Source organism: Gopherus flavomarginatus, chromosome 1 (genome assembly GCF_025201925.1).
Source record: "Gopherus flavomarginatus isolate rGopFla2 chromosome 1, rGopFla2.mat.asm, whole genome shotgun sequence".
Classification (NCBI taxonomy): Eukaryota; Metazoa; Chordata; order Testudines; family Testudinidae; genus Gopherus; species Gopherus flavomarginatus.
Genome location: NC_066617.1, coordinates 65,097,793 through 65,386,150, shown reverse-complemented (window position 1 = coordinate 65,386,150; position 288,358 = coordinate 65,097,793). Strand labels below are relative to the sequence as shown.

Genomic DNA, 288,358 nt, shown 5'->3' with positions numbered 1-288,358 from the left:
CAGGCTGCTAAATATAATTCAAATCTCTCTGAATGTTTTCCAGTTTTCTACTACATTGCCTGACAATTGCAGACTGCATGGAGGTTGCAACACATCGATTTTTGGCTTTTTTCACCTTCTTAAGGTAGTCAAGCTACTATTGTGCTCATCAAATACATGCAAAAGCCTCTGTGCCTGGTGCTCCATGTGCTTCTCTGGTGCTTCCCTTTGTCTCTGCTTTCAGTTGCAAGCACAGGAGTTAACTTCAAAATGACTTCAGTTTCCTTCTCATTCAGCACTTCTGACACCATGGAACAATCTTGGTCTTCATTAAATGACAAAGCAGTGAATGAGAAAGGAATAAAACTTTTTTTAATAAAACAAACTGAAGTGCTACTGTGATGAACTGCTACGCATAGCCATCTGCTGTTCCCACACCCCACCCACCTCCAGGGCACATCTCCACATTCCTATATTCATAACTGTCCCTTTTGAGGGAGCATCTCTAAATTATAATCTTTTACAAACATATCTGTACACTAGCTACAAACCTCCACGTTATCCATAATGTATAAAGGAGAGTAATTTAACATGGAGTCAGTCAACGAGAACATGTTAGCCTTTTGGCAGCTTCATTTTCTGATCTTCTGTTGCTGCAGTTCCTGTGGGGAAATCATTCCCAGAGAACTCCTTTCAAGCCTCTCAAAAAAGTAGCTACACAAAATAAATATATACTCTCATCTCAATATGGTACTAAAGGCAATCTCAAAGAAAAATAGCTCCATATCCATATCCTAGAGTGGATAATACACTACTTGAAAGCAACCAGAGAAATACTACAACAGGAAAGTATTTGATACTTTGAACCAGGAATGTTCGTAAAGGGTTTGTGTTGGCACTTTACCATTATTTGCATTATTGCTTTACCATTTGCTAATGGACAAATTAATGCTTATCCTAGGACTTTTTAGGGGCAGGGTGTGTGTGTGTGTGTGTGTGTGTGTAGATTTTTTAAGCAATGCAACTTTCAATGCTGTCTGTCACTTGTAACAAATTTGTTAAAACAAGGATTGTATTTTAAATGCTGTCATTATAGCATTTTATTTATGTGTTGGGACTTTCTATATTGAGAGAAACTTAGCTCTCTGTATAAATCTTGAGTAATTGGGTTTTGTGGTAGGTAGTAAATAGGGGTGCATGGGACAAAACCAGGGCTGCCCAGAGTACGGGGGCCTGGAGTCTTCAGCGGCAGAGAACCCCTGCTTAGGCAGTAATTCAGCAGCGGGGGGTCCTTCTGTTCCGGGACCCGCTGCTGAAGTGCCCCGAAGACCCGCAGCAGGGGCACTCTGCTTCCGAATTACTGCTAAAGCGAGACCCTCTGCCGAAGTGCAGGCAGGTCTTCAGCAGTATTTCGATGGCGGGGGGCCCCTGCAGCGGATCTTCGGGGCTCTTTGTTGGCAGGTCCCAGAATGGAAGGGCCCCCCGCCACCGAATTACTGCCGAAGATCCGGCTGCACTTCGGCGGCAGGTCTCGCTTTGGCGGTAATTTGCCAGCGGGGGGTCCTTCCGCCCCAGAGCAGAAGAACCCCCCCGCCAACAAAGACCGGGAGCGGAAGAAGCTCTGGGGGCCTGGGCCCAGCGAGAGTTTTCCAGGGGCCCCGGAGCAAGTGAAGGACCCCACTCCAAGGCCCCCAAAAAATTCTCGTGGGGGTCCCTGCAGGGCCAAAGGCCTGGGGCAAATTGCCCTTCTCCCCCCTCCCCCCCCGGTGGCCCTGGGTAGAACTTATCACCATCTCATACTTGCAGGCAGGCCTCACAGTAGTAGTACTTATTTGAGGCTTTTGAACCATGGGATCAAAGCTTATGTGGAATCAGCAGCGTCTCCCCTGCCCTGCCCTCTGTGACTCCAAGAACCCTCAATGCCAACTGGCAAAGGGTTCACTGTTCTGTAACAACAACTCCTAATGGCACTGACAAACTCACTATACCTAGCACATTGATTTCATAGCATTTATCCACAAAGAATACTGTGCGAAGTCTTAAATGGAAGCCAGAATCATGCTGAACATTATATATATATCTATATATATATATATATATATATATAGATATATATATATATATATATAGATATAGATATATAGATATATATATATATCGGGCAGGGTTAACAAACAGGTTTCTGCCAGAGAGAGGAGGTATGTTCATCTGTCTACCATAGTTCACAGGTAAATTAAGCATTGTAAATCAACAGAATGGAAATGGCATTTACATCCGAAGAATGGATGTGAAGACAACATGGAGTCAGCACACCAAGGGATAAATCACAGGGGGTCATCCTGACTTAGGTGGAAAACAATGAACTTTCAGGAATATAAGGAGAAGGCAAAAGGACACCCCTTTATTCAGCACCTGAGGAAGTAACTGGGCAGTGCGATTACATTCATGAAAACTGAATCCCAACCTACCCTGGTTGGAAGCACTATAAAGGACATTTAGGTGAGATAAGATTGCTTTTAGACAGATGGTTAGCCTAAGTTTGTTGTTGTTCCTATTATCCTTAAACATTAGCTCTTAAATCTTAGCCTTTGATAATAAGCTTATGATTATTTTCACTATAAACATATCTCAGAGCTGTGATGTTATATAGGAGCTGATTCTCAGTTGAACCAACAGGCTGGTGTGTGTACTGTTACCCTGTTATTACTGTGGCTGTTTCAGTGGATCAGTGGCTGAACACTACAGGGGAATGCTTCAGAGGGGTTCAGAGACTGGGGTGTAACTATTGTTAACCTGCAAGGCAACATAAGGGCTGGAAGAGCCCTGAGGAGATTGTCTGGGTAACTAACAGGTTGAAGGTCTCAGGGACACCCAGTTAAGCACAAGCAAGTCTCTCTCTTGCTGAAGGCAGGGGAGTAACAGAGTGATTCACAATCCTCAGCATCCAGCGAACCATCACACCCTCACCGGGTCATTCTGTACTGGTCTATTTGGAAGAGGCACAGACAAACCCTCATGATGCATGACAGATGCAGAGCCTCCACACCACAGCTATTTCTCTCAGGCTTTGCTCCCCCTGAAGAATGGCACTGCAGGAATTAAATGGTGTGAAAAGCTGAGTCTTGCTCCGCACCTGCTTGCTCAGAAGTGGAAGAGGTTTTCACAATGGCAAGTGGATAATAATCTCTCTCAGCACTCTGCTTCCATGTCGACTAGCTTAGACTATCTGAAGTACGTAGCATTTATGGGCCTAATTCTCTTTTATGCTAAAGCCCCTTTGCACCACTCTAGCAGCATAAAGGGACTTTAAAGTGGATGCCAGAGCAGTGCAAAGGGACCTTAGTGTAAATGAGGATGAGATTCTTAGGCTTTTCTTGAGTCAGATTGTCTAGCATAGTGTGGACGTTCCACACTGCTCTGCCAGCATAATGTGTGCCCAAAACAGCTTAACCTGCTCATGGAAAGATCTCTGCAGTGAAAGAGAGATCCTTCAGTGGTACCATCTTTATTTTCTTTTTCTTATGAACAGTGGCTTGTTTTATTCAATTAGGATTGTGAATAGCCTGAATGATGGTGGCATGCTATAGCGGTAGCATAGCAGACAAGGTTTATTTCTTTATTTAAAGGGCTTTTCTACCATTCAAGAAGACTGTTTGAACCTGCACATGCCTATCAAAGTAATCACTCTCCAAGAGATAACTGTATAAGTGGTGTGCACTATGTATACAGCAAGGTTATTATAATGTTCTCATGCCATGAGAAAATGACTGCTTAGTATCGGCTGGACAGCAAGAGTCTATTATAGTTGCTATAGCAAATGAAATGTGGAGAAATCATGCAACCCTTGCAATGAACAAAAATAACTTTAAGCTAAGTAAGTTTTGGTACCTAGCCAGACTGATAATCTCCTGATGAAATATAACTGTTAATTATTAACAAAACAGGCAAGGAGACATCTAAAAACCCATGAATATGAAATTAACTTATCTTTAAATTTGAGACATTTTAGTTTTCTCCAGCATGAAAGTTCCTGTTTAATGTCTTGCTGGCATTTAGTTAAAAGCCACATTAACTGATGTTTAATATACCATACTAGCAACAAAGAAATAATTTACAATCAAGACATTATCTCCAAAAGAAAATGTAAAAAGAAATATGCATTAGACAGAGACTCTCACAGCTTTCTTTTCAATATCTGGTTCATCAAAGGGAATGCACTCAAAATACAGTTTATAAAATAGAGCTCAGCAGTCCACAAAGTATGATGCAAAGCATAAAATTTCAGCATGATGGGCAGGGGAATTAAACCAGCCACTCACATTAACAATAATGAGTTTTCATCATCTATGTATTCCACTGAAACTTTTCTTGCTCTCAGAATAAAACTTGAGCAGAACTTGAGTGAAGCAAAGGCCTTTTACTGGTCCTCTGAATTTCACTCAGTCCTGTAAGTGGCTTGTTCAAGGTCACACAAGAAGTCAGTGGAAGAGCTAGGAATAGAACCCAGTTTTCCAGAGTCCCAGTACTATGGCTTACCCCCAAGATCATACTTCCCCCATATATAAATACACCTCTACCCCGATATAACGCTGTCCTTGGGAGCCAAAAAATCTTACCCTGTTATAGGTGAAACCGCGTTATATAGAACTTGCTTTGATCCACTGAAGCACGCTGCCCTGCCTCTCCAGAGCGCTGCTTTACTGCACTATATCTGAATTCTTTATATCAGGTTGCATTATATCGGGGTAGAGTGTATATAGACACATATTGTATCTGTGTGAGTTTTTGTGCAACAGTTTATGGGTATTCCATAAAAGTTCTTCACATCTACTTTAAAAACCTTTTTGCAGGTTTCAGGGGGCTTCCATTCATATTTTTTTTCTAGATATGCTCTATGATATCTGATTCTTCCTGATTATCATTCTATAGCTCTTCCTTGACAGGTCAAACAGCAGGAAGCAGCTTATCATCATAATCACTTAACTCTAGTATGGTGCATTTCTTTCATTAAGGAGACATAAACACAAGACTTCCTGGTACTCAACTTAAGCACACTTTCTAGCTGATAATTACCAGAAACAACAGGGTTCTAAATAACAGCAATTCTGTGTGCATTTAATAGTGCTGTGCTAGGCTGTCACATATTGAAATTAACACTGAAAGATTAAATATTTCAGGTACTGGGATGTTCCAAATAGATTTAACAGTTCCATGAATTGTGAATGCAGGATATTCTGTCAGCAGTTTTATTCTCTGTAAGTAAATATCCACATATATTATGTACTATGCCGCCTGAGAGGCAGATGGAAATTAGTTTTATGTTTCCTTGCACTTTCTAATCAATGGGGACATTCTTTACTTGGTTTTTTGTTTCAGATGTCTTTGTTTTATTAACCAGTCCCTGCTGCAGTTAAAGATCTTTTCCAGATGGCTTTCAACTCTGGTCTTCCTAAACCTACAGTAATGTGCTCCTGTACTGGGCACAGAATGAATGCAGAGTTTGAGGGGCATACAGATATTTCTAAGAGTATTATAAAACTCTAAACAAGGAGAAGAGCTATTTAACTAGGCTCTGATCCCTAACTGTTCCATTAACTGTTAACCCAGGGTGGGACTACTCAGGGAGAACAGGTGTTTAAAAAGCCAGTTTCTAAGAGACCAGAGGAGCTAATGAACATGAACAGCAAATGGGAGTTTTGCAAGGGAGTTTAGAAAGGGTGCATGAGAGCCAGTTACACCTAACATTCTCTAAACTTAGGCAATATCATCCCTCTAGCCCCCTCCCCACCAACAGAACAAAACAAAACACAAACATAATAAAATCTACAGGAATAAAAAGAATCCTCATGGTTCCAACTGCATTACTGACCAAACTCTTTAGGTCAGAACCCCTTCTCCCTAAGTCCGAAGGCTGTTTTCCTTTGTCGTCTTAGATGCAATGCCAGAAGCAGATAGGGAGAGGGTGTCTTTGGGTGTTTGCCCCAGCTTTATGTAGTTTTTTAGGCTCTCTTTCAAAAGCATTTCCAGCTAAGAACCAGGAGACAGGCATTCTGATGAAGGAAGGAGACTCCATGCTGTTTCTTTGCTAAGGTGCAGATCTCTTTGCCACTGACCCATTTCTTTCCAAAGAATGGCCACTTGGTAGGCAATGGCTCATCAGCTTTGTTGACACCTGGCTAGGGTGTCAGCTTGCCCTTTGTCTTTGAGAAATTGGTTTAACCACTCCCCAGACTTATCTGGAAAACGTACTTCAGTCATGATTTCAGCTTGTTTATTTCTTTACATATAATGTCACTATATGCATTTTAACTTGATATTACTGATCAGCAAGTTGTGAGTTTTCAGATGGTACCTCCAAAGGCATGTCTTCTACAAAGATTATTTCAATAATGTGTATATTGTGAATACAGGGGTGCATTCTGACACAGGGTGGAAGATCCACAGGTCCTTACCCAACAAGGAGGTAGAACCTGCTCTTGCCATTAGCAGAGCAGGTCTGCAGCCAAGATTGCAGTCTGTCTGGAGGAAAGGATTCCTTTACCCTTTGCAGAGATTCCAGATGCTCTGTTGAGCAGAATACTTGGGTTCTAAAGCATGCACAGTTGAGACCTCTACAGCAGCAAGATTCTCTCCTGATTGTATATGTTAGTAATGTACATTAATGCAAAGCTGAGATAATGCATGAACAACTCTACAGCAATTCCTCTCATTTCCTGCTCTATGTATGTTGTGCTATAGCTTTTTGCTATAGCTTTTCCTTAAAATAACAACCACAGTGAGCACCCCGTCATTTAGTAACATAATACATTGTGCTATCTGCTGCTAAAAATTCCTTCCTTCTCTCCACTTAATGTTCAGTCTCAACAGAAGTTGGTGCTGAAATCTCTAAGGAGTCATGTTATGTATTTTATGTCAAGGAAACTTTTACATGTGTAGGACTTACTTCCAGTTCAGCTGGGTAAATCAGAGGTTTGGGAGCATCAGGATCATGGGTACCCTAGGTTATGGATCTTGAGAGAGTCCAACATAAAGAAATACCTCATTCATTATACAAGCAGCGAATGTCCAGGCACTTTCATTAAATAGCCCAAAGCAGCTCTGAGTATTGTGTCCAGAGATCGTGATCCTTGAATAGTACTTAGACATGTACCTAATCTCTCACACAAATAGATGGGTTGTGGGATTTTTGTTTTGTTTGTTTTGATGTGTTCTGTTTAAGGTGTAGCATGAAATATTACTGATACAAATTCAAACACAGTATACTTTGTTCCAGTGACACACATCCAACACAGTCTATTTCTAGAGAGTTTACCAGGAACAATGCTGATCATATGCTAAGGAAGCTGTCATACCAACCACTAGTATGAACTGTAAGGCCAAATTTACTGAAACATTATTGTGAGCTAAATATAGAGTATGTGGCCATGAAGACCTCTATTCAGATTATATAGGATGACTGAGCATTGTGGATAATAGTTTCTATTTTTTATTGTTTATTTATATAGCAGCAAAGGTGTATGTGATGTTTTACTGTTGATTAGAAGACAAGGTCCCTGCTCCAAGGAGCTTAAATGACTTCAGGAATTAAAATGGAGTAATTTCTATTTCCTAGATAAATCATAATGTGTATAGCTTTTTCTGTTTAATGTATTTTTTCGACCTTATTATTCTGTGGGACCTCAAATTACAATCTGGTACCTGTTCCTGGAGAGCAGAAGCTTTTCACGGTGTAGACTCACATAGTAAAATATTGCTGAAACTTAAGATGTCCTAGAAGCACATTGCACCTGGGACCAATTTATGGCTTTAAGCCACTGGCCAGATTGTGGATGTGTAGGGAAGAGAAGCTGAGCAGCACGAGGAGTTTCAGATTTTGGCTGACTCAGTGATAAATCCCTCTGAGACCAACTGGGAGCACACACTGAGTGGAAGTTCTACCACCCTTGGAAAGGGTGCAGAGTGAGCTCTATCTCTGAACTGTGCCAACGCCACTTTGTGGAGCCAAGCACCAGCAGCACAGTCTAGCAGTAACCTATAGCAGTGCCTGTACTCTTCATCAGTTGTGACTGAGCCCTGCACAGAGGCACAAGTGTGCAGGGATGGGCCCTGAGCCGCCTCATCCACTTTTCACTTCTGAAATTTCCTAACCTTGCTCATTGTCTCTCCCTAAACTACTGCCTCCCTCTGAGAGATTTGTAGTTTCCATGACTTTCTCAGGCCTTCAGAGTTATGGCTGTCCCATCAGGGAGCAGACAAAGCACCTTCTTCTGTCTTCTGCTACCAATCACAACTAAGCAACATAGCTAGAATTTTATATAAGTATCAAATACTCACAGGAAACCAATCCCAAAAGTACAAAAAATCATTAAAATTTTGAATAAAAAAGTTAAGAAAATTGCAGTCTGCAATAATTCACCATAAATTATTGCTTTACTAGTGTTTACACCTCATGTAATATGTTTACACCACATGTAATATAGCACTGAACCCTTCAAGAACCAAGTGTTTCACTGACCCTTCTAATGAGTGACAAGCAGCCAAAATGAAGCACACAGTGAAAACTAGTGGAGGAAAAAAATTATAGTGATGGGAGATTATCCTCAGCATATACAACGCTTCATACATCTGGAGTTTCAAGAGTTCTTGTGTGTACAATTAACTGTAAAAAAATAAGATATGCTGAGACTGAAAAGAATGACAATATGCATTTTCCTTAGGCAAAGCTGATAGGTCTGAGAACATGCAGAGTAACACAGTCAGTTCAAAATAACACAGTGCTAATTGCTGACACAGAAACTGAACACTTAAACAGGGCCGGCGCTACCATTTAGGCAGCCTAGGCAATCGCCTAGGGCGCCAGGATTATTGAGGGGGTGGCATTTTGCCGGGGGGGGCGACAGGCTGCTCCGGTGGAGCTGCCACAGGCATGCCTGCGGAGGGTCCGTTGGTCCGCGGCTCCAATGGAGCTGCTGCAGTCATGCCTGCGGATGGTTGGCTGCTCCCGCGGCTCCGGTGGACCTCCCACAGGCATGCCTGTGGCAGCTCCACCGAAGCCGCGGAATCACCGCGGGGGGTGGCGAAATGGCCGTGCGCCTAGGGTGCAAGAAACCCTGGCGCTGGTCCTGCACTTAAACCTACTGTAAATAATGGGCCAGACCCTCATTTGGTGTAAAATGGTGACGCTCCATTGACTTCAGTGGAACTGTGCCAATATACACCAGCCCAAGGATCCAGCTGTACAAAGGTCTTTAGAAGCATTTTTAAAAATATTATCATGCAACTTAAAAAGAATGAAAAATGGAATAGTGTAGAAAATTATGAGATTTATAAATTATCTCCTTTTGGTATATGGATGATACAGTTTAATGAAATGTGACACTTTCTTCCACAAGGTACTTTGGAAAGCAGCTGGGATAATAAAGGTATTGTTTCAGCAGCTCTCCCATCACCCCAGCTTTTAGTAATAAAATACAGCAGCTAATCAGATGTTACTTTAGAAGACTAGTGTAACCAAGGCCAAGGAGATCACCTGGGTCCCTGTGTGCAGGTAATTCAGGGAGGGGCACACTTTCCCTGGTAGAGAGGGAGAACCAAAGGCATACTCAGAGTCTGCCAGGCAACCCAGAGGGAGAGAGGAGAGAGACTATTTAGAACAACAGGGCCCCTGTTGGCTTGGGGGCAGGATTGCAGGCATGCCTGCTCGGAGGAGGGGGCACAGTCAAAGGATTGACAAGGGAAAGTCAGGGAAGAAGAGCTAGCCTGACCAATAGGAAATGAGATGCCCTCTCTTGAGAGCCCTATGTGTGGTGAGAGAGAAGCGATTTTGGGAGTAGTCTGGAGCCAGCCACAGAAAGGAAAGGACTGGCTGTATGGTGAACCCCAAACCTGCAGGCAGGGTGTGACACTGCACCCCATATTCTTCATAGTGATATTATTATAATATGATTATAACATAATTGACATATTTTATGCAAAATGGGTCATGTAAGGGGTCACTGGAAAAATTATGATTCGCTGACTATGATTATCCTGTTTGTATGCATGTATCATTTTTGTATCTGAAGTTATGAATATTGACTATGCATCTGTACTTCAAATGTAGCTACATCTGGGTAATGCTCAATAGATAAAATGCTTTTAGTCTAGAGAACTGGTTGGGAAGGGCCTATTCAGGGCAATGAGCCATTAGGGAAAACAATAGGCCTTTGGAGAAGCCTATTTCCCACCTTGTGAGCCTTCCTGAGAACACTCCAGGCAGCCTGTAAGTAATGGCTTCTGTGACTCTACAAGCACATATGACCAGGCCACATGATTCTGCACTCCATCTTGGGATGTCAGTATTTTTTTTCACAAACTGGTCTGGGAACCAAGTTTCGAAACAAAGGGTTCCCGACATATGCTTAAACTCTATAAGGCACAGAGTATTATCATCATCATTTGGTGGTGATGGGGGGCTTCAACTATCCAGATATATGTTGGCAAAATAACACCGTGGGGCACAGACTATCCAGTAAGTTCTTGGACTGCACTGCAGACAACTTTTTATTTCAGAAAGTTGAAAAAGCTACTGGGGGGAAGTTGTTCTAGACTTGATTTTAACAAATAGGGAGGAACTTGTTGAGAATTTGAAAGTAGAAGGCAGCTTGAGTGAAAGTGATCATGAAATCATAGAGTTTGCAATTCTAAGGAAGGGTAGAAGGGAGTACAGCAAAATAGAGACAATGGATTTCAGGAAGGTGGATTTCGGTAAGCTCAGAGAGCTGATAGGTAAGGTCCCATGGGAATCAAGACTGAGGGTGTAATAACCTTAGTCCCAGATTTGGACCTTAGCGTCCAAAATATGGGGGTTAGCATGAAAACCCTCCAAGCTTAGTTACCAGCTTGGACCTGGTACCTGCTGCCACCACCCAAAAAATTAGAGTGTTTTGGGGCACTCTGGTCCCTCTGAAAAACCTTCCCTGGGGACCCCAAGACCCAAATCCCTTGAGTCTCACAACAAAGGGAAATAATCCTTTTTCCCTTCCCCCCTCCAGGTGCTCCTGGAGAGATACACAGACACCAGCTCTGTGAATCCAAACAGAGTGAATCTCCCTCTCTGTTCCCAATCCTGGAAACAAAAAGTACTTTCCTATTCCCCCAGAGGGAATGCAACATCAGGCTAGCAATCCAACACACAGATCTCCCCGATTCCTTCCTCCCACCAATTCCCTGGTGAGTACAGACTCAATTTCCCTGAAGTAAAGAAAAACTCCAACAGGTCTTAAAAGAAAGCTTTATATAAAAAGAAAGAAAAATAAGTACAAATGTTCTCTCTGTATTAAGATGATACAACACAGGGTCAATTGCTTAAAAGAATATTGAATAAACAGCCTTATTCCAAAAGAATACAAATCAAAGCACTCCAGCACTTATATTCATGCAAATACCAAAGAAAAGAAACCATATAACTTACTAGCTGATCTCTTTGTCCTTACACTTAGAAACAGAAGACTAGAAAGTAGAACTACTTCTCCAAAGCTCAGAGAAAGCAGGCAGACGGAAAACAAAGACAAAAGACTCAGACACTCAATTCCCTCCACCCAAAGTTGAAAAAATCTGGTTTCCTGATTGGTCCTCTGGTCAGGTGCTTCAGGTGAAAGAGACATTAACCCTTAGCTATCTGTTTATGACACGCCCCCCAAATTGCAGACAGTGGGGAAGCTCACTGGCGGCGATTTCCTTGTAGAACTTGAAAATAAACAGATTAATACAACACATAGACCTTTACATATACTACAGCAAAATAGAGACAATGGATTTCAGGAAGGCGGATTTCGGTAAGCTCAGAGAGCTGATAGGTAAGGTCCCATGGGAATCAAGACTGAGGGGGATAACAACTGAGGAGAGTTGGCAGTTTTTCAAAGGGACACTATTAAGGGCCCAAAAGCAAGCTATTCCGCTGGGTAGGAAAGATAGAAAATGTGGCAAAAGACCACCTTGGCTTAACCATGAGATCTTGCATGATTTAAAAAATAAAAAGGCGTCATATAAAAAATGGAAACTAGGTCAGATTACAAAGGATGAATATAGGCAAACAACACAGGAATGCAGGGGCAAGATTAGAAAGGCAAAGGCACAAAATGAGCTCAAACAAGCTGTGGGAATAAAGGGAAATAAGAAGACTTTTTATCAATACATTAGAAGCAAGAGGAAGCAATGGGCTTAAACTGCCTCTCTGGTTTTGGGTGGGGGTTTAAACTGCAGCAAGGGAGATTTAGGTTGGACATTAGGAAAAAGTTTCTAACTGTCAAGGTAGTTAAACACTGGAATAAATTGTCTAGGGAGGTTGTGGAATCTCCAACTCTGGAGATATTTAAGAGTAGGTTAGATAAATGTCTATCAGGGATGGTCTAGACAGTATTTGGTCCTGCCATGAGGGCAGGAGACTGGACTCGATGACCTCTCAAGGTCCTTTCCAGTCCTAGAGTCTATGAATCTATGAATCTGTTGTTCTTCACTCCCCACACAAGAAGAGTCCTGGAACCACATGAGGAACAAGAACTGAACTGGGGAAAATGCTGGATCCAAGCCAAAAAGACTTCTAGCCTGTGTATGAAGACCTGAGAAACCCAAGCTATAAAGCTAACACAGCTTGTGCCTTAAGAATCTACAAGTCTGCCTGCACCATCAATGAAGGTGAGAATCTGCTATTCATATCCAGTATATCTAGTATATTAAGTTTAGGTTGCTTTTTTGTTTATTTGCTAGGTAATCTGCTTTAATCTTTTTGCTATCACTTATAATCACTTACAATCTATCTTTTGTTGTTAATAAATTTATTTTATGTTTTAATCTAAACCAGTGAGTTTGGAGTGAAGTGCATGGGAATCTTAGCTCAGAAAGGCTCTCCACATTAGGGGTGGGGGAGGACTCTATGAGCTTATGCTGTACAGTTTCCTGTTCAGCACAAGATGGTATAATTTTGGGTTTATGCTCCAGAGGGGGGGTGTGCCTGGGGAACTGAGAGTTACCTTGGCTTTAGCCTTTCTACTGTTGGTTCGTGCAGTGGCTTGTCAAAGACCCTGCATGTAACTGCAGCTGGGTGTGTCCTTACCTGTGTATATGCTGGTGGAAGTGTAAGACCGGGAGCATAGCTGCAGCTTGTCACAGTAGCACAGTGTGAGAGGGAGCCCAGTCTGGTGTGTCAGAGGGTTCAGTAGTACCCCAGTTCCAGGTGACACCCTGGGGGGAAACTGTCACACAGGGTTCCCCCTGAGAACTGGCCTCTGGGGACCTGGAAGCAATATCGCTCAGTTTGGACCTTTCCATCTTCAAGGTGACTCTAAGTTTGTAGAATTTTGTTGGGAAAATCTGCCTTCCTCTCCACTCTAGCTAGGCTGAGTTAATCCTCCAGCTCCTCAAGTAAAATCATTCATCACCTGGCCAGCTCTGCTGTGGCTGCTAGTCCAGGGCTACCAGCTGCTGTGAGTGTTCCTGAGCCTGCGTTGGAGGCTAAATTTTGGATTTTTAGTACAGTTTTGTCATCTGCACCCAGAACCCCACCTCTTTATGGTGAGGGGAAATCCTGGCAGCAGAAGCAGCCTGACTCCTGCATGAAGAGGATGCCTGCCAGCAGTGATCATCAGTAATGCTAAGATTATGTTACAGACATCATGGAAGTCATGGATTCTGTGAGTTCCAGAGACCTCTATGACATTTTCCACTTCAACCTCTCAATTAGCACTGTTATTACACAGTGGTGAGAGAAAGGGTCAGCTGGTGTGTTAGCCATTAGGCAAGGCCCACACCACCGGGCACAAGTACCTGTCCCCACCCTCTCTCAACTCACTGGGCTTTGGAACCCATGTCCCCTGCCTAGTGAGTGCCATTTAGATGAGGGTGAGTCCCTCAATTGGGAACTGCCAAGTACAGTTCTGCTGCCCTTGATTCACACAACAAGGATAACAACCCTTTATTACTCCTGCCCCAGAAACAAGGAGACTGGGGATCCCACACCAGCCAAGAGTGACCATTTGGACAAGCAATCCCATCATGCTGAGCAACTAGGCAGGGTGGGTGTCAGGGGAGAGCTCATTCAGACTCTGCTTACAACCTAGCTAACGCCTCTTGAGAAGATGAATTTACTGCACCAATGGGAGAACCCCTCCTGTCACTGTAGTAAGTGTCCACAATGAACCCTAAGCTGCAGCCTTAGTGTACTATGAAAGCAAGAATGTACCACTTCCTGTTTTTACTATACCTTCTGTCTTGAGACCAAGGTATGAGATTTTAGGTGCCTCATTCTTTGGCACTTAATAGTAAATTACAGTTTGATGTTTTCAGTGTTCTGTGATATGATTGGCAGAAATTCCCAACATTCCTCTGCCCATTTACAGCCTTCAAAACCAAAATGATGGGGAAAGCTAAGCCAATCCCCAAACAGATTTAAAACACATAAGGATATTCATCACCCAGATGCTTTTAATTTGTGCTGGGCAAGCTTACTTTTATGACAAGTATTGTAGTGAGAAATTATTTATCAATATTTTGTCAACTTCAAAATAGAATTACACTTACAGTATTTACATCCCAATTTATTAGATTTTCATTAACTTCTGTACAAAACATATCTTATTCATAGGAATCCCATTTTGAAAGCAATTTTTCAGACAATAGCTAAGTTTTGTTCAGTCACAAAATTAAATTCAGGAATGAAAAAATTTCCATTTGACTTAGTATTCAAAGGAATGCCTCCAGGGAATAGTACATGGACAATCCATTCACTGAAATTTGTTAATAAAACATTTGTTGAAGAATAACAGACAAATCAGCAAAAATTGAAGTCTATTCCATAGACAATTCACAAACAGAAAAAAAGGTTCCATTTGTTAAATTAATTGTTCATTGTGAATTGTTCACCGGCTCCATTAAGCGAGTGCTGTAGCAGGGACTGAAATACAGGTGTCACCACACTCAGGTACAGCAGTGGCTAACATAAGTGGTGTGTGCTGGCACCAGTAATGGTAGGGAGAGAGGTGGAAGCTGCTGCTGAGAATGGCTACCTAACTCTACTGGCCAGAGTTGCCTTGAAGACCAAGCAGTACTAGAGGGAACTGCTGCTCAGAGCAGAACAGTGGCCTATGAGAAAGACACCACCTGGTTGGTAGAGAGAAGCTAACAGGAAAAGGGAGTTACTATTTCTAACTAGAAAATCTGCCCCCTGTAACATTTACTCCCTTTGTGTTTCAGAAAGAGACTATAGTTGTAATCACAGTAGCCCGCTTTCCATTTCAGTTTTACAAAGAGGAATCTTTGTATCTTCAATCTTCAAGCTTTGTTCTCTAATATTCTTTTACAATCCTGTTCTCTAGTACCCCAATCTAATACCTGGCAACGCTTACAAACATGGTAACCTTACGTATGGGAACGGTCCCACTGAAAGACTGATTGAGCACCATCAGCCCATGTGTAAGGTAGCTCATGTGCACAAATGTTTTGCAGGATTGAAGGCTATTGTTCTGCTGCTTTGTTAAACATCTCCTTGAACTTTTTATGGAATTATTATGGTAGGCTTCCTGCAAGGTGACAATATTTGCTTTCTTAGTCTTTTTGTCTAGCACTTTTTTATATACCTACTCATCCAACTCTTATCTACCAGTTGACTGTTAACTGCCTAAGTACATGTGTAGGAAACATTTACCTTATGGCTGTTTCTTAGCAGCGTCTCTCATCATTTAGCACTAATGAGTACTATCTTCCACCTGTGGAATTCAGAGGCCATCGAGCGTTTGTGCTGGAGGCTCCAGAATTAAGTTACACCCTTCAGCTCAGGCCACCAGAAGAGTTCTTTCAAAGTGTCATTTATCGGCATTGAGATGACGGCTTGATAAAATTTGCAAATAACCTTAAGGAAGTTATGTGTTCAAGTCTTCTTGAAGAGAAAGTGTCAATTGTTATAAATTCTGTTCCAGGGTGGATTGAATGAAGAGCGAAACTAGTAACAGACAGAAAATGATTGTCAGGAGGGCGCTCCTTTCAGCTGGGATTGAGGACTAGCCAACCCACCTACAAGACAAATTAATGAATTTAGCTAGGTTACAGTAGGACTATCTGAATGGCCAGCCTGCCTGATTGACTGAAGGTAACCAGCAGGCCTGCTTTTAAGTTCAGCAGCAGGTCCCTGATTTATGCCTGCAACTGCAATGACTACTGTGCAGGCCTTGCTCCTGTCCTGCTCCAATCCTGCTTCCCTGCTTACTCCCAACTCCAGCTCTGACCCTGGCTCAACTTCTGATTCTTGATTCTCGCTCTGACCCTCAGCTCCACTTCCGAGCTGCTAACTCTGGCTCCAACAACTAGGCCTCACTCCTGTTTTAGCCATTAGGCCTGACTGCCTGCTCACGATGATCAGGTAAAAAATTTCTCATTCTGCTGCACAGCTTCTCCTCTCATTCATTACTAATGGGAAATAGTGAGCAGTGAATCACAAAAATAGGGAGAGAAGCAGAGTTTTCATTCTTATTAGAGTAATAGACAGAAATAGAATTTCCCCTGTATCTAGCTTTGTCATTTAAAGAAATTATATGGAAACCAGCCCAGCAATTCCTGCCTATTAATGGATGCCTCGGTAGAGGAATGGAAACCTACTTTGTAAATCTTCTTCAGATGAGGTGCATATACTTTTCCTCAAAATGCCAGTAGGATCGTAACTCTTTTTCTTCATAAATAGTAGCCCAGATGCCTAGCATACCAACTGATGCAGGATTTTTACATCTTGCTGGGAGCAACTTCGGAACCCAAAGGCCCTGGCATTTTGTATAGAAAGAAATGAACAGGAACAATTGGGGTGTGTGTGCTTCATATGCTTGAGATATATCTTTGGAATTCCAGGTATGCTCATTTATGCCACAACCTTCCAAAGGCATGCCGAGGATTGGAATCTTATGAAAGGAGAACTATTTCTGAGTTATTTGGGGAAAGAAGAACTTACCGTCAATGGACAGGTTTCTGCAGCTATAAGAATAACTTTACTCATGACCACAGTAGTGAGGTTCTTCTATGGACAGAGAAACTAATTCCAACCCCTTTCTTTTGGAGGCAATGGCAACTAGAAAGGCAAACTGGAGTCTTGTCCAATCTGCCATTCTGATTAATCTTGACATTTTGTTGATACTCAGCTGGGGAGTCTTATATACCCACCTAAAGTATGCTGCTTGAGGTGTTACTACTATGGTGCTTGATTGTAAGACTCCAGTTGAGCATCTTGGAAAAACTCTAGTGAAGCTGAGCTCACCAGCACATTTCAGTTGTAATAATAACTTGTGTTACGGTAACATCTGGAGTCTAGGGCCCTATTGTGTTGGGCATTGTATAAGTAAAGAAATGGTTCCTTCCCCAGAGAACTTTATGTTTCCCTTCACCCTAGAAATATAATTTGACCTGATCAATGACTGAAAATTCCTGGTTGACTATTGTCTAGATCAGGGGTCGGCAGCCTTTTAGAAGTGATGTGCCGAGTCTTCATTTATTCACTCTAATTTAAGGTTTCGCATGCCAGTAATACATTTTAATGTTTTTAAAAGGTCTCTTTCTATAACTCTATAATATATAACTAAACTATTGTTGTATGTAAAGTAAATAAGGTTTTTAAAATGTTTAAGAAGCTTCATTTAAAATTAAATTAAAATGCAGAGCTCCTGCCCCCACCCCGGACCACTGGCCAGGACCCAGGCAGCGTGAGTGCCACTGAAAATCAGCTCGCGTGCCGCCTTCGGCACTCATGCCATAGGTTGCCTACTCCTGGTCTAGATAAAGAGAATGTATTGATGAGAGTTTTGGAGAAACCCTATTGAACTACACTTCTCTTCCAGTGCCCGGCTATCAACTGTAGATCACTCAGTTCCAGATGAAGGAGTCCCTGCTTCAAGGTAAAAAGGGTAAATGGGATGACATAGAAATTACAGGGCCTGTCAGTTTGACATTAATTCCAGGAAAGATAATGGAGGAGCTGATACGGGATTTGATTAACAAAAAAAAATTAAAGGCAGCATTATTTTTATTATCCTAACAACATGGGTTTATGAAAAATAGATCCTGTCAAACTAGTCTGATACTTTTTTATGATATTAAAGTTTGGTTGATAAAGGTAATAGTGTTGATGTAATAGACAGATTTCTGCAAGGTATTTGACTTGGAACCACATGAGATTTTGATTAAAAAACACTAGAATGACATAAAATGGAGATGGCACACATTAAATGGATTAAAAGCTGACTAACTGATGATTTATGTTTGGATACTAAAAATGTAATTGTAAATGGGGAATTATCATTGAATGGGTGTGTTCCTAGTGAGGTCCTGGAATCTATTAATGACCTGGAAGAAACAAAATCATCATTAATAAAGTTTGCTGATGAGACAAAAATTGGGGGAGTGGTAAATAATGAGGAGGACAGGTCACAGATACAAATGTATATATCTAGGAACAAAGAATGGCTTCCATACTTATAAGAGAGGAGTTTGTATTCTGGGAAGCAGTATTCTGAAAAAAGATTTGGGGGTTGTGGTGGCTAATCAGCTGAACATGACCCCCGGTATGATGCTGTGGCCAAAAGGGCTAATGAGACCCTTGGATGCATAAACAGGATTCTTGAGCAGGAGTAGAGAGATTATTTTTACCTTTGTATTTGGCAATGGTGCAACTGATGCTGGAACACTGTGTCCAGTTCTGCTGTTCACAATTCAAGAAGGATATTGGTAAATTGGAAACGTTTCAGAGAAGTGCCACAAGAATGATTAAAGGATTAGAAAACATGCATTACACCGACTGAACTCCTTGAATCTCTCTGTTTAACAAAGGAAAGGTTAAGAGGTGACTTGACTGCAGCCTATAAGTACCTATGTGGGCAGCGGGTGCAGGTGCCCTTGGGGGAGGCTAGTCCCCGGCCTCTCCCACTCTGCCCGAGGCCCCGCCCCTTCTGCTCCTCCACTGGAGCCCGGAGCACACCGCCCCCCTGTGGCCATTGGCCCCTCTGCATGCACCCAGCCCCAGTTCTGGGTGGACGGGTGACGTGGCTGGAGCGCCCCCGGGCCCAGTGCTGGTGGAGTGGGCAGGCAGCTCCGCTGGAGCACCCCAGCCCCAGCATGGTCCTAGCACTGGGTGGTGCCGCTGGAGCGCCCCCGGCCCCAGCATGGTCTCAGTGCTAGGCAGGCAGAGCCGTTGGAGCATCTCTGGGCCCAGCGTGGTCCCAGTGCTGGGAGGACGGGTGGCGTGGCATGGCATGGCATGGTCTTGTGCACCAAGGGCCCCATCTTGCCTGCCCCAGCCTCTCAGCCACAGAAGGGAGCAGCAGGCAAGGGGGGCTGGTGGAACGTGGGCAGAGCCATGCTAAGCTCTTTTGGGAGGCATGGCCTCTCCTTGCCTATGATACCCACCACCCCTGTGTACCTACATGGGGAAAAAATATCTGATAATGGGCTCTTTGGTGTAGCAGAGAAAAGTATAATATGATCCAATGTTAGGAAGTTGAAGCTAGATAAATTCAGGCTGGAAACGGTATACATCTTAAACTCTAAGGGAAATTAACCACTGGAACAATTGACCAATGGCCATGGTGGATTCTTCATCATTGGCAATTTTGAAATCAGGACTGGATGTTTTTCTGAAAGCTATTCTCTAGGCATTATTTTGGGGAAGTTGTGTGGCCTGTCTTATATAGGAGGTTAGGCTAGATTATCACAATGGTTCCTTCTGAACTTGGAAACTATGAATAAAAGGTCTGGTGTTTTTTTTGCAGGTGCAATGAAAGTTCCATGGCTGCCTGTCAAATTCAATTATCTTCTGAGCTAGCAGCGGACTAGGAGGAGGATTTCAACTCTTCCTTTTCCTCTTGTCTGCATCCTTTATTTAAACTATCTTTGAAACAGCAGGTTCTTCTCTGTCTAGGACATGCTTTCCACTGATACAGAGAAGCTGTGGCCTGTGGTTTCTCCCTAGTTTTGGAAGGGATATAAGCACTCATGATCAATCATGAGTCAACTTCTGGTGGGAAGTAGGAGGAAATTTTCCCTATAAGCACCATAACTTCCCACTACATAATGTCTTGAACCTTCTTCTAAAGCAGTTGGTACTGGATGCAGTGGCACACTGGTGTGAACCCATGTGGCCATGTCTGTATATGTTTTTGTTCAGACATGCCACTGTTAGGGATGTCAAAGTGAAGTAAAAGGATGTGTACTCTGAGCTTTTAGAAACTTGCTTTCCAGGTAACGTCCTCACCCTGCTTGCTTCCATAATGGATATGTGAGGCCCTAAGCAAAAATTGCTTTGTCAGTATGTAGTTTGTACTTTATTTGGCAACGGAGAAACATCCATATGTGATCTGGGAATGACTCATAATTTTGCTTTGTATCTAGTGAATGGGTGTATTTGTGCAGGTGCATTTTGAGAAATCCCATTCAGGATTCACTGATGCATGGCACCAGCATGGAAAACCTATCTGCTGGAGATAACTGGCAACATATGATCAGTGCCAGGAAATGACTGACACAGTGAAGTTTGGGATCTTTGCAAATCTCTTTATTGGCATGTTAGGTAAATATAATATCCCATGTCTTGAATTCCTTCTGTATCACATAGGATTTGCATAGGTGATCGGACTGCATAGCTCAATCATGCCTGGTCTTCCTCTGGATGTCAATGCATCCAGTCTATCATAATATGAAGGCTTCTCTATTGTGTTACCAATCATTCCTGTTCTGGGGCAATTATAGCAAACTATAAAAGATCATCAGTTAATGTTTCCATCTTCATTGCTGTTTGCCATGGTAGTGCCCACAATACAATTACTGTCTTCTGTCTAAATATAATCAGCTGTTGTTTCTTCTTATGAAGCTAGGTATCATATCTCCATTGTAGATTATTCACACTTTTAAAAACATCTTTCTCCTTGGTTTGCGCCTTTCCATTTGTTTTTTTCCTATCTCTCTTTGTGATGCTGAGCATACCTCTTTCCATGCTTGCTAACCACATTTTGCTGCCTCCTCCATCTCCTAGATTTCTAATTTACGTGCCATGACTTACATGGGCAGCCAGTATAATAGGCAAAGGCCTAAGCCAGGCTGTGGCCCTGCCTTCATTTCTCCTCTCCTCGAAGGCAGTGTGGGGCTCAGCTCAGGCCAGTGGCCTGGAGCTCAGGGCTTGGCTGCCCTGTGGCTCAGGCTGGCCGGTGGCCAGGGGCAGCTCGGGCCTGCCCGGAGGTTGGGCCGGTGCTCGGGCAGGCCAATCCAGAGTGCCTGGCAGCAGCCTGGGGCTTGGGAAGACTGGGGCAGTTCATTCAGGGCTCCTCCAGCCATGAGTGGGGAGAAGTTCTGGGGCTCTGGCAGGCGAGGGGAGGCAGACAGGGCAGGGCCTTGGGCAGAAAGGGAAGTGCTGGGGTCTAGCCTCCCAGAAGGGGAGGTTCATGCACAGCCCAAGATGACTTAGCAAGAAATAGGTTAATGAATCACACAATGAAATTGTTGGAAAGAATTATCAAAAAAAGACTTTATGAGAAACTGGAGCACCAAGTAAGTGACAACCAATTCAGGTTTATGCCAGAAAGGTCAACTATGGACGCAGTACTTGCAGCCAGAATATTGCAAAAAATGTACAGTTAGAAATTTCCTCCGGGGCAGATTGGCAGAGGCTCTGGAGGTTTTTCGCCTTCCTCTGCAGCGTGGGGCATGGGTCACTTGCTGGAGGATTCTCTGCAGCTTGAGGTCTTCAAACCACAATTTGAAGACTTCAATAACTCAGACATAGGTTAGGGGCTTGTTATAGAAGTGGATAGGTAGGATTCTGTGGCCTGCTTTGTGCAGGAGGTCAGACTAGATGATCATAATGGTCCCTTCTGACCTTAAAGTCTATGAGTCTATGAGAAATGCAAGGAACTGCAGTTAGTGTTTGTGGACTTAGAGAAGGTGTCATAGGGTAGCTGGCCCTCTGATGGAGTCTGACAGGGTCTGCAAGGGAATTGAGCCAACCCAGGTCCTCCTGGGTATAATTAACTCCTAGGTAAATGGCAGACAGTTAATTAAACAATGAAGTATTTATGCCTAATAAAAGGCTTCTGATAGCTGAGTTGAGGGAGACTCCAGAGGAGGGGCGCTCCCAGAAAGCCTGAGTTAGGCAGAAGCTGTGCTCCCAGGGTAGTGGGTGTGAACTGAATCGAAGCTATACTCCTTGAGCAAGGAGCCAAAGTCAAATAAGAGCTGTTCTAGGGTGAACTGAGCTGAACCTGTGCTCCTAGGGCAGAGAACATGAGTTGAGTGGGAGATATCATCCTAGGATGAAGAGCCTGGATGAAGGTGAATGGTTGACTCAGGTAGGGGCAAACAGACTGAGTCTCTCAGAGAGGAATCTGAGACAAAGGATTTTCTTTGTGCTTTCTGCAGAACTTTCTGTTAAATAAATGATACTGTCAAGGGAAGGTGCACCTTGTGGCTAAATGTCTGAAGTTTGTTTGGATTTAATTGTACTCCAGGCTGTAGGGAGTCTGGTCTCCTGAGACGCACCATGTCCAGATGCAAGGGCATGCACTGGGGACACCCTGCATGATGACACATTGCTTATAACAGCGTTCTGAGAAAATTGACATGGTGGTGTCTGTGGTCATGCAATCAGCCGGAAATGTATGTTCAGACAATCATGAATATGTATGAGGGTAGCACAACAGTAGTGAGAAGCAGCTCTGGCTACAGTGAGCCATTCATAATGAGGGCAGAATCAGTTTTAAGCCCATTCCTCTTTCTGATTGTAATGGACATCTGGATGCAGGAGATTAGGGGTGAGGTTCCATGGGGCATGCTTGTCACTTATGACATGTTGTGTTGCAAAGATAAATACAAAGTGGAAAGGGATGTAGCATGATGGAGAGCTGCACTAGAAATCATGGTTTACAAATCAACCGACAAAAGACTGAATACATGTGATGCCTTCTTGAAACGGAACAACAAGAAGCCAATAAAACTAGATGATATAAAGCTAGTCTGTGCAACAATTCAAATACCTCAATTCAGTATTGAGTTATGAGGGAAGTTTGGATGTTAGGAGTTGCATGAAGAGTGCTTGGTGCAAATGCAGAGAGTTGATGGGAATTTTCTGCAATAAGAATATGCCAAATAAACCAAAGAGCAAAGTGTATAAGACCATGATTAGGCCAATCATGACATACGGGTCGGAATGCTGGCTAATAAGAAAGAGAGAGGGACAACGACTTCACACTGCTGAAATGAGACTGCTCAGGTGGATTCAGGGTAAAACAAGAGCTACACATTGAAATTGTACGAGCCATGGTGCAGGTAGCCCCCATCATGGAAGAGCTGAAGGAGTATCAGCTGAGGTGGCTGCGTCATGTGAAATGAAGAGATACAGGATATATTGGTCAGAAGTACAAGATCTATTAGTCATGGGACTAAGACCATGTGGAAGACCTAGAAAATGATGAGTTGCTAAAGGAGGATATGAAGAAGGTTGGTGTCAGCTTGGAAGGTATACTTCACAGGAAAACTTGGAAATGAAGAAGAGCTGCCAATTTTTTAAGTGAGCTTGTTTGACTAGGCTCTGTCCCCTTTTTTGTTCTCCCTCTTTTTTTCTCTTTTTACTAATTTTTTACTCCAATTTTTACTGGCACCGGAATATCTGGAAAATAGAGCTGAGTGATAGAATCTCTGTCCTGCAGGAAATTCTGATAGTTCAAGCAGCAAAGAATCCTGTGGTACCTTATAGACTAACAGACGTTTTGGAGCATGAGCTTTCGTGGGTGAATACCCACTTCCTCAGATGCATGTAATGGAAATATCCAGGGGCAGGTATATATATGTGTGCTAGCAAGCAAGCTAGAGATAACGAGGTCAGTTCAATCAGGGAGGATGAGGCCCTGTTCTAGCAGTTGAGGTGTGAAAACCAAGAGAGGAGAAACTGGTTCTGTAATTGGCAAGCCATTCACAGTCTTTGTTCAATCCTGAGCTGATGGTGTCAAATTTGCAGATGAACTGAAGCTCAGCAGTTTCTCTTTGAAGTCTGGTCCTGAAGTTTTTTTGCTGCAGGATGGCCACCTTAAGGTCTGCTATAGTGTGGCCAGGGAGGTTGAAGTGCTCTCCTACAGGTTTTTGTATATTGCCATTCCTAATGTCTGATTTGTGTCCATTTATCCTTTTCCGTAGAGACTGTCCAGTTTGGCCGATGTACATAGCAGATGGGCATTGCTGGCATATGATGGCGTATATTACATTGGTGGATGTGCAGGTGAATGAACCAGTGATGGTGTGGCTGATCTGGTTAGGTCCTGTGATGGTGTCGCTGGTGTAGATATGTCCACACCAAAATGTAGATATGTCCACATATCTACACCAGCGACACCATCACAGGACCTAACCAGATCAGCCACACCATCACTGGTTCATTCACCTGCACATCCACCAATGTAATATACGCCATCATATGCCAGCAATGCCCATCTGCTATGTACATCGGCCAAACTGGACAGTCTCTACGGAAAAGGATAAATGGACACAAATCAGACATTAGGAATGGCAATATACAAAAACCTGTAGGAGAGCACTTCAACCTCCCTGGCCACACTATAGCAGACCTTAAGGTGGCCATCCTGCAGCAAAAAAACTTCAGGACCAGACTTCAAAGAGAAACTGCTGAGCTTCAGTTCATCTGCAAATTTGACACCATCAGCTCAGGATTGAACAAAGACTGTGAATGGCTTGCCAATTACAGAACCAGTTTCTCCTCTCTTGGTTTTCACACCTCAACTGCTAGAACAGGGCCTCATCCTCCCTGATTGAACTGACCTCGTTATCTCTAGCTTGCTTGCTAGCACACATATATATACCTGCCCCTGGATATTTCCATTACATGCATCTGAGGAAGTGGGTATTCACCCACGAAAGCTCATGCTCCAAAACGTCTGTTAGTCTATAAGGTGCCACAGGATTCTTTTCTGCTTTCACAGATCCAGACTAACACGGCTACCCTCTGATATCTGATAGTTCAGTATTTGTTTTTGTCCCAGTCAGGATGAAACATAAATATAATTTTTTCATGGAAGGAAAAGTGCAGAAAATTTCAATCTGGAAATGTCCAAATGTTTCGATACACCTGCAGTTGTGTATGTATTATTGGAGTCACACGGCTTAGTCAGAGAAGAGACCATGGTGCATCATAGGAGATGTAGTCTGGCCAAGGAGGCAGCTCCAAAGAGGAGAATGGAGGCATGAGGCACTGCAACAAACCAAATTTGGGTTGAACCCAAAGCACGATATTTCACTTAAACTTTTCTGAAAAAAAAATTCTGCTAAATCAGTTTTGAGAAAACTGCATTTTCTGTTGAAAAATCACTTTGACCATTCCTAACCAGCTCTAGTGGAAAGAGAATTTCAAATTTGCAGATAAAAATATGAACTGAAACTGAATTTTAAATATGCACATGCAAGTATTGGCATAGAAAGTGCATATTCATCCAATCAGGAAACAGAAACAATACCATGTGACTTGTCTGACCACCTGCGGTGTATTGAGGACTATGTTGGAACTGCAAGCTATCACATAAAGACTGTGGCCATGGCGTGGACGTGACTGGGGGCTCCTGGTCCAACTTGTGGGCTAGGGGCTCTGTAGGGAAGTGTGCAATCAAAGTCAGTCTGGAAAAAAACAGCCTAGAACTATGTGGGATGAGTTGTCCCCTCTGCCTTAGGGAGCAGCCTTCTCTCTCTCTCTCTCTGTCTCTCTGTCTCTCTCTCTCTCTCTGTCTCTCTCTCTCTTTGGTTACTGTGTATTATCATTCTGGATTCCAAGTATAAATAATGGTAGTTTGCAACTTTCCAACAGGAGTATTTGATGTTTTTCTTTCTAACATTTCTCTGTGTATTCCATGAACATAACACCAACCATATCCAACCAACAGAGCCTGAACAGATAATACTGGAATCTCAGAACTGTTGGTGTTCAGTCCACAAAGGAAGACAATTTGCAAAATGAAATTGTCCAAGGAACTGAAACAACAAATACATTTGAAGAAATTATGTTTTGCTCATAAAAATTCTACAAAAAGAGAGGCTAAATTTGTCAGCTAAAACATTTGTTGTGAATCATTCACCTAGCAGTATTGTCCATAAAATGGTTTCAACTGCAAGGTAGCAAGGAAATGACTACATCTGATTCACCGAGAGAAATGATTCTTCCTAAGCCCATTCTACTATATTAATTTGCATTTGTATTCTGTGTGATTTCCAGCATAAATCACACACAACACATGAAAGAGATATTACAAACACAGTATCGTTGCTGCATCAAATGGTTCCATAACACATTCTTCTTTGAAGTAGAAACAATCCCTCTTTCACAAGGTTAAACTTCATTATGAATACCCATAAGGGTATAGATAAAGCATGAAAATGTAATGAGCTGTCTAAAGGGAGGAAAGAGGAAATGTGGAATTATAGATGCACATTACAAACCTCAGCTGAGGGCAGAGAAGCCTATTTTTAAAATAGCTAAAAAAGTTTTAAGTGTGCTGATCAATGTAAGCATGCTGTTACATCAATATTCACTTTATTGCAAATACAGTCCTATTCAATGGACGAAGGCCAATAACGGATATATAACATAGGGTTATGAGTTGCATTACAAGGGGTAACACAGTAAATAGTTCACACGTCCAATCTACAACAATCTTAAATGAAGGAGAGTGGTTAGACTTTTGTAAATCATTTGACTTGGTACCACACAACATTTTGATTAAAAAATGGAATGATATTAAATTAACTTGGCACACATTAATGGATTTAAAGCTGACTAATTGATGGGTCTCAAAATGTAATTGTAAATGGGGAATCATCACTGAGCAAGTATGTTTCTAGGGGGGGTTCTATAGGCCTCAGGTCTTGGCCCTGTGCTATTTAACATCTTTTATCAGTGACCTGGAAGAAAACATAAAATCATCCCTGATAAAGTTTGTAGATGACAAAAAAAAAAAAATTAGGAGAGTGGTAAATAACGAAGAGGACAGAATACTGATATAGACAGATCTCGATTGCTTGGTAAGGTGGGCACAAGCAAACAATATGTGTTTTTAATGTGGCTAAATGTCTAAATGCACATGTATAAGTCTAGGAACAAAGAACAGAGGCCATACTTACAGAATGGGGAACTCCATCCTGGGAAGCTTTATCTCTGGAAAAACATTTGGGGGTACTGGTGGATAATCAGCTGAACATGACCTCCGTGTCTGACGTTGTGGCCAAAAGGGCTATCCTGGTCTTTGGATGCATAAACAGGGAGTAGAGGTAATTTCACCTCTATATTTGGCACTGGTGCAGCCACTGTTGGAATACTGTGTCTAGTTATGGTATCCTCAATTCAAGAAGGATGTTGTTAAATTGGAGATGGTTCAGAGAAGAGCCACAAGAATAAGACTCAAGGAGCTCAATCTATTTAGTTTAACAATGAGAAGGTTAAGGGGTAATTTACTTAATCTGTAAATACCTTCATGGGAAACAATATTAAATAATGGGTTCTTCAGTCTAGCAGAGAGAGGTATAACATGATCCCATGGCTGGAAGGTGAAACTCGACAAATTCAGACTGGAAATAGGCTTGAAAATGTAGAAAAACATCTACCAGAATATTAAACAATAGAATACAAATTGAAGTTTATTAAACAGTGAGATTAATCATGATGTTTTTTTAATTGCAGTTAATTTTTGAGTTAATCGTGTGAGTTAACTGTGGTTAATCGATAGCCCTAATGGGAACAGAACTATAGTGTCAGTAAAACCTGTCTTTAGCACGCTTTTATTTCCTTGGATTGTTCTGGTAACTTGCACTGCTCGTTGGTAGCACTGAACTTACCACCTGTACTTAAAATAAATTCCTCTGCAAAGCACATTCATTAATTGGTGATCTATACCCATGGGGCATCAGTCAGAGCTGGAGAGAGAGATATTAGGCCTGATTCTAAACTTGCTTACACCTGTGTAGGTCAGGAGTAACTCCAATGATATCAATGGAGTTAAAACACTGTAAGTAGGGAGAATCTGGCCCATTGAATATATAATCCTTGAAGACAGAATTAGTTGAAATGCCATGGCTTTTGTTTGCATATGCAGATTGTTTTTGAGACTGTGGACTTTCTCTTTGAGAATTTTGTTCTTTAAATAATTTGAGGACAATTGTCTTTACAGTATGTGACCCCAGGAAAATGTATCATACTAATTGGTACTTTATTATGCATCAGAACACCAATGGGGTGTGCGTATCCTTTGGTGGTCCAAGCAGAGAGCTTTGCCACATCCCACCTTTGTGCAGCCTCCTCCTAGGAGAATCAAAAGGGTAGGGTACAGTAGGGCTCTGAGTTCCCTTCCAAGGGGCACCTGTACATCCCTGCCAGAGTTACCCACTGACTGTGTTCACAGCACAGCAGTGAAATCTGGAGCTAACATGGCACTGAGTGATATGGCTTCATATATCAACTACAAAAACATAATGCAGATTTTTATATGAGCAGTATATTAAAACCGCTACACAGAATATTTCCCATCCATACTGGATAATGACAGGTTGTAAGCCCTGCAGCAGCTTCTTCACTATTACTACACAGCACATAAAACTGATATTCACATAGAAAATTTACTATGAATCATATGGTCATTTTGATGCATCAGTGTTTAAGTGTGGCACTCCCCATGGCTTTAATGAGCGTTATGAAATATACTTTAAATGTTAAGAGGTGCAGTATTGTAAGGTAATATTTTGTCTTCTGTCTATTTTTACTATTGCATTTACCTTCTGAAAATGGGGGAGGGGGGGAGTCAGACTGTAAAGACTTACACAGAAAGACATTGTATGATCCTCTTGCTGCCCTGAAGGCAACTCTCATTGGAGAGGAGTTTGTCTCTACCTTAAAGAAAATGTCATCAGTTTTCTGAGTAGGTCTGTTCTATGATGGAAATGATATCTGTAAAGCTACTCGTGTGTAAATTTCTGCAGGGTTAGGGACACAAGAAGAAATTGTTCTTTCAAACCTTTGTTTAAGACACAGTGCATGGTACGTGTGTTGGTAGATAACAATAAACCAGGAAGCCTGAAGCTGGGATTTCTCAGGTGCTGAAGCCAGAAGCAGTTGTAATTTTAACAAAAATGGAGATAATGTCAATGATAGTTATAAAAGTGACTATTTATTCTGGACAAAAATGTCATACCTAGATGTCTAAATCCAGATCCTTAATTTATATTTAGGCAGCTAAACATCAATGACTTTATTTTCAGAACTGCTGAGCACCCATAAATCTCACTGATGTCAATGGAAGCTGTTGGTGCCCAGCACTTCTGAAAACCAAACTTGCTTCCTTGGAGAAATAGAACCTGAGTTCTATCTCCATTATCACTGGGACATTCTGATGCTCATGTATGACCCACGGAGCTCTTGCTGCCAACTGGCAGACGGTACAGGGGGTGCATAGGGTTTTACAGAGAACCATGGGTCAGATATATGCATAGTAGTTCACCAAAGGGTGGCAGGTAAGGTCTACTGAGAGCTACTAACCCACTGGTCATCATAACCATTGTGAAATGTATGTATGGATAATATTTAAGAAGTTATGTATCTATACAGAAAATGATGTTCTTAAAGTCTTGGAGTTAAGGCAAGTCACCAAGGTCACATACTTCAGACCGGTTCCTTTCAGGTGGAAGGTAACAGATACTTTTCTCCCTGTCTGGTCATATGTATATTGTGTTTTGTCTGCCTCACACTGGAGGCCTATGTGACTAAGCCCAGCGCCTGACAAAAGGTTGTAAAATCCACAAGAGAGAAAATCTACAGGAAGAAACAAAACAGCACTCTTGATTATGAATGAAGACAAAGGATGGGAGGCAAAGGAACACACTTGCTCTTTCACTTAGCAGACGAAGTGCAGGCTGACAGAGTTTCTTTCATGAATGGAGGACTGCAGCAAAGCCTGGCTGCAAAACACAAGGATTCTAGGTGAGCAATACTCTACAAGACATGAGATTCTCTTATTAATTAAGACTAGGTTATAGAATGTGTTATAAATTTATTTTATATGTAACTGTTTGGTTCCAATGCTACTGCTTGCTATTACTTGAATTTTTTTGCTTTGTTAAATAAACTTATACTTGATTTCACTATAAACATATTTCAATGCTGTGTGTGTTAAGTGGAGCAGTGATCTGAGATGGAACTGGTAAGCTGTAGTGTACTGCCTCTTTGGAAGCAGTAAATCTGACTGCTGCAAGTGTCTACTAGAGCAGGACCTTGGACCTCCAGGGAGATGCTCGGAGGGCTCAGGGATAGGAGTGTGCCTCTTGCTAACCTGTAGAAAGGCGGTGGGGCCTGCGAAGACCTAGAGGGCAGTGCTTGTGTTGCCTGTAGCCAGTGGACATGGGGAGCGGCCCCCTGAAGGGCACAGACAAGGCTTCCTCATGCTAAGGACACATGGTAGCAAGGCCTCACAGCCCTAGGTAAGCCCAGAAAGTGTCTCATCAAGTCATGCAATATAAAGGCAATTAAAAAGTCCTAAATGGCAAGATGTTGCAATAACAGCATTTCATGCCTGGATATAAAAATCTGGGAGAGGTAGTGCTGTTTACATCACTAGCATTTGTTATGATCTGCAGAGTCAGTCTGAATGCTTTAAAAAAAACAACAACACACAAAAGCTTCTTCTACTGCCTTCTATGTTGTTGGTGCCACTGCCCACATTTGGGAGCTAAGTTAACGTGCACCCTGTGGATCTTGAAATACTATAATGATGAAAATCAATTTCAGTCCCTACTTCTGAAAGCTGCTGGTACAGAATGTTACTAAATGCCAACAGGGACTTTATAGAAAAGATAGATAGAAATATAGTCCTGTATTGCAAAATCCTATATGAGGAACTCAAGGAGACAAACATCAGTGTGGAGCCTTATTTTGTTTTCATTTTTTTCAATAGGTTTTAAAATGCTATGAGTGATAGATGTGCCACATGGAGTTGAGAAATTTTTCAAAAGAGTTTTTCATCCTTGAGAACCTAGTATACCAACCTGCCTGCCAACAAGGTCAGGGAGACCTTTTGTTATCAACATTTTAAATACTTGTTGTGCTGTTAATCTGGACCTGTCTTAGGCTGGAGAAGCTTTGAACTGTTTTCTCAGGTTCATGGATCACTGTAACTCTTACTGATGTAAATGTTTTCTTTGATCGCCTTTTGAGTTTGTGAATTATCACCCCAACATCACACTAAGTAACAGTGTGAACCTGATCTTCAAAAGTGCTGAACCTCTGTAGCTCCCTTTGACTCAGCACTTCTGAAAATCAGGTCCTTCAGTCCTAGGACCCTATATGGACAAAAGCCCTTTTAGTTCAATTACAGTCATTTTACTTCATCATACCATTAAATCATTCATAATTGTAGACCTTACACTTCCCATCTTTCTTTATACTGTGCTTCCTATGAAATTGTAACTTCCTGTAGGTCACTCCCTTCTGATACAAAAAGTGTAAACTGAAACAATGCAGGTTTATATTTTTATACTGAATTTTGGGGAACGGACAGTCCTTTGGTATATATTTGCTCAGGGCTGAGCAGAGCAGATGTAGGGGTGTCCAGGTACTAATACAATAATTAACAATCCATTTGGTCACTATTTTTCACAGAAGCATCAGCCTCCAAGGTGATGAGTGCAAGCCAAATACCTTCACCTCTCATTAATGTCAAGGGGGATTATGGCAGGTATGGGTCTGGACTCGTACCTGCACCTGAAAACACTAGATTAAGTAAATTATAAATCTACCTAGCCCATCCCCTGTCTCATGGTGGGAATTCTTTTAGAGGGGTATATCCAGAAATAGTGGGCCATATTCAGCCCTGCTGAAATGAGGCACACAATTCTATTGAAGTTTAAGGAGTTACTAGGATAAATTTAGCTCCAGAGAATGTCACTCTAAATTTTTACCTGTTATTTCTTTAATATAATTGAGATAAATTCACAACTCACATAAGGGGGTCACTGAAGACTTGTTTTTAAAGCGCAGTGTATTAAAACAGATATTCACACTTAAGGAATTTCATTTTCAGTAGCTGAGGATACTTATTGGATCTCCCATTATTTAGCAGGAGCTTGTAATTAAAATTTTATCCATCAAAAAATGTCTCTTCTGTTTAACTTGCTATATCCCACAGCAGTTGAAAACTTATAAAGCATAACTGTCCAAAGTTAATTTGGCTTTCAAATAGGTCAGCTGGTGATTAACTGGCACAACTGACAGGTCATAGAGATTTCTTACTGTCAAGGCAGTTTGATGGCTTAGAGCCAACATTTGTTGAGGTGATTTGTCTAGCAGAGCTGTAGATGATGTGCAAGTGGTGGTTTTTATTTGCAAATGGAGTTTTTTGTTGATTATCCAGTCCAGATTTTGACTGACTAACTCGCAGTGAAATCTTCACAGGGTGCTAATCAGTGCAGAATTTGGCTCTTTGTTTTCTTCTATTGTTGGAAGCACACATAATGCAGGGTTCACAATCACTGTGATCTGAGAACTCCTCCTAAATCAGCAAGAAGAATATGGAAAGGCGCAGCAGCAAAAACAGTCAAGCATTCTAACAGTCTAGAAAATGAAATGTAGAAGTTCAGTTTGATATTCAGGATGACTGCAACTAACTTATTGTTAACTAGAGATGAAAAATCTGGAAAAAAAAAAGTCTGTTTTTGGTTCAAATGGATTCTGAAAATTTTGGAATTGTCTTGCCAAAGTGAGCAACCTGGAAAAAAATATTCATTTAGAAACCACCACCATATGCTGTTTTCAAAATATTTGCTTCCTGGTACCAGCAGCTACTGAGTGAAATTGACATTCCAGTGTATTGGGGGTGGGGGGGGGCATCATGAAACTGACAAGAATACTGGTCTCACTAAGAAGCTAGCAGGGATCCCAGGGTCTGCAGCTTCAAGATAGCCCCCTCTCCTCAATGTGAACTGCCCCGGGGGCCAGTGACACCAGGACTTCCAGATTCCTGGCCAGCCTGGAGCTCCAGTTAGTTGTTTCTATACTTCCTATCTCCTCAGTAGGGAGCCTAGAAACCCCTAAAGCCCTAGCATGGGTCTGGCCAAAGCTGCACACCTTGGAAGCACGTGGGTCTCCAGACTTAGGACAGACCACATGTCAGGCTGCCTCAGAGCCATGAAACCTGGAAACATGGAAGCCCCGGTGGGTCTGCCCTAGAGCTGCAGAGCTGGAAGCCTTCTAGTCCTGACAGACCCAGCTTTAGCCAGGGCTCTGCAGGTTGGCAGACTTCCTGATACAGAGCTGTGGACATTGGAAACTAAGTTTCATCAGAAAATTTCCAACCAGCCCTGTTGATAACATTCCATTATAGGACAGTCCCTCAGTGTTGCTGCTGCAATACAAAATTAAGTCTGGAGTTGCAACCTCTGATCCAGTTCAACTCAAGAAGAAAATGGCAAATTAAACAGCTGCATCTTTATGCTGTCAATGCTATTGGGTTTAAGTAGGAACATAACTGAGACCATACTTGGAGAAAGAGCAGCTTTTTTAAAATATAAAAAAAGGCTACTGTAAATAAATGATTGTAAGAAACCAGACTTTCCATGCAGTAGAAAATATAAGGAAGTAAAAAATAAGGAAAAGTCAAGCTAAAAAACCAAGATGAAGAAACAATGCATATAAATAAGTTCAAACCTGTTTGGGCATCATAAACTTTTAAATAGGATCAGCCCATGAAATACAGGAATAGGAAAAGGAAAAAATGTTTCATGTCTAAGATCAAAAAGGACCTAGAGCACACACTAGTGATACACATCTTTGCAGAAAAAGAAGCAGATTCTACACCAAGAGACCTTTGAAAGGTTTGTAAAATAAGGAATTACATACACAGTGCTTTACTGGAGAACCAGTACAGGAGAGCTCATAAGACTAGTCAAGAAAGCAATTTTTTAAAGCCAACATGTCCTAATAAATATTTAAGTGCTTTCATCTGCTCTGCTTTCATCAAGAGCTCTGTAAGAGCCTATACATTTTAAATGCCCACCTTTGCCTGGAATTTAATTTGTTTGTTATACTTTGCTTTGGGGACTTTCTTGTTTTTCTTAATATTGACCAGACACTAGGGGTGATTATTCAATACCACAGCAATCTACGCATTTAAAACGGAATGCTCAAATCCTATATATTTGGGTTACTAGTAGCCAAGCTGATTGGTATGTTGGTCTTCTTCATAGCATATCCACAACATGGCTCAGGTGGCACATGACCAGGATTCATCACCGAATTTGGTCCACTGGTTGGATCATTAGCTTCCCCGACCCAGGCCGGGTACTGATGGGAATGCGACGTGAATGCTGATCCATGCCCGGTGACTCTGCACAGTCAGAAGGATAAGATAAATCGGGAAAACAGTTCCTAAACTCCTGCTTTACAAAAGACTAGCAGGTCAAGATTCACATCTGGGGATTAAGTGAAAAGTAAGACTATTTTTAACTGACTAACACCATAAATTGGCTTGGAACGTTTTAATCACAACTCAGATACAAATGTCCATGAGGCCCAATCTTTCAGCTGTTACCTGGGCAAAATCCCCAGTTACTTCAATGGACATTTTACCTGAGAAAGACTGCAACGTATGGCTTTATTTGGCATCCCGTGTGCCCAGGCTGACTTTAAAATATTATGGCTGTCTTGCCAGGAGTATTTATTTAAATTTTTAAAAAAGCTAACTAAACTCCAAAATACAAAACCAAGACAAAATTTGGAGAAAGTACCTCCATCTCTTAAATTTATAGACACAATGGTGGGATTTTCAGAAGACATAAGGGTGTTAGATGTCCAGCTCTTGTTGAAATTCAGTGCAATGTGGGTGTCATGCTCTTAAGACACTTTTGAAAATCTCACCCAATGGTATCCGCATAGTAGATCATAGAATGTTTATCATTAGTACTTCTGATTCATGGTCATGGTCACAGTCTCGCCACAGCAGGGAATAGATCCTTCTCCCTCTCCTCATATCTGGAACAGACTCCCTCATTTTCTCCATCTTTTTGTCAAATTGACTCCCAGACACCCTCCAAATCCCATCTCAAGACTTATGTCTTCTGCCAGGCCAAAAACTCATAAGCCTCATTCTAATAAGAAAATCACCTTTTTTCCCCAGAGCCTCCACTTTCTCAGATACTCAGTCATTTTCCTCAGATTTTAGCCCCTGTAGTCTCTACATCTGTCTGCTGCTCTGCAGATAATATTTATTCACATTTATTTAGAAATGGGCTTGCGCTGTGAAGTTTCACTCCAGATCTAAGTGCCCCTATGTTTCAGAAGCTGGAGTCAATATCACCATCCTCAGATGCAGGGTAGAGTGGCCTAGTGGCCAGAGTCAATACCATTGCCCTGGGATGCAGGGTCATGTGGCCTGGTGGCTGGAGTCAATACCATTGCCCTGGGATGCAGGATCGTGTGGCCTTGGGGCCATCACAAGGGGGGAGGCAACCCCGGTAGGGGGGTCTGGGCCCACCCTACTCCACAGGGCACCGACCCAGGGCCCTAACAGTGGCGGAATGGTCTCCCACTGGGTGAGTGGGGAATCCCACCGAAACATGCTGAACTCATGAGGGTGGAAGGTACCACTCACTCACCCTCCCTGGGTCACTTCCTACCAACTTTCCTGCAGCAGCAGTACATAGGGCACTGGGGCCTCCAGGCCCCTCAGTGCAGGATGGTCTCTGGGGTTCCGATGGTGACAGGCTTCTGGTCCAGGTCTTAGGCTCTTCAGTTCCCATAAGTAAAGGCTGTAACGGCTCCTGAGCTGGATCCTCTACCAAGCATCCTTCCTCCTTGGCAATCAGCCTAGACTGAGGTAGGCTGCTCCCTTTTATACTGCAGCAGCAGTTGGAGCATGCCCAGCAGGGTTGAGGGTGTGTGGCTTCTGCTGCTAAGAGCACCGCCTTAATTCCTGCCGTTCCAGTGCAGGGCCAGTCCACCCCATCACAAATCCATTGCATGTCTCAGGAGCCACCCAGTCCCTCTTGAATGCCCCCGCCCCATACGTGTGTTTACTTTCAACATTATACACTGAGGTCAGTAGCACAAAGCTTATCAGGATAGTCTCTTGCAGAAAGCAGAGCGAAGAAGCATAAAAAAAAAAGTAGGCTGATCATTTTTGCTCCATGTCCAGCATAAAAAGTGGCCAGTAAGAGCACATAAGCAGGCTAATTCCTATTCCATCCCACTGTTAGCAGATATAGCACAAGCAGAGAAAAAGGAGAGACTACAGAAAAAAAAGTAAAAGAACACTGGCAGAAGCAAGATCTCTCTGGTGACATTTACAGCAGTACTAAGTGCCATTTCTGGTACTTGCAGAGGGATTCTCTGGCTCCAGGTAAATTTAAAATGCCTGGAGAATCATGAAAATCATCCACCCCATTTATAAGTGAGTACAAAGAGCTCTGGGATAGTGGTGATACTTCTCAGGCAGCCAAGGCTGTGAGCCACCTTGTCACCCCTTGCCTCTGGCACAGGGGAGTCTTGCCTGTACTAGCTGAGGGTTAGCTCCCTTCCTCAACTAACCCATCAGACACTCAAGCACTCTCCTCTGGGCTACACCAGCCCAGTCTTTGCCTTGCAGATTGGCAACTGAATTATGGTTGCCTATACAAGCTTTATTCTGGCTTTTCTTCACTTGAGTGCTTGACTTTGTCACTTAATAACATTGTTCTCATGTAGTTTTTGTGTGATATATATTAGTACTGAATACTTGCCTGGGGACAAATCACACAGGACCAGATTCTGCTACCTTTAATAGCACCTTAGTCTTCAAGAATCCCAAGCAGACATAATAGGACTACGTGTGGAGTAAGGTTCTATTCAGTGAGTAAAGGGATTAGATTTGGCTCACAGGCAATCTGAACATCATACTGGCATATACATTGTATGGCATATACATTGCCAGAAAAACTCACTCTACCCTCCAAACCCCTGAACTTTCTCAACAGCAGAGTCCACGCATGAAATTAAAATTGACTAATTCATTTCTAACTTTTCAGAGGTCAGGATTAGATGAGGAAACATATCCACCTAAGTATTGCTGGTGGTTATTTATTTTTAAAGCCGCTTCTATTTATAGAAGAGAACTGACAATAGCACCTCTGGCTGCAAACCTGTCATATCAGATAAGCAAAGCAAGGCTAGGCTTGCTTAATGTTTGGATTGGAGCTTTGGTACTGCACGAAGTGGTACTGATGATTTAATACATGGCATTTTCCTTGCTGACTCAGTGTTGCTGTGGCATTATGCTGCTGGAGGTTCTGTCTCCCAGATGAGATGAAAAACTTCTTATTAAAGATCCCATGACACTTTTGTAAAATTAAGAACAACTTCATGAGGATGCTGGAATCTCCTGAGCAGTGTCACTTGCAGTAACAGAGCCTTAAGCAGATTTCATCTTGTCTACTAACTCATGGGACAAAATTTGTCCCTTAAAATGACTTTATCTACTCAGATACTTGTATAACTCCATCACCATAATATCCGAACAGTTACTCTGACATACTCTCAGACCCAGTTCAGCAACAGCTCTTCATACTGGTGCACACTTTGTACATTTTTTGGTTTGTGTTCTTCATGACTGAAGATGACACTGATAACAGTATTATGTCTTGTGAATATGAGCGTGGCTAAATAGGCCAATGTGCAAGTGGCAGTCCTTTCTGCACTGAGTGCATATGTAGCTCAGTATCAAGAAAGGGATTACAGTCTACGTCTGGCTCAATCTGCTGCTGTTTACAATTCAGTCTCAGTGCTTCAAGATCCATATGGTGGCAGGGCTGCCCGGGGGGGGAGGAAGTGGGGCGATTTGCCTCAGGCCCCACAAGAACCCCCATGAGAGTTTTCAAGGGCCCCCATGAGAGTTTTCGGTGGATCTTTGGTGGCAGATCTTTCACCAAACACATCTGGATTGAGTGAAGGACCCGCTGCCGAAGACCCGGAGTTTCTTCCACTCCGGGTCTTCGGCAGCAGTTCGGTGGCAGGTCCTTCACTCACTCCGGGAACTGCTGCTGAAGTGCCCTGAAGACCCAGAGTGGAAGGACCCCCGCTGCCGAAGACCCCCAGCCCCCTGAATCCTCTGGGCGGCCCTGTACAGTGGTTAATCTCAACTGAGTATCCCCATCATTGACTGCTGCTTGGTATGATAATCTACCTATATCTGAAGACACCCAGCTGTCTACATGAATGTTGCTCTTTTTCAAGTTATGCTTCAATGCATCCTTGAAGTGTTTCTTCTGGTCATCTTGTATGCAGTTTCCCACTTTAAGTTCACCATACAGCAACTTATTTGGCATTTCACTATCATCCATCCTCAACACTAGCATAACTGTGATGCGATAAGCATGGCTTCAATTCTTGTGGACTGACTACATTCCAGAACCTCATTATTGGTAACTTTATCCTGCCATTTGAAGCAGAGTATTGCACGCAGATGTCATATATGGAATGTATCTAGAAAATTGATGTGATGCCTGCAGCAGGTCCAGATCTTGCACCCATACTACAAATTGGACAGCACAACCACTTTATAGATTTTTTGCTTGGTTTGAAGCTTAATACCATGTTGCTGCCAGACTCTTGTCTTACAGTCTGCCAAATGATGAACTGGCTTTATTGTTGCGACTTGTCAGTTCCTTGTCTATAGCAGCAGCATTCAACCATATGTTGCCAAGATAGCAGAAGTCCGTAACAGCTTTCATTGTTGCTGATGGTGACTTTTGGTCTTGTGTAGGTATTCCCTGGTGCAGACTGACACAACTTCTGTCTTTTTCATATTGATTGTCAGCTTGTACCTTTCTGCAGACTCTGCAAATCTATCCGTAATCAATTCTCTCTCTTCTGTAGGATGTGGTTCTAGATCAGTGGTTCCCAAACTTGGTTTGTGGCTTGTTCAGGGTAAGCCTCTGGTGGGCCGCGAGATGCTTTGTTTACCTGAGCTTCCACAGGTACAGCTACTCGCAGCTCCCAGTGGCTGCAGTTCGCCATTCCCGGCCAATGGGAGCTGCAGGAAGCGGTGGCCCAGACTGTGCCACGTCCTGCAGCTCCCATTGGCCAGGAACGGCAAGCCGTGGCCACTAGGAGCTGTGAACAGCCGTACCTGCGGACGCTCAGGTAAACAAAGCGTCTCGCGGCTCGCCAGGGCTTCCCTTGAACAAGCCACGAACCACGTTTAGGAACCATTACTCTAGAGTATAATCATCAGCATACAACAACCCATCAACAATTGCCTCAAAGACTTTTGTGGAAGATCGCAGCCTGTTCAGCTTGAATAATCTTCCAGAGGAACTATGAGTCTATGAATATCCTGATACTCGCATTCAGGTCTCTTTTAGCATCATCGATCATTGCTACATAGAAGAGATTGAACAGGACTGGACCAATTATTCAGCCCTCTTTAATACCGTTAGTGACAGGAAATGGGTCAGACAGAACACATCTACACAGACTTCTTGGAGCATTCTGTCATGAAATAGCTTCAGAATATTAGTGAATTTTTCTGGATAACCAAACTTACATAAAAATTGCAAAAGTGCAGGTCTACTGATGGTGTGAAATGCTTTAGCCCAGTTGATGAAGACAGCATAAAGGTCCTATTGCTGTTCTCCTGCATCTGACAAACTACAAAGATCATGTCTGCCATTCCTTGCATTGGCGTGAAACTGCACTGCAACTCTGATAGCATGCAATTAGTGATGTTACGTAGCAGACAATCAAAGAGTACTCTGGCCGGAACACTTCCAGTTGCCACAGTTGCCAGTTGCCACAGTTGGACTTTTTACCTTTCCTGTTGTATATGGTAACAGTAGTGATATCTTTGAAGTCATGTAGTAAATCTTCAGTTCTCCATATAGTAAGAAAGAGGCCAGATAATCACCTTAACCAGGTCTCGCCTCCATACTTGAATATTTCTGCGGGAATGCCATGAGATCTTCTGTATCATGAAGAGTTGCCCACTCACAATTTACATTAGCACTGCAAGATCAGACAGAGCCACGGTGATGTCGTTGCAGAACTGTGCTTGTGCAGCTTCATCTTGTAATTGTTTTATGTTGAGCCATTTGATTGGTTTAGATGATAACTTGTGCTGCACTGGTTGTATTATCAGTAAGAGTTTTGAGCACATCATGCAATGGTCTGTCCAGCAGCCTGTCCCACACGTAGCTGTAGTGGTTTGTACATCCTGTAGAATTTGCCCCAGAACAACGATGTAGTCAATAAGATGGCATTGTTTGGATCTTGGGTACATCCATGTTGGGTTGTTGTTTTTTTTGTCTGGTAAGTGGACAAAGTGTTAATGATTGCTAATTGCTGCTTGTTGCACTCACTGAGTAGCAGAGTTCCATTGCTCTTCTCTTTCCCAGTCCCTTGCTGTTCAATGGGTGTGCTGCCCAGTTATCACATTACTTACAACCCTTGCATTAAAGTTCCCCATGAAGATCAGTTTATCTGATGCTGCTGTAGATATTATGAGTTTGTCTAAATCACCGCAGAATGTTTCTTTCTCATCTTCTGCATTTGTCATGGTGGCAGTGTAAGTGCTGAGGATGGTAGTATACTACTCATGTTTCAATTGCAACCACAGTAACGTAGGACGATTACTTATGCCATCAGGTAGACTTTCAAGGTTGGCAGCAATAGAGTTGCTAATGGCAAAGCCAAAGCCCAATTATCATGGCTGTGTGGCTGGGCAGCCTCAGCAGAAGAATGGGTATTCTGCACCGATCTCTAAGAGTTACCCTTCATCAGTGAGTCTGGTTTCACTCAGTGCAGAACTGTCAACTCTATACCCAGCCAGTTCTCTTGCAATAAGTGCTGTGGCTCTTTCACGTCCACTGGTGGTAGGGTTGTCATATATAGAGTCCTAACATTCCACAAAGCTGTTGTGATTGTGAGTTTGCTCATTTTCTGACTGCACACCTTTTCTAGCCCCATATGAGATAAGCAGTGTAATCATGAACAGAGCTGCTCAGATGCCCAAGATGTTGCCGAATAGTTGTGCAAATTCCAGGCACAGCCCCAAGGGACCAGCCCATGAGGGCTGCCTGCATGCAGGTCTGTGACTCTGACCGCCAGCGTCACCATGCCTGTCACTTTGCCCCTCATCTATCACTGTAGGACTTTCCTCCACCCTCAAAACTCATATGCAAGAAGTGGTAATGGCTTGCGTGGCACCATCCACACACACTCACCCATTCTCTTGAACTCCAATGGCACGCACTCCCAAGACAACTGGCAGGGGGTAGGGTGCAGTCTGTGGCCATGGATACAGAATCATTCAATGTGTCCTCTGTAGTAGTGGATAACTCCTGTGCCTGCACCTGCTTGTTACACTGTTTGAGTGTAGCTCTCATCTGCCATAGAGACCGTTGAGGTCTTCACCATCAATCCAGTCGCTGGGTTAATGAATGTCAGCATGTATTCCACACACTGGTGGACCTGCTCATTACACCGGTGGTGCCCTATGCTGCTGCAAGATCTCTTGCAGAATTAACCTGAGCAAGCGATGTCCTAGTTACCGGGTCTTCCTGGTGGAGAGGCTGTGTACTATTTTATGCATTTGGCCTCCTTTTCACTATACGAGGCTAGCTGGTGGCCAGTGATGATCTTCGTACACTCACTCTATTGGTCACCAGCACTAGGCGTGGCACATAACCCTGTGCCGTGGCACTAATTGATTTTGTACATATGCAGCAGGGGTAATGACACTTGGTCCTATCAGAAATGCTGTATTCCTCTCATATCAAATCCTGTTTCTGCTCTCACTGAAGTCTTTGGGAATTTTCCCCTTGATTTCAATCAGAGCAAGACAGAGAACAGTGATGAAAAATTAAATAAAAGAAAGTACTAAAATGTACAAGCAAGTAATATTAACACTCCTGAAATAAATGCTTTGAGTCCAATTATGCTCTCGTTGACCTTGAAGAGCGCAAAATTAGGCCTTTGGTAGTATGGTACACACACTATCATCCTTTCTTTATACATGTAGAAAACAGGTGTATTTGAGAACTTATTTAAGGATTTTCAGAAGAACTAGTGCCTCTCTTGGAATATATTCAAGAACATCCTTAAACTCTGCAAAAGAAACAAAAAGGACCAGTATCAGGATTGTTTTTATGAACAGTGATTGAATAACCTTCCTCCAGAAATACATTGACTTGATCATTCTTTACATACACTCATTCTTTCAGTAACTTCTATAGGATAATCTCTGGTTAAGCACTCCCACACTCTTGACAGATAGAACAGTGTACAAATACATCAGTATTCTACATCATGTAGAGGGGTGCTTTTTGCAAGCACTATTTTTTAAGTTGAATTTCGCTGTGTTTTCTTGAAATAATGAATGATAATGAGAATACAGTGTAAATCACTTGGGTGGTCTAAACAGAAATTATGATGGCTTAAAAATATTGTATCCTTTTATTTTCTTTAAAAAATCCCTATGCATTCTAGAGCTGTTTCTTTCCTTTCTGCGACATGGGGTTTTGTAATAGTGCCTTGTTTGTAAATTTTATTGTATTTTTTCTTCTTAATAAAAAGTTATTTCTTCCATTTAAAAAACTTATAGGGCAAGGTGGCAAACCATGGTGTTGAACCTGCAGTGAGTTCCATGAGAGTATATTTCTGGCCCTGAACTGTAGATGAAGGGTTCAGCCTGTGTAGAATTCACTGCAGGATCAGGATCTCTGTTTTGTATATATATCAGTTAGAATGGTGCAGCACTCAGAGAGAATATTTATAAGTGATGTAGGATTAAAAGATCCAGTTTGAGTGGCCTTTTCCTGGCTTCAGCCACAGGGTTTTAGAGAGGGAGAGAGTCAGGTTTAAAACATTTGGATAGACAGCATGGCACTTGGATGTTTCTCTGAACTGAATCTCCATACCTTTTGAGGTCTTTCTCATCATCACATAAAGGTATCAGATTGGGCAAGCTGGATCACTGGCCAGGATACTATTCTATAAGCCCAGGCCACAGAGAACATATCTCCAATATGGCTTGACTATGATCTCCTGCAGTTTGATGTTGAGGTGCACCTTTTATATAAGAATGAGATATTTTTTAATGGCCTTCTCTCAGGTAGTAATGTAACTGGAGTATTTCCATGGGACTCTGAGACACAACAGATATATTTACCATTTTACAACAATCAGCTGGCCTCAGCCTAGAATGCAGATGTCTTGATTTTATAGGGACAGTCCCGAAATTTCAGGCTTTGTCTTATATTGGTGCCAATTACCCCTCACCCCCTGTCCTGATTTTACACCCTTGCTATCTGGTCCCCCTACCTCAGCCATAGTATAGTGCCAGCCTCTTCTGTGACCGCCTCTGATTCACAAATCAAAGTCAAGTCACCTTGATTTGCAGATGATGTGAGAGGGAAGATGGCTAGAACGCCAGTGATGGAAATGTTGGGTTGAAACCGACAGACTGCATCAAACATTTTTTACACTATTACTGTGGCTATGTGGGAGGCAAATATGAGGTTCTTTGCCTCCCACATAGCATCCACAGAACCTCAGTCAGCACACAGATTTGTTTTGTTTGGCAAATAGCTTAGTTAGTCCAGGCTGTTTCCACTTGGTGTCTGATTGGAGTTCCTCCAGCTGTGAGGAAATCTCTTGTTATCTTGCTGAGAATATAATTCAGATTCTAACAGGCCTATGTTTCCCTTTGTTCTTCTTTACATTTTGTTTAAAATGATGCCTATCAGGGCACGGGGACAAATACTACGTAATCTCTATCAAAATTTTGCCCAGTGATGCTCCCCAAAGAACTGGACTGTTGGGGAAATGTCATGCAACAAGATGTGCTCTGGATTCTGGATCTTCTTGGCCAGTAAAGGCCAAAAGGGCATGGGTGCTGGGTCCAGTGCTAATGGAGACTGTCAATGCCTCCCTTAAAGAATAGTCTTGCTGTCTTCTCTTAAGGAATCATTATTACCAGGGCTTTGGAGTGGAGCTGGAGCGCGGAGCAGCTCTGGAGCAGTGGAGCTGCGGGTTTTTGCCTGGAGCTGGAGAGGAGCAGGAGCACAGCTCCAAAGCCCTGATTATTACAGATTTTGTTCAAGAAATCATGTTAGTGTTGACAATATGATTTTCATTCTGTATCTAATCTTTCCTCAGTGGTTAAGATTATTGAAAAAGTTGTGGTGAAATAGCTCTTATGGTATCTACAGGCCTCCCATTTCCTTGATTCTTGTGAATTTGGAAACCAAATGGGTACAGCGAGGGCCAGTGCAAGAATGTTTTGCACCTTAGGTGAAACTTCCACCTTGTGCCCCCCCCAAGGCACGCCCCCCCCCACGGCCGCTCCCTCCCTCCGCCCTGAGGTGCCCCCCTTTTGCCCTTAGGCACCCCCCCGCCCCAGCTCACCCCTGCTCCTCGCACGAGCACCCTGAACACGCCGTCGCTGCTTCACTTCTCCCGCCTTCTAGGCTTGCGGCACCTAAGCCGATTGGTGCCGCAAGCCTGGGAGTTGGGGAAGTGAAGCAGCCATGGCGTGCTAGGGGAGGAGGCGGGGCAGGGGTGAGGAGTTCCCCTGCGTGCAGCCTCCCCCCCTTACTTGCTGCAGGCAGGCCTCCCTGCGCTCCCCTGCCCAGCTCCCTCCACCTTAATGGAAGTGGCGACCAAGATGGCCGAAGATCCGGCCACTGCGGTGGCTGCCAAAGAAAATGGCACCCCCCAAATCTCAGCGCCCTAGGCGATCGCCTAGGTCACCTAAATGGTTGCACTGGACCTGGGTACAGCACAAAGTCTGCATTATGGTTGCATTGGCTGATGATCTCTTCCTGGTAATGGCTGAAGATGACATCTGGGCTGATATTACATGTCAGCTGCCTCTGACACTGTTGATCATAAGGTGCTGTTGATATGCCACATTGGAAATGCATGAAGCTGCTCTTTAGTGACTTTGTTCTGCTCACAGAAAGATCCAAGATTGCTCCTCTTCCCCACAGGTACTTGGGTGGAATTCTACAAGGTTCCATCTGCTTGCTCTTCCTATTCTGCATGTTCAGGGGCTCTTGGAAAGGTTAGTGAGGAACATGGGCTGCAATGTTCATCTATTGAAAATTACAGGTCATTTAACAGGCAAGTGAAAAGGATAGTGAGTGATCTGCAGCTGGAAAGAGCCTGGCTGAGGGATAATTGTACTAAGACAGTAAAAAATACAGGCCATTACAGAACCCCAAACATCCTGGGTTTGTCTTCCCCTGTCAAATATGGACAACCCTAGATAATTTTTTTGCCAGTAGTGACACCCCAGTGGAGATATTTAAATTTTAACAGGCCTCTATTGTGCTTTGATTTTTCTTCACATTTTGTTTAAAATGATGACCTATGCAACTTGACCTGGGAAATAAAACCTGAAATGCCCAATTAGTAGTACTGGAAGGTTTACAACATGTTTCTATCAACCTGTGAGGTGCTAATTTCAAATACTTCTGCATGTGTAGGTCCTAGAATATAAATGGTGAAGTAATAGCTCCATACCATACTAAACAAACAAACATGTATATAGGATACTTGGTTTTTGGGGCTCTGTATTCCATAGGGCCCTGATCACATACTAAGGCCTGGTACATACTACAGCGTTAAATTGATTTAAACAGTGTACCCGTCCACACTACAAGGCACTACAAGGCCTTGTAGTGTGTACCCGTCCACACTACAAGGCACTACAAGGCACTTTAAATCACACACCACCGTCCCTAGTGTGGACGCGTAAAATTGATTTTATAAAACCTGTTTTATAAAAACGGTTTTAATAATTTCGATTTTATTCTGTAGTGTAGACATGGCCTTAGTGTTACCTTCATTAATCTACCTTTGGCTAAATGGGCTTAATTAACGTCTCAAATAAACAACTTTGAAATGAAAAACTAATGAATATTCTTCAAATTCCTCAGGCCTCCAAATAAAGACTCTGAAACAGACATAATTATTGGAGTTTAGAAATTATCATTCCTATCTACAATACTCACCATGGCCTGTTGTTAAAATTAAGACAAGAGAGCCTACAGGTAAATAAGGTCTTAGACCCCAGTCCTGTAAAACATACATACATTTACTTGCCTATGTAAGTGTTTTGAAGGATTAGGATCTTAGTTAATGACTAACTTTTGGCTTTCTTTGTCCATCTATTTTTTTTTTAAACAGGAAAATGTGCGGTGGTGAACTTTATACGGGAAGGAGGAAGAACTTTATCATTATATAATCCACTTCCTTATACAAATGTAGGCAATATTAAACTGCACATGCTGTATATGATCCATGTTATAACAAGTTGGTTCCTCTAATGGTGTAACCCAACAGAGACACCAGCAGTTCTGATCCAAACTGCCACCAGTCCTTGAAGTATAACAATCCATACAATTAAATTTTAATACTGTAAATAAACATTATTTTAGAATATGACCTTCAAAAGCTTTTGTAAGGTATCCCTTTTGTCAGGATAGTTCTGAGCTTCCTACCTTTGACTTTTATCCCTGATTTCAGTATCACAGGATTCAAAAATAAAATATCCCCCAACACTAGCTGCACTGCATTGATTGTAAAGTTGAACTCAGGGTTAGATAAAATTGCAGTGTTAGAGGGAAAGTGCGATTTGTGTCCAAAATGAACGTACTGTTTTACCATGATAAGGAAACAGTTTTTTCGTTTTAATCTCCCCCCGAGTTAGCAGCTGCCTCAGTATCAGAGGGGTAGCCGTGTTAGTCTGGATCTGTAAAAGCAGCAAAGACTCCTGTGGCACCTTATAGACTAACAGATGTTTTGGAGCATGAGCTTTCATGGGTGAATACCCAATTCTTCAGATGCATGTAGTGGAAATTTCCAGGGGCAGGTATATATATGCTAGCAAGCAAGCTAGAGATAACGAGGTCAGTTCAGTCAGGGAGGATGAGGCCCTGTTCCCAGCAGTTGAGGTGTGAAAACCAAGAGAGGAGAAACTGGTTCTGTAGTTGGCAAGCCATTCACAGTCTTTGTTCAATACTGAGCTGATGGTGTCAAATTTGCAGATGCCTCAGGATTTCCCGGTTTCCACCATGCAATCCTTAATTGCGGGGCTCTTTATTTACTTAAAGGGAACCGTACTCACATAATCACTTTGGCTGGGGCCACATTCTGATGGCTTTACTCAAGCCGACTTTAGGGGGATCACTGATGTCACAAAGTGCGCTCCCAGATCCCTCCGGGCAGGGCGGGCATTCACACCTGTTTTATTACCAGCTTTCTGATTACCCCAACCTGCCCACGATCCTAACCACTCCTCCCTCCTGAAAACATTCCTCAGCGCACCTAAGGCGCCTGCATTGCTGCTGCCGGGGGGTGGGGAGCTGCCGCCCCAACCCCTCCGCTGCCCCTGCCAAGCCTGTGCCAGGAGTTTTTTTGCAGCAGGAGGAGCAGGAAGCTGCTCGGATAAATCACATGACGCAGCCGCCGCCGCTGCCGCTGCTCCTGGGCTTAGTTCAGCGCTCCTCGCACTGGGAGGGGGAACCTGCTGCTGCTGCAGCCAGCGCTCCGCAGCCGCCGCGGCTCCTCGCTCGTCCCTGCTGGTGAATTTCCTGGCCGCTCGCTCCATGCAGCTCCTCCATTGCGGAAGTGTCGCGGGGGCAGCCTGAGGCGCGGCGCGCTGGCCCTGGGTGCGCCCGGCTCCCCGCGCTGGATGGTGCTGCGGGGGCGGCCGGCGGGGGTAACATGCTCACTCGGGTGAAGTCTGCCGTGGCCAATTTCATGGGCGGCATCATGGCTGGCAGCTCGGGCTCGGAGCACGGCGGCGGCTCGGACTTGCCCCTGCGCTTCCCCTACGGGAGACCCGAGTTCCTGGGGCTGTCTGCGGACGAGGTCGAGTGCTCCGCCGACCACATCGCCCGGCCCATCCTCATCCTCAGCAAGGAGACCAAGCGCCTGCCCTGGACCACGGGATACGCCGAGTGAGTACAGCAGCCCCCCCGGCTCGGCCCCCCCCCCGCCCCCAGCCCGGGCAAGGAGTGTCAGCTGGAGGGGCGGTATCGGCGGCGCTCCGGGGAGGTGTGGGGGGCAGCAGAGCACACAGGCTGGTTAGTATGCGGGCACATCAAGGGTAATGCACATCAGCCCCTCACTGCTCCTGCCTCCTTCTCTTCCCGTGCCATGGGGCTAGGGCCCCTGGGGGCCGGCAGCCCTCTACCCCCGACCCCCCCAGGCGTGCCCATCTAGCGGGGATGGTTTCTGCCCCTGCTGCGGGTGGGTGGTGCATGTGTTGAGTTGAGTAGGTCTCTTGCTTGGAGCCTCTCACAGGGCAGGCTGCTTTCTCCCTTCCTGAAGTGAACCCCCTCTTTTGCAAAATAATGTTGTTCTGCTTTTCTCTCTGGGCTGCCCCTTAGGTCACGGGGGCAGAAATTATTACAGACCTTTTAATAACCGAATTTTGGCTAATCCATAATTGGTGCATAAGCGTGTTTGAGTGAGAGGACTATGTTAGGTGGCTATCTCTGGTTGTGTTGCTGGAGAGGATGGGGAACTAGGATTTAACACATCCCTTCCCAGGCCTGTGCAGCTCAGAGCATAACACCAGTGTTTGTCATTGATCACTCCCATTCTAAAAAATTTCCATTCTCCTTCCTCCAACATATTGGCTCTGGGAGCTGGGCTAGGAAGGTGGAATGAAGGAGACTACAGTAGTCCTCTGGTGCTCTTGCGCCCTAGCTCATTTCCTGTATCTCAGACTTCTACACAATCACAATTGATGTTTACAGCTATACTACATACTTAATTTTCCTCAGTCAAAGGATTAAAATGATAAAATGCTCTTCTAAATCCCGGTGGTAATTGCTGGTGACTGAATGTATTGTGAATGCCCGGATAAGGGGGGATTTGATGAAAGTCAGACTTTTGTACTCCTTTGAAAATGACTATCAGCATTGGGTTGCAGCGGGGAAATAAATCAGTTGAGCAGCTTTATGTTTATTGCTGACTTGAATGAAAATATGCACTGACACTAAACTTGATTTAAATAGTTTGTGGAGAAGCTTATTATCAAGGAATGGTGAAGAGACAAGTTCTTGTGCAGCTTCCTTTAGAGCTAGCTGCATTCAAGTACATTTTGTGCTGGCCTAATATCTTCCCTCTGATGCACTGAAGAGGCAAGACTTCCCATTGCAAATATTGTATTGAAGATCCACGTTTAAGAGGGACTTGAGGATCCCAAGCTCTAAATGAATGGAAAGGAAACATACTGTGAAGATATGGACAAGCTGACAAATGAATAGTTCTAGCCACTCACTGCAGCGCCCATAGATCATTGCCTTGAGTTGTATCGTTGCTGTTTATTTTGGAAGGAATTGTGTATCTGTTCAGTAGCCAGTTCCAGTCGTAAGCACAATCAAGGCAAGTGACCTCTTAGGGCCAGTTCTTCAAGAGCAGGACACAAAGTACAGAGCTTGCTTGGATGGGAGGCCCCCATCCCACTGTTCAACAAAGCAACCAGTTACAGAGAGACTTATGTGTTGGTGCATGATTTGGCTCCCGTTGAATTCACTATTAGTTTTACCGTTTGCTTCAGTGGGAGCATGATTGAGGTCTGGAGATTACAAACTGTAAGGCCAACCATGGCAATAGCAATGCATAAATTACAGAAGCTACAAACAATCCAGGAGCTGGGAGAGAGAGATCTTCCTTTCTGTGAGGCTCTGTGTCCTAGGACCTAATGCAATGCCGTGTCTACACTAGAGAGCTTACAGCGGCACAGCTATAAGGTCTCCTGTGAAGCCGCTCTATGCCGACAGAAGAGAGCTCTCCTGTCGACATAATTAAATCATCCCCAACAAGTGGCAGTAACTATGTTGGCAAGAGAAACTGTCTTGCCAACATAGTACTGTCCACACTGGCAATTCTGTTGGTGTAAAGTATATTGATCAGAGGGGTGGTGGGGTTTTTTTTTTCACACTCCCGACACAAGTTATACTGGCAAAAGTGGTAACATAGACATAGTTTTTCTATTACCTTTAAAGACTAACTCTGACAACTTTAGGAGTAGGAACAAGGCCTTAATGAGCAAATATAGCCCTATAAAAAGGTAAAAATGATCTGTTCTAACGTGATTCTAACATGATTGGAAGTGCTAAAATGTAAAATGGGATTTAGAGAATTTTAAGTTTTCTTTCTCCTCATGATTTTAGGGACCATCAAACAACTTCTCTGTGAGCTATCAAAATGGGTGAGGTTTGAATGTTTATAAAACTTTAAATTGTTCTGGTCCTAAAATAATCTGTAACTCAATTGTTCTTTACCAAAGGGGCTAACTGAGGTCCAATGATTCGCTAAAGGACATGGCAAGTCAGTAATGAAGTACGAAATAGATTGTTGTTAGTGGACTAATCACATGTCTGGGAGTCCAACGAAGTTTTAATGTGGAATGAGACTTTCATGAAGGAAAAGTGTGATGCTAGAAAACAAAAGAATAGTGGGACATTGTATTCCTTATATGAATTAATGTTTGCAGATAGCCATTTTCTTTATGGTGGTTGTGATAAGTAAAAGAAGGTCTTCATCTTACCTATATGATTAACACTGCAGAAGTGAAATTTATTTGGTGTGCAGTTCAGTTAACGTGCAGGACCTGTTGGTAGCTATGTGAGAAGAGACAATCCATTAGTTTCGCACAGCTTTTAAGGCCTGATCCAACTCCCACTGAACTCATTGGGAGACATTTATTGACGTAAATGGGTGTTGAATAGGGCCGATTGGGAACTCTTCCACTGCTGAAGAAAGAGAGGGAAAATAGTCTCCTTAGCAAATTTTTCCCCTAATGTTTGTCTCGGAAACAAAATTCTAGAACTTTTGAAATTGTGTTTCACAGTAGAATATCAACATATTATTTACAGAAGCTGTGGTGAAATAAGCAAATGTCAAAATTGCACCATCTTCCCAATGCAAAGCAGGAAAAACAGTCATTACTGAGCAAAGAAAATGGATGTAGGTTCAGGGAATTGTTGTATTACAAAGGAAAACCATGGCAAACTCTTCATGTTTGCCAACTTCACATTTATTTTTTGCAGGGGGTGGAGGCTAACAACTTTGTGGCTTAATCATGACAGGATTTGGTGTTTATATATAAAATGACCTGTTCTTCCCTCAGCTCAACATACAATTTGGTGATAATGGGTGTTATGCCCATATATCAAGGGGAGAAAAGAGATGGCAGAAATTTAAAGTCACCTGGAAAAAGGATAGGAAGGTGGAATGTATTTTTAAAAAAAGTTGATTTGCTTTATTGTAAATAACTAAGTCCTCCTACACTACTTTTTAACATTTGTACTGTAATGGAATATTTTCTTTTCCATAGATATCTCCCATAGTAATTTAATTGAAGGGATATCAGAGGGAAGTCTGCTATCTCTGTGCAGTAACTCATGACATAATATTTGAGGACGTGACTTAGTCCTTGCTTCTCTAGTTTTTGCTCAAGAGGCAAGGCTAGAAAAGACTGTTCTTAACTCCTTTTCCATTGTGTTTTAAACTGCATCTTCTAGATAAAGAATTATCTCTCTGTGATCAACTCGATGCCTTTGTTTCCATATTGGAATTCCTTTACTAACTTCTTTACCGCAATATCTTGTCAGCTCTTTGCATAAACAAGTCCCTACCTAGAAATCAGCAACAATTATGAAAATCTAGGCATGAGCAAAGAAAGCAAATGCACTCTTACTGTGCATGGGATGAAATCAATTTTCCTATTACAGATAGTAGGATCTTTTTAGGTTTCACATAATGTTTGTAACAGACATGGCAGTTTACCTATGGCTCCAGAGGTCCTTTTATTGTTGGCATCCATCTTCAAGGCATCATACAAACTTGAGTCAGCATTTAGAAGCTATTCTGATAGGCTAGAGATCTTTATTTAGATATATATTTTAGTACTGGCTGAACTCAGACTACTGGGACCACAGACAAAATAAGGACTCCAGTCACAAAGATGAAGGAAGGCTTTACTTCAATGATTTCTTCCATAATTGATCCCCAAAGAGATGGGATCTTCATGATCTCTCACTATCTTTGTGACTAAAGTGATAATGGTAACTGCTTGGGTCCCACCATATCTTGCCACAATGAAAGGGTATTTGCTGCCAAGTCTGGAGTTATCTCTTGGAACAGCCCATCCTCCTTTCCCCTTTTCTCTTGCATCTCCCATGTTATCATTTCAGAATGTTTGTATTTCTTTTACAGAAATGTTACAATTTGTTCACAAGTTCACTCATTTGTAAGGATTTGCTACACAACAATTTGTTAAACTCAGCAAAATTAAGTGACAACATTCTAGTTTGTTTCTAATTTTGATTAATAAACTATCCTTAAAATCTGAGATTTGCAGTCTGGTATCATTCTCTATATTCCACATTCAGGTGGAATTGTATAACAATGTGGATACTAGGTAGAGCAAAAAAGAGAGAAAATCCTCAAGAATAAGTATTGTTTCTTCCTGGTATCTGAATATGGGATCTGCAGGGACTTGCTGAGATTTCCTTATTTGCTTATTCACTGAACAGTTGTCTCGTGGAAAATAATCTCCCTTCTAGCTGTTACTTCAGCCAGAAGAATTGACACCTATCAAGCTTTGACAACAGAGCCACCCTTTCTTTAGAATGACAAAAGATAGTTATTTCTTTCAGCTAGACACTTCCTTTATTCCAAAGGTAACTAATAATGTTCATGCAATTTTGTCCATCAAAAAAAACTCTCTCTCAAATCGGTGGTGTTGGTTTGGTTTTTTTCGTTTGTTTTTTTTACTTTATGATGAGAGATGCTCTGACTCACCTGATACATACAGCCCTATCAAACTATCTTAAAGCACTGGTAATTTTAGAATAAACATTATGCCAGTCAAGTATCAGAGGGGTAGCCGTGTTAGTCTGGATCTGTAAAAGCAGCAAAGAGTCCTGTGGCACCTTATAGACTAACAGACGTTTTGGAGCATGAGCTTTCGTGGGTGAATATCCACTTCGTCAGATGCATGTAGTGGAAATTTCCAGGGGCAAGTATATATATGCAGGCAAGCTAGAGATAATGAGGTAATTCAATCAGGGAGGATGAGGCCCTGTTCTAGCAGTTGAGGTGTGAAAACCAAGAGAGGAGAAACTGGTTCTGTAATTGGCATGCCATTCACAATCTTTGTTTAATCCTGAGCTGATGGTGTCAAATTTCCAGATGAACTGAAGCTCAGCAGCTTCTCTTTGAAGTCTGGTCCTGAAGTTTTTTTGCTGCAGGATGGCCACCTTAAGGTCTGCTATTGTGTGGCCAGGGAGATTGAAGTGTTCTCCTACAAGTTTTTGTATATTGCCATTCCTAATATCTGATTTGTGTCCGTTTATCCTTTTCCGTAGCGACTCTCCAGTTTGGCCGATGTACATAGAGGGGCATTGCCGGCATATGATGGCGTATATTACATTGGTGGACGTGCGGGTGAATGAACCGGTGATGATGTGGCTGATCTGGTTAGGTCCTGTGATGGTGTCGCTGGTGTAGATACGTGGGCAGAGTTGGCATCGAGGTTTGTTGCATGAGTTCGTTCCTGAGCTAGAGTTACTATGGTGCAGTGTGCAGTTACGTGTGAGAATATGTTTCAGGTTGGCAGGTTGCCTGTGGGCAAGGACTGGCCTGCCACCCAAGGTCTGTGAAAGTGTGGGATCATTGTCCAGGATGGGTTGTAGATCCCTGATGATGCGTTGGAGAGGTTTTAGCTGGGGACTGTATGTGATGGCCAGTGGAGTCCTGTTCGTTTTTCTTGGGTTTGTCTTGCAGTAGGAGGTTTCTGGGTACACGTCTGGCTCTGTTGATCTATTTCTTTATTTCCTCATGCGGGTATTGTAGTTTTGAGAATGCTTGGTGGAGATTTTGTAGGTGTTGGTCTCCGTCTGAGGGGTTAGAGCAAATGCGGTTGTACCTCAGTGCTTGGCTGTAGACAATGGATCATGTGATGTGCCCGGGATGGAAGCTGGAGGCATGAAGGTAGGCATAGCAGTCGGTAGGTTTTTGGTATAGGGTGGTGGTAATGTGACCATCACTTATTTGCACCGTGGTGTCTAGGAAGTGGACCTCCCGTGTAGATTGGTCCAGGCTGAGGTTGATGGTGGGGTGGAAGCTGTTGAAATTGTGGTGGAATTTTTCCAGAGACTCCATCCCATGGGTCCAGATGATGAAGATGTCATCAATGTAGCATAGGTAGAGAAGGGGCATGAGTGGACGAGAGCTGAGGAAGCGTTGTTCCAGGTCGGCCATAAAAATATTAGCATATTGTGGGGTCATGTGGGTGCCCATAGCTATGCCACTGATCTGGAGATATATATTGTCATCAAATTTGAAATAGTTGTGTGTGAGGATAAAGGCACAGAGCTCAGCAGCCAGTTGTGCTATAGCATCATCAGGGATACTGTTCCTGACTGCTTGTATTCCATCTGTGTGTGGGATGTTCGTGTAGAGAGCCTCTACATCCATGGTGGCTAGGATGGTGTTTTCTGGAAGGTCACCAATGCATTGTAGTTTCCTCAGGAAATCAGTGGTGTCACGGAGATAGCTGGGAGTGCTGGTGGCATAGGGTCTGAGTAGAGAGTCCACATATCCAGACAGTCCTTCAGTGAGAGTGCCAATGCCCGAGATGATGGGGCGTCCAGGATTTCCGGGTTTGTGGATCTTGGGTAGTAGATAAAATAACCCTGGTCGGGGCTCTAAGGGTACGTTGATTTGTTCCGGTGTTAGTGTAAGGAGTGTCCTGAGTAGATGTTGCAGTTTCTTAGTGTATTCCTCAGTGGGATCTGAGGGAAGTGGCCTGTAGAATTTGGTGTTGGAGAATTGTCTGGTAGCCTCCTTTTGGTAGTCAGACCTGTTCATGATGACAACAGCACCTCCTTTATCAGCCTCTTTGATGATGATGTCTGGGTGGTTTCTGAGGCTGTGGATGGCATTGCATTCTGCACGACTTAGGTTATGAGGCAAGCGATGCTGTTTTTCCACAGTTTCTGCCTGTGCACGCCAGTGTTTCTTTGGTATAACACCACTGACTTCTGTTGATTTTTTACATCAAGGATTAATATATTTTTATCAACAATTCAAGATACAATTTCTTTTTTCCCAGATGTACTGTACCTCTAATGAAAAAGACTAATTGTTTTAAATACACTTGCTCTTCTCTACCTAACATGCCTTCTTTCTTTTTTTTTGAGAAGTGGTCAGCTTGAGCATGGAAAAGTTGCAATTTGACATTTAGCCATCTGACGTTTTGCAAAGTACCTTCTGTTTTCCTGAGTGTTGGGCCATTCTCAAGAGGCATTAGGTCTGTCCTCTTGATGGCTTTACATTCTGCCATACATAACTTGTCTGTTGGTCTTTTGCTTATTTAGATTACTCTGTTAATAGGAGGGAAGCTCACTGTGAAGTTATTCCTATTTTCTTACAGCAGTTTCCTCAATGTACACTGCTTTCCCATCATCCTCTTCTCAAGAGAATGTGTGCTGACTCTGCTTTCAGCCTTGTTTCATGCTTGCTAAACAGACTAATGAACTAAGGCTACTAAAATAACTTTATAATTTTAGAATTGTAGGATTCAGCTAAATAACTGATTGACACTCAGTGGTGTCTTAGCTGTGCCCATAGCTAACCTAGACAACTACACGTTCCAATCACGTTTACTCTCATCCTTCCTCCTCCATTCCCTTCATTTGTTTTACAGTCTGTTGTTGTCTTAAAGTAAATCAGAAACTCTTTAGGACAGAGGTGTTTCTTCTGTTTTTGTTTGTATGGGGCCTTGGTGCTGGTTAGGGTTTGGGGGCTAACCTGTAATACAGTGATAAAGGTCAGTCCACTTTCTTTTACTCCAGAATATATTTAGGGCTAACAAACTTTTCTTGGACTTACTGGGGAATAGCCCAGCTAGTTGTGCTGAAGAAATTTCATTCAATAAATAATCAAGCACTTTCCCATACTAAGAAATTGTTCTTTAACAGATTTGACAGTAAAACAATGCTCTAGTTCTACTCCAACTGGATTAAATGCTAACATGTATTTCTTGTAGCTCAAAACTCTGTGCTATAATTTCTTTTGTAAATTAATAAGAGTCTAAGTGATGAGGTCCCAGCCAGTCTTGTCTGGCCACCTTATTTCCTCATTTCTCAGTATCTCGCCTTCCTACGATCTCTCTGAGAAACTCCTGTAGATGCCCCTTCAAAGTATTCAACGGTTGTCTTTGATACTGTTCTGAACTGGACTATCTATGACCATATGCAAAAAGCAAATTTTGCCTTAACTCCTTTCTAAATTGTGCTTTGATCTCTGCTGTTTGTTTGAATAGTTGGGTAAGGTTTTTGGGGTGTGTGTGTGTGTATTTCCTTAATAGCGTTGAAACACTGATGACTTCTTATCCCAACGGTGCTCTTCTTTTTTGATGAAACACATGTCCAGTGTTTTCAGGCTCTTTTCATAATGTTTCACTTTAGATGTCTTTCAATATTACATCTTTTCTGCACTGCAGGCTGCACTAGCAATTACATTTTCTCTGCGATGTGGTGATCACTGACCCATAATGGATGTAGAGCTCTAGGTGAAGTATTGTGTAACTGTTGCCTTATACAACATCATTATAATGCCACGTTGTTACAGCAATAATATTTTGGAAACAGGGAAGAAAAACAGGATATGTTTTTTTTTTCTTGATGTGCTGGTCCTTTTCTTAAGCTGATGACATTGCAAGTAATTTTCTTACTGTATTACTTACTCAGATTCATTGCCTTTAAGCTGGATGTACAAGAATGTTGCTTGAAAGACTAAAGATCAAAATATAAAGACTGAAAGTGCCAGCCCAAAGTTTCTAACTTCTGAGACAAGATAGTGGAGATATGTTGTACAGGAATGACTTGAATTACCCTTCATATGATAATACTTAGGATCTTAACATTACATTAAGCCTTGTAACAACCCTCTGAGGTAGGCAAGTACTATTATTTCAACCATGCCAATGGGTAAACTGAGGCACTGAGGTTCTTACTTGCCTATGATTGATGGAAGAGCCTGGAATAGAACCTATAAGTCCTGACTCCCAGTCCCTTGTTCTAACCCCCAGACCATACTGTTAACAGGAGATAACACAGCAGTTGTGCTCATGTGAATTAAAAGTAGTTTATCATTTCTGGGAGCTGCTGTTTTCAGTAGTCAGTTAGGAGCTTGACTCATGTTCCCACTGTAAACAGGTTTCTTATAGGCTGTGCTAATTCTGCTCTATGTGATTTCAGTAAGAAGTACGTATGGTAAAAGAAGAACTCTGAAACAAGCCTCCTGCTCTTGTTCTCCTGGCCTCTCTCTAATCAGGGATGAACACGCACGAAGTTGAATTTCAGTATTTAATTTAAATTCTAGAGAACAATGAATTCTTGGTTTCCTTCTTTAGTTGAGAGCAGTAGTGTGTGGCCTGGTAAGTTACTTTAAAATTCAGATCCTCTGGGTATGTGGTCTTCTTATGTAATGTGATATATTAAGCTTCTCTTCAAGCCCATATACCTTCACCCTCCTGCAAAACAGACTACAGAAATGACATATTTACAAGGGCTTTAGAAATTCCACTCCTCCCATGAGAGCTAGCACTTAACATTTGTGTAATGCCTTTAATCTGCCAAGTGCTTTGCAAATATTAATTTATTTTCAAAGCAATCTGGGGAAGGGTGTGTTTAGGTTAATATTTCAATTTCACAGGTGAAGAAATTGAGGCAGAGAGGTTGAGACCTGCAAAGGGTATGAGCACTGGAAGTGGGTCTCGGGAGTTCCTGGCTCTCAGCCTTCTGCTTAGACCAGTGCTTTCCACGCCTTTGGGCAGTTGGCTTTTGCAGCACAATTTTTGTCATTTTCGGAACTAAAGGGAGTAAGGTAAATCATTTGTCTTAACATTTTCATTATTGTGTAGTGTGAATGCATGCAGTTCTGAAGGAAACAAGATAGGAATGCAATCCCTGAACTGTGTTAATTGCCCATCTACAGCTGGAATGCTGGAGCTAGGACTACTTATGAAATTCAGAATGAAGTTGTAAAGTCTAGATTGAAGAGAGAAGGTCTAGAGCAGCAATCCAGGATTGCTGAACTATAGTAAGAACTGTATCCTAGGAGATCGTATGGTTTCATGGAATTAAAGAAAAGAGAAAAGAACTGTCATCTGAGAATCCAGTGCAACTCATTTCAGTTGTTTAGCATGTGTTTCCTAGTTCACTGTAATTTTCATTCTTCTTTTCCACACTGAGGCTTCCTTCACTAGCTGAATTCTGTGAAGCTCTGGCATTGATAACCAATCTGGGAGGAGGAGTGCCACCCTATTACCATCTCTATAATTGGTAGGAATGAAGCAGATCTGGTGCAAAACTGTGTTACTCTGTTGTCTGTCCCTGTTGTTTAGAAAGAACAGTCTGCCAGTTTCACTCTGAGATAATGTCAGTTTCTTATTAACTCCAGTGGACACATCTGCAGGATAAGAAACACTGTCAAATGCTTTGGGCTCAAACTTTGATTCAATGTTCCTTCAAAAGAATTATATTCTGGTAGAGGAAGATCCCAGATCCCAATATGTTTTATTTTTAATTCTCATTTTACCATTGAGATATTTATAGCAGCCTCCAATAACTGTTGCTTTGGAAGAACCAATACAAAATGATCTGTGCTTTTTGGTTCCTTCTATGTGTCCCTGTGCTGTTAAGGTCCCTTTGCAGAATCTGGTTTACTTACTCCATCTGCACATTGGTCTGTGGATGATATGCAGAGGAGGTGAAGAGTTCTACCCCCAAGAGTTTGAAGCGCTCTCATCAGAAACAGGAGACGCACTGTGGGCCTTGATTCAACACAATGCCTGCTGGTAGTCTGTGGAGCTAGAAGATGTGCTCAAGAAAGAGGCAAGCAGTTTCCAGAGTGATGAGAACCATGCAGGAGGGGTAATGTGTGCAGTCTTGCTCAGGAGATCAACAGAGAGTGGGGCTGTTCTAATATGAAATCCAGGGCTGAGGCTGGGTAGGGGCTGAAGGAGGGGCTGAAAGAGACCAAACGCCCTTCCTCAAAGATTCTTGGTCTAGGAACACAGGTTGCAGGAGTCAGTGCATTTCCTAACATATGACTATATTCATGGCCACCAGAAATTTTTCAATCCTGGTTTTAGTTTGGCTGAATTGGCGTGTGAGCCAGGAATCATGACATAGTTTGAGAACCTTGAGTCTAGGCTAGCCGTCTGAAACATAAATGCAGTGTGTCTGGTGGAGAATTCCATAGTGTAACTGAAACTCTGAATCCTGTTGAGTGCCCGCATCATCTAGGGTCTGGGTGGCAAAAGTGTCGTGAGGCAGCAGGAATTGAATGAGGCACATTTAGATTCCTGTCCACTGTTCCAAAGACAAACTTGAATAGCTTAAGTAGGGTGGAAAATGGTATCTCACATAATGTAACTTGGCCAGTTCATGCTTGCAGGACAGGACATCTGTCTTCCCATTTCTCATATGTGGCTGATATGTTACAACTAAATCAAATTGGGCAAAGAAAAGGGATCTGGCATTGGTTTAGGTTTCAGGCCATACTCCAAATTTTTGTGATCCATTAAGGATCTGAACTGGGGATTGAGATTCTTCAAGAAGGCAATGCCACTCCTGAAAAGTTGTCTTAATTTCAAGCAGCTCCTTGTCCCAGATGTCATAGTTCCGCTTGGCTGGGTTTGTCTTTCTGGTGCAACCCAGAGCAGTGAGAGGTTGTCACTGCTTGTCCTTTAACCCTGCATCCCTTAAACTACTCTGCTTCCGTAGCTCCCTGTCTGGATTCTCCTAGCCAGCACACAAGCATGTGTATCTGTATCTGTGAGTTAGGCAGCCCTGGTTCAGCAACTCTAACACCAGCAGAGTTACACCCCAGCTACACTCTGGTCTCCACCAACCTCGGTTACACTAGCCAAGTGACCCCAAAACCATCTGTGCCCAAACTTCCCCCAAACCATTAGCCCTGAAATATCCAGTCCTCTCCTGGAACACTTTAGAGAAGTAATAAGGTCTGTTGTTGGTTTAAAGAGACAAAAGCACAGTAGTTTATTGCTTTAACTGGAGTTAGTAATCACTTCAAACACATTTGATTTAGCTTAAAACAAATTTATTAACAAAAGAGAGAGATTTTAAGTGAGTTCAGGCATAAGAGATAAAAGTTAGAAATGGTTACAAGCAAATAAAAGTGAAAAGGGGCTTACTAGTGATGAAGACTCACCTTGAACCAAGACTGTGCAAGGGCACAGGTCACAGTGAGTCAGGAACCAGAAGTCCAAGCCAAGGGTGAGAGCCAGAGTCAGGAACCACACAGGAGAGCAGGGCTGGAGAGGACGAGGCAGGACAGAAGCGGGGCTGGGAACAAGACAGAATGAGGCTAGAGCCAGGCTAGGAGCAGAGCAGGTACAGGAGAGATTGTAGCTGAGGGCATGTGCACTGAGCAGGCAGAGATCAGTTGCTGCTGGGTTTAGGAACAGGTCTGCTGACTTCCTCCTTCCAGCAAGACGGCTGACCATCCCTTTGGTTAGGCTCTCCCACGAAATCCGAAGTGTTTGGTTCATTTGTCCCTCCTTCCAGCAAGACGGCTGACCATCCCCTTGGTTAGGCTCTCCCATGAAATCCAAAGTGTTTGGTTCATTTGTCGTCTTAGGTGAAAGAAAACTTCGGGTTGTTTTGCCTGTCTCTTTATAGTCCCATGTACCTTTTGAAATTGATTCTTCTGAAGGGTACCCCAGATAAAGTTCATTAGTTTATTCTGAGTAGAAGAGCTGCGATGTCAGGAAAAAAAGGCTCTTTGCTGGTTCGTCCCATGCTGGTTGTTGCTACTATGCAAATTATTCTCGTGCTGCAGCCTCTGATACAAATGAATAGCCCATTGAATTTGGGCTACCCCTGGTTTGAGGTGTCAGCCTCTTTGATTTGTCTGGAGGAAATCTGTTTATCAACTCCCCATGACATGCCTGGTTTAAGCAGATTTTAAAGCACACTATTAATGAGCACCCATAATTTCTCATTCAGCATTGTTACATGTATTTTAAATATTATTGCCCAGTGTGGTTTTAGTTTTCAGATATCACACAATGCATATTTTGTACAAAAATCATTGCAGTAGTGTGTAAGGTGTGAATACAATGGTGCCTATGGTCACAGTTCTGATGGCCGGTCATGAATCTTAATACTTAGGTCAATAAGTGATTCCAGGCTGGCTGGGAGTTCTGCCCTCACCAGTTCATCACGTTCAGGCTGAGCCAGAGGTTGTAGCACTGAGTAGCCTCATTTCATTCAGTGTCCATCACAAGGTTCTGAAAGTCTGCAGCATAGCTGGCTATCCTCTGGACTCTCTGCCGCAGGACCTGCCGTGCGGCCTTGGCTGTGTGCATGCAGTTCAGGTAATCAAAAACAACCAACATGGCACAGGCACGCTCCTCAAACTGGCCCAGAAGAGGACTAGTCTTCTCAAGCCAAGAAGGCCCATGCCACTGCTTCTCCTGGCAGGGTTGGTGGGAACAGGAGCCACTGATGGTTCAGAAAACCCATGGTTGACAAAACTGGGCATGTTTAATCTTGAGAAAAGAAGACTGGGGGTGACCTGATAAGCCTTCCAATCTGTTAAGGGCTGTTATAAAGAGGCTGGTGGCCAACTGTTCTTCATGTGCCTTGAGTGTAGGACAAGAAGCAATGGGCTTAATCTGCAGCAAGGGAGGTTAAGTTAGATATTAGGAAAAACTTTCTAACTATTAGGGTAAGTAAGGTCCAGAATAGGCTTCCAAGGGAGGTTGTGGTGTCCCCGTCATTTTAAAACTTTAAAAAACAAGTTGGACAAACATCTGTCAAGGATGGTCTATGTTTACGTGGCCCTGTCACAGTGCAGGGGGCTGGACTTGATGGCCTCTCAAAGTCCCGTCCAGCCCTTCATTTCTATGATTCTATGAGGGGAATGAACAGTCGGTGGTGTAGTGTTTACCCATGAGGCTGCAGTCTGTGCCTGCAGGGTGCTAAATTGAGTTGATAGACTCTGCAGGAGCTTCATTAATTCTGTCATGGGGATGTGGACCCTTGTGGGGTACACTCTGGCAGCAGAGCCTGCTTTTATCCCTTATGGGCTGCTCAAACTGTCAGGCACAGGGACATGGGCAGTCAGGCCTAGTGGCTGGAGCAAGGGCACAGGTCACAGTGAGTCAGGAACCAGAAATCCAAGCCAAGGGTGAGAGCCAGAGTCAGGAACCATGCTGGAGGGGACTAGGCAGGACAGAAGCAGGGCTGGGAACAAGACAGGATGAGGGCTGGAGCCAGGCTAGGAGCAGAGCAGGTACAGGAGAGATTGTAGCTGAGGACATGTGCACTGAGCAGGCAGAGACCCAGTTGCTGCTGGGTTTAGAACAGGCCTGCTGACTTCCTCAGCCATCAGTGGTCAAGCAGGTGGCTGTTCTGCGGCTCCGTTGTTCTCATGGGCTGCTTGGAGACTAGGCAGGTACAACTGCAAGTCCTTGTTCCTGACAATATACAGATCTTTCTAAGTGGTGGTACCCCTCGGGAGATGTTGTTATAACCTGAGTGAATTTGATGAATCTCTCCCTCTCTTGTGAGTTTCTGAAGGGCTTGGGTCCTCTCCCCATCCTCCCCCATGGAATTACATACAATCCCTGGCCCAAAATGGTACGTACATTTAATATAGTAAGATCTCCCAAAGATATTCCAGGAAACTGCTGGATTTGTCTTACAGATCTTTTAGAAAAACATCTGATCTTGATTTGAAAATTGCCAGTGATGGAGAAGCCACCACAACTGTTGGTACAGAATTCCAGTAGTTAATGACCCTGACTTATGCTCCTAAATCCTTTAGTTCTAACTCTGAGGACCAATTCTTGCAAATTTTGACCTAAATTAATTTACTAAGGTCACAGAAGAAATGTGACTGGTGATAGAACCTAGCTGTTCTGACTCTTAGTCAAATCATACCAGATGTTAAACTTAAAAGTAAATTCTATAGAATTGGTGTTTTATTCCAATACATCCATATGTCAGTGGACTGCCATGAGCAGTACAGGCCATGGTCCTGCAGTTCTTTGCAGGCACACAGACTGAGCCCATGTGGGTCACGACTTGAGTCACATGAGTCCCCACTTGTACCTTCCACCAAGAGAAGTTGGGCCAATAAAATATATTATCTCACCCATCTTCTCTCTCTCAAATGTTTATATCGCAATCTGCATATATTGGTCGTACGCTTTGTTTTTATGGTACCTCGCTATCTTCTCCTTGAGCACATTGAGTCTGTTGCTGATCTGCTACATGTTGGTGCAAATCCTAATAACTCCATTGGTTTCAGTGAAATTACCAAGGTTTTACACCAGTGTAACTGAGATCTGAATCAGAGTTCCCTAAATTATTGGTTATGAACACTTTTAAATAGCATGAAAATGGTGCTTGGTCTCAGTGCTACCATTACACAGCTGATATTTCAGGGATATGTATCATTTGGACTGAAATTTGGTGTAAGATCTCAACCCAGAATTTTATTTAAGCTAAATTTTATTTTCCTTGAGTTAGATATTTGTAAGTGGTATGTGGCAAGAGGAGGCAGTGGTTAAATAAACTACAGTTGGACTGAGTGCTATAGATAAGTTCAGAATAGTTTCCGTTCTAACCCCCGTCTTCAAATTTGTCATAACTTTTTGAAACCTTTGTTTTTCAGAAGTTTTCCATGTCTGGTTTCTGCCCAGAGCTAAAATTTATATAAAATCAAATTTTGAGCATTTAATAATGCAGCTGGGTCACTGTATAAATGTTCTTTGTATGGAATATGTCCTTGGATTCAGACGTTGACAGTTCTATAACTTAAGAACTATTGATAACAAAGTTAAATCATGCCAGTGATCATTGTTCATATAATCATGAGTTAATTCATAAAGTTTGTGAAAGCTGTTAGATGGATGAGCGACTTTGGAATTCTTGAAGTGGCTGCAGTAACTGTTTCTGTAACACACTAAAGTTCCCTGGTACCAAATATAAGAGTGCTGGAATCTGGTGAATGCCAGGTTCTTGTTAGCTCTTTTCCTCCTGCTCATATGTTTGGGAGAATGCTCTGAACAATGGGCTGCTGAATTTCATTCCTCTCAAGAAAATCTTTGAGATCCATGACCTAAAATACCTTTGCAGAACAACCTTTCCAAAATGTACGCTGAAACGCACCTTCTTTCAGATGGCGTCTCCCTCCAATTTACTCCTCATTGTCTGTTTAAGGGCTCTTTACTCCTTACTAAAAGCACAGAACCCACAAGTACTTCTCGGTGGATTGCTTCAGCATCCCCCTAATCCCCTAAAATGCTAGGTCTGAAGATAATTCTATTACTTATTAAGAAACTAATGTCTGACAGAATGCAGCTGGCATGTTAAAATGTGGGAAGTTTCATATCTCTAACTTCAGTACTTTTTTAAAAAAGCAGTTCTAGGCTAATATGATTAGCTATAATCCTGTTCCTCACTTGCTCTCAAAAAAAATTTGATTTATAATTCACAAGTTATGAAATAGCCCAAGTGCTTTTATGTATAGTGAGTGAATTATTTTGAAATTCAGCTGATTCAGCCTTGAATATACACTATTAGCTACAGTGGGAAATAAGAACCCTTGGAACCCACAGTATGCCATAGTATTGTTACTCAGCATAATGTACATTATTCTGTTTTTTTTTCAGCTTTCTAAATGGAAATGCAAGAACAGTGTAAAACTTTGAATAGAGGGAATTCCCAAACACTCAACATGAATGAGAAACAATTTATGCACCAGCTGTGATTGCTCCATAAATATTAGTGGGTCCAAAGGTTGCTATGTACATTGATAGCAATAATTTAGTAGCAAATAGGATCCTATTTATTGTCGGTGCGGTGGTATGTTAATCCTTTTCAGGGAAAATGTAGTATTTTTATTGAGATCTGTCCCTATTAAATTTAGCAATTTCTGGTACACAAAGTAAATGGGGGAAATATTTTCCATTGATGCACATACTATTCACAATTATGCTAATTAGCATGTATGAAACCATATGTTTGCATATCAAAGGCAAATGTGCTTCTTTTTGTGGAAACATGACATAATAAAGGGCTAAAGGGAGTAGTAAACCAACATACCAGAGATAGGGAGGGAGACTGAGAGTCAAAGGTGAGGAATGGTTTAAAAACTGCGCCAGTATTCCTGTGTGCAAGCAACACTAGTGTGCAGAATTGATTAATAACATATTTAGAAGTTGTCATCTTATGATCTTTATGGCAAGGATTGTCTTTTGATTGTGTGTGTGTTGTGCCTCTCACAATCAAGGGTCTTGGTCTTTAGATGCTACCATTCTGTAATAATAAAGAGCTTTACAAAGGTTAAATAATGCTCATGATATCCCTGTGAGATAGGGAAAGATATCTTATCCCCCATTTCACAGATGGGGAAACTGAGACAGGTTATCACCTGCTCAGAGCCACACAGAAGCAGTATTAGGGCTGGGATTAGAATCTGGGAGTGTTTTGGCTCCAAGTCCTGTGCTTCAATTTACGGTGCTTTCCCATGAGATTGAATTTCAGTTTGTGTTTGCAGAAGGCAGGGATGAGGTGATCAACAAGAGAGAGAAAAGATGTGGAAGCTTGCAGAAAACTTCCCTTTGTGTAAAAGGACTGACTAACTTGGAAATTAATTGAATAATATTTAGCTTCAAGATTAGTCAAAGACTTTAGGATTTTATCGTGTGAAGTAATCTATATACTGGATAGATTGAAAAGATTGCATTAGTTCCTTTTTAAGCAATACCTTGTGTTGCTGTAGAGTGATCCACAATTTTAGCTGGGGAGAATTATTATTATTTATTATCCTTCTTCTCCCCTCCCCCTCAATTTCCTAGGGGTACGACTCCAACAAAATTGTGATATCAGGTTGTGCCTGTCTCTGGAGGCGGAGGGAGAATAGAGATTCCAATTAAAAGATTATATAGACACAAGCTGTATTATCACTTTTGGGAAAACTCTGTGGGGCTAGAGAGGGGAATGATTAGTTGGAAGCAACTGGAATTAATTTTGCCCAATATTTGTCATAGGCTACAACTTCAAGATCCACAACATTGATTCCAATGCAAGAAGAGACATTGCTGGTGCAGAGAGCATAACATTAATTGAAGACTCTCATACACTTAGAACAATGTATTTCAATATTAACCACATAAAAGGGCTGGGTTAAGGTTGCATTTTTGGGAGGTACTTTGATTTTACTGCATTTACAAATTAACTGTAATCTAGTAAGAATTAATAGTTGCTTACAACATTAACAGGGAATTTCGAGGTGCTTGTTTTCTAACTGGAACATTCCTTCAAAGCCTTTTTTTCAAAGTAATTGTAGAAAACTAGTTTTAGGACTGGATAAGGGCTGCAATTTAAACAACCACTATATAACATCTCTCTGATCACATCTTAAGAGAAGCCTGTCTAATAACTAAAACTCAGGTTTTTGAATGTCCTTAAAATGTATTTTACTGTCTGGGGAAACAACAATAAGGGAAAGTAGAGACCTGCGTACGAGGATTATTTCAATAATTTCAGGCCAACATATTTAGTGGTTGAAGTAACAAGGAAGTGGCAGTGCTGTCTGTGCTTCCATTCTGTCTCGTAGTTCCATGTGATGTGGTGGCATATATACAAAGGAGCTGAGCAGCTCAATCCAATAGAGAATTGGTTCTCTCAAAGATCTGAATAGCATGAGTTCCCCTTTACATTCACATGACCTTCTCCATCAAGGTTTAAACGTACATCTGCAGTGGGTGACATTAAAACCTTAACAGTTGTTGCCTGGCAGTAGTTAAACTTACTGCAGTATTTCTAGTTTTTTCCCTTTCTGACTATATGGAATACCATAAGGACTCTGGCAGTAGTACACAAGTACTCTGATAAATACTACAGAGTAATAGAAATCCATTTTTTACACATTATTCTCTGTATATACTCTGAATGGCTTCTTTAAAGGAAAAGGTTCTATAATCTAACTTTTTTTGAGAATGTTAGCAAAATAGTGGATACAAAAGAACTGTTAAGTTTCCTTATTAGTCAAAAAAAATTGTATTAAGTTGTCATGGGAGAAGAGAGAGAGTTCTTCTGTGGCTTATAAACCACTTAAAGGTTCGGCTCACTAGATCTGGAGGGTGTAATTTCTAGCTTCGGTAGACAGATCTGAGCTAGCATGCTAAAAATAGAAGGATAGCCATGATGGTGGAAGCCAGATGGGGTTATATTCAGAATGGCTATCCTATCCTGCTGGTCATGCCACTATGGCTATACTTCGGTTTTTAGAGTGCTAGATCCATGAGCAGTAATGTGAGTATGTCTAGTCAAGCTGAGGCTTCCAGCTTCAGCATAGACATACTCTAAGAAAGAGAAAACAGTGAGTAGGATTGAAAGGCTCATATTCAACGTTGACAAAGGCAAACAGTAGGGTGTCTCAGGGTTCTGTACTCAGACTGTTAGCATTTAATATAGCAATCAATTATCTAGAAAAGGGAATAAGCAATGAAGTGGCAAGTAGTGGTCACATAATTATTTAGTGAAGACTGTTGAAGCTCAGAGGGACCTAATAAAACTAGTTGAATGGGCAACTGGATGAAACTGGCGGATAAATGCAAAGTAATGCATGTTAGAAGGAAGAATTTGAACCCCTGTGGGTTCTGAAATTACTGTAACTGCTCAGGAAAAAGACCTGGGAATTGTTATGGCGAATTCTCTTAAAATATTTGCTTTTTTGACCACCACTACACACTGAGCAAACAAAGTTAGACTGCATAAGACAGGGAATAGAAATAATACTGAAAATGTATTGCCTTTCAAGCATCTGGTACTGGTGACTAAAGCAGAAAGTATATTGGACTTCCAAGACCACTAAACTGATCCGCTGTGGTAATTCCTGCAGTCCCGTATATGCATGCAACCCTTCTGCCTGTCTGAGTTGACAGCAACAAGGGCTGGGTTCAGTATCTATGGGTTCCGTTTCAATAACGCAATGCAAAACCAGCACAAGCCCCCACCCAGTGGCCTGAGACAATTACATACCACCCCCTGGGCACCTCTAAGAGGCAATACTTCCCCTCTTGCAAGCACAGCGTCTGAGCGTAGCAAAATCCTTTTAATAAAGGAGGGAAACAATGTGGCATTATGTTGGGGAAACACCACAAACAGGATTCATAACACAAACCATGAGCAAAAGACCCACCCCCAAGTAAGTTTTTGACAGTGCCCTTATCCCCTCAGGATCTTAAGTCCGGCAACCCAAAAGATCACTCGAAGTCCCACAAGTCCAACACCCCAAAGGTCTCTTGAGTCCAGTAACCCAAAAATCTCTGTCCCTGGTCAGTGCAGCTCCAGAGTTCAAAAGTTTATCTACAGAGTTTTACCTCCCAGCCCGGGGGGTGGGGGTGCACAGCAGTGTTAAGGGGCACCTTACGTGGTCCAAGGCCGACTGCCCCGCCTGTCGATGGGGTTCTGCTGCAGCCTTCACCACGAGCTACTCCATTCCACCAGCCGCTTTGCTCCACCAGCCATCCCGTGAGCTGCTCCAGCCATTCCATAAACTGCTCCGCTCCACCAGCTGTCCCGCGAGCCACTCCAGTCATCCTGCAAACTGCTCCACTCCGCCAGCTGCTCAGCAACATAGTTTCAGGCCCCCCCACAGCACTCAGTGATTTCAGGTCTTAGTGATTTCAGCTTGTAGTAGGGGAGCCTCAGTGCTGGTGCACCATTGGCCCAACATTAATTCAGCTCAGCAGCCTGTAACTAGACTCCTAATGGACTTAAAACTAGCTCTGATACTCCACAGTAGAGAGAGGAGGAGCAATTGGCATTTCATGCCCTCAAAAGGGGCCCATGCTATCAGGTACAAATACCTGTCCCCAGCCTCTCCCAATTCACTAGGTTTTGGAACCCATGTCCCTTGTCTAGCAAGTCCGACTTAGTTGATGATGAGTCCCTCTGGCATAAAACAGTTTCATTGTCCTTGATTCACATAATCAGGGTAACAACACTTTATTCTTCCTGCCCCAATAACAGAAAAACTGGGGATCCCACAGCAGCCAATGTGACCATTTGGGCTGCTGTGGGTTCATGCTAGGCAGGGTGGGTGAGCCTATGCAAACAAGATCAGCCTCTGAAGTTCTTTTCCACAACTTGCCACAATTCACCACCAGATGTCAGGGTAGAGCTCATCCTGACTCTGCTTACATGTATGTGGGGTTTTTGTTTTAAGTAACCACTATTTTTTAATTAGAGACCAAAGTGGCTAATAGAGGAAAGGCAAGCGGGGAGTTTGCTGGGGAACCGTCTGAGAGGAGCGACGGTGAGTGCTGCATTAAGGGGGTCTGTGTTGTAAGCTGGTGGAGTGAATAGCTGAGTGTTTGTCTGCTGTGACCATTTGTTTGACTGGAGCTAGTTGCAGGGACTACTTGACTGTGTGTTTGTTTCAAAAATATGAATTGGGATGCTTTGTTTCAGGTGGGCCTTAGTGGCTGATTGGAGGGAGGGCTTTGAGCTGGGCCACCTGTTTTGAGCCAACAGCCTATTAAAAAGCAGCCAGTTGCGAACCAAGTAAGCGGCAAACAAAGAACAAACAAAAGAGGGAGTTTGCATGGGGGGAACTCCCACAGAGCATTTGGGGTCTTTTTTTGCCCTTCAGGCTTATGTGAGCCTTAAATACAACATCTGAAGAGGCTCTTAGAAAGAAGACATTATGGATAGTGAGCAATTAGCTTTTGTGACCTGCACGGGATGTGCCATGCTCGTCTTTATCTCAGAGGACAGTAGCGACTTTGCCTGTACAAAGTGAAAGCTGGTCTCCATATTGGAAGAGAAGGTTAATGGACTAGAAACTCAAGTACTAACCCTGCATTGCATCAGAGAAAATTACGATTTTCTGGATAGAAGTCGGCATTTGGTACCGCAGGCACAGCATGCTGAAGAATCCGAGAGGGCAGTGCAGAATGGGGAAGAAAATTGGCAGTATGTGACCTCCAGAAGAAGCAAGAAGAGAACCTATGTACCCCTAATGCTGCTAGAGGTAAGAAACCATTTTCAGGCTCTCTGCACAGGTACTATGGCAGAGATGGTTTGGAAGGGATCAGAGGGAGAACACATTGACCGGAAGGCATGGAATGCATTTTCCTAGGGATGGGGGTTCCACAACCACCATTCCCAAGAGGAGGAGATGGGTGGTGGTGGTCAGGGGACTCTCTCCTAAGAGTCATCCATCTGCTGTCCAGACCGGGAAACAAAAAGTGTGCTGCTTGCCTGGAGCTAGAATTCAGGATGTGACGGACTGTCTGCTGAGATTGAGCAAGCCCTTGGGCCGCTTCCCCTTTCTACTTCTCCATGTGAGCCCCAACGATACTGCCAAGAATGACCTTGAGCAGGTCGCTGCAGAATATGTGGCTCTGGGAAGAAGGATAAAGGAGTTTGAGGTGCAAGTCTTGTTCTTCCTGTTGAAGGAAAAGGCCCCAGAAGGGAGCATCGAATTGTGGAGGTAAATGCGTGGTTACACAAGTGGTGTCGGAGAGAGGGCTTGAAATTCTTTGGGATGTTGTTCCGGGAAGAAGGATTGCTAGGAAGAGATGGGATCCACCTAACGAAGAGAGGGAAGAGCATCTTTGCAGGCAGGCTTGTTAACCTAGTGAGGAGGGCTTTAAACTAGGTTCACTGGGGGATGGAGACCTAAGCCCGAGGTAAGTGGGGAAGTGGGATACCATGAGGAAACACAAGGAGGAGGATGGAACAGGGAGGCCTCCTGATTCATACTGAGAAAGTAGGACAATCAGCTAGTTACCTTAGCTGCCTATACACGAACACAAGGAGCCTGGGAAATAGGAAGAATTGGAGGTCCTGGCACAGTCAAGGAACTATGATGTGGTTGGAATAACAGATTTGGTGGGGTAACTTATATGACTGGGGCAGTATCATGGATGGGTATAAACTGTTCAGGATGGACAGGAGGGGGAGAAAAAGTGGAGGAGTTGGATTATATATGTAAGTGAGCAGTATGATTGCTCAGAGCTCCAGTATGAAACTTGAGAAAAGCCTGTTGATTCTTTTTGGGTTGAGATTAGAGGCGAGAGCAACAAGGGTGACGTCATGGTGAGCACCTGCTGAAAACCACCAGACCAGGAAGATGACATAGGCGAGGCTTTCTTTGGACAACTAACAGAAATTTCCAGATCACAGGACCTGGTTCTCATGGAGACTTCAGTCACCCTGACATCTGCTCAGAGAGCAATACAGCATTGCACAGACAATCCAGGAAGTTTTTGGAGAGTGTTGGGGACAACTTCCTGGTACAAGTGCTGGAGGAGCCAGTTGGGGCTGGGCTCCTCTTGACCTGCTGCGCACGAACAGGGAGGAATTGGTAGAGGAAGTAGAAGTGGATGGCAACCTGGGCAGCAGTGGCCATGAGATGGTCAAGTTCAGAATCCTGACACAAGGAAGAAAGGAGAGCAGCAGAATACGGACCCTGGACTTCAGAAAAGCAGATTTGTCTCCCTCAGGGATCTGATGGGCAGGATCCTCTGGGAGGCTAATATGAAGGGGAAAGGAGCCCAGGAGAGCTGGCTATATTTTAAAGAAGCCTTACTGAGGGCACAGGAACAAACCATTCCACAGTGCAGAAAGAATAGCAAATATGGTAGGTGGCCAGCTTGGTGTAATGGTGAAATCTTCAGTGAGCTTAAGCACAAAAAAGAAGCTTAGAAGAAGTGGAAACTTGGACAGATGACTAGGGAGAAGTATAAAAATATTGCTTGAGCATACAGGGGTGTAATCAGGAAGGCCAAAGCACAATTGGAGTTGCAGCTAGCAAGGGATGTGAAGTTAATAAAGAGGATTTCTACAGGTATGTTAGCAACAAAAAGGTGGTCAGGGAAAGTGTGGGACCCTTACTGAATGGGGGAAGCAACCTAGTGACAGATGATGTGGGAAAAACTGAAGTACTCAATGCTTTTTTTGCCTTGGTCTTAACGGACAGCCTCACCTCAGCCTCTGAAAAAAAATCATGGAGCAGGTCTTCAAGGAATCCATTTTGAAGCACTTGGAGGAGAGGAAGGTAATCAGGAACAGTCAACATGGATTCACCAAGGGCAAGTCATACTTGACCAACCTGATTGCCTTCTATGATGAGATAACTGGCTCTGTGGATATGAGGAAAGCCATGGACATGATATGTCTTGACTTTAGCAAAAGCTTTTGTTACAGTCTCCAACAGTATTCTTGACAGCAAGTTAAAAAAGTATGGATTGGATGAATGGACTATAAGGGGGATAGAAAGCTGGCTAGATTGTCTGGCTCAGCAGGTTAGTGATCAACAGCTCGATGTGTAGTTGGCAGCCGATATCAAGCAGAGTGCCCCAAGGGTCAGTCCCGGGGCCGGTTTTATTCATCCCACTATCCAGATCATTAATGAAGATATTGGATTGCACCCTCAGCAAATTCGCAGATGACACTAAGCGCAGGGGAGAGGTAGCTACACTGGAGGGTAGGGATAGGGTCCAGAGCGATCTAGACAAATTGGAGGATTGGACCAAAAGAAATCTGTTGAGGTTCAACAAGGACAAGTGCAGAGTCCTGCACTTAGAACAGAAGAATCCCATGCATCGCTATAGGCTGGGGACGGACTGGCTAAGCAACACTTCTGCAGAAAAGGACCTAGGGATTACAGTGGATGAGAAGCTGGATATGAGTCTACACTGTGCCCTTGTTGCCAGGAAGGCTAACAGCATTTTGGGCTGTATTAGTAGGAGCATTGCCAGCAGATCAAGGGGAAGTGATTATTCCCCAGTATTTGGCACCGGTGAGGCCATATCTGGAGTATTGTGTCCTGCTAAGTCTGCAGCAGCACAGCAATTAACATTAACATTCCTATAGCTGTTCTGAGATGGTTGCTGTACAAAGTGATAAAACAATTTATTTCCAGCACGGGTGGGGACGGGTAGATTTTATTTTAATAAGATGGTAGAGAAGGAAATATGTCCAAGTTTCTATGAGAATATGGGTGGGACATTGGGCAACTTAAAAATAGTTTATCTTCTAAAATATATTCAGTCCATACTGATTGCTATTGTTTAAAATATTATTACTTAGGCATTGCGGAAAGCAAGATTTTTGGACCAAGAGAGGGTGACTTTGTTTACAGGATACAGAAGTAAGAGCTGCCCTCTGTGAGCTAAGAACTTTGATAAACTATAGAATAAAAATACAATCACTGTTGAGATGCTTCTTGCCAGTAGGGTTTTGGCATTTTTATTCCTTATCTATCAATTCTTACTGGCTTAATCCTCCATACCACATTTCTGGAAGCAATAGCAATACAGACGTTTGAGAGAGAAAACAGGAAAAATGTACGCAAAGTCTTCCTTTTTGTTCGCTGTGCAACCTCTCCTGTTGTGTACCTGACGTGTGCTTGAAAATGTTTGGTTTAATTGGCAGTATTGCTTTGAGTATTAGGATCTGAAGTAATTTTTCATGGAAAATTCTTTGCAGGTGAATGGGAAGTATAAGAGTAGAGTAATTGGATAGTGACACTTTGTCATATAGAAGGGGTCTTAACCTTTTGTATCCCAGACTCATGACAGGCATCTGGGACCCATGAAATAAAGTTGTTTGTTCCCAGCTCTCTTACATGTCACCCTTATTACAGGGTGTCAGAAGAAAACTAAATCTTTGCAAAAATTAGAGCGAATGAATCACTTAATCTAGAAGGAGACCTGAAAGAGAACCGGAAGCAGTGAGTACAGCACTCCTAAGCTTTCCTGGAATCAAGTGGTATTGCAAAGAGATCTGAGGAAGTGAATTCTCCATGCTGCTGCATGTGGCAGGCCCAGAAGCATGGGAGATAGGCAGTTGAAGCCAATGGAAGCATGAAGGGCCTGCAAGATGCTAGACAGTTTTTCAAACATTTCGAGAATATTGTGATTCACACAAGAATGGCATTTAGGAAGGGTGGTTTTTTTTTTTTTTTTTTAAAGAAGAAATGAACTGCCAGATTAGACAATTGAGCATTGTTATAGACTTATATAAGGTAGATAAATCCTATGAATTTGAAACAGTTAACTGTTGGACTAATTATAGACTGGATTATTTGTAGTAAATATAATTATGGACTTAACTTTGTAAAGAACAGGTGGATTTTGAAAACTGCTTCCCAAATGAAAGTTTTAAGAAGTGAAAGAACTGAAGTGCCTTTAATTTAAAAATTCTTACTGAGACACCTAGATGGAAGATAAGGGTAAGCAAATGGGAGAGACCAGATTTGTTTGCAATATATAAGGAGTTGCTTGCAATATAGTAGTGTCCAACACTGTCTCATGCACGTATTAAAATTAACCATTTTGCAAAGAAATAGAAAAGGAAATACGTTCATGACTGTGCAACCAGAAAACTAGGAGGAGATACTGATGCAGAAACAGAGCTTTTTGTTGGAGGTTTGCGTATATTTCATAATATCCAGTGGAACAGGTGATTGCTTCTGGAATGGAATGGAATGCAATGCAATCACAGTGAGAGGATATGTAACTATCAATGACTGTCATGCTAAAATTGAAAACTAAGCATTTTTAATAGAAGGGAAACGCAGTGAATTCATGTAAAGACATTCCAATGTAGCTTTCCCACAAGGACAGATGCCACTCACTAAAGGTGGAACAGGAAATACCTTGTGTTTTGGTTGATGAGCAGTCTGCAAATGCAGATGGGTGTAAAATTTCAAATGAGTGCAAAAAGTTTCTACAGAATATTATGCAAAAAATATTTTAAGAAATTTGTTGAGGCATTTAATGGACAAGGACATTTTGAGGCTATAATACATTACACTGATATAGTTCCCGTGTATGACCAGAAATGTGTATCTTATAATGTCCTTTTAGCAGTGAGCAGTAAAGTAAACGCGAAATTACACCAGATGGTTAAATTAGATGCTGTTACACAAATACAGACATCACCTGTCAGTTTTCAGAATGGAGAAAGATCAATAGTGGTGTCACCCAGGAGTCTGTTCTGGGACCAGACCTATTCAACATATTCATAAATGATCTGGAAAAAGGGGTAAACAGTGAGGTGGCAAAATTTTGCAGATGATGCAGAACTACTAAAGATAGTTAAGACGCAGCAGATGCAAAGAGCTACAAAAGGATCTCTCAAAACTGGGTGACTGGGCAACAAAATGGCAGATGAAATTTCATGTAATGCACATTGGAAAGCATAATCCAAACTATACATATAAAATGATGGGGTCTAAATTAGCTGTTACCACTCAAGAAAGAGATCTTGGAGTCACTGTGGATAGTTCTCTGAAAACATCCACTCAATGTGCAGCAGCAGTCAAAAGCAAACAGAATGCTGGGAATAATTAAGGAAAGGATAGATAATAGGACAGAAAATATCATGTTGCCTCTATATAAATCCATGGTCCACTTACATCTTGAATACTGTGTGCAGATGTGGTCACCCTATCTCAAAGATGTATTGGATTGGAAAAGGTTCAGGAAAGGGCATGATTAGGGTATGGAACGGCTTCCGTATGAGGAGAGATTAATAAGATGGGGACTTTTCAGCTTGGAAAAGAGATGGCTAAGGGGAGATACGATTGAGGTCCATAAAATCATGACTGGTGTAGAGAAAATAGATAAGGAAGTGTTGTTTACTACTCATAACACAAGAACTAGGGATCACCAAATGAAATTAATAGGCAGCAGGCTTAAACAAACAAAATATTTCTTCACACAATGCACAGTCAACCTGTGGAACTCCTTGCCAGAAGATGTTGTGAAGGCCAAGACCATAACAGGGTTCAAAAAAGAACTAGATAAATTCATGGAGGATAGGTCCATCAATGGCTATTAGCCAGGATGGACAGGAATGGTGTCCCAAGCTTCTGTTTGCCAGAAGCTGGGAATGAGCAAGAGAGGATGGATCACTTGATAATTACCTATTCTGTTCATTCCCCCTGGGACACCTGGCACTCGCCACTGTCAGAAGGCAGGATATTGGGCTAAATGGACCTTTGGTCTGACCCAGTAGGGTCATTCTTATGTTCTTATGCCTAAGTAAACAGTGTGGGCATTGTAATAAAACCAGACTAGTTAAGGATTCAAATAGATCTAGAAATTTTAAATTCAAATGTGAGTGTTACCCCCGTGAAAAGACAAGAGGAGGTCTTGGCTAGACTGGAAAATGTAAAAATATTTTCAGCTTTCAATGCAAGCCAAAGGTTTTATCAGGTCTGACTCCGTACAGAAAGTGCAAAACTCTGCACTGTATACTACCCTATTGGGATAGATAGAAATTTAAGGGTATATCAGGATTGCTTTGTCACCAGAATTATTCTAAAGCATCATCTCTTGGGTCTCTGATCTGCATGGTATAGAAGTCCTTATTGGGCTGCTGATTTGGGATGGAAATGATCAACATTGCAATGAAAGCAGACCAAAGGAAAGAACTTTAAATTGAACAGGAACTAATCCTCCAATGGACTCTGTGAGATTGGTTATGTTGCAGGTTAAATTACATCAGGGATAATGGACTTTTCCAGGTAATGCAGAAGGGGGAGAGTTTAGGAGAAGATGGGAAGTTCAGATTTTGCCTTACTTTAACTTAAAGAGGTGGTGGGAAATCTTTGAGGAAATACGGAGTGACAGGAAGTATTTAAAACACTTGTAGATTTCAGTGCAGCTCTGGCAGAGCATTGATCAGTAGTCGGCTTTTCATGTCACAGGGGCATTGGGCTGTGAGCACTCTACACTTCTAGATGCTTGTGCTGACTGAGTGAGGGAGAGTGTTTTCCTCCTTGTCCTGTGTACACAATGCCTTGCTGCTGTGGGGCAGGAAGCAAGCAGCCTTCAACCAAGTATTCCTTTTGCAGCAGAGCTTGTTGGCACATGCTGCTTCTTTGTGAAGCCTGGTTAATTAAGCTTTGTTCCTTGTTAAAGGAAAAAGGAAAGTTATTAGTTATTTGCCTTTTAGCCAAAACAGCTTCTATCCTGGTTTTAATATTATTCAAATTATTTTAACTTGCAAATATAAATTAAATAGTACTCTTCAGTAGCTGGCTTTATTGGTGCTTAGAAATTATCTTCCAGTTTTCTTGCTGTTATCTTGGTTACCACAAGTTCTCCTGGATAATGATTGCTCCTTGCTCCATTTTTGTTTTTCCCTCCTCAGTCATTTCCTGGGAAATGAAATATTAACTCACAATTCAAGTAAGTAAATAGGCAGTAAAACCAGTTGCTTGGTGCTCTTAATTTTAAGACGAACGATCCAATATGTGAAGTACATGCTGTAAGTAGTTTTCATTGTTGTAGGTGATTATTAAGGGCTCAGTGCTCCCCAGTTGCATGGGTGATGAGTGAAGCAGTTCTTTGGGAGATTTGCCCCTGCAGCCAGAAATGCATGGAAGTGCCTGCATCCTCATTCTGTGTGTTGAGGGCTCCATGAGTTCAGATTTCCAGGGCTGGAGGCCCACATTATCTGCAGCAGGCTCCACTTGGGACCTGTTGACTTTCCAGGCAGATGTTAAAGCTGCTTGCAACTTGAGAAAAAGGGATTTTGTATACCAGGGAGTCAATGGTGTCATGGCTCCTCAGACAGAGTTAAACGGGAATGTACTGTAACACTTATCTGACTGGCCTGGGGAACATCAAAAAGTTTCAGATAACCAGGTGTTTGAATAAACACGCGTGCTATTTTGAGCTGCAGTTGCATGAATACAGAAATATGAGGAATGAAGGAAGTACTGCTGATGTTTGCTAAGTACTTGGTAGATTATTAAAGAGTTTTAAAAAAAACTTCTTGTAACACTAAGATTGTATTAAAACCTCTGTGTACATAATTTAATTTTGAATTATTTATCTTTTTGAAAACAATTGTCACTTGTGAGCATTTTTTTTGCACAGCCATGACTGACGCAAAAGAGCTGCTATACAAATACAAAGCCACTGATTAGTGCTAACAGGTGCTAAGAGGCTAACTGAGCAGTTATTAGTAGGTGATTAAAAAGGGGCTACCTTACATGTTGGATATACTGGATTTGGATAACTAGGATTTTCTGATCAGGGAAATTCGGATTTCTGGAATTATACGAAATGTCTGTTGGTATACTGCTAAGAGGAAGCATGCAACACCAGAAAGGAGCTTGCACATCACCAGTTTTCCATGGGGTCTGAGGGCTGTGCCTGCTTCTGTAGCCCTTCAAATCTTTCTCCACTGAGCATCAGAAACTCTACAAAGTGAACCCAGTTGATTTTCCTTGGTTCTCTGTCCCACGCATGCAGGTTTGATCATTGGAGGGTGAAATAAGGCTCCCAACCTGCAAAATAATCTGACGATGCTTATGACATTGCAATTCAGCTCAATCATAAATAATGTATTTACACTCATTTGGTCAGAGTCTGAGAATTTAAAAATAAAAATCAGACCACTAATTGGAATCTGTGGTTAATAATGAGTGGTGTTGTATTTATAAATGTAGGCTTTGTCCTGAGGGGCTTCTGAAAAGGAATCCCTTCCTGTATAGCTTTATCAGACCTCTGTAGTTGGAGAGGGGAGTGAGGACACAGAGTAATTGGCGGCATAGGTTTCATCTGATTTGTACTGAGGACGACAAGAATCAGGTGAGGTTTTGAGGACCCTCTGTCATTGCTAGCAGAAATTGCTCTCCTAACCTCCCCAAAGAGAACCTTTTTAAAAGGAAAAAACAAACACAAAACTGCTCTTTCTGAGAAGCACAGGCTTTATGCCAGATGGTGCTCGGCCTTCTGTCAATACACAGAGCACTTGTGTTCTTGAAATGCTGTTTATCTTACTCCTTCTCTCACCCAAAATAGCAGGTATAAAAACAGTTGATTGAGATTCCTCCCCAGCATGAGTTGCAAATACTTGTGTAATATATGCAGCTAAAATGTTCTCTCTGTCTCCTTCTGTAAGAATGTCACCATTCATTAGTTAGCAGTTGGAAGATATAACTGAAGCCTTGTTGTTGCACTTCTCAGTTGGAACATTGCTCTGGTGAGGCAGGACTATTTTATTATCTGAATTTCCCTCAGTCTCTCTGAACTCTTATTGTTCCTCTTTAAGTGATGTTCCCTTCTAGAATCTTCATTGCTAGAGGATCAGATCCAAGGGGAACCAGTTTGATTTTCCTAGGTGTTGGTCTCTGTCTGAGGGGTCACACACAACTATTTCAAATTTGATGACAATATATATCTCCAGATCAGTGGCACCACTATGGGCACCCACATGGCCCCACAATATGTCAATATTTTTATGGCCACCTGGAACAATGCTTCCTCAGCTCTCATCCACTCACGCCCTTCTCTGCCTACGCTACATTGATGACATCTTCATCATCTGGACCCATGGGAAGGAGACTCTGGAAAAATTCCACCACGATTTCAACAGCTTCCACCCCACCATCAACCTCAGCCTGGACCAATCTACACGGGAGGTCCACTTCCTAGACACCACGGTGCAAATAAGTGATGGTCACATTACCACCACCCTATACCGAAAACCTACCGACCGCTATGCCTACCTTCATGCCTCCAGCTTCCATCCCAGGCACATCACACGATCCATTCTCTACAGCCAAGCACTGAGGTACAACCGCATCTGCTCTAACCCCTCACACAGAGACCAACACCTACAAAAGCTCCACCAAGCATTCTCAAAACTACAATACCCGCACGAGGAAATAAGGAAACAGTTCAGCAGAGCCAGACGTGTACCCAGAAGCCTCCTACTGCAAGACAAACCCAAGAAAGAAACCAACACAACTCCACTGGCCATCACATACAGTCCCCAGCTAAAACCCTGCCAACGCATCATCAGGGATCTACAACTCATCCTGGACAATGATCCCACATTTTCACAGGCCTTGGGTGGCAGGCCAGTCCTCGCCCACAGACAACCTGCCAACCTAAAACATTCTCACCAGTAACTGCACACCGCACCATAGTAACTCCAGCTCAGGAACCAATCCATGCAACAAACCTAGATGCCAACTCTGCCCACATATCTACACCAGCGACACCATCACAGGACCTAACCAGATCAGCCACACCATCACTGGTTCATTCACCTGCACGTCCACCAATGTAATATACGCCATCATATGCCAGCAATGCTCCTCTGCTATGTACATCGGCCAGACTGGACATTCTCTATGGAAAAAGGATAAATGGACACAAATCAGATATTAGGAATGGCAATATACCTGTAGGAGAACACTTCAACCTCCCTGGCCACCCTATAGCAGACCTTAAGGTGGCCATCCTGCAGCAAAAAATCTTCAGGGCCAGACTTCAAAGAGAAGCTGCTGAGCTTCAGTTCATCTGCAAATTTGACACCATCAGCTCAGGATTAAACAAAGACTGTGAATGGCTTGCCAACTACAGAACCAGTTTCTCCTCCCTTGGTTTTCATACCTCAACTGCTAGAATAGGGTCTCATCCTCCCTGACTGAACTAACCTCATTATCTCTAGCTTGCTTGCATATATATACCTGCCGCTGGAAATTTCCACTACATGCATCTGACGAAGTGGGTATTCACCCACAAAAGCATATGCTGCAAAACATGTGTTAGTCTATAAGGTGCCACAGGATTCTTTGCTCCTTTTACAGATCCAGATTAACACAGCTACTCCTCTGATCCTGTGAGAATGGTTGTCTGTTTTTCTTAGGAACCTAGTGTAACCTCCACTTTTGTTTTCTGTCCCAATGTGAGATTGTTCATGATAGGGTAACTCTGCTTTGGGGCTTTTGCACAACTTTGGGAAACTGGGCCTAAGGGTCCTCAGTGTGCTCTGTGTTGCATGTAAGTGTGTATTCACCTCAGACCAGATCCACTCAAACAAACCACCAGGAGCAAAGTTTTCTTCTGTAAGGAAACCTAGAACAAGATTCCAGTCCAGCAGCCTCCTCTCTGCTTGCCTGCCATGTGCTCCTAACTTCAGTCAGTGCTGAAACTTCCTGCTGAGCGAGCGGAGGGTTCTTCCTGGCAGGAAACTGGAAGCTCTCGCAACATGCCGCAGGTGGTAGTTCATAAGTTGTAGTTCTCACTGCTGCTGTTGGAGCCTGAAGCACACTAGACCTTGGGCTACCCCAGGAAGGGAAACAAAGGGCATATGGGATGGGGGGTGGAGGGAATGATATGCTCACTTCTCTGTGTCTCAAAAATTTCTTGGTGTCATCAAGCCTCTCATGCCCTAATACTTCCTTTGTTATGGTTGAAAATACCAGATTGTTATTATATTGACTAAGGACCAGGCTGTTATAAGGTACAGCAGGTGTGTGAGACCAGTTTGCAGGATTGACGGTGGTGTCTGCACACATCCCTATGCTGAGTGACACGTAGGCCTTTTCTGCGTTGAGGTTTTGTGAAAATCTGTTGTGGCAGTAGTGCTAGGGCAACTCATTGGCCCATTGTGATAATTGCAAAGAACAGGGTGTTCAGCAGGCTCCATGACTTTCAGTTTTCAAGCACTTCCAATATGCAGCTTCCTATGCCCACATTTTAATACCCTTATTCATTCTGAATGTTGGTAGTCCCCCTGAAATCAACAGTATTGTTCCTGGACTCTTGAGTTCTGTTCATTGAGAGTTAAGATATTGAAATCTGGCCTTTAGTGAGCACTGTTTCTTCATATTAGAAAAAGCTTCTTCCCTTTCTGTGAAATTTCTCCCTCTGTTTCTAACCAATGCTACTTTTACCTGTGTATTTCTTAGGTTTTAAAAAAGAGGTGGAACTGGGATTAGGTTTGTTTGGGGGGGAGCAGGGAGCAATTGATGTCTAATTCTTCATATATTTTCTAATATTTGTATGTGCACCTAGAGCAAATGGAGACACATCTAAAATATCTGAATAAAATGTGCAATAGTTTTCCTTGCTTTAAAGAGTAGACGCTTCACAATTTTTCAGGGTGTCTTGGTTTTGGGCATGCTAAACTTGCCTGGTATGTCTACTTATTTCTGAGTGATTCTTACAAATGAGAGAGTTTTAATAAAGGATATTTGTCAAGCATTGAGACTGTTGGTCTTTACTTTTCATTAGGTTTTTGCAGGTTATAAAATTCTGGCAGTCATTGTACCAGATAATTGTGATGGTGTAGAAGCAGAGACCATGTTAGTCTTGGGTTGTGATATCTCTCTGAGAGCAAGAATTTAAATTGTTCATAGTCACGATGTACCAAACTCTCTAGTTCAAATGTGCTACTGGTATAAGCCTGCACAGCGCCTATTAATTCAGTTACATTGCAACCATTTGCTCTAGGGCTGAATTTGGTCCTTTGAAGGCAGAGTATCTCTCTTCCAGCGTTATGTGATTATATTCTTTGTTGCAGGAATTGAATGTTTGCATGACCCTGAGAGTGGCCCACAAAGGGAATAGCTGGAACCAGCAGCACTGGCCTTCTGGCCTGAGGATTTCATTTGATTCGGGTTGTAATATGTTAGCTTCTAACTTTGCTATCATTTGGAAGTTGAGGAAAGGAGTAAAATAATCTCACCTGCCTTCATGTGAAATAATAATAAAAAAATCCATCATGACAATGAATTTTTTCCACATCATTCAGTGATTCATTCCTTGATAATTATTGTTGCAGAATAACATTGCCACTGGAACTACTGCCCAATTAGTCTAAAAATCCCCAGGGGCTAAGATAGCTGACACTTAGTAAAGGGAGTAGATTTAAAATATAGATTTGGTTTATTGTATTTCTTCTGGAAATTTTAAGATACAGAATTGAGGGAGCATGTTCATTTTGCATGTTAGATAAGATTTTACTTTGAAATCACAAACCGTTTTTAACATCTTAATGCAAATTAAGATGGTCATGCTTGCTGATCATCTTAAGAGGGCAAACAGTCATCACTGGTGACTCCACAGATGAAGGGAAAAGGAATTCAGCAAAGGACATAAGGACAACAGGAGGGTAAGTTGTCTCCCCAGAGTGAAAATATGGAATGTAACCACAGTATTGGATGAGATTATGAAGTCATCTGGCAGATCTCCACTGGTGGTGATATACCTTGGAACCAATGACTTGGTATCATGTGGAACTGCAGAGATTATACAAGACTTCAGGATCCTTGGAAGGGAGCTGAAGAAATAATATTCTTGGAGATTTTTCCAGTCCCATGAGTGAGAGAAGGCAGAAAGTACTGGAGGTGGACTATTAGCTGCATGCATGTGAAGCTGAGGCTTTTATTTTGTAGAACATTGGGCCACCTAATAGCAGGGATAGGGCTGTAAGAATGGGATGGACTGCTGTGATACTGGCAGGCCAGAAGCTAGCTCTTGCCCAGGCTGACTGCATTAGCTAAGAACTTACAAACTTATGTCTGGAGACAGGACCCGTTCACCTGTATGTTAATTTGCTCAAAATAGGTATTAGCCTTATAAGAATGCATTTAGTGTTTAGCCTGTATGAAATGCTTGTAAATTGCTGCATGTATTAATCTCACTTGAAAAGTCTGTATTCCATGCTATGACAAAATATACATGTTTTGCTGTATACGAGGGCTGTTGACTAATCACAGTTAACTCACGCAATTAACTAAAAGTGCAATTAACTGCAATTAATTTTTTTGAATCACACTGTTAAACAATAGAATACTAATTGAAATTTATTAAATATTTGTCTATTTTTCTACATTTTCAAATATATTGATTTGTTACAACACAGAATACAAAGTGTACAGTGCTCCCTTCATATGTTTTTTATTACAAATATTTACAGTGTAAAAATGATTTTTAAAAAAGGTGTTTTTCAGTTCACCTTATACAAGTACGGTAGTGCAGTCTTTTTATCATGAAAGTGCAACTTACAATGTAGAGTTTTGTCGGTTTGTTACATAACTGCACTCAAAATAAAACTGCGTAAAACGTTAGCACCTACAAGCCCACACAATCCTACTTCTTGTTCAGCCAATAGCTCACGCAAACAAGTTTGTTTACATTTGCAGGAGCTAATGCTGCCCACTTACTTACAATGTCACATGAAAGTGAGAACAGGCGTTGCAAGGTATTTATGTGCCATATATGCCAGGGGTCTCAAACATGCAGCCCACAGAGTTATTTCCTGTGGCCCACCATAGCTCCCCTAACCCCTCACCCTCCTGCCTCCGTGCCCCCTCCAGAGCACGCCGCATCCACGCTCCTCCACCTACCTCCTAGCGCTTCCGGCCACCAAACAGCTGTTTGGCGGCACTTAGGACTTTCCAGGAGGGAGAGGGAAAGGAGTGGGAACACTGCATTTTCAGGGGAGGAGGTGGAGAAGAGGTGGGGCTTGGGCGGGGATTTGGGGAAGGGGTTAGAATAGGGGCAGGGAGGGGGCGGAGTTGGGATAAGGACTTTGGGGAAGGGGTGGGGCCTCATGGAAGGGGTGGAGTGGAGGCAGGGATGGGGGGTGGGGCTTTTGCACTTTTGTATGAAAAGGTGTCAGTGATGCGGCCTTCAGGCCAATGTACCAGTCCTCCTGTGGCCCTTGTGGTGACTTGAGTTTGAGATCCCTGATGTATGCTAAACATTCGTATGTCCCTTCATGCTTCGATCACCATTCTAGAGGACATGCATCCATGCTGATGATGCTCATTTTTAAAAAAAATGCGTAAATTAAATTTGTGACTGAACTCCTTAGGGGGAGAATTGCATGTCTCTGCTCTGTTTTACCCACATTCTGCTATATATTTCATGTTATAGCAGTCTCAGATGATGCCCCAGCATATGTTGTTCATTTTAAGAACACTTTCACTGCAGATTTGCCAAAACACAAAGAAGGTACCAATGTGAGATTTCTAAAGGTAAGTACAGCACTCTTCCCAAGGTTTAAGAACCTGAAGTGCCTTCCAAAATCTGAGAGAGAGGAGGTGTGGAACATGCTTTCAGAAGAGTTAAAAGAGCAACAGTCCGATTTTGAAACTACAGTATTTGAACCACCAAAAAAGAAAATCAGCCTTCTGCTAGTGACATCTGACTCAGGTAACGAAAATGAACATGCATCGGCCCTCACTGCTTTGGATTGTTGTTGAGCAGAACCTGTCATTGGCATGGAGACGTGTCCTCTGGAATGGTGATTGAAGCATGAAGGGACATATGAATCTTTAGTGCATCTGGCACATAAATATCTTGTGATGCCAGCTACAACAGTGCCATGGGAACGCCTGTTCTTTCTTTCAGGTGACATTGTAAACAAGAAGCGGGCAGCATTATCTCCTGCAAATGTAAACAAACTTGTTTGAGCGATTGGCTGAATGAGAAGTAGGACTAAATGAACTTGTAGGCTCTACAGTTTTACACTGTTTTGTTTCTGAGTGCAGTTATTTTTTGTACATAATTCTACATTTGTAAGTTCAACTTTCATGATAGAGATTGCGCTGCAGTGCTTGTATTAGGTGAATTGAACAATACTATTTCTCTTGTTTGTTATAGTGCAAATATTTGTAATAAATTAGTATAAAGTGAGCACTGTACACTTTGTATTCTGTATTGTAATTGAAATCAATATATTTGAAAATGTAGGAAATATCCAAAATTATTTAAATAAACGGTATTCTATTATTTAACAGTGCAATTAATTGCGATTTAATTTTTTAATCACTTGACAGCCCTACTTTATACCTTTTGAAAATGTTTGCTCTGAACTTGTGAACCCAGGCATAGGACTAATCTCCCCCTCCCCCCCCCCTTCCCACCCATCCGAAATGACTATCAAAATCAGATGGGCCATCAAGGAGCATCCCAATACAAAGGATTGGTTAATGGCCCTATCACACCTTGGAAATGCTATGTGCATGGAAACTGGTTCTGTGGATTTGGAAGCTGAATGAAAGACAGTGGCCATGGCTACACTGGCACTTTACAGCGCTGCAACTTTCGTGCTCAGGGGGGGTGAAAAAACACCCCCCTGAGCGCTGCAAGATACAGCGCTGTAAAGCCTCAGTGTAATCAGTGCCGCAGCGCTGGGAGCACGGCTCCCAGCGCTGCAATCTACGCCTGTAAGGGATGTGGTTTACGTGCAGCGCTGGGAGAGCTCTCTCCCAGCGCTGGCGCTCCGACTACACTTACACTTCAAAGCGCTGCCGCGGCAGCGCTCCGAAATGTCAAGTGTAGCCATACCCACAGTGTTACACCTACATCTCACCGGGAGGGGGAAATCTTAGTTGGGAGACTAGCTAGCTGCAGTACCCAATAGGGCATTTAACAATGCAAAGGGAGGGTTATGAGGCAAATGTGTGTCAAATTCAAACTCAGTAAGTTGCAAATAAATTGAACTGATGCTTGTATACCAATGCTAGGTGTATAGGTGACAAGCAAGAGAAATTAGAAAGCCTCATTGATGAGAAGAAATTTGATATAATTGGCGTTACTGAGACCTGCTGGAATGAGTCACGTGACTGGAATGTCTAAATCACTGGCTATAACTTGTTTAAGAATGTGGGGGTGGCGTGGCAGTATTCTACATTAAACACACCATTACCTGTTTTAAGGCTATTGGAAAGAGTAAAAAACTTAGGATTTTTTAAAAATCCATATAAAACCATGTGCTAACAAAGATCAGGAGGGGAGTGGGGATCTCTTATAGATGACAAAATCAAGCTCTAAAACAGAATGAGTTATTCCTTAAGCACCCGTTAGCTGTTTGGGGGAGACAAGCTGGAGGTCGCATTCAGTCATTAGACAAACATAATTCTATAATTTCTAGAAATTATAGATCATTATTTTATAACAAAGGTATTACTTCCCTCAGTAAGTACCTCTATGTTGGACCTCTTATGACACATAAAAATGAATTAATAACTGGTCTGGAGGCTGGTCATTGCCTAATGGCCAGTGATCATGATCTGATTACATTAAATATGGGCAAAGAGAGGACAGTACCGATCAGTAATTATGTTTACATAATGCTTCAAAAGCACTAATTTCTCAAATCTGACTGAAATTAGGAGGAAAAAGGCTAATTTTATTGAGCTTATCAAAAAATATTGGGAGGTAACTTGATTACAGTGTATAAGTACCTACACAAGGAGAACATATTGAGTACGAAAGGGCTTTTTAATCTAACAGACAAGGGCATAATGAGAACCAATGACTAAAAGTTATAGCCAGACAAATTAAAATAAGGCACACATTTTAAATGGTGAGGGTGACCATTGGAAAGGACAACCAAGGGATTTGATGGATTCTCCACCTCTTGTTGTCTTCAGATAAGACTGGATGCCTTTCTGGAAGATACGTTTAAGTCAAATACTAGTAATGCATCAGTTATACCCAAATATCAGAGGGGTAGCCGTGTTAGTCTGGATCTGTAAAAGTGACAGAGTTCTGTGACGCCTTATAGACTAACAGACGTATGAGAGCATGATCTTTTGTGGGTATTCTCATGCTCCCATACGTTTGTTAGTCTATAAGGTGCCACTGAACTCTTTGCCAGTTATACTCAAGTTATTGGGCTCAGTCCGGGGGTTACTGGGTGAAATGTAATGGCCTGTGATATACAAGAGGTCAGACTAGATTATGGTAAATAATCAAGAGGTTAAGTCACTGATACAGAGTGATCTGAATTGTGTGATAAGCTGGGTTCAAGCAAACAATGTGTTTTAATACAGCAGAACCTCAGAGTTCTGAACACCTCGGGAATAGAGGTTGTTCATAACTCTGAAATGTTCATAGCTGTGAACAAAACATAATGGTGGTTCTTTCAAAAGTTTACAACTCAACATTGACTTAATACAGATTTGAAACTTTACTATGTAGAAGAAAAATGCTGCTTTCCTTTTTATTTGGTAGTTTACGTTTAACACAGCACTGCGCTATTTTTGCTTTTTTGGGTGGGTGGGTTGGTTGGCTTGTTTCTGCTGCTGCCTGGGTGCATGCTTCCAGTTCCAAATGACGTGTGTGGTTCACGGGTCAGTTTTGTAACACTGGTGCTCATAGCTCTGAGGTTTTACTGTACAGCTACATGTATAAACCTAAGAACAAAGAATGTTGGCCATATATACAGGATGGGGGACTCTATCCTGAGAAGTGGTGTCTCTGAAAAAGATTTGTGGGTTGTGGTGGATAATCAATTGAACGTGACCTCCCAGTGCAATGCTGCATCCAAAAGGACTATCCTTGGATGCATAAACAGGGGAATCTCAAGTGAGAATAAAGCGGTTAGTTTACCTTTCTTTGGCACTGGTGCAACTGCTGATGGAATACTATGTTCAGTTCTGGTGTCCATAATTCAAGAAGTATGGTGATAAATGAGAGGGTTCAGAGAAGAGTCACAAGATGATTCAAGGGTTAAAAAACATGCCGTAGGCTGATAGACTAAAGGAGACTATTTACCGTAGTTTAACAAAGAGAAGATTAAGGGGTGACTTGATCACCATCTCTAAGTACCTACATGGGGAACAACTACTCGATAAGTCTCTTCAGTTTAGCAGAGAAAGGTATAATAAAACGATCCAATGACTGGAAGTTGAAGCTAGACACATTCAGAATAAGGAGTGTATTTTTAACAGTGAGGATAATTAACCATTGAAACAGTTTAACAAGAGTCGTGGTGGATTCTCCATCTCTGGCAATTCTTAAATCACGACTGGATTTTTTTTTTAAAGATATTCTCTATTTCAAAAGGAACTATTTGGGGAAAATTCTATGGTCTGTGTTATACAGAAGGTCAGGCTAGATGGTCACAATGGTCCCTTCTGGTCTTAAACAGCCTGAATCTCTGAATTTCCTAAACAGATATCAGTATCAATAAACACAGTAATTGGTACATTTTAACTGTCCAGGAAAGAATCCCCTCCCAGCCAGAGATTGACTTTGCAGTTGAAGTGTTAGTTTATAGCAACATGGCTATAAATTTAACAATGTAGCTGGCCTTAATAAGCTTTTCTACAGTTCTGAATACAGATTGCAACACATACGGATAGAAGTGTAGTGTACCAGCCTTATTAGTAGCCATGGAGACACTCTGTACTTTCACCTTTTTAGAAAGATTATCCAAAATAGGTTTATAATTAAGCAAGAAACCAAATCGGGTACTGCATCCCCAACTTCAATATGTGTACCATCCAGAATAGTTGTGATAAGAAAATTCTTGCACCTGGTGACAGTGATTTTTAAAAGCCTGAGTTGTCATCCCCTATCACACTAGCATTGGATAATAGTCCTCAAGAAATCATTGCTTAGATATGTGATGGCAATTATACTTCTAGCTCTGTCACTGATGTGCAAAGTGGTAGATTTAATACTTCAAAAGAGCAGCAATCTACAGTTTGAAACTGCCAAGGTTGAGATTTAAATTTAAAGATTGTGGTAGAAAAGATCTTTTTAGCAGTTATGATGAAAAGCATCCACCTGAAAGGACTTCTAAAATATTTCTGTCAGTTTATAGCTTTGAGAAACCTTTTTAATTAGAGAGCATTTGTATTTATTTGGGCACACATTTACCTTTGTGCATCTTTGACAGCTAGAACAATACTGATAGTGTTATGTGTGTTTTTCCCTTCTCTGCTTAATGAATGGAAAGCTTTTACATAAGATACTGTATTATTACATCTCTCTCCTTTTTACATTTTCCCAAGCAATCATAATATAAGCTAATCTTCAATATCTACCTAAATATTTGTCAGATGAGTGAATTAGAAATGTTTTGATCCTCATTTTAGTTTGTTATATACATTGTTTGATAACAGCTAAAATTAAGGGCTTTTTATTTTCATGTGTGAAAGTTAGACTGGATTTAGGGTAGATGGCCCTGGGATAGGACACTGGACTGACATTTGGGAGATCTGAATTTCTGAGAGAGCTGGAATGAGTCACTGAGAGTATGTCTACACTGGAGCAGGATGGTGTAACTTCCAACTCAAGCAGACATACCATGTTACCTCTGATTGTGCTGGGATGCTAAAAATAAAAGTGTAGCCAGTGCTGTGGGAGGGACTAACCACCCTGAGTATGATCCCATCCGAGTCCCTACGTACGTGCTCGTGTGGCCAGCCCCTCCTGCTGCCACAGCTGTACTGCTATTTTTAGCACACTAGTTTGATCAGAGCTAGCATGGGTATATCTACTTCAGTGGACAATTTCACTTTCCAGCTCCAGTGCAGACATACTCTTAATCTACTCTCTGCTTTAGTTCCCTCTCAGCCTGGGAAGAGATACTAATACCTCTCTACTTCAGAGGAATCTTATTAAGATAAATTTAATGAGTGTGAGGCGCTCAGATATTATTATGAGGCGGATCATAAAAGAATATAAATGGGTCGGTTGGATTGCATGAGCCCTCCTTACTTGGGCTGGGAATGCTGCAAAAGTAGCAAGGCTTATCCCTGCCATGTAGGAAACACATTTTTTTTCTTCACTTCTACTCATGACTTGTACTCAGATTTTCACTGACAGGCTCTAGAGAGTCACTTGTACAGCCCTTCTCAACTCATGGGAGCATCACCATAGCAGAGGGCTCTTTAAGGAGGCCAGTGCTTGTAGGAAGTGCAGGAATGGCAGGAGCCCAGAAAAGCCTTCCCCATTTCTTCCCTCAATGTCAATCCCAAATAATTATATGTCGACAAAAATGTATACCTTCTGGTAAGATACACCCCCACCCCCACCTGACATATGGTGGGAAAGAGGTGAAGAGTATAGGATATTTGGGAAATTTTACTGTTGAAAGCAAACACCCGATAGCCTGTCTCCAGTCAATGTTTAGTACGTGCTTCCTCACAGAGATCTGCCAATAAAGTTTAAATGTGACCTGCTACTTAACTGTGATTTTCCAGTCTTTAGCCTAGAGAATAGTGCTTGACCATGAGACTCCTTCCTCATGTTATCTTATCTCTAATGCTTAGATACCGAGGTGCTAGGCACCTTAGAAATAACCTAGATGGATAGAAAGAGCCAAGAGAAGTGCCCTCACTTATTCTAAAATGCCATTATTACAATAATGTGGTAATTCTCTGTATAGGATCTGTATCTACAGTGTTTCTTAAAAAAAAAAAAAACAAAAAACATATATACCAAATATACCCCCAAAATACCCATAAACCTCCACAAGGTTGCCACTTTTGCAGCTGACCCCACTTGAGCCAACAGCAAGGTTTAAACCTATGCCCTCTTAAACTGAAAGCATATCTCTGCCACTTAGATCTAAGAGAGATGGGAGAGAGAATCGAGTTGTGTACTGAGCAGTACTGAGGGAGGAACTCCAGAAGCAGCCAGTCCTGAGAGAATTTTATTATTGTTTTGCTAATTTCAAACAGCGGGAAGGGGGTGAGTTTTTACTTCATATCCTGTGTGGGCTGCGTTTGTAGAGCTGTTTGGGAACGTACCTGCCCTGACTACCCTTGCTAGCTTTGATCGACATAGCGCACTAAATATAGCAGTGCAGCTGGGGATATACAGGTGGCTAGCTCATGCCACTGCCTGAGTACATACCTAAAGCACTGGGCAATATTATAATCTCCAGCTGCAGTGTAGATATAACCATGAGACCAACTGGAGAGAGGATGAGATATTGTGGGTTCCACTGCAAACATGTGAATGACATACTGCCTAGCAACAGTGCTTTTTTCCTTTTCTCTCTCTAGCTAATGTTCAATGAAAGGAAACCAGAAAAACCACTTTATTTGCATGCATATAGTGCTGGTACTGGAGGGCTATTGCATGACAAAAGACCCTTAACAGTCTGGTAATGGCTTTTCGCTTAACATGCAAGCCACAAACTGCCAGAGAGAGCAGAGAAAAAAAAAAAATTTCCTTTGGTTCCCTTTTAAAACCAAACTGTTTCTCTCTGCTAAAAAGCCCCTAGCAGAGAAAAGAAAAATAAAATATTTCCACTGGCTTCTGGATTCTGTCTATCCCGTAACCGCTGCTACACCATATCATAACCTTAGTCCCAGATTTGGACCTTAGCGTCCAAAATATGGGGGTTAGCATGAAAACCTCCAAGCTTAGTTACCAGCTTGGACCTGGTACTTGCTGCCACCACCCAAAAAATTAGAGTGTTTTGGGGCACTCTGGTCCCCCTGAAAAACCTTCCCTGGGGACCCCAAGACCCAAATCCCTTGAGTCTCACAACAAAGGGAAATAATCCTTTTCCCCTTCCCCCCTCCAGGTGCTCCTGGAGAGATACACAGACACAAGCTCTGTGAAACTACACAGAGACTCCCCCCTCTCTGTTCCCAATCCTGGAAACAAAAAGTACTTTCCTATTCCCCCAGAGGGAATGCAAAATCAGGCTAGCAATCCAACACACAGATCTCCCCGATTTCTTCCTCCCACCAATTCCCTGGTGAGTACAGACTCAATTTCCCTGAAGTAAAGAAACTTCAACAGGTCTTAAAAGAAAGCTTTATATAAAAAGAAAGAAAAATACATACAAATGTGCTCTCTGTATTAAGATGATACAACACAGGGTCGATTGCTTAAAAGAATATTGAATAAACAGCCTTATTCAAAAAGAATACAAATCAAAGCACTCCAGCACTTATATTCATGCAAATACCAAAGAAAAGAAACCATATAACTTACTATCTGATCTCTTTGTCCTTACTCTTAGAAACAGAAGACTAGAAGGTAGAAACTGCTTCTCCAAAGCTCAGAGAAAGCAGGCAGGCAGACAAAAGACTTAGACACAACCTTCCCTCCACCCAGAGTTGAAAAAATCCGGTTTCCTGATTGGTCCTCTGGTCAGGTGCTTCAGGTGAAAGAGACATTAACCCTTAGCTATCTGTTTATGACACGTACAGCTTTATATACTTATGTATTTCTATAGACCCAACCAACGCCCTCTGAAAAATGTCTTAATGTCTGCAAGAGATCAGCACTTGGAAGAAGGGCAGCTGTCTCCAGCTAAGTCATTTGATGCTAGGCCGGAGGGGGGACGTTCTGATAGGCTGAAAAGGCATTTTGTGACACTATCACTTTCTAGGTGTCTTTCGTGTTTTATTTTGAAAATGTATTTAGCTGGTTTTCTGAAATATTCCACTTCCATAATATGACTTTGAATAAAGAAATAGTCATCAGATGGAGCTTATCCATGTTTGCAGTTAGTGTATCTCTTTGTTCATAACAGAATAGCAGCGATGAAATCATGCTGACATTTAGAAATGAAATGTTGGCAGTTTAAGAAAATGAACCATCAGAGAAAGAACCGTTGATTAGAAACCTGAGTTTGAAATAAAACACTTAAGGGAATTCTTCGGTAACTTTGTAGCTGAGTATAATCTGGTTTTTTTTTTTGATTTTTTTTTTTTTTTACAGTATTTCTTTAACTGTTGGAGCATTTGTTAAAGAAAGACTGCTTGGTATAAATTTATCCTGGAGTTTATAATAAAATTCAGGGATTCCAAGTGGAAACAAACCTTTTGTATGTGCCAGGAGGACAGAGGGAGAGTGGAAGTGCACCGACTTTGGGGTTCAGTTTCCTCTCTTTATATCTTTAAAGATAACACTGGGACTGCCGTAACCAGCTTATTCCCTTCTTCCCCTGAGCACCCCTTTGATCAAAAACTGGCCTATAAGAAATGAATATGTTGTTGCTGACTCTTCTGTGGGTGCTTTATTGGAACGACATAACTTCTTGGGTACCACGTGACATATTACTAGGAAGAAACTTTGTGTGTTTCTTTTCCTCTTGTAAACTAATCTTGGAAGTCGTAATTGCAACCCAGTTAGTGTCTTACAATTAAAAGAATTTGCAACAAACGTTGCAGCTAGCTAATGTAGAAGAGTTCAGAAATAGTCACTCTAGGTGTTAAAAGCTGTTCTTTTGGTCACTTGTAACAGGAAACTGCCCAAGGAACCTTCTATAAAAACACTTTGATTTAAAAATAAACAGAATATGTAATTAAGCATAACTACATAAGTAAGTGTAATAATAATATGGTCTCTGTGTATATGTTAAAACTCATAAAAGGTAAACCATTTACCATAAACATAACCCAAATAATACAGATTTAAAGATTTCACCCTCTCACAATCTACTTACCTTTTGTGCTCTGAACACTGGGAGTGGTGTAGTAAAGCAGATTTTTATCTTGCAAAATATTTTTTTTATTCCTTTCTTGACACTTCTAAATGTCAGGGAGAAAGTACAGGTTGTAACACCATCTACCTGAGCAGAATTTAACTTTAAAAAGTATGATTAAAACTATAAAACAGAGTAGAATTTTGGACAGATGGGCCAACCTTGTTTTGTAATTAACTGTTGAGACATTTCAGTTGATTTTGAACTATATAAACTCCTGGATTTTCTGTGATTATTTATTACTAGTGGCAGTTGTATCAGGGGTTGCTATTTTAGGGCCTAATTTAACTCTTGCTGAAACCAATAAGAATCTTTCTGTTGGATCAGACCCTCTGAGAGGATAAATTATGGGAGACACAAGTGAGTCTGAAAAATAGCTTTTAAAATAATGGAGAAAAGCTTCCCCTGGTTTTAGCATTTGCCTGGTTTAAAGGATGTTGGGTTTGAAATTAGATACAAGTGACAACTCTGGATTTGCTCCTCTATCATTTTGCTACATGGAAATAACTTTACTACAGTCTGGGGAACTGGGAATAATTATCTGATTGCCGTACTGCTAACCAGAATAGCTAAGAATTATACATCCTACACACTTTGTGCATGTTTACGGTGGGGAAAAAAACACACAATTCTAATAACAAACACATAGAACATTGTTGTAAAACAAATGCTGCTAATGAATTGACAGGACTCTGCAAAAAGGGATGTGCGAGCCTAGAAGTAATGTCTTTGCTGAGATTTAAATGAGCTTCTTACTGACTAGAATGAAACGCTCCTATGGTCCAATGAGCGCTGCAGGCCTACCACACTTGAGGCTATTGCTCTTACATTGTCTTCCTTCTTTTCATGGGGATGATGGAAGCTGCAATGTAGACAGTAGATACGAGTGCCAGGGGTCACACAATAATAATATATTTTCTAGTGCCACTTTATATGGTATATACATTGCTTTGGTGCTGTAACTCCCAATCTGAGCCTTGCACCCTGAGTGTCTGTGTATAGTTGCAACCTGCCAGCACACTCCAGTCGTACTCTGGCTTTCACCAGCCCTGGTTACTGCTTGCAGAGTGACTCCAGCACACTCCCAGTCCCAGATTTTCCCCCAAAGTGTCTTCTGCACTGTCCAGCCCTCTCCTGCACAGTTCAGATATTAGAGGTCCATTGCCCCTGTATAGGGTCAATGTACAACAACTTGCTACTTTAATTGGAGTTACTCACACAGTTCAGTTTAAATGCAACACTGGATTAGTTTTGATTAAAGAATAAAACAAGTTTATTTAACGACAAAGAGAGATTTTGAGAGTACAAGTATAATGCATTAAACTCAAATGGTTACAAGAGAAATGAAGTTAAAAGGATGGTAAAAGCCTTACCACATGTTCCCAGCAACACAGCTGACCAAATTCTCAAGTCAAGATCTGCCCTCAAAGTTCCTCTGTCTTTTTAGGCAAAGAAGTGAAGCGTGAGAGACAGAATACCTGGGGTGTTTTTGCTCCTCACTTTTATAGTCCAGTCCCCCTTTAAAATGCATTTTCCGGAGGGTTACCCTAGATACTTTTCATTCCAGCTATGAGGATGGAGACCTGGAGTCTCATGGTGAAAGAGGATCCACATTGTTTTTTAGAATAAAGATTGATCTGCTCCTGCCGCCCTCCATTGCCAAAGGATCACTTGACAGGTGATTGGCAAATCAGCTTTGATAACACCTGGCTAGAGGTATCAGCTTGTCCTTTGTCTTTTGAAGGACAGATTTACCCACTCCCCCAGACTAGTCTGGCAAACAAACTGCAGTCATAATTTCAATGTATGTTCCCAACTTTATACATTACACACATTTCACCATGATATTATTGACCATCAAGTTACTAGTTTTCAAATGACACCTCACAAGGTATATTTTGTACTAAGATTATTACAGTAGAGTGCAGGGTGTGAATCTAGGGTTGCATTTGGTCACAGTGCATCATTTCTAATGATATACAAATAGTTAATCAAATTTTATCTTTCCAACATGTGACGGTAACTATTTTCTATTCTGGCATCCTGATCTTTTCTATAAAGAATGTTTGTGGTAGACCATTGTGTCTGCAATAATTTATGAATACTGTATGTTTACCTGGCTGTTGGGATGTTTACTGTCTGAATATATTAGTTTAATTTAATAGAGATCAGTAAGGAAAATTAAGCAAGAAACATCCATGCTCAGGTGTGACTTTTATATAGAGGGAAGCAAATCTGAGAATGAAAACAATAGAGAAAGCTTAACCAAGCAACTTTCCCTTGGTGACTGTCAAAGTGCTCACAGTTCCTGTAATGGCTGTGATGGTACAGAGAGTCATGTTAGTGTTTAAAAAACAAATGTTGCTAGTATAGATGGCACTGCTACAGGTCATTGATCAAGAAGCTGGTTGCTCAAGGCTGTTTTTCTAATGAGTTCTTTAAATCACATTCATGTGTTCTTAAAGAACATAAGAATGGCCATTGAGGGTCATACCAATGGTGCATGTAGCACTGTATCCTGTCTTCTGGCAGTGGCCAGTGTCCGATGCTTCAGAGGGAGTGAACAGAACAGGGCAATTATCAAATGATCCATCCTTGTCATCCATATTCCAGCTTCTGACAGTCAGCGCTATAGAGACAACCAGAGAATAGGGTTGTATCCCTGACCATCTTGGCTAATAGCCATTGATGCACCTATCCTTTATGAATTTACCTAATTCTTTCTTTAATCTATTTATACTTTTGGCCTTCACAACATTCTCTGGCAATGAGGCATAAGTTGGCAGCATGTTGCATTAAGAAATACTTCTTTATGTTTATTTTAAATCTGTGCCTGTTAATTTCATTTGGTGACCCTGGTGCTTGTGTTGTGTGACGGGGTCAATAAAAACTTCTTCATGATTCACTTTCTTTGCAAGTTTCATGATTTTATAGACTTCTCTCCTATCCTCCCTTAGTCGTCTCTTCTGAGATGAGCAGTCCCAGTCTTCTTAATCTCTCCTCATATGGAAGCTGTTTCATACCTCTGATCATTTTTGTTTCCCTTCCCTGTACCTTTTCCAGTTCCATTATATCCTTTTTGAGATGAGGTGACCAGAAGCGCCCACAATATTCAAGGTGCAGGCATACCATGGATTTATATAGTGGCATTATGATGTTTACTGTCTACTTATCTATCCCTCTCCTAATGGTTCCTAACATTCTATTAGCTTTTTTTGACTGCTGCCTCACATTGAGCAGATATTTTCAGAGAACTATCCACAATGACTCCAAGATTTCTTGAGTGGGAATAGCTAATTTAGACTCCATTTTCTGTATATATAGTTGGGATTATTTTTTTTTTTTCAATGTGCAGTATTTTGGACGTATCAACACTGAATTTCATCTACCATTTTTTCACCCATTCACTCAGTTTGAGATCCCTTTGTAACTCTTCACAGACAGCTTTGGACTTAACTATCTTGAGTAGTTTTGTGTCATCTGAAAACTTTTCCACATCACTTTTACCCCTTTTCCCACAACGTTTATGAATATGTTGAACAGCACAGGTCCCAGTAGAGATCCTTGAGGGATCCCACTATTTACCATTCTCCATTTGAAAACTGACCATTTATTCCTACGCTTTTGTTTCCTATTTTTTAACCAGTTACTGATCCAGGAGAGGACCTTTCCTCTTAGCTCATTACTGCTTAATGTTCTTGGGAGCCTTTGGTGTAGGTCCTTGTCAATGGCTTTCTGAAAATCCAAGTACACTATATCCGCTATATCCTTGTCAATCAGTTTGTTGACCCCCTTAAAGAATTCTAAGACATTGGTGAGGCATGATTTCCCTATATAAAAGCTATGTTGACTCTTTCCCCAATGTATTGTGTTCATTTATGTGTCATAAATCTGTTTGTTTTTTACTATAGTTTCAATCACTTTGGTACTGAAGTTAGGCTTATTGGCTTCCAAGGTAATCCTGTCAACTAGAAGCTTTTTAAAAATTGGCATTAACATTACATGTTCTCCAGTCATCAGGTACAGAGGCTGAGTTAAGCGATAAGTTGCATACTACAGTTAGTAGTTCTTCAATTTCATATTTGAGTTCCTTCAGAATTCTTGGATGAATGCCCTCTGGTGTGGGTTTTTTTTTTTTTTGTTGTTGGTCCTTTTACTATTTTTTTCTTTGTATATGTGGTATACGTTTTAAGTTTGAGCCTGTATTATGGTTTCATATAGCTTGCAGGCATGTCACTCGTGACTCTTCCTTTCAATTTCTGTTTAGATTCCTCATTTTTGTGTAGTTCCCCTTTCTGAAGTTAAATGCTACTGTGGTGGGTTTCTTTGGTATTTGCTCCCCTACAAGGATATTAAATTTAATTACATTATGGTTGCTATTACCAAGCGGTTCAGCTATAGTCGTCTCTTTGACCAGATTCTGTGCTCAGCTTAGAACTAAATCAAGAATTGCCTCTCCCTTTGTGGGTTCCTTGACTAGCTGCTCCAAGAAGCAATCATTAATGGTGTCTAGAAATTTTATCTCTGTATCCCTTCCTGAGGTGGCATGTACCGGGTCAAGGTCAGATTAGATGATCATAATGGTCCCTTCTGACCTTAAGTTCTATGAATATGGGAATAGTTGAAATCCCCATTACTGGATCTTCTATTTTTTGTAGCCTCTCTAATCTGAGCATTTCACATTTAAGCATCTGCTTTTGGAAACCAAGTCTGGCTGGCGAAGGATTTGTAATGCAACATTCTTAATAGTGGCAAACTGTTATGGTTTATTATTTGTATTGTGGGATCACCCAAAATGTGCTAGGTGCTGGACAAATAGAAAGGAAAATGCAGGATCTGTTCCAAAGAAGTTGCAGTTTGTAAGACAAAATAATTAAAGGTGACGGTTGTCAGGCAATCTTGTCATTTCTTGTTGTTCTTGGAACCTCCTCTAGGGTGGCCTGATACCATCTCAAATGTAACTCTGTCAAAACTGAACTACTTAATTCTCCTCCCAAGTCCTATCAGCTACACCCTTGCTCATTACTGACGACAGCACCACTATGCTTCTTGTCACTCATGGATGCAGGGCCACCTTAGACTCCTCCACCTATTGCCTCTTCACCTACACAGGCTGTAACAGAGTCCAATTTCTTCTTCCCTTATGTTCTCTAAAAGTCAGTGCTTCCTCTCCATTCCACTGTGAAATTGCTAATCTGTGCTCTGGTCATCTCCTCCTCCGGTCTTTGATACTAACCTTGCCTAACCTCAGTTAATTCAAATAGTTGCAGCCCCTTTTCCTTTGACCATGTCACCCCTTCTGAGTCACTAAATTACCTCCCCATTGTGCTGTGTGTAACGTTTGAACATTTTGCCCACAGTGCATCCCCTCCCTGGATCTCTGGTTGGTCCTGTGTCCCTCCTCCTCTCCATCCATTGGAGACAGAAGCCTCAATCCTACCTTAATCCCATTCTCTCAATCATCACTGCACCTTCTTCCAGGCTGCCTTATGTGCTTGGAATGACCTGCCAAACATTGGTCTCCTTGTCCCACAAATCATAACACTGGAGGGACCGCAAGAGGTCATCTAGTCCAGTCTCCTGCATACTTGGCAGGACTAAGTATTATCTAGACCATTCCTGACAGCTGTTTGTTTAACCTGCTCTTAAAAACCTCCAGTGATTGAGATTCCACAACCTCTGTAGGCAATTTAATTCCAGTGTTTAGCCACCCTGACATTTAGGAAGTTTTTCCTGATGTCCAACCTAAACCGCCCTTGCTGCACTTTAAGCCCATTGCTTCCTGTCCTGTCCTCAGGAGGTTAAGAAGAACAAGTGTTCTCACTCCTCCTTGTAATAACCTTTTTATATGTTTGAAAACTGTTATGTCCCCCCCCCCCACCCAGCCTTCTCTTTTCCAGACTAAACAAACCCATTTTTTTTCAATCTTCCCTCATACGTCATGTTTTCTAGACCTTTAATCATTTTTGTTGCCCTTCTCTGGACTTTCTCCAGTTTGTCCACATCTTTCCTGGAATGTGGTGCCCGGAGCTGAACACAATACTCACATTTGAGGCCTAATCAGTGTGAAGTAGAGCTAGCATGACAAGATGTCCCAATTTTATAGGGACAGTGCCGATATTTGGAGCTGTCTCTTATATAGGCACCTATTGCCCCCCAACCCCACCCCCATCCCACTTTCACACTTGCTGTCTGATCACCCTAAGTAGAGAAGAAGAATTACTTCTCATGTCTTGCTTATAATGCTCCAACTACTACATCTCAGAATGATGTTTGCTTTCTTTGCAACAGTGTTAAACTGTTAACTCATATTTAGCTTGGGGATCCACTATGACCCCCAGTACTCCTTCCTAGGCAGTCCTTTCCGCAGTACTCCTTCCTAGGCAGTCACTTCCCATTTTTGTATGTGTGCAACTGATTGTTTCTTCGTAAGTGGAGTACTTTTCATTTGTCCTTACTGAATATCATCCTGTTTACTTCGTACCATTTCTCTAGTTTGTCCAGATCATTTTTAATTATAATCCTATCCTTCAAAGCACTTGCAACCCCTACCAGCTTGGTATCATGTGCAAACTTTATAAGTGTACTCTCTCTGACATTATCTAAATCATTGATGAAGATATTGAACTGAACTGTACCCAAAATTGATCCCTGTGGGATCCCACTCGTTATGCCCTTCCAGCATGACTGTGAACCGCTGATAACTTCTCTGGAAATGGTTTTCCAAACAGTTCTGTACCCACCTAATAGTAGCTCTATCTAGATTACATTTCCCTAGTTTGTTCATGGGAAGGTCATGCAAGACAGTATCAAAAAACTTTATTAAAGTCACGATATACCACATCTGCCACTTCCCCCCATCACAACTAAAATCCCACTTCTACTGGACCCCTTCCAACCTCTCCTTCCCAAAGCATGTCCCTGTCATCACCCAATAACTTTGCTTGTATGTTGCAGCCATTAGCAGACGAACTCTGTATTCCAATGCAGAATCATTGGAGCCTGCCACTCTGAAAGGACTCTTCTGTGGAGTTAGTGCTCTCAACTCCTGAATAAGGGAGTGTATCCTCTGTTCTTCCCCCCACCCCAAACCTCAGGCAGCCTCAGTGTTTCCCGGGGACCCGAATGAGTGTCATAATACAGAGTCTTAAGGATGGGGGAAGTAAACTGAAAAATGGAGGGGGAATCCTTCAAGACTTTGTCGTACCTTCACTGAGAAAATGGGTCTATTTACAAATATATAACGTAATTGCCCTATCCTAAGAGAAGGTTGGAATCCAATACTAGGCATCACGTTGATGTCTTGGGGGCTTATAGTTCCAGAACTGTGCAGTAGCTGTAGCAATTGAACTCAGTTTGGCTTGAGAGAACTGGAGAGTTAGGACTGGGCTTTACTTTTCAGGTTCAAGAGAATTGGAATTACCATTTGTATGTTTCTCTTAACCAGCATATCTCCCAGAGAGGAATAAGTACAAAGCTGCTCCTCATTCATATCAGCACATTTGTTTATTGGTTGTTTCTGATGTGTATAAATGTACATGTGAAAGCTGCAATGCCATGACCTGAGCACTCCATTGGCTGCTTGTCAAGCTCAGAAATTTGCAGTGGTTGAGGGAAGTAGAAATGCATTTGAAGCATATAACAAGAAGTAGACCCTTTGAGAGTGCAGTGCGTTAAGGAGGGAGGATTAATGGATGATTTAACTTCTGTATGTTTATTCAGTCACTTTAAAAAAACAAAACAAAAAAAACCCTTTGTTTAATTTGTAGCAGTCTCATAGTCCAAACTAACACCATGTAATGGAATTTAAGAGCACCAAAAGAGCCATTTCTGTCTATCACAAAATTGATATGTATTTAAAAAAATGCATGAAGTCTATTATGGCTCTGAAAAGCTGTTACTCTCTCAAGTGAGTAAAACTAACTTTACAGGGGGAGAGAAAAGGTGATAGTAGCTGTGGAGAACTCGAATAAAAATATTGGTTAAACTTTCTTATGCACCTAACACTGTAATTAATAATCAAAACAAGGATATTAAGGACATTATATCTCACTCACTGTTCTGGCTGAAAAATTGCAGTACATATGATCTGTAATAGCACTAACTTTTCAGATTTCTTTGCAGGAGCTAGGCACTGAGCAATGACTTAGAAACAAGTGTCAATCTAATTCTACTCTTAATTCTGAATTTCTTTGTTTTTGTGGATTCATCACACTCTTGGGATTAGTTTTTCAGATGAAGCCTCTGTACTTGGGAATATATTTTATCATACCCTAAGGGCTTGATGATGAGTCATTAGTTAAATGCGGGTTTTGCCATTCACATCAATAGGAGCAGAATTGTGTAAGTAGTCTAATGCATGATGAAAATTCTGCTGTTTTTCTTCCTTCTCCCAGGGTCAGACAGTCCATCGTAACTGCTTTTTTGATTAGATATTTTTCATGGTTCCTGATAATTTGAGGAAATATTTTTCTTGCAGTTTCTTTTATTGTCTCAATCTCTTCAGTCACACTGGAGGCACACTTGCTCCTCTCTGGGTTTGGACTGTGTTTTGTGCCTTCCACTTCTTCTGTATTTGGTGATAGGCTGCCTTGGCTTTGCACGTTTCACAGGAATTCCGGTGCAAAAGGATGCGTTATGACAATCTCAGAGGGGTGAGCCAGAAAGTGTGTACTTAATAATAATGAAACCAAACAAAACAGAAGAGAAAACAAATTAAAAAAGGCTTTGACTTCAGGACATTTTGCTGCATCTTCTTGTGATTAATTCCAGAGATCTGTCAATACTCTGGCAGCGTTTACTTCTTCAGTACACTGCCAAGTCAATAAACCTAGTTTAAATTTTGAGCATTTGGGCCATCAGGACTTCACCATGGGGTTGTTAGTTTTATTGATAACCTGTTTTGGAAATCAGGAATTGGATGCACTAGTCTAGAGACAGGTTTGTTACTAAACCTGGGAATTTTATGCTTTCCAGCTGTGTAAACAACTTGACCTATGCCATATAGAGGGCTTTGTTACTCTCTTCGTTGTTGAAGCATCATCTGCTATCTTGACCTGGCCTGCAGGATGCATCCATCATAGAATCAGCATTTCCATCTAGAAGATACAGAGAAGGAGAGGCCTCTGTTTGGAGGAGACAAGCTAACACAAACATCGGTCTGTGAACAGAGCATATTGTATTTTCTGAGATCTTCCAATCTAGACATTTTGACCAAACATCCCTTAGATTTATATTTTTAGGCATTAACGTATTGTTTTAAAATAATTTTTATAATTTCTGGGTAAATTAGATTAAAAAGTCTCTAACCTGTTGTCCTGCCAAACACCACTCTCCTTCACATGCATTTAATACATTGTCCTGTCTGCCTCTGGAGGTGGATCTGATCTCTCCACCAAGAGCAGCCATGCAGGGGAAGGACAATTCTTGTCCCTCCCCAGCCCGGACTAGCAACTGGGGTGCTCCCAGCAGCACCAGGAGATCAGATTTTACAGGGAAAGGCTTATTTCACAGTTTGTGATAGGTATTTCATGGCCATGAAATTGGTAAGGCCCTATCTATTTACATACAAAGTCAGGGACGATAAGAGATCAATCGGGCAGTAGCACACTGGAGGATAAATTAGAGAGTTATCCTGACTCTGGGTTCAGGCAATAAAATTTGGAGATATAAGGAAAAGGCAAAGACGACACCTCTTTTCCCTGAACCTAGGAATTTATTGGGCAGTGTGATTACCTTCATGCAAATGGGATCACAACCTGCCCTGGCTGAAACTGCAAAGGACATTTTGGTGTGAGATGTATCAGAGGGGTAGGTGTGTTAGTCTGGATCTGTAAAAGCAGCAAAGAGTCCTGTGGCACCTTATAGACTAACAGACGTTTTGGAGCATGAGCTTTTGTGGGTGAATACTCACTTCGTCGGATGCATGCAGTGGAAATCTCCAGGGGCAGGTATATATATGCAAGCAAGAAGCAGGCTAGAGATAACGAGGATAACTACAGGGAATGCTTCAAATAGGGACTGTGATATCCCTAATGTTAACCTGCAAGGCAACGCTAGCATAGCCCAGAGGAGATTATTTGGATGGCTAACAAGCTGGTGGTATCAGGAAGCTGATACCAGGTACAAGCAAGTCCCTCTCATGCTGGAGGCAGGGGGCTAACAAAGTGACTCTCAATCCTGGGTACCCCGAGAACTGTCACACCATCCCACCCACTCAGTCCTAAAGTAGCTTCTGATGCTCTTCTCCCCAGTAGGGTCATTCCAAATATCACAGGGGACATTGAATTTCTTATAATGGAAGGTGTTTTCAATAGGTTTATCCAATAATCAAGGTTGAACATACACACATTAAGATATGTATAGTGTGATTCCAACAGAGAAACTAAGCACAACTCCAAAAAGCATTGGCCAGAAAAAAAGTCTACCCCTGCATTCAGCTGATGCTGCTACAGTGAAGGTGCTGTCTTGAGGCTCAGCAATTGCAGACCACACAGACAGAGCATGTGAAGTAGCTGCTCCTAATCTTTCCTTCCCAGCCCTATCTTGATAGTTGGAGTGGTGATGCTTTGGGGGAATAGGAAGGCAGGACTCAAAAAGGAGGTGAATTAATATGAGTTAGGAATGGCTGGTTGGGATCACTGAGAGAGCTGCAGTGGAAGTTGGTGTTTAAGTTAAGTGAATAAGTAAAGCCGAAGGTACTTAAACTGCGAAGTAGCGAAAGAGTTGAGGTGGCTTATTAAAAAAAAATAATAGGAAGTAACCGAAAAAAAGCTTATCCCCCAGATTGATTAGCTTGTGTGCTTCCCTTTTCTCCCACTCATATTTTTAGGTCATATGCTCTTTAGCATAGGGATTGGTGGAGATTTTTTTTTTCCCTGTGTTTTGAAAAACAGTATTAATATTCAATATACATGAGGAGTAAATAATCATCACAGTGGGGTATGACTTTACTTAAAGCTGATAGTTCCTATTGCACTTCTCAGAAGATCACAAAACATTAACACTACTTAGTCCCTACCCCAGAGAGCTTACTGTCTATCTTTTTGTCCTGTAATTGTACAGCACCTGGCCCAGTAGGGTCTTGGTTCATTACCGGGGCTTCTAGCTGCTACTGCAATACTAATTTTAATAATAATGATTGTACAAAATAAATTAAACCTCACAAAATCCTGTACCGAAGATAAGTATTATCCTGATTTTGTGGCTGGGCAAACGGCAGCTCAAAGAGGTTAAATGGTGAATCTGATAGAGCTGGGAATAGAATCCAGAGCCCTGACTTAGTTCACTGCTCTAATCCTCCTACTGCTTTCTCCAGGTAAGTAGAGCCACAGTTCAAGTTTGGGGTCACTTTGCTCTAAAACACTCATGTTTGCAATTTGAAGCAGCACATGAAACAGTTGTTTGTTTGTTTTTTAATCTGCTGGAACAGTATTCTACTTAAAGTGGGTAGCTCTGAGCAATCAAAGCTTCTTTGAGTCCAGTGATGCAAAATATACAAACCAGGTGAGTAAAGACACCTTAAGGGTTCAGGCATATGTACCCTACACAGCTCTCCATATGCCCAAGCAGTGCCTCACCTGTCTCTCTTTTTAGCAGTGTAGTGTCCTGCTGCCAGAGTCTTTCTCTGTCTCCCTGTGAAGGGAGAAGGTCCCACAGCCTGGACTGCAGTCCAAGCCTGAATGTCTGTCTACACAGCAAATTTTAACCCCGCAGGCCGAAGCCTGAGCCTGGGTTGGCTGATCTGGGTCAGCTGCGGCTGTGTTGTGCACCATTTTTTCCAGTATAGATGTACCATTGACTGCACACGGATTAGCCACCTGACATATTGTAGTTACAAAGAGCATGACATCATTGAAATGCCGCCTGCCATTTCATTAAGAGGAAACTAGTGAGAACTACTGCAGCTACTCTTGCAAAACTTTGTGTCTGGTACTTAAGTGGTTGAGCTATCACTCTAAGTAATGTTTCATTTCTTTTTGTATAAGACTTCACAGTGGTGCTTAGCTATATTGATTCCCCTGGATCCCTAGCCCATGTACTTCTTTTCCTATTATAGCATACTTTAGGCCATAGTGGAAACTTGGTAGCTGTTTGTAAGAATATTGACCTCTCAACTCAAGAGCATGGTTGTAAGAAATAGTCATCTGGATTTGTGAAATGATTACAAAAATCCCCCATTAGTCTCTGTGCCAGCAGGCAAAAGTGCTGATTATATCACTGTGGATGTAAATCTATCTTTTCTCTGCTTTTGCACATTTAGGGACCCATGCATGAAGATTTCGTAAATCAAAAAAATGATCAGGAAGGATTATCTTGCCGAAGATATATTGACCACCTTAAAAAAGAGAGACTGTTAGCAAAGAGGTGGCAGTATTCCCTAGAGAACTGTTTTTTAAAGCTCCAGAAGTGTTTTGGGAAACTTGCATTATTTTCCTGTTAAGTTTCTTTTTCCAGAGCTCTATGAGTGACTTTCTTAATACAGATCTATAAGATGGTGAGAGCGGTTGAATGAAAACAATTGACTGTTTAAAGTTTTTTTTTTTTTGTAAATAACCATTGTGGTTGTGTCCCTCTTCCTCTCACCTTACTGTGGAGTTTTGGACTGTTAATGGTTATGTGGAAATAATTCAGATGTGTTTGTCCAATGACTAGCATAGATGGAACAGAACCTGAGTGTGGCCTCTAGATTATGAACACATAGCAGACAGAAGTCTTTCTTTCCTGTTGGTAACTGGTAGCTCAGAAGGGCAGCTCTCCTCAACCTGTAATGTAGCAGTAGCCTCTAGAACAGGCATCAAGGCTGGCTCCCCCACTTGGCTTCAAGCTGCTTCTTACAGGTACACCTCTACCCCGATATAACACAAATTCGGATATAATGCAGTAAAGCAGCGCTCTGGCGGATCAAAGCAAGTTTGATATAACATGGTTTCACCTATAATATGGTAAGATTTTTTTTGGCTGCCGAGGACAGCATTATATCGAGGTAGAGGTGTATTCATGTTCTCCATTGCAGGATCAGCACTGTGTGAGCCATCAGCTCTCCAGCGGACTAATAGGAGCTGTCGCCTCAGGGTGGCTATCTGACAACAAGTGACACTCAGAACCACTATATAAAAAAGAGCTGCTTGTGCTCAGTAATGGGCAGGAGGTGGCAGGAGAAACTAGCCAAGAGGAATCAGCCTGATGAATGGTTAGAAGAAATCTCCAGTCATAGAGCCCTGGATTAGGATTTGTAAGGCTATGTAGGAAATGGTCCAGAGAAGAACTCAGGTTTGGCGTGAAGGAGATGTGCTGCTTCATAATTGTCTTTGGTTGGAAGGAACCCAAAGTTGAGGGTGGGGACTGGGGTTTGCCTACACTGCATCAGCGCTGTCAGGAGGGATGAGCTGACAGCCCCAGCTTGACGGGTAAGAGGGATTGTCTGAGAGCACACAGTCCAGTATCTGACAGAACTGACTTAACTTGGCCAAGGCTACTGGACTATAGAGACTGGAAAGGGCAGAGTGAAGAGACTGTTTTGTTTGGACTGTTTGTTTTTGTTTCCCCTGGAAGGGGAAGGCCAGAGGACTAAACCAAAACCCCATCTTCCCACCCCTAGTCCCACCCATCTACCAGAGGAGATGGCAGGCCGATAAGAAAAGAAGCTAAATTGAGAAAACAACGCCAGAGAAGTGAAAATGCCATTCCACTAAGGTTGTGTTATGTACCGAGATGACAGTACAACAGTAGAATTACTTGCAAACTGAAATTAAGCTTAAGCCCAGTATTTCTGTGCAGGCATTTTGGTACACTTTTATTTTTCATGTTTAGGCTGTTTGTTACTGTAACACACTTTATCCCCACAGTTATCAACTTCCAGCCCCTACACGCACCCCCACAGAGCAAGTTGTGCTAGTGGCAAATCATGAAGGAGAGACTCTCTTCAAAGCATTTGCAGAGATTTCTAAACATTAATAAATTACATGGTATTATGTAAATTAGCTTCAAAGAGACAATATGTGATTGGCCTTCTCCCTGCCTCCCAAAGGAATGGAAGGAAGGAAAGACAATATGGAAAATGTTAACAGAAGGGAAATAAATAAATTTATTTATTTGAGTCCTCTTTTCTGCTCCCGCTGTACCAGACAACATTTAAATGATTACTTTGCTCATCTCCTATATGAGCCCTTTTGCCAGTTCGGGCATTGCTGAAATACCTATTGATTTCCACTTGGATTCAATATGTGCAGCTCTGAGTGCCTGTAAGATTGTGATATTTTTACGGAAAGAGCCAGATGGCTACTTTAGTGTCTGTCTGTTCAGGAATGGAGATAATGACCAGTTAAGCCATTCTTGATGTGTCAGCTGCTGGGGATTCTGTTTACATCAGTCTTTAAAACGAGCAGCATTAGCCTGGGACTGGCATGTTAGCTAATAGAGTATTAGACTTTATTTTGTAACCATGATGAACTTTTTAGAGTCAAAACTTATCTCAAAGGGAGTCAAGGTTTTAATTACAAACTCAGGGTGTGACAGCCGTAGAGATGGGCATACCCTGTTAAATATTTTACATCTGCTGTGGTTATTTTGTTCCAATGTAAACTGATAGTGAAGTAGTCCATGTTCTAGAAAATGGTATCAACCTGGGAGTTATGACCCCCAGGATAGGTCACAAGTGGGTCTAGGGTAGTGTAACGGGGCTCAACTCACCACTGAGGTGCCTCCTGCTGGCTGTCCTGGGAATTAACTCTGGCTCACCAGTGCGCCTTCACCTAGTGGCATCTTGCCACCGTTGCTTCTGCTATCAGGACCTGTGTCGTTCTCAGGACTGCGGTGTCCTCTTCCGGACACTGCTTTCCAGCTGTGCCTCCACTCAGTTCTCTCTCCTGCCCCTTCTGGGGGACCAGCAGTCCTCCGTCCAGCCACTTGTCTCAGTGGCAGGCTGCAGTCCAGGGTCTAGCCACCTGTGTCAGTGGCAACTGGGGCCAAAGGGGGTGAGGGGTGACCAGCAGTCACGCGCTGCATCACCTGCAACCCCTGATGTCTGTTTCCCTGGGCCACTTCCCTGCAGCCCTAGCACCTTCTCCATCCTTGTATCAGGGCCTCAGTCTGGTAGCAATCAGCCAATTCACTCATGCTCCCCGACTCCGCCCAGCACTGCCTGGGCTATAGTGCTGTCTCTTCTCCCTCCTTCAGGGTTGCCAGTCCTCCTTTCTCAAACTTCAGGGAGTGACTGAAGCTGCTCTGTTCAGCAGATCTTTTATGGCCCAGCCTGGCCTTGATTGGCTGTCTCTCTAAACCTTCTCCTGATTGACTGTCTCTGCAAGTCCTTTCCTAATTGGCTGCTTCCAGCACAGCCTACCTGGGGCTGCTTTAACCCCTCTTCTGCCAGTGTGGGGCAGACACCCACCACAGGAAGTTACAACCACCATCTCTCTTTCTTTTTGGCTAAGTGAGGGAGGAGTCCCAGAACCACCTTCTCCATTCTGTGACCCCGTGTTACTAGAGAAGTTTGAAAGCCGCTCTTTTTAGACAGATGTGTTTTTAGCTTTTCAAATTGTTTCAGGCTTGTCACAGGTTCTCCTACGCAGACAAAAGGCCTGAATATAACTTCTGGAGGTTGCTATAGTAGGGTGAAGAGGGGGCAGTTTATCCTTGTATTATGAGACCTTTGGGACTGTGACCACATTCTTGTTCTGTTTGTACAGCACCTGGCATAGTGGGGTCCTTGTCTGTGACTGAAGTATCTAACTGCTACTGTGATACAAATCCATGATTAATAATTTTGCTGCTAGTTCTGCTTCTCTAAATATAATGCAGTTTGCATGACTTTTTATTATTTGAAGACTGTGATGGGGTAAGGTCCCAATCCTGCAGCACTCCTCCCAAGCTTATTATAGGATCAAGACCTAGATTTTTGCAAAATGTTTAGGGTTTGCACACACACAGTGCCAACAACTGCAGGCAGCCACCTAGGGGATTGGGAAGTGGGAAGAAATTCTCAAACTGAGTGCAGAGAGGCATGCTAGACAGCGTTATTTATGCCTCACCTAAGTGAAAAGTGAATGGGAGTGGGTGTAGCTACAGTTATTGTTGTCGGTCTATAATTGGTGAAGGAAAAATGTGTGGGCAGCTTCCACTATTCCTGGACAACTTTATATGAATGAAATCATTGACTAAGGACCTCTTGATATTTAGGAATATAAATTAAGACCAGAAAGACCTCAGTGCACTCACTTTCACAACCAAGATAACTTACATCCTTTTGATTTGAAGAATAGTCATAGGGCAAATTGTACACATTGAAACAGCAGCAAAATCTTTTTGGATCTTGCAAAGGAACAAGTTTATTTTCCTAATGACTTTTTCAAACCAATTCTAGGAACTATAGGTTTTTGCCCTTATACTGTAGAAAGCTGAAAAAACCACATGCAAGTAGGAAAACACTTCATCTATTCAGAATGTATTGTGTACAGAGGATTGAGATAGTGTCCCCTCTGGTAAATTGAAAGCTGGATTTTATTTCTTTATTTAATTTTGCTAAAATTGAAATTTTTTGGCTATACTGTTGTCCTCCTTCCCAGTAAGGTTCTGCTATTGGGTTTGGTAGTCAGTAGGTTATTTTATGTGACATTTAAGCTTGCCAATCAGAGAAAACAGCTTTACATTCTGTCTTTGCTGTGACATTTATTCACTGCTTTTCCTGGGGACCAGGCAGTCAAATCACAGCTTTCCTGGCTCTGAAGCAATGAAAGGGAAACCAATCAGGTACAAGGTGTCACTCTTCAGGTCCCAGCTCTCAGGGGTGCTTCCATTATCCATGGTTTTCCACTAAGTCCTGCTGGGATAGCAAGTGAAGACTTTTATTGTTGCCATTGCTTTGTGTTTTATACATGGCAATATAATAATTAAATAATTGATTAAAAGTTAAGTAATTGACCAGAATAACACACATGTTGAATAATCGAGGTTAAATTCTAATGGAATTGCATTATTTCTTTACTTCTACATAATGATATTGAAGAAACATAATAAAGTGTTTCTTTGTACATTTCTTGCATAATTTCTACAGAATTTATTTAAACCTTTTGCAAACTTTCCACAATTTTTGAATTGTCTGATCATAAATTTCAATAAGTTTTGGATTTGAAGCATTCTCATATTAGGGATGGGGAACACTAGTATTTACTTACGTTTTTCACTCATTACAGAGTATAAATGAAAGAAAAAAAATCTTGTTATGGATGTTCTGAAGTTTGAGTGGGGCAGCAGTCTCTAGGACCTCTTCTTTTAAAAAAAAATTTGATTGCTTTTAAAATTTTCTGCATTGGAAGACAATTGTATTATTGCTTAAACGAGACAAAAATGGTTACCAGTTCAATCACCAAGTAGTTTTAGGGGATACTTCACAGGTTTACTAAAGCTACCATAGATTAGTTACCAAAACATCTGTGCAGTTTGGATTATTATTATCCACTTAACCAAGGTCCTATCCTACAGAGACTGAAGTGTGTGCTTAATTTTATGCACATGAGCAATCCCATTGCAATTTAAACAGATATACACATTTTTGCAGAGTCTAGGCCCAGGTAAGCCATCCCTCAACTTTTTATTCTTAGATTATTTCCTCTTAAAATTTAAAAAAGAGAAATGCTCTAGAAGGGATCAGGGCGTACAAGATTATTGCAGTTATGAGTTACTATTTACTTTATAAAACAGCTCTTTTTTTCCTTTAGCAAAAATGTGATAACTCCCTTGTTATCATGCACCTTTGGTATTGCAGCAGCTCAATATTCATGTCTCTAATATAAAACATGCAATTATTATACAATAAATGCTTTTGTTCAAATTTAAGCAAATGAAAAGCATTTTCACTTTTGTTGGTCTTTCAGAGGATTCATCATTTGGCAACCAATATTACCGTAACATAAATTAGTTCTGGGTCTCTAACAATTTGCACTCACTAAAATTGTGCTCTTGACCCTGGGTTTCTTTTTTAACCAACTCAGATTATTTAAGGGAAAAGTGATTACAGTTCTTAAGAATAGACATTAACAGCTCTTCCAAACTGACATAAAAACTCCTTAGTTATTCCCAGGTAGGCAAAGCCTAAATCATTGTCACTCCATTTTAATCTGCAACTGATTTTAACGGTTATCTCTGTTAGACTGAACACTTCCATTTTAAATTGCAGTTCTTTTCTAGAAAAATTGTGGGTGACCTGCAAGGAGAAGAAAGATATATTGTGTCCATTTCACTTTAATAAGACTGCTACAAGCGCCTGGCATCTGCCTCATTCATAACCCTTACAGCTGAAAGGCACAGTTGGCAGTTTTTCTTCTCAGCCAGTCAATTCTATTTGCTTGATTATTAGCCAGACTCTTCAGAAGGATTTTTTCTCCTTTTTACTTCACTTCTCTTTGTACTTGTCCTGTCTCTTGGTGGTATTAGGGTTTTTTTGTTTTTTGTTTTTTTTTTAAATCCAACCCAGACAATTACAGTAGGAGGCTGATCAGAGCGAGACCTTTCCACAGCTAATTACATTTTAGGATGGAAAGTTATTTTGTGTCTATAAGCTGCCACTGCTTGCCCGCTGTCCCTCCTAGATTTGAGAAGAAAATCATAGTACTATGTGCATTTCCTTTCGTCCTCCCTCCTACTGGGGTTTTCAAAGCTGTTTCTTATTTATATCCAGTAATTTAGGCGTAAAGTGATCCATGAAAGCAAATATGTCCAATTAGCCCTCCCTGGATTCACATTACAGTACCAGATCTTACTTTCTTGGAGCTTCAAATGTTGCTCCATAATGACATTACTAATAATCAAAAGCTTATTGTGTTGAAACAGTGTCCACTAGCAATAGGAACTGAGTCTTGCAATCCATTTGCATGGTCTGTTGACCCACACCATCCTTTTTGCCCTGTGTATCGTCTGTTCAAATGCCTGTTGGCTTTAGCGTTCTCTTTTGAACATATTAAAGGTGTACCTTGACTCGATTTGTTCAAATGTTTCTTATAGATGGTTCATTTTCCTTCCTCCACCATGCTCCCAGATCGAAGAGGTAGGGAATGCTCAAACCTACCAAACAGTCTGCTCAGCAAGTCAACTCCAGAAGCATAAGTTGACCTAAGTTAGTACATCACTTGTGCACGTGCATACTTGGCTCCTTGTGTTGGCGGTACGTGTGATCACCAGGAGTGCTGGTGCTAATGCAGAGTGCAGTGCACCAATGGTAAGAATCCCACTGGGCAACTCACCACCATCCAGTGCAGTGTCTTTTGGGAAGTTGTTGTAATGCCTGATGGGGCCAAAATGAGTCACACGGGGTGACTGGCAGCATGGGGTTGAATTCCCATAATGCAGTATTCTCTATCCCGTAATTTCATCTGCATCCTGTATTTTTTGCACCTTTTCAAACTCCCACAAACCCGCACCTCCCTCCCCGCTCTCCGCCTTCTCTGACAGAAGCGTTAAGGCCTGCATAGCTCTCTACTATTGTCATGAGCGTTGCAGGCATAAGCCGCATGATCCTGCAGTGTTTGCAGAGTCTCAAGAGGAGCAACGGGGAACATGGTGATTCCTTGAAGGCCAGATTGCAGTGGGACACAGAAATAATTCACAGTTGTTGGTTGAATTCACAGAGCAGCTGAGATGGTGGAGCACGAGTTCTGTGCCCGAAAAACAAACACTGACTGGTGGGATCACTTTGTAACACAGGTTTAGGATGATGAGCAGTGGCTGCAGAACTTTCAGATGAGAGAGGCCACATTTCTGAATCTGTGTGCAGAACTCATTCCAGCACAGGGACACCAAAATGAGAGCTGTACTGACAGTTGAGAAGCAAGTGGTGATTGCACTGTGGGAAACTTGCAATGTCTGATTGCTGCTAGTCAGCTGAGAATCAGTTTGGAGTCAGGAAATCCACCAAAGGGGCTATTGTCATGCAAGTGTATAGGGCCATTAATCACCTCTTGCTATATGGGACTGTGACTCTCAGCAGTGTGCAGGGTATAGTAGGTAGATTTGCAGCAGTTGAGTTCCTGAACTGCTGTGGGGCAAGAGACAGCACACACACTACTATTTTGGCATCAGACTACCTTGCCACAGAGTATATCAGCAGAAAGGGCTGGGTTTTTTATGGTTACGTAAGCTCTGGTGGATCACTGAGACACTTTACCGACATTGATGTGGGCTGGTGAGGGAAAGTAAATTGGCACTTGTGTCTGTAAGAACACAGAACTGTTCAGAAAGCTGCAAGCAGGGACTTTCTTTCCGGACTAGTGGATTACCGTTAGGAATATTGAAATGCCAATAGTGATCCTGGACAACCCAGCCTACCTCTTGCTCCCATGGCTCATGAAGCCATACACTTCGACAGCCCATGAGCTGCAGGATGAGCAGGTAGAGAATGACAGTTGAATGTGCCTTTACTCATTTGAAGGGTCACTGGTGTTTACTCACGAGATTGAGCCTCTATGAGAAAAATATTCCAGTAGTATTTCCTGCATAATATCAGTGAAGCAAAGAGTAGGGGGAAGTTTTCACTAGGGTGGAGGTGGAGCAGCTGTCTGCTGAATTTGAACAGCTATTAGAAGAGCTCAACATGGAGCTATACGTTTCAGGGAGGCTTTGAAAGACCATTTAATAGAGATCCCAGAGTAGCGTGTGTTACTGTAGTGTGTTCTGGCTGGCCTTGCTATTTTGTGGCCCATTATGAATCTTGCAGTTAATGCTATGTGTGTGGGAATATTGTTTGTGAACAATGTTATGAGTTGTGACACCGTTTGGTAACGGGTAATTGGTCACTGTCAGACCTGCTCAGCACCAGCCAGCATATATTGTGAACTAATAAAGATAGATTATGTTCCAAAACACAGAATTTTATTCTGTAACATGAACCAGGCAAATAAAAATATTTACAACTTAATAAATTAAGTAAATGTAATTTATGAAGGGGAAAGAACAAGCATATCTGTTTCAGGTACATGCAAACCAAGCGTGGCTTTCACAGGTCAGTGTATGTGAAGCTGTGATTGTCTCTAATGTCCCCTGTGGGTTGGACTGGGATGGACTGGTAAGGGTAGTGCATGGACCCCTGATGCTATGTGGAGTGTTGGGTGAGGGTGGGATATAAGGAGTCCTGATATTGAGTTCTTAATGGGCTGCAGAGGGAAGCAGGCTTGGGATTGTGGAACCCACCAGAGTCTGCAGTATCTCTGTTGCTGTTTAAGAAGTGCAAGCATTTCCTGCTGCGCATACTTCTGTTTCCTGCACCTTTCTCCTCTCCATTTTATCCTTCTCCAGGGTGTCTGTAAGGGAAATTCTCTAGGTCTGTGCTCATTCTCTGATACAGCACTAGCTTGCAGGATCTCCTGGAACATATCATTCCAAGTCCTCTACTTTCTCCTCCATCTTTGGTTCAGACATTCCGTGGGTGTGGAGGGGGAGACCCTGGAGGCCACAATGTGAGCAGTTGCAGTTACAACACACAGAGGCACAATTGTCAGTGTATTTATGATGGAAATCAAAATGTACAATGTTGAACTCTCTCTCCTTGCTCCTCAGAAGTTGTAAGCGCTACAGTCTCATTTCTTCTGCTTGGGATAGACAGAGCATGGCACTAGTCACAGAACCAGCCATGATGAGTATAGCCCTCCAGGGTTGGGGAAATGAGGAGAGAATAGCTTGGTTGCATGATTCGAGTTGTACGGGGCAATGGAACTGAATACTAGCTCTGTTTTTCCACAGGCAGTGGTGATTTTAGCAGATATCATACCCCTGAGGGTAATGGAGGCAGAGAGACCACAGCTACTGCTGGCGTCCTGATGCCACCTGAGCCCATATGCTGCTAGCCTGTGTTATGCAATGGCGCCTGCTGAGGTTATGTCTGAGTGGCGTGGGAAGGTGTCCTACTGCAGCAGGAGAAATAAGGCAGCGCTCCCCAGAAATCCTCGGCAGAGGGTTGCAGAATACCTCCATACAAGTTTCATCAAGATCTCTATGGAGGATTCACGGGACATCCCGGTGCATATAAACAAATTACTCCACGTTGCCCCCACGGGGAATGAAAAGCAGATATCAGCTCTACCTCACTTGGTTGTTCCAGTATGTCTTGTAGTACAATTAGAAATTAGTAAATCAGAAGCTGTGTCCTGCTACTTGGGGTGCCGTCCCTGTAATTTCAAAGTGAATTGCATACCTGCCCAGGGTTCCTTCCCTTGCATCAGGCTTGCTCATGTTCCATTGTCAAGACTGGCTGGACTGCAATGGAGTCAAAAACAAGTCCTGTCTCGCTGCACAGCTGGATCCCCAGGTCACCTGTCCCCCATACTTTTCCTCCTCCTCCTTCTTTGTCCTCCTCCTCACTGTTCACAGCAGGGGCCTGTGACTTGGGATCCTCAAAAGTATCCAGGTCACTTTTAGGGGAGGTGATGGGATCTCTGCCGAGGATAGCATGCAGTCTTTGTAAAAGTTGGAGGTCTGTGGCTTGGCATTGGATCGATTGTTGGCCTCCCTGGCCTTCTGGTATGCCTGCCACAACTCCTTTTGCTTTCACACAGCACTGTGGGTGGTCCTGGTCATAGCTCTTCTCCTGTGAGAGGAGGAGGAGGAGGAGCAATCTGCTTGTAGATGTCCACACTTCTATGGTTGGTTTAGAGCTGTGCCTGCACAACCTCTTCTCCTGACTGGCTGAGGAAATCCGATATTTCCTGTCTCCTCCAGGCATGAGCAGCTGGGCAGTCAACAATGGAGAGCTGCTAAGTGTGCTGGCCAACCCTGGCAATCAGGGAAAGGAATTTCAAAAATTTGCAGGACTTTAAAGGGCGGGGGGTCCCATCTCCATGACCCCCAGGCAGTGGAATTCACAATGGTGACCAGAGCGGTCAGTGTGGGGAATTGAGACATCTGCTGGAAGCCAGTAATGGTCGACATAAGTAACGTAGTGTCTGCACTCACACTGCATCGACCTCACTACATTGACTATGACTCTATGCCTCTTGAGGAGGCGGAAGTTGGTGTAGGGCGGCATTTATGTTGGTGGGAGCCAAATTTAAGTGATGACACATGCACAACCAGGTCAACATAAGCTGTCTTGTGTCAACCTAACTTTGTTATGTAGACCAGGTCTTAGTAACTTTTTTTTTATTTTAAGAAAATATTATTTCTGAGAGTAGAGATGAGATGCTACCTATCTGTTCTATTTCTCACCAAACTTGACTCCATTAATACTGCTTTTTGTCAGAAACCGAAAAACAAACCCAGCACTCTTCCGGATCTGGGCTTCATTTTGTCACACTCCCAAAGTTCAGGGAAAAGGTTGTGTTTAGGACAAATGGTTCCTTGTTTTGGATCATATGATTCCTTACCTATTCTTCATCTTAGAATCCACACTGCAAGGAAGTAGGAAAATAAAGAAAACTGGGAATTTCAATATCTGCTTTCTGCAATGAACCCTCTGGGAAAACGCTATTTTAAGCAGCTGAATGTGTTCAGATTTTTTTTTTTAAATTACTGGTTTGGGCTATGTATAGTGAAATGAAATTTATTTGACCTACCTACATTGTAGTACCACAAACCGCTTTACTATTCTTCCTATGTGATCACAGGAATAACTGAAATCACTAATAGATTTGGTAGAACTCAAGGACACTACCTTTTTAAATCCATGGTACAGTAATAAGTGTAATATGTTTTGTATTAAGAGTCACCCAGTATAGAAGAGTTAAGGTACAGGAGTAACTGAGAACACTTCTCAGCTTTTAAATGGTAACTATACTAATTTATAATCCTATGGTATATAGTTTTCAGTTTGGTTCAATGCACAGTTTTTAGAAGAAACAATAAGATGCAAATTACTGAGTGGCGTCAGTTGGCTCTTCCAACGCTGTCCAAACCCTAAATTTTAAAGTTCTTTTTAGTATGTTATCTCTAGCTCAGCACTTGTATCCCAATTTAGACTCCAGTTCTACAAATACTTACTCTGCAAATAGTCCCATTGAACACAAGTATTGAAGTCAAGAACTAAGCAAGATTCAAAGATGTTTTGGAAATGTACATGGGTAACGAGCATATTCCAAGTAATAATGCTGACAAAAAGAGTACTGGAAGAGAGAGAGAGAGAGCCTCATGTTTCAGAGTTTGACTATTTCTAACTATTAGGGATTAGGAGGAAATCTTCATGAGGGGCAGATTACCCAACATCTGCTTCCTCTGGGGTGTCTTGCACCTTTCTCTGTGGCATCTGGTGCTGTTTAGAAGGGCTGGACTAGATGGACCATGTATGATCATTCCTATGTTCAGTGGGGCTACTCATGTGCATACTTAGTCATGTGTGTAAGGACTTGTCCACCCGAGAAAATTAGATGAACCCAACTATGCTGCTCAGGGATGTGAAAAATCCATGCCCCTGAGAGATGAAGTTAAACTGACCTAAATCCAGTGCTTAATTTGTGCCAGGGCTGAGTCACCTCTAGGCTTGGCAGTTCATAGCCCTGCACTTCTGGGCTTGCTGCATCGGTTATGAATGTTTAAAAAAAAAAAAATGCTTGAGTCCCAGTGCCTCTTTCATTACAAATTAAGCATTGCGTAAGTCCCCATGTAGACAGTGCTAAGTCAACAGAAGCATTTGTGCATTGACCTACCTGCTGCCTCTTGGAGAGGTGGGTTACTTTCGCTAATGGGAGAACCTCTCCTGTTGGCATAGGTAGTGTCTACATTGAAGTGCTGCAGCTGTCCCACTGTAGTATTTTAAGTGTAGACAAGCCCTAAGTGTTTGCAGGCCTGTGCCTCTGGAAGTAGTTAAAGAAAAAAAGGACTCCATTTGGTGTCAATATCAGACTGGAAACTTGTGGCATTAATGAATATAGGAAATGATATGCATTGTTTAATGTGGAAAATATAAACAAGTTGGAGATCTTAGGGAAAAACATAATTTTTCCTCTTACCAGCTGCAGTGCTACTCTCCTGCCACGAACCTAAACTGTCTGGTTTTCACTTGGGATGTTAGTGTGACTACACTAGCCCAGGCTAGTCACAGTGCACCTAGCTTCCTTTATAACGTGTCCTGCGAATGGAGGAAGCTTAAACCTTTCCTATCTAGATAGGTTAGTTTCAGAAAATGCTATACCCAGCATGTACAGATTGGAAAGTAGGATAAGCTATGCAAACTACTTATGGACATTGTCTGGGATTTGGTGCCCAATACTCTGAAGCTCATTTGGAAGTCACAGCTGTTGGGGGGAGAGGAAAGTGATCAGCTGGTTTTATTATTCATCCAGCTGGAATGATCTCTGCACTCCCAAGAGGAAATCTATACCCTGATGAGTACTTGCATAAAGATGTAAAACCTTCTTAAAAGCTCTTCTTGGAAAAATGTGCACTCTTAAGTTTTCCTGCCATTGTGATTGTTGTGCCATCTAGCTCAGCTCAGTGAGCAATTTGAAACGTGATTAAATGTGGCTAAATAAAGATATTGCTATAATTGTCATAGTGCCTATTCAGTGCCTGTTATGGATGTGTGTTTTTAATTCTGAGTATTCCTAAGAATGACTTTTACAAGTCTCCCAACTATTCTCTTGAGGGATTATTTCCCCCCCTCCCAGCTGGGTTTAGTTATGCCCTCAGCAAGGATTTATTTTGATTTTTTCTAACCTGATTACTTCGATAGCCCAAATATGCTAAAGTGTGGACTATATAAATCTCTTGATTTAGCACTTTTTGACAAATGTAGAGCAATTTGCAATGGTCTTCAAAGTTAAAACTGCATCCTTGTCAGTTCAAATCAAACTGTGTATGTTTTGTTAAAAGCTTTCTTACATGTTATCAGTGACTCACATGACAACTTTGCATCTTTTCAGTTTGATTATTTTTTTTAAGAGTACAAAGAAACACAACCTTGTATTTAATAATGTTAGAATAACTTTTAGCCCTTTACTTTTAACCCTTATGATGTTTTGCTTGAGTGAATAACACCTGAGAGTAATTCCCAATGGACAGGCTCTTTTGATAGAGCAGCAAAGAATCCTGTGGCATCTTATAGACTAACAGACGTTTTGGAGCATGAGCTTTCGTGGGTGAATACCCACTTCTTCAGATGCATCTGAAGAAGTGGGTATTCACCCACAAAAGCTCATGCTCCAAAATGTCTGTTAGTCTATAAGGTGCCACAGGATTCTTTGCAGCTTTTACAGATTCAGACTAACACGGCTACCCCTCTGATACTCTTTTGATAGATAATTTCAAGGCCCAGGATGTAAGTAGACTCTATACTTCAGTATATACCTGCAGTACATGAGCACAGTGACAAGTGCCAAAGGTGTTTAAAAAGTCTAGCTTGTGCTCTATTGGACTTGGCAGCTGGTTATTTTTAGTACAAGTATGCAGATACCAGAATTCTCATTAACCTCCATTTAAATTACAAAGAAAACAGAAAACATTACATGCCTCATTTTCCTGCAACACCTTTACCGCATTAGAGTTCAGTGTCCATTGTAACTGTGTCCATTTCTTCATTTTATGGTTATTTTCCACCGCTATAAAAATTTGTTTCCCCTAGATTTTAAATTGCTTATGCTCCCTGACAAGCTTAGTAATAACTCTAGTGAGTTCCATTTATATCAACTAGTGTTGGATTCTTATTATTATTCTCCTTGCTTCTGGTTTTTTATAGAGCATTTCTAAAACATGCAGCAACTGCTGGCAATTATAAGTAATGGATGTCCAGGAAAATATTGTGAATGTGGGCCATGTTGTGTCCATTTTTTGTTAATCAAAACGTGGTTCTGGACACTGTCCAAAGGCGGGCCCTGATTAGCTGGTTGCGATGGCTTTTTTGTTGACGTCACAGCCATATATTAATGTCCAGCCATGCCTGTGACGATGTCCTTGCCAATCAAAACTCGTAGCCATGTGCCTTTTATGTTAAGTGGGTTTAAATAAAAAGGTGGGGAAAGGGGAGAGGAAGTGGTTTTATATCCTTCTCTTTTACATCCATTTTTTATAATGGGCGCAGAAGAGATTTTTTTTCCTCAAAATATTTTGTATCAAATTGTGCCCGCGTTAAGCCATCATGCCTGCAGTTAAAAACAAGAAGAAAATAGTATATAGAGAGTACAGCACAAGGCTCCTGTTTTATAGTTGCATCCAGTTCTTTTTCCTACTCTGCTGCACACAGTTCTAGACTTCAAAGCTGCACAGATAACAAAATCATCCCAGTTCATAGCTACCCACACCTCACCTTAAAGGCTTTATCTGCAAAAGCAACCAAAGTCTAGAACATCCTGTCCACTCCACCATGCTTCCACCCAATCCTTTTCTCCTTTGTCGTCTTCTTCTGCTACTTTCTGTCCCCATTCCTCCATCTAAGCTTGGACTCATACATCTGGAAACTGAACTAGCGGTCTTTAAAGCAACGTCTTCATTCAGTCGCCTTCTGTTAGGGAGCAGCCTGACTGCTTTTCTGACACTGCCAAGAGTAGTTTTAGCGAAGCAGCTATCCGGGGAAGGAAAGCAGCCGTTTCCCTGTTGAAGACCTGCTGCAAATGGAGTGCTAGCACCAGAACTTCAGGGGCCGGCATGGCAGTTTTTAAGCCGCCTGTCCCTTTGTAGTCCTTGGCACCTGTGAACCCGCTGCCCCTCCTGACCACTTTCAGCTCCAACAATCCAGTACAAAATTAATATTGGAACATTTACTTCACCAGGTATAAGGGTTTTTTAAATAGAGAGCAGGAGCTGAAAGTGATCACCATTAGGTCACATCCTTCAGCTAAAAGGGCCATAAGACCAATTTGGGGAGGGAGAAGAGGTCTTGCAACTCCAGAAAACATTTGAAACAATAATTTTACAATTAATGTAGCCAAAATTGTAGCAAGAGCATAGTTTCATTTTATCTCTCTCACTCACTCATGGTGGAAGGATATGTTAAATGCCCTTAAAATCCATTTTTAAAACTCTCAGTATTTCAAATAAAACATCCGTGCTGTGCTAGCAAAGAGCTACTCCAGTGTGAGCAATGGCAAATATTCTCAGGCGGTTGGAGGAACTTGGCCTTGGCTTTGTGCCGGTTTGTAATAATTATTAGTATAGTAGCACATTGCCTCTCCAACCCAGATAAGGGCCCCATTGTGCTAGACACTGTACAAAAACATACTCCGAGACAGTCCCTGCTCCAGAGAGCTTACACTCAAATTGACAAGGACTAAGAGTGGGAGGCAGAGGTAAAGTGACTTGGCTGAGGTCACACAGCAGATGATAGGCAGAGCTGGGCATAGAACGCAGGTCTCCTGCGTTCCAGTGCCGTGTTCCCTGGGCCATGCTGCGTCTTGATGCCATATGTGTGTGTGGTAATAGGCTTCCAGGTTTATTGCTATATTGGGGCTTTGAGAAAGCCCTTCGGTTTGGAATTAACACTTGTTGACTTAAGTGAATAAATCTATTTGACAAACAGCCTTTCATTGGCCTAAAATTGCAATTTAACTGAATCAATACCAGGCCTGGCTCTGCCATTGAGACAGAACAAGCAGTTGCCTACAGAAACAAAAATAGTGTAATTGCAAGCAGGAAGTGAGGTAAACATTGGCTGGTTTGACTGCTATGACAGAAAACCTTGTGCTCCCTTGTTCAGTGAAACTTGAGCAGCAAAGGTACATGCATTTTGCAGAAATACTCTTTTATGTTAATATTGGGAAAAGCATTCTGATCTACAACTGAATTCATGCGGCCTTGTCATTGTTTGTGTCCTTATTCTGCCTCTGGATGTGTTGGATTTTTGTCCTGGGAACGCAAGTGTAATTAGCAATTTAAGAAAAGTTATCTTTAATCCTTATTCTCTTGGAAAATCTCTACAGTTGGAAGCAAAATAAGAATGATACCAACTGGAAAAGAATTGTCCTGTAAAACAGCTGAGTGTAATTTCAAGAGGTTTAGATGATCCTGAGCAGAGCTTCTTTATGAGCATGGACCAAGTAGGGTTGAAAGAGATACTTCTGGAGTTGACTTGCTGAGCAGACTGTTTTGGTAGGTTTTGAGCATTCTCTTCCATCTGGGAGCATGGTGAAGGAAGGAAAGGGTTTTCCAATGATTCCTTCCATTTTCCTATCTGAGGAAGCTCCAAATAGGGCACCAAGGACATTTTGGAGGGTAGGTGAGTAGGATTGTGTTCCCTCAACCCTTCACCTACTTTTGATCCTTTTTGCCTGTTGCAAAAGTAAAAGAGAAGATGTTTGCCATATTACCTGAGAAGGGAAGAAAGGGTAGGTTTAATAGTTTGACCCGTCCTTTATTTCACCTCAGGATTTATAATTTTGAAATGGCATTTGAAAGCGAGGAAGGAAACTTTCGCTAATATAATAAGCAACAGACCATAAGAAATGCAAAGGACTGCTTTCCAGGGCTGTGCCACTTCCATCATGTGGGCCAGTAGTAGGGGAATGTGCTGAGCGTGAATCCTCTGGAGACAGAGATAGGTTCCTTTTTATCTACTTATCAATTTTAAGAGATCTTGGCAGGTTTACCAGACAGTCGTCATTATCAGTTTTATCCGCAGTGTAATCTTTGAGTGTGGGAAGCAGAAAACTGGGTTGGACAGTTTTGAAAGAAAGTAGGCCGTGTGTTTGGTAAACAGGTGTTGCTCGCTAACACTGTAGACATTTGGAGTCAGAGTCTCAATTGGCAGAATGGAAAAATTTGTCACTACAGTAGTGAAAAGTAGTAAAAAAAAAAAAAAAGTTGGTAGAATTTGGTGGGCATATACGCCAGCTGGGGAGTTAAAATAAAGCCCAAACTCCCCTTTAATTTGAAGTCCTTTCCTCAGGTCAGCTTTATTAATATAAAGAAGATTAAAAAACAAGAACAAAGTAACACACAACACTTGGTAACAGCCAACTGAGGCCCTTACAGCAACCTGGGAGGGGAGAGGATACACCCTTTCCTAAAACATCTGCTCTGTTTCTTTTATAGTCCCTCCCCAAACCACAGGTGTAATGGGCGGGGAACCTAGGTTCTAACTGAAATCCCTTACATTCTGGAATGTAAAGAGCTCTTCTTGGTGGTGAGGGACGGAGCTGAGCTAAACGAGGAGACTTGATATAAAAGTCACTTGCTAGGCAAACTCTAGAGCTGTGAACAGAGACTGCTAACAGAAGAGTTTCAGATGTCAAGCTGCCAACTGTGCTTGGAAGTAGCAGGACATGGTGAGCATGCAGTTGGTCTGTCTGTGGATTATTTGGTTGACTGTGTGGTCTCTGTGTACAAGCTGTGTAGCTGAGCCATAGGCCCTGAGTAAGCAGCTAAGAAAGATCCATTTGGTGCCTTAGTAAAGGCTGTTAAATTCTGACCTTTTGGAACTTTTATTATCCCTGCTTAATCATCAGAGATGCTGGAACAATTTTTATAGTGGGAGTGCTGATGATGGAAACCGTGTTGGGTGTCTGTTATTACTTCAAGCCAGGGGGAGCAGCAAACCCCCCCCCCCCAACGCCCCTAGTTCCAGCACCACTGTTAATCACTCCCTAGGACAGAGCTGAGTGAGCTGGGAGATCTGATATAAAAATAATTTGCTAGGCAAGGCAGGCTGAGCTATGAACAGAGACAACTATCAGGAGAGTTTCTGAGGGAGCTGAAGGGGAGGCTTTCCTTGCAGGTTGAGCTCTGTACTACAAGTTTGATTGATAAAGGTAATGGTGTTGACATAATATACTTAGCCTTCTGTAAGGCATTTGACTTGGTACCAGATGACATTTTGATTAAAAAACTAGAACAATAGAAAATTAGCATGGCACACATTAAGTGGATTAAAAGCTGGCTAACATTGGTCTTAAAACGTATTTGAAAATGGGAAATCATCGAAGAGTAGATGTGTTTATTTTGAGGTCCCATGGGGATCGGTTCTTGGCCCTACGCTATTTAGCATTTTTATTATTGACCTGGAAGAAAACACAAAATCATTGTTGTTAAAGTTTGCTGGTTACACAAAAAGTGGAGGCATGGACAGGACACCGATGAATGAAGAGGACAGGACACTGATGCAAAGCGATCTTGATCATTTGGTAAGCTGAGCACAAGCAAACAATACGAGTTTTAGCATGGCTAAACGTATACGTCTAAGAACACAAAATTTAGGCCATACTTACACGATGAAAGACTTTATCCTGGGAATCAGTGGCTCTGAAAGAGATTTGGGGGTCATGGTGGATAATCAGCTGAACATGACCTTCCAGTGTGACACTATGGCTAAAAGGGCTAACGCGATTCTTGGATGCATAAAGAGGAGAAGCTTGGGGAGGGGTATCTGTATTTGGCACTGGTGCAACCAGTGCTGGAATAGTGTGTCCAGTTCTGGTGTTGGCAATTAATGAAGGTTGTTGATTAATTGGAGAGGGTCAGAGAAGAGCTAGGAGAATGATTAAAGGATTAGAAAATATGCCTCATAGTGTTAGACTCAAGGAGCTCAGTCTAGTTAGCTTAACAAAGAGAAGGTTAAGAGGTGATTTGATTACTTTTATAAGTATGTATATGGGAAATAAATATTTGATGATGGACGCTTCAGACTAGCAGAGAAAGGTATAACATGATCCAGTGTCTGGAAGCTGAAGCTAGATAAATTCAGATTGGAAATAAGTTGTACATTTTTAAGTGAGAGTAATTAACCATTAGAATAATTTAAAAGTCATGGTGGCTTAGCCATCTCTGGCAATTTTTAAATCAAGGTTAGATGTTTTTTCTAAAAGCTCTGCTCTAGGAATTATTTTGGGGAAGTTCTATGGCCTGTGTTATACAGGAAGTCAAAGTAGATGATCACAATGATTCCTTTTGGCCTTAGGATCTATGAATCACCATAATTTGCTTAACCAACCACCTGGAAATTTCCACTGGCCAGGAGTGTGAGTGACACAAAGCAGGCTTAATGGTTTTAAGTGTTTTAGCTGGGCTTTTGGCATAGGAGGGAATATTTGTGCTTTTACCCAAGCTTGGTGAATTTTAGATCATGTAGAAAGGCTGTTTTGTTCAGTCAGACTTTTCACAGAATGCATGTTCTGTGTTTGGTGTTTTTAAAGCAGATTAATTGTACGAGTGATGTGGGCAGTGGATTTTGAGTCAATTTTGATTTAATGTTACATGTTTTTAATAGTATAGTCCATATAGGAACATATCTAAAATAATAAGAGAGATATGAAAGCTGAAAAATACTTAACATTCTACAACTTTAAAGCACTATATACCTGAACTAATTAATTTGGACTTTCATAGATGTTACTAGAACATAAAATTGTATTCCTCTTCTGGAGACCTATCCATGGCCTAAAAAATTAACCCACCAACTTTCTCTCCTTAGATTTGCTTACTATTTTGCCCGTTCGTTCATTCATTCATCTTCTCTCCTCTCTCTCACCATTAGTGTTCCTGACTCCATTTGGCCTGTTACTCTGTGTAATTATATAATTACTGTGCTTGAGGGAATTACCTTACATGGGTTCAGGTATGCTTCACACAATGGGAATGCTTCTGCTGAGTAGCTCATTAGCACTCAAGACAGTTCACTACAATGTTAAAGCAGCAAAGAGTTCTGTGGCACCTTAAGACTTACAGACGTATTGGAGCATGAGCTTTCGTGTGTGAATACCCACTTCCTCGGATGCATCCAACAATACGTCTGTTAGTCTATAAGGTGCCACAGGACTCTTTGCTGCTTTTACAAATCCAGACTAACACGGCTACTCCTCTGATACTTCACTACAATGTTGTCTCCCAATGGAAGTTATTTTGGGTGTGCAACATATGTGGAGCTTGTCTGTGAGAGAGATGGATCTTTCTCAGGGGCCATGCTCCGACTGTGGAATGATCTTCCACACAGACTAAGGATTTGTCTACTTGGGGAAAAGCCTGAAGTAGCTGGTGTACACTAGCTACTTGACATTTTTACTGTGTACTGAGTGCCTTTGTACACATTAGTACACTGCCAAAGTACATTTTAAGCTAATCTATGCTGCTTCAAGGTAGTCGTAGGCTATGTCTACGCTACCGCAGTTAGTCGACCTACACTACGCAACTCCAGCTGCATGAATAATGTAGCTGGAGTCGACGTACCTTAGGTCGAGTTACCATGGGGGGTCGATGGGAGAAAATCTCCCGTTGACTTACCCTACTCTTGTCATCGGGGGTAGAGTAAAGGGGTCAACTGGAGCACAATCTGCTGTCAATTTGGTGGGTCTTCACTAGACTTGCTAAATCGACTGCCAGTGGATCGATCTCCAAGCATCAATCCCGGCTGTAGTGTAGACTTGCCATTAGTATGCAGTAAGAGTGTCCATACAGGACATAAGTGCAGAATAGCTAGTTCACTTTAAATTCACCCCTTTGCTTACTATGCACTAACTTCCTCAGGTAGACAAACCTTAAGGATCATCACAAACCTCACCACATTCCACTCCCAAGTGCAAGGTGCACTCTTCAACCTTACCTTCCTCTCTCCATGGATACCCAGCAAGATTACAAACAACCTTGTCTGCACCAAAATAAAACACTCCACTGCATACACAGGTCTCCCTTTGGGGAAAGGATGAAAGTAAGAGCAAATGACACATATTAGTCATGCTATTTATTGCACTACTGAAAGGTGCTCAGATAGTATGGTGATGAGCACAGTATAAAACCTGTGTAGGATAGAGTAGAATAAAATGGTGGATTGCCCAGTAATCAAAACAATAAACTAAACTTCCCTTACTAGTTGCAGGAGAAGTGTAAACCTAAACAGTTCTTGGCATGTACCATGATTACAAATCTCTTCAGCAGTTCCATATGTTGCCAAGAGTTTGCTCTTCTTTTAGGTTGATTCAGCATTTGCTTTACCAGCTGAAAAAGGATCCAGTTATTGTTTCTGGACCAGAATGTACCATTTAGTTTTCTCTTCTTCCTAAAAAGGAAAATTTTGCCTACTCTTGCGTACCTGCAGAACAAGGGTTTAACTGCCTGCCAGATTATTCTGTGGTGAGTTGAGTTGCTGTAGGCAACAAAAATAGAATAAATAATTTCTGAATGATATTTTTGGAGGGGGGTGGTTTTTGCTTTGTCTAGGAGACAATCTGCTAGTATTTCTTTAACACATCTCTACCCCAATATAACGCCACCCGATATAACACGATTTCGGATATAACGTGGTAAAGCAGTGCTCCGGGAGGGCGGGGCTGCACACTCTGGCGGATCAAATCAAGTTTGATATAACGTGGTTTCTCCTATAATGCGGTAAGATTTTTTGGCTCCCGAGGACAGCGTTATATCAAGGTAGAGGTGTACTGTTAATTCTGCATTTATCTGGCTGGCACAGTCTCTTAATAGTCAACTGAAAAGAGGAGCTGCACTTAATTCACTTTTACTATATATTAGAGACCTAGATAATAGGAAATTTACACCAAGTATCAGATAAAATGTCCCATTAGAACGTGAAGTAGTCTCTCAAGGGAATTGGTGAAATCTTCACATCATTTAGGCCTAGGTTCGTCAAAGCTCTGGAGAATATACTATTGGTAGCAGTCATGCACTGCCAGGGGACAAATGTGGATGATTTGCTGTAATAAAGAGACCTATCTCTAATGCCCGTTAGTTTCTTCACCTTCTTTTCTTAATCTTCTTTGCCAATTCTTCCCTCCCTATTTCCCCTTTGTAGATTACCCAATTATATCCTTGTTCCCATTAACTGCCAAAGCAAGTCAGGTGAGCTTTTTTTGTGCCATCAGGAAGTTTAATATTTCTGTGTGGGTTCTTGGCTTGTTCTTAAGGATCCCATAATCCTTGATCAAGACCTCCTAGGAAAGGTGAAAAATAAATGCAACAAAGGAACATAGTCCAAGCGCGTGCTCTCTTTCTCTCTCTCGCTCTCTAAGCTCTGTTACTTTCCTTCCTTGAGCTGATGAACAAATGACTAATGCATGAAAATTTGCCTACTTTTCATGACCAAATGAGCATATTGATCTTTTTTTTTTAATCCTTCTTGTGTTTGGCAAAAATATTCTGCATTTTATTTTTTTGTTTTTATTAAAATTTAGTGGAAAGGTGTCTCCAGTGACTAGGATTATTTTTTGAGACTACAAATTATTTAAAAAGATCATGGGCAGAGTATTAATTCATTATGAGAATCACTTCTGTTGCTAATGTAATGATATACAGTAGAAAAGCATGCAGCTGACTTGTATAAATATTTTTACAATGTATTTTAAACCACAGAAACCCAAATTTAGTGTTAATTTGAATCCGTTGTAATAAGTTGTATCTCTCAAATAGATATAGAAATGTGAAATAAGAAATATTTGTAAGGCTAATAAGTTCGAGCCCAAGGTTCTGCTCATTGTTACAACATGTGATTTAGGAGCCTAAATTGACTTTCAATTATGTCTTGGATGCATTAGCTTTCAGTTAGTCTTAAGGGCTTGTCTACATGGTACCACATTGTGGTCTGTGAATTATAGAGCACTCCAGCGTGCTGTTCTCTAACTGCCTCATGTAGACCCTGCTGGTGCAAACTAAAAGGTACCTAGTTTGCACTGATGTAGTCCCATTTCAAAGAGAACTACGTTAACGTGCACTAGGTACCTTTTAGTTCTCATCAATGGGCCCTACAGGGGCAGTTAGAGCGAAACACAAAATCCAGTTAACTCAGTTGGTGCTACCACAGACCACACTGCGACACCATGTAGACCAGCCCTTAGGCTTCTAAGTCAGTTAGTCATTGCAACGCTGAGTGGACCAATTCCAAATACAACTTAAAATCTGGGCCTTACTACTTAGAAGTAAGGAGAGTGTCCTAGGGGTGGGGGTGGGAGTGTGTACATACAGCAACTAAGAGAAAGAGACTCTGTTCCTGATAAGGGCTTTTTGGCGCTACAATAATAAAAAGACTTGTCCTGCAATCAGTGCACTAGCATTTTTGGTCAATGACTCTTTAGCGTTGCTGCCAATCATATTTTTCTGCTGTTTCTCTGCATCCAAAAGATAAATCCCAGGTCCTCATATCTTATACATGACAATGTGTCTGTGAGAACCCTTTGTAGCCATCTCATTCACCTGTCAGCTACTGGGCATTATTGCTATTGCCTACATCAATAGATGTAACCTTGTCGTCTTCTGCACTAAATGTATTTTATTTTGAATATTTAGACATGGTTTGAAGAGCATTTTTAAGAAAACTACCTTTTATGGTGCTGGTGTACTTCTGAAATTATTGTCCATTCCACATAATAATGTAATGCAAAATGCATCACTTAATCTTCATCAAGAATATTTTGGGGGATTGTGTGTGTGTGTGGGTGTGGGGGTTCTTTCCTCTCTGTACTATCAAGAATGCACTGTAGCAAACTTTTGTTTTTCATTTTTCATGCCAACTAATTCAGTGTTTGGACGAGATATACAGGCCATTACGTAGTCCTAGATAGACTTTTCTGCTTCAAGCATTTGTATCAAACAGATACAATTATTGTTGCATTCTTCTGCCATAGCAATTGATGCTACAGCTCTAGAGCAAATTCCTACTAAATATTTGGATCATATTCACATTATACCAAAAACTGTAGGGGTATTAATGGCTAATTTTTATAGAATTGAAACCCAATGTGTATTATTTGATACAATAAATGTAGCAAATGCTGATTTAAAATACTACTGGGCACCAACAGGAATGGTTGATAGTTTAACTAGGGATTGAATTGATTTAAAAAAATGTAGTTCAGCTAATGCTTGTAGGCATGACAAGAAATTGTGCAGGGTGGGGGGACAGAGTTGGCAGACTACAGCCAAAATCAAATACTTCAGTTCACAGCTGAAATTTTTGCATGTATAAACAAACGTGGAAAAATGAGCTGGCAGTTCGCTTAATCCTCAGGATATCCATAGACATGATTTTATGGAAGATGGTCTATTTTTTTTTTTTTTTTTTTTTTTTTTTTTAGTAATTAGGTTTGCAAAGTACAATAAATCCAGAAGATTTAGTTTCCTGTGTGTGAAAATACAGATATTAAACAATTTTCTATAACTTGTGTGCTAATAGGAAATCCATGTGTTCTTAAACAGAAAATTTCACATAAAAACAACAGCCAGTCATTCCACCCCCAAAAAACCCGTTTCCTTGATGATAAACTTTTTTTTTTCAGCCAAACTAAATTCCATGAGAAGGGCCAGGATCTCACATATGGGGACTGTAACTGATATCTAAACTCAAATGATTAAACTTGGTGATTCAAATGAAAATGGAGTTACTATAATATCCATTAGGAGAAAACAGAGTAGGAAGTAGGCAAGTATCTGAGTTTAGTTTGAGGTGTCTGATGGTTTTAAAAATTCCCCAAGAGGTTTAAATTCCACATTTAAAAAATGTTTTGCTATTATTGAAATTATTATTTTTCCCCCAGAATGCGACCTTAAAACATTCAGATTACAAGAATAATGCAAGTATGAAGGTAGCTACGAACATGGTCCAGACGATGGTTCTTTTGTAGTACCTGTTATAAATAGAAACAGGTGTCGAGAGAACAGAGAATTCTTTTAGATTTCAATACCCTGCATGATCGTTAGAATTTAGCAAAATATTGTCCCCCAAAAGAGAGAAACTCATTGAATGCAGTCGTGCTCCCTGATCAAAAGAACGTGGCATGTAAAAATTATAATTAGGAAGGCCAAAAAATAATTAGAAGAACAGCTAGCCAAAGACTCTATAAAAGCAATAGCAAAAAAAAAATCTTTAAGTACATTGTTTAGCAGGCTTCCTGCATCTAACCTCTGGGGACACTGGATGATTGAGATGCTAAAGGAGCATTCCAGGGCAACAAGACCATTGTGGAGAAACTAAATGAATTATTTGCGTCGGTCTTCATGGCTGAGGATGGCAGATGAAATTCTCTGATAAAAGCAAAGTAATGCACATTGGAAAACATAATCCCAACTATACATATAAAATGACAGAGTCTAAATTAGCTATTAGTACTCGAGAGAGATCTTGGAGTCATTGTGGGCATGTGACTTTGCACCGCATAATGCTTTATAGAAATATGACATAACTGGAATATATTTTATTCTAAAATATGCCATGTAACATATCTTTGCAAAGGTTATGTTCTTCTGCATGTATTCATCCTATTTGTATGCATGCATCATTTTTATACCCTAATGTTATGAGTGTTGGCTCTCTACTTGTATTTAAAGTGTTTGCTGTAGAAAGCACCTAAGGCAGATTTGGTCAACGTAGTGTGAAGGGATTATTCAAGTATTTGGAAGTACTTCGCTAACAATGCACCTTGATAGACATGAATCTACATCTGAGTTTTCCTGAAAACATTAGGGCTAACATGGGCAATGACGTTGGCCTGTAGAGAGCTGAGTCATGTATGGACCTATGACATCTCCACGTGACTCCAAAACTACATCTTGTAGCTGTGATTCTACACAGGGGGAGAGGGGTTTCCAGCTACAAAAGAGACTATATAAGGCCCTGGGAAACCCTTCCACTTTGTCTTCAGCTGGCTCAAGAGAGAGAGTCTCTCCACCCAAAAGAGATGCCTGAAAGAAACTGGAACAAAGGACGGTAACTACAGGGGGGTGATTGCTGGACCCAGACTAGGAGGAAGTCTAGTCTGTAAAAGAGACTTATTGGAACATTTCTGAGGGTGAGATTTATCTGCATTTAGTTTCTTACTGTATTAGGTTTAGACTTGCGTGTTTTATTTTATTTTTCCTGGTAATTAACTTTGTTCTGCCTGTTATTACTTGGAACCACTTAAATCTTACTTTTTATATTTAATAAAATTACTTTTTACTTATTAATTAATCCAGAGCAAGGTATTAATACCTGGGGGAACAAACGGCTGTGCATATCGGTGTTTATAGAGGGCGAACAATTTGAGTTTACCCTTAATACGCTTTATACAGAGTAAAACGGGTTTATTTAAGGTTTGGATCCCATTGGGAATTGGATATCTGGGTATTGGAGGCAGGAACACTTCTAAAGCAGTTTTCAGTTAAGCTGCAGCTTTTGAGGGGACGTGGTTCAGACTTGGGTCTGTGTTTGTTAGTAGCAGAGTAGCGTATCTGGCACAACCAGATAGGGCACTGAAGTCCCAGGCTGCCAGGGAAAACTGGATCAGAGCTAGTTCCAGCACACAGGTGGCAGTGCCCAAGGGGGTTTCTGTGACCTAACCTGTCACAGGGTAGTTCTCTGAAAACATCCACTCAATGTGCAGCGTCAGTCAAAAAAGCTAACATAAATCCATGGTATGCCCACATCTTGAATACTGCATGCGGATGTGGTCACCTCATCTAAAAAAGTAAATATTGGAATTGTAAAGGTTCAGAAAAGGACAACAAAAATGATTAGGGTTATTGAACCGCTTCTGTATGAGGAGAGATTAATAAGACTGAGACTTTTCAGCTTGGAAAAGAGACTAAGGGGAGATATGATAAAGATCTATAAAATCATGACTGGTGTGGAGAAAGTAAATAAGGAAGTGTTATTTACTCCTTCTTCTAACACAAGAACTAGAGGTCACCAAATGAAATTAATAGACAGCAAGTTTAAAACAAACAAAAATAAGTATTTTTTTTTTTTTTACATAATGCACAGTCAACCTGTGAAACTCCTTGCCAGAGGATATTGTGAAGGCCAAGACTGTAACAGGGTTCAAAAAATAACTAGATAAATTCATAGACGATAGGTCCATCAATGGCTATTAACCAGGATGGGCAGGGATGGTGTCCCAAGCCTGTTTGTGAGAATCTGGGAATGGATGACAGCAGATGGATCCCTTGATGATTACCTGTTCATTCCCTCTGGGGCACTTGGCATTGACCATTGTCGGAAGACAGGGTACTGGGCTAGATGGAACTTTGGTCTAACCCAGTCTGGCCGTTCTTATGTGGCTGGTCAGATATTTAGCCCTACCAGCATTTAGAATGTAGGTTTTCCTCATCCAAAAGTCTAGGTTGGTGGACTCTACCCACCTACTCTTAAGCAGTTACTAGTAGGAATAACAAACTTTTGGTTCCTTCTTGTTCTCTAAAGTATCTTTCCCGTCAGGATTCAATTAAGCTGTGTTTTCCCCACAGTCTGCTGTTGACAGTTCTTTACCTGTTTTAGGCTAAAAACTAGGTTTAGAAAGGACACAAAGGCAGCCAGTGAGGTAGAATCAAAGTATGAGGTATTTTTTGCTCCTCCTATGATTAAGACCTGTTCAGCTGATGAAGTGGGAGTTATATTGCTCAGCTCAGTAGGGTACCTCTACCAAATGCTTTTGTGGAATGACAGAATTTTATGTTTATGGACATAGGATAATATTGTCAATATTTCAGAAGGAAAAGGGATGTGCCCTTCCCTCTCCTTTACAGTGTTTCTATCCTTTCTCCTAAAGGTGGAGTGGTGTTCTGTTTCACCTCCACCTAAGTCTAGTCTAGTTTTTATCCTGACTGCTAATGTATCTGATATCTAAATTCTACCTGACAATATGACATTTTATTTCAACTCAATATTTAAGAATTGCACAAATTGGATTATTATTTTTTAAATCTCCACCTTGTGGAGTCTGTTCTAACTGGATGTGTTTATCCCCGTTATTTTGAGAATTTGTTCAAGATGGGACTGAAAGGAGCCATTATGGCTTATCAGGTCACACAATCTCTATTTGAATTTTTATGCTAGATGGTAATGGTACATTTTCATATAATTAGAGTTGATGTGATAAACAACCTACTCTCTCAAGAATGCTCATATTTCTATTTCGGGGAGGTGGGGGGAGTATGGTAGGACCATATTAAAGTTACAATTGGTCTCAAGCTGAAAAGAGCTTGTAAACTCAGTATTTAAAAGCTGAAATGCTGTCTGGTTCTAGGAATTGCCATAATATTGTCTCTTTGGAATGAAGGGAGAGGGCAGCAAGGGGTAAAAAGGTTATAGGCGCCTGCCAGAGAGGTGGTAACTGAGACAGCCACAGATTGGGAGAAGCCACCCAAGAAGTCCAGATATCCAGAAGAGAGAGACCACAGGGTATGATCCTGAGGAACAGCCTGCAGTGAGAGTCAGGGTAGGAAGCAAGCCAGGATAACTGTAAAGGATTGAGCTGGACCCCAGAGGAGTGGATAGGCCTGGATTCCAGCAAAGGGACTTACTAAGGCCTTGAACAAATGAGGCATGTTTGTAGAGGTTAGGGACTGTGTGACCTTCATCTAGGGCAGGGGTGGGCAAACTATGGCCTGCGGGACCGTCCTGCCTGGCCCCTGAGCTCCGGGCCTGGGAGGCTAGCCCCTGGCCCCTCCCCTGCTGTCCCTCCTTCCCTGCAGCCTCAGCTCACTTGCTCGCTCCACCGCTGGTGCAATGCTCTGGGCGGCGGAGTTGTGAGCTCCTGGACCAGTGCAGCTGCAGAGCCTGGCCTGACCTGGTCTCTGTGCTGCGTGGTGGTGGAGTGGCCCAGCTCTAGCAGTGCCAACCACTGGTGCTCCAAGCAGCACATTTTGGATAGAGGGTAGGGGACTTCAGAGTGGTGGTCAGTGGGGGAAATGGGGTTGAATGGGGGCAGGGGCCCTGGGGGGCAGTCAGGAAGGAGGGGGGGTTGGATGGGGTGGCAGGGGGCAGTCGGGGCAGGGGTTCTGGGGGCAGTCAGAGGACAAGGAAATGGTGGTTGGATGGGGCAGGGGTCCCAGAGGGGCTGTCAAGGAACGGGGGGGTTGGATGGGGCAGGAGTCCCGGGGGGAGCAGATAGGAGTTGAGGGCCAGACCATGACCCCCTCCCTTAGCCGGCCCTCCATACAATTTACCAAACCTGATGTGGACCTCGGGCCAAAAAGTTTGCCCATCTCTCATCTAGGGTGACTGGCCTCCAGACGAACTGAACTCTTTACCATCCTGAGAGGGGAAGGAACTACCAACAACTCGGCCAGAGGGCTGAGGTTGTGACAAGTCAAAATTGACTCGATGGTGATCAGTTCATCAAAGAAGGAGGGAAATAGAGGCAGAATTGCTGTTATCTTCTGATTGCCACAAGGGGGCGACCAAAGATCAAAAGCAACCTCCAGTGGACGCAGCTTTTATTTTTATATGCTTACAATTAAATTCTGTTGTTGTTCAACTTATAGTAATACATTATGACAGTGCCCAAAGTACTTTTTAAAAGGGAGCCACTGTATAAATAAGCTGTATTATTATTATTATTATTTTATTTTATTTTATTTTATTTTATTTATTGTGAAGGGATCTCACAACCATAGGAGATGTCACACACTAGGGCCCTGATCCTGCAAACAGTTGTTTAACTTATACATGTAAATAGTCTTACTGACTTCAGTGGGATTGTTTACCTGTTAAGTGTCTGCAGAATAAGGGTCTATAGATGCTACTATAGATGAGAGGGTGAGTTAAATATAGAAGGATTTTTGCAATCCTAATTGTAACTTTTGCAGTTTAGTTCAGACTTTTAACGAAGGGATAAACAATTAGAAGTTATTGAATCAACTAAAAACAACTGATTTATTATTAAACTTTCAACACTTCAAATTGTTTTACAGTAGAACCTCAGGGTTACAAACACATCAGGAATGGAGGTTGGTCGTAACTCTGAAATGTTCATAACTTTGAACCTTATGATTGTTCTTTCAGAAGTTTACAGCTGAACATTGACTTTATAGAGCTTTAAACTTTTACTCTGCGGAAAAAAAAATTCTGCTTTTAACCATCTTAATTTAAATGAAACAAGCATGGACACAGTTTCCTTACCTTGTCAAATCTTTTTTAAACTTTCCCTTTATTTTTTTAGTAGTTTAACACAGTACTATACTGTTTGCTTTTTTTTGGGGGGGGGGGGGGGGGGGGGAGGGGTGCGGGGAGCAGTCTCTGCTGCTGCCTGATTGCATACTTCCAGTTCTAAATGAGGTAGGTGTGTGTTTGACTGATCAGTTTGTAACTCTGGTGTTCCTAAAGCTGAGGTTCTACTGTATGTTAACATTTTTGGTTCATTAATTGCCAATTTCCTGCAAAAGGAAACAGGTTATATGAAGTCTCTGAAGATTGATAAGTTTTAAATGAATGGTTTAGTGGCAGAAAAGCTGATGTAATGAAATGATGGGAAAGTTATGTAAGCAAGCTGGCCTGGCAGGACCTTTATAGAAATTATGGTTAGAGAAGAACAGCTGCTTTGTATTATTCAATAAGAGTGATGATTAGTTAACACATCAGAAAATCAGTCTTGAGTATAAAGCTGCTTATAAGTGGATCAAAGAGGCAGGAGTGGCAAAAGCTCCTGAACTGTGAACCCCTCATCCCACGCTGCCCCTTCCCCCGAGGCCCTGCCCCTGCAATGACTCTTCCCTTCCTCCCTGCCCCCAAAGATCCCACCCTGGCTCACTCCTCTCTACTCCCTTTCCCCGCCCTCCCCAGTCACCTTTGCAGCTGGTAAAAAGTATCTCTCCCCCATCCCTCCGCCCATTCCAGTACCCTTGCAAACCCTGAGCTACAAGAAGAAATGTGTGTGCATTGTGACAAGCTGAAACATTGTAGAATTTCTCCTGAAGCGTTTGTAGATCAGTTTGAGTAAGGGGAGGAAACAAGGGAACGAAACCCAAACCCTTGTTCCTCTGGGGCCTAATTCTGACCTGGTGCCAGTGAATGCCAGACCATTACAGCAGAGTTGAATTTGGCCCCCTCACCATGGTTTCTACTAAGGATGGATGTAAGTCCTGAAGCATGAGGTGTAATATACTTTCCAGCATTTTGATTATCAGTAATTATGATAACTGGATATTCTTGATACTGGATTTTTTAATTTAATGACTGAACTAGTGAATTTATTTCCAGTTTCATCCCTTGGTCTGCCTCCATGGTTCCTTTAAAGAGGAGTTGTCAAGATAGCTCCATCAAAATCATAAATACACAAACAGTATTTGGATTCCTTGAAGATAACTGACTCACTTTTGTGGGTAGAGGATACAAGCTGAGTGTAGACTTTCAGCAAAGAGGCAAAATTCTTTTTCCTGCTCTGAGTTTCTTGACATGCATCAGAGGACAAGTACATTCTTCTATTCTGGAAACAAATTTCTCTGTTTTTTTCTCTCTCTTTGGCATTCATAGTTTTTACTTATTTAACTCCTCACAACAGAAGTCACAACAAGTAACGTTGGACAGGTAATTTTAATTTAGAATGTGGCATAAACTCTTTGTGGTTTTCTGCAGTCAGTTGTCTGTCTTGAATACAGCCAGAGCATTGTACAGCCTTGAGGATTAAGCCCCATCACACCTGTATGGCAGGGAGAGAATCTAATTATTTATGCTCCACATCTAGGAGGTGATTGCTTGCTTCCTGGCCAGAGGAGATGGAGCTAGGTTGTATAAGGAGCTGGGGACTCAGAAGAGGAGAGGGATCCAGGAGAAAGGAGCTACAGAGTGTTCCCTCTCCCTGGGAAAGGCCTAGAGGAAGGTCTGGTAGCTTGGAATGGTTGTGGCCAGAAAGTAGAGCCACAGGAGCAGGGTTAACTCCTGTGATGGGCCAGTAGAGTGAAGAGCAGCTCCAAGCCAGGGTCTGTGAGGACAAGCACTTGAGATAGAAGCCCAAGAGGTGTGGAAGGCCAGCTTGAGTGGAAAAAGGGAAACGAGGGGGGGGGGGGTGTCAGTTCACTGTCAAGTGGGAAGAATTGAAGTTAGATCCAGGAGGGGTAAAAGATCTTTGGCTTGGAGCTGAACCCCAGAGGGGACTGAACTGTTGTGCAACTTGGTTGGATGACTGAACAACAGAAGACTCAATAATGGAGTCTGGAGTAGAGATCAGCTGGGAGTGGTAACTGCCACTGAGAAAGTGGCCACCAGAGAGGGTGCAGCAGGCCAAGTCCTCTGCAGTGCTCGGTCTCCAGGCAGGAGCGGGTGCCCTAGAGATAAGGACAGAAGTTGCCAATGTGAGCTCATTTGCAAAGTCACTGTACTTAACACTGACCATTTTTGACCTGAAAGCAGATTCTGTTTCTTCTTTAGTATCAACATTGCCTCTTAAATCTCACTGGTTTATCCAACGTTCTTGTGTCTGTCTCATTCTATGTGCTTATATGACCTTAATCACCTTTGTATCTAGGGGCCTTTTACATATTTAAGAATAGCAATAGCAATGGCAATCTCTTGTTTTTTTCCTTCCCAGCCTGTAGAAGAAATAGATTGATTAGCCAATAGTTATTTTTTTTGCTTTGGGTGAAGAACAACTGAAGGTGCAGCTATGTTGACATCTGCTCATAATGCTAATTTCCAGGGTTTCTGTTTCCCTGGGAAGAAAAATCATTTTCTGTCATTAAACCCTCTGAAATTGTCAGTAGTGTTTGTTTTCACAGCCAAAGTTTGCACGTTTTTCTTCCCCACCCCAGAATGTGCTAACTTTCTGCTCCACTGAAGCTAACTTTGGCTTTCATCCCTTTAAACCACTTAGAGTATGTTTAAACGTCCTTAATGTCACCACTGTGCTGAAAGCATTTACGGTTTACCCTGCTGGCCGTGTTCAAGTTAATTGCACAGTTCCTACTGTTTGGGGATTGTTTGGTTTTTTTTGTTTGGTTTTTGCAAAAGAGGGGTAGGGACTGCGATTGTTTTACTCAACAGACTTAGATCTCCTCCAGCTCCACTGTTTGGTGATTACATTCATGGAGGAAGCAGAAAGGAACGATCCTCTAAGGATGACAGATGAATTCTAAAAGCTAAAATCTGTAGGTTTTAGCACCTTCAGGTGCTGTGTCCTGTTCTTCATAGCCCTTTACTGTAGAGCCTGTAATAAAGTACCAAGGCTTGTTGGTTTTTTAGAAGTATTTGTTGCTAGAACAAAGAGTTTGAAAATTACTGGAACTTGGCATGTGTACATGAGGTATATTCCACATGTGACTTTACACTTTAAGAGCTTGGTCCAGCTCTCATTGAAATTACTTCAACTTTTGTTGTTGACTTCAGCAAGAGCCAGAGCCGAACTCTAAATATACCTTGTTAGCCTAAAAAGCAGACTCTCCTCCTTCAGAAACTTAAAGTTTCTAAATTATCATTATCATTAATTATCATCCTTCCCTAAGATATGACCTCTTAAATACTTGTGGGACGTACTGACAGTATGCTGAACAAACCTTATGGAATGAAGATAAACTTTCCTGAATTAAGTTAAACCTTATTGATTTAGGGTTAATACCTTTGTGATATGTTATATATGAAAAAAGCAGTTGGGTATGTGGTGTTGTAGCATTGTAAGTACCTGCTTTAGTACCAGGGAGATGCTAATTTACTACTTCTGCTATCAACCCTTTGAAGTTCTCCCATGGAGATGTTCACATATATTAGTTCAAACTGGATTCTCCATGGACCACCAAACAAGGAGAGTATTTATGGATTAACACCCTGGTTTTAAACAGGCTCATACCTGACTCAGCAAACAGATGGGACCCTGGTCCACAGAAGACCCCAATCCTTAGGGTAGGGTTGGAAGGACTGGGCCTGCTGAGGTCCCATAACACTGAGTGCTTGTCCTAAGCTGAAGCTGTGATGAACTGGTAACCACAAGGAATCCTCTTGGTTGGGGGGTTGAAGGACGGCATTCTGCCAGAATCCACGTCAGAGTTGGGGTTAGCTCAGGTACGCTTATTAGTATGCATGCAGGTTCTTTTGTTGTTTTTTTTTCTGTAATGCTTTTTCTCTTGGGAATAAAGTAGGTTTTCACAGGAACATCTTTTCTGGAAGATCACACAGGCAAAATTTCAGGTGGAAAGGTGGTGCTGGAGATAAAGCAGGCATGTAAGTTAAAGTTGTGCTTACAAATGAAAAGGAGTCACAAACTTAACTACGGGGTTTCTACCCCACCATCATAATACAGGGTAATAAAGAAAGAAGTACATAACAGATTTTCAACAGTTATATAAAGTTATGTGATCATGTGCGCCTCTTTGCAGTTATGCCTAGGTGCTGTACACAAAAATGAAGCTTCTCTGCTTCATGTTGCAGGAAATAAGTAGCAGGGAAAAAAACTTTAATGGTTAGCACAAAACCAGGGACAAACCGGTCATGTAGCCTCTAACTCCTAGTCTCCAAATAAGCATATCAAGTTGTCACAGTTCAAGGCAACTGCACCTGTTTTTCCCCTCAGTTGCCCAGCAAGGGTACCCACTCTCAGGCTTCAAGGTCCCTGGCTTGAATAGAGACCTGCATCTCTCCCTCTCCTGACCCGGGTATTTCCAGGCTGCACAGTTTCCTGCCTTTACTGTGTATTTACCAGCGGAGTCAGGTTGCCCATGGACACCTGCTTACTTTCTCTTCAGAGATGGTTACCAGGGGTAATTACTACAGTTGGATGGTACCGCACAGCACTTTTCTTTATGCAGTATTGGACAAGATACTTGGGTGATGGGAATTCTAAAAATTGGTGTTTCAAATTAGTTTACATTTAACATGATGCTGGATTTCAAACAGCTAGACTGAGAAACTGCAATTGCTTTTTATTCAGCTGTATTAAAAACCTCGCTTTCATTTTTAAAATTGTGAAGGTACTTTTTGGAGACTTCAGTGACCTAGGATATTTTCCAAGCAGTCACAATGAGTTAGCTTATAAAATACCTGATAGGTCATTAACGTTAAAAGGCAATTCATACCTCTCTCAGCTATTGTTTCAGGCTGCCTACACATTTAGGAAGACTACATTGCATTGGTTTGCACTTGGCTTTTGTTTTTATAGTTTTCATCCATGGGGTCTTTAAAGTTGATTTAAAAAATAATAAAAACGGAAAGCTTGGATTCTAGAGCACAATTCTATGGCAAAGAGTGAATCTGTGGTATATTCTGTGCATGGTTGCCTGCCTATAGATCTGCCATTTAAAGTGCTTACAAAGGAAAAGTTATGAGTTGTAAAATTCCTGCATTAGTACTTACTTCTGCTCTGAGCTATTCCACCATGTGTCAGTGATTTCTAGGGTTCTGAGTTCACCTTCTAGGTGCAGATTCTTGGAGGCAGAAATTGTACATTTTTTTTAACTTGTCTCTTGGATTTTTGAGTGCTTTCATACAGATGTCTGCTATTCTGATTTTTTTTTTAAATAAAAAAAAGTCAACTTACTAATATTACTTTCTTTCAGATAATACACTTTTACAATACCTGCTATGTTAGATGAATATTGTGAATAAGAAATGAATGCTTATCTATGGAAATGTGTAAACTCTTTCTGTCACTTGTGAAGATTAGTTTTGTGCTAATTTAAGTTGACAGCTGTATAAAAGGGATTAGTACCATCACCAGCAAACTCTTGAGGTTCACTTTCACACATGCTAAATATGAAAGATAAATTTCCAAAGCTTGGAACAATTTTGTGTAAGCCATTTATCTTGATTTCCTTTAACCCTGGGCGAAGTGCAGTCTCAGTTCTCAGCATTGCAGTGATGTTATGGGAATTACTGCAATTCCTTTAACAAAGAACTGGCTTCCATGTAAGAACAAGGAGAGATTATATATAAAATAGCTGTGAGAGAGAAGGGGCCATGTCTATGCACAAATCTTCAAAGAGAGCATCAGCAAGGGAAATATGAAAAATAATTCAAAGGTAAATGGCTGCTGTGTTTTCTTTTTACTACTTTGAGTGCAATAGTTCACTTTCAGGTCTGAATTTTGGAACAGAATATTTCGTCCTGACTTTTCAGAATTCAAGTTAGCAAATGTTGGGGTATTTCTGGTTTTGTAGTGCTGGTTTCTTAGCCAAAGTGAATATTGCTCATCCTAGAGTGATATCTACTAAGCGGACAAGTTAATCTTCAATATGTGTACATGGAATAGGGTGGCTCAGTGGACTAGTAATAGTCTACTCTTTCACCTCTAAGTTATCCATTTGAATGTGGGCACGAGTATGATCACAAGGCCCTTCCATCTGGTGGATAATGAACTTCGTTCCCTTCTAAAGGTTGGTGCATCAAGGTCACGCTGGCAACAAATTGATAGGACAGCATGAAGAAAACTCAGGCTGCCACTGCCTATTTCAAATCTCTGCTGCGGATTAATTGAGTACTTCAGTTTCCAGAGCTATTTATAAGATATCAGTAATGATCTTATAAAATGTCTTCCTTACAAATTATTCCTTGACTTTGTTTTCTATTTGTATTATATATAAAATGTGTTTTATATATTTCATATCTCTTTAATATAACAGATGTTTTATCTATACATGATATTGTACTAGTCTAGTCCCTTAAATACACACATTTGCCTTTCCAGTCCTCCTTCCTTGCTGTTAATTTCTGCTGCTTCAATTTTAAGTGCCCTAATATCTTGTTACTACTTATAGCCCTCACCAGTGCTGATAGGTGCTCTTTGTTTGCCTCTTAAATAGTAGAAGCCTAGAAGTGAGATTTAGTTCTCTTTGGTGTTTTTGTTTTGTTGTTTCATAAACACAAATGTCTGCCAGTCTGAAGGCAGAGCCTACCAGGTTGGATCTGCTGTTCCTTACACAGAAAGCTCCACTAAAGATGTTCCTAGGTGTCAGAGATCACTGGTCTCAAACCTAGGCCATGGGTCCCCAGGCAGTGCTCGGACTGTGAGTGCCGCCTGCAAGCTCACCAGTGGAGAAGGAAGTTAGTGGATCTCTAGTTCATAAAGGGCTCAGCTCGCAAAGCTCCTGATTGGAGGAGACATACAGCCCCACCGTTTGCTCAGATGCACTACTTAAGCCAGTAGGAGGTGCAGGAAGTTATCTGAGCAACTAGGCGGATCTCTGGTTGGCTGTCATTTTGGAGCCTGCCTACTCTCCTGAGCCCTGTCTTCCTACTTTTTCCTGCCTTCTGACCTGTTCCTGCCCTCCTTACCCCAGATCCTCCTCCACTTCCAGGTTCCTACTTTCCTACCTCACTCCATGTCCCTGCTCCATCGCTCTCCCCCTGACCCTTGACTTGACTCCATCTCTGACCCCAGCTCTGGTCCTGACTCTGACCATAAGGCTTGACTACCTGGGCCCCAGTCCTCACAGGTTGCTCAGACCACTCCAGCTCTTTGGGGACAAGGATGGACCCACTGGATTCCCTTGTTCCCTAAGGGGCATTGGCACTGCACAAGAAGGCAATCCATCTGCAGACAGACAACTGAGCATTGCAGGCGCAGAACGAGCAGCTGGCTGCTGAGAACTAGGCATTGGGGGAGCAAACCCACCAGCTCTATGCAAAGAACAGTATGCACAAGACCTGTCCAGCTGCACTGTCACCCAAGCTGGTACCTGCTGTTCTCAGCCTGTTGTCAATGCAGGTAGATTTGACCCAACAGCAACTTGCTCCTAAAGAGAGAGCACCAACGATACCTTAACCTGCCTTAACCGACTCACCATAACAATATTTCCAGTTGTCCCATGAGGAGCCCAGCCTGAAGGAATCTGAGAAATGAGCCATCCCAGGTTCGGAAAAGGGGACTATCCCGGGGCATCCTGACAGTGTTCCTCTGAACCCCGCACTGAAGTCCTGGCTGGAACACATGCTGGTTTCTGTTGACCAGCACTGTACCTACAGGTGCCGTTGAGTTACAAATCCTGGGGAATCCCCAACCATAACCTCCACAGAGGGCTCTTATGGACTGATGTAGCAGACAACTTTATTAATACAGAAGCAGCCCAGGTACTACAGATTCCCTTGTGGACCAAGCCGTTCTAGAGCTAATAGAGATGTTCAATGGAGGGTTCTTATCCTCTGAACCAGTGGCCATGAAAACTGTTCCTCTCAAGTTTAGTATCCAAGATCATTGAGAGACACTACAGTTCAGTACCATCCATTCCCTAACTTCCCTGTGACGTTGGATATATTGTGGTGGCCCTCCACAACCCCCTTGTCTCCTGGCAAGAACTGAAAGTTGACTTATTTCCTCCCCCCCCCCCCCCCCCCCCCGCTCAGAATCCTGCCAGCAGCACTGCTTGTGCCCAGGAAATGGGCAGCGCTATGTAGTTCCCCAGCAGTAGCAAGCTGGAGTAGCTCAGCAGAGCCACCCATTGATCCTAGTCCTTGATTTCTATCCAAATATGGTGACTACAATGATGTCTTCAGATGGAAAGGAAAAAAATGCAGGCCCTTTGCCCCCACACACAGACTTTGATTGCCCAGTTGACTACAGCCAGGAGCAAACGTTCCATTCAGGCATCTATATGCCATGTTCAAGCCTCAACGAGCTGGACTGCACACCTACGTACAGGAGAATGTAGGGCTTTATTCATAAATTCACCTTTCCTGCCGGGGTGCTAGTCCTCCTTTTTATCTTGGTCTGTCTTTCTGTCTTAATCTATGCACAGTTGGAGGCTTCCTTATCAGGCTGTGAATCAGGTCACCATCTGAAATCAATACCTATTAAAACTTCCCTGAACTAATGGACTGTGTGAATGCTGCTCAGGAATACGCACAGTTGGACCACAGGGAGGTATACAGCCTAGTATGTGTTAGAGTTGAGGACAAATGGAAGACTGCCTTTTGAACTCATTACAGTCACTTTGAGTATCGTGTGATGTCAGGCAAGGTTCCAACATTTTATTAAAGATGTACTGCAAGACATTCTGGATCAATATGTGGTTGCATACCTGGATGACATGGTTTTTAACAACACACCATGCATGTCCATTCCATCCCAAAGAAGCCATACCAACATGGCCTCTCCAATTAGCTAGAAAAATGTACCTCTGATCAATTCGCCATAGAATTTCTTGGATTCATCCTATCTCCTGCTAGTATTGAAATAGCCGTGCTAGGTGAAGACAGTGCTTGGGTTGCTAGTGCCATAGAACATTCACAAATTACGTTTCCCAAAGTTCACAAACTTTTATTGACTATTCACCCTGAGGTTCTTGGAACTGATCACCTCCTCACTGCCCTTCTCTGCAAAGACACCAGGTTCCTCGGTGTTCTCGAGACCCATCAGGCCTACAGGCAATTAAAACGTGCATTTACTATTGCTCCTATATTAGTCTACACAAGATCTGATCATCGAAGCAGGTGTTTCTAACTTGGCAATTGAAGTGGTGCTATCCCAAAAGCGCAGTCCTCAGTGATTGCTGCGTCCATGTGTCTTTTATTTCACGAGATTCTCACCCACAGAGCAAAATTTAAAAATTTGCAGAAAACTTACACTTCCCTTATGAATTTTTTTTTTGGAATGTTCCATATTGTTTGGGAAGCATAGTTAAAGATATTATGGCATTGAACTGCTTCTTAAGCAATCCCTGTGCAGCTAGATTTTTTTCATGGCATGGATAACTCTTAAATGTTCCTCGTTTCAAGTGATGTCACTCTTTCTTTAGTCCCAGAGTTACTCCTATGGTTCATACCAATTTGGTGTCCCCTCACTTTACTTATTCAAAATTAATTACAACAGAAATTTCAACAAAAATGAAACTGATCATAGGATTATTTGCACTAAAGGAAGGAATCCCTTGCCATTTTGAGTTCCCAGCATTAATAGTTTTTAATGGCCTTCATTTTGAGTCTTTATTGTGTATTGCATCTAGGGTGACTGGATGTCCCGATTTTATAGGGACTGTCCCGATATTTGGGTCTTTTTCTTATATAGACGCCTATTACTCCCCAGCCCTGGTCCTGATTTTTCATACTTGCTATCTCAGGGGTTGGCAGCCTTTCAGAAGTGGTGTGCCGAGTCTTCATTTATTCACGCTAATTTAGACTCATAGACTCATAGGTCAGAAGGGACCAATCTGATCATCTAGTCTGACCTCCTGCACAAGGCAGGCCACAGAACCCCACCCATCCAATTTTATAACAACCCCTATCCCAGGACCGAGTTATTGAAATCCTCAAAAATGGTTTGAAGACCTCAAGCTGCAGGGAAACCACCAGCAAGCGACCCGTGCCCCACGCTGCAGGGGAAGTCGAAAAACATCCAGGGCACCTGCCAATCCGCCCTGGAGGAAAATTCCTTCCTGACCCCAAATATGGCGATCAGCTAAACCCTGAGCATGTGGGCAAGAGTCACCAGCTAGCACCCAAGAAGGAATTCTCTGCAGCAACTCAGTACCCATCGCATCCAACATCTCCCCGCAGACCATTGAGCAGACCTGTCTGGTGGTAATTCAAGATCAATTGCCCAAATTAACGATCCTATCATAACATCCCCTCCATATACTTATCAAGCTTTGTCTTAAAGCCAGGAAAGTCTTTTGCCCCTACTACTTCCCTCGGAAGGCTATTCCAGAACTTCACTCCCCTAATGGTCAGAAACCTTCGTCTAATTTCAAGTCTAAACTTCCTAATATCCAGTTTATACCCATTCGTCCTCGTGTCTACATTAGTACTAAACTTAAATAATTCCTCTCCCTCCCTAACGTTAACCCCCTTGATATATTTATATAGAGCGAGCATATCCCCCCGCAGCCTTCTTTTGGCCAGGCTAAACAAGCCAAGCTCTTTGAGTCTCCTTTCATAAGGCAGTTTTTCCATTCCTCGGATCATCCTTGTAGCCCGTCTCTGAACCTGTTCCAGTTTGAATTCATCCTTCTTGAACATGGGACACCAGAACTGCACACAGTATTCCAGATGGGGTCTCACCAACGCCTTATATAACGGTACTAAAACCTCCTTATCCTTGCAGGAAATACCCCGCCTGATGCATCCCAAAATCGCATTTGCTTTTTTAACAGCCGTATCACACTGGCGACTCATAGTCATCCTGCTATCAACCAGTACCCCAAGGTCCTTCTCCTCCTCCGTTGCTTCCAACTGATGCGCCCCCAACATATATCCAAAATTCTTATTATTAATTCCTAAATGCATGACCTTGCACTTTTCACTGTTGTATTTCATCCTATTTCTATTACTCCAGTTTACAAGGTGGTTCAGATCTTCCTGAATAGTATCCCTGTCCTTCTCCGTGTTAGCAATACCCCCCAGCTTCGTGTCATCCGCAAACTTTAGTAGCACATTCCCGCTCTTTGTGCCAAGGTCAGTAATAAAAAGGTTAAATAAGATCGGTCCCAAAACCGATCCTTGAGGGACTCCACTGGTGACCTCCTTCCAGCCCGACAGTTCACCTTTCAATACGACCCTCTGGAGTCTCCCCTTTAACCAGTTCCTTATCCACCTTACAACTTTCATATTCACTCCCATCTTTTCCAATTTAACTAACAGCTCCCTGTGCGGAACCGTGTCGAACGCCTTACTGAAATCTAGGTAAATTATATCTACCGCATTTCCTTTATCTAAGTAATCCGTCACCTTCTCAAAGAAGGAGATCAGATTGGTTTGGCACGATCTACCTTTAGTAAATCCGTGTTGCAATTCGTCACAATTACCATTGACCTCTATGTTCTTAACTACTTTCTCCCTTAAAATTTTTTCCAAGACCTTACATACTACAGACGTCAAGCTAACAGGCCTATAATTACCCGGATCACTCTTATTCCCTTTCTTAAAAATAGGAACTACATTAGCAATCCTCCAGTCATACGGCACAACCCCCGAGTTTATCGATTGCTTAAAAATTCTCGCTAACGGGCTCGCAATTTCACGCGCCAGTTCCTTTAATATCCTCGGATGGAGATTGTCCGGGCCCTCCGACTTCGTCCCATCGAGCTGTTCAAGTACGGCCTCTACCTCAGTTGCGGTAATATCCTCTTCCTTATCCACATTCCCGTTTATCATCCCTCCATCATCGCAAGGTTCCTCACTAGTCTTATTAAAAACTGAGGCAAAGTACTTGTTTAGATGTTGGGCCATGCCTAGGTTATCCTTAACCTCCATTCCATCCTCAGTGTATAGCGGCCCCACTTCTTCTTTCTTTGTTTTCTTCTTATTTATGTGGCTGTAGAACCTTTTACTATTGGTTTTGATTCCCTTTGCAAGTTCCAGTTCAATGTGGCTTTTAGCCTTCCTCACTTTATCCCTACATGTTCTGACCTCAGCAAGGTAGCTTTCCTTACTGATCCTGCCTTCCTTCCACTCCCTGTAAGCTTTCTGCTTTTGTCTAATCCCCTCTCTGAGTTGCTTGCTCATCCAGTTTGGCCTACAACTCCTGCCCATGGTTTTTTTCCCCTTTCTCGGGATGCAGGCTTCCGACAGTCTCCGCAGCTGTGACTTAAAGTAATTCCAGGCCTCCTCCACATTTAAATCCACTAATTCCTCCATCCAATCCACTTCCCTAACTAATTTCCTTAACGCTTTAAAATTAGCCCTCGAGAAGTCAAAAACCCTAATCCCAGATCTACATTTGTTTATCCTTCCATCTAGTTTGAACTGAATCAGCTCATGATCACTCGAACCAAGGTTGTCCCCTACCACCATTTCTTCTACTAGGTCCTCACTGCTCACCAACACCAAATCTAAAATGGCATCCCCTCTGGTAGGTGCTTCAACTACTTGATGAAGAAATCCATCCGCTATCACATCCAGAAAAATTTGACCCCCATTATTCTTGCAAGAACTCGTCCTCCAGTCTATATCCGGGAAGTTGAAGTCCCCCATAATCACACATTTCCCCTTTGTGTTTACTTCATTAAAGACATTGAAGAGGTCTCTATCCATATCCCAATCCGATCCCGGCGGTCTGTAGCACACCCCAAGCACTATCTCAGGGGATGCTCTAGTTGCTTTTTTACCCAGTGGTTTTGCGTGCCAGTAATACATTTTAACGTTTTTAGAAGGTCTCTTTCTATAAGTCTTTAATATATAACTAAACTATTGTTGTTGTTAAAATGTTTAAGAAGCTTCATTTAAAATTAAATTAAAATGCAGAGCCCCCCCAGACCGGTGGCCGGGACCAGGGCAGTGCAAGTGCCACTGAAAATCAGCTTGGGTGCCGCCTTCGGCACACATGCATACGTTGCCTACCCCTGTGCTCTCTGATCACCCTAATTGCATCCCACAGTTTTGTTCATGGCAGGTTTATGTGTATAGTGGAGTGGCCTCCAGTTAGTTCACAATGTGGACTTAGTCTAGCAGTTCAGACAGAAGTAATATCAGAAGCCAAATTTTCACTATAAAAACAAAATTTGTTGCACTTTTTCCAGTTGGTAAAGCAAAATGTAGGTACACTGGAATTTTGAAACACAGATACACAATTGGAACACTTGTGTCAGGTAGCAGAAGGAAAGATTTTACTGTTTCAGTGTGGAAAAAGAGAGCATATTCTGCTCTAAATAGAGTGAAAGGAACTTAGCAATACATCTTTTATATTATCTGTTTCATGCCACTGTAGTTCTATAAGCAAGAAACTTGGATGTTTTGCTGATGTATCTTGTTGGATGTCCTCTCACCTTTAAATATATAAAGTCTTTGTTTACTTTTACAAGTATATTGAGTTCTTTAAAGCTCTTTGATCATATCCTGCTTTCTAAAATACAATTAAGTCACCATATTTTGGAGTGATATTGTAGTTTTAAAGCCACGGCTTTGTGGGAGTGGGAAGTGGAGGGCAAAAATACCAGCACCATTCTCTATAGTCTGATGGTGGAGAAGAAAGACAGACTCACGACTGCCTTTGGGAGCCACAGGGAAGAGGAGCGTGCACACTGGTAGCATCTACACCTGCTTGTGCATCCACTCCAGGCCAGTTATAATCTGGACCTTTGAAAATCCCATCCATATTTATTAAAGAGGCCTAAGGGAGTTAGGTGCCCAAATCCGTTGAATTTCATTGAATTCCCTTAGGCTCCTTTTGAAAACCTGAGCCTATGTTTTTAAAGGTGATGTACAGTTTGTTTAAATACTTTAAAGACAATGTTTTGAATACACTAGTTATTGGGGTTATTGAGCAAAACTTTAAAACACTGAATTCTGTCTTTAAAATATTTTGTCATCTCAACTCTAAGCCAGCAGATACTTATGAATTCCAAAGGGAGCATGACAACATTCAAGAGCAATTTTCTTTTGTCTTCATGTTGCAGTGCAAGGCTCATCTCTTTGGCCAAGCATTTGCTTGACATTGGGCTAAAACTGTCAGATGAAAAAGATTTCAAGCAGGAGAAAACACCCAGAGCTGCTTGAAGCTGTCCAGAAGGTGTTATCGATTTCTGTGCTGAGCATCAAAATTTGGTATTATCAACGATATATGCTCCAAATGCAGCCCAAGCTTTGGGGGAGGGCGGGGAAGCCTGGACCTTCACTGAATCCCTTTCACAAAAGTGGCAGAAGTTCAAGGCCTTTTTGTGTGAGGGTACGGGGATGGCCCAGCATCAAGTTAGAGCCACGTTCAGTGCCTAGAAGCTGCAGCATTTGATGCCTTTGCTGGAAAGAACTGCTACATTGCGATGTTTCAAGTTTCCATCAGAATTTCCAGAATAAGAGAACCTCTTCAGAGACAAAAGAGTGGAGTTAATCAGACAAAGGCCAAAGAGGCATTGAAATACCTCACAGAAGAGTTAGATGGCCAGACTATAGCTTTCAGGATCCTCCTAAGCCGTAATTTGAATGTGTCCCAAGTTCCTTTGCTCATTTCTCTTTCTACCAACCAGTTCCACTCATGGGCACATCTGACTAGTGAAGTACAAAGCGTCAGGTGTCTAATGGTAATTGCTTTGCCAAACCAGGTTACTTACTATTGGGTCACTTTGTTCTTTCTGCCTTTTGGGACCATTCAGTGCCTTGAGAGGTTTGATTGATAAAGTGTGTGTGTATGTGTGTGTGTATAGAGAGAGAGCTAACAAGCCCCGAAGGTCACAATGTCTCTCACAATAGTAGTTCTTAGTCTAGCATTAAGTACAGAGTTAGAGCAGTTCTGGGATCTATGCAGAACAGGTGCAGCTAATAGTATTGACTCACAGTAAAGAACACCCTATATGCTCAGCTTTGCTGCTTTAATGTTTCTTTTCCTTTAGCTTTTTAAGTTCATGACTTAAATGGTACTTGAAAACCATTTCAAGTCATGCGGAGGAGAAAATGATGGGCTAAGCTACAAGAAGATATTTAGAAGCCATAATGCAGTACTTTAGTTAGGCTTTCTGTTGCTCAGTAATGCTTTTAGCTAGTTTGTCACATTGGCAATCAGGGAGTAAATATCCATTGGCTTATTTACCCTTTGTACTTTGTACCCTTTGTACCCTTTGTCTTTGTACTTTCACTTCTTCTGTTTCAAATCACACTACAGCCTTCCAAATGCATCCAGAAAATGATGCGTCTTCAGACCAGAAACCCATTATACCCAAATATCTAAACTCCATCTTGGCAAATATTGGGCATAAGAGTTAATCAGAGTTGCAAAACTGCTGACAGCTTGAAACTGCACATCCTTTAATCCCTTACTTGCAAGTGTCTCAAAATGGTTTCATCCACAGTTGATATTTATGTACAACAAACCCTTTTAAACAGCTGGTGGTAATATGCATACAGATGTTAACTGTGTACAAATTCTTGTATGTCAGATTACAGCTGAGTAACATTTGGTGTTCAATGATCTGTTCATTCACAAGTATGGTTATAGTTAGTGGTTAGTGGCTGTGTCGTTTTTCAGGGTACAACTGAGTTGCTTTTAGTAAAAGAAAAAAAAATATTCATTTATATACAATAAAGCAACAAGTTGCCCTTAAAGAGAAAAGGATATTTTTATCTTAAAATGGAGTGACATGGAAATTGGAATTTTTCTAATCTGGTAAGAATAGGTAAAATGATGCCTAGAGTGGACTGTGATTCTTTTTGTATGTCTGTGTGGTTCTCCTTCTCCCCACTCAAAAAAAAAAAAAAAAAAAAAAAAAAAAACCACTGCAATTTTGATTAAGGATTTTCAAAGAGTGTAAAATGTGGTACACAAATTGTGGTAAAAAATCAGCAACTGAGGAATCAGGTGTTTGATTTTATTAAATGGGTTGTGAGGTGCTTCTGGGTTGTTCATGTACTTTTGCATGGTTATCAGGAGTGTGCAATGTATTTAAAAAAATAAAAGCCCAAAACTTCAGCAACAGGAGTATCCTCTCGCCACACAATGATTTGTCAAGGAGACTTAATGGTTTGGAGAGAGGGTGGGATGGGTTAGAAAATGTGTTCTTGGAATGGTTTGGAGAGAGGGTGGGATGGGTTAGAAAATGTGTTCTTGGAAGGAGACAATCATTTAATCAAAAGGGAAATAACTTTATATTGTTGTAATGGGACATAATCCTATGTTGTACAGGTTCCTCACACATCTGAGGCTATTGTACTTCCAGGTCAGTACACACTCACCTTCCAGGTCTGTTGAACGTGTATAGTACAAATGCACACATTGAAACAATGCATAATTAATCTGCATCTAAGGTTGGTTTGAGCTTGTTCATTTGTTTTCGTTAACTGATGTCCAATCTCTGAAATACTCGAATCAAATACTTACGCTCATGGTTTTAAAGCTCTTTTTTATAGAATTCGTACTTCAGACTCTCTCTCATTTTGTTTCATAAAGTGTCTGGCTAGAGACCTGCACTTTCTGTTTGCAGGCTAACAGCTGTGGAGATTATCGTCTATCCTGAAATTCACAGAACTGCCCTGGTTTCATGAGTCTGGCCCAGGTTTTATAGGCTTGGCACGCAGAACTATAAGAATTCTGCATTTACTTGAGCCGTTGACACAAATGTGATAATGTTGCTTCTGAAAAACAATGTTCTATCATGCCCATATTGATGCAACATTACAACACCATGTCCCAAATGCACACTGCATTACAATCTTTGTGCCTAGAGAAATGAATTTGGAAAGAGAGAGCTGTATAATGAGTCCCTTTCACTTCATCATACTACAGGTAACCTCTGCCAGCCTGTCAAAGCAAGAGACAGGAGCACCTCTTTGGGAGTTTTGCATCCCACATACCATCTTTCCTACTGTTTCTTCATTTTTTTTAAATTGAAGATTAAGTGCTTTATAATTGTCACTTCCTTCCATTCTGTGCCATCAGTATGGAGAGCATTCTATTTAATAGATATGTTCTGCTTGTACCACAGAGGAACTGGACAGATTAGATTCCTGAAGCTGACCTATCCATTATGAACCATAGCTATTAGAGGGTGATTGTAGGTATATGAATTAAACGGAAAGAGCAATTATAAATCTTTCTTTTTAATGTATTTTAGCTGGGAAGTACAAACATTACCAGACTCATCCATTCATCAGGCATCTCTCCAGTATAATTTTGGTTTAAAATTCATGTTTCCTTGTATGGATGTCGTAGAAATGATTCAATTAATGAATGTTCATGTAGTTGTCATTTTTAAATTTGTACTGGTCCAAATGCTTGCTTGTTTATGAAATATCTCATAAACAAATCTTATGCTCATAAATGTCAAAGGTCAAACTTTAAGCTTATGAGTATTTAGAAACCTTCTGGCCACATTCCTCTGATTTTTGGTAAGTCACTTAAAAGCTTCTGTCACTGTTTGCTGAGGTTTGCTAAAACTAACATGCTTTTTGTATTTTCTAGGGTAATAAATGCAGGGAAGAGCACACACAATGAAGACCAAGCAAGTTGTGAAGTGCTTCTTGTAAAGAAGAAAACTGGAGGCACCAATTCTACACCAAACAAAAACACATCCACCAAACGAAGGTCCTCACTGCCAAATGGAGAAGGACTACAACTGAAAGAAAACTCAGTAAGTAACCTCCACTCATTTTGCTATCAGAACAGAAATACAAACTAACAAGTAGACAATGGTGTAAGACCAATGAAAAACCCAAGAATTCTTGCAAAGTGTTGCAGATTTTCTTGTTAGCCCTCTCTGACCTAATTGGCTCTCCTTTATCAAAGAAAGCTTCGCTTATTTTACTTAGCTCCACTTTTGGATTTTGAATTTCACATGCTGCAAAACGTTTCTCACTTAGAGGGCTTTCTAATTTAGAGAGGAAACAAAAAATGATTGGGGACATGCTATAAAATAATGAAGGATCTAGGTCCATTGGGTGGGCCGGTCGATCCTTTCTCATAACACAAGCCCAAGAGAACGTAACCAAAATTTAAAGTCAACATATTTAACACAGATAAAAGGAAATACTTTTTTACTACAATAAATATTTAACCAGTGGCATTCACTGCCACAAAATCGTATTGAGAGAGCTTAGTAGGACTCATAAAAGAAATAGTCCTTAATCACACACAGTCTCAGTATTTATATATAAATAGAAGTTAAAAGGATATATGTACTTCATGATATAAGCTAATCATTAAGAGTCTTGGGTATGGAAGAAATTTCTTCTGTGGGCAGATTTTGACATAAATAGTCAAATAGAGGGTTTCTTGCTATCGGTGGATGATTGGCCGTTGTTAAGGCTCAGATTTTATCACGGATATTTTTAGTAAAAATCACGGACAGGTTACGGGCAATAAACAAAAATTCACAGATGTTTGTGACCTAGCTGTGATTTTTTTACTAAAAATATCCTTGGCAAAATGGAGAGGGAAGAAGGTCCAGCAACCACAGCAGCTGTGGGCTTTGGGGTCTCCTTCCACCGTGGCTGAAACGCTGTGGGGGGTCCACTGCCACGGTTGGGCTGCTGCGGGGAACCAAGTGGTGAGTGGGAACTATGGAGGACCCTTAGGGAGCTCTGGGATCCTCCTGCTTCCCAGCACCTAGGAGCTGCTGGGGGCTGGCACCCGCAGTGGCTGAGATCTGCGAGGCTGCCTGCTGACAGCTCCAGCCCTGGTGCATAATCGTAGCCTGTCATGGTACAATTCCCCACTTTGAACCTTAGTGTCCAAAAGATGGGGTACCAGCATGAATTCCTCTAAGCTTAATCACCAGCTTAGAACCTGTAGCGCTGCCACCAACCAGGAATTCCAGTGCCTGGTACACTCTGGTCCCCACAAAACCTTGCCCGGGGACCCTCAAGACCCAGACCCTCTGGATCTTAACACAAGGAAAGTAAACCCTTTCCCTCACTGTTGCCTCTCCCAGGCTTCCCCTCCCTGGGTTACCCTGGAAGATCACTGTGTGATTCAAACTCCTTGAATCACAAAACAGAGAGGACAATTCACCTTCCTCCCTCCTTCTCTTTCCCCCTCCCAGACTCTTCCTGAGAGAAAGTAATCCTGGCACAGAGAGAAATCAGCCTCTCTCTCTCCCTCTTCCCTCCTTTCTCCCCACCAATTCCCTGCTGAATCCAGACCCAGTCCCCTGGGGTCTCACCAGAATAAAAAAACAATTAGGTTCGTAAACAAGAAAAGCTTTTAATTAAAGAAAGAAAAAACAGTAAAAATTATCTTTGTAAATTTAAAAAAATGGAATAGGTACAGGGTCTTTCAGCTATAGACACTGGGAATACTCTCCCAGCCCAAGTATACAAGTACAAATTAAAATCTTTTCAGCAAAATACCAATTTGAACTCCTTTCAGCCAAATACACATTTGAACTTCTTCCAACCAAATACATATTTGCAAATAAAGAAAACAACCATAAACCGAACTCACTTTATCTACCTAGTACTCACTATTCTGGATCTATAAGAAACTGTATCAGGGAGATTGGAGAGAAACCTGGTTGCACATCTGATCCCTCTGAGCCCCCAGAGTGAACAACAACCAAAATCTAACAGCACAGCACAAAAACTTCCCTCCCTCAAGATTTGAAAGTATCCTGTCCTCTGATTGGTCCTCTGGTCAGGTGACAGCCAGGCTTACTGAACTTGTTAACCCTTTACAGTCAAAGAGATATAAAGTACTTCTGTGCTATTAACTTTTCTTATCTGTTTATGACATAGCCTTAGCCATTGAAGAATATACTGGTATGTGTAGGCAAACACTATATGACACTGAAATATGATGTGTCGATAACAGAATGCATGCATTGGTGCCGTTTAGGTGCTTGTGCTTGCCTGTCAAATCAGCAATCTTCCGCATGTGTTCAGTTTCATTTCTCACTCAGTCTTTCACAAACTAGGATTATTATTTTAAAGGCACCATAAATATGTGTGGAACTTCTCAATTACAGAAACGAATGTACAAACAGGTAGAACACAGTCTCTGCCCTAAGGGTATGAACAGGTAAAAGGTGGTGAGGGAAGGTCTTAAATATCAAAACCAAGAAAACTGGGACAGAGTGAGTTTGAAATTGTTCAAGACACCAGGACAGCAGAGAATTATGACATCAAATAGTAATAAGGCTCTTTTAAAAATGTCACTCAAGCTCCTTTACAGATTTTGTCAAGGTCCTGACAAGTTAAACTTTCAATTGCATAGGCAAAATAGTCTTTCAGTTATGCATTGAACTAATTCAAACAAACACTGAGATTCAGCAAATCTATTCAGTATTTGCATATACAAATTATTATCATACCCATATAAACATGCAATGCATGACTTGTACACACAGTGACAGTAATTGCACATGTGTACCTCATTTGGTATTTCATTTTAAAACAAGTGAAGACCATGCTAGCATCCTGCAGGTACTAATGGTACTAATTTGATACATGTACTGTTAGCTGTTGCATCTGTTTTTGTCTTCTTGCCTAATATACTGTTTTGATGTTCATGGAGCATAGGAAGTATCATGCCAGATCACACTAATATTCCATCTAATGTAGTTTCTTGTCTCTAACTGTTGCCACAATCAAATGCTTCATAGGAAGGTAAAAACCTTATGTTTGTCTATTTATGTAATAGTTTATTCAAAGGGAATATGTTTTTCCAATCAAAGGCAGTTAGTGGTTTTTTATCCCTAGTTTACATGATTTTTAATTCTAGATAAATGTAACTCATTAATCAGTAGATGTTCTCATTATCTTCTCCATGATGAGAGTTCCACAAGTTAATTACGTTTTTAAACTATTTCTTTTTATCAGTTTTAAACTTGCTGACTTCCGGCCTAGTTAAATGTTCCCATGTTATGAAAAACAGTTTATAGAATCTGAGGTTTACTTTCTTCATATTATTTGTTGTTTAATTTACTACTTTATGCCTTTTCTTCTCTAAAGTGAAGAGTCCTAATCTTTACAATCTTCCTACACACAGAAGTTTTACCATAATTCTAATTTTTGTTACCTGTATATGGGCCTCTTCAATTTCTGCTGTATCTCTTTTTGAAAGAGACTGACCACAAATTAACACAGTATTCCAGGTAAGGCACCATGGGTCTCCATGATAGTATGACAATATTTTATGGTATTATTTGCTATCCCATCCTTAATACATTTTCTGTATATATCCTGTCTATAGATCTACCTCCATATTTGCTAGAGACCACGAGAGGATGCTATAATATGTATTAGCACTATGGGGCAGTGCACCTTACAAAGTCATTTATCCGACTAGTGCTTGCAGATTTAAAATTGCAAATATATTTTCCCAAAAAAGGGAGCATATGGCTAGAGAAACTTTGCTACTAGAGGGCAGTCTTGCTCCAGCAGCTAGCAGAGGTTTTCTTTTTCTGGTTGTGTGTGTGTTCTGGACTGAACCTATGAAAAAAGACAAGATGTTACATCTTTATTATTATTAATTATTTGTATTACTTAAAGCTTAGCAGATCTTTTATCTGTATCTGCCTTTGGTGTTGTCTCAGTGCTAAGGATACTGTATTGTTACTATGATAAGATTTTGTTTTTTTAATATGAGGAAGATTATATAATATGCAGGCTCTTCTGAATGACATTAGTATGTAGAATTAAAGAGATGAGACACTTCATGTGTGTGTCTTGCTGGGGTGTTGTTTCACCTCATGGGCTGTTAGGAAAAAGGCCAAAATTGAGTTCTGCAACCACTCAGTAGGGATATCCCAGCATGACACACACTCTGAAATCTTACTGTGATTATTAAAGGGTTCCATGTAAATAGAGGAAGGAAGGGGGGGAGAGGGAAAGGATTTATTAAATAATTGTTTAAGGAAAAGGTATTTTAAAATAGTTAAAACAATTAAAAAGAAAATGCAAATTAAATTTTAAAATCTTTTGATTTATTAATACTGTTTTTCTTTTCTTCAGATTTCTTTACTACTTGACAGAGCATACTCTGCAAGCTCCCATGCCTTTTCTTGCTTCTCCCATCTTCCGTTTTTCTCACATTCCGTGGGACACTTGTATTACTTTTAAATGGCAGCCAAATTTGGAAGTTGTGAAATCCTTTTCATTTAACATTTGATCAAAGTAACTGGAAATCCCCAGCCCCCGCGAACCAGGATGATCGAAGTGCTGCTTGGAGATGTGTGAAATGCCTGCCAATTAATACTAAAATTTAGTTTTCAAGAGAAGTTGCCATCTGGTGCAATATCAGCAAGTGGCTTCCAGCAGACTTCCCTTTGCAGCTGGAGGTGGGAGAGAAGCACTGCACTAGGTCCCTGATCCTGCAAACTGTTTTCACATTTGTGGGAGTCTGTCCACATGGGGGAGCCCCATTGAAATCAGTGGGGCTCTGCATGGGGACAGGAAGCTGCCTATGTGCATCAGCTTGAAGGACTGGGACCCAATTCCTCAAAGCTGAGCTGTAAAGTTAGAGCCTCCCAAGAGATGGAGGAGGAGGAAGGTGGGACTATACAGAGGAGGAGAAGCAAGAAAGAGATGCAAGGCTACTTTTTTGCCCACAAAAAGCAAGGAAACCTGGAAAAAGGAAATTAACTTTTTTTTTTTTTAAATAAAATTGACAAAATAACAGCAAAAGCAGAAGAAGAAAAATAATCCAAAAGCCTGATCCTAAAGGAAATACTTAATTAGGTTTGATCCAAGATTGGGCATTTGTTTTAATTGCAAAGATTATACTTAGAAACTGTATTAAAATATCATTAAATTCTGTGTTTTGGATTGTCAGCAGCTGTGGGGAGGAGAGAGTGCCCTGACGATATTAGATACAGTTAAGTAAATAAAACAAGTTCCAACCTATTATATTGTGTGAGGATATTGCCATGGTTGCTGACCAGTCAGAATGCAGGATTTAATATTAGTACTTATAATTCACTAATATGAGACAATATTCACTTAAAGCAGGATAATTTTGATTGGTTAATACCGTAGTGTCATTCATGCACATCCAGTTTCAAAGAGTATCTATTTTTTGTGTGACTTAAGGTTCGTTGCACAACAGTGCCTAATGTACGTGCCATTTGTGACATCAGAAAGTGTTTCACCAACCATTTGATTAGCGAAGGTGACAACTGGCCCACTTCTGTTTTATTGTTAGACCCACAGGTATATATTTTCAATGGTCCAGCTTGCATTTTGAGGGTGCATTTGGAAAAAAATTGGGTGCATTTTATTGCACTTATGATTCATTGCAGGAACCATTTCTAAAGAATACATTTCTAAATACCAGATTGCAGGTGCTAATCAAGTAGTTGGATATCCAACTATTGAAATTTGCACCTGCATTTCATCTGCAATGGGAGGCCAGTTTCCAGCCTGCCTGAAAGTTTGCCCCAAATTGTATTGCTGTGTACTGCATGATTTTTGTCAGTGATTCAAGTTCTTATTGTGCACATACATGCATTCTCTCATATGACTCTTTGTCTGTTGCTTTCTTAAAAACAGAGGCCACATCTCTAAAGCCTGTATATTTTTAAAAGGTCAAAATTAATTTATTTTATAATTACAAAACCAGGAGACTGCTGTTCTAGCTTTCAGCCACGTCCAGTAGCAGCGGAGCCTGAAGCTGATGACATTTCACAGCAGAGTAGAAATGCATTTTGGGATTCAGTGCAGTGAGATGCCTGCTTATTATTATTATTATTTCTCCGGTGCCTAGTCAAAGGTCTGCATCCTTCCCAAATTTAAAAATACATACTTTAGATTTTTTTATATTATTATTATTATGTTTTGATTAATTAAATTTCCAGTTGTAGGACTCTGACCAGCCAAACAAGAAGTGGAGGGGGAGAGACCGGATTGAGAGACAGTTACTTTATAGAATGCAACAGACTGAACTGATATTTTTAAAGCTAATTTCACGGGGAAAAAATTTGTGAACTGTGCTCTTCACTATCCCGCCACAAAAACAATTGGCTAGCCATTCTGGTTACTCAAAGCTTTGCTTTGTGACTGCCACTGAAATAAAAAAATATGTGACCAAGTCACTAAGCAGCAGCAGCAGAAAGTATTTTTTTAGCCCTCATTACCGTAATATCTGAATGTCTCACAATCTTCAATATTTTGATCTTCACACCTCTCTATTGTAGGGAACTACCATTATTCTCATTTTACGAGTGGGGAACTGAGGCAAAGAGTAAGGGCTTGTGTACACTGGCAAGTTTATGCATAGTAAAACAGCTTTTTGTGCTCAGACTGCAGACAGGAACACACTGTCAAGCCACTTTGTGCGCAGAAACTCCTCAGTTGAAGTGCTGCAAAAAAACCACCTCGCTGAGAGTCGTAAGGCTATTTGCACAGAGGCTCCAGCGCTGTATTACTAGTGTAGACACTGGTTTGCTTTCTGCGCTTTAATTGGCCTCCGGAGCCGTCCCATAATGCAGCAAGTGACCGCTCTGCTCATTGTTTTGAACTCGGCTGCCATGGAGACATGCGCCCCTTCCTTTTCAAAGTACCGTTTGATGGCCTTTGCATGTTGTGCTGATCTGCTCTGGGACACAAAGCAAACCATTAATGTGGGATGCTTGTGCTGTTGAACCCAGGGGTGGGGGGTGTGAGACAGAGAGAGTGTGCTGTGCAGAGAGCCTGGGGAGGGAGGCAGGGGCTGATGTCGGAGGTTTCCCCTTCCCCTGCCTCAGGACTGTTTGCTTCCTGCCACTGTCTGAACTTACAAGACAGCATGCTGACACTCTGTCCCCCCAAACACACTGTCTCTCTCCCTCCAACACACACACACGCACATACACAGAGTCCTTTTCCCTCCCCCTCCCCCCGCCCATCAGTTGAAAAGCAGCTGGTAATGTAGTAGGATGCTTATGGAACAATGGGATTGGGAAACCTGCATCATGTGACACTGTGCCTGCCGATGAGGCATTGCAAACCCTTCCCAAAGCACTCTGCAGCCATTTGCACCATGGGGTAGCTACCACAATGCACTGCTGTCTTTGCCGTTCTAAGAGCTGCTAATGTGGATGTGCTCCAGCATCACAAGGAGCACAGTGTGGATACGCATCAGCAGTTGAATTCCAAGGTTTTAATAGAAGTGGTATAACTTGTGGTGCAGAAACTTGCCAGTGTAGACAGATCCTAAGTGATTTGCTCAGTGTCACAAGGAAAATTTGTGGAGGAGCAAAAAACAACCTGGGCTTCAAAGTCCCATGTAATGTCCTTGTCATGGGACCATCCCTCTTCCTGTACGTGCATATTCTGAGAGGCATCACAAGCTAAAAAAAAAATTTCTTTCTTTAAAAGGAGCCTTTTAAAATTGTTCTTTAAAAATAAATTAATATAATATAAAAAAATGGGAGTGTCTCATGATTTCTTGCCTGTCCCCTCTCAGGAAAGATTGCCAGTAGGTAGCCATGTGTTCCACGTCTCCTCTAGCCCCAAACTAAAACATATTATTTTGTTTAATAGAATTCATTGAAATTCTCATTACTTCCATTACAGCAGCACCTAGAGGCCCCAAGTGAGACCAGGGCCCCATCAGACTGGCCACTCTTTTCTCTCTCTCTCTCTCTCTCTCTCTCTCTCTCTCTCTCTCTCTCTCTCTCTCACACACACAGTAAGAGAGAGTCTCTGTGCTGTAGAGTTTACAGTCTAAACAGACAAGATAGACAAGGTGTGGAAGGGGAAACAGGCACAGAAAGGTGAGATAACTTGCCCACGGTCCCACAGCATGCCAGGAGGAGGCTTGGACTGGAACCCTGGTCTCCTGAGTGCTCAGTATCCCCTCCACTGCCCCATGCTGCCTGCCAAGTTAGAACGGATAAGCTTCATCATTCCAAATTCATTTACTGTTGCTAGGGGCATGCCATGGTGAAAATATTTTGTTTGTCAGGGATTTCTGGTATCTGATACTTTATTATACTGCAAAGGGGGCCCGTGGTCTGCTGTGCTGCCTCAGGGGATGCAGGGGTAAATCAGTACTGGACCTCAGTGAGTGATCTCTCATGTGGGCAGCTTAGGGAGATAGGGTTAGAGCAGCTATGTCTGCCCCATCCATGCCGCCCGCCTAAGAGGAAGTTGATTCCCTTCCCTGCTCTGGTGAAGTTGAGGCTCTTGGCTGGAGCAGCCCCCAAGAGCAAGATCTTTAAGAAACTGAGTTAATTTCATCTGTTTTGTAGCCCTGCTGATGGCATGCATGTCTGTGGATGATACTATTCCTTCCTCTTCCCATAGTTATGGGTGACAAGGAGGATAAGGAGTGTGTGAGCTGCAGCTGGGTTAGGAGTGCCGCCTGCTCTCCCTGATCCTGAGGCAGAGCCTGGTGATTATGCACCCAGCTGGGGCACAGGAAATGAGTATTGAAGGAGTTAGGTGCATAAGTGAGCAAGTGAGAGACAGAGGAAATGTGTGTGTACGCTGACTCATTCAGGCTCTCTTCCTAACCCAGGGAGGGCCACTTGTCCAGAGAATACTACTTCTACAGAAGAAGCGCTGCTGACAGAACTAGAAAGCCATGCTGGCATAGTGCCCCCTCTGACCAGCAAGACCCTTCCTTAAATGGAGGGGGGTAGGGGGAGAGAGGCTTCTGCTGAAAATTTTGACAAAACCCTCTAAACTTTTTGGAATATCAAACATCAAAATACTTCAGCTGAAAAACAAGTATTTTTATTCAAAAATGGAGCCACCTAGTCTCATGCGAGTATAGTGCAGGTGCCTTATGCTCTCCTCTGTGGGATGGGTTCTTTGGCCGGACTGCATCTTTCACGATGCACCACTTTCTCCTCTCTTTGTGAGGGAAGGGCATCTGTGATAGCGGTCACTGGCCATGGTACTTCATGGGAAATTATAGTCCAGCCAGAGAGCCAGGCCCACAGAGGAGAATGGGAGCATAAGTAACTCAAACTACAACTCGCATGAGCCAACAGCACCATTTTGAATAGAAATATTTTGAGTTTGGGAATTTTTGTTTTTTACAAAATATCGAATTTTTCCAAAGTAAGCAGACACTTTTGGTGAAAAATTTCAGTCAGACAATAACCCAATTTTCTATGGAAAAACAGCTTTGAAAGAATTGATTCAACCAGCACTGGTGTGAATTTTGAGTCATTCTAAGAAATGGGTCAAATTTTGGTGCCGCTGAAACCAAAGATGCCTGAATTTCACCCCATGTTTCTAGTTAATGAGATTGGATGGGATGCTGCTTTCACAGATATCTTGAATTTAAGGCCAGAAGGGGCCATTAGCTCATCTAATCTGACCTCCTGTATATCATACACCATTAAATTTTGCCCAGTTATCCCTGTACTGAACCCCATAACTTTGGTTTGACTAAAGCCTAGCTTGCATTTGGCTAAAGCATATCTTTCAGAAAGGGAGCCAGCCTTGATTTGAAGATATCAAGAGATAGGAGAATCCATCAACTCCCTTGATAGTTTGTTCCCATGGTCAATCACCCTGCGTGATAAAAATGTGTGCCTTATTTCTCATTTGAATTTGTATGGATTCAGCTTCCATCCATGTGTTCTTGTTATGCCTTTCTCCTCTAGATTAAAGCACATTCTGGTATCAGGGTTTTTTTCCTCCCCTTGAACATACTTATACGCTGTAATCAAGTCACCTCTCTGTCTTCTTTTTGATAAGCTAAACAGATTGAGCTCTTCAGATGTCTCACTATATGGCATTTTCTCTAGCCCTGTAATTGTTTTTGTGGCTCTTTTTGGCACCTTCCCTAGTTTTCAAAATCCCTTTTTAAAATGTGGACACCAGAACAAGATTCAGTATTCCAGTATGGGTTTCATCAATGCTGTACACAGAGGTAATATCACTTCTCTACTCCTACCCCCCTCTCCCCTCCTTGTACATAAAGACAGGGCCAGCGCGACTATTTAGGCAGCCTAGGCAATCGCCTAGGGCGCCAGGATTATTGGAGGGGCAGCATTTTGCCAGGGGGGCGGCAGGCGGCTCCGGTTGACCTGCCGCAGGCATGCCAGCAGAGGGTCCGTTGGTCCACGGCTCTGGTGGAGCTGCCACAGTCATGCCTGTAGACGGTCGGCTGCTCCCACGGCTCCGGTGGACCACCCGCAGGCATGCCTGTGGCAGCTTCACCGGAGCAACGGACCCTCCGCAGGAATGACTGCGGCAGCTCCACCGGAGCTGCGAGATCAGTGCGGGGGGCAGCGAAATGGCCGTGCGCCTAGGGCGCGAGAAACCCTGGCGCCGGTCCTGCATAAAGGGTTGCGTTAACCCTTTTTGTGACAACATTGCACTGGCGCTTGTGTTGGGTTGCGTGTCCACTATTGACCACTAAGGCCTTTTCAGTCACTACCTTACAGGAAGCAGTCCCCCATTCTGTAAGTATGGCCCTCATCGTGTTTTGTTAAACTAAAAAAAGTCATAGTTAGAAAAAGACAAGGTAGGTGAGGTAATATCTTTTATTGGACCAACTTCTGTTGGTACAAGGGGACAAGCTTTTGAGCTTCACAGAGCTCTTCTTCGAGTCTGGGGAAGGTAAACAGATAGAGAGAGGTTTACTTAATCATTTTGTAATTCATGTCTTGAAAGATGCACGCCATTAGAGCAACATTAGGATTAATAATGAAATGTTAGTTCGTGCAAGAGAGCTCATTAGCATTTTGAATTGCAAGAATTTACGGTGATGGGGTAACCATGTGATATTGCAAAGGGGATTTTGTGCTAGGATTAGGATATAGTAGCTCAGATTAACTGCCCTTCCTTGACATGCTGATTTGTGACACACCTCTGAGAAATTACCTAAGTGTTTTGTTTTTCATATGGCCTTCCTTGCATCTTGGTGCTCCTTGACTCATTGCTCATTTTGGGTAAAAATTCATCCTGGTGTAGCAAGCCAGCACAAATCCTATGGAACTTAAGTTGTGTGTAGGCCTTGTGCTGGTTTGTTGTGGGGTGGAGGTGGATTTTTTTGTCCTTTGTGATAGAATGAAGTAAATCTCTATCACAGCAGTGTCTGTTGCTATAATCACGTTTCCTGTGGGTGTCTGTCAATTTAAATTAAGCCCCGAGTCAGCAAAACACATACACAGGTGCTTAGGTCCTGTTGACGTCAATGAGATTTAATATTAAGCACATGCTGAAGCACTGTGCTGAGTGGTGGTTTTAGAGTGGGATTTTCAGAAGTGCTGAAGTGACTTCGGAGCACAATTTTCTCATTGCTGTATTTTTCTATCATATTCATTTTTAGAAAAGAGAAAAAGATCTGAGAAATATATATTACTGCCATGTGACTTGCAGAGAACATGCAGGATGTGACGATATGAAGTTATGTGCCAGTTCATGCCCAGCAGTGCCTTTACCTTACCAAAAGAGAATGTAAACTTATAAACCAGCAAACTGATGGAAGCAGCAAAGAATTGAGATTTGATTCGTTTATCTCCACAATGAGAACTGAAAAGTTACATTTGAGTGAAACAATGCAGATGTATCTAGCCTCACTGCAAGTGGCCCATTTGTCATTCACAAGGGAGAGGGAGAGCAAGGATAGAGTGCATGTTTAACTAGCCTCCTATCCCAGACTAGTTGTGCCTCCTGCACATGTTTGGTGCAGCATGTTAAAGACTGTAAATTTATCAGCCTTTTCAGAAGGGGAAGGGGGGTGGGGAGAAAGCCGAGTGACATGACACATTTCTCCTTTCCAGAAAGAAACCTACTCTTTGTATCATGGAACAGTTAGTTGCACCTTAACGACTGTAGCTGACCTGTCAGTTGTGCTAGGGTCACTGACAACACTGATAACTGTGTACATTGTGATTTTCTTCTTCTCATAAACAGGAAAATGATGGCATCAATTTGTACTACTGGTCACTGTTTGACGGACATGCTGGATCTGGGGCAGCTGTTGTAGCATCCAGACTGCTTCATCACCATATTGTGGAGCAGCTACAGGAGATTGTGGAGATCCTGAAGAACTCTGCAATCCTTCCCCCAACCTGCCTGGGAGAGGAGCCAGAAAGCATGGTCGCTAACAGCAGAACTCTAACCAGGGCAGCCTCCCTGCGTGGGGGGGTTGGGGCTCCGGGCTCACCCAACACCCCTCCAACACGCTTCTTTACAGAGAAGAAGATCCAGCATGAGAGCCTTGTTACTGGAGCTATTGAAAGCGCATTCAAAGAAATGGTAGGTGTATTCCAGTACCGTTGACTGCTTGTTACTCAGTATAATGAGTAACATGGGTTGGGGGAGATGACTTTCTTTTCACTCATTCAGTCTAGAATTAGGTGTGTATTTACTGGCCCCCAGTCGTGTGGTATCTGAGCTCCTCTCAATTTTCATGTACTTATCCTTGCAACACCTCTGTGAGTGGGGCAGTACTATCATCCCTATTTTACAAATGGGGAGCTGTCACACAAAGAGGATCCTTAGCCCAAGATTATACAAGAAAAAATAATTGAACCTAGGTCTCCTAAGTCCCAGGCAGCTGCATTAACCATTGGACCATTCTTCCAGTCACATTGTCTAACTTGCTGACGTAGCTTTTAGAAACTGTTTTTTTTAAAAAGGAGATGTATTATGTAGAAAGCTACATTGCTCCACAGTAGTAGATATCAGCTTTCAATGGTGAGATTAATTATTTATGCTGGTCTGTATATTTCCTAATAAAAAAATTGTGAAATTTTACCCTCGTGCAGTGAGATGGCCTCTGGCCCTGTATAGGGGGTGTGGGAGAGAGAGCTGCACGGAGGATGCATCTATATCACTCATGCCACAGGCAGGGTCTCTGCAGCAGCCCTGCATGGCTGATGTAGAAGGCCATATTGTGGCAGGTTGCGGGTGGACCAGGGGAAGAGCCCCAGTACCCACTGCATCTAGGTGGAGAAGCAATGGCTGTTCTAGCTCACAGGCTAGAATAGGGGCTGCACAGTAGCTCTCTACCCTGGCTTGTTGTTGCGGGGGTGGGCCTCAGCCCTCCACTCATTTGCGCTTTACTCACATGGATACTTGGGGTGAAATTCTGGCTCCAGTGAAGTCAGTGGCAGAATTTCCATTTGACTTCAGTGGGGCCAGGGATTCGCCCCTGAGTGGATATCCCCTGCGGGAGCCTGGTTCTGCAAACTCTTGCCACTGTGCATAGTGCTTGCTAGCCTGAGAGCACTCCTAGCAGTTAGAACTATGCCTGGTAAGTGCTTGTGGGATCAGGCCTTAGGAAATGACTATACTCTGTCTTAAAAAAGCTTCCTCTTTGTGCAGAAAACTTTAAACTAAGCATTTCCCAGAGATTTTATTCTCAAGGTGAAGTACAAAGGCAGGACTCAGTCATAGTTTTTCCTCATATATGTGAATTAGTCCTAGTACATCCGACTAATTAGCAGACTGCAGCAGTTATTCCAGAAAAGGACTGTTTCGTTTCCACACGCAAGTAATTACAATGATTAGCTCTTTGTATAGTGCTTTCCTTCCCAAAGAATCAGAAAGCTCTTTGCAAACTACTATACAACTGAAAATATTCACTGTAAAATATGTTGTACATTTTTATTACAAATCTTTTTTTACTATTACACAACACGATGACCGAAGTTGCCCAGAATCAACTATACTTAAATTAGTATTATGAAGTATACACTACAACATCATCATAAATACACATGCTTATTATAGCACTGAGGGCCCTGCCTGAAATTTGGGCCCCATTGTGCTAGGGCCTGTGCACACAAATCATGGCAATTTGTCTTTCTCCATGTCACTAGCTGGCATCGCGGTAGGCTTTATTCAAAATGAGCATCTCCTGCCCCATGCCTCATCAAATGCTGTAGGCTGGGGACCTTTTACCCCCACTTCTGCCTCTCCATCATTGTCTACAGGAGCAGCTCTCAGTGGTTACCCCAGCACAAGAACAATTCTAATTAAAAAAAGCAGTTTTATTTGGGAAAAAATAGGAATAAATACAATATATCCAGTCTAAGGTCTGGCTAACATCTTGTGCTTAAGAATAACAGTGGTGTGTGTGTGTGTGTGTGTGTGTGTGTGTGTGTGTGTGAGAGAGAGAGAGAGAGATTTATGTAACAGCAACATTTCTAAGGTTGATGCACCCCTCCCACTCCTCTAACTCTGTCCTTCTTTATACACCTGGTGCTCTCTGAAGTAACGGTGTGAGCCTCCTTGATAACACTGTGGTCATTCTGTATTAGTATCTCATCCATGTTTTGTTTTTACGCTAGTCCAACCCTTTTGAGTTAGCTTATTTACATGGGTTCCTTACTAGCACAATGTATCATTGCACCCAAGGTTTAACAAAAACCAGCATTCCTAAAGTAGGCAGGCACACTTGTCGGTTTTCTTTCCTTCAACGCACAGCACTTCACGGGAACCCTTTGAACCAGGATAGAGTGTTGGGTAGGTACATATAACCCTCTTTGCACATCCCTTCAGGTACTGCCTAATAGAAGGCCTTCAACTCCTCTCTTTCCCTGGAGTGTTGTGTGCCATTACTCCTTTCTGCTCAGCCTCCTTTTAAATGCTAATTAGGTCTTCCCTGTCTTACCCTAAGTCTGACACTTCAGGCATGTCTACACTACAGGATAATTTCGAATTAACTTAAACCGGTTTTATTAAACAGATATTATAAAGTCGATTGCACGTGTCCACACTAGGCACATTAATTCGGTGGTGTGCGTCCATGGTCCGAGGCTAGCATCGATTTCTGGAGTGTTGCACTGTGGGTAGCTATCACTATAACTATCCGGCCAATAACTTCGATTTGCGGCCACACTAACCCTAAATCAATATGTTAATATCGATTTTAGCGTTACTCTCGTTGGGGAGGAGTACAGAAATCTATTTTAAGAGCCCTTTAAATCGATTTAAAGTGCATTGTAGTGTGGACGGGTACAGCATTAAATCAATTTAACGCTGTTATAATCGGTTTAACAGCGTAGTGTGGACCAGGTCTCAGAGTAACTCCGTTAGTCATAACTCAATTAATAATTCCAGTGTCTGTCAAATCTGATTTCCTCTGGAGAGTGCTCACTCTACGCACCCCTACACAGTAAACCACACGGCACCCTGTTTATCTTCCATGGAAGGCTGTTACCCTACTCAGCTATTTAAACTACTAACCTCCATCCTGTCTGTTTTTTTTCTAGACTACAATGTTTGATTGTGTTGTAGCTTGTGTTAATTTATTTCCATGTTGTAACCTGAGATCACACATGTTTATTCCAGGCCGCATTCAGTTGAGTGTTCATTGTTAGCATTTACACTTACATTTGTTAACTCGAGTTATAGTACAACCCAAAACAGTAGTCTGGACAAACCCTGAGTGGTTTATAGGCCATGTCCTGGGGAGCTAGAAGGGTATTTCCAAGTATTCTTCTATATTAAGCTACTCAGATAACAATCAAACTCAGCTAGCTGAACTGAGCAAAAGGAGGCTTATCTGAATTTCACCCGTTGGGGGTGTATGCATCGCTTTGTGCATCACAGGTGAGCCATCTACCTCTTCTTTTTTTTGTTTTAAAGAGAGACTAAAGGAAAGCGCTTCCACTCCACACTCAGCCTTATGTAGAAATAGTGCCATTCAGAGTACACTCCTGTCTGAAAGGTATATCCTCGCCCCTAGTTATCCTGCTGTCAGGTCATGACTGAGTTAATAGCTTTTTGTTTTTCTTATATTGGGGTGAAAATTAGTTTGTGATACAGTTAAGTGATACAAAACTGGCTTACTGCTAAAATAACAGATGGGCTGAAGCGGTGGTGTTCAAATCCACAACCAGGTTTGGATTCATCTTGAGATTCTAAATCAGGACTAAGATTTGTATTCAGTGTAGATAAAATATAGTAAACTGTTCTTGTAAAACTTTCAGATCAAAATGGTGGCGATCTTGAGAGATGAGAATATGTTGTCATATTTCTGCCATTTTGAAGGGTGGAAACACTTGAAAGAATCCACTGTTTAAATAACTGACAAAACAAGAGGAGGGTTGACTTGGTGATGCAAGCATTATATTTCAGAATATCGGGTTTTTTAGCATCACTCCTGGAGCCACAAGTTCAAATCCCGAGAGAGTTACCTCAGCCCTTCATCCTTCTAATATAGATGAAACAAATTCCTGTGTTTCTTTTGAGGTAAAACAGACTGAGAAGCCTGGAACCTGCATAAAAATAGGACATTACTTTCTGGATGGTCTGTACAGAGTGACTTGCATCTGCTTGATAACCTAAAAAGCAAATGAATCCATATGTGATGTTTACAACCATGTATAATTGGGTCAAGATCAAACTTATTTACAAGCCCTACTTCTGAGTCTTACTAATGAATCTCAAGTTGGGTGGGGGGGAGGAAGGAATAGGTATTGCTACTCTGTTTTAAACTTCTGCTCAGGACAAAGTTGTTGCACAAAGAGGAAAGATTGCTTGTTCTTTTGGAAGCCATGATTAGCATTGCTTGGCCTTCCCTTGTTTGGAACTGCCAGTCCCATTGGATAGGCCACGGCAGTCAATGAACAAATACCCATTCAGTGGTCTTATACTGTGACCCAGCTACACTACAACTCTGACAGAATTAGCTCAAGTTTGTCTGGCTTCGCTAAGTAAGTCTGTATTTTAACAGTTTTTCCTGTAGCACTATGGTCAGGACAATGCAACCGAAGCTGTAAACAGCATCCCTATGATGACTCTTACAACTGTTTTGTTGCATCCATACTACAAACAAAAATCCATTTTTTTTTAAATTTTTTAAGTTTTGATTTAAATACAAAAGCAGATGGTTATCCCTGGCTCTGGAGGTTTAAACACTTTAAATTGCAAATCTTTACAAACAACATAGCAAACCCCTCACATAAGAGAAGCACCGGCTGCCTGGGATGTCAATGTGAAAATGCAGGTGTACCCCACCCTAGAAAGATCCTTATCCCACCCTTCTCCTTAGCCCTCCCGCAAAACCCTGAACAGATAAATGGGCTTTGCAGTGTGTTCTGGAGATTAACAGATATGGACTGTTTTGGAGCAAAATGACAATGAGGTCCGGAGCTGAGGAGCCCTAATGGAAAGTGTCTGCCAGAAGCCCCCCTCCCTCTTTTTTAAGCAGAGATGACTTCAGCTTGAGCGTCTAATTTCAACAGTAACAGCCCTAAACCATTTCTGATCATGACTAAAACCAACGTGAAACTCTAGCTGGAAACCAGTAGGCAGGCAGGCTAGTTCATGAAGCACTGATGGCATGTGCTTCTAGTATGATACTCTGCTAACAAGTAGACAGCAGCCTACTGCACCAGCTTTAGTTTCCAAAGGGATTTTAGGTACGGCCTTGTGGACAGTGCAGATGTTAAAGTGGCAAAACATGGAAAACGGTCCATATCCAATAGACAAGGTCACAACCTTGTGGAATTAAACAGCTCTCTTGCTGAGTGCTGTAATTTTAATCCTCTAAAAGCAAATAGTGATCCAACATCACGCTGAAGTTGTGAAGTCGGACAGTAAATAGCAGATGGATACCACTGAAAGATGCCAATACAGTCTGTCATGTTCTGGTGATGCTTTCCCTAATCTACCATTGCCTCCGTATTGTCTGGACTGAACCTTAGCCAGCTTGCCCACGTTAGTGTCCCAAGTTCAGCCAAGAACTGGGTCAGGCTTGTATGGTGTGAAAAGTGTACTGAAGGTACTGCGACACATACTGCATCATAGATACGTTGAATGAGAGGGGTAAAAAAACCTGAACCCTGCTGTACCTCAAATGAGAGCCCTTAGAGTAGAACACCAGTTACCCTCTGTGGCCACTCCAAGGGAAAAGAAGTCATCTAAGAGCAGCTCCATCTATTCTCCACTAGGTGGCACAAGCAAGCCAAGCAACTTATCATGGATGATGGTATCAAAGGCAGCTGATCAGCATCATTTGAACTTCGATACCTGATCTTCATCCACTGTCAGGAAGAGATCATCCAGTGTAACCAACCCAGTCTGTGCCAAACCCAGTCTGTATTTTGCTTGACACGGATCAAGGATAACAGACACTGTGAGGGTTATCTCACCAGAACCTGCTCAGCAATGTCTAAAGAATGGAAGGTGGAATAGTGGCCAGAAAGGGTTATGCTCTGAACCTCAAGTGACAGCTGAGGCTGCCGAATGCTTTCTTGCCAGCTCTCTGTAAGGGCAGTGGTGGCAATCTTTTACCACAGATGTTTCCCCACTGGCCTTCACCAGCCAGGAAGAACATAGATCCAATTCTTAAACTGGAGCATAAAGTTCTCCCAACACCTGAGCATCTCAGGGAGTGGCACTGGGTGAATTCAGGCAGAGAAGACTTGAGATTTGTCCCATTACAATATTGCGTGGCTCTTTTGCTCGCAGGCTGCTTGCTCGCTGTGAGGTGGTTGCAAAAATTCACTGGAAGATTCACTTTGTCACAGTTGGAATTGAGAGTTATTGAGATGTGCAAGTTTTCATGGAAGTCAGTTACTGTAGATAGAGAATCTGGAAAGTCTCATGCCCTAGGGGCTTTACCCAAAATGAATCTCTCTACGGTGCTTCAGAGACACTGAGCAGTTGAGAATTCTATACTCTGTCATTGCAACATACGTACTGTGACAAAGATTTTCCAAATAGTATACAGAGACTTAGCTATCAGACATGTTCATCAAATTAATGGGAGCTACACAGCAAAATCTCCAGATACCATAGGGAAAATTTACTTCCACTATGAGAGGAAATGAAAATGGTAACAGTGGCTTAATTTTCCTTGCATACATTGTTGCAGTGCAGGAATGCTCTTTCTTTCATAACATATAAATACCTTATCCAGCAGTGTGGGCACAATTTGAGGTCCCATTTCATTTAACAAAGCATGGTGACTTTGGCACATCACAGTAGTAAAACTTGAGCAGCTCTGAACAGAAGTTGTCCCTGCATCTACAGATGGCTATATGAGTCACTGTCAAGACTGGTAAGGAAAAAAGATGATCATTTTTTTTCAATGTATCTGTTTGCAGAATTAGTGGTGTTATTGAAGTGCAGGCCATACTTACATGCTGGGGGATTCTATCCTGGGAAGCAGTGACTCCAGAAAAGATTTGGAGGATCATGGTGGATGATCAGCTGACAGGAGCTCCTTTTGTGATGCTGTAGCCAGAAGGGCTAATGCAATCTTTGTTTATGTATAAACAGGAATATCAAGTAGAAATAAGTAGGGTAATATAAACTCCCATATTTGGCACTGATGCAACCATTGCTGGAATACTGTGTCCAGTTTTGGTGCCCACAATTCAGGAAGGATGTTGATGATAAATTGGAGATGGTTCAGAGAAGAACCACAAGAATGGTAAAAGGATTAGAAAACATGCCTTATAGCGATAGACTCAAGGAGCTCACTCTATGTAGCTTAACAAAGAGACGGTTATGGGGTTACTTCATCACTATCTATAAGTATCTACAAGGGGAACAAATATTTGTTAACAGGCTCTTCAGTCTAGCAAAGAAAGGTGTAACAATTCAATGGCTGGAAGCTAAACAAATTCAGATGGGAAATAAGGTGTACATTTTTTAACAGTGAGGATAATTAACTCTTGGAACAATTTACCAAGAAATGTGGTAGATTCTCCATCCTAGGCATTGGATATTTTTCTGAAAGAGATTCTCAAACAGGAATTAATTCAGGGAAATTCTATGACCTGTGATGTAGGAGGTCAGTCTAGAGTGATCCCTTCTGGTCTTGGAATCTATGAAACTATTAAGGGCCAGATTGTCAGCCCTGGTCAATGCAAGGCAGCTTACATAGACCTAACTCTGAGTGTCTACACTAAAATGTCATTCCCACCGATGTAACTTGCGCGCTTCACCCACTTAATAACTCCACCTCCATGAGAAGCGTAGTGCTTAAGTTGGTGTAATTAGCTCAATGCAGCGTCAATATAGACACTGCATTATGTACATCAACTTCAGTGGCTTCCAGGAAGTGTTGTCCAATGCCTCAACATGACCACTCTGGTCACCATTTTGAACTCTGCTGCCCACCGGCCAGGTACACTTCTCTCCCCTTTAAAGCCCCATGAATTTTTGAAATTTCATTTCCTGGTTGCTTGGTGTAGAGACATTACCTGGCAACTGCCCAGTTGACCATGCTGGCTAGACGCTGCAGACGCGCTTCTGCCTAGAGTACACAGGAGGTGGTGGATCTGTGGGGAGAAGAGGCTGTGCAGGCACAGCTCTAATCCAGCTGCAGAAACATAATTATTAACAGGCAGATCACTCGGGGCATGGGGGAGAAGGGCTATAAGAGCGACCCACAGCAGTGTCATGTGAAAGCCAAGGAACTGCAACAGGTGTACCAGAAAGCCAGGGAGGCTAACAGTCGTTCCGGTGCAGAGCCACAGACCTGCTACTTTTACAAAAATCTGCATGCCATCCTTGGTGGAGACACCATCCCACCCCCTAGAGCTCCATGGATACTTCAGGAAGTCCAAGTCACAGGCCCCAGCTGTGAACAGTAAGGAGGACTATGGGGGACAGGCGACTGGGGGATGCAGTGGCACAGCAAGCCAGGACTTGTTTTTGGCTCCTGGGCAGTCCCTACAGTCCAGCACAGGTGAGCCTGATACAAGGGAAGGAACCTCTGGTAAGTATACAGTTTGCTTTGATATTGCAGGGACACGTCCGTTCATCTACACTTTTTTTTTTTTTAAACTTATGCTAGAAGACGTAGTGAAATCACAAGTTAGAGTGAGAAGCAGATTGTCTAACTGTAGAGGGGAAGTAGAGCTGCTGAGAGGGTCCTGCAGAATAATTTTTGTGTGCACTGGGTTGTCCCATGAATCCTTCATAGAGATCTCAAGGAAACTTTTGTGAAGGCACTCTGCAGTCCTCTGCCAAAGGTTTCTGGGGAGGGCTGCCTTATTTCTCCTGCCATGGAAGGACGCTTTCCCAAACCACGCAACAATTATTTCAGCAGGCACTATTGCAGCATGTAGGCTGGCAGCATGTGGTGCTGATCTGCAGCCACATGCCTGCAGGAGCTGTTCCCTTTCACCCACTGTTACTCTCAGCAGTGGAAGTTCAGCTAAAATCCTCACCACCTGTAGAAAACAGTGCCAGTATTCAACTCAGTTGTCCTATATGCATATACTCATGCCGTGAACTATCCCTGCCCCTTATTTTCCCAGCGTATCCTCTCCCTCCTGGGCTGTACTCAACGTCGCTGGGACTGCCGCTCTGCTTTATGAATCCCAAAGAGACATGAGAATGTAGTGCTTACAGTTTGTGTGGACAAAAGGGAGTGAATGCAGTATACCAAGTTTCAATGTATCTTGTGAATACGCTCACAATAGTACCTCTGTGCATGGTATCTTTTGCAGCTGGAAATGTGGCCTTGAGGATCTCTGCATCCGCACCAGCAGAGTGGCGCAGCCAGATAAGGAGAAGGAAGACGACGCATGATGGCATGTTCTAAGAGGTTCTGCAAGCCTCTGCTGCTTTAGATACCCTCACAGACAGCATGGATGGGGATAGAGTGGAAAAGAAAGCAGCTAGCGCTAGCAGCTAGCACTTTTCAAGCAGCAAACAGACATTCTGTAAAAGCAGCAAAGAATCCTGTGGCACCTTATAGACTAACAGACTTTTTGGAGCATGAGCTTTCGTGGGTGAATACCCACTTCTTCAGATGACATGCATCTGAAGAAGTGGGTATTCACCCACGAAAGCTCATGCTCCAAAACGTCTGTTAGTCTATAAGGTGCCACAGGATTCTTTGCTGCTTTTACAGATCCAGACTAACACGGCTACCCCTCTAATACTAGACATTCTGTAGACTCTTGTGGACCTTAAAGTTCAACAGTTCCATGCTCACCTGCCTCTGCAGCCCATAGAGAACTGCATTCCATGTGCTGTCCAGGGCCACTGCACTCCACTCCACCTACCACTCCACCCTGAGGGAGAGTGCAGGCAGTCATAGCGGCACATGTACTGACCTGTGAGAGACATGGTTGGTGTACGTGTTTGTGAAATGGAAATGACTGTTCTTTCTCTTTTAACAGTTCTTTCTCCTGTATTTATAATGTTTAATTCAATTATAAACATGTCTGTTCGCATGGTTTTGTAATAAGTCTATTTATGGAAATATAAGTCGTCTTTATTAATTTACAGCATATACTGGTTGGGGCTGACATCATTCACAGTTAATAGCAATAGCTGCATATGCAGTGTTCTGTTGCTACACACGCAACACTCATTACAAGGTTCATACTGGGGTGCCAAAAAGCAATGCAAGGCAGAACATGTTAAAACAGCACACATTACTGTGGCTCACTATTAAAATGGTATTTCAAAGCCTCCGTGAGCCGTATAGCTCCACACTGAGCTCTTCCTGTAGCTCTGTGATCAACAGAGCCAGACGTGTACCCAGAAGCCTCCTAGTACAAGACAAACCCAAGAAAGAAACCAACACGACTCCACTGGCCATCACATACAGTCCCCAGCTAAAACCCCTCCAGCGCATCATCAAGGATCTACAACCCATCCTGGACAACGATCCCACACTTTCACAGGCCTTGGGTGGCAGGCCGGTCCTCGACCACAGACAACCTGCCAACCTGAAACACATTCTCACAAGTAACTGCACACCGCACCATAGTAACTCTAGCTCAGGAACCAATCCATGCAACAAACCTCGATGCCAACTCTGCCCACATACCTACACCAGCGACACCATCACAGGACCTAACCAGATCAGCCATACCATCACCAGTTCATTCACCTGCACGTCCACCAATGTAATATATGCCATCATATGCCAGCAATGCCCCTTTGCTATGTACATCGGCCAAACTGGACAGTCGCTACGGAAAATGATAAACGGACACAAATCAGATATTAGGAATGGCAATATACAAAAACCTGTAGGAGAACACTTCAACTTCCCTGGCCACACTATAGCAGACCTTAAGGTGGCCATCCTGCAGCAAAAAATCTTCAGGACCAGACTTCAAAGAGAAACTGCTGAGCTTCAGTTCATCTGCAAATTTGACACCATCAGCTCAGGATTAAACAAAGACTGTGAATGGCTTGCCAACTACAAAACCAGTTCCTCCTCCCTTGGTTTTCACACCTCAACTGCTAGAACAGGGCCTCATCCTCCCTGATTGAACCTACCTCATTATCTCTAGCTTGCCTGCATATATATACCTGCCCCTGGAAATTTCCACTACATGCATCTGATGAAGTGGGTATTCACCCACGAAAGCTCATGCTCCAAAACGTCTGTTAGTCTATAAGGTGCCACTGGATTCTTTGCTGCCTATAGCTCTGGTGTCTGGCTGCTCAAAATCAGCAGACAGCCACTTCACTAAGGCAGAAACTTCTCTCCCTTTGCTTCACAAATATTATGAAGGACACAGCAGCCAGCTATAACAATTGGGATATTTTTCAAACAGCCAGAGGCACATTCAACTGTCATTTGGCACCCACTGAGCCTGTAGTTGAAGCGCTCCCTTGCAGCTGTCCAGGGCTTCATGAGCCACAGGAGTAAGGGATCACTATTGGCGTTTCAACATCCTCAGTTTTAGTCCTCCGGTCTGGAAAGAAAGTCCCTGCTTGCAACTTTCTGAACAGGCCTGTTCACCTTCCCTGACCAGCCCATGTTGATGTTGGTAAAACATCCCCAGTGATCCACCACTGCTTCCAGTACCACACAAAAGAAGCCCTTTCTGTTGATGTACTCTGTGGCAAGGTGGTCTGGTGCCAAAATAGGGATGTGTGTGCCATCTACTGCCCCAGCACAGTACGGGAACCCCCGTTACTGCAAAACCGTTAACTATGTTCTGCACGTTGCCCAGAGTGTCAGTCCTTTGTAGCAAGATGTGATTAATGGCCCTGGACACTTGCATCACAGCAACCTTCACGGTGGTTTTCCCAACTCCAGTTGATTCCTGACTGATTGTAACATCAGATTGCTACCAAACTTCCACACAGTGATCACCATCTCGCTTCTCCACTGTCAGTGCAGCTCTTGTTATGGTGTCACTGAGGGCAAGCAGATCCGGAAACGTGGCCTTGCACATCCAACAGTTCTGCAGCCACTCCTTGTCATCCTTAACCTGCATGACAATGTGGTCTCACCAGTCAATGCTTGTTTTTTAGGTCCAGAACCGGTGCTCCACCATCTTCAGCTGCTCTGTGAACGCAGCCAACAACCTTGAATTATTTTTTTCTGTGTCCCACAGCAATCTAGCCTCTAAGGAATCGTCATGGCTCCTCTGGCGACACTGCAAATACTGCAGGATCAGACGTCCCTTACTTGCAACACTCCTCACAGTAGTAAAGAGCTGTGCAGAATCCATGCTGCTTCTCACTCAGATGGCATGCACACAGGTTTATGGGGCTTTAGAAAGAGATGGGAAACATTATGCGATGGAGAAAACTGCATTATGGAATGTTGAAATCATGTTTCCAGGCACCCCTGTGCAACTTGTTTGCCCCCATGAGGTATTGCAAACCCTTTCCAAAACACCCTGCACTAGATGGTGGCAGGTTGCACAGTGGGATAGCTATTCACAGGTGCACTGCTCTCAGCACTTATATCGATGCAAGTAAGTGAGGAGGTGCACTGCTGACACGAGGAGTGTAGTGTGGACACGCAAAAGTGATTTTAAATTACTGTGGTGTCTGTACATCAAAATAACTTATGTCAACATAATTTTGTAGTGTAGACATACTCTGAAAAATCAGGCTCATTGTAGTAATCCCTCTTTTGCATTACAACAAATACTTTTGAAGTCATCTTATGAAAACGAAATAAAACATAAATGCTGTCTTCCGTACAGTCCCAAAGCATGTGCATGACAAACTGAAAATGGGTAAGGAAACAGACATTGATTTCAGATTTTAAAAGGATCATTATAAAAAACCAGGGAATAAAACTGTTTTAACATACTTGGAAATGTCTTGAAAATTCACTGTAAGGGTTGAAATTATTTTGATGGTTAAAAATTTCTGCTCCCTTTGAAATACTCTGTAGCTTGCTAAAAATGCAAAAATTCATAGGGGGTGGGATACTGACTTGTCTATGGAACAGATGATATAAAATGGGCATTTTTGGTATATGTATGTGTGTATGTCTCTGACAAAAGACTGTAAGATTTGATTTATTTTGGGTTTTCTTCCTCCACTTTGATTTGTAGGCAGTAGCAGAAATTGTGAATGTAACCGAAACCAGAGTGTAATTCAAATATTAGTCAGAGGATGGCCTCCTTGGGTAGCACTGCACTTGGTTCTGCTGTGCCTTGCACGATATTAGCCAGGTTACTTTATCCATGGAGCAAACAGGATTGGGCCCTATGTACATTGCTCTTAGATGTTCCATTTGTTTCCCTGAATATACAGTTGTGGCCGCAACAAGTAAATAAACTCAACAGGACTTTTGGTTTAGGAATAAGAATACGTAAGGTTTTAATGAAAATCATCTCTTCCTAAATTCCAGTTGCAGAGCTATTTTATAAACTCTCTTCTGTCTTCCTTAGGATTTACAAATAGAGCGAGAGAGGACTGTTTACAATATATCTGGTGGCTGCACAGCCCTTGTTGTTGTGTATATGCTGGGGAAGCTCTACGTGGCAAATGCTGGTGACAGTAGGTAAGCAAAGCGGATCTCTAGGGTTTTTTGCCTAAAAATAATAATTTCCTTTGCAACAGGCAATTTGCAGAGTAGTTCAATGGGGCCCTGCTCCTTGATTGGAATGCATCTCAATTCAAATAAGAGCAGCAATAATATGCCTTACTGTTTCTATGGAACAGTTGCAATAAGTATTTAATAGAAACTAAAACTAACATAAGCCCACTATTCAGATAAGAGTGATGTTTAGAGAAGCTGAATTTTCTGCTGGTCCCTTATTAACAGTTTCTAAATGACTCAATGGCTCTTGTGCAGTGTCAAGTGAAAACTCATTTACTGTGTGTTCTAGTGGAAGACTTTTATTAACCACTATTTTGAAATGGTCCTGTGTTTGTTGATAAGAATTGAAAGAGCTGTTTGAACTGGAAGTTGCTGTTGTCCCCCAGCCTAGTCTTGGAGGATCTCATAGCTAATCTTTGATGGGTTCAGAGCTAGTCAATTATGACAGATTTGGTTAGTGCTTTTGTAACTGGGCATATGAACAGGCTAGGATAGAATTAAATAAATAAATCCTGATTCAGATATTCACCTACCGCTCAGATTGAAACTTGATGGACTCTTCGGAAGTTCAGGTCATTTAGCTAACCTCTTTTATTTAATGATGATGATTGACAGAATGTTGGCCACTGGAAATATCAGAGAGAAAAAGCTGTTTTTCGTCTTCTGAGTCAGTCAAAACCAGGAACATACTGGAACACTCTCTCTCTTTTTCCTCCCCACGCGACCCCCAGAGAGAGAGAGAGACTGTTCTTCTAGATTTCCAGTCTTTTTGCTGTTTGTGCAGCAGCCCTGTCATATTGGGAAAGAACAAGCTGAGAAAAGTAGAGAGGAGGGGAAGGCTGTTCTCTGGGCGGTATGGAGCAAGACTTCGTAAACCTGAGAAGGGGAGTAGGCAGCCCTAATATTAAACAGAAAACCATTAAAAGAAGAAAAATGTATCTGTATACTTGTGTGTCCACACGCATGCTTGTGAGTATATATTTTTCACAATTTCATTGTGTGCATGTATCGACTAAGATAGTGAGAGAACAGCTGTAGTGCTGCTCAGAAGCTTTAGATTTTTGAGGGGGCAGCAGGCCCAAAACTCACAGCTAGCGAGAGTAATCTCTTGTGCACACCATCCCAGTTCTCTGCAGGCCAGTGCTGATTTTTCTTGATGTTTGTAGACACGCATTGAATTAGGAACAAGGTATTGCATACTTTTCTTTTGAACTACTCATTAATTTCATCTTAACAAAAGACACTAAAAGGTGAAGCTCAAATCCCCCTTGGACACACAGCATCAGGCCAAGGTGAAAGTGAACCAGGGGTGACAGTGGGCCAGTACGGCACACAGGTAAAAAATGGCCGCCAGTACGTGTCCAGCTGCCCCTTTTGCACCTCCCCTCAGCAGCCCTGCTCAAAGCGCTGCCGCGGCTTTAACATTGTTGCCCCTTTTGTCCCCCCCAGCCAATGTACTGGTAAGTCTTCAGCTTTACTTTCACCCCTGAGGTGAACAAATAAGTTACATGCACATACACACTACATCACACTGATACTAAAGTTAAACAGTCCTCAGAAATACTAGCCGCGTCATTCTTTGTGTCTCTTGCCTTGTATTCAGAACAATCACAGCTGGTTTCTGCCAGCTCTATAGATAAGAAATTGGATTGCTGACTTTTCCATTGAGCTGACTAAATTAGAGGAGAAGTTGCAGTGTTGTCTTTTACAATCTGAACAAAAGTCTCCTCATCTTCAGCACTTCTTAGTGCTGTTCACACAATACACGTTCAGACTTAGGAGCAACTGGGATTCTCAGTCTTAACATAGTAACTACAGTCTATGCACTAGCTCCTTTTAGATCTAGCTTCCAGGATTAAATTTCTCTAGGCAGACTACAGACACAAGGCACCCTTTTTAATCACCCTAGTAAAGCTCACAAGACACTATCCTGAATTCAGCTTCTGTCACTTCAGCTAATCACTCAATCAGATGGGAGAATTCTCCCTTCTGCATGACTAAAGGAGTATGATTAGAGAGTAGCAGTCATTGACTATGTCATATGTGATCTTATTGCAGAGGGCTTTGCTTTTTATTTTGCCCCACAGATTGTTCTGGAACAGGTACCTTGATATGGTAAAACCCTGTATGACTGCCCCTAAAAGTTTTTTGAGGTGTTTTTTGCTCTGCAGTGATTTTAATTTTGTACCATCAATCCCAAACGTTAAGTGTTTGGAAAGAAGAGAGCACTCATCACAGAGTGTACTGCCTCTGTATCTTTCTCATCAAGACCTGAGTGAGAACAGGCCACAGCCTCAAAACCTTCTTTATGAAGGAGGCCTAGGTGGTTCTTGGAACTGAGTAGAATTGTTCTATTGGGGTGGGAGGTGCTCTGGGTGTTAGTTACACAATGCCAAAAGGATCTTCTGGAATAAGCCTAAGTCCTCAGATCCAGCGGAGGACAATATGAGATGTTCGGGTTCAAAATCTTGGAAGTGAGGTTTTTGATTATTCACTTGAGTTGAGTTACTGAGAATTCTGATGGCTCTGAGTGCCCTTGGAATCCCTCCAAAGTCCATGCTCAGAAGAAGAGGAAGCATAGAAATAGAGAGGGAACTAATTGAGCTACTGGGATAATCAGAGAAATGGAGAACTTGCCTTATGAAAGGAGATTTAAGGATCTTAACTTGTCTAGCCTAACAAAATAAAGGCTGAAGGGAGATATGGTTGCTCTCTATAAATACATCAGAGGGAGATACACCAGGGAGGAAGAGGAGGTACTTAAGTTAAGGATCAATGCTGGCACAAGAACAAATGGTTGTAAACTGACCATCAACAAGTTTAGCTAGAAACCTTCATCTAATTTGAAGTGTATCAGAGAACTGAAGTTCTAGAACAGCCTTCCCAGGGGAGTACTTGGGACAAAAAAACTAATTTGTTTCAAGACTCAGCTTGATAAGTTTAGGAAGGGGATAGTATAGTGAGATTGCTACCGTGGCAGATGGCCCATGCATCCCTGTCTGCTATTAGCAAATATGTCCAATGGCCAGAGATAGGACACTAGATGGGGAGGGTTCTGGGTTACTACAGAAAATTCTTTCTCAGGTGTCTGGTGAGTAGGTCTTGTTTACATTTTTGAGGTCTTAACAGTTTGCCATACTTGGAGTGGGGAAGGAATTTTCCTCCAGATCAGATTGACAGAGACCTTGGAGGGTTTTCAACTTCCTCTGCAGCATGGGTCATTTGCAGGTTTAAACTAGTGTAAATGGTGGATTTTCTGTAATTTGAAGTCTTCGCATCAGGATTTGAGGGCTTCAGTAACTCAGCCAGAGGTTGTGGGTCTGTTACAGGAGTAGGTGGTTGAAGTTCTGTGGCTTGCAATGTGCAGGAGGTCAGACTAAATTATCATGATTGTTCCTTCTAGCATTAAAGTCTATGAGTCTAATAGCAATCATAAGTCTGATGGACTGAGTGGAGTTGTTGCCAATCATACATCAGTGCATGCTACCTCCTTGGATCCCAGGGTTCCATAGAGTGAATAGGGCCTTTTTAAATCATTGGCAGTTGGATCTTCTATTGTGAAGGTCCCACTGGCACAGATAGGTTTGTTGTGCTGAGTAATGGGTAGTGGCCTTTTCAGAACCTAGAGAGGGAGAGCTCTTTGACTGGCTAGGTATCTCTTGCATCCAGTTCTAGATCTTTGACAACTGAACAAGTACCACCAAGAGAGTTCTGCAAGGTTTTTGCTGGAAAAGTTCATTGCTGCTTTAAAATCTCTAGATTGAGTTGAGTGTCTCAAGCACCTGATGCCTACTTCTAACCCTCTGCAAGGTAGAAGTAAGAATACCAGGTTCACATCAGGTGCCAGTCACCAAGATGGCAGCAGCTGAGAGTCTGCTTGCCTATTGCCAGGAACTTCAGGCATATCCACATAGGGACAATTGGACATAATTTGTCACATAGCTAATAAAAATACTGGTTCTCCATTGGCTTACACCTTGGTGATCATTTTGGCCTGTAGAAAGTGGGTACAGAATTCTACTAAATCAGAATAGTTGCTGTTTTCACCCACTTTTCAACTCCTTTTGAACAAGTATGAGTGACTGCAATGAAAAGGGGAACAGTGAAATTGTAAACGAAAAGGGTAGGCTTACCAAATGTAAGTGGGAGACTTTTCTTTCCTGGGTGCTACATCTACATTGTGTAATTCTCTCAAGAGAAAAGAGATTCCTCACTACTTCCAGAAGGAACCACATACATACCAATTTTCAGTGGGGTAGCCTTGATAGTCTGTATCAGTATAAACAGTGAGGAGTCCTTGTGGCTCCTTAGAGACTTAACATATTTATTTGGGCATAAGCTTTCATGGGCTGTAACTCACTTCAGATGTATGAAGTGGAAAATACAGTTAGCAGGTATAAATATACAGCATATGAAAAGATGGGAGTTGACTTACCAAATGCGGGGTCAGTGCTAACGAGACCAATTCAATTAGGGTGGATGTGGCCCATTCCCAACAGATGACAAGAAGTGGGTTATGGCCCACGAAAGCTTATGCCCAAATAAATTTGTTATTCTCTCTAAGGTGCCACAAGAACTCCTCGTTGTTTATACGTACCAAGATAGATCTAATTTGTATGAGCAGCAAAAAGTCTTGTGGCACCTTATAGACTAACAGACGTTTTGGAGCATGAGCTTTCTTGGGTGAATACCCACTTCGTCGGATGCATGTAGTGGAAATTTCCAGGGGCAGGTATATATAAACAAGCAAGAAGCAGGCTAGAAATAACGAAGTTAGTTCAATCAGGGAGGATGAGGCCCTCTTCTAGCAGCTGAGGTGTGAAAACCAAGGGAGGAGAAACTGCTTTTGTAGTTGGCAAGCCATTCACAGTCTTTGTTTAATCCTGAGCTGATGGTGTCAAATTTACAGATGAACTGAAGCTCAGCAGTTTCTCTTTGAAGTCTGATCCTGAAGATTTTTTGCTGCAGGATGGCCACCTTAAGGTCTGCTATAGTGTGGCCAGGGAGGTTGAAGTGTTCTCCTACAGGTTTTTGTATATTGCCATTCCTAATATCTGATTTGTGTCCTTTTATCATTTTCCGTAGCGGCTGTCCAGTTTGGCCAATGTACATAGCAGAGGGGCATTGCCGGCATATGATGGCATATATTACATTGGTGGACGTGCAGGTGAATGAACCGGTGATGGTGTGGCTGATCTGGTTAGGTCCTGTGATGGTGTCGCTGGTGTGGATATGTGGTCAGAGTTGGCATCGAGGTTTGTTGCATGGATTGGTTCCTGAGTTAGAATTACTATGGTGCAGTGTGCAGTTACTGGTGAGAATATGCTTAAGGTTGGCAGGTTGTCTGTGGTCAAGGACTGGCCTGCCACCCAAGGCCTATGAAAGTGTGGGATCGTTGTCCAGGATGGGTTGTAAATCCCTGATGATGCGTTGGAGGGGTTTTGGCTGGGGACTGTATGTGATGGCCAGTGGAGTCGTGTTGGTTTCTTTCTTGGGTTTGTCTTGCAGTAGGAGGCTTCTGGGTACACGTCTGGCTCAGTTGATCTGTTTCCTTATTTCCTCGTGCAGGTATTGTAGTTTTGAGAATGCTTGGTGGAGATTTTGTAGGTGTTGGTGTCTGTCTGAGGGGTTAGAGCAGGTATGGTTGTACCTCAGTGCTTGGCTATAGACTATGGATCGTGTGGTGTGCCCGGGATGGAAGCTGGAGGCATGAAGGTAGGCATAGCGGTCGGTAGGTTTTCGGTATAGGGTGGTGGTAATGTGACCATCACTTATTTGCACCGTGGTGTCTAGGAAGTGGTCCTCTTGTGTATTGTAGATTGGTCCAGGTTGAGGTTGATGGTGGGGTGGAAGCTGTTGAAATCGTAGTGGAATTTTTCCCGAGTCTCCTTCCCATGGGTCCAGATGATGAAGATGTCATCAATGTAGCGTAGGCAGAAAAGGGGCGTGAGTGGACGAGAGCGGAGGAAGCGTTGTTCCAGGTCGACCATAAAAATGTTGGCATATTGTCGGGCCATGTGGGTGCCCATAGCGGTGCCACTGATCTGGAGATATATATTGCCATCAAATTTGACATAGTTGTCAAGGATAAAGGCACAAAGCTCAGCAACCAGTTTTGCTGTGGCATCATCAGGGATACTGTTCCTGACAGCTTGTATTCCATCTGTGTGTGGGATGTTTGTGTAGAGAGCCTCTACATCCATGGTGGCTAGGATGGTGTTTTCTGGAAGGTCACCAATGCATTGTAGTTTCCTCAGGAAATCAGTGGTGTCACGGAGATAGCTGGGAGTGCTGGTGGCATAGGGTCTGAGTAGAGTCCATATATCCAGACAGTCCTTCAGTGAGAGTGCCAGTGCCCGAGATGATGGGGCGTCCAGGATTTCCAGGTTTGTGGATCTTGTGTAGTAGATAGAATAACCCTGGTCGGGGCTTTAAGGGTGTGTTGATTTCTTCCAGTGTTAGTGTAGGGAGTGTCCTGAGTAGATGGTGCAGTTTCTTAGTGTATTCCTCGGTGGGATCTGAGGGAAGTGGCCTGTAGAATTTGGTATTGGAGAGTTGTCTGGCAGCCTCCTTTTGGTAGTCAGACCTGTTCATGATGACAACAGCACCTCCTTTATCAGCCTCTTTGATTATAATGTCAGGGTGGTTTCTGAGGCTGTGGATGGCATTGCGTTCTGCACGACTTAGGTTATGAGGCAAGTGATGTTGTTTTTCCATAATTTCTGCCTGTGCACGTCGGCGGAAGCATTCAATGTATAGGTCCAGACTGTACAGACTCTCTTGTCCTGAAATAGACCTAGACTTGAAATTCAGAGCAATTTCAAAACAGCAGGGGTTGACAAAGGTAGGTTTTAAAAGGCTTTCTGGTATCATAGAAACCAAGTATATGAGGGAAACTCTTACTATCACAATGAAAATAAGGAAAGACTAAGCGTGAGACTTGAAGAATAATAATGGGGTGTGTGCAGTGCTAACTATACCTCGGAGTTATGTCTGTGGTATTCAGTTTAACCACTAAAGCTTCTCAAATCTAATCATTTCATGCCATGTACCCTGGCACTGTTGTGGAGCAGCTGTCCCTTTGTAGTTGATATGTAATTACATCATGAAAAGACTTTAATTATCATATTACTAAATTACCAGCAGGCAGTCCTCTGGTACAGCCCTAGCTCACTTCTACATGGACTACTAGGCTTATCCAAGCTGAACATTTTCAGTTGAGTATGGAAGGGAGGGAAACTGTGCTAATTCTAGGTTTTGTGATGTATTCTTATTGAGAATGATGTTGTGGCCTTAGCAGATAATGCTAATGTTAATGATATAATTAATTTTTTGCTAACCAAGGAGTCACAGTTCTACAGTAACTGAACATGATATAGGCATCCTACTAAAAATGAGGTGACATCTTCACAGTCTGATAAACTACTCAGAAAGCCACTTCCGCTCTCTAATTGGTGGGCCTGGTCATTCTTAGATTCTGTCATAAATATAACTTCTTGTACAGTGAAAATCTATATCTGAACCTTGGCCAAAGATTTTTAATGTGTCTTTCTCTCTAAGCTTGGCACACTGTCTCCTTCATGGGGGAAGGGAAAATGAAAAGAGAGTCTTTCAGTGCTTTCCTTTTAAAAGTACAGGTCCCAAGGTCAAGCTATCTATTTGGTTCCCTTCAAACATTGTGTGAAATGAGTGCTGGCAGGAAGGATATTCACCAACTTTCATGCAAAGTTATCTGGGTAGCTGACTGCAGCACTATTGGTCTTGTATTCAATAAATAAAGTTTCCAGTTTATATTGGTCTCAATCTATTACACTGCACTTTACTTTGCATACCAGTGTGACGTACACGTTCTATAGTCACCAGACCAGAGTATCAGAATAGCTGCTTTGTAAAAGACAGTATATCTTCACTGCTCACTTAATTCAAATAGAATTATTTAATTGTGTATTGGTAGAGTAACTTCTAATTTTAAAAAAATGATACAATAAGTCTTGTTAAATTTGTTTTGTCTTCACTTTGGGTTTATTTGTTGCTGTTGCTGTTTTGTTTTTTAAGTCAGTCAGTAGTTTAGCACTAGTAATAGAGGGATAGTTAACCAGGAAATGGACAGATGTTCTTTGATTACTAGCCAATGGCTAACTCAGTGTAACAGTTGCCCAGTATCATTCCGATGACTCTTATGTGATATGAAGAGATTAGCCCTCTTTGCCGCAAAAGTTCCTTTAATTTTCATGGTGGCCCCAGCATGGATCTGCCCATTTTATCAGAGAATGCAAGCATCACCATTTTGTGCTGCATTATATACAGTGGTCCTACGAAGTCTTTCAACAGCTGCACTTTTATCACTCCATTGAGAAACACAAGACAAGCTGATTGGTTTCCCCACAAAGTCTCCAAACTCTGGCTAATCTGCAAATAGATTCTTGAACTTTTATTATTTGTGTGCAAAAGAAAAGATCAAAGCAAGGGATGAGAATTTCAAAGGCTTTCACAAATTGGAGGGTCATTGAACTTTACTCTGCTTAATCAGATTTTCTTATTGATATTTTGTCTTGCTCCCTTCTCCTCACCCCTCCCCGCACATTTATATTTGGAGAGCTTTCTCCTTTTAAAAATGTCAGACAATCTAGATTTTCAGGAAAAAAAAGTCTCTTCCTTTTTCTAATGTACTTCAGAAAGTTAGATAACAGTAACATACCTTGTGTAAAGCAGTTACCCAGTATTCACATTTTGATTAAGAATAATCAGTCTCACCTCTGTTGGAAAATGTGTGTCATATCCACACTTCTAGCCATTCACAAAAGAGGAGAAAAATAAAATAATGAATATTGGTTGAAGTTGAAGCTACCTTCTCCCAATACCAGCTTTGACGCTCCCTGAGTTTCTTCTCCTTTCCCTTCTGAGTCACACCTGCTTTCATTTCATCACTAGTTATTAATAGTCCTCATAAGGGGAGTTCACTTTTAGAGTTAATGATTGTACAAACTAGATGAGAGAGGCAAGGAAATAGCCATGTGGCCACTGGCTGAAGTACAGTGCTATAATGTAAACAGAATTTTTAAAAAGGGAGAATTGAAGGAGCACTATGATTGCACTACTCAGGACAGTTTTAGCAGTATGATTTTTTCCTTATATCTATATGCCTATTTAAAAATCAAGCATGGGGAGGCCATTTGCCTAGGCTTACACTATTTTTGTTTTACTCTTTCAGGTTTATAATTAGGACCCTACCAAATTCACAGCTATGAAAAACACATCACGGACTCTGAAATCTGGTCTTTTGTTTGCTTTTACCCTGTACTATATAAATTTCATGGGGAGTCAAACGTTTCTCAAATTGGAGGGCCTGATCAAAAGGGTGTTGCAAGGGAAGTCACAAGGTTATTTTAGGACGGGGTTGCAGTTATTGCCACCCTTACTTCTGCACTACCTTCAGAGCTGGGCAGCCAGAGAGCTGCCGCTCCTGAACAGGCACCCAGCTCTGAAGGCAGTGCCCTGCCAGCAGCAGTTCACAAGTAAAGGTGGCAATGCAATACCATACCATACCACTCTTACTTCTGTGCAGCTGCAGATGGCAGCTCTGCCTTCAGAGATGGGCTCCCAGCCGGTAGCCACTGCTCTGTAGCCACGCAGCTCTGAAGACAGCACCACCTCCAGCAGCAGCGCAGAAGTAAGGGCGGCAGTACGACGACTTCCACTACAATAACCTTGTGACTTCCTCACAACTCATTTTTGGGTCAGGACCCTTAAAATTACAACACAGTGAAATTTCAGATTTAAATACCTGAAATCATGATGTTTATGATTGTTAAAATCCTGTAACCATGAAATTGACCAAAATGGATCGTGAATTTGATAGAGCTCTATTTATAATAGTATTTAAGAAACCTGTAAAATAATCTTATCTTTCCCTTCTGATTTTCTTCATTCCCTATTAGCTAGTCTGGATTTACTTTGTCCTTTTCATTAGTCATTAGTCTGCATGAGGGTCTTAATCTTCTTATTTATGTACCACTATAACAACAATAATAATAATAATCAGCAATAATAATCATACTTCCCTTTTTTTATAAAGCACTTTGGGATCTATGGACTCTCAGAGTGAAGTATCATTATCCCTATTTTACGGGTTAGGAGACTGAGCCTCAGAGAAATTATCTGACTTGCCCAAGGTCACATACTGTGCTGACTCAGCAAAAAATCAACAGAGCGTTTGGAATAGCACCCATGCTGTTACTTAAGTCCTCCTGCAAGGGGAGCGGAAGAGATCTAAGCCGTTTATTTTGTTTAAGCCTTTTTCTAATTAGAACCTTAAAATTTCTAGGTGACAAGATTATGCCTTTTCTTTAAAATCTATGGCCATTTAGAATCTTCAGGATGTTCTCTCACTAAGTTCATTATTAAAAATAGTTGTAGGTCCTATTTTGGCCAAACTATTTGTGCCCTTTTTAGATTATTGAAACTTCCTGGGACCATAACTGAGGTGCAAAGACCACCGAAGATATTGAAATCTTTGGTTGCCTAGCTGGCAACCAGCAACTTCAGCCCATCCAGCTCAAGTGATGTCAGTGCAGTGCAAACTGGGTTGAAACTACCCTTTTAAAACAAAGCTGGTGCTTAAAAATAAATTTGAATTTCTCTCTCTCCTCCAGCTACAGTCTGGTGTGCAGAACAGTCTGTCTTCACTCAGCAGAAAGTCATGGAAATAAATGTACTGTTATTCACACTGGGAACATATAAGCAAATCTCGCATTCCCTCCATTTTTTTCTTTTTGCCTCCCTTGCTTTAGAAGCCTGGCTTGTATGCATGTGGGAGTCACTGTTGCTCCCTGTTTTCCCTCTTCTTTGTGCAAGGAGAGGTTAACATTGCAGAAAGGTTAAAAAGAACAGCATTTTATCCTGATGAAGCTGTTGGAGGTGATTTCGAATAATTACCATAATTGGCTGTCATCCTTTAATGATTACTTTAATTTAAAAGTAAATAAAAGTAGTTGACAAGAAATAAGCCTTTACATTTAGTGATAAAAAAGCAGAGACTTTCCTGATCTCAGTGGACAATGAGTTTGAGAAGACTGGTGCATTATATCTAACTGAGTGACTGCCTACAATGTTCCTTTTTGCAATGAAGAGGCACAGAGGCGTGTGTCAGCAGGTCAGGAGAGTTAAAGAGAAAGAAATTAGGTTTAAAGACAAAGCTGAATGAAAAAGAAGACTAGAGTCCATCCCACGCATGGATTCCTTTGAAGACAAAACAGCCTTCTTACCTCTTCTCCAAAGCTCATTCATTTCTATGAGAGGACTTGTATTACGTTCATAGCCCTCTAGCACAGTGTTTATGGCATTGCAAACAGCCCTACATATTTGGTAGTTTGTGTAAAATGGGGTCTTCATTCCTGACCGTCCTATCTTCTTTCATATGTGAACTATTGTCATTGCAGGTTACGTGGAAGTGGAGGGTATGTTACTTTTGCAGTAGCCTCTGGGGATAGGCTAGCCAATTTCTGCTTGTTACCAGCTCCCAAAAGGCATGCATTTTCTTGCTTTCTCAGTCATGGGATTTCCCTTTTTTTAGATACAGTAGCCACTGTAAATGGAATCACTCCCTATTTATTTATATTACAGTAGCACAAACTGAGATTGGGTTCCCATTGCATTAACATTGTATATGTACATAGTAGGAGAGAGAATCCATGCTCTGACAAGATAAGACAAATGATGGGAGAAAGGAAGTTTTCTCCCCACTTTATAGTTGGAGAACTGATGCAGAGAGAGGTAAACATCATACAGGAAGTCTGTGGCATAGTTGAGAACTGAATCCAGGTCTCCCAATGCAGTGCATTAACCACAAGACTATCCTTCCACCTATGCCTTTTTGACAGATCACGCAAAGGAGGCTCTTGTGGATTCTTTCTTAATCTTTTCAGAACCAATGCTGAGGCATATCAAGTAGGAGAGAGTTTAGAGGGAAGCTTTCCAGATTCACCTGGAGTGTACCTCAAGTCTGTTGAGAACCCTGCTTTGCTGGAAGCCTCTTTCAACTTCTCCTGGCCCTTGGAGTCTACAGGCTTTTCAGGTAACTTAAGCAGTTACAGCTCATCAGCTTCTAGCTAAAATACCTTGAGTCTAATTTCTTAGAGCTTTATTAGAGACAGAGTTTCCTCATCAACTCTGAGTGCATATATGTGCAGGAATCCTAGATGAAAACTCTTCCCATAAGATCAGGCAGATGATATTGCCCAGGCTATAGCCAAGGAGTGGAGACTTCCGATGAGATGAGATGAGATTACTTGTTTAGCTGGGATTGTAGAAGGCCGTGCATTGTTCCCACTGGATCAGTACTTAGTGGTTTCTGTGGTGACTCTAATGTCCCCTTTTACTTTGCATGTAGGTGAGAGGTTTTCTTGTCTGTCTGCAAGGGTACCCTCCATTCCAACCTGTCTACACATTCTATAATCATGCCCTGAAATGTTATACATAGGTGGATCTATACCAACATAGACTTAACTTTTTCAGGTAGTTCTCAGCCATAGAGATCCTTCTAGATTATTCCTTGCTGCTGGATACCCAAACAGAGACAGCAGGAAAAAAAACCCTCACCTTTTTTCCACTTTTAGGGGCCAGGAAACTATACACCAATGTGAAAGATAAAGACTTGCCCAGTAATCCGATCATTCAGGCTTATTACTATAGGGCACTTGTCATGGGAACTAAAAAAATAAACCAACCAACCAACCAAAACTCTCCCAAAACTGCCAGTTGGTACAATATCTAGCAGCCCACCTCCTAACAAAAGCAATAAGGTTATACCACTGTGGTTCTCCTGTCATTTCTCCAGCATACCCAGTAAATAATAAAACATGCTTAAGGTCATGGGCTTGATATTCAAACCTCTCAACAAGCTGTTCTGTGCCAGAGACACACAGTTGTGTATCATTACTGTAACACTGTTGTTGACTTTTACTACTGCTTCTTCTTTCTTGCCACTCCCTTATTCAGGGTCAGCAATTTTTATAGCTTTCTTCCAAAACTCATAATCATCTGTCATGCACATTGGTCACTGAGATATCCAGTCCACTTACCAAGCCTTTGGACTCCCACTTGGTCGTCTTCTGTCCACTATCATTGCAAGAGCCATCCTACTGATATAGTGGTCCTGTATCCAATCAATATGCCCCAATCAACGTAGCCTACCCTCCCTCAACTTGTCTTCAGTAGGAAGAACCTACTTTAGATGACATACAACCTCATTTTGTTTTCTGTCACTGAATGCCCAACCATTTGATGATATCAATATCTTCATTTCTGTGGTGGAGAGTTCTGATTTCCTTTCTTGTGTCTGATCAAGTCTCTTTTCCATATGTTACAATACCTCAATTTACAGTTTATGCACTCAACTTTGTTGGCATATTTTTAATCTCAGAGAATTTGGGTCATTTCCCACAATTTGCACCAAGCAGCTTTGATACAATGCCAGATATCATGCAGGAGAGCACCATTGTCAGCCATCCTATGTATTTAAATTTGTTCAGTCTTCTAAGCTCTCTGCCTCTGAAGTGTGGGCACGATCCCCTCGCTCAAAGAAGCTAGATCTGTATTTAATGCTGTCTGCCAGTATGTTGCTAGTAGTATCGAATCCACAAGGCAATGTGCAGATCCAAGACATCTGCTATATGACACAACACCAGTGTTGGGTCAACTGAAGTTACAACGAAGCTTTCTTGCCACTGTTAAGCCCCTAACATTGTCACCCAAACAGAGAAGGGTTCAATTATGGCAAATAAGTAGAGAACAATCCTATAGCCTGTGCGCTTTGGCATCCACAAGTCAGGCACCTTCCACACAATACAGATTAGCCCTGGTCTATCTCGCATTGCCTTAATTACTCTTCTCTGGAGTAGACTGGTCTAGGGAGGCAGTGATTAGGTGGGACTACATCACTGGCCCCAGTACTTGTGGCAGAAAGCCTCAAAATATGAAGCATCTCCTGAAATGCCAGCAGCTTGTGTGGCTGCTCTTCCAGTGACCTGGTGGAGTGAAGTGATGCGGCAATTGCATGGGTGTGGCGGGAAAGCAGTATGAGGACACAAGAAGTAGCAGCAAACCATGGTCCTGCTATTTGTTTTAAGTAATCAAATTGGACAAGGATCAAAGCTGAAGCACGGAGTCCAGCTGAATCTGGACAATCTTTTCCAAGCTGAGATGAACTCCGTCAGAAGAATGGAGAGGAGGGATAGCTCAGTAGTTTGAGCATTGGCCTGCTAAACCCAGGGTTGTGAGTTCAGTCCTTTGAGGAGGCCACTTAGGGATCTGGGGCAAAATCAGTACTTGGTCCTGCTAGTGAAGGCTGGGGGCTGGACTCGATGACCTTTCAGGGTCCCTTCCAGTTCTATGAGATAGGTATACCCCCTGGAGCAGCTTTTGCAATCAAAAGACCAGCAAGACCAACCTGGAGAAGACTCGTCCTGAAGAAGACAAATTCACTATTGGAATCATTTTAAAAATATTTATTAATTGTGAAAGTCAATTTGTGCTGGATAGTATACTTGCAGAATTGATATGGTTTGTGCAGATAACTATGACTGAGGTCAATAGATGTTGTTCATTCTGTATACCTGCATACAATCCTGGTGCAGAAGTTGATAATCAAACTCTATATCTTTCCAGACACCTTCCCTTTAATTCCAATAACTTCAACTCCTGGAGATTCCTGCTAAACCTTGGTAACCTCTGCACACAAGAAATAACCAGGGCAGAGTGAGGGACCCCCAAGCTAGGAGTCTTCTCTAACTGATGATGATAGGTGTTGGTGTTTTGATTGACAAGAGGAGTTCAGTATGAAAATCCATACTCATTATTCTCTGAGGCAGTGAGAAAGCCGATCAACTCAGGTGTTAGTATGAGTGAGGAATAAGCCCTCCTGTGGAAATGCACAAGGACTGCTCCTTTATGCAAACAGAATTGTTATTCTGCATTAAAAATAGTGTAAATCTTTTTGTAAAATCAGAATAGAGGCTTTGAAATATATTAGCAACCATTATTTTGTCCAGAGTGCCCTACTTACAAAGAGTGTGAAATAGACATTCAAAAGTAAATGTGAGTAAATCATACAATCTGAAAGAAAATGAAAACTGAAAATTCTGTATATTGTGTTGTAGACTTGTTCTTAGGGAGATCTGCTAGGTTTATAAGCTCACCTCCTCCACAGAATCCATAAAGTGGCAGAGCCATGTAGCTTCTCACTGCAGCTCTCTGACCCTGGGAATGCAGAAGGAAATAGCTGAATATCAGCTATATTGAGGGGAAGGAGGGGAATCTATAGTAGATACTCTTGCGCATCTTGCCTTCCTCTTTGGTTGGTTGGTGAGCACTCCACCTCCCTGTTTCAATCGTCATAGGGAGCTAGCCTAAGAGGTTATGGAGGAGGCCAGAAGCATGTACTCCCTATCGATGAGAACTACAGTAAAAGAAAAGCTTTTCTGTTCAGTTGAAAGATAAATTATCCAGTATTTGTGATTTGTATATGAATAATTATATATGCAAGGGTTAGGTCTGATGCTGCCACTAAGGAATGTAAAGAAATTGTGATTGTGAAATGAGAGTAGGTGGAAAGAAAGACAGAGAATTTCATCTGCTCTGACTCTTCCTGATTCTGGATTTTGTTGATTGTATGTTATGCTCGTGGAAGCATCTAGGAGAGATGAGGCATTTGCAAGCTTGTCTGACATGAGTGGGTGAAGCCTCCAGTGTAAATGGAACATTCTTGTTGAATTGTGGGAGTTTTGCTATAGCCTTGTCATAGTATCTTTCCCGAATCTGAACCAGATTCCAAAGTTGGGGTACCAGCATGAATTCCTCTAAGCTTAATTACCTGCTTAGATTTGATAAGCTGCCACCAATCAGGAATTCCAGTGCCTGATACACTCTGGTCCCCACAACACCTTCTCTGGGGACCCCCAAGACCCAGACCCCTTGGATCTTACACAAGGAAAGTAAACCCCTTTCCTCACCGTTGCCTCTCCTAGGATTTCCCTCCCTGGGTTACCCTGGAAGATTACCGTGATTCAAACTCCTTGAATCTTAAAACAGGGAGGAATGTCTCTTCCCCCCCTTCCCCTTTCTCCTTCGCCCGGAGGCAATACAGATTCAAGCTCCGTGAATCTAAAACAAAGGGATTCCCCCTTCTCCCCTCCCTTCCCCTTCCCTGTTAAGTACAGACTCAATTCCCTTGAGCCTCAACAAGGGGGAAAAAAATCAAATGAGTCTTAAAAACAAAACTTTTAATTAAAAAAAAAGAAAGAAAAAGGTAAAAGTTATCTCTGTAATTTAGATGGTAAAAGTTACAGGGTCTGTCAGCTTATAGAAACTGGAGAAAAAGCCTCCTCCAGCAGAAATATAATTTAAAATACTTCCAGCCAAATACACATTTGCAAATACAGAAAACAATCAAAAAACTATAACCACCTTTCTTACTAAATACTTACTATTCTAAATATATAAAAGACTGTAGCAGGGAAATTGGCAAGAAACCTGGTTGCACGTCTAGTCCCTTCCAGGACCCAGAAAGAACAAAGCCAAACCCAAAAAACACAAACAAAGGCTTCCCTTCACCAAGATTTGAAAGTATCTTGTCTCCTGATTGGTCCTCTGGTCAGATGTTTGGTTCCCTGTTTGTTAACCTATCATAACCTTAGTCCCAGATTTGGACCTTAGCGTCCAAAATATGGGGGTTAGCATGAAAACCTCCAAGCTTAGTTACCAGCTTGGACCTGGTACTTGCTGCCACCACCCAAAAAAATTAGTGTTTTGGGGCACTCTGGTCCCCCTGAAAAACCTTCCCTGGGGACCCCAAGACCCAAATCCCTTGAGTCTCACAACAAAGGGAAATAATCCTTTTTCCCTTCCCCCCTCCAGGTGCTCCTGGAGAGATACACAGACACAAGCTCTGTGAAACTACACAGAGTGACTCCCCCTCTCTGTTTCCAGTCCTGGAAACAAAAGTACTTTCCTATTCCCCCAGAGGGAATGCAAAATCAGGCTAGCAAATCCAACACACAGATCTCCCCGATTTCTTCCTCCCACCAATTCCCTGGTGAGTACAGACTCAATTTCCCTGAAGTAAAGAAAAACTCCAACCGGTCTTAAAAGAAAGCTTTATATAAAAAGAAAGAAAAATACATACAAATGGGCTCTCTGTATTAAGATGATACAACACAGGGTCAATTGCTTAAAAGAATATTGAATAAACAGCCTTATTTAAAAAGAATACAAATCAAAGCACTCCAGCACTTATATTCATGCAAATACCAAAGAAAAGAAACCATATAACTTACTATCTGATCTCTTTGTCCTTACACTTAGAAACAGAAGACTAGAAAGTAGAAACTACTTCTCCAAAGCTCAGAGAAAGCAGGCAGACAGACAAAAGACTCAGACACACAATTCCCTCCACCCAGAGTTGAAAAAATCCGGTTTCCTGATTGGTCCTCTGGTCAGGTGCTTCAGGTGAAAGAGACATTAACCCTTAGCTATCTGTTTATAACATAACCCTTTACAGGTAAGAGAGACATTAACCCTTAACTATCTGTTTATGACAAGCCTTCACTGGGACCAGCATTTCACCCCCTATGGGTTTTGATTATGGACATGTCACCATTGGAACTCATCCTTGTTAACCGCTAACTAAATTTCACACTGTGGTCTATTTTAGTGTCCTGCTGGGTCCTCCTTAATCTGTAAAATTATAGTTCTGGTGCTATGGTTCCATGAATGTCGCTGATACAGCAAGATGTTTGTAGAAGCCAGCTGAAGTAAGACACTGAGAAAGCAATCTGTGTCATATTAATAGCAGACTAGTCTAGTTAGTAGTAAGGGAAACAAAGGTGGTGTGTTTTAATATATTTAAACCCCATCAAAATTCTTACACAATATTTCTCTTTTATATACAGGAACATCTAAAGAATTTTATTCTGGTCATTTTCTAAGCATTTTTATTTATTAGAAATTTGTTAAAAAGATAAATATAGCTGATTTGTTTTAAGCATCGCAGAAACCAGCAGTTGTGATTTCTGATCTTAATTAAAAAATACGCATTAGACCAATTCCACAGTTACAGGATTTACATGTTTTTCTCAGCTATTTTGTGACACAGCTAATTAAAATCTACTACTTTGTTCGCCTTTGAATGTAATAAAACCTTTCCTTATTCTTTCTGTCATTCTAATCCCTCTTTCTTTTCCATTGACACATTTCTAATACCTCTTCAGACAAGTCAGACACTTCTGCCTCACATGTACAGAATCCCCACTGCTCAACACCTTTTGACAAAATGGAAACATCCTCCTGTGGCTTGGAAGTGATATACGCTGTCAAAAAGTGTTTTCCAAATGGTTTCTCTTTGTCACCTCTACCAGATTTTATCCTCCATTGTAGAAATGTACAGTTTAATGTTGCGTTTCAAATCATTTTCAGCTGAAAAAGTGTGTAATGGAATCAGGGCATCCCATGAATACTCAACAGTAGGAGATGCCTCTTTTGTTTTGAACACTAGATTCCCAACAGACGCACAACAGCAGCGAAATTACACTTTTGACCTTATTCACTGAAGTGTTCCTTTCTCTTTATGTTTAAATGAGAGTAACCAACAATGACTTTCTCTAAAATGCATGAGTTTCCCTCTTTTATATGTTTTTTACAAGAAAGGATGCCTGGCAGTTCTCAGATGATTGCCTCCTCTTAAAAGGGGACTCCTCTGCCCTGTGCGTGCATTCTCTCTCTCACGTTTTTATATAAAAAGTGTTTTATGCATTTTTAAGGGATAAAACATTGATTTTCCTCATAATCCTTAGTAGCTGGAACAACACTGAAATGCAGTGACCAGTTACCCATTTTTGTTGCCTCGTGAACCATTCAATTTAAAGGCAGAAAGTAAAAATCTTGCCCCAACCATTGCTTTAGGGTATTGGCACTGAATATGACAAATAAACAGAACTTTAAATATGTGTGAGAATGCATTGGACACAGTGCTTACATGCTCAGAGATCATTCAGTTGGCCATAATGGAATGCACAGTTGAGTCAAACTGAAATAAAAATGAGAACATTTTATGAAGAATTCACATGTACCCCTCTTACGCTTTCACCCTTTGCATGGTTTCTCTTCATATACTTGTGCACTGGGCTTTGGCCCATCCAACCATAGGTAAATGCAATACTGTTGGATTTCCCTCTGCACCACCTTAAGCATGGACACTCGGGCACATCAGTTGTATGGCTTTTTTGGGGGAGGGCGTTTTAGATCAGGCAGTACGTTCCATGGATTAACCTGGTCAGAAAAGAGGTAGCACTAACAGGTTTTTGTTCATCCAGTTTTAAATAGTTGAATTGGTTTTTATTTCTTAAATACATATATTTTTCTGTATATTTCTACTAGCTCTACGCTACTAAAAATAACTGTCCTTATTTGTAGAACCCACGTGGACATGCTGTGAAAAGCACATGGTGCAATTTCACAGTATTATTTATGTAGGGTCTACACTAAGAATACAAGTTATTGGGCTCAATACAGGGGTAACTGGGTGAAATTCTATGGTCTGTATAATGAAGGAGTCTAATAGTGATCCAATGATCCCACTGCCCTTAAAATATATGAACAGGGTTTTTTTCCATTTATTTAATTGCTATGGGATGAAGTAGTGTTTTTCTGGGCAGGGAACAGCATGAAGTCAATAAGCTGGAAGAAAAGTGAACTTTAAAAGTAAATACATTTTGGAGCCTAAGGTATTTGACACTTCTTGTTTCATTTCCTGCAGTAAGTGCTTTTTTTTTTTTTAATTTCTTCAGATCATAGCAATCATGAATTTTTATCAGCTATGAAGTACCCTTGTCATCTAGGAATATTCTGTTAGTGTTGACATACTCATTCCCTACAAACATGAATCACCCAGCCTCATATAGCAACCTCACCCTCTGGCTGCACTATGTCTCACTCATGTAGTTAAAATTAAAATATCAACATTAAATATGGCAGAACCAGATGGGCATTGTGAACAATAGCCTCTCCCAATCCAGTAGTTTTCTATCTAGCTATTCCATTAAAGCGGCTTGCTTCTGGGACAGCCTCCAAAACGTAAGTGTTCAGCCAGTTGAATTTCTAGTATAAAATCACACAGCCACAATCCCACAATATTCTGCGAGCTAGCATTTCCAGAAGCCATTGTGCTTTATTACATACATTCATGCACACACATCCTTCGTGTGTGATGAAAGCAATAATGCTATAACATGGCTGGTTAGGCCTCAACTGGAGTATTGTGTCCAGTTCTGGGCACCGCCTTTCAAGAAAAATGTGGAGAAATTGGAGAGGGTCCAGAGAAGAGCAACAAGAATGATTAAAGGTCTAGAGAACATGACCTATGAAGGAAGGCTGAAAGAATTGGGTTTTAGTCTGAAAAAGAGAAGACTGAGAGGGGACATGATAGCAGTTTTCAGGTATCTAAAAGGGTGTCATAAGGAGGAGGGAGAAAACTTGTTCACCTTAGCCTCTAAGGATAGAACAAGAAGCAATGGGCTTAAACTGCTGCAAGGGAGATTTAGGTTGGACATCAGGAAAAAGTTCCTAACTGTCAGGGTGGTTAAACACTGGAATAAATTGCATAGGGAGGTTGTGGAATCTCCATCTCTGGAGATATTTAAGAGTAGGTTAGATAAATGTCTATCAGGGAGGGTCTAGACAGTATTTGGTCCTGCCAAGAGGGCAGGGGACTGGACTCGATGACCTCTCAAGGTCCCTTCCAGTCCTAGAATCTGTGAATCTATGGCATTGCTGGTATGTGAAATACAAAGTTAAAAGCTGAGTTCCCCCAGCACTGTAAAAATGTATATTTTATACTTTTCAGAATAGTTATTTTAATGTTTTTAGTTCCCATGTCAGTCAACAAGATTGCGCCCTTAAAATCAAGTCATTTTTAAAGTGATTGTAGTACTGATCTTGATCATCCTGGAGATTGAGGGCCTTGTCCACACAATAGACTCTGTTTGGGCAGCAGCAGTACTTCAGATGTCATGGAGGGGTCGGTGAGAGGGTACGTCAGTCTCCATGTCCAGTTAGGACTGATCCAGTATCCTCTGGATTCATTGGAAAGATTCCCTTCTATTTCAATGAGTACTACACCAGAACTTTAATCCTTAGCTCCCTTGGTGAGATCGCCAACAAGCTTGCCAGTTGTGATGCCAGCATCTGTGATGTGGACTGAAAGTAACAACCTTCAGTGATATGTAGCTGTTAAATGGCTTGGACTGAGTACTGGATAGCTTGAAAGAGTGGTAATGGGATATTGAGCACTACTATTGATATGAGCTGAATTGAAACCAGTGACCTAGAAGTGAAAGCCTGAGTGTCCCATTTCTAATCTCTTGAGCTATCTAGTCCCTCAGTCCAAGCCATTTTACTCTATGTGCAGTTGCAACTCTCTCTTATGTTAAGATAAATTCTAGATTTTTATATTTAACACTATTAAAATTCAAGGAAATTCAGGACTTAGGCTCAGTTCCATCCTAAAGTCACCTTTTTGCTTTGATTGTTCCAAGGTTCTCATGCTGGGCTATACTGTTTCACACCATATGGCTGTAATATCTAGTCAAAACAAGCTAGGCCCATGAAACACTGGCTTTCCTACCTTAGAATTTCATTGTGTGTGCACAATATTAGTCCCTTGAGGCTCAGTTCTACCCTGAGATATATACATGAGACAGGCATCAACTTAAATAGGAAATATTCCAGTGTTTTCTGGGAAGGACCTGAGCCCTAAAATGTGTTTTGATAGAGATCTCTTAAATGGTAGCTTTTCGGAAAATAATAAACTCATAAGTTAATAGTCTAACAATAGTACTGATCTGTGTGATGCTCCCATTGACTTTAACATTAGCTCCTTCAGACCAAATTTAGGATCCACGGAATCCTTCCAATTCATTCTTTTAAGATAAAAAAAAATTGTTAACGTCTTTTGATCATTCTAGCATGGCTCAATACAGACTTATTTATCAGTGTGCTGAAACCCTAGACCCTTCAAACTGTGTCAGACCATTACTCACGAGTCAAATTACAGATGAAAGGGTTATGAAAACTGGCTAATGTATTTGAGCAGTTGTCTCTGTTTCACAGCCACATTAAATTAACCATTAGCAAAAAATAAAGCAAAGCTGCTAGCACACAAAACAGTCAGTGCTGTTCATATTTCAGTTTTGCAAATGAAGGTGCTGAACTTCTGGGCATACTGCAAAGCCTAATTATGACTTCCACCAAGTCATTTTTACCAGACTGGAATGAGGGGGAAGGGGGCAGACCCATTACTAATTTAAACTATATTTAGAAGAAGATTCTGCCAAAATTTCTCCCCAGTGTTTTCCTCTTTTTAAAATGATTGAATTATTATCACTAGGAGAATCCCTCCCCACACAGAAAATGCATGGAATTTCTGATATTAGTAGCAATGGGATTCTTAGCTTTCATGAACCAAATGTGGTGCTGTAGGGTAGGTTTCTGTGTGTTCCCCTCTAACTTCCACTAATAATCCTGTAGCATCATTTGCATGTGGAGTTGAGAAAAACCAAGAGCAATAAGCTCATGGTCTCTATCAAAACTATTTACACACACACACACACCACACACACACACACACACACACACTCTCTCTCTCTCTCTCTCTCTCTCTCTTTCCTCCCACTACAAGACCCCCTGCAACTGAAGACCCACATTTCTGCATTCTCTGCAACATAGATTCAACCTCTCCATGCATCCCTGTTCGTTTTCCACATAACCCCTACAATCCTACCCAAACCATTTGTTCCCTCTATCGTTCCATTACGTCATTGCTATATTTGCATATTAGCTAGTGATTTGGAGGTTACATTAATCTAATATAACATTAAATGACTCATGAGGATGTGATGTATTGCACTTATGCCCTGGACCTAATTGTGAAAAGCAGCACTTTAAGGGGCGTTTTCCAAGGAAGGTCTGTCTTTTGAATCTCTGCTTAAGGTTCATCAAAGTGTGTGTGTGTGTATACAACGTACTTTGATGGCTTTTCAGTGCCACTAGGATACCCAATGTAGGGTAGCAGTCAATAAACGAATCAAATTATCAAAGGAATTAAGATATGAATAGCACAAGTGAAAAGGGCATAAAGGATCACAAAAGGAGGGATCAATATGATGTTGGAACTGTAAAGACTTGCATTCAAATAACAGTAACTTGTGTAGTGTAATGTCAAATGTGGGGGGGAAATCAATACAGCACTAAGTGTTCCAATTTTAAGATACTCTAATAATCTAGATGGGCAGATTTGAAGATTATAAAATCTTTGGGAACATGTATGTCTTTAACCACCATATAATGCACCATGAGTGCACCGCTTGAGGGGCTGCATAAATAATAATAAAAAAAAAATCAGAATAAAATTCTATTATTAGAATGGATACATGAACAGTAAATACAGTAGAAACATTATGGACCAAATTCTTCCCTGGTGTATCTCCCATTAGCTGAAACAGTTACACAAGGGACAAATGTGGCATTTTATTTTATACAGATATTTTATAGAGATGACAGAAATTATTTGGTAGAATTTTCTTTTCTCTGTGCCATTTGCAGAAATGTGTGTGAAATCTGCCAGATGATCTATAGCCATCCCATTACCTGTCTTCCTCTGGCAGGTAGCTAGTTAGATTTGTGTTAAACAGGATTTGCTTTGCCATTTCCATTTGCTGCGAGAATAGAAATGTTCTGACATGACATACGACCAATCAATAACTGGAAAGTGGCTTGCATGAGTCTTCTGAAGCCAGCAGGTTGGAGAGTGTCAGCCCCTGCTGGGATTAAAGCCTGCAAAGGGTTGTTCTGCAATCAGTAATTTTGCAGTATCTCCTCTGGGTGTCTGGCTTTCATGAATAAGAATATACCTTGTAGAGTTGGCTTGAAATAACTCCTGTCCTTATTGTTTGGGTGCCTGATTTTTCTGAGCTCTAAGAATGAGTTGAATTTGACATAAGCAAATCTACTGTTTTGCTATTCCATAAAAATAAAATGGGGCAAGAGTTGGCATCTTCTTTTTATAATGTTTTTGGGGGGAGGGGGGAAGACACTTTTTTGTCTTGCTGTGGTCTGAGCAGAATAAATACCCAGCTAATGTTAGAAGAAGACCACATGTCCCAGTATTTTCTGTAGTCTCTACTGACAATGTTTTATGACAATTGCAGGGCCATAATAATCAGGAACAAAGAAATTATTCCAATGTCTTCAGAATTCACTCCTGAGACTGAGCGTCAGCGACTGCAATATCTGGTAAGAGACCTAAGGATTGTACTACCTGCTGCTGAATGTTGCTCTGTCATATGTTCACGAGATTGTTAAGTAACATTTTACTATAGCACATCTATGAGCAAACAGAGTAGGGTACTTAACTCCCTCCCAGTGTTTACTGTGCAATGGTATTTAATGTAGCAGTCTGACATTTATGTGTGAGAGACACTGTGGTGCATATTGTTTTCCCATGTTTTATTAGCATGGCTGACAGATCTCTTACCTAGACTGGATCTACCATAGAGGTGGTGTCATTCAGTGTGGATAACTGTGGATTGGAAAGGATGGATGCTTTACTAGTTTGCTAGTGACTAGCGGATGAGAGACAGGATGGTTTATGTACAAAGCACTATTAGCCTATAAGCCATGTAACGAATAACTAAATATATTTTTACTTCTTTCTTACTCAAACCACCATTTAATATTTACACCATTAAAACTAACAGTTGAGCCCATTGATTGCTGTATGATTGTAACAGGGCGTCGATGGGTCCCTCTAGCTTCTGCCCCTGCTGTGCCCACAAACCAGGCGTAGACCTCTGCTTTGGTGCAATCACCCGTTCTCTTTATTTACAGTAAAAGTTCCCACCACCTTGTAGCTACAGAAAGCGCCAGGCTTACAGTCTCAGGGACGGTTGGCTTCTGCAACCAGCAGGGGAGAGTGGCCGCCAACTCCCCGGCTCCTCCCTTTCCTCTGCCCCTGGCTTCCTTTCTACCAACATTTATGTAGCCCTTGGCTAACGAGGCTGGCAGCGGCACCCCATTTGCCACTTAGGTCTGCGCTTACTCCTCCAGCTCCAATTCCCTTTTCCTGCTTAGAGCTGTTGTGACAGAGGGCTGGCTCAGGATGTCCTAGCCAGCACCCTGTCACACACCTGCCCCCTTATGAACCACCAGATTCATCTTTCCTCAGCCTCTCCACCCCCACCCAGAAGGGTTCGTCCAAGGAAGCCTCTCCCTCTCTTTCAGGCAATCACCAGCAGCATCTCCTGGAGGTTCCTTCATCCCCCACCCACAAAAAGTACACTGGTCCGGGGGTGGATGTCCCTATAGCTCTGCTGCCACCGACGGGTCCTCACACCAATTTCATCCCAGCAAGCATCCCTTCTCCTTTATCCCCTTTTCTTCTGGTTGAGGGTCAAGGTCAATCCCAACCTCCTGCTGGATACCTCGGGTTCTCCCAAGCCACCATGCAGGGTCCCTGTTTCTTCTCCTGGGAGCTGCATTGTGGGGAGCTCCAGTTACCCCTTTTCTCCCTCTAAGGGACTTGTGCTGGCCCTCTTCCCCACACCTCCTTCCCCTCGATCTACCCTATCTGGGCTCTATTGTCTAGGGTTCTCATGGTTGCTACCCTGAGGGCCTTGCTCCTCTTCCTCCCCAGGGCTTCTCAGTCTAGGGGTCCCCGCCCCTTCTACAGGGAACCTTTCCTTTTCCCTCTGGGGGAAGGCCCCAGTCTGTACCTAACACAGTGGGGTATGGTAACCCCTCTACTACCCTGACTCGCTTCCATTTAAAGCTTCCCCGCACTTCTAGGGCCACCTGAACCATCGGGCAGTATCTCCTGTCCCCAAAGATACGCTCCAGGACAATCCGTGCACTTGGAATTATTCAGGGCAGTTTTATCAGCACCCTCTGGATGAGCAAGGGGGCTGAAACACTGTATCCACCCCTATGGCGTTTCCTCCTCACCCTCACCGGGATGGACGACAGCCTCTGCCCCCTTGTCCGCCCTCCAGCATTGGTCCAGCCACAAAATTCAGCCCACCCACATTCTGTATCTGGGTGGTCCCTGATTTTATGTCCTGGTTGCCCGCATTGCCAGCAAATAATCACGCCCTCTCTAATGGGAGCTTCTCAGGGTTTCTTCTTCCTCTCAGGGCCTTTCACAGGAAGGGGTTCCCTCAATTTCTTCCTCAACTCTGTCTTTTTAGGATGGGTTCTCCCTTTGAGGAATGTCTACCACCGTGTACTCCTCGGTCAACTTAACTGCTTCATCAACTGTACTTGGCTGATGTTGCCTGACCGAGACTCGGATATTCTTACAGCAGCCCTGTAGCAATTGTTCTAAGATGAGGGCATCCATTATCTCCCCTACTGTTGCGTCTCGGGCCTCAGCCAGCAGGTGATCCAGTCCATCAGTCTCTGGGCGAATGCCCAGGACTGTGCAGCATCCATCCATTGGACTGACCAGAACTTTTGAAGGTATTTCTCCGCCGACAGGCCCACCCAGTTCAGGATGGCCACCCTCACCATCCCATAATTCCAGGCCTGTTCCTTGCTTAGGGCCATGTAGGCCTCTTGAGCTTCTCCCACCAGATACGGAGCCAGGTTGCCCTATCCCATCTGGCGCCCATGGCTACCCGCTCAAACAAACCAAGGAATCTGGGTCATCTGCTGGGCCCATTTTACAGAGTCCCAAGTCTGGTGGGCGGGTGCCATCCCTTACTGCGGGAATCACCATTCGTTGCAGGAATTGCTGCTGCATGCTGTCTTGCTCTCTTTTAAAGTCCTGTAGGTTTTTCTGCTTTTCTGCCTGACAGGTTAGCAAGGCCTGTTTCTCAGCCTGGTGGGACTGCTGGAAGCTTTGCAGGGCCTTCTGCATCTGCTCCTCATCTTTTACGAGCCATTGCAGGGTCTCCTCCATCTCTGGGCCACCAACCACATCCATTGGCTCAAGGTCCCAGACAAGCCCGCATGTCTAACAGGGCACCGGTGTTCCCTTCTAGCTTCTGCCCATGCTGCACCCACAAACCAGCCATAGACCTTTGCTTTGGTGCAATCACCCGTTCTCTTTGTTTACAGTAGAAGTTCCCATCACCTTTTAGCTACAGACAACGTCAGGTTTACAGCCTCAGGGACTGTTGGCTTCTGCAACCAGCAGGGGAGAGCAGCCCCTGACTCCTCCCTTTCCTCTCCCCATGGCTTCCTTCCTGCCAGCGTTTATATAGCCCGTGGCTAACAAGGCTGGCAGCTGTTCCCCGTTTACCACTTAGGCCTGCACTTACTACACCAGCTCCAATTCCCTTTTCTTGATTGGAGCTGGCGTGACAGAGGCTGGCTCAGGGTTTCCTAGCTAGGACCTTGTCACAGTCACACATGAGATCATAAAAAGTGGCACTGCAAACGGATTTCTTACCTGCTACAGTCTTTTGGTTTGCCTCTCAAAAGTTCAAGGTAAAGGTAATGCAGCTTCATTAACTGGGCAAGTCAAGGCCTGATGGTCTTCTGCTGTTCCTAAAATACCTTTTATGTTCAGCCTGTTCCAGCTGTTTCAGTATTTGGTGGGGTAGAGATGCAAGGTTGCTGGGATTTTAAAAACATTTTTTTGAAGGCAATGCCTTTTTGTTTTTCTGTTCAGATTTAATTCCTATTCCAGGTCATTGCCTGAGTCTGAACATTTCAGAGGAAAGAAATATTTTGGGATGTATTCATATTCAGAGAACCAAATACAAAACAGGCCTAATAAATATTTATACTTAGTTATATTTAAAATAATTTGTTTTCCTGTAAAATAAAGGGAATCTGTAGTATCTTGGGAGCCTGGCACTTCTCTAGGAAAATAAGATAAAGCATTGCCTACAAGGGATTTTGCTCTTTTGATGTCCTTTCTGTCTTATAGTTGAAAACAGAAGCTGATTTGAAAAGCACTTCTGCTGTTTCTCCTGGAATTTTCTTTACCTTTTTTTGTTTATTTCATTGGTATATGTAGCAAATGTGCCTGGGCCCCGGGTATCATGTTCAAAGGAAATCCACACAAGACAGACAGAGTGTGAAACAAAATTAGAGACAATTTCAAATGTTCCATAGGTAACACTTTTACTCTAGTGTTTAAAAAAAAAAAAAAAAAGTAGTAGTAGCCATCTAAGAGTATTTTGAGGCACTTGGAAAATGAGTGTTAATTAGAGCAAACCTCAAAAGAATCCCAAGTTTTCTTATTTAGCCTGAATAAGCATCCAATTCTAAAAGTTCAAATGCTTGGTTATAATGTATCTAAATCACCTGAGATTACTGGTCCTCTTCCTTATCTGTCCAGGGCCATCACCAGTCTCTTTTAATCCTTACGTCTCTGGAAACCAATATTCACTGCACTTCCTTGTCTTAAGGGTATATTTACTTTGGATTTGTTTGGATGCAAGTCTCTGGCTTCCAGTTTAAATGTAGTTTCCCAGTTCCCTCTCCCATACGTACTGAACAACAGGAAGAAATGCGCATTCTGGTCATTTTAATATAAATATGTCACTCTGCAGTTGTCAGTGCCAATGTAATCTTCCTTCTTGTAATATGTGTTTAGCTCAAATGAGCTATAAACCCACTCCAGTCTTGTCTCCTCCAGAAATAGAGAAGAAAGTGGCACGGGTCACGGTTGCAACTAGAGCTAGTTTAACAATGCAGAAAAACCATTAGACAAAAGATTTTCTGACCAGCCCAAATTATAGCGTGGTTTTTGGTAGGGCCTATCCTACAATATCTGTGAGCATGGACCTATTTCTTAGCAGCTCCAAGGAGCACTTGGGCTTCCATTCATCGAGTCACTCTCACCTCTACCACCTCTACTAGTAAGGACTAGTCTCACCTAGAGTTTTACTGCTTTAGGAGAAAAGCGTACATTCAAACGCAACCTGCGATTAACTGAATGCAGCCCCAGGATTCCTCTCACTGATTCTGTATGGATGTCTGCAGCAGAAGCAATCTGCTCTGTCAATGAGCTAGAAACTTCTTGGCGCTTCCAGTTACAGATCCCCTCCTAACAGTCATCTCCTTTTAAAGATATGACACCTTAAGACACAGATCATTTAGCAAAAGATGTACAAGTGTTATATTTGCATTCGCTTCCCTCTCCAGATTCACAGCACTTGTTGTCTTCTTGCTCCCAAATAGGTTCCATTCATGTAGTAGGCCCTTCTTCAGACAGGTTTTTGCCAGGCTACGAAGTGTTGTCCTTTTGCTTTGAAGTTGTGGGGCTCAGCATTTGTGACAACCTTTTGATTATGATCCCTGAGGCACTCTGGAAGGAAATCATGGTGCTTCCCTTGCTAACATGCTGTGAAAAAGATGATAAAATCCAACCAGATATTGACTGTGCACTGATTTGTTGCCTTCTGAAGTTTTCTAAGACTTCAGCATTTGGGCTGCCAAAAAATATGTCTGGAGATTACCCCAGTCAATTTCCCTTTCATCTTCTGAAGAGACTTTTTTTTAATATGAATCATTCTAGATTTTGCCATTTAGTGCATTTTTGCAACATGTATTTTATCATGTATTCCCTCTAGAAACTTCTGTTAATATTGACTTTTGCAGACAGGTACAACATTATCATTTGCATTACAGTCAGCCTAAGTATGGTCTGTATGCAGTTCAAGGCAGGGTTCCTGCTTCAGAAAGTTTGCAGTCTAGAAAGACCAGGAGTGGGCAGAAGGAATTATTGCTGTTCCATTTTGCAGATGGGGAACAGAGGATCAGAGGCATTACAATGCAGAAGAATTGCTCTACAATACAGAAGAATTCTGTGCATGTGCTGGGAATTTAACCCAGATCTCCCAAGTATGTCTAGTGCCTTAGCTACAAGACCATCCGTCCCCTCATGTAATTCTTTTAAATAGATACTTCTCTGTCTGAAAGATTAGTTTACAAAGTATTACCTGGGATATGGAAATATTTTATATGGTTTGAGGAGCGGGGGCTCCTTTCAACTTCCTAACAATGAGTGTTGGTTAATGGTGGTACAGTCTACTTCCAAAATACCCATTTTGTCCAGATTTCTTACTCTTGTATTTCTTTACACATTCACCTTAGATCCAAATCTTCAGATGCACCACAGCTCTGCTTGGTGCATTGGGCAGAAGGAGGAGCAAAGGTAGCTATAGGCCACTTTTTGTGCTCATCTGGTGCTAGAGACAGCCAGTGTCAGTTCTCCACCCGTTGGAAACTTTCCCATATAAAGGGAAGCTACAGCTGTCCACCAAGAACCTGGCCCTACATTTCTGATCCTGGAGACTTGTTTTCTTTTTCTAATGTTTTCCACTATTTAGATTTCCTGTTGTTTGGCTTTGAATATGGATCCACCCTAGAGTAACTGACCAGTGTGCTTGGAACCTCTCCTGGATGAGTCACACTTAACCTTTTCCAGTTTGTGTGTGGGGTCCTGAACTAAAATGTAGTGCTTGAGGAAAAGGCACAATGATAATTGTCCTTGTATTAAAGGAATAGTACTATACCTTGAGGCTTGGCTATATTTATGGGTAAAAATGGCAACCCCAATAGTAACATGAATTGCAGTGAAACTGCTGATATTGGATGTCACAGAATGATGCATTCTAGGATAGCCTGAGTGAAGTAGTCAACATTAAAGGACTTGGCAAAGAGAATTGTAAGGCACACAAATGCTCTCTACAGCCTAATTTGTTGGGATATTGGTACATAAATGTGAGTTAACTTAGTTTTCACATTTGCTTTCCAGATCAGTGACCTAGACAAATTGGAGGATTGGGCCAAAAGAAATCTGATGAGGTTCAACAAGGGCAAGTGCAGAGTCCTGCACTTAGGAAGGAAGATGGTCTAGACAGTATTTGGTCCTGCCATGAGGGCAGGGGACTGAACTCGATGACCTCTCGAGGTCCCTTCCAGTCCTAGAGTCTATGAATCAGTTTTAATAAAAAGGAAATGGGGAAACCAGCCCGTTGAAAGAAGTGTGACTCATATTTCCATGAGTGGATTCTTTTCTACGTGGCTAACTGTTAAAAGAACATAACTAATGCTGAACTTTTAATATAGACAACCATAAAATGGCTTACTCCCAAAAGCATATAATACAGAATACTGTAGATGTGTGCCAAAGCAAACAGTAATAACTGTTGAAAGACAAAAATGGTGGAAAATATTTTTTGTACCTTTAAGCCAGAATAGTAGAGTGAAGCCTTCTTAACTAGCCTGGTAAGAATACAGAAAGTAAAGTATTTGATATTCACCAAGGTTGGTTGTTTTTGCTTTAAAGCTAAGTAACATTTTTTCTGTGAAATATGTTTTTCTCTTAGCATTCTTTTAAACCTAGACTGAGTATATGTAAAATCATTGACAAGTGTGATGTCTATCCACTATCTAAATGTTGTTAGAATTGATTCACATTTTGCTTTTGTTGATCAATTAAAGAGATTTCTTTGTGTCTGCTTGTGGATCTCCTTTAAAGATCTGCAGATGTTGAAGATTTTTGTTTTGTATTTATTTTCTTTTTCTATTGCAAAGCACAAGCTGTCACCAGGGGAAAGGCGAAGAGCCACGCCTTGTAGTAAATAGGGACAGTTCTCAAGAAGTCAGTCTGAAAAGAGTCAGTCCTGTGTTTTATAGTGGCATATTCATATCACTTTGTAGAATTACCGAGGAAACTTCAAGAATAACTGCAAAAGAAATGTTTCTTCACATAAGAATTCAGCTCACATTCAGACACCAGCAGCTTCCAAATTACTCTTCCCTTTCTTTGTTTTACTGATGTCAAAAATACTAGAATCAAGTTAAGATTCTTAGATTGTAAATCAAACATTGAGGGTACACTGCAGAAGAGAAATCTTATTTGAACATTAGCAGTCCACTGGTAACTCTGCCAGCTTTATTAATCTTATTTCATGTGTGACCTTAGACTTTCCATCTGAGCAAATCTTTATGAAACGCAGTCTGTCACAATCACTTTCCCTTTGCAATAAGGGAAATTCTTATTTTCCACGAAAAAATGTTGCTAAAAGCCATATGGATTTAGTTTCTTTTGGAGTTGTCTATACAGTAAAATAAGCAATTTGACAATCTAAGAGGGGAAAATCTCCATTGGTGGTAGGGCATTTTTGTGTTTTTAAACAGTGCTGCCTGTTTTAAAGGCAGAGAATACTAAGCTTCAAGTGGACTGGATTTGGAATTATTTGCTAAAGATAATCCATGTATTTTTTACAAAAACTGAAATCATCAATGTTCTAAACTGATTGTTTACTTCATTTTTTCAACACAGCACATGAAAAAAGAGTGAATAGTGGAAAAGCCCAGAAAAAAACGTAATAAAATACTGAGTTTCAGGAATTTATTTAGGACATCGGTAAAATACAAAATTATCTATTAAAATTAGCAGCCAGGTTTCTATCCCATCTCTTGGCTGTCAAAAATTACCAGATAGATTTTATACTGCAGTACACTGAATCAAACTCTTTTAGACATGTATCGTTTTCAATATAAAAGAAAAAAGATAAATGCAGTGATTATACATAAATTTACATATTGGCTATCTAAAATTCTAAAGTAAAGGTACAGAAAACCTCTTTCCAAGATGTATGCTATAGGTTTGATCTCACTAGACATTTTTAAAAATCAGTAATACCTTACAATAAATTCTTTTAGCAGGGGACAGTGATCCATGTACATGGCCCATTAGGACAATATTTTAGGGGAACTTTGTTGAAGACTACATATTGCAGATAAAGTAATATTGTCCTGTGCTGAGAAGGGATTTGATGGAACTCTTGTTTCAGCAAAAGAGAAGAAGGTCTCCATCAAACTTGAAAGTTGGGCCTTGAAAGTAGACTGCAGTCTAGTTAGCCAGTCAAAACGTCATCTGCCTTGACTCCATTTCAGTGAAGCTGGAGGTTTTTTCTCAAAAGATATCTGGATACAAGAATGGAAGCAATTGGTTTCTTTAGGATAAAGAGGTGATGTGTTGAGCCTGATCCAGCTCCCACTGAATTCAGCAAGTTCATGCCTTAAATGAAGGAAATATTTTATTGTGACCTATTTGTATGAGAGCTATTGGGTACATCAGTTAAGGTTTCAGATACTCCCAACTGCTCACTCTTCATGAGTACTACATTTATGTCATAGCTAGAAACTAATGCCAACTCATTTGATCTTCCCTGACTGCAGCTGCTGCTAAAGATAAGGCAGATTTTATTCCCTTAACCAACTGAACAGGGGAGAAAAAGGCATTTCCAGAAGGCTAAGGGAAATGCAACTTTTTGTCTGTCCACCGTAGGCCCAGTGATCCCTGGCTAATTTGGCTCAGTTTGTCTCAGGCAGAAGCTTACTGTCAGTAAATGCAAAAACCCCACCAGTATGCATATGTAAATAAGCCTTAAATGTTTTTTCATTTCTTTTTGCTGCTGCTAATGATAAAATGTGAAGGGGAAACGTAACAGTTAATGTTGTACATGAGCTCAGGCACAGTGTTAATGGATTAACTTTTCACATCTGGGGATTTTGGTGTAACTTCTTTCTAGATCCCAAATGAAAACAAATGGTTTAGTCTGATGTTGGTTCCCATCTGTGGATGAGTAGACTCACCCCTGCGGCGCCTCCGAGTTTTCCGGAAATTAGCTCGTTCCAGCTCTGGAGCACCCTCTACAGGCCGGTGATCTGCCTGTCCTCTGGCCCCTGTGTCCCTCCCTGGACCCGGTGCCATTTTACATGGGGTGCTGCCCCCTGGCAGTAACCCCTTTCTCTCAGTCTTAGGGTCTCCTCTCCCTGGGGAACCCCCACCCACTATCCCCACCTTGCCTCAGTATATGGCTACTGCTAGTCATTGTCTAGCCCCTGCGCCCTGGGGCAGACTGCAGTATCAGCCTATTCATCACCGGCAAGGTTGGGTTTGGACCTGCTGCCTTGGCCTACCCCTGGGCTGCCGTCTGCAACCCCCCAGTACCTGTTGGCCCAATGTTAGGCCACAGCCTGGGGCTTTCCAGGCTGGAGTTCCCTGGCTCCTCTGCCTTTCCCCAGCCTTGCTTCACTCAGGTACCCTGTGTCTAGCTCCTTGCAGCCAGGCCCTTCTCCCTCTACACACACAGACAGACTGCTTGGGCTTCTGGCTCACAGCCTCTTAGAGGGGCCAGCTGGGCTTGATTGGGGCATGGCCCAGCTGCAGCCTTCTTTCCCTAATCAGCCCAGCCTAAAAGCTGCTTTCTCCAGCCACAGCCCCCTCCCAGGGCTGTTTTTAACCCTTAGGGCAGGAGCAGCGGTCCACCCTGCTACACCATCACAGAATCACCAGACTCTTTAGTAACATTAGCAAGCAGTCTTTGGTAGAGAGACCCAGGATCTCAGTAGCTGGAGTGCAGCAGGGCAGGAACTGAGGCACACTGGCAGAGCTGTGTAAATATTAGGGCTGATCAAAAAAATGTCACCAAAGCTGTGTTTGACAGAAAATTTCGTTTTTAACTAAATTAAATTTTCTGTGAAAAGTGTCCATTTTCTACAAAAAAGATTTTTTACAAAATCAGTTTTTATTTAACATCTGAAAACCAAAACCCAGAATATTTTGGCAGAAAACAGAAATATTTTGATTCCGAAATGCCGCCACAGTCCCACATGAGAACTGTAGTTCGGGTCCCTTACACTCAAGTTCTTTTCTATGGGCCAGGGTTACTGGATGAATTTAATCTCCCATGATGCACTGCCTCCCATCACCAAGAACTGAGACCATGGTGCATCATGTGGAAAGATGTCATTTGACCAGGGAGCCTGGCACACACAGGAAAATGGGAATGAGAGGCACCCAAACGACAACTCTCATGAGGCAGGATTGAAATATTTTAGTTTTTGACTGAAAACTTGACATTTTCTTTCAGGGGGAGGATTCCATTTTCTGACTAGCTCTAGTTAATATGTTTACCCATACTGTGATTGGATCTGTCCAGCATAAATAATTATTCACTTCCGGGAGGACCAGATATACTCATGGTAACAGAGTATATTGTATAACCGAGAGTTTATTTGTTATAGGCAACTTGTCAGCAACTGGTACAGGTTTAGCAGGAGAAATGCTGTTAGTACTGTTTCCCCGCCCTCCCCCCCCCCCCCCGAAGAAGGAAAGCAATTAATAAACATGCTACAAAAATGGGAACGGGCTGGCTGAAGATGGGCCTTGATCTCCCTCTGATTCTGCAGGTGTAAAATGGGATGATAATTAAGGCTACGATTCTGTCACAGGGGTCATAGATTCCATGACTTTCCAGGATCTCCGTGACTACTTCTGGGGCAGGTCTAGAGCAGCTGTCAGCCCCAGGGTTGCTAAAGCAGTGGCTGTAAGAAGAGCTGGCCAGCAGCCAGCCCCGGGGCCACCAGAACAACAGCTGGGGTTGGGTCAGCCCCGCTGGGGCTGGAGCAGCAGCCGTCAGCCCCTGCCACAGGAGCAGCAGTGGGAGCAGCTGCAAGCCCCAGCTGAACTTTATTTGTCCCCCTCCCCCCCTCGGGTATTTTTAGTAAAATTCAGGGACAGGTCATGGGCTTCGATGAATTTTTATTCATTGCCTGTGACCTGTCCGTGTCTTTTTACTAAAAATACCCTTGACACAATCTTAACCTTAATGATAATGCTTATCTACCTTGTCAAACTGCCTTGAGATAAATGGATGAAATATGCTATACAAGTACTAAGTATTAGTATTTATTAAATGGGAGAAAATAGAAGACTTAGGGGAGATCTCACTGCTGATTAAGGAGGTATCTAATTAGCTTTCTATACTAACCACCAAATAGTCTGTCAGACTTTTATTCATGTGTATGAATACTGTTTGCTAGGATAGTTAGTCTTCACCTCTTTTTAAAAAATATATAAAAATGGTGTGGGGGAGACAGGATGAATTTTGTTGTAAGATATGAGCATGGTTTCTGGTTTTTTGCCCATAGGCTTTCATGCAGCCCCACCTACTGGGTAACGAGTTCACACATTTAGAATTTCCAAGGAGGGTGCAGCGTAAGGAAGTTGGGAAGAGGATGCTCTACAGGGACTTTAACATGACCGGCTGGTAAGAACATGCCGTTTCTGAGCATTGAAAGTGGGGGGAAAAATGCATGCATTCTTGATTAGCATAAATCTGTCTACATCAATACAGAAGTGTGCATGTGTGTGTGCTGTGAAAGGGGATCTCCCTCTACCCAACTTTTTATTCTTTTTAGGAAACAAAATCTTAAATCACAGAGTATTACCTAGAGTTATGACTGTGGCTCATTCTTGGTGTGAGAAGTGATAGTGAGGCAAGACCCTCAAAGGACATATCATGTGGCTCTTTCATGTGTTTGAAATCACTCTGTTTTATAAATATTGTAGCCTCTGGTTTAAAATAAATTCATTTTCTTTAATAATGTGCTTGAAGAATTCCTTAATAATGTGTCACTGAAGTGGTTGTAGGGTAGATACCCCTAGACTTTCAAAAGGACTTGAACAAGGTCCCGCACAAGAAGCTACTAAAGAAGGCAAGTAGTCTTGGGCGAGGGGCAAAGTATTAAAAACTGGCTAGGAGAAGGGAAACAAAGAGGAGGAATAAATGGTCAAATCTTTTGGCAAGGCATTAACAATAGGATGACTTAAGATTCTGTAACAGTTATCACATTGTTTAATATATTTATCAGTTCTCTGGAAAGGGGAATGAGCAATGAGGTAACGAGATTTGCAGATAGTCATTTAGGTTAGTCTGGAGCAGAGACTAATGGGAGGAAATTCAGAGCCCTAAACAAGCTGGGTGAATGGACAACACAGTGGCCAATCAAATTCAGTGTTGATAAATGCAAAGTAATCTACACGGGAGGGAAAAATTCCAACTACTCAAACACCTTATGGGGTTCTAAATTAACTGTGTCAACTCAGGCAAAACCTGGGCATCGTTGTCATGGGCATCTGTGGCCAAAAAGGCAAACAATGTCAGGATGAATAAGGAATGGGATGGTGAATAATACAGATAATATTATAATGCTATTATATAAATCAATTGTATGTCCTGTTTCAGTGCTATGTGCAGCACTGGTCATCCCAGCTGAAAAAGAACTTTTGCAAAATTAAAAGTGTGTTTAAAGAAGGGCAGCAAGAGTAATCAAAGGCCAGGAAACACATTCATGTGAGGAGATTGGGGGGATGATATCTTTAAATAGCTTTAAAAAAAAGGGGATGAGTAAGAGGGGACAAAATAAAAGTATCAAATAATGAATAGTATAGAGAAGATACATCAGGAGCTTCTGTTTCCCTATCCCATGACATAAGATTAACTACTAAGGATTAAGAAGTTTCCTGTATCTTCCTCTGAAGCATCTGGCATTGACCCCTGTTAGAGACAGGAATTGCCACACTGGATCAGATCTGTGGTCCGTCTAGTCCAGTCCTGTGTTCCCATTAACGCCAGTGTGTAAACTCTGTCAACTCTCATGTACTCATTTTTTTTATCTCTTTGTCTAAGGGACAGTCCACGCTTTTTCATCATGTTTTAACTTGGTTATAAATTTCAGCATAGGCAGAATACTGGTGGCTGTTGCTAGGCTAAGATGAAATGTGACTAGCAACAACATTGGTATCCTGGAACAAACATTTGCATAGCATTTACACTACAGTTTACAATCCTGTTAGTTAACATATATTAAACCATGACTAAAAATTCATCTAAGTACACCAGGGGTATACTGACAGCTGAAGAACAAGGGTGTGGAAAGAGCCACAAAAATGCAAGTGGAAGATGATGCCACATCTTCACTCTAGTCCCTGAATTTATAAATGTGAGCAAAGAAGTAGGGACCACTTTTGTACTGGAGTCATTAGTCAGCAGTTGAGTATCTTGTAGCCATTTTCTCAGACTAAGTCTGGTGCTGGAATATCAGCAGATATCTCTTGTTTCGCTACTTCAGTGATGAAGGGACTGCTATGTCCTTGTGAAGCTTAGCTGATCAGATAAGGGTGCCATTTTCATTTTAAATGTGCTTGGGCAAGGAAATTGTGCTTCCCACTACCTGTGTGTTCTTATGTAATAATCTTCTAGGCAGGAGCCTTTTCTTTAGCTCATGAAACAGGCCCCCGAGTTCAACATTGGAATCCTTTTAATGGCTAAAAATATAGTTAAGATGTTAGATTTCAAACATACTTACATGCTCAGTGATTGTTATTTCATGATGATGATTTCTCTCCTCAGGTTACGTACTTCTCTCTTTCCCTCCTTGAGTTAGCGTAGCTATTATAGAGTTTAAACCAGCATATATTTCCTTACCTTCTCCACAAGACTCACTATAGTATAACCTGGTGTACTAAGCCACTGCCAAACCTGGACCTCTTCATGCAAAATTTGAAGAGAGAGGGAGGCTTGGGGGGGGAGGGGATTAATTAATTCGTAAGATCTTTGATCAGTGAACCTCCTGCACAGGTGAGTAGATGTGTAGGTGGTTTTTGAAAGAGAAACGCTCACTCTCACACTTTGTTTTCTTTACATTCAATAATTAACAAAGTCCAGTGGTGAAAATAGCCTCCAGGGTTTCCCTTGAAAAAGGAACTGTGCTTGATTTTAAAATTCAGAGCATTTTTCTGTGTTTTCTATTAGAAGCTATAGGGTTTTTTTTTCCCCCCTTCTACTGTGCTCTGGAGCTTTTCAGAGGCTCAACAATAGATTGGCTTGGCTGGCTTGTTTGGATTACAAAAGGTTATTGTCTCTGGGACTGTCATAGTGCTGTTGGGCTTCTTTTTTCTTTCCTGTGAAGTTTCCATATTGGCTTTGTTTCAGCAGCTCACAGTGGTAGCAGAGCTGCCAAGCTTCCTCACAGCATAAGGACGGCCACCGATCCAGCAGCATGCACTGCCTCACACTAGTCTAAGGCTGCCTGTAATTGCTTTGAGACCAACCCTTTCCCTTCTCCCCCAGTCCTTAACCACCACCACCCCCCAACCTTCTCTCCTTTCTCTGTCTCGTGTGTTCAGATTTTGTGCCAAAAATTCCATCTAGCCTTTAGGTGGGAGCTTAATGCGACTCACCCCCCTCGGCGTTGTGTTGAGCAGCCATCACGGGATATATACTGTAGCTGGCATTGTATCTTAAGAGCTCTGTCTCCTGCTGAACAAGCCTCTGAGCTATCTCAAGCTGCAATTTTCTGGCAGACGTCTGTATTACTAAGTTGAAAGAGCAGTTTCTCACAGCTGGATCTGTGTGGTACTGGGTTCCCAGGCCTGTGGCTGGTAGAAGTTAAACCTTGTCACGAAGATGGCATGTTTGGTATCTTTCCACATGTCCTCCTGGGCTGTCCATGAGACAACTGATACACCAGTGATATTTCTTCACTTGTGGCTATAAAGTCTAGCAGCTGCCAACGTTCCGTTTCATGGCAGCTTGTGAGGTTTCAGAATTTATTTTCAATCTGTATGGGAACAAAACCTGAACCTTTGGAACATTTTCATGAAAACAGAATTGTGTTGAAATGGCTGGTTTGAAACTGATACCTGAGCTTTTTGAGTCAGGAAGATTTTTCTTGTGTGTCAGAACTGACCAGAACCTTGGACAAAAAATCCTTCTTGGTGAAAATATATGTCTCCGCAAAATATTTTGGCTTTGACAAAATTGAATTTTATTGAAAATGTTCCAACCAGCTGTAGTCTCAACTACATGTAAGGGATTAAAAACTAGGAATAAAGTGAATAGAAGTCATAAGCAGAATCTGAGCATTCTGTGTACCTAATGGTACAGCTGTTCCCAGATCTGCTGTGTCTGTGAGATTTTGTGGTTGTTGTACACAATTAGCCGCCAATGGTCATCACCTTTTGGGGAGGGGTCTCTGTGTGTGACTTACTCCATACCAAAAAGGCTGGTATCCTAGGACTAGCACTAGACAAAAACCATTTTACTCTAGGGGCAATATTGTCCACCTTCTGGAATGCTGCCAACCTCTTTAGAGCTCTCTCTTTCCTTTCTAAGAGGGAAGATCTTTTAGCCTCTGATCATCAGATAAAATGAGTTTAAAGCGAAGTTGTTTTTTTAATTTCGTTTAGGATGGATGACCTTTGCTTTTATTGTGCAGCCTGCACTGGCGTCTGCAGCTCAGACTCCTGCTCTCAAAAATAAGATCTCATTAATCACTTAGTGGGGACCCAAAATCCCACACCAAGAGCCAGTTGCGCATGATTTGCTTGGGAACATGCAAGTTGATTTGAACAAATAATGTCAAGGTAGATGCTGTCCTATTCTTTACTGTTCTGTTCAATGTCCTCTGACAGCACATTCAGGTAGCCTGACAGAAAAGTGGATAAGCAGATTGAGAAATGCCATGGAGTGCTTTATGAAGCCGACACCAGCGCTGCACCCCTGTTTAATATAAATTGATTTATTGAATCAAGCACAGAAGCCTTGTTACAGAAACCTCAGGATTTATCCTCTAGAGAACCACCTAATAAAACAGCCCCAACTGACACTCCTCATTAGCTTTCCCTCGGATCCCAAGGCAGTATTTAAAGTGGCAGTGTCCCTCGTTTAGGCCTGAATTTATCTGCTGGTCAATGCCTGTGGGTCCAATTAACTTAGCATTATTAGTCTTATTCAGATAAGCTGCATTTCCTAACAGCTTGACTCCAAATTGTAAAGAGTAATTGGAAGTCTGCAAGCCCTGCATCTTCACCCACTTGATTACACCTTTTAGCCAAATTCATGTAATTTACAATTAAAAGTTCATATTTTTATTAGTATATTATGGTCTTTTTTTGTCTAGTGGAACCCTCTGTGCTTCCTCTGAAATGCTGACTGTAGTGTTGTGCTTAGACCTCCATCTCATATCCTTTGTAGAACTGCCAGGGAGAGATCAAATTTTAATTTCATAATTACTTCACAAGAAAGCAGCCTTTTCCTGGTCGTGCCTGGTATTAATTTCCTCCCAGCGACTTACAATTTCATAATTTAATGATTATGGCAACCTTGGCAGCTTTAGGCCATTCTAGAGAAGAGGGGGGTAGGATGTCATTTTTGCAGCAGGAACTGTAATCCAGAGCTGCTAGCAAACAGAGCAAGAGGGAGAATTAGCCGCTTGCAAAGCTCTTGTAACAGGAGAAGGGCTGGAGTTGGAGAATGTTTCTTTCACGTGTGGATGAGGCAGCTCATTCTGGTTGTTTGGAGCACAGCTCTGGAATGATAAATGGTTATTTGCAATGTGCATATTCTGCATCTTTTCAAGATTTGCAGCTCTAGCTGCAGGAACAGCGGGGGATGAGACCTGACTTGCTGTGTACAGCACATCTCCTGACACTGATGAATGACTCTGCTTTCCCCAAGTGCACGCATGCTGCAGGAACTGAGCCAGTGTCTTTGGGGCAGGATAAAACAAAGACAGAACAGAAAAGTAATAGTCATTGCTGCACCAAAAGGAGAAAAGTAGAGGCGTAAGATGCCATAGCAGTTCCCCACAGTTTGTGCAACAGACCTCTCTCTGCTGGGTTCTCTGTAAAAAAGGGATTTTACCTCCTTGGGTATATTTTAATGTGAAAATCTTTTCTTTGGTTTGAGTTGCTTATTTCTGCCATCTTCCCCTCCCTCACAACTACCACTCCATTGTACAGGCTTTTTGAATACTTTTAGCTCCTCTTTAGCACCTTCCATGTTAGGTTTTCAATTTACTTGTACACGCCCATTCAGCCTCATGACATGAAGATGACAGCTGAGAAAACCGAGGCATCAGACGATTACAGCGAAGGTTTTCAAAGGCTGCTTAAACTCAGACACCTGTTTCCATATATGGGATCCTAACCAAGGCTCTGATCCAGAAAAAGCAAATAAGCATGTGCTTAAATTTAAGCACACATTTAAACACTTTTCTGGATCAGGGCCTGAGTTGCCTGATTTTGAAAGATAGTGTTCCTTAACCACACCATACTATAATTCCTCTCTTTTGAAGGCATAGTAATAAGTGGCTAATGATTCTGGTTCAGTGACAGTAATCAAATATACTATATAGAGAACCAGTTCCTGTAGATTAATGATTTGAACACCCTTTATTCAAAGAATTGGTTCCAACCTTTGTTCCCCTTCTATCCAGAGACAGGTAAATAAGGGATCATTTCTAGTCAGTTTCATCTATGTGTTGCTCAAGGATTAAAACCCCACTTTGTATCTGTATGAGCTGAGAATGTTGGTTAGAGAAGTAGCATGGGGGTATTGAGAACAGCTTGTGTTCTCAAACCTGTCTGGCTTTGTGTCTCAAACCTGTCTTGAAGGGATGTCCCTAGCCTTGTTATCACTGCAAACAGAACATGTCTGAAACTGCTGTCCTTTCCTTTTGCTTAATATAAGTGGCTTGTGAAGTTGTGTCAAGTTATATCCCCTTGAAACCAAGCCACGTGCCATTAACTGTTTCCATTGGGTTGTTTGTTCAGGTTTGTACTGGATGTCTCATTGGAGGGGACTCAGCAGTGCAAGTAGGGCAGTACCGTCTGCTGTACTGTACCAGCAAGATATTTATAGCTGGTATGGCATGCCAAAAAGACACAGGAGGAGCAGAACGTGGGGCTGCCAGGAGGCCCCACGTCGGCAGCTCCTCTGGTGCAGCTGTACCGCCCCCAGCCCTTCCATGCAGGGTCTCCTCTGTATGTACAGCAGCCCTGCCAGAGGTCAGGGCTGGGGGCGGTACAGCAGCACCTGGTGGCCTCACATTCTGCTCCTTTCCCCGCTGTAATTCCCCGGAGATCTGGGTCTCTCTGGGGTCTGTACAGCAGCCCCGCCAGAGGACAGAGCTGGGGGAGCGGGGCTCAGGGCAGCAGAGCTACACAGGAGGAGCTGATGGTGTTTTGCTTCTTTCTCCGCTATGGTTCTGAAGTCTCCAGCACACACAGCAGGAGGAAGACAGAGATCCCCGCCCCAGGTAAGGGAAGTGGATCATAGGGAGGGGATGGGAAGAGCATGGGGGCCCTGGGCTGGGGAAGGATGGTGCTCCTTCCCCACCCTGGTTAGCTGCTCCTTCCCCCACCCCCATACTGGTAAGAAATGGGTTCCACTTGCACCATTGGAGGAACTTGCAATGGACTCTGGCAACTTTGTAGTCAGTCTCAGTAGAAAGGAAAGCATAGAATGGACGTGAAATCTGAACTACCCTCTCATCCGTAGAGCTGATCCTTCCCAGAGTAAGGCTGAGGCCTGTTAGCAGAACTGCAAGGGATAGTTTGCGTTATCAGTGCCAATCTGTTCATGCCCAAGGATGTCAATACGACACTTTTCATGAGCGATAAATTCACTTAATTTTCTTATTAAATGAGTATATTTAAACAAACTTGATTTAAAGTACCATATTTTTTTCATGTTCTATGAAGCCAATTTAAAAATTGTGTATGTAGAAAACAGATGAGACAAAAGTCTGGCAATTTAATCCATAGGCACCAATTTTCCCTGGTGCCAGTGGGTGCTCATGCCCCCCCCCCGACTCCACTCTTTCCCCACCCCTGCCCCACCCTCATTTCAACCCCTTCCCCCAAAGTCCTCGCCCCAACTCTGCCCCCTCCCTGCCCCTTTGGACCCCTTCCCCAAATCGAGGCCCTGCCGTGTTCCCCCTCCCCACCCCTTGCGCTTGCTGCACAAGCGCTAGGAGCCAAGGGGGGAAAGTGGGCATGCGGTGCACCCAGGGGAGGAGGCAGAGGCAGAGCAGGGGCGGAGTTGATCTGGGGTGGGAGGGTGGGGCAGGGAGCTGCTGGTAGGTGCTAAGCACCCACCAATTTTTCCCCCTGGATGCTCCTACCCTGGAGCACCCACAGAGTCAGCGCCTATGATTTAATCCATATTTAGGCACTAAGTGGTGGTGGTGTTTTTTCAAATTCAGCACCAAAAGGTTCCCAGAGGTGTCAGTAGGATTCACTGGGCACGCAGGAATTTTGAAAACCAAACAGGTTGCTAAGTTTAGGTTCCGGTTTTTCAAAATCTGAGTCTTTGTGCCTAAAAGAGAAGATATGAACATTCATAACCTTTTAGAGGATTTTAATTATTTAAAGAACCCTTTGTGGTAGCTGCTGTCATTATCAATGCATGGGAAGTTTGTTCCAGAGATTGTCCTGAGCAGAACGTTTAGCAGTTTCCTCCTAATTTTCTGCAGTGCGCTTAGACCAGATTCCACTTAGCATATGAGTAACATCATCTAGATCAGGGGTGGGCAAACTTTTTGGCCCGAGGGCCACATCGGAGTTGTAAAATGGTATGGCTGGCCAGGTAGGGAAGGCTGTGCCTCCCCAAACACTCTGGCCCCCTCCCACTTCCTGCCCCCTCAGAACCCCTGACCCATCCAATTCCCCCTGCTCCTTGTCCCCTAACCGCCCCCTCTCACTTCCTACCCCCTGACTGCCCCCCTCAGAATCCCCGACCCATCCAATCCCCCTTGCTCCTTGTCCCCTAACCACCCGGGACCTCACCTCCTATCCAACCCGCCTGCTAACAGTTCCCTGACTGCCCCCCAACCCGATCCACATCCCTGCCAGGACTTCTATCCGACAGGCCCCCCGGAACTCCCATGCCATATCCAACCCCCCCCACCTGTCCCCTGACTACCATCTCCTGGGACCCCCCACCCCTAACTGCTCCCCAGAACTCTACCCTCTATCCACCCCCTCGTCCCCTGACCACTTCCTCCCAGGACCCCCTGCCACTAACTGCCCCCTGGAACTCCTTCCCAGCCGCTTTTGGAATGTGGCTCTGCGAACATGGGCAGAGGACTTAGGAGGAGCAGGGGCAGCTGCACAGCCAGAGAGAAGCGGCACTTTTCCCTTTAAAGCACCGCTTCTCTGCAGCTGGCTACGCGGCCACCTGTTGCTGCTCCTGAGTCCTCCAGCCCATGCTTGCGGTGCTCCTGCCACCTGCACCGCCCACCTGCTCCCCTGAGGCTGCGGGTTAGCCTCCCTCCCTACTCTCCCCTTTCCCTCCCTTTGCAGGGGGTGAGCTGAGGCTGCAGGAAGAGCTCAGGGGCTAGCCTCCCAGACCAGGAGCTCAGGGGCCAGGCAGGATGGTCCTGTGAACCAGATGTGGCCTGCGGGCCGTACTTTGCCCACCTCTGATCTAGATCCTGGTTGCTTCTAGTTTTGGCACTTCTTTTGGCTCCTGATGCAATTTGGCCCTGTTTTCCAAAATGTTGGTACTGTATCCAAATATAACTTTGTGGGTGGTGTGTATGCTAGGCCTTTACTGAGTATTTCTGGACTGCAACAGTCTTTCACAATTACTTTTTAAAAATAAAAAAAAAAAGACAAAACCAAGTAAAAAGTACAGCTAGATCCGTCCGAGTACATGCTACCCTCTCTCTTTACTTTTTACGTTTTTAAACCCAGTTTTATGTGATGGAGGCATTGACAGGATTTAAGGAGGCTCAGAGCAGTAAGCAATATCACAACCTTGCTTTTACTACTACTTTTGTCATGCTCTTGTGGCCATTGTTTTTTTCTGAGACATTGGTCAGGAAAATAAGGGGAAAACTGAAGGGCTGTGTCATTCACTTCATATCTGGTACAAAACTGGCTGCAGAGCTTGCTTGTACACATCAGATGTGTTCATCATGAGATCTTTTAATGCTCTGCTAGGTATGGCTGAGGTTCATTTGGATAAGGTAAATATTGTGCCACCTGAAAAGTATAATACCGTTCAGCATTCCATTCCATTTCCCCTTGCAAGTGCTACATTCCTGCCATTTACAATATTTACACTATCATGCTGTCTTTGAGGTTGAGCACATATCAGTCTGTCAAGTGTCTCTGTATCATACTTGTATTCTAATTTATGTGAACCAGATGTGTAAGAACTTGGTCATTTGGCTATCCATTAGTTGCAGCAACTGGCTGTGGTCCCTTTTGAAAGTTTAAGTCATCATCATCTTGTTCTGAATCTGCCATCTGTAGAGTTTGTTCTGTTTGTTGTTCTTTCTGAGGAACAAACTGTAGATGTCAACAGTTTCTGCTGTACTCGCCACTGTCAGTCTCAATCACATATGATCTGGATGCTGAATTCTTTTTCTTTACAACAGTTCGAGTTGTCCATCCTTTTCTCCATCCAATTTGACATTAACACAGTCACCAGACTCTAGACTTGGCAGTTCTCTGAGTGACATCTGTTGTAGAAGTGTACATAAGCTCTTTGAGCCTTTTAATCCAATTTGGCTACTCTCTTCATGTGTGGCCACTTTGGAAACAGGTTTTTTTCCAGAGTTGGAACAGTAGTTCTGAGTTGTCTTCCCATCAGGAATTGTGCTGGATTGTATCGTATAACTGCTATGTGTTGATCTGTAACTCAGAAGAGCAAGTAATGGATCTTTCTGCAGTAAGACTTTCTTGGGTGCCTGTACAGATCTCTCAGCCACTCCATTCGCTTGTCGCTAATGTGAGCTGCTAACAATATGATCAAAGTCATATTTCATTTGGAATTACTTAAATTCTGCTGCAGTGAATTATGGTCCATTGTCCATCACTGATTGTTCTGGAACACTAATATGAGCAAAAGCACACTTCAATTTCTCGATAACACTGTGACATGCTATGTCTTTTAAGTAAATTTTTTCTATATACCTGGAAAAATAGTCCACTATGACCAGGTAAGGATGTCCTCTGACTTTGTATAAATCTGCAACTAGCCTCTTCCAAAGTCCCTCTGGTTTGTACAATATATGGTTCAGCATTGTCTCTTGAGTTGATTTGTACTGGATCTCCTTTCAAAAGTCTGATATCATCAAATCCTCTGTCAAGTTCTTCCACCTTTCTCCATAGGGCCATTGTGACTGGCATGCTGTGGCAGAGAAGGTTGCTGGTCTTTGATCGTTTGATCACATGCATTCTAAAAGCGGCATTGAATTCTGTGATATCTTATATACTAACAAACGTATTAGAGCATGAGCTTTCGTGGATGAATACCCACTTCATCGGATGCATGTCATGACGCATGTATTCATCCACGGAAGCTCATGCTCCAATACGTCTGTTAGTCTACAAGGTGCCACAGAACTCGTTGTTGCTTTTACAGATCCAGACTAACATGGCTACCCCTCTGATGCATTCTTAAAGCATTGCTTTTGTCTTCTTGTAATTTTGTTTCTGTGGTGAACAAGCCCATGCAGTTCAGAATACCTCCAGGGCTAGTCAGAGCTGTTTCAGATGACTTCAGCTGTGGAAGGGACTGACAGTGATTGTAAATTCCTTCTGAGATGACTGTGACATCAGCTCCTGTGTCAATTTTAAAGTCAATAGTCTTACCATGAATATTCAATTTAAGTGATAGATCCCAGAAACAATGGCTCTTGATTGTCTGTAATATGAGTCAATTCCCTGACTGCGTTGGTGAGGCAAACTGCTGCAAAATATCCATATTTCATGCATTTATTATACTCTGTGCTATGGCTGGACATGCATCATCTCTTGGAATATGACTTTTTTTTCCACACCTTGTGCATGTAGGGAAGTTCTCTCTCCTTGCCTCAGGGGTTTAATGATGATTTTTAATGCTTAAATGTCTTTTTACAATTTCTACGCTAGTTTCAGGTTTTTTAAGTTTGTCAGATTTCTCTAGGTTTTGCTGTTTCACTAGTTCAGAGAGCGTTTTGCTATTTGAATAGCTGTGACTAGAGTTAAATCTGTCTTCAATTGTAGCTTCTGGGAAGGGTTTTCATCTGCTAATCCAATAGCCAGTCTGTCTGTCTTTGATATTTTTATGTTTTTCATTCCGAAAATCACAGTTTTCAGCCAATGTGTGCAGAGCTCTTATAAAACATTCAACGTTTCCCCCTCGTTCTTCAATTCTCTGGTGAAAACATGCTCTTTCATAAACCACATTTCTCTGTGGTATAAAGTATGTATCAACATAGCCTGAACCCTTTAGCATAGACATCTTCGTGACTATCTTCAGTAAAATCAAAGGATTTAAAGAGATACTCTGCCTGCATCCCCATAGCATAAATTAAAGAAGCTGAAGTTCTCTGGGGCATCAAAGAGTGGCATGTTGAAATCCCACAAACTTCATTGCCATAGGTGCCGACACCATGGGTGCTCCGGGGCTGAAACACCCACAGGGAAAAAAAAGTGGGTGTTCAGCACCCACTAGCCCCCTGCCAATCAGCTGTTTGGTTCCCCGTTCCCCCCACCAATCAGCTGTTTGGCGGCAGCTGGGACGTGGCAGGAAGAGGTATAGTGAGGGCAGGGCACTGGGGGAGGGAGATGAGCAGGAAGAGGTAGGGCAAGGGTAGGGATTTGGGGGAAGGGGCAGAGTGGGTGCGGGGCTTTGGGGCATAGTGGGCATGGAGCACCCACCCAGAAAATGGAAGTCAGCACCTGTGTTCATTGCTGTTTTCCTTCTTTCTGAAACCAGTGTTGCTTTGTTCCTTCTGTTTCTGTTCTTAATTTACTCCTGACACCATGTCATGTGCTTCTGTATCAGATACGAACTGGCTAAAGAACTTGCTTATATACACCAAATGTGTTCATCATAAGATCCTTTGATGCTCTGCCAGGGAAGGAAGAGGTTCATTTAAATAGAAAGCCACCTAGTGGCTGGACAGTATAATACAGTTTAGCATTTCATTACAAGTCGCAACCGAAGTGCATTTGTTTTGTTATCAAAGGGAACTTCGGTTGAATTACGTGGATGTTTCAAGAGGGCTTGCGCTGGCATTTTTTACAAAATGGAAAGCTCTTCTACCCCCGCATGCATCTGTTTTATGGCATACCAATGGCCGTTTAGTATCTTTATATATACAGTGTTCTCTCTATAAACAACACTGGCAAGCGTAAATGCAACTTTATTTCTTAAAGTCAAGTGAAATAGCCCAGAAGGTTGTAGCCTGTGTAAAATCAGCAGTAGGTTTCACACAGTATAAATCAAAGGGAACTTCACAGTTTCCTTCCTCCTCCCCAGCGAAATCACTAAACTGCTAGCTGAAAAGCTGTCCTTTATCATTCTCCTGCAGGTCTGAACTTCATTACACACTCTTCTCCCTCTGGGGAGAGGAAGAGAGACCAAACAACATTGCTTAATGCCCAGCTGGAAGATTCTCAGTTGTTGTGGTGATGAATGTATAACAAAATCAATGATGAATTAATAACAAAAGTTATTAATAATGTTATCTTATTTTAGCACCAACCGTGTGTCTGGCACTGTCCATGAAGGCATAAGGACAGATTTGGTCCTTGCTCCAAATAACTTACAGCATATGGTACATTGGGAGAGCCAGAGGCTTATGAATTTAACTTTTCTGTAGTCTTGTGGCTCAAGATCAGGCTCAGTTTGTAATAAAAAACGGAAATTGTCAGGGAGTTAGTGCCATGGCTTAGTGGTGTTTGTTATTTGAAATATATATATAACAAGCTGAAAATATTAGTTTAGAAATCTTTCATGGCTTGTTGGCATTACTAGATTATGATATGAGAGCCATTTGGAGCCATCCGGTATATAGAATCACATAACATCGTGGTTATTTAGGGTCAGATTCTGACTGGCCATAATACAGCCATGCTGGGAAATGAAACCTCCCCAGTTCTCTATGAGGCTTGCTTTGGGCTCCTCCCTGCATTTTGGGTTTAATTGAGGGTGGGGAAATGTGCCCCAGAGCAGGTGGGGAGTGAGTGGAGCTGTCACAACCATTCCCCTCAAATTATCAGCCAAGTTGGGGGGAAGGGGAAGAAGTAATCTGCATCCTTTTCAGGGCTACAATTAGTTACTTTCTACTGGAAACAAAATAGAGAGCAAGTGAGGAATTTGTGACTCTTAAGACCTTGCACCAGTTACCTAAGTTAAAGGTGCTCACCCTGTAGCTTTTTAACGGGGCATCAGGACACTGCCACTGTTTCCCTGTCAGCTGTGCTCAGGCACAGTAGGAGAACTGAGCCCACCTTGTACAGTGGTGATAGGTGTTATAAGTCCTTCCCTGGGCTGCTCCTGTGCAGCACACCTACCTACGGCTCCATATGCAGGGTTTAGAGACGGATCTCATGCCCACTCTAAGGTTGCGCATGAGGTGATCTATGACTCTTTTCCTTTCAGACTCTGGATCTGATCTGCTTCCATCCCCCATAGAGAACCCCAGGAAGACATCGCTCAGATGCTTTCTCAACAGTACAGTGCTGCTGTGCACTTCAGCTCAGTAGCCCCATGTGCTCTCCTCATTGAGATGTTCCCCATGTATTAACCCTGTTCCTCTAGCACTAGAGCATCCCGCGTTCATTCACTCCTGTAGAAAGACACCCTCCCCCGGGCTTTCCCATCATGTAGACTCAGGACTCCTGTTCTTCCACAGATTCTGCTAGTATCTGATCTTGGTTCTTTCTGCTGTACAACTGACTTTGTTCCTTCCACCAAGGAACCAGCTTTCCTTTTGAATTGAATCAGTGCACTAAATTTACTTGGTATGTCTAATAGAAAAATCTTTTTTTTTGGGTTTCTTTAGGGTGTGAGTATCACATAATTTTTGTAATGGACGGTTATTTCTCCCCAAGAAAATGGAAGAACATCAACCCAAGAAATTATCCTTTAGCTGTACTAGCTCAATAGCTTAGAGCATAGAAAAGACTCAGTTGTACTTCCTACAGCAGAGCTAGTAATTCCCCCGTTTGTAGTTGTATTTTTCAGTCTGTAGCACGAATGCCTTCTTTAACTGTAGCATCTGGGCAGTAGCAGGTACATAGAACATGGATTTCCCAAAAGAAGTGGCGTTCATTGTATGATAGACTTTATCTGCTCCAGGAGCTGCATTTCAATGCACAGGGTAAATAATACGCAATTATTATTTTTCACTCAAATACATTTACCTAACTTTTTAATATGGAAACAAAAATTGAAAAAGCTAATTTTGACACTAGCTGACAATGCAAGGCAAGGTCAAGTTGAGGCTTAAATATCGTGCCTGTGTCACTGCCTCTTGATCATGACCTGCCCGTGCTGTGCCACGGTAATGCAGCACAGGTAGTTATGTAATGTAACACCCTGTATTAATCCCAGCTCTATGCAATATTTCAGTGTAGCAGGCGGGGTTGTTACGGGTGGGTTTCGGTATAGGATTTCAGCCTTAAACTTTAATTTCCTGGCTTCTGCTGGTTTGTGTCACGACCTTAATGTTGTTTAAACCGAATGGCATTTGATTCCCATAAGTTCAAACAACCAGGCCAGCTCCAGAGCTGAACGTTAAGTGTTGAGGCTCTGGGTGAGACTGACAAGAGGGTGCGCTACTGTGCATTCTTCTTTTTTCACACTCATGCATTCCAGTTCAGTGCGGAATACTGATTTGTTCTCTCAGGTGATGTCTGAGGTAACTCAGAGGGTGGGGAAGGGGAGAAAATAGCAAAGGGAAAAACATGTTTGTCATATAGAGAAGGCGATGAAGGGTGAATCCTGTTGTCTGATGTTTCGGGCTACATACCTAAACCCAGCAAGTGCCCCATTTCATTGATCTGAGAATATGTTCGGTAATACAAAAGGATTCTCGAGCTATAATAGTTACAACCTTCTATGCTTCTATGTTTCTTAATTTCTCACCAGGAAAATTGCTAACCTTTTAACCCCATCAGTGCTAAAAATCAGACGTGTAAAAGGTAGAGTATGCACACATGCAGTGAACACATCTAGAGGATGAAAACTCATTCTTCTCTCATCTCTCAGCCATTTGAAAGCTGTTATGAAACACAGAATTTCTGGCAACCTTGAATGTCCTTGCCAAGGTCAAATGGGCTCTAAATATCTTCTCTCACCCTCCACAATATGAAGCTTGCTTTGATATAAACAGCTCCTGAAGGTGAGAACTGGATCTGAGAACTGTTTCACACTTCAGCCATCTACAAACTCTGCTGTTTCTCACAGTTTCGGATTATTAATGTGAATCCAATCACTTCTCTTTATGGCAATGTATAATTGTGCGGCTGATGCCATGCCCAGCAATATAGCTCCCCTCCTATCCCCTTCGCTAAGTAGGATGTTGTTCCAGTTTACCTGTACTTTCTTCTGCTTAATAGAAACAAGGACAGCGTGGTGTTGAATACTGCATGTTCTTTGCATTAGCTTTTCTTTTGTTCAAATAGCACAGTTCTGTAAGGAAAAGCTCTACACAGAAAAAACAAAAACAAATTGGCAGCTTGCTGCAAAGATGGAGTCTCTAGGAAAAAATAATAAAAATATACATGGCTGCTTGTGTTAGGGCACTGGGTCACTAATTGAGTGCAAGCTTTAAAAAAATGTTGTTTATCCCCCCCCACAGGGCATACAAAAGCATTGAGGAGGATGACTTGAAGTTTCCGCTTATATATGGAGAAGGCAAGAAGGTAGGCATGGGAGCTTTCCTTGAACCAAAGGAATAAAGAACTCTGTGCTATTTACCACTCAGTGTAGCCTGTGGCAGTCCAGTGTTTTCCACTCAGTATCTCTTTATTTTATCATTTTGACAGCTTGAAAGAATATTGTGTCTGACATAAATCAGTCTCTGCTATCTTCAGGGACGGAAAAGTGCAGTGTATTAAAAGATAGTTTTATAACAAACTTAGTCATTTGTTGCTCAATTTACTTTTGTTTTCCTTACATGCACGCAGCTCATAAGTGTTTTTTGCATTGTTGCAAGTAAGCTAAAATGAGACAATCTTAAATTGCTGTTCATGTGCAGATAGTTCTCATGGCTTGGTTGTGAAATGCATTTTAAATGTGGATTGGTTGGGTGAAGAAGGCAAAAATCTATCCACTTTGCTGAATAAAACAGCAGTTGTGTGTTTAACCATGATTTACAGTATACTGAGATAAAGGAAGCTGTTGAAATTCTGACATAAGGGGAGGCATAGGTGAGTGTGATCTCAGGGAAAGGTAACACATTCAGAGTGATAAGAACTAAAATTCCTTTATTTTTTTTAATGATAATTTAATCCAAGTGCCACGGTGTTACCAATTGCATGATTATGAACAGCAAGATTATTCACTCTGATCCCAACAAGCCTAGCTAGACGTAGCAATAGGATGAATATAAGGACACAGAGGTCTCAGTTTGCTGACATTAGTATGCTCACTGTGTTTCCAAACAGCACTTCCCCACTGTTTGGATTCTTATTTGAATACAGAAATATGCAATCTTCAGATATAATGTAGTTATGAAGGATTTAAACCTGCTGCAGCTTATCTGCAGGTTTGATGGGATTGGTTCTTTTGTTTGCAAAGTGTTTGTGCACCTGTTGTTTAATTTATTTTCCCTTTGTCTTGTGGATGTAGTGTTTTAATGTATAATGTCATTTAAAGTAATCTTGGTCACTAGCTGGCATCCATAGCATAAGCTTCCTGGTTCAGAGGTGGCCCCAGATTCCCATCCCACAGACTGGAGGGTGATAGGAAGGTTGTTGGGAGAGATGTTAGATTCAGTGCCCTGTAAGAGTATCTTGCTGGCTGCTCTGTGGTGTGGTGTTAGTTAAGGAAGACTCAGGAGTTTCTGGGGGAATGGCTGATGTTTCAGGGGAAAAGTGCTGTGGCAAGAAGGTGAGGTGTTTGAGGTAATTGAAGATCTTGTCTGTACTGGTTCTGCAGTTAGGAGAAGCTCTTTGAAAGAGGGTATTGGGGAGTGAGGTGCATCTCTAAAACTATTGCTGTTCCCAGTAATGACCCTGTGCATATTATTGTCACATCAGCGATCTGAGTTTGCCTCATGGTTTTTGTCTTACCAAAGGAAATATGAGGCAACACTCCATTATGAAGAGATCCTGCTGCCTTCATTATTAAACCCCCAAGGTGTTTTTTTTAAAACTTTTTATTACGGCAAAAATTAAAATAAAATGTTAACATACTAAACTGTATATTACTTATTCAGGATCAGATTATTATTCAAAGAAACTGGCTAAAGATTTTGGTTTGCTAGATGAGGAGCCCCCCTCTGAATATGCTAAAAAGAGTGCCAGGTATCTAAATACCGATCTTTTTGGCACTTCTCCTGTGTACATTCTTGGTGTGAAAGCTTTTCCATTACAAGAAACGTCCATATTTTATTACACAACAATTCTGTAGGAGGAAGGGGTCACATTTTTCTCTGGCTGCTAACAAAAATGTGATTAATTTGTAGTTCTGCTTAAAAGGTCGAACCTTTACTTGAGCTTTAAGGAAGCAGATCAGGGGATCTCTAGGATGCCAGCATTTTGTCATAAAATGAATCTCTTTAATAATTGCCTCCGCAAACCATTTAAATCCTGGACACATCCAGCCTATGTGCAAATATGTTTCCCTTTACCTGCAATCCCTCCAAAAGAGCTCTGCCCTAGTAGCAAAAACATTATGGATCTTAACTGGAGTCTAATCCCATCTATACAGTAATAATTTATAAAAATGATCTTTGAGCTACATATACTGAAGATGAATATTCCCTTTCCCACAGAGAAACTCACTCACCTGCATCAATTTCTTTGTCAAAATCCTTCTCCCATCTTTTCATCTGGGTTGTTTTCTTATCAACATCTTTTTCAGTCCAAATTGTATGTGTTTTAGAAATTAAACCTCTTGTTTCAGCTTGCTCCTGGCTCAACTTTTCAAATGTGGTTAAAGGTCTAGATAGAGCCACCTCATATCCAGATTTCACAATAAAATGTTTGACTTATGGGATATTGACAATATGGGATATTTATATCACTTACATTATTACATGGTATAATTTGGTATGATTTCAAATCAGTATCAAGGAATAGCTGTCTGAATTGAATAAACTCAGCTCTCACTCACAGGGGACAGTCACTTTGATATGTCCTCGGGATAAATTCCTGATTATTAATTAAAGTAGTTGAGGAAGAGGGTCTTGGTGACAAGAATTTAGAAGGTTTGTCCAGAGCTGCTACTGTGGTCTGAATAAATGACCACCTTTTATTTTTGGTGACGTATGTTTCTTTTTAACTCAACAATTACTATGAATAGCCATATTTGGGCTCCAGTCTTGTTAGAATTTTACTCCATGTTTGGATGGTTTGTTGTTAGCCTAGATGACCTCATATTTTAATTATGATGCATAATAATAATAAACCAAATTAGGGAAAACTGGTCCACGCTACTTTTACGGAACTTAGAACTCACCCTTGGTCTTAGGTTTCCATATGAATTTTAATAGTGCATCCTGCCATGTTTCTAATGTCATGTCAGGGATACCAACAGAGATGTACTGAAAAAAATTACTGGGAGGACATTCGTCTTTACCAAGGCTGCCCTACCTAGCCAAGTTATTTCTTATTCATTCCATTCTTCCAAGACTTTCATCATTTTATTTCACATTGAAGGATCACTTGCCTTAAAATTATTTTTGTTTCTCCACAGTATTTATTCTCAACTATTTTAAAGATTCCTTTACCCATTTAAGTTTATGTAGATGTGACAACAGTTTGTTTTGACCCTTTGGGGAATATTAGTTCCTAAAATTTCAGATTTATCATAGTTTATTTTGAAGCCTGATACTTGCCCAAATTCCAAAGTTCTATAATTTTTAATGCAGATATAACAAGATGTTGTCGGCATGAAAAGCTAGTATGTGTTTAATCCAGAAGGCATTCTGATGCCTTTTACCGTGGTACTGTTTCACACACTCACTGCAAATGGCTCCATTGCCAAAGCAAACAACAGGGGGCATAACAGCCATCCTAGTCTGGTACTCCTAAACAAAATAAAAGGAGGGAGGCACCCTCAATATTTAATTTACCTGCCTTTTTTCAAAAACTGCTGACCACTCAGCATCTTCCCTCTTCCCAGGTGGTCAGGGGGATGTTTCATATAGGAAATGACAATACTTCAAGAAAGAGCTATCAAAATATTCCGCTGACAGAGTGCTCTCATTGACTAACATGCTGGGTGCTTCATACACTTAATATAATTTAGTACTTCAAGTGCAAGTAGTACTTGAGAACTCTTACAGAGAGATTAAGGCTCCATTGTCCTAGATCGTGCACAAACTGTCCCAGAGAGCTCACAATCTAGGCTCTAGACAATGCATAAATTAGAATAAACAGAAATGGGGAAATAGGGGCTAGGAGGCGAGAATAAGGAAATGGTAGAGAGAGGTGCATTAGGTATGTTTAAATTCCTGAAAACTTAGATTAATGAGAGAGAATTTTGATTCTTGTTGAGATTACACATTTTTATTTTACTGGCCTTTTTCTCTCTTTTACTCTCTCTCTCTCTCACACACACACTCACACACACACCCTTCATTCATTCTCTTTCTCTCTGTGCTATATATAATTTTGAGACAGCAAGTATTTGCAGCAGTCCCAAATTTCACAAACCACCTGAGGATGCAGTGGATGCTAAACCCACTCCTGAACTACCCAGGGGAATTTAATTTATGGTCTAGAATGATAGGCAGGTTTTTTCTTGGCCCTGCAGAAAGGGAGAAATTGAAATCAGAGTGATCCTGGTGGGTAATCTTTTCACTTTCACAATTTTAGCTGCTTAAAAGTCACTATCTATGTTAACTCCCCCATATAGGGAAGGAGACGTTGAAAAAGAGAGGTAATACCTCCAAAAGCCCTAGCAGTTGTGTGATGGGGTCAGTTGTTAATTCTCTACCACATTAACATTGTGTGTGGAGTTAGCTTTGATATTAATGCATTTCTCTTGTTTCCAGGCTCGTGTCATGGCAACTATTGGAGTAACTAGAGGACTTGGAGACCATGACCTGAAGGTGCATGACTCCAATATCTACATCAAACCTTTTCTGTCCTCATCTCCCGAGGTACACCATCCATGTTTTTGTTACGTGATTTATGGGAATGAAGGAAAATTAATTAAACTTTGTTCATCCTGAATTACCCTCAGCTGTGGACAATGTCCAGAATGTTATTTGATCACTTAAATAAATGTGTAAATCAAGGGTAGAAAGAATGACAGGACTGATGCCATTCGCTACATAGCAATGTAGTTTTTATTCCTCTTCCTACTGCCCCAGGAATGTACACATCCCTGTCAGGCCCCTGATGCCTTCCTGCCTTGTAAATGTCATAGTTAATGTCCTTCTGCCCGAGGGGCACTAGATGTGACTCTGCAGCTGCTTCATGGTCAGCCCAAGGATTCACTATTCAGTGGCACAAGATGCTCTTCCCCCTACATTTCTCTTTCAGTGACTGAGCATGCTACTAACACAGAATTTAAAGTCCATGTCAGCTTCTGAAATAAGAGGATAGAACCTAGATACTGGAGTCCCTGATTTCTTGCATGGCAACATGGAAACTACAGCTTGTACACAGACAGAACCCCAATGTCTGAGGAGGAAAAATAGCCAGGGCACATCAAAATATGCTGCACACCTGCCCTTGATCCACTTCCCTTGCAGACCCAATACTTAATCTGTAAAGCCTTCAGTCAGTTGAGACCTAACTTCAGAACATTTTCAGTTCATCACTATCCAGTACATGGTAGCTGATGGTATTTGGAGTAAATCATTTCAGAACAGGAGGTAGGGCATTTTCAGTTGATGGTCCAGGATGTTGCAGTGGCCTACTGGAGGTTCCTAAAATGAGTCCGAGCCTGTCTGTCTTCATCGAAAACTCCTTTTTGCATAAGCCGCCCTGGAGTAACAAAATATACAGAATCAATAATGAACATTTTATATTTAAAACAGTAAGCAAGACAGGTCAAGCCTACAGAGCTGAAGAGTAGAATCCACTATGAACACATGAGTCTTAATTACCATGGGTCAAATCCTGAGAGTTCTGCACCTCCCACTGGCTTCAGCAAATACTCAACAGTTGCCAACATTTAACCTAGTAGTTGAGACCTACATGCTATGGTGCTGAGTGCCCTAGTAATGATAACAGAGAGGGAGCAAGCGAGCGTGTGCACGCTGAAACATAGTGTTGCTGCCAAACTAACAAGTCCTGACTAAAAAGTGCTTGCACTGAAACTTGAAAAGACAGCTACAGAGCGATTCTGGTCACTTAAAGAAAAGAAGTCTATTGACAGCACCCATCATTCTTCCCTGCTCTCATGCTGCTCCTTTCCCTGTTTTTTTTCAGTGTACACTATGTCTTACTTTAGAACCATCTTTGCTGTCCCAAACTAGGGAATCAGCATTTCTGCCTTTATTGTTGTAATAGATTTGTTTTGTGCCAGTGTAATGCTGCAATTCTATCTCCTCCTCTTTCTGGCACTCCAAGATCTGGCTCTAGTGTAGTATCTTGGCAGGATTGACCTTGTCAGTCGCTGCAGTAACATTCATTCATGCAATATAAAGATCTTGTAGGTTTCTATTTTGCATCTTGTAGGTTTTTCCGATTTGTGTTTGAATTCCAAAATGTGAGGTGCACAACACATACTCTGAGTCTCAGACTCTGCAAGTGCCTGATCAAATGACAGCAAAAAATGTCCTTGTTTCCATAACCTTTTGGCAGTTAAGGCTAGCAGAAATGTCACAGGGGCCAGTAGCAGGAAATGAAGAATACCAGCCCTAGCAATCTTGAGATAGAACCAGCAGAAATCAAGTTCTATGAGAAAACAAATACATGTGCCAAGAAAACCACACAATGCTCTAGTCTCAGATATTGTCTGTATATTGTCAGAAACCTGCAATACATCCTGTAGACAAATGTTAAGAAGCAGTGCCTTGTGCTGCCATTTGGGGAACTTGCATTGGGAAGTAAATTTAGTAGTAGTAATACTTGCAACTTCTATAGCACTTGCTCGTCAGTGGACCTCAAATAATTATATAAAGGTGAGGGGAAATAATTTCCATTTTACAAACTGAGACTCTGAGGCATAGAGAAGTTAGTGACACAGTGAGTCAGTGACAGGATAGAACTACATCTTTTGACTTCAGGTCCTGTGCCATAGCCACTGCCCCCTTTCCCAGGCCAGGGGAGAATATGGCAAATTTTGTTTCAAATCGTAAAACAAAAGCTATGATATAAGCTTGCAACAGAAGCCATAACCATATAAATATCTGAAGCAAACGACTCAGTCTAAATCCAGAAGTGTAGGTTTAAGTAACTTTTGGATGAATTAAATTTTATTATAATAGACGTACCAACCCATGAGAGGAGCAGACCAGTATCCAAGTCTGACAATCAGCATTCAGTGATTCAGCTGGTATGAGACAAAATTTGGAAGACTTTCACAGCTCTAGAAAACTGAACCACTTATAATGAACTGAAGAAGCACAACGCAGACATACCAGAGCTGAGGATATCTCAGTTGTATTACATATCTATTTTTCATAGTGAAATAATCATTTGACAAATCTTAATATGAAATTCTGGCATTAGAATTCAGTAGGAATCTTGTCCCTATATCTGGTAAGTAAGATTTGGTTTTAAGATTCTTCAAATGATTACTCACCCATTCGTTGGAAGAGGCATGCATCCGATGGCGCCATTTGGCCTTTGTTACTTCATCTGATCTCTCGTCTGACTGATGTGGAGATGGAGAACTGAAGAACCTTTTCACATAAAGGCTGTGATAAAAGAGCTTGCTGAACACTTCACAGTATGTAAAAGGAAACCACACAATGTTAGACTGACATCAGTGTTTGGGAGAAAGCTTTAGGACTTCCATTTAAAGGAACAAATCAGGTAAATATTTGGAGAGGGACTGTTTGATTCAGGAGAATCGAGGTGATTTCAGGAATAGCAGGTCAAATTTGATTAGCTTGGAATTCTTTTAGGCTACTACTGCCAGGGAAGAAATGAAAAATGCAGTAGATAGTCTTACACAGCGCTTGGATTTCTCAAAAAGCATTTGAGAAAATGTTCTGCCTCGTAGGTTAATATAAAAGACAGAGCCATGGAGTAAGTGGAAAGTTGGCACAGTACACTGGGAATTGGCTAAAGGGCAGGAAACAAAAGGTAGCAGTAAAAAGCTAAAAGGAGGTTAATTGGTGAGTGCTGTCGGGAACATTGTTGGGACCAGCTTTTCATTGTTTACATATAAATTACTTGGAAGATGATATTGAAAGAGATTTCCGTGTTTGCCAATGAAACTGCATTTGATGCTGCTGCACATACAAGGAACAATACAATTAAGAAAGGATTTAATTTACTGAAGTAGGCGTGCTGATCGATAGTCAAGGCAGCTGAAGCTGAATATAGAGTGTTTCCCCTCTTGGCTTGAATTCCACTGGGTCAGGCTGGTTCAGGAGCATCTCAGGTGGCTGCAGGCTCACGTGTCAGTTTGCTACGGGTAGTTTTCAAGCCAGAGTTGGCTGGCTGGCTTAAGAACGTGAATAGGATACCACATCAGATGTAGCCCTTTCACAAGTCAAGTATGGCCTTTTGCAGGTGAATGCATAAGAACGGCCATACTGGGTTAGACCAATGATCCATCTAGCCCAGTATCCTGTCTTCCAACAGTGGCCAATGCCAGGTGCTCCAGAGGGAATTAACAGAACAGGTAATCATCAGGTGATCCAGCCCCTGTCGCCCATTCCCAGCTTCTAGCAAACAGAGGTTAGAGACCCCATCCCTACCCATCCTGGCTAATAGCCATTGATGGAACTAGCCTCTATGAATTTAGCTAGTTCTTTTTTGAACCCTGTTATAGTCTTGGCCTTCACAGCATCCTCTGGCACAGAGTTCCAGAGGTTGACAGTGCGCTGTGAGAAGAAATACTTCCTTTTGTTTGTTTTAAACCTGCTTCCTATTAATTTCATTTGATGACCCCTAGTACTTGTTTTATGAGAAGGAATAAATAACATTTCCTTATTACTTTCTCCACACCAGTCATGATTTTATCATAGGGATAGCTCAGTGATTTGAGCATTGGCCTGCTAAACCCAGGGTTGTGAGTTCAATCCTTGAGGGGGCCATTTGGGGATTGGTCCTGCTTTGAGCAGGGGGTTGGACTTGATGATCTCCTGAGGTCCCTTCCAATGCTAATAATCTATGATTCTATATCCCCCTTCAGTTGTCTCTTTTCCAAGCTGAAAAGTCCCAGTCTTATTAATCTCTCCTCAAATGGAAGCTGTTCCATGCCCCTAATCATTTTTGTTGCCCTTTTCTGAACCTTTTCCAATTCAGTATATCTTTTCTGAGACCACATCTGTATGCAGTCTTCAAGATGTGGGCAAACCGTGGATTTATAAAGAGGCAATATAAAGAGAATATTTTCTGTCTTATTACTATCCCTTTCTTAATGATTACCAACGTTCTGTTTGCTTTTTTGACTGCCGCTGCCACTGAGTGGATATTTTCTGATTACTATCCACGATGACACCATGATCTCTTTCTTGAATTGTAACAGCTAATTTAGATCCCATCATTTTATATGTATAGTTGGGATTATGTATGTATGGTAGATCCTGTTGAGATGTAAACACAAACCTGACCCACCCTTTGTATCACCGATCCAGGATTTGGTGATGGAGTATTTCCTCCACACACATTAAGAGCGTTGCTGAATAACAGCATGCACAATCCGTATCCAGATAGAGAGAGTGCATAACTGTGAGCTGTAGCACAAAGCATCCACTGCTAAACCTTAGCAGAGGTCTGAAGACCCCAGTCATGGTATAATTCATCTTGACCCGCCCTCTCCTTGCTGGATGTTTGTGCAGAAGTGACGCTGCTTCTTTGTAGCTAGCTTTAAACATTCCTACTTTTAGATATGAAGTTGCGGTATGGGCTAATTAAGACAAACCATGAGGTAGATCCCAAATTGTCCATCCTTCATGATGACCATTGGAGGTCGACAGAGGGTTTCCTAAATGCACAGAGGGAGCAGGGGGAGTTTAGGAAGTCATACAAAGAGTCCGTCTGGATTGGGAAAATGGCTTTTGCCCAGGTTGCCTGGTGATCTGGCTGGCCAGCCAGCCACCCACGTCTCTGTGAGCTAGAGAGTTCTGTATCCATTTGAAGCGCATGCAAATTTGAGTGATTTGTGTCACAGCCGTAACATCATTTAAATCTCCTATCTGCTGAATTTCCTGAATTCTTATTGAGAGAGGACAGCATGCAGGGGGTAGCTCAAGGGTTTGGGGAAAATGGCTTGTGAGCTGGAGTTGATAAATAGCGCTCAGTCACATAAAATGCCTATAATGCCGTACATATGCCACATGAGAATGCTAGTGTTGTGCTACTCCACTGTAAAATCGCAAATAACTAACACAAGACGATAGTATTAAAAATGAGAATGTTTTGGAACAGCTCCGCTAAGTGGGAATGTGTCATGGTACAATTCCCCACTCTGAACCTTAGCGTCCAAAAGATGGGGTACCAGCATGAATTCCTCTAAGCTCAATTACCAGCTTAGAACCTGTAGCGCTGCCACCAACCAGGAATTCCAGTGCCTGCTACACTCTGGTCCCCACAAAACCTTGCCCGGGGACCCTCAAGACCCAGACCCTCTGGATCTTAACACAAGGAAAGTAAACCCTTTTCCTCACCGTTGCCTCTCTCAGGCTTCCCCTCCCTGGGTTACCCTGGAAGATCACTGTGTGATTCAAACTCCTTGAATCACAAAACAGAGAGGACAATTCACCTTCCTCCCTCCTTCTCTTTCCCCCTCCCAGACTCTTCCTGAGAGAAAGTAATCCTGGCAGAGAGAGAAATCAGCCTCTCTCTCCCCCTTCCCTCCTTTCTCCCCACCAATTCCCTGGTGAATCCAGACCCAGTCCCCTGGGGTCTCACCAGAATAAAAAAACAATCAGGTTCTTAAACAAGAAAAGCTTGTAATTAAAGAAAGAAAAAACAGTAAAAATGATCTTTGTAAATTTAAAAAAAAAAATGGAATAGGTACAGGGTCTTTCAGCTATAGACACTGGGAACACCCTCCCAGCCTAAGTATACAAGTACAAATTAAAATCTTTTCAGCAAAATACCAATTTGAATTCCTTTCAGCCAAATGCACATTTGTACTCCTTCCAACCAAATACACATTTGCAAATAAAGAAAACAACCATAAGCCTAACTCGCTTTATCTACCTAGTACTCACTAGTCTGAACTTATAAGAGCCTGTGTTGGAGAGATTGGAGAGAAACCTGGTTGCACGTCTGCTCCCTCTGAGCTCCCAGAGTGAACAACAATCAAAACTAACGGCACAGCATAAAAACTTCCCTCCCTCAAGATTTGAAAGTATCCTGTCTCCTGATTGGTCCTCTGGTCAGGTGACAGCCAGGCTTACTGAACTTGTTAACCCTTTACAGTCAAAGAGATATAAAGTACTTCTGTGCTATTAACTTTTCTTATCTGTTTATGACATGCCCCCCAAATCGCTGACAGTGTAGAAGCACACTGGCAGTGATTTCTCCCTAGAACTCTAGAATAAACAGATTAATAAACACATGCACCCTTACATATGCTACTAATTATGTACAACTACAAAATTCTTCACATTGCAAGGACAATTTTTAACCAGTTGATTCTGGGAAACTTTCACGGGAGAGTGCATCAACTTCTTGATCTGTTGCCACTGCAGACCTTTCCCGGTTGTGGAGAGGGTCACCTCTCCCACGCCACCGTTACTTCTCCCTTTATCGTAGACACCGTCAGGCCACTCAGCGTCATTTCCTCCCTGGGATGTGAACTGACAAACCTGTAAGTCTCTGGAATAAAAGGGCTTGAGAGAATTAACGGGGTACACTCGGGGCTTTAGGGAGGAATTGGGAAATGCTATGAGGTAGTTAACAGCTCCTAGGCGCTCTTGGACCGTGAATGGCCCTTCCCATGATGCTTCCATTTTATGAGCCTGTTGCACCTTCAAGACCATAACCTGGTCTCCTACCTTGAAGGAACGCTCTCTGGTATGTCTATCATACCAGGCCTTTTGCTCTTTTTGAGCATCCTTTAGGTTTTCTTTAGCAAGGGCTAAAGAATGTCGGAGGGTGTTTTGCAGGTTGCTTACAAAATCCAAAATGTTAGTTCCTGGAGAAGGTGTAAACCCCTCCCATTGCTGCTTCACCAACTGTAATGGCCCTTTAATTTCGTGGCCATACACAAACTCAAATGGTGAGAACCCTAAACTGGGATGTGGTACAGCCCTGTAAGCAAAGAGCAACTGCTGCAACACTAGGTCCCAGTCATTGGAGTGTTCATTCACGAATTTACGTATCATGGCCCCCAAAGTTCCATTAAACCTTTCCACTAGGCCATTGGTTTGATGGTGGTACGGGGTGGCCACGAAGTGGTTCACCCCATGCGTTTCCCACAGTTCTTTCATGGTCCCTGCCAGGAAATTTGTTCCTGAATCCGTAAGGATATCGGAGGGCCAACCTACCCTGGCAAAAATGTCTGTTAGGGCCTGGCACACAGTTTTAGCCCTGGTGTTGCCTAGAGCTACTGCTTCCGGCCATCGGGTAGCAAAATCCACGAAAGTCAGTATGTACTGCTTTCCTCTGGGTGTCTTTTTTGGGGAAGGACTCAGAATATCCACAGCTACTCGCTGAAATGGGACTTCCTATTATGGGGAGTGGTTGAGCTCCCAGAGTGAACAACAATCAAAACTAACAGCACAGCATAAAAACTTCCCTCCCTCAAGATTTGAAAGTATCCTGTCTCCTGATTGGTCCTCTGGTCAGGTGACAGCCAAGCTTACTGAACTTCTTAACCCTTTGCAGTCAAAGAGATATAAAGTACTTCTGTGCTATTAACTTTTCTTATCTGTTTATGACAGAATGCATCTAGGCAAGATAGCCTGCCTCTGAATTTCTGTCATTCTATGAACAGCTCTAAATTAACTCATTTCTATTAATGCTCACTAGCTACCCATAGATATATTGTAGACAACTGAAGGAAAAAGAAATATTGTGGCCACCCTTAAATACTTTACTTTGCAGCCAGATGACATCATTGGGACATGTCCTCTGCTTGATATAGGAAATAATATGAATACTGTAATATCTTACCTATCTACAAAGGTTTGGAAAGTTTGTAAAGGTGACTACTTCATTGCAGTAAATAAGCAACTAGATGTGATGATCATTCTTTGGGTGAGAGCCACATCTGATAACTAACCCAATCTCCTTCCATAACTTTGCATTGTTATTTTCCTTGAACTGCATACCAGTCAAATAGCCAGTTGTTTGTTCACACCATTGTCCATCCCACTTAACTACTGTGAATCATTAGGTGTCTGTCGATATCCATCTCCTTGCCATCTCTTTTCAGGACTGAACATGTCAAGCTTAGTCTTTCCTCATAAGAAATAGCCACTAGTTCCCAAATTAGTCATATCGTCCTTGCCTGAGTTTTCCCCAAAACCTGAATTTCAAAATAGTCTCTCTTCTCAGTAATGTACACTAGAGTCTGTGGAAATATATATCTTGGGTCCTTCATCTGCTGCATCAGCTATAGTTTTGACAGGATTCTATTGCCCTGAAGCAGCAGCCATAGGCTCCAGTCTTCCTCCATACACATCAATGAGAGATCTGCTATTGACTTCAGTGCGAGCAAGATCTGGCCGATAACATTTTTCCCCAGTGCTCGCACTTTAATTTGAACTTTCTTTATCTAGGTGAGGGAGATGGGGCAGAGATGGATTTTAGAAAAGTCTTCTGATTTACATGTTTTGTTCTGAGTGATTCACTGCTAAGTTGATAATTAACATTTAAGTATCTTACTGTCTGTATAGAAGTAGCTGACATCCAAGAGATCTGACTTCCAAACGTGTTTTTGTGTTTTGTGACCATCATCTCGGCCAATACACTGGGAGTTGAGCTGTTGACCTCAACAAACAAAAGCATGAGCTGCTATGTTTTGCATTAAAGAGCCAAGGTTCTATAGAGTGGGGGCTGCAAACACTCTGAGGATTGGCACAGAAGTGTACCTGTAACAAACACTCAGTCTCCATAGACTAAATTTGCTGCTGTGAGTTGTATTCCTGATAGATTTGAATCAGGAGGTAAAGACAGATGGAAGTGTTTTAGGTTGACTTTTTTTGAGGGGAAGGGGGGGCTCATCTCAAGAGTCCTCACTCAGATAGACCTTTAAATAGTAAAGGAATCGATACGTTACAAATGACCTGCTCTCCATTTAGAGCAAAAGGAAAAAATGGTGAGAATTAGCACTGAAATCGACATGATCGTTTCTCTTATCCTGGTTGCAATCCCATAAAAATAACAATTACATTGAAAGGTCCAAGCATTTTATGTGCATTTCCTGCTCCTTGGCTCCTAACGAGAGAGTGCGCCAAAAGAAAAGAAAATAACTCCGTCTTCTAGCTGTGCCAAGTACATGTCCGAACAAATTTGTGGAACACCGATGCTGCTAATGAAGCACAAGGATAAAGCAGCATGTGTGACCAGGTGCACTGTTCCCAAATTCTATTACAGATCATCATCCTACTTTGCCAAGGTTGTCACACGTCTTTCAAATTACAGTCATTGCTGGGGTAATTAAAGTGCTCTGTGAGTGGTTCCCGAGGATTCCAAGTTTTGGTTTGGGGAATTAAAGGAGGAGGAGGTTTGACAGTTGGAATGCAGGGCAGGCTGGAAGAAGACTTGCATCCAACAAAAGACTCATTTGAAAAACTTGCATTGACCTTTGTTCGTGTGCTGACTCAGTTAACCCCTTGATTTCATGGTTTAGACAGCTCAGTCAAGCAGGGGATTACGGGAGGCCATTTTAAACATAGGATGTCAGATTCTTCAGCATCAGAGACCAGACTGAGAAGTCAGATCAGTTCTTGGCTATATGACTGCAGCCTTAAGTAACAAAACTAATGGGCATTTTAGGGAAATAGCCTAGTATGAAAGAACCTTTTCCACTGATATTTTATATGATTCCTTAAATTGGCCCCAGTCCGTCAAATGACTTAAGAATACGATCCATTCACTTCAATGGAGCCACTTACATGCTTAAAGTTAAGCATATTCTTAAGTTCTTTGCTGGATCAGGGCTATAGAAAAGACTTTAGATAGCAAATCCTTATACAATGCACTAAGCACTTCAGAACATGTGCAATTTATTGGGTATAGTTAATGGGTTCTGGGCAAATAGTGAAAACAGTTATTAAAAATTCATCAAATAAATTATTAAATTCTTATTTGACCAGCTATCCCGATGATGGAGAATAGCCAAAATGCAGAGCATGGCCACAAGAGGAGAAGGGAGAGGAATAGGTTTGATTGCTTTGATCACCGCTGTCAGCACTACATAAGTCTAAGTTGCTAATTGAAGACCAGCATCAACAGATTTTCACAAGAACTGGAATATTTCCTCCTTCATGTGAGTGAATCTCTTGTTTTGTGGTTGTAGGTGAGAGTCTACAATCTTCTGCAGTATGAGCACGGACCAGAGGATGTGCTGATCTTAGCCACCGATGGACTCTGGGATGTATTATTAAATGAAGAGGTGGCAGAAGCTGTCACAAACTTCCTACCAAACTGTGACCCTGATGATCCCCACAGGTTTGTGCTCTTACCTGACCATTAGAGTTCCTCTGCTGCAGCAAGCCTGGGGTTTGTAACTCATTTGTTTCAAGAGAGTAATATGAAGTGAATGAACCTTCTCTTGTAAGTTCTTCTGTATCTTTATGGATAGGTTTGCAGCTTGGAGGCTCTCAAAGTGGGGAATTATCAAATATGTGTTAAAAACCTGCTGACTGTATGGGGATAGGCTGGGCAGTACAATATCTTGGCATGGTTCTATTTTTCCCACCACACTAAAGCTGTGTGGAGACCTCAGCTTCTCCCAGTAAAGGACATGGCATATTTGTTTGTCCGGCTGATCATTTTCTTCTGGGAAGCTATTTCCCACCAAAGAATAACTTTCTCTTTCCCCTGAGAAATTTAGCAGCCGCAGTGCCACAGCACCAACCCAGTAGGCTTTGTTGCTAGGGAGTGCTGGAAGGAAAGGTAGTTTGCCCACCTTGCCCCTACAGGTTCTGAGCATCTTTTCCGCAGTGCAGTCATGTGGTGCAGGAGCCTTGCAGCTACATGTGGTTTTTGAATGTGGGGCTCCTGTACCGTTGCTCATTGTGCATTCACTTTACTGGTCATATTATGTTCTTAAAACCAGTCTTCAATAGCACATAACCAGAGTGCCAACGGCTGAATAAGTTGAGCGAGAACAGGAGCTGAAAAGTTTGACTGCAGCCTGTTTCATCAATAATATTTGCTATTCTCCTGGCTTTATCTCCTCTTCCTGGTCAACATTGCTCTTCCCAGCATCCTGTTATCTAGCAACGTTCCCAACGAGCTAAATGTCACATGTTCTCCCTTGAGCGAGCGGGTCAGTCTGTTTTATTGTGAATTAAAATATCAGAGTGAAGGGAGCCTCATTGTTGCTTCCCAAATTCAGGCCCCATGGTTTCTGTGCACAGCCACCCCTCTCTCCTGAGCCATCCCCTCTTCCGAGTGGCATTTTTCCTTATATGAAAACTCCCACTCGAAAACACCCGAGAAAAGAGCTTTTTAAACATTTTGTTCTTATTTCCCTTTTGTCAACTGGGAGGGCAGCCCAGTGTCAGACACAAAATCTGGGATATTTTGGCACCCAAATGAAAATGTGTGGAAAAATCCATAGAACTCTAATTACATTAGTCTGTCGATGGCAGTTGGTGTGGGAAAGAGGATAGCAAGTCTGAAAATGCTTCATGGATTTGTTTCTGAATCATGATCTTTTCAGGCTTAGCCCTGTACTACCACACAAAGGGAAAACGGGGAAGATAACCGTGGGCAAAGGCATTCTGACAGCCGCTTGGGTTTTTAAGTGACAGCCATTCCAGAGAAAATTGCAAACAGTATTTTCTTATACTGACACTTACAAACATGGAATGTAAAATAGCATTTCCTTGCAAGTGCTGGATTGTCAAGTGAATGGATGATTAGTGCGAAGCTGCAGCTGTGACATTCTGACCTTCACAATCTCTTCTGTCAGAGAGATGGGGTAGAAATGAGAGAGCCTGGGCTGCTTGACTTCCCTACAGCTTATTAGTCCCTCTGCTAAGATAGATAGATAGATAGATAGATAAATAAATACTAGGTTTTGCAGGAGACGCCAGGGTTATGGCATCATACAGCCTGCCCAAGAGAAGAGAAGCAGCAGCAGCATATATATATGCTGAACAGCCAACACAAAATGGTGCTTTCATTTAAAAAAACAACAACAACAAAGTCTAGGGATGTGCCAGCAGGATTGGGAAAATCCATCCCCCTTTCTCCTGCCCTGTTCCCAAAGAGGTAAATATCAGCCAAACCAAGTGCTAAAAGGCTCCCCTAATACTGTAGTGACCGTTTGTCTCTTCTATAAATAAGTTTTTTGAGGGGTTGCTTCCTGGATCTCTGAACCTCCCCACCTATCTGGGACTTCATTGACCCAGCTGTTGCTTCCTCTCTCCCTGGTGCACACTTACCACACCCACCTGCCCCTCAAAAGGGGGAGTCTCACAAGAACTGTCCACAAAACCTGGCGCTGCCCTTCTTATCTTGGTTGCTTCTTGCTCATGGCTAGTATGTGCACATAGTACTACTGAGTGCTGACTCCAACAATGGGAGGAATCTGAATGCCATGATGGAGGCAACAGCTGATCATGTGAACAGCCAACCCACCATCCTAGGTTGGGAGGAAGAGAGGCTGGGTGGGTGACTAGTGCCTAGGAACAGGGCCTAAAAAATAGGCACTGGTTACTGAAGAATGTTCACACAATGTTAAACTAATGGTCATACATGGGGTTGGAAAGGAATTTCCCCATGTCAGATTGGCAGGGACTTTGAGGGGATGTGCTTTGGCTTCTTCTGCAGCATGGGTCACTTCCCAGGATCATCTAGGTTTTTCTCACTTAATCAGTTCCATGCCATTGCAGGGGCCTTGGCCACTGGTGCACCTCAGTCCCTCCTGTTCTCTGCCTGTGGCACACCATAGTTTAGTCTTCCTGGGGCAATAATATTTTGGTCTAATTCTGGGTGTTGGCCTTGGTGTGGAGGTGGCTGAGTGGTGCTTAGTTGCTTGTGATATGCAGAAGGTCAGAGTAGATGATCTGGTGGTCTCCTCTGGCCTTAAACTCTATGAGAAACACTTGTAGCTCCCAGCTCCTACAATCACCCCATTCATCCCCTATTAGGCACAATGACTTTCTCTTGGAAAACCTGAGGCACAGTTGTCTCCAGGTGGGTAGCAAGGACTACCTTAGCAAGCAGTTAGAAGAAGAGGTTGTTTGCAAAGCTTAAAGTGAGCTGGGTGACTCAGTCAGTCAAAAGGCATAGAGAACCCCAGGGAAAGTCCCTTGCTGTTGAGAACGTACGGATCATCTGAGTCTGAAGTAGTGCTCCACGGTGGACAGACAGAGAGCAGTGTTGACCATCCCCCATCCTAGAGAATTTTCCTGTAATTTTTCTCCTCTTTTCAAGACATGATTCTACTTGCAACAGTGCAGGAATATGCCTGGGGGAGGATGGAGAGCTGGGTTTTGTGTGGAGTTCAGCTTAGAAACAAGTTGCTTGATTGTTGATTTTCCCAGTTTTGTCATGGCTGCCATCTGTATTTAAACAAGCTTTCCCAAAACTTTTGTTACAAACTAATGAAATCCTGTCTTCAGTTAGTAGCAGGCCCAGAACTTCTCTAAGCTCCGGTGAGGGAAGTAGTGGAAAGAGGAGGAGAAACTAGTCAGGAATCAATTAGGAACAGAGGGATCCTTAGGGTGTTAGGCGATGACGAAGGAAGAATGGTCAGAAAATATCTAACAGAACTTTGAGGTACCTCACCTGGTTGATGATGTGGGGGAGGGAGTCGCCAAACAATATATTACTTAAAACTTTATCCAGGGAATCTCAGTTTATCCGAGTTGACAGCAGCAACACTATCCAAGGACATACACATACCTGGAATCATTAATAGCTATTATAGACTAACAGTGGAGAGGAAGCATGGTCCTGAGGGTGAATCACTGCACAGAGATCATATTTAATTCCTGGCTCTGCCACAGACTTCCTTTGTGAACTTGGGCAGGTCACTTCATTTCTCTGTGCCTCTCTTACCCATATGCGTAATGGGGGTGATAATACTCCCTTCCTCCCACTCTTCTGGCCTTATCTATTTAGATTCTGGGCAGAGACCATTTCCTGCTACATTAGTGTACAGCAGCCAGACCAATAGGGTCTTGATCTCTGTGGGGTCTGCTACCACAATACAAATAATGGTGCCTACCTATTCAGCAGCTAGACAGTTACAATAGGTCTAATCTTTCAATCGTTCAGAAGTTAACTTTATTTTTATTACCGCAGTGCCTTGGAGTCCTACTCATAGATCTGCACCCCATTGTGATACGTGCTGTACAAAATCAGAACAAAAAAGGGGACAGTCCCAGTATCAAGGGGTTTACGCTCTAAATACAAGACAAGATGCACCAGATGATGGATTAGACGGTTGGGGGAAGTACGAGTAAACCATGAAACACAGTTGGTCTGCATGGTAGGCACTGGTCTGTGCATGCCAGCAGCCTAATCACAGTCAAGTTTTTTGTAGGTATCATGACAAAGGAGAGTTTTGAGGTGGGATACAGGCAGATTATGAGGTAGCTTTGCCACACATTTCTTGCACTAAGAATGAAGATTCTATGTTAAATGTCACCAATGAGTTAGCTGAACTAATTAGTAGAGGTTATTATACAGTATACAAAAGATTAGGAATCCTAAGAGGAAAAGCAGATTTTCTGGCTCTCTTTCTGATCCATCTAACATTGGTTTAATGCCATTAAATTTAGTGAGGTTATTCCCGATCTATTCCAGTGTAAGTCACACCAGAATCAGGCCCTTCTTTCCTTAAGTCTCAGAACAAACACATTTATTAGTGTTTTACCTGGTGTTCTATGACTGGACATCTGAAGTGAATGTTAATTTGTTCTTTTAAGTAATTTTGTGCCAGATCATTTAGGGACTTATAAATAATAGTGGCAAGGCATTTTTCATGCCAGCTTGCAAGAGGTAATTAGAACAGTCTTTCAAATGGCTTACAGTGATATTTATGAAAATTACCTTGCAGAATTGCTCTTGTTGCTTGGTTATAAAGAATATTTAAAGGGTTTAAAGTACTGTGTGAAAGATTTTACCAAATTGCCTCACAGTAGTCCAAATGAAGTATAGCTAATGGATTCATGATTATATAGCAGTCCTGACTATGAAACAGTGTCCTATTCTTCGGAGTAGTCCGTTAAGGAAAGATCTTACATATTGATCACTTTGCAAATATGTTTAAAATAATGTTGTCCAGCAAAATTCCAAGTTATTTGATTAGTTTAGTAACACAGCCTACGGTGAATTTATAAATGACTGGGAATGTGGAAATGACCCGTGGGAGAAATTGCATGGATCCTGTAATACCTTCCACATTGTCGTCATAATAAGAACCTCCATGTTGGGTCAGATTAGTGATCCATCTAGCCTAGTTTCCAAGAGTAACTTTAGAGGAAGGTGCAAGAAACACTAGAGTAAGCAGTTATGGAATCATCTGTCCACAGTAATGGTTTCTTACTAACACCCATTAATTAGAAGTTAGCTTATGCTCTGACACATGACAGTTTACATCTCTTCCAAAACTCTTGGGGCTTCTGTTAGTTTGTTAATTCTTAGTATTGGAACTCTGGATGTCTCTGTTATCTATATAAATGCATAATTCTTTGCTGAATCCTAAAGATGGGCCCAAACTGCAAAATACCTATATGCACTCTTCCTAAAATGAAGCAATATTCCGATTCAGGTTCTAGTTCATCCCATTACAAAAATGGAACCTCCTGTGAATTTCAGATCCAAGCTTTCCTGTTTCAGGCATAGTTTGATATGGGGTTTTGGTTCTATCTCCTCTTTTAAAAACTATGGTGGTGCAATCACATGGAAAGCGCAGTTGATTCATGAGATAAACTGCAGAAGTTTTGCATTGTCATGTGGTACCTGTCTTTGTGGTCATCATCTGGAATGTCTTCCAAGTTGTGTGACTGAATCTGAAGGCTTCATTTTTTATTTCAAGTGTCCATTAGAGCATTAGCACAGTGTCTTCATCCTGACCCCACTGTAATATAGGCCACTGGGCTCTAACAGAGGTCATCTCCTATATGTAAATACAAACCTGCTGATATTCTGCTGTCCTCCGACTTGCCTTGCAAGGGAAATTACACAACAGTGTTCCTAATTTTAAACACAGTGAAGTGATGATGGGAAAGCCCTTATGAGGTAAAAGGGAAGGAAAAGAGAAACAGTAGAGGACAGTGTGAGACATAAGACTATGCTTCAGGATTATTACGTGTTATAGCTGATGCTCTGCATCTCCCCAAAACAGATGACATGATCTCTGCCCCAAGGAGCTTACACAATGAGACATGAAGTAACAAGACAGTAGGGAGGGTTGATCATTTTGTGGTTTCCCAGTGCGGGCTAACCAGTGGAATGATGGAGTAAGAAAGGTGGGGGGTTAATATTTACACAAAATGGACATCCTAGCTGGCTAATTTCTTGTAGGTATTGTGGTAGGAATGGGTCTTAAAGGGGAACATGAATGATGAGTGGAAGGTGGCCTTGCAGATCAACTCAGGAAGTGCAATCCATACATAGAAAGCGGTGAAAAAGCGTAAATGAAGACGACAATGAAGGAGCATCAGTATCATGCTGTTTCCTCGTATGAGACTGATACAGCTCAGGCATTGCAGCTGTGCTCCCTGATTGCTACTTCAAAAATCTTCCGTTCTCTCCTTTCCCCATGTCTTGTCCCTGCTCTCAGGCTGTGGGGATAGGTAGGAGGTTCTGAGGAGTCACTCTACCTCCTTTGTGCTTTGGAGGCTGGAAAGCAGCCCACACAGGCCATACAGTCTGCCAAGAGTGTATTTCCCCCACTGCAGCCATTTCTCTTTGCAGTACTCCGCTGATCAATACTGACAGCTTTAGCAGGAGGGCAAAAAATACTCTCAAATCACAAGTTGCAATCCGGTGCAGCTTGTCATTGGGAAGAAGTACTTTAAGACTACTTCAGCAGTTCTCTAATGCTGTCTTGACAGTTGAATCCCCAGTTCACAACATTAGTGGATAAAGCATTCGATAATGGACTGCTGCTGCTATTCATCTCCAAGTGCCAGAAATTCACCCCATTTCCTCTGACGCCCAGCTGAACAGCAGTGCTCTAATTCAACTCTGCACTGGAGGAGGAATATGTTCCCTCTCTACTGTCTTTACCTACTCTGTTTTCTTAGCTTCAACATCTTCGTTTTCTTGTGTATTTCATATTCTGTCTGTGTGAGAATCTCTGGCTTATTGAAGGCTTTTGTAATCTTGTCATTTCAGAACAGCAGTTTGAACAGGAAAGCCCTTCAGCTTTTACACAGCAGCTTAAAAGCAATAGTGACTCCTTTGTGGTGTTGAATTATGGGAAGCCCTTGTAAATTAGGAACAGGTGAAAGACAAACTTTCCCTTTCACTGGCTTGCTGGCATTTTCTTCTCTTAAATTCTGACAAAAATTGAGAAATCCTTGAAAATATGCTCTTAGCTGCAACTCTCATTGATTGTTTTTATTCACCGCATGTCTGATACAAACTCTGGGTGTGCCATGTGGAATGTATTTGTTCTTTAGCCTCGCATTGCATGTTGGTATATGGAAGCAGAGGCATATGAATGTGTATTTCTTTGTATTAGGGCAATAGGGACAGTGCTTCTTGTTATCTCCTGTCTCTGTTCTTCAAGGTCTTTACTATAGAACAGACCTTGGCAACTGCAGCGTGTATGTGTGTCTAAGAGAGAGTTTGTGCCTATTTCATTGCCTCTTCACCTGTGTAAAATGACCCTGAGACCCCTTTCTTATCACAGAGAGGAAATCTCTTTTTAAAACTAGTGAGGCCTAGAAAAGCTTACCAGTTTCTCACTGCATCGCCAAAACACACCGTTCTCTGCTTTTAGTCCATTATTTGCATATGACATTGATCCTTCCTTTACACTCCGATTTTCAATCTCCGTTTACCATGCAGTGAAGTTTACATTGTATTTTAAAAATCCCTTCCAACTGCTGAGTCGTTGTGTAGTGTGTCTTCATATTTCCTGCAGGGTTGAGATACCAACAAGTGTTAAAATGAAAAACAGTAATAGTGACCACTGCTGTTTCTTGAGTATTCATCTTCACTAGTTACATGCAATCTTTTCTGATGTAAGCTTTGTGCCATTAAATAATGCACTCACCTTATTCTGACCTCAAACCCTGTAGCAACCATCTCTTGCATAATGAGCGCCCTGCCATTTATGATCATTTGAAGTGTCTGCTCTTTGTCCTTAGATGAGTTCTGGTGCAGGTCACTTCCCCAAAAGGTTTCCCTGGAGTGCTGCCCTTAGAACTGGTTTGGGGCCTTGTCCCTTGTACTTTGTGTTGTTTCTAGAAAGTGATTCCTCCCAGTTGGTGGGGCGATGTACCGGACGTCTGTGGGGTTTGCCGTGATGCCAGAGTCCTTGGTTCCTATTCCTTGTATATTTGGGTCAATATTTGCTGCTGATTTTATTATATAACCCCTGGATACCTTCCCACCCCCAAAACACGCACGCTGATCCTGCTGCCCCTTTCCAGGCAGAAGCAGACAGGCGTTGGGGAAACAGGGATGACAAATATTATCAGCTTTGAGATAGCCTTGTGATGGGTGAAAATGTACATTGTCATGGAAGGGTGAATCCAGCTAATGCAACTAGGATTATGTGGGATATTCTTCATGGTAAATATTGCACTAGCACCAGAGGTAGAGTTGAGCAAGGACTCGTGCTGTAAAAATAACACTACTAAGGAGCTGATCTTTCAGACTGAGGGCTAAGTATCTGAGAAATTGTAAGTGAGCTGCTTTCTCTTGGAAACAGAAGTGTCCTGCATTGATGCTCCAGTGCCATTGTGATCAGTTATGTTATAATCCTCTGGAAGGTAGAATCAGTCCTGTCAAAATCTCAAAAAGTCCTATGGCACCTTATAGACTAACAGACGTTTTGCAGCATGAGCTTTTGTGGGTGAATACCCACTTCGTCAGATGCATGTACTGGAAATTTCCAGGGGCAGGTGTATATATATGCTAGCAAGGTAGAGATAACAAGGTTAGTTCAATCAGGGAGGATGAGGCCCTGTTCTAGCAGCTGAGGTGTGAAAACCAAGGGAGGAGAAACTGGTTTTGTAGTTGGCTAGCCATTCGCAGTCTTTGTTTAATCCTGAGCTGATGGTGTCAAATTTGCAGATGAACTGAAGCTCAGCAATTTCTCTTTGAAGTCTGGTCCTGAAGTTTTTTTGCTGCAGGATGGCCACCTTAAGGTCTGCTATTGTGTGGCCAGGGAGATTGAAGTGTTCTCCTACAGGTTTTTGTATATTGCCATTCCTAATATCTGATTTGTGTCCATTTATCCTTTTCCGTAGAGGCTGTCCAGTTTGGCCGATGTACATAGCAGAGGGGCATTGCTGGCATATGATGGCGTATATTACATTGGTGGACGTGCAGGTGTATGAACCGGTGACGGTGTGGCTGATCTGGTTAGGTCCTGTGATGGTGTCGCTGGTGTAGATATGTGGGCAGAGTTGGCATCGAGGTTTGTTGCATAGTTTAGTTCCTGAGCTAGAGTTACTATGGTGCGGTGTGCAGTTACTGTTGAGAATATGTTTCAGGTTGGCAGGTTGTCTGTGGGCGAGGACTGGCCTGCCACCCAAGGCCTATGAAAGTGTGGGATCATTGTCCAGGATGGGTTGTAGATCCCTGATGATGCGTCGGAGAGGTTTTAGCTGGGGACTGGATGTGATGGCCAGTGGAGTCCTGTTGGTTTCTTTCTTGGGTGTGTCTTGCAGTAGGAGGCTTCTGGGTACACGTCTGGCTCTGTTGATCTGTTTCCTTATTTCCTTGTGCGGGTATTGTAGTTTTGAGAATGCTTGGTGGAGATTTTGTAGGTGTTGGTGTCTGTCTGAGGGGTTAGAGCAGATGCAGTTGTACCACAGTGCTTGGCTGTAGACAATGGATCGTGCGATGTGCCCGGGATGGAAGCTGGAGGAATGAAGGTAGGCATAGCGGTTGGTAGGTTTTCCGTATAGGGTGGCGTTAATATGACCATCACTTATTTGCACCATGGTGTCTAGGAAGTGGACCTTCTGTGTAGATTGGTCCAGGCTGAGGTTGATGGTGGGGTGGAAGCTGTTGAAATTGTGGTGGAATTTTTCCAGAGTCTCCTTCCCAGGGTCCAGATGATGAAGATGTCATCAATGTAGCATAGGTAGAGAAGGGGTGTGAGTGGACGGGAGCTGAGGAAGCGTTGTTCCAGATCGGCCATAAAAATATTGGCATATTGTCGGGCCATGCGGGTGACCACAGCGGTGCCACTGATCTGGAGATATATATTGTCATCAAATTTGAAATAGTTGTGTGTGAGGATAAAGGCACAGAGCTCAGCAGCCAGTTGTGGTGTGGCATTATCAGGGATACTGTTCCTGACAGCTTGTATTCCATCTGTGTGTGGGATGTTCGTGTAAAGAGCCTCTACATCCATGGTGGCTAGGATGGTGTTTTCTGGAAGGTCACTAATGCATTGTAGATTCCTCAGGAAATCAGTGGTGTCACGGAGATAGCTGGGAGTGCTGATGGCATAGGGTCTGAGTAGAGAGTCCACATATCCAGACAGTCCTTCAGTGAGAGTGCCAATGCCTGAGATGATGGGGTGTCCAGGATTTCCGGGTTTGTGGATCTTGGGTAGTAGATAGAATAACCCTGGTCAGGGCTCTAAGGGTATGTTGATTTGTTCCGGTGTTAGTGTAAGGAGTGTCCTGAGTAGATGGTGCAGCTTCTTAGTGTATTCCTCAGTGGGATCTGAGGGAAGTGGCCTGTAGAATTTGGTATTGGAGAGTTGTCTAGCAGGCTCCTTTTGGTAGTCAGACCTTTTCATGATGACAACAGCACCTCCTTTATCAGCCTCTTTGATGATGATGTCAGGGTGGTTTCTGAACCAATCCGTGCAACAAACCTCATTGCCAACTCTGCCCACATATCTACACCAGCGACACCATCACAGGACCTAACCAGATCAGCCACACTGTCACCGGTTCATACACCTGCACATCCACCAATGTAATATACGCCATCGTATGCCAGCAATGCCCCTCTGCTATGTACATCGGCCAAACTGGACAGTCTCTACAGAAAAGGATAAATGGACACAATCAGATATTAGGAATGGCAATATACAAAAACCTGTAGGAGAACACTTCAATCTCCCTGGCCACACAATAGCAGACCTTAAGGTGGCCATCCTGCAGCAAAAAAACTTCAGGACCAGACTTCAAAGAGAAACTGCTGAGCTTCAGTTCATCTGCAAATTTGACACCATCAGCTCAGGATTAAACAATATCTGGAAAGACTGTGACTGGCTTGCCAACTACAGAACCAGTTTCTCCTCCCTTGGTTTTCACACCTCAACTGCTAGAACAGGGCCTCATCCTCCCTGATTGAACTAACCTTGTTATCTCTAGCTTGCTTGCATATATATACACCTGCCCCTGGAAATTTCCACTACATGCATCTGACGAAGTGGGTATTCACCCACGAAAGCTCATGCTCCAATATGTCTGTTAGTCTATATGGTGCCACAGGACTCCTTGCTGCTTTTACAGATCCAGACTAACACAGCTACACCTCTGATACTCAAAATCTCAGGTTAGCCATTTAGGGATTTGTTATTGTGATCATTCCTCTAAGTGTCTTGCAAATACATTTTAGTTTAGTGCAAAACTGCAGTCCTCCGTAGCTGAGCATATGATCATTGGACTGACAACATTTCAGTTGTGTGCAGTGTTGTTGTAGCCATGTCGGTCCCAGGATATTACAGAGGCAAGATAGGTGGGGTAATATATTTTATTGGCCCAACTTCTGTTGGACAGAGAGACAAGCTACACAGAGCTCTTCCTGCTTTGGGATCTGAAGAAGAGCTCTGCGTGGCTTGAAAGCTTGTCTCTCTCTCCAACAAAGTTGGTCCAGTAAAATATATTACCTCCCCCACTGTGTCTCTCTAACTTTTCAGTTATACTTATTGGCCCTGACTGAGTTCTGCTAGAAAATCATGCAGAACAAGAGCTGCCGGGTGCATGGCTGGCTATGTGCCAACTTCGTGCTTCTGGGCCCCAGAGCAGTGTCCATTGTTTCTCAACTCTTTCATGAAGCTGGGGGACAACAAATATCTGCAATAAATACAATGCAGCTCAGCTCAATGGAGTGCTGCTCTGTTTTGCAGTTTTGTAACTTAATGAAATGGCTAGCAAATATTTCCAAAACAGTAAGCACCTGACATCTCACTTTGGAACGGTCTTCACTGAATTTGTGAATCTGAAGAGACTGCTGATTTCATTAATCTGACTATATAGCCTCTGTGTATTTTGTCAGTTTTAAAATAATTATAATGGTTTCAAAATAGGATACTGTTTCAGTGGAAACTGACAATTCATCCTTTTGGTGTAAGGTATAAATTGAAGTAAAGATCAGGGAGTTCCTGGATTTTATTTTTGGCTTGGTAACCAACTCACTATGCGTCACTCACCCTCTTTGCCATAGTGTATCAATCTGTGAAGTGAAAATACTACTATTTAACCTTCTTTAAAGAGGTGTTTGACACTGAAAGTCAAGGTTTTCAAAAAGGGTTTAGTGCTTTTTTTGGGGTGCTCCATATAAGACCCCTTACAAAGGCCTAATTTTCTGAGGGATGTTCAGCACTTTCTGCAAATTGGGTGACCTTAAGGTGTCTTGAGTTGGGCACCCAAAATCACTAGTCGCTTGTGAAAAACTTGGCCTAATGCTTTAAAATTTGTAAAATGCTTAGAGATCCTCAGGTGCTAAATAATTTTTACTAGTAGTCAACACTTGTTCTTTGATTGCTGATGAACGGATCTGACAGGTTGTCTTTGTATTTCACAAATGTAAATCTCATGAGCTGTGAAAACAAATTCTTCGTAATACTAGCAACTGTGATCTCTGCATTCTCTATTTCTGCAATGTAACTGTGTTCCTCCTCCTCCACAGATACACGTTAGCAGCTCAGGACCTGGTGATGCGAGCCAGGGGAGTGCTGAAGGACAGGGGTTGGAGAATATCCAATGACAGACTGGGCTCAGGAGATGACATTTCTGTCTATGTCATTCCTTTAATACATGGAAACAACTTGTCATGAAAGTAGCACCGACAATGATAATGGGAGGGTGATCTTTTTAGGAAGAGCCTTTGAAAAGATGTGATGTTCAGATCTGACCAGGACAGTTCTGATTGATGTAATTTAATCTAAACTCATGCTGGAAGGTGATGTTTCTGCCCAAAAGGTAGGGCTCTGCATAGATACTGTACACGATTAAAGGTATCTCTTAAGGTTACTGCTTCCCTATATTAATGGTTTTTGGTGCTTAACAGGAATGGAACTTAAATGCTGCTAATATATTATGGATTGATGGTTCCCTGTATTGTCCCTACATGTGAGGACCCCATTGTGACCTGAAACAGGACTTGGCTGTTTCAAGCCACATGGTAAACTGAAAAAGATTATTTTCAGTTTTGAAAATAGAAACAGGGATTGAAAGCCAGTGAGGCTCTCAACATTCCCAAGATGACTGAAGTCATGTCCTTGGGATGGGTCATAAAAAAATAAAATAAAATAAAACTTGAGCTGACACTTGATGTTATTGGTCATTACGAGTCATTGTCATTCTTTTTCTATGAAGAACTTCCAAAAATTGTACATATGTGGTTGAGTTCTCATTTTTCCCACTTAAACCCCCTTCAGAACACTCTGGAGACTTTACAGCTCCTTATTTCACATGTTTTGGTGGCAAAACCAAGACTGTCCTTGTGACTTGGTCTAACCCACCACAGCCAAGCCATCTGCAAAAATTGCCTTGGCGAGTAAGGCACATTGTGTTGGAACAAGAATAAATCTTGCAACAGGAATTGTTTGTCAAGATTTCCTTTGATGTGTAACCATGATGTACCAGATCTTTACTTGATGCAGAGTCCCTCTGGAAGCCAAGGTTTCTTTGGGTAGGGCTACTCTGCAGCTCAGGTAGACTGACTCGTGCTAGCGGGGCTCGAGCTAGTGCGCCAAAACTAGCAGCATAGACATTTCAGCTCAGGCTGGAGCCTGGGCTCTCAAGTCTGAGGTCTGTGGGCTTGAGAGGCTGAACTCCAGCCTGAGCCACAATGTCGACATTCCTATTTTTAGCCGTTTAGCTTGAGTCCATCTGCCCAGGCTGGGAGGCTTGCTCCTAGCTGGAGGGTAGACGTACCTTTTGGGACCTAGGATTTTCATTCTTTGGCTGGTTCTGTGTTCTTTATCATGCATCCTGTTGAAAAGAGCACTGGACATACAGCTTAGCGATCAGTGTTCCCTAAATGTATTTTGTCTTCTGAGTTTGGGTGTCTATTTTAAATGTTATTGTTCTAGTTGTTAACCCAGAAACAGATAGCAACCTTACTGAAAACAGTTTCACTTCTGTCTCCCTTAGTATTCACCATAAAAGCCCTCTGCCCTGCCCCCATCATCAGAAGGTGGCAACTCACTCATAACTGTGCACCTTCTGATACTGGGGTAGAGGATTAATATGTTAGTAGAAGTCCTTGGCTTGCCTGGTCTCCTCTGCCAGTTGTACTCACTTGATGTTAAAAAAAAAAAAAAAAAAAAAAAAAAAAAAAAAAATCTCTCTAAATAAGATACCAGCGTAGAAGCAACAGTGCAACAGGAAACCATTCAGGCAAAATGCAGTGTAGACGTAGCCAGTGTAGTGCAGTAACTGGCGGTGTGATTTGCAGCTCATGTAGCCGTACCTGCACTATCCTTAATCTAACTAATCTGACTAAAAACAGAGTGAGCTTCAGCGTGGGCTAGCAATGCCAGGGTGTGCCCAGAGATCCCGAGGAGCTTGGGCAGCCTGTGCTGACACCCACACTGCTGCAGATTCACTGTTATTGAGGCCTGGGCTAGCTAGATGGTTATGGCTCCACAAACTGCAAAGCACAGCTCGGATTGCAATGCAGACATAGCTGCAGGTACTGGTCTATAAACATAGAACTCTCTTCACTGCCAGCAATTTCAGTCCTTTTTTCAGAATCTGCTAACAGATAGGTGGGTCCTCATGTCTAGCGAGCCCCCTAACCATGTACTGCTGGAGCTGCTGATGCCAGTTTGTAAATAAAATTGGCTAGCTAGGAGAAACGCAGTTGACGTAATCACAGAAATATGGGAGCGCTAACTAGACACCTCACAAATGGTATGGTTGTCCCGAAGGAGAAAGTGCCAGCTTTAACAAACGGAGGCCGTGTCCTCTGCATTCCCTGAGGTGGTGACATTTTCTTCTGAATAGGAGAGGCCTGGAGCCTTCCAACTGAATCATTTATTATGTGCTACATAAACAAGGTACCATGTGTTTTCAGTGACGCTCAACAGGTGTTTAGTTCATTCCATGGCACTACAAGGGCTTCTATGCCACCTTGATGTGCAAGTACAACAATCCCAGTGCACCAGACTTAAAAGCCCCTCCATGTCACTGGCAAGCAGGAGTTCCAATCTGAAATGAGGCAGTGCTGAGAGGATAATTTGGCTCAAACATGCCCTAAGTGTATGACTGTAGCCTGCACACTGTTCCATGGATTCCACAGTGCCTGCATGTGAGAGCACTGCAGAAAACACAGCTGTTTCACAATGCAGAGCCTCCATAAAGCAGCAGCATATCTGCTTATGTATCGCTGTGCTTTACCTTTTCTGCCCTTAGCCCTTTTTCTTTATGCAAATAGAGAGAGAGATGCAGATTTGAAATCTCACTGAGTCTAGAACATTTTCCATATAATCTCTCATAGGTTTTATAGTTCAAGCAAGAGCTTTTTCCTCATGCACCTATTTATTTTTTCTTTGTTTGGCCTAGTAAACTTATCCGTGTACTTTTTCATGGGTTTTGTGTAGTCCTCAGTGATTCAGTTCACTTAAATCAGGAGGGAAACAATGGCAAATCCTTTTGAGCAGTACTAACAGGAGGGAGCAATGGTACATCTCACAGTAATGCCTATGGTAGCTGCTGTGAGCCTGATTGATACAAATCCAATGCCCGTGTGTTTTCCTTGATTTTAGTTACAAATATGGTGTCTGCAGCTGCCATCATTCAGAAGACAGGAAGAAGAAAGATCTTTTAATTGAAACTCATTCATCAGTAGTGCAATATGTGACTCTGCATTACAGCAAGATTTAGAATATTACTGTCCTTAAAGTGCAATGGAAAATATACCTTCCCATTTAACCGTCTTTTAAAAAGTAACCTTAAGTGTTTGGCACCAACAGTAAGGTGCATAAATCAAAAGTAGCAAAATGACTCTTAGGAAAATCTTCCCAGCATTGCTATTGCTTTGTGAATTGAGCTCCGTAGATTTCCTTGTTTTTTCATTCCGACTTCCACCACAAATCACCTCATCCCATTGCAGCTAGCGCCTCTAGATCATGGGGTTGGCTTCCAGAGCACTTCCTGGAAAGGCCAAAAGCACGTCACTCAGAACACTGAGAAAGAAAACAGAAACTCTTGAATTCTCTGCAAACTGAATTGCAGTCAAGTCCTTGTTTTAATGAGCTCTGAGGATGTTCTAGTTTAATAAAAAGCTTCCCAGTCAAACGTAAGTTTACTGCAATTGTGCTGGTGTTTTTTGTTTTGCTTTTCATTCAAAACCTCTTAAACATGCACATGCTTTCCTCATTAGAAATGTCTGCCCTATATAATTCCCTTTGATACAATGCTGTTGTAGCCTGGCTTTTACCTATACCTCAGAATAAATACCTTCTTACCACTCCTGTGTAGCATTCCATACTTTTCTCCAAAAAGTGATGCTTTTAAGAGGTGGGGGAATATTTGGGGCAACGGGGGAGAATTATTGAAAAGATATTCAAGTACATCTTTTTTTATCACAGACTCTTGCTTCCCTTTGTAGATTTCAGCATATTATGGGTCGCAGCAGCAAACATTTCTGAAGGCAAGTAGAAAGCTTTGAAAATTTTCTTCCCACCTATGACTACTGTTGTGTGCATGCCATTTTCCAGCAAGAGCATTTTGTGCCTTAAAGACACTACTTCAGTAATAAGGCATGTTCCATTAGGACAGCAAATCTCAGTCCCTGCGCTGCCAATACACACATGCGCCCATAATGGATCAGCACACAGAAAAGCTCTCATTCTGACAGGATATTTGACATGCAGCAATTGGACTGCCTAGGAATGATCAGCTATGGTAATAATCCTACTGTGCCGATCAATAATGCTGCTTCACAATGCTATCCCCCTTCAATCAAGCAGTACTATTTACAAAATCAGGCAAGTCATCAAATCATAGACTAACAGAAATTATATATGGAAAATGACTAATAAACCGTCTAGTCTATCTCTTCTGCAAATGCTGGATAACTCCCTAAAGCTTTTTTTTCCAAGTGCTTGCTCCAGTCTTATTTTAAACATCCCAAGCAAAATGACTTCCTCGATTCTCCTTTGAATACTGTTCCATACACTAATACAGCTGTCTCTCAAACTTTCTCCTGCCTATGTGGCCAAAATTTTCTCTTGCTTAATTTAATGGAAAGCCCAGATATTTCATTTCTATCATGTCTCTTTAGGTAACCAAAATGAGTTACATTCTCTGAGTGAATACATAATCATACCACCTGAGAGAGCTGATTGTCAATAGCCCCTGCACCAGAAAAGAGAGAAATTTCCTAATAAAACAAATTGAAAAGCGACAAGGCTGACTGTAAAGCAAAAGTGGCTTTTAGGCCATGGGACTGGCAAGAAATTATTTACATGATCAAATGCCACTAAAGAGATCTCTGAATTACTATAGTAGCTATGCCCTGTCTCCATGCTGATTTGAAGCACAACACTTACAATATCTGGATGGGTCTTGGCTTTGAACTGTACTTGTACATAGACTTGGTTTTAAAGGACACTACGCAACCCAGCCAACTCTATCATATTTGTTCTTGCCTTTTTTTGCACATGTGACATCATGGCTTGTATCTAACATAAATTCCAGACTCTGGTAATTTTGTTTCCACAACATTCTAGATGTGTAAGTAACCTTTTTGTTCTATCTGGCTCTTAGATGTGGCTATATTAATGTGGCCAAAAATGCTGTAACTGCTGCTGTTTTCTACCTGTGATGTACTTGAAGGAGGCTCCCTTGTCAGCCTCCACCTTTTTTGTTCTTCCATGGGTACTTTCTTTTACTACTTTTTTTGTGTTTTTCCATTCGGTAGCTGCCACTTTCCATCATTAGCGTATTTTGAGGAATGTTTGATTGTCTAGACTTTGTATAGCCCAAACAAAGAAGAATCTTTTGGATGAAGATGTTTTGGACCAATGTACTTTTGCTTTGTGACTGTGAAATGTTACCTTTTTTGTAACCTGAGAACAAAAAATGTTTAGTAAAGGGATATATTTTGTGGGGGGTTTTTGAAACTTTTAAGTGCAATGAAAAAAATAAGGATGCTGAAGAAATGTATGCGCAGAGAAGTTTTAAAATAAAAAATAAATTACATATATATAAACACTTCATTTTGATTGTCATTGTCACGGAGATTACTGTCCCAAATTCCTTTACTGTGGAGTTGATGATTGGCTAGTAATGATTATTGTTAACATGCTGTGTCTTACAAGAGATGAGATGATTCACTGCCAAATAGTCTCACATCTCAATGGAATTTAGGGAGCTCTTGTGAAGCAAGGGCATGGTCACCGGCTTCTGTGAGAGACAATCTGGTCTCAGCCTCAGTGGATCTCTAAGTCATGGTCAGTGGGCCACAGCCTGACAGAGTGGATGATTCTGCAAAGTGCTCAATCATCAACTCAGTTTGTGGCAAATGCAAAATGGTAGCAAGTGAATATGAAAATTAGACGTGAAGTGACTTTTGAAAAGTGTGACATACTTCCTCAGGGGGGCAACCTGGAACTGGGTACCACTGAGCCCTCTGTCTCACCAGCCTGGGCTCCCTCACTCACTGTGATGCTGTAACAAGCTGCATTCCTCTCCAGGACTTGCACCTACACAGCCATATGCAAGCAGAGACACACCCAGCTGCAGTTACATGAATGCTTTCACTAGCCACTTATGAACTAAGAATAGAGGTTTCAGCCGGTTTCCTTCCATTTCCCCAGCCTAGGAATCCAGAACTATAGCGTCTTGTCCTGGTCAAAAGCCTGCCCAATGTACGTGTATTACACAGTCCACCCCTTCCTCAATGTGGAGAGGACAATGCGGCAGCCTCTGTCCCTGAGCAGATTTCCCTTTTGCTCTTCAAACACCACGCTGTTTTAGGTGAAAAAAATAAAAGATTTATTAACTACAGAAAGATCCATTTTATGTGATTATAAGTTAGTTACCTAGAAAACTAAACAAAATCACAATCTAATTTCTATAAACTAGACAGGATTTGAATTAAGCAGTCTCTCATCTAGATGGTACAAGCAGTTTGCAGATCTTTCATACATAGGCGGGGATTCCTTCTTTCCCACCTGGGACCACTCTCCCCCTGTTCAAAGTCTTTTCTTGCAGATATATTTCTAGGGCTATGGCTACACTTGCAGCTGTACAGCGTTGCCATGGGAGTGCTCCCACAGCAGCGCTTTGAAGTGCAAGTGTGGTCACGGCGCCAGCGCTGGGAGAGCTCTCCCAGCGCTGCAGGTACTCCACCTCCCCATGGGGATTAGCTTACCGCGCTGGGAGCAGTGCTCACACTGGCGCTTTACAGGGCTGTAACTTGCTGCGCTCGGGGTTTTTTTCCACATCTTGAGCGAGGAAGTTGCAGCGCTGCAAAGTGCCAGTGTAGCCAAAGCCTGAGTATTGTGTTGTAGGGGGAATGAGGCCCTGTAATTATGTCACTTTTATAGCTTCTTCCGTGTGGTGGGAACTGCATTGTTCCAAGCAAAGTTTCCAGCAGTGTTTGTGGAAAATTACATGGAGTCCAGTATCACATGATCTAGTCACTTATCCTTACATGCTTTGAGTCATAGAAGCCATTATTTATATTCTGGCTGAAGCATCCACAGGAAAGCCCATCAGGCGAGGATAAGCTTCTTCTATGGCCTATTGTGTTTCTTAATGGGCCATTACTTTGAATGGTTCATCCACGATGTGCTGGCTAGACTGGATGTAAACTGCCTTGTGGAGTCACTCAAGGAGAAAATACATCTGAAATATTGGTACATAGTCAATATTTGTAACTTCAGATACGACAGTACATACAATCCAACAGGATATTAATGTTTAACAGATGGAAGACTTTTAAAATGATACCTTACAAGGCATACTGTGTACAAAACATATCACCATGGTAAATATGGGGGTGCCAGGGTATTGCTTAGGGGCAGAGACTGTCACAAAAAGTCCACATATTTTCAGGAACGGTCACTTTCTTAGGAATCGTGGGCTTACATTCTCAAGCTACATAACCATAAAGCCAGACATAGTTCTGATGATTCCACCAAACGAAACAAATGTATATTTGAATCACAGAAGTGCAGAAGCAGCTGTAAGGCACACTAGATACATGTAGTAATGCCTGCCTCTTTGAATCATAGCAGACCAGAGCCCAGGGCACTATTCCTGCAGGAGCCCACGTATCACAGAACTCCAGCACTTAGGTGCAATTCCAGCTTTTTAACAATGTGTCAGCTTCAGAAACATTTCCCAGCAATCAAACCATACATTGTTTACATGTGTGAAGAAAATACCGCCCCCCCCCCCAGAAAGCTTACTAAATTAATGCTATTTTTTCAATTCCCTACTCCTCCCCCTCCTCCAGTATATTAATTACACTAAAATGTAACTCAGGATTTCTGTATCCATACAATGTAGGGTTTTATGTAGTTTAATGATATTGGATTGTTTATTTTTACTCTTTAACACGTACAATCCCTGTTCAGCCTGAGGGTGATTTCTAAAGGCACAGCTGAGCGTTACATGACAAGCTACTGCTTGCAAGTTTCAAAATCTTCTCATACCACAACCCTTCAAGCTAATATTGCCTTAAAACAAACACACACACTTGTATAGTCACAATTAATTAGTTTCATTTAAAAAAAATTAAACCAGTGACCATAATGGTCACTTACCTTACTTGGAAGTATGCAGCTGTGTGATTTTGATTACTTTTACCCTGACTTTTCCTCAGTATATGTCCCATTGTTTATTACTGTACTGCTGAGTCATGCCTACTGGGGACAAAGCCTGTGGGTAGGTCTTCACTACCCGCCGTATCGGCGGGTAGCAATCGATTGCTCGGGGATCGATATATCGCGACTTATCTAGACGCGATATATTGATCCCCGAACGCGCTTATATCGATTCCAACCAACCCAAACGGAGTTGTGGAATCAACAGGGGGCGCCGCGGACATCGATCCCGCACCGTGAGGATGGTGAGTAATTCGATCTGAGATACTTCGACTTCAGCTACGTTATTCACGTAGCTGAAGTTGCGTATCTAAGATCAATTTCCCCCCGTAGTGTAGACCAGCCCTGAATCTCCTTTTTTTGGTCTGGAATGTGTCTAGCACGCTTGGAAACTGCAGAAACAAGTGTCTGGAGCAGGGGTGGCCAAATGTACTGACCCCCAAGCCGCATATGACAATTTTTAGAAGTTCAAGCTCCATGGCGCACCTGCTGGGGCTCGGGACTTCAGCCTTGGGGGTGGGTGTGGTGCGTTTTGGGGCTTCAGCCCCATGGGAGGTGCCTGCCAGGGCTTGAGGCTGAAGCCCTGAGACCCGGCAGGCATGCTCTGCAGGGCTGAAGACCCAAGACCCCATCCCCGCTGGGCCAAGCTGGACGCTGCAGCCTTAGAGCAATACAGTGGCAAACAACAGCTGCTGCCTCCCTGTGGTGCATAAACAGCCATCTCTCCCTGCAGTTCCCAGCTGTTTGCCTTGCCATGCGGCGCTAACACCTGGGAGCTGCAGGGAGGGGCAGCAGAGGGTAATGGGCAGGGCTTGCTGTGGCGGGGGCGGGGAGAGGTGTCTCACAAGCTGCTGGAGGAGCCAAACCTTTAAATTGTGTGCCCCTTGCTCTCAGCAGGTACCAGTCATCTCCAGAAGAAGCCCCTAACCCCATTACCCTGCTACAGGGTAGAAGCCCTGAATGCGCCCCCACCCCACCCCAGTCTGGTAGGCAGAGAAGGAGGGGCATGTGGAGAGGGGGCCCCGTGAGCCACACTTTAACTGTAAAAGCACGGCATACAGCTCTCACACTGCAGTTTGGCCACCTCTGGTCTATAATATGCAATGACAGGGAACTAAAGACTATCAAAGCCTTTTTTAACCTATAATCGGTGCCCTTCCAAGTACAAAATTCTTAATGACTAGACCTAGAGTGGTCTATTATTCGCCCCTCAGATACAGGCTAAACCAGGGTTCAGCAGGACAAATTTTTTTCGTGGCCTCAGAGAGTAGCCACTAACTCTCGCTGGTGGCCCCGCTCACACTTTTTCCTAAAATGCTTAATTCGCTTTAGGAAAAACAAATAAAAACACACACACAACCGTTTAAATCATTATTACTAGCTAGTGAGTCTGTTGTGAAAAGTGACATTAACAAGCATAGAAGTATTGCTTTTCACAGATTTACTCTGCCCTGTCAAGCATAGGAACAAATTAAGCCCTGGATGTGGGGGTCAGGACAGGCAGTGGGAGGGTGGAGGCAAAGGGAGGGGTTGGTGGGGAGCTGGTGCCCAAAGCCCTGTGGCCAGAGCCTGCCGCTCCTTTCTTCTGCCAACCCTGGGCTGCTGAAGCCTAAAGCCTGAACCCCATCACCCCTGGGAAGGTGGCGAATTCACCAACTGCCAGGTCCTCCAACATTGTGCCCCAGGTGTCTCCACAGGGGAAGCAGGGCCAAACCACTGCTGGCAGCCCCAGGAACCAACACCAAGGCGGTGCATCCAGGAGCAACAGGGAGGGGCCGCTACTTTGCTGGTGACTGCATGTGGCCACGGTGGTCGCATTTGAGAAACGCTGGTCTAAACTATGCATGAGAGTGGGTAATGTAATATACTTGCTGTTTTCATTCCTTAGGAATTAGGTAACATTCACAACTCGAACCCAACGTAACAATTTCTCTCTATACGTCCTATATACAGTAAACTAATGATTGGCACCATAACTTATGCTTGCTACTTTTACAGGATGGCGTCAATTATCTAAGCATCATAGAGGAATGATGCAAGTTGTAGCATTTTACTATGTTTTGCCTAATTACTGAAAAGCTGTTAACGGCCTGAAAACTCATATTGTCCTAAACACATTCCTGTACTAGCTGCTCAAAGTTTTTAGCATATGAGCCTAGACTGCAATGTTTACTGAGTCCAGAACTACTCTAGAACTGTGGCAGGAACAGTGTATAAGCTAAAGTTATTGCACATCCTGCTTTTATGGGCAATGACAAAGAAGGAATTTTTTTAAAGTGTTCTACTTTGCAAAACAATGGAAGGACAACTGAAATGATTAGCGCATGAAAATCCCTAAGGAGGAGACTGAAAGAACAACTATGTATTTCTAAAGCAAGATGAAGAAGAGGGAACATAACAAAGGTATAAAAAATAATGGTACAGAAGCAGTCAGTTGGGGGGGGGCTCTTCTTTACCCAATTTGGCAATACAAGAACAAGACTCTTCCAATGAAATTAAGAAGGGCCAAATTTAAACATGATCTAAGGAAATATATTTTTGCTCACTCCATAATGAGACTGCAGATCTCGTCTGTGCTGCCACCGGATATGAGACAAAGAACTAAAGTAGGATTTCAAAAGGATTAAGTATTTTTATGAATGACCAGGCTAGCTATGGATACATTAAATAAGACAAAAAATATATGCAGATGATGAACAGTCATGTTTATGGACATAAACCAAATAACAGTCTGGGATTAGACCTGGAGAAGACCTCTTTGTAAGCTTGAAAACTTCGCTTTCACCAACAGAAATTGGTCCTATAAAAGGTGTTACCTCACCCCCCCTTGTCTCTTGGATTAGAAAGCCATTTTCCTTTATTAACATAATTGTCCAGTCTTTAAAGATACCAAATGTGGCTGATTTTTTACTCCTGGATGTTTGTTCCCTAAAGCAAGACAGTCAGAACTCCCTTAAGATTTTCTGAAGACTTTTGTTGTTTTTGGTGGTGTTCCTAAAGGCAACAGCACAAGCTAGGAATGCAAGGCCAATCTCCTTTCTAATGGTCTCAGGCCTCTTCTGAACTTAAATGTTATACCTGAAATTATCCTGTCAGTTCTTCTTGAACAAGGGCAGAAAAAGAGCTCCCAGCAGGACTGATCCAGCTCTTCCACCTATTCTGCTTCACTATCCTTTCACGTGTTCTCATCTCTGTTCCTGTTGGGTCTGGTTCTTTGCTTGTTTTAGTTTGGTGATCCCACCGCATATTCACGGGCACCAACAGGGTACCAGACCTCAGAGGCACTTTGGTTCAGTGACCTGGGCCGTCTCTTTGGTGCTTCAGTAGCTTTTGCCTCAACACTTCTGTTTTGGTGCCCTTTTGGTTTGGTGTTTTGCAGTTTCGTCTATGAGACATGTCCCTGTGCTCTGGGGTTCTTCCAGTGTTGAAGCTGCTACTCCTGAGCGGTTAACACAGCAGACAATATCAAGCAGTATCAGCACAGAAGAAAGATGTGCTCATTCATGCTGGACATTCACTGCAACCTCTGTCAGATCTGGCTGCAGCTGTCATCGGAAGCACTCAAATGTTGTGGTCCTCACCTCCACCCACGAAAAGCCAGCATGAGGCAAAGTGTAAGTCTATCCACCTCAACCATTGAGTGCTGGCACTCGGGGGCAGCACCTCCCATAACAGTGCAGACTCAACTTTTCTCAGCCAGGTACTTCACCACATGCCAGGTCTACAGGACCCTCGAGAGCACAATGCTTGTAGTCACTTGTACTGAGCTGTAGTGTAGATCACTGACCAGGCATTGTCTCCACATAAGCAACATCTACAGGTGGCACCAAGAGAGCCAGCCACTCTCCAAATTATCACTGCCAAAGTCCTTGACACTAAGCAGCTGAGTACCCTGACCAGTGGGCTATCGGGATTCTGTTGGAATATTGGGGTGTATTCATTTACCTTAATTGTGAGCTTCATTGTAACAAGCGAGTGAAGTGTCATAAAATGTTGCGTAACAACAAATGTTGATGGAAAAAGGTGCAGAAGGAAGACAGACTGAATTAGTCCAAACAAAAGGCCGACTGATATAGTTCAAGGACTGTGTAAAAATCATGTAACTAAGAGACATGGTGTCATAGTATAATTCCCAGATCTGAACCTTAGCGTCCAAAATATGGATACTAGCATGAATTTCCCTAAGCTTAATTACCAGCTTAGATCTGATATGCTGCCACCAATCAGGACTTAGGTAGAGTGCCTGATAGACTCTGGTCTCCCCCAAAACCTTCCCTGGGGACCCCAAGACCCAGATTCCCTGAGTCTCACAACGAAGGGGAATAAACCATTTCCCTTCCCCCTCCTTTCTTCCTCCCAGCTCTTCCCACCCTGGGTACACTAGGAGAGATAGACAGATTCAAGCTCCGTGAATCTAAACAAAGGGATTCTCCCTTCACCCTTCCTCCTTCCCCTCACCCAGGGGCAATACAGATTCAAGCTCCGTGAATCTAACACAATGAGGAAATTTATCCTTCCCTTCTCCCCACCAGTTCCCTGGTGAGTACAAACTCAATTCCCTTGAGCCTCAACTGGGGAAAAAAATCAAACAGGTCTTAAAAAGCAAAACTGTTAATAAAAAGAAGGGGAAAAAAGTACAAGTTATCTTTGTAATTTAGATGGTAAATATTACAGGGTCTTTCAGCTTATAGACAATAGAAAGAGAAAGCTTTCTCCAGCAGAAATACAATTTAAAATACTTTCACCCAAATACACATTAAAACTCTACCAGCCAGATACACAGTTGCAAATACAGAAAAACAATTAAAAAGACTAAACTGTCTTTCTACTTTTGTACTTACAAAATTGGAACAGAAGATTAGAGAGCCTGTAGGTATGTGTGGTCACTCTCAGAGCCTGGAGAGAACAAAGCAAAACCCAAAACTACAAACAAAGGCTTCCCTCCACCAAGATTTGAAAGTATCTTGTTTCCTGATTGGTCCTCTGGTCAGGGTTTTTTTTGGTTCCCTGTTTGTTAACCCTTTACAGGTAAAAGAGACATTAACCCTTAACTATCTGTTTATGACACGTGGTAACTAAAAGACATGAGAGACCAGAAATCAATGAACCAGCATCAGCAAGTCAGAAATTAGGCCCAAATAGGTGGAAAAAATAATGAGGTGATGAGCCCATTCCATCCATTGCTCCCTTTTGGGGAGGGAAGTCGAGCGCAAGCACAATTGCTGATTGAAAGAAGGGAAAGGAGTGAGCAGCACCATCATGGCTATTATTGCCACAGTCTTCTGGGATCCTGGGATCCACCAGGACATCTTTGGGTCTTCATCATGTTCTTCTGATCCTGAGAGATGTCCTGACCACAACAGCCCAAGAGAGGGCTCCAGAGGACACCACCATCTTCACTGGCTCCAGCTAAATTCCAAATACCTCCTGGGATGCCAGACTGGCTCCCTCCCCATGTGTCCTTTTCCTTCCCCACCTCATTTCTTCACTTTTCTAGCCCTCTCCTTTTTCCTCCTGTTTAGTGTCTGTTTTAGCCAGCCAAGACTGTATGTTGTGCAGCACGGTATTGAGCCCGTCACCAAAGATGGAGCTAAAAGCAATGTCCTAAACAGCCCGATGCTGGTACAAGTTTGCCAGGTCCTGAAGTGACTGCTAAAACCATGTGCCATGCCTGTGTTTTTCCAGCAGACATTGCAAATGAACAGCAACAGAAACTACATTTTCTATCTTTGCTGGTCTTTTCTCTGCCCTCTACAGTGCATTTATCTTGTTTTTTTTCTTCTGGGAAACAGGCTCAGCCAGTAACAGCAACAGTGACAGCTCTAGCCCATCTCAACAAACTCTTTCTTTCCCCAAAAGGTCAGTTGTTGCCATCTAAAAGAGTGTCGAGGGATGCTCTTAAAAACTCTTCAGCTGAAGGGAAAGGAAACAAAGGTGATGGTTAAAATGAAAGCCTTATTTAATACTTTGCATTTCAAATGCTTTAACTCCTTTTTTTCCCCTTTATCTTTAATAAAAGGTTTAAAAACTTTTTAATGGGTGTTTGCCATGGTATGAAGTCTCTGTACACCGACCCCCCCACCCTTGTTTAAAACTGTTTAATGTTGGCCAGTTTCAGGCATGTGTTACCATCTTTCATTCTTTGGGCCCATTTATTGCATCTAAATTAATACAGCAGGCCTCTCCCAAGCTCTCCTGTTCAAACTGTTCCACATGGTATAAAATATTTAAATATTCATTGTGGATGAAACAGAGCATGAGGCCATAGACTAGTGGTTAGGGGTGACATTACCCAGGGTACATTCTGTCTCCCCTTAGTTTGCCACCCTGCGGTTCCTTTTATACAGCTTTGCTATGAGAGCAACCACTCCTGGTGTGCTCACACCACACCTCCAGCATGTAAATTACTCCCAGTTATGTTGTATGAGTGCTATAGCCAGCCACTCATGAATTACATTGCAGCACACCACCAGCAAATTCCCAGTCCCAGACTTTCTCCAGAAATGTACGCCTTATTCTGCCCAGCTCTCTCATATAAGCTCCTATAAAGTCTGTCCTTTTATTAACAGAAAATGATATGCACAAATCCTGTTAGCCCAAATGAAGTTTCCCAGACACATTGGTTTAGATCATTTCAGGAGTCTGCTCTCCCTTCTTAGTTCTTTCTCTTCTTCACAATCCTCTCCAGCTGGAGACAAAGTATGTGTGGCTGAGAACCCCAAACTGTTTCATTGTCAAGATTATTTTGCTCCTTCCAAAAAAGAGCCCTCTAACCAGATGATGGGCCATTTGATTTTGTTGCTACCTGGCTGAGGCATCGACTAGCCTTTTGTCTCTGGGGAACTAGCTTGTGAATGCTCTCCAGATTTGGAACATGTCTTAGTAATATCATGGAAGGCAACTCGAGAGAGCTTCTAGTCCAGTTCCCTGCATTCAAGGAAAGACTAAGTATTATCAAGCCCAGTGGTTCTCAACTAGGGGTCTGCAGCCCCCTGGGGTGCTCTGAGCCATTTCAGGGGGACTGTGGGGCCCTGGGGCCCAGTGTCCCCTGCAGGGCTAAAGCCCAGAGTTGCGAGGGTGAAACAGGGAGCCCCAGCTCAAGCCCCAAGCTCTGGTACCCCCACAGGGCTGAAGGACAGAGTCCCGAACCCTGGTGCCCCCATGCGGCTGCACCTGGGAGCTGCTGGGCTGAAGCCACGAGCCCCAGTGCACCTATGGGGCTAAAGCAGAGAACTGCATAGCTGAACCCCAGAGCCCCGGTGCCCTGATCCATGGTGCTCCTACAGGGCTAAAGCTGGGATCTGTGGTGACCCCTATGGGGCTGAAGCCCTGAGCCCTAGTGCTCCCACCACTGAGGGGCAAAAGCCCCAAGCCCTGGTGTCCCCACCCCTGTGGGGCAAAAGCCCTGAGCCCTGTGGGGCAAAAGCCCTGAGGCCAGGGGTGGGGTGCCATTGTCCTCGCTCTCACCCCCCAAACTGCAGCACCTTACCCAGAGCAAGGCAGTCCTGGGGGTCAACTCCATACCCTCCCTCCACCTCCTTCTCACACCCCCCCCGAAGGTCAGAGCCAGGAAGCCAGATCCAGGCAGTGTGGGGTGGCTGCTGCTCTGGCTTGGAGCTGGCAGCCGAAGCGCTCCCCCGTCTCCTGCTGCTAGTGTCCAGGGTGGCAGCTGCTCCTCAGCTTCCAGCCCCCTTTGACTGCTTGGACAGCCTGTAAGATCCACCCAGGTGTGTGTGGGGAGGAGGGGGGCGCTTCTAGATGGCAGAGCCCTCAGGGAGCAGTGACCACAGAGAGGGAGGGGAGAGACTACCCCAGCGCCTAGTACACAGCCCCTAGGTAGCCCTCTGCACCTGAGCGATGCCCCCGCCTGCACGCAGCCCCTAGCTAGCCCCCTGTGCCAACGTCCTGAGCTACAGACCTCACTGCACACCATTCCTAGCTGCCTCCTGTCGGCAACCGGAGCTATATCCCTCTCTGCACACCATTCCTAGCTAACCCCCCACCCCGCCTGTACCCTGAACAGTTTTCAAACTTTTTTATCTGCGCCCCTCCCCTGACAACCACTCAGTCAGGCTGGGTGGCCCAGTGAGGTGAGTCACAGGGTGGAGGTGGTGCTCTCTCTCCTCGGGCCCTACCATGCAGAGCTGGCCTGAGTCCTGCTGGGCCCTGCCCTCCCCCCAGTAGACATTAAACTACACTGATGCCTGAGGACCTCCTCTGGCTGGTGGCCAGAGGCCCAGGTCCCCCACCCCACCTTACTGCTGGGCTCTTGAGTTTTTAATACAAACTGGGGGGGGAGGGGAGGTGTCAGAAAGAAAAATGTTGCGCACCCTGATCTAGATCATCCCTAGCAGGTGTTTGTCTAACCAGCTGTTAAAAAATCTCCAATTATTGCAATTCCACCACCTCCCAAGGCAATTTACTGCACGGCTTAACCACCATGAAGTGTTTCCTAATGTCCAACTTAAACCGCCCTTGCTGCACTTTAAGCCCATTGCTTCTTATCCTATGCTCAGGGGTTAACAAGAACAATTTTTCTTCCTCCTCCTTGTAACAACCTTTCATGTACCTGAAAACTATTATCATGTCCCATGTCAGTTATAATTTCTCCAGACTAAACAAACCCAATTTTTTCAATCTTCCCTGACAGGTCATGTTTTCGAGACCTTTGATCATTTTTGTTGCTTTCTTCTGGACTTTCTCCAATTTGCCCACATCTTCCCTAAAATGCGGCACCTAGAACTGGACACAATACTCCAGTTGAAGCCTAATCAGCGCAGCATAGAGGGGAAGAATTACTTCTCATGTCTTACTAACAACACGCCTGCTAATACATCCCAGAACGATGGTCACTTTTTTCCCAACAGTGTTACACTGTTGAGTCATATTTAGCTTGTGGTCCACTATGATCCACGCCCCCCCCCCAAGATCCTTTTCTGCAGTACTCCTTCCTAGTCAGTCATCTCCCATTTTGTCTGTATACAACTGATTGTTCCTTCCTAAGTGAAGTACTTTGCATTTGTCCTTACTGAATTTCATTCTAGTTACTTCAGACCATTTCTCCAGTTTGTCCAGATGCTTTTGAATTTTAATTCTGGCCTCCAAAGCACTTGCAACCTGTCCCAGCTTGCTATCAGCTGCAAACTTTATTCTTTATGTCATTAGCTAAATCATTGATGAAGCTATTGAACACTACCGGACCCAGAACTGATCCCTGCAAGACCCCGCTTGATATGCCCTTTCAGCTTGATTGTGAACCACTGATAACCATTGGGACTGGTTTTCCAATAAGTTATGCACCCATCTTATAGTAGCTCCAGCTAGGGTGTATTTTCCTAGTTGAGAAGGTCGTGCGAGACAGAATCAGTAGTCTTACTAAAGTCAAGATATACCACATCTACCGCTCCCCCACATCCACAAGGCTTGTTACGCTGTCAAAGAAACCTGTTAGGTTGGTTTGACATGATTTGTTCTTAACAAATTTATGGTGACTGTTACTTATCACCTTATTATCTTCTAGGTATATGCAAGTTAATTGCTTAATTATTTGTTCCATTATCTCTCCGGGTACAGCAGTTAAGATGACTGGTTTGTAATTCCCCGGGTTGTCCTTTTTTCCCCCTTTTATAAATTGGTACTGTATTTTCCCTATTCCAGTTCTCTGGAATCTTGCCCATCTTCCATGACTTTTTGAAGTTAATTGCTAAGGGCTCAGCTATTTCCTCAGTCAGCTCCATGGGTGGTGAGTGACCCGGCCATTGCGGGAGGCTAGCCCTCACCCCCTCCCCTTGTGCCCAAGGACCTACCCCCAACCCCTTCTCCTTCACTTCTGCATCCCTCCCCACAGGAGCCCAGAGCACCCCTGCCATGGCCCGCAGCCACAGCTTCCCCAGCCCCAGGTGGCAGCGCCCCCAGCCCCAGAGCACTGGGTGGACGGACAGCGTGGTCCGAGCTCTGGGCAGGTAGTGCAGCCCCCAACACCAGTCACCCCAGTAAATAGTCAGTAAATTATGAATTTTCAAATGATAACTCACAAGGCATATTTTGTATGAAATTTATCATAGTCCTGTAAAAGTGGGTGAACATAGGGGTACAGTCTGGCACGTTAGTGCATTAACCTGTGATATGGATGACCCAAATTCAAGTCCCTATTTTGGTATTTTATACAAAATGGAATTCCCCTGCATAGCAGGGCACCTAAAAGTTAGGCACTGAACTGCTCAGCCTAAGTCCCCCTCGTGAATCTCACCCTTAGTGACCTCACGCATTAGTTTAACAATACCATAATTTAATAACAGTTTAGAAGCAGAGCTGGGGGACTACAGCAAGAGAATATTGCTCACATTTAAAAAGGAATTTTCTTCAGTAGTGCTTTCACCCTGTTGTGGTTGTTTGCCACTACACTGCGACATTGTCAACAAAACTTTCATCTTTCACGGGTAGTTAAAAAAGCCCCCTCCCCCGCGAAAGACAAAGGTTTTGCCGACACAAGCAGCACTGTGAACGCAGCTTTGTCGGCAGGAGCACTCTCCTGCCAACAAAGCTACGCCGCTTACAGGGCTGGAAGTATTTTGTCAGCAAAAGTGCTGACAAAATACCAACAGGGAGAGTTCAGACATGCTGACTTTTAGTGACAAGGCTGTGTAGACACAGCCTTGTCGCTAACAGCTGCATCGTGTAGACAAGCCATAACAGTATAGCAATTCAGTTTTCCATACATTAATTTGGAAGGTTATAGAGGATGGGACGTTAGTAGCTTAACATAGCAAGGGCACAGTGGTCTTATAACACAGAAGCAATTCAATGAGCGGACAAGGATATAGCCATGCCCATCACAGCTCGATCTCAGGTCCACACGCATTATGACTTTGTGTGCATACGCGAATACTAAACTCCGTGATCAGCCAATAAATCTTACAGGACCTGGCATTCTTCTAAGAATGGTGCCTCAGGCAAGGCCTGTGTGGCCTAGAAAGGCACGTACTCTGATCCTGTTGGTCTGTTACCTCTCCTAAGAGAGTTCCCCAGCTGTTCTTTCAATCCTTCCTTCCAGTTATAGGAGTAGTGCTCATTCAACTAGAAAACAGAAAGAATACCACATAACTTTTGAGAACACTCCCAATTAACCAGCACAAATAGAATATTGAGCACTGAATATGCCGTAGCAAATTGTGTGTGTTAAAAAAAATTGTAATGTAACTGAACACCAAGTAGAGTGTATGAAATCACAATCTGTTTACAAATGTTCTAGGAGCTGAAACAAAGAAAAATTACTGCGGTAACGTCTTCACTGTTAATTGCTCCCAGACCTGGAGCATGCTACTTTGCTTTACTCACTTAATTTTATGCACATTAGTCAATGGGATTATTCAGGTACATGTGTAAGCTTTTACAAGATCAGAGCTTCGTCTTCAAGCAAAGCTGGTCCCTTCTGGAAACCCCCAGAATTCCTTGGATCCATTGACTCTAAGAAGGTGGCAAATATTCTAAAGTTTGGGGAACTAACCAAAAATCATGCCTTAAATATCTCCACAATTACCAACAACTTGCTAATCAAAATTAGTCCTATAGGAACAGGAAAACTTTTTCTAGCAGGAACTAGGTGAATGATTTGGCCAAACTTTATTTGCAAGAGTTAAAGTGTTTGGATTGGACCTGCTGGCCTCCTTTCTAGGCTCCTCACCACAATTACACTATTCTTTTTATTGCTAAATATTATAGCAATATATTCCATGGGAAAGGAAATAATAAATAGCATCTTAAACTTTGCAAAATTCTTTGGGAAAAAAATAAAGGGTATCCCCTTGATGCTGTCTCCTATGCCAGCTCGTTGCACTGGAGAGAAGATGGGGGATGGTCCTTCTGGTTTACTGGTAACATCACAGCAGAGTGGGAGTCAGTTGGCTACTATGCAGGGGACCTTCATAGCAACAAATAAAAGTGAGTCTAAAATAAGTTCTGTGCACAGGCTTTCTCTCCTTTAGCATTACCATTTGGAGGATTCCACAGATAACCTTAAAAAAAAAAGAAGCAACCTGCTTCCCAAGCCACTTTTAAAGTACTAGTTCAAACAGGAACAGGGACAAAACCCAAACCATTACCTATCCCAAGCATTCAGAAACCAGGAGGCAGGCCTGTGAAAATCATGAGAGTGGCTAAGGGCTGGGCCACACTTAGACCCAACTATGTCGCTGAAGTAGGGCTCCTGCTTGGGGCGGCAGATTCCAAGGGGTGTCATTCCAGCCGCCTTTTTATTTTTCTTTCTGGTTTGGTGCTCTGGCCGCCCTGTAGGAGGTGGCAGCACGGAGGAGGGGAGTGCCCTGCAGCAAACTTGGCAGGGTAGTCCACGTCCTTCCCTCCCTGCCAACTGGAGCAGCGTGGAGCCCTCCTAGCAGGCGCGTGGCGGGAGGGGCTGCATGGAGAGAGCCCCGCTGAAGGGCTGGCTGTCTCTCCCTCCCCACCCCCCCCGGCTAGACCGGGTGCGCACTCCATTGCACGTCTGCAGCACAGGGAGTCCCCCTGCACCCTGGCTTCGGCCACCCTGCAGGGTTTTTTTTTTCCTTTGCTTTGCCGCTCCAGCCACCCTGTGGGGCAGGGTGCATGTGCGTGTGCATGCGCTTTGCTGCTCTGGCCACCCTGCAGTTTTTTTTGTACTTGGAGGTGGGAAAAATGTCAGCGCCAGCCCTACGCTCAAGGGTGTGAAAACACACACACACACTCTCTCTGACCTAAGGCCCCATGTAGCCAGTGCTAGGTCAATGGGAGAATTTGTCTGTTGACCTAACTACCTATTCTTCAGGAGGTGGCATACCTATGCCGATGGGAGAACTCCCGCCCTGCAGCATAGGTAGTGTCTACTCTGGAGTGACACAGCAGTAACATTTCAAGTTTAGCCAAGGTCCTTAAAACCCATGACATTGAAAAGAAATAATTTTTTTTTGCCTTAACTATTAAGGTTTTTGAGCTTTTGGGGCCCATGGCAGCACTGTGGTTGCCGCTCTGACAGAGCTGGCGGTGCCAGAGCTGGTTGCACATGTGGGCATGTAGCCTCCTCCATGAAGTACTTGTGGTGGCAAAGTTCTCGAGCTGCTTAAGTTCTGGAAGGGAACGAATGGCAGATGGAGCAATGGGCAATGATGGCGGCTTTGCCAAGCCAGTAAAGGCAACAGTGTGTTTGTCACTGACAGAGGTACATGGACACGAAGCACAGTTGTTAAAACCAGTTTGCCTCGGCATAATCCCCTGGGTAAGGGCCCCGCAGGGATAAAAGTCAAAGGAAGACCTAACTAACTACAGTAACAGACAACTTTATACAACTAGAAATTATGTACAAAAAAGAAGCGGACAGCAGTTCTTTTAGCAGGCTCAGCGCACACAGGGATTCTGATGCTGGCCATGCAGCTGTAAGAAGGAACTGGAGCGGCATCGACCCACAAGCCTCTTCAAGCCTTGGATGTGTCATGCCAGTGATGCATATGCAGGTCAAAGGACACTACTATGAACAGTTCCAGCTCTGCTGGCAGCATAGGGATCGTCTCTTGCAAAAGCAGCTGAGATTTTTCACCTAATCCCATAAAGGGAGTTTAAGACCAGCCCCAAATAAAAATACTTTCTTCCTAAGGAAAAGGGAAGCTAAAGTGGCCCCTTCTTCCTCTCACTCAGCCACTTAGGAGGAGGAAGCACTGCAGTATCAACAACCAAGAAATAGCACCACGCTGGCACTTTTGTTTGGGTGCTTTATGTTGAAAGTATTTGCTCAGGCAGTAGCAGTGAGGTTGGGGATTTGGTTGCATCTTCTCATTGTTGTGCTCTTAGATGTGGCCACTTGAGCTGGCACTCAAGAACATTGTTCATTGTCTTAACGCAGCTGATCAGGATGTTATTACTGTTAAGCAATCATATGTTGGTCCTGGAAACAGATGTTTTGAAGTTTCTGACCAATATTTAAAAAAACCCAGTGCCAGATCGATAGCTGCATTGTTGAATGGCAGGGCAGCCTTACACAGCAAGAGCCAGTATCTTTCCTTTCTCTAAAGGAAAGCAATTTGTATAATCCAAGAGCTTACATTCAGGCAGATAATTAATTTCTAACTGAAGGGCAAATAATTTTTAGCTCAATTATTTTCAGGGCGTTGGTGCAGCTGTCTGTGCATTGCATCTGAGATGAAATAGAAACCTCTTCAGTTATATCTCAGGAAGTGTTCACGGGGCTGGGGAGGTGGGGAAGAGCATGAGTGGTTCTACTGTTTCACAAGAAAACAAACTCTAACAATAATTAAGGGAAAGACATATCCAATTAATAAATCAATAAAGATTTTTTTTCCAAACAGTTATTTTTTTCTTGGAGAGCTCAGCTGACAAGGTTTCTTTCCTCCTTTGTCCCCCTATCTCTTTCAGTAATCATTCTTCTTCATGCAAATATAGCTGGAAAGGGAGAACAGTAAAAGGTTAAAATGGAAGCAGAGTATCTTTCATCAACACGGTAATTTTGCTGATTGGCTCAGCGCCAAATGTTCGCTGCAGCCACTAGCTGCCATTCCAACATGAGTGAAAGGATCTTTAATAAGAGTGTAAATAAAAGCCAGGCTGAGAAATGAGTTTTCCATCCCAGCAATCACTGGCCTAACCTCTGCTGTAAATAGTCTCTCAGAGCAGCACAGATGGAGTACCTGCACCTGGGGATCAAGGCAATTTCTGAGCAGTGCAATTGAAACAGCTGGGTACAATTGAAACATGAATTAGCTGGGATAGGCTGAGGAATTCCATTTTGTGTATTATGTAAAAACAAATAATTCGGTCATTTCTTTTTGCCTTTAAAAAATGAAAACTATCTTCCCTGACATGATCTTGTGGGAGGTGCCCTTCACTGCAGCTGTTAAATTAATCTAACCATGAGAATTTACCACAAGGTGCTGTAAAAACAGGGATCCTAATTTATGATCATTGATTTAACTGCTTGAGAATGATTTATCTGATCCCTGTACAGATAGTGAAGACACTAGAAGAATAGTCGGGCACTCTGGGCTTTGTGTGCTTTGGATTGGCCTTATTAATGCAGAGCAGAAGGTCTGCTTCAATGTCTTACTGAGAGAGTCAAAAGCACTTGGTAACTGAACCATTTTAAAGACCTTTTAAAAGCATTACTAACACTTCTAAGTGCTAAGCATTTACAGAACACAAAGCAAGTTCCTCATTAGCTAAGAAATGGCTTCATTTAGCACTGCTCACAAAAAAGGGTTTTGGTCTTGCCATTGTAAGAGGTTTTTTTAAAACATGGAGTTTTTTGTTGGTTTGTGTTGTTTTTGGAGGGGATAGGAATCTATAGCATTTTGTGAGATCATGTGGGCTTACAAACACTATGGAAAACTAAAAATGTCTTTGGAAAAGGATAAAGGAGTTTGGTGTGGGAGATTACTGACTGCTACTTTTTTAAAGATAGATTTCATAGCCACCTAAAAGCTTCACTTTCTGAACATCTCTTACCACTCTGTCCTCTGGTACATCATTACTAGTTATAGAGTCTGTACATTATTGTGTAAATACGCTCAGACCTCATTTCAGCAGGATATTACCTTTGGTTACAATAGTGTATGGTACACTGTCATTTTAATGTCACAACTGAGTGATGCAATTGCATTGCATGAATAAGAGGGGAAAGGATGAAAGGCAGAAGAAAAGGTGGGTGGTCTATATACAGCTATAACAAGCAATTTTTTAAAGGAATGTGAAATTGAATATAGATGTTTTAAATGGTTTGCTACATAATAATGTCTGGGTTCAGCCTCCTCCAATCCTTCCTTTTAGGAACAACAGAACAAAGCGCACACACACAAAATCACACAGGTGAAACCACAATCATTTCTTTTATTTATAGCCCTAACCAGAAAAATAGACAGGGAGCAGTTGAGTACCAATTTATTTTGCTGCCTGAACTGATGTGTGGTTGGGTTAAATGTCATTGAGTTGGAAGGTTATGCATTTCATTCACTGCCAGGTTATGCCCAGCTTTAAAGCAGATCTACAAGGATATCCGTAATTGTCTTGCCACCCTTCAAGGTGGGAGAGAGAAATCCTGCAGTCTAGAATTGGCAATAGGTGCTTACAGTCACTTCATTGTTCCTATGAAATTCTATTTGAACTGAAACTAAGGTGGTCCATTGGATCCTGTTATAAGAAAGAGGGGAGCAATAAGAACTTCTCCCCTAAGAACTAACCAATAACAATTATTTTAAACAGTAGAAAGGTGACTTAGAACCAATTTCCAAGTATACAAAAAATAAAAGAATATTGAACAGATAGCCAAGGGAAACTGGAGGACAGATGCTCACACAGCTACCTACTTTATCACAAGGTTCTGAGGACATAATGTTAGGACTGCTTTGAATTTTTAATTAAATAAGAATTTAAAAAAATAGCTTATACAAGAAAAGTGTCTTAATTTAAACAATCTTTCTACATACTAGACAGACATGGTGGGTGAGGTAGTATCTTTTATTGGACCAACTTCTGTTGGTGAGAGAGAGAAGCTTTTAAGTTACTCAGAGGTTTTCCTCAGGTCTTGGCCCAGACTATAGATTAGGGTGACCAGATGTCCCAATTTTATAGGGACTGTTCTGATATTCGGGGCTTTATGTTATATAGGCGCCAATTACCTCCCACCCGCTGTCCCAATTTTTCACGCTTGCTATCTGGTCACCCTACTATAGATAGCCACTCTGATTCTAAAGAGGAGATGTCAGGTGGAGTAAGAAAATGCCACCAAGTTTTCAGGCAACCAAAAAATAAAAAAGACACCTGTTGTACACAAGCAGACAGGCTACAAATTTATAAATAAAGAAGACCTTGTGATGAGTGGCAAAATGTATGATATCAGTGACCAATAAAAAGACATATTTCACAAATATATATAAATACAAAACTGTATAAATCCACAACAATACATGGTGTGGAGGACTGGATCATGTTGATGTGTCAGCAGCCACCTCTGCAGGTGTAACAATAAAAAACAGTTACTTACCTTCTTGTAACTGCAGCAAAGAGCCCTGTGGCACATTATAGACTAACAGACGTATTGGAGCATGAGCTTTCGTGGATGAATACCCACTTCGTCAGATACATGTAGTGGAAATTTCCAGAGGCAGGTATAAATATGCAAGCCACAATCAGGCTAGAGATAATGAGGTTAGTACAATCAGGGAGGATGAGGCCCTCTTCTAGCAGTTGAGGTGTGAACACCAAGGGAGGAGAAACTGCTTTTGTAGTTGGCTAGCCATTCACAGTCTTTGTTTAATCCTGAGCTGATGGTGTCAAATTTGCAGATGAACTGAAGCTCAGAAGTTTCTCTTTGAAGTCTGGTCCTGAAGTTTTTTTTACTGCAGGATGGCTACCTTTAGATCTGCTATTGTGTGTCCAGGGAGATTGAAGTGTTCTCCTACAGGTTTTTGTATATTGCCATATTGTATATTGGAATATAAACTGTCAGGAACAGTATACCTGATGGTGCCACAGCACAACTGGTTGCTGAGCTCTGTGACTTTATCCTCACACACAACTATTTCAAATTTGATGACAATATATACCTCCAGACCAGTGGCACCGCTATGGGCACCCACATGGTCCCACAATATGCCAACATTTTTATGGCTGACCTGGAACAACACTTCCTCAGCTCTCGTCCCCTCACGCCCTTTCTCTATCTATGCTACATTGATGACATCTTCATCACCTGGACCCATTGGAAGGAGACTCTGGAAAAATTCCACCATGATTTCAACAACTTCCACTCCACCATCAACTTCAACCTAGACCAATCTACATGGGAGGTCCACTTCCTAGACACCATGGTGCAAATAAGTAATGGTCATGTTAACACCATCCTATACTGAAAACCCACTGACCGCTATGCCTACCTTCATGCCTCCAACTTCCATCCCAGACACACCACACGATCCATTGTCTACAGCCAAGGACTGAAGTACAACTGCATCTGCTCCAACCCCTCAGACAGAAACCAACACCTACAAAATCTCCACCAAGCATTCTCAAAACTATGATACCCGCACGAGGAAATAAGGAAACAGATTAACAGAGCCAGACATGTACCCAGAAGCCTCCTACTGCAAGACAAGCTCAGGAAAGAAACCTACAGGACTCCACTGGCCCTCACATACAGTCCCAGCTAGAACCCCTCCAACGCATCATCAGGGATCTACAACCCATCCTGGACAATGATCCCTCACTTTCACAGGCCTTGAGTGGCAGGCCAGTCCTCGCTCACAGACAACCCAACAACCTTAAGCATATTCTCACCAGCAACTACACACCATGCCATAGTAACTCTAACTCAGGAACCAATCCATGCAACAAACTTCGATGCCAACTCTGCCCACATATCTACACCAGCAACACCATCACAGGACCTAACCAGATCAGCCACACCATCACTGGTTCATTCACCTGCACGTCCACCAATGTAATATACGCCATCATATGCCAGCAATGCCCCTCTGCTATGTACATTGGCCAAACTGGACAGTCCCTACTTAAAAGGGTAAATGGACACAAATCAGATATTAGGAATGGCAATATATAAAAACCTGTAGGAGAACACTTCAATCTCCCTGGACACACAGTAACAGATTTAAAGGTAGCCATCCTGCAGCAAAAAAAACTTCAGGACCAGATTTCAAAGAGAAATTGCTGAGTTCCAGTTCATCTGCAAATTTGACACCATCATTTTTATAAGGCCAAGAGACCCATCTTAATACACATGAGCTGGGACTGGTTTCCAGCAATGCATTTGTCAGTGTTTGGCTGAGGCCGAAAGCCCTGGCAAGAGCTGGACCTGTTCTGCCAGCATCACACATCCCACTTTTAGTGTCATTAATATTGGCTAAGCCAGGTGACCTAATGAACAAATACAAAGATTATTTTATGGGTGAGGCAATGTCCTAGGGAGCACAAATTTAAAGTGGACACTAACACACAACCCCAAAACCCAAGTCTCATTTTGAGACTGATTCATTATAAATCTTAAAATCTGAAACCTTGGAGGGAGTTATCAAAATGGATGCTCCTATAGCATGGAACAATCCAATAGTAGTACTGTGGGAGAAATTACACAGAGAACAGTTAGTTTTGGAATCTGTTAGTCTTTAAGGAGCCACCAGACTTTTTGTTGTTTTTACAAAGAACAGTTGCAACTGTACTGAAACCTGTAAGTCCTCAACAAGGCAGCCAAGCAAATGTATTACCAGTGACTACATTTGTTGATTAAACGAGTAAATTAGCTAAGGTCTAGTTTTGCAGTATCCTGGTTGCCAGGTTCACTTACGATACCAAGAATCTACGATGCTAACCATGTTGAGTATTCCACAAGGGTGATGCAGATGCACCTGTTCACTCATGGGAATTTATGTAGTTCCAGAAATGTTGCCAGAGAAAATGAGCCACATTTGGAGGTAATTTGACCAAGGGATTTCCAAATTACAGGACCCACCCAAAAAAACAGTTTCTTCCTGCTGCCTTGTATGGTTAAAATGGAAGGTACTAATGACTTGCTGAATCACAGACCTCATTGAGATTGATGTCTGAAAAATGCCCCTTCGACTAATGTCAGAGGGATATGTTACTCATAAGCCCCTGCCTCCC

The 288,358-nt window shown here is 42.4% G+C and overlaps 1 protein-coding gene and 1 long non-coding RNA gene across 2 annotated transcripts; one reads left to right on the top strand and one right to left on the bottom strand.

The window, feature by feature from the left end:
- The first annotated feature begins 47,397 nt into the window (after window positions 1-47,397).
- PPM1H (protein phosphatase, Mg2+/Mn2+ dependent 1H) lies at window positions 47,398-262,968 on the top strand. Its single transcript, XM_050923794.1, has 10 exons — window positions 47,398-47,997; window positions 154,467-154,635; window positions 166,799-167,143; window positions 180,466-180,578; window positions 204,872-204,956; window positions 216,624-216,742; window positions 232,908-232,971; window positions 237,273-237,380; window positions 247,826-247,977; window positions 260,551-262,968. The coding sequence occupies exons 1-10, from the start codon at window positions 47,762-47,764 to the stop codon at window positions 260,696-260,698; spliced, it is 1,539 nt and encodes a 512-aa protein (XP_050779751.1). The 5' UTR covers window positions 47,398-47,761; the 3' UTR covers window positions 260,699-262,968.
- LOC127034925 (uncharacterized) lies at window positions 92,444-198,025 on the bottom strand. Its single transcript, XR_007769528.1, has 2 exons — window positions 197,972-198,025; window positions 92,444-92,662 (listed from the first exon to the last, which is right to left on the bottom strand). It is a non-coding gene; the product is annotated as an uncharacterized LOC127034925 (long non-coding RNA).
- Window positions 262,969-288,358: the final 25,390 nt, after the last annotated feature.

What these genes read in the sequence shown, in the direction of transcription:
- PPM1H (XM_050923794.1), top strand. Translation starts at nt 47,762, where the DNA reads ATGCTCACTCGGGTGAAGTCTGCCGTGGCCAATTTCATGGGCGGCATC. An exon ending in GTCAGCGACTGCAATATCTG is followed by an intron (nt 204,957 to 216,623) that starts GTAAGAGACCTA and finishes TTTTGCCCATAG; the next exon opens with GCTTTCATGCAGCCCCACCT. An exon ending in GACTTTAACATGACCGGCTG is followed by an intron (nt 216,743 to 232,907) that starts GTAAGAACATGC and finishes CCCCCCCCACAG; the next exon opens with GGCATACAAAAGCATTGAGG.